Source organism: Equus caballus, chromosome 23 (genome assembly GCF_041296265.1).
Source record: "Equus caballus isolate H_3958 breed thoroughbred chromosome 23, TB-T2T, whole genome shotgun sequence".
NCBI classification, from domain to species: domain Eukaryota; kingdom Metazoa; phylum Chordata; class Mammalia; order Perissodactyla; family Equidae; genus Equus; species Equus caballus.
The window spans coordinates 31,276,368-31,484,370 of NC_091706.1; the positions used below are offsets into that span (position 1 = coordinate 31,276,368).

The 208,003-nt window shown below is 37.6% G+C and overlaps 1 protein-coding gene and 3 long non-coding RNA genes across 5 annotated transcripts; 2 read left to right on the forward strand and 2 right to left on the reverse strand.

The window, feature by feature from the left end:
• Window positions 1-28,700: 28,700 nt before the first annotated feature.
• Window positions 28,701-88,564, forward strand: LOC138920354 (uncharacterized). Of its 2 annotated transcripts, none has more exons than XR_011431397.1 (3): window positions 28,701-28,929; window positions 67,973-68,107; window positions 88,463-88,564. It is a non-coding gene; the product is annotated as an uncharacterized lncRNA (long non-coding RNA). The 2 variants fall into 2 exon arrangements; XR_011431398.1 differs by lacking the exon at window positions 88,463-88,564 and adding an exon at window positions 75,841-76,222.
• LOC138920399 (uncharacterized) lies at window positions 50,906-54,670 on the reverse strand. The gene is made up of 2 exons (XR_011431493.1): window positions 54,536-54,670; window positions 50,906-52,007 (listed from the first exon to the last, which is right to left on the reverse strand). It is a non-coding gene; the product is annotated as an uncharacterized lncRNA (long non-coding RNA).
• Window positions 80,428-106,570, reverse strand: LOC111770153 (uncharacterized). Its single transcript, XR_002803192.2, has 2 exons — window positions 106,102-106,570; window positions 80,428-81,197 (listed from the first exon to the last, which is right to left on the reverse strand). It is a non-coding gene; the product is annotated as an uncharacterized lncRNA (long non-coding RNA).
• Window positions 106,571-106,695: 125 nt separating this feature from the next.
• On the forward strand, window positions 106,696-159,928 carry ALDH1A1 (aldehyde dehydrogenase 1 family member A1). Its single transcript, NM_001434683.1, has 13 exons — window positions 106,696-106,801; window positions 119,890-119,994; window positions 127,519-127,659; window positions 129,565-129,694; window positions 131,318-131,379; window positions 132,899-133,027; window positions 134,376-134,489; window positions 139,216-139,318; window positions 140,845-141,029; window positions 145,684-145,848; window positions 150,463-150,620; window positions 153,993-154,067; window positions 159,316-159,928. Exons 1-13 carry the CDS (start codon window positions 106,739-106,741, stop codon window positions 159,386-159,388), a joined length of 1,503 nt encoding a protein of 500 aa, NP_001421612.1. The 5' UTR covers window positions 106,696-106,738; the 3' UTR covers window positions 159,389-159,928.
• The last annotated feature ends 48,075 nt before the right edge of the window (window positions 159,929-208,003 follow it).

Below are 208,003 nucleotides of genomic sequence, written 5' to 3' on the forward strand. Positions count from 1 at the left end.
AGCTTAGTTTCTCATTCTGAAAATTTTTTTCCCTAGGAGTTATTAATTTAACTATGTCAGCAAAAGAAAATAATGTTTGCTTTGTCTGGGAGGGGGAAATTCTCTTTTTATCCATCTTGTGTTCTAATGTCTGACACAAGACCAGATGAACAGGAGAAAATCCAATTTAATATGTACATGTTGGAGATCATACAGAAATGATGCTTGGAGAGGGAACAAAGCAGGCAGTATATATATATATATAAATGAAGAAACAATAAATTTGTGAAGAATGTCAGGACAAAGAAACTTAGGTTTGAGGTACATAGTTAGTGAGGAATTTCAGCAGAGCTTAGGCTTGAAGTAGTAAAGTAACAAGGCTTGTTTACGCAGGCTCTTCAGCACTGAAAGCCCTAGCTTCGGTGATAAGGATGCAGAGAGGGCTTCTTTCACATGGGAGGTTAATTTTCTGCTTTTAGGAGGAACGGAGAGAGGAGGGTCAGAATGTCCTTTTAGTTTCTCAAGTAACTTTAACTCAAAATAATCAATACGCCATTGTGGGATATTTGGGGTTGGCCTGCCCTGGGCCCCAACAGTTTCAAAGAAAATAAAAAATGTGAGGATAGAGGAGGAGAATTATATAAGAAAAATTCTTTTTCTTTTTTTTTTTTTTAATGTTCTTGCCTGGGTAAACATATTACTTAGAGGACTGAATGACAAAGTAAAAATTCCAGTAAATGTCATTATTATGCAACAAACTAATGCTTGTGATATGGGAATTAGAGAGGCGTGGAAGCTGTAGATTTTAATATCCATTTTATCTGCATGTGTGCACTGCAACAAAAGAATCATGTTTGAGTTTTTATTTTGTGAACAAAGAGACTCCTTCATAGCTGAATTATCCAATGAAACAGAGAAGTTATCGCTTGCAACATTGTATGTTATGGCAACAAGGAGGTGACAAACAAGAACCTATCTCCAGTCACACTACGATTCTTTTAGTTCATTGTGTTCTCTCTAAAGCTGCCTTATTTCAGTTCAGCAAACAAACAAGTTGTGTGCTAGTTTGTGGTTAGGAATTCTCAGCAGGTAATTTTTCTTGTATTCTCCCTCAACTAGAGCTAAGGCCAAAACAGGCCAGTTCTTTTGACCATCTCCATTTGAAAGCAAAGGCAGGTTTTCCCTTGAGATTCTGTCCTTTGAAGATTCCCAGCATTATACAAGGGAGTCCTGCCTCCCACTCAGCGTTCTATCTCCAGCTCAGCTCTGGTCCCAGGCTTTGTTTCCTGTCCCAACCAAGGGCAGATCTAGTACTCTTTCTCACCATTTCCAGCCTCTGTTAGAACTCCATTTAACACAGGTTTTTATATTGGACTTTCAACTTCCAAGTTTGAATAACCACATCTTCCCTTCATTCTTCAGGGCATTGCATGATTTCTTGGGTTCCCCTACATCCTGCTCACATCTTTCTAAATAATTCCTTTGTTAAACACACTTCTAATTATCTTAATTTAAGGTGCCATATCTTTTCTGATGGAACACTGACTCATACAAGCCCTCTGTTTCCCATCCAGCAAATCCTCTTGATCTATTTTCAAAGTATACCCAGAGTTAGACCACTTCTCCTCTAGAGTTCCCTGGTCCAAGCACCACCATCACTATTCTGTATTATTGTAAGAGTCACTTCACTGGTTTTGCCCTAGAATCTGAAAACCCAGAAGAGAGTGCTATGGAAAAATGCATAATTTTCTGTGGAAACATAAAATTTACTTTTCCTACACTAATCTTGTCAAAGTCATTAATGACCTCTACACTAAAAAATTCAATGTCATTTCTCATAACCATCTTGCAAGTGTGGAATAGCCCTTTACATTTGCCCTTCTACAGTCTATTCTCATACACAAACAGAGCAATCTTTCAAAACAAGTATCTTATCCCTCATGATCGACCCCCCACCGCCTGTCTGCTGTTTCTCCTGGATCCTCATTTTACTCAGGCCGTTCAGGACTTCTTGCTACTCCTTGAATATGCTTAGCGTATTCCTATCTCAGGGTCTTTTCATTTGTCTGGAATGTGCTTCTCCGAGATCTCCATTTAGTCCCTACTTCACCACAACTCTCTACTTAAAAGTCAGATTATCAGAGGGGACTTTCCTCACTATCATATGAAAGGGCATCCTCACCCCTCTCCATGGTCATTCTCTATCCTCCTTACTCTATTTCATATTACTTCACAGTACTTACCACCACTTGACATAATTTATATTTTGTTTATAGGTTTATTTGCTCTTTCCTCTTTGGAATCTAACTTCCATGAGAGCAAGATCTTTGTCTACTTTTTCCAGTGATGTCACTGCTGTGTTTATAAAAGTGCCTGGATCATCCTCAAACCCAATTAAACATGGGTGGAGTGAAATGAAAGAATGAATAAATGAATTATCAAATAATACAGAAATTATGTTTTGAAACCATGGGTGATAAACGGTCAGTCCTAATCCTATTTGAGTTTCAACCATTTTTCACCAAGAAGCAAAGGAGTCCCCTGAATATAATCTCAAATATGATTAAGTATTTGAAAGCTGTTGACTGGCCTCAATGTGACTTTAAAGCTGAAACACAAACAAAATCCGTGTTATGCAATGATTTGTCAGGAAGCCAGTAATGAAGAAATCAGTTGGCTAGATAAACAAGACGGAGATTTTAAAAACTTCAGAACATTGTAGTGGGTTCAAGCTATATTTTCTTTAAGCAAAAGAATATGATTATGCTATGGATATTATAATTAGTTTGTTTTTGAATTGATAAATTTGGCTTGAATAAAATTCAATTCAATTGAATTTATAAACTCTCCATTAGAAGGCAAATGTTAATATACCATTTATGTTGTACAGTTAACAGAAGATAAGTGTCCTTCATCATCCTTTCACTCAACAGATTTACCTGATTTTCACAGTTTTGCACGTGGAAGCCCCCGTACTTTTTATTGTATCAGTATCTCTTAAAACTCAGCTCTTTAATAAAGCAATCTTGGTTTTATCCTACACATCTTTAATAACATTTCAGTAACTCTCTTATGTCCAACTCTACTCCCATTAAATTGTTTTTCCCGTGATAGCAGTAGAGTGTAACCTGGCATTTTTCTGAAGATTCTCAGCATCAGAATCATCTGGGAGAGTCAAGTTCAAATTTCCATACCCATCTTATTTGATAAACAAAGAAAAATAAGTCCTACTTAAACCTGCTTAAATCAAATGGAAATAGGGGAAGTTTATTGGCTAAAGTAATTGCAAAGGACAAATGATAATGGCTTCAGATATGGCTTGTTCCAGAAATTCAGATATTATCTCTAGAACGTGCTCTGTCTCCATCTCTAGATTCTATTTTCCTTCATGTTGAGTTGATTCTCAGGTTCCTCATGACAAGATGTTTTTCAAAATCTCTAGCTCAGGAGGAAGGAGTGAGTATCTCTTCCCAGTAGCTCCTGAAAAAGCCCTAAGATTAACTCTGACTAACACTTTATGAAACTCAATAACTTTTTCTCTCTCCTAACAATAATGCTGGAAACTAAACAATAAATTTCTTAGAACTAAATATAGCAAGAATAGTATAAGATACAAAAATTAAGTTATGAAATCCAAATGAAGTACAGAAAACAATCTGAATAAGAACTATCATAGAAAAATCAGTATTTCCAAAATTAATATATAAATGTTATGCAATTTAAATTGTAATCCCAATGAGCTTTTCTATGGAAGCATATAGATTGATTTTGGCATGAATATGGAAGAATAAATCTCTAAGAGTAGCCAAAGCATTTTATGAATATTGAATAAGAACAATTAAGAAAGTAAAGTGGGAGATTTCCAGATACTAAAGTAACTATAAAGTTACTATAATCAAAAGTATATGATATGGACACAGAAATATATAAATATATTAGTCGTATGTGGCCGAACATCTACAGAAAGATCAGTATATACTTTGTTTTAATCTAACTTAGTGAGAAAGAGGGGTAAATTTAATAACTGGTGCAGATATGATTGGTTATCCAGAAGGAAAAAGTCCTGGATAACTACCTTTTTTTTTTTTTTTTTTTTAGGAAAAATATTGGAAGGAACTGTAGGAAGCTCTTTGTATAAATCTGGGGTGGGGAAGGCTTTCCTAAGTATGACAGCAATCTCAAAACCCATAAAGGAAAAACTGTATATATTTGGCCAATTTAAAATTATGTATTTTTTCATGACAAAAGATACCATAAACAAAATGAAGAGACAAATTCAGAGATATGTCTATAAATTAAGTGGGGAAAGGGTCTATTTTTCTTAAAGTTACTGAAGGATCATCGCATAAAAAATCTGCTTGTGGAATCCACAGAATCCCCTAACTGCACATAAGCAGAGAGAGAAATTTCAAACTTTTTCAATCAAATTATTGGAAAAATTTGAGTTAAAACTGAAGCTTTCATTACCCAGAAATGCCTTTTTAATGAAATGTTACTTCTAGAAAAATATGAAAAGTTACTTAGAGTTTATTTTAAAATAAATAAATAATAAGCAGAATGGCATCAGTTGGGAAATTTCTAGAGTGAAATGGAGTGAAAGAAACACAATGGAAAATAATCAGCAAGATTTCAAAATGTTCTCTCCTGGATTTTCTTTTCTCATCAGAAAGACAAAAGTTTGGAAGGGTCAACAGACTTACACTTCAAGAAGGAATTCTAGAAATGTGAGTTAACAGAGGAAACATCCTGTTTATCAGTCCCAACAGTTGCAGGGAAAAGTTGAATTCCGAGAAATATGAAAGACATATGCCACAAGATAAACAGATATAAATAACATCTTGTAGACTATCTCCAAATTATGAACAAAGCATAGACATTGTATAACAGATATATTTTGAAGGCAGAAATTGCTTTGATTAATGGAGAAAATCCTGTAGCATCTCTTCCCAAGGGAGTTAGAAAAAGATAATCTTGCCACAAACTGCTTTCTCAGGAGGCCGAGGTAACTGTGAGCTAAGATGATTTGCACTGGGGGTAGGTGGCAGGGGGTTGGAGAATCATTCAATTTTGGAGGACTTTAGTGGATGAATGCACTCAGTCTGTCCTAGATTCATGTCATTAAGAGAGAATGAACCAGCTAACATGGCCAAAATCAAGTTCACTTAAGGTAACAGGCCAGGGACGTTTCTCACCATCTGTCTCTTTAATAAGAGTATATCTGCCATCACAGTGGCTAAAACAAAAATACAGAAAATAAAACAGAAAAAAACAACTGTTGAAAAGGATGTGGAACAACCAGAGAACTCTTTTACCTTGCTGGTGGGAGTATAAATTGGTACAACCACGGTGAAAAACTAGTTGGAAATTCTAAAGTTAAATATATGAATGTCTTATGACTCAGCAATTCCAGTCTTAGATTTACATGGCCATCAGAAAGTTATACATAGGTTCACCAAGAATGTACACAGGAATATTCACAGCAGCACTATTCATAATAGACCCAAACTAAATACTACCCAAGCGGCTTCTATCAGCAGAATAAATTCATAAATTGTGGTATATTCGCCTAATGGAACACTCCAAAGCAATGAGAATGAATGAAATACAATTACACACAACACGGAGAAATCTTGCTAAAAGAACGTGGATAAATTTTGCAAGTACAATGTGTCACAAAAGAACTCAAACACAAAAGAGTACATGCTGTTTGATTCCCTTAATGTACAATTAAAAAAAAGGCAAACCAAACTATGGCACTGGAGGTGAGGAGAATGGTCACCCTTGGAGCACAGAGATTGAGAATGAGAGTGGGAACAAAGGATGGAGGGTGGTGTTCAGTTTGCAAAAATTCATCATGCTTTAAACTTATACTTTGTGCACTTTTCTGTATGTATGTTATATTTTAACAAAAATCTCCCCAACAAACTTATGCTTGTAGTATAGAGCAGGAAGCAGTGGGGAGGAGAAGTGAGCAAGTTAATTTTCTTTATATAGAGGCAATAGTTTATAAAAATTTTTAACTAAAAAGGAAAGAAGAACTTTCCATATAGAGAATAATTGGGTTCATAGCTACCTTGCCCAAGAGCCTGAGAAAAACAACAACAAAGGCTGTTATTGCTCCTGCTCCAAAGAACAGTCTTCATAAACTTGGCTCCATCTCCCAATTTTCTAAATCTGTAGAGTAAGAATATTGTTAACTAAAGAGATGCCTGGTAAATCACTTCACCTCCCACAGCAGAGTTAACTTTGGAAAGCCTTTTGACACAACACTATTCCATGGCCCACAAAGCCCTAGTGAAGTGGATTGCCAATAAATACTTTGAATGGGAATGATTGATCTGAGTACATCGTGAATGAGATTCCAGACACCAAGCTAAGCCCTGCTAAGACAATAGGTGAAGTTCTGCCCTCCGAAGGTATTCCACTCTCTTCCCAAGGTGCTGGATTTCTAAACTTCCCTGTTCTCACCTACTCTGACGTGGCAAAACCCCTTGGCAATTCTAAACAGATGGATGAAGATCAAAATGTCAGGCAGAACAGTAAGAAGCATGCTGGAATCCTATGAGGACCACAAAGTATAGCATTCTAGGAAACAGCATGAAATAGGCCAAGTTGGCACACAGGAATCAAAGAATAAAGACTCCTTAGAAAAGTGAGCAGTGTGCAAAGGGGTAAATTGGCGGAACTGTACAAATATACTTGATCACAAAAGGGCATTCACCCTGTGAAGGACTTTTCACAGAAAGAGAAAATTGCAAAGGAATTTGCAAGTGCACATCCAACTTATTTGCATGAGGAGAGAAGGAGGAAGCTTGAGTTTTTGTGACCAGTCTTAGAAAGAACAACTAAAATACGTATATATATGCACACGTGTAGGTTATATATGCATGTCTGTGTATACACATATACGTATATGCTGTGTATATACATATATATACAAAATTATCATTAATTGCCTCAACCTCAAAAGGCTTCTGAAGTTAGGGATCATGTTTTAGTCATCTTTTTTGGGCCTGGCATCTAAAGTGCCTGGCTAACAGTAGGCACCTGAAAACACTCATTGAAAACAAGTGTTTTGTAGTTAGGTAGAGCTTCTTAATGAATCAGTGGATGATCCCATATTTTCAAGGTTTCTTTGTCCCTTTCTTTATTCTCAGTTGCCAATTTTTATTTTAATTTAGTTAACACAAAACTTCTATAACCTGGTGTTTTAACTCACAGTTTATTTGTCTAGTTGGACCGTCTGAAGATTCACCCCTCTCTATACCAAACTCATGAATTTTATGATAGATACTTGCCATCCTTAAAGCTTTCTTCACCCTTTATGTGAATTCACAGAAGTAGAGGGAATTTACAATCTCAAATAAATGCAATACTATATTTAGAGCATAAGGCTAAACTGGGGTAGAAAACAATCATATTTTTGTAAGCATTCTATTTACATATCACATCTTACTGTTTCCATGTAAATATATATATTCTTTTAACAAGATCAATAAAATTGTACATGCATGATCCACACCACACTGAATTTTGTTTATCCCCCTGTACATGTGTTTATACTATTGCTACATACGCATGTATCCATACACAATAATAGCAGTATTTTGTATTTATTAAAAATATTTATGGAAATAGTGTCTTGCTCCATGTTTACTCTTGCAATGTACTTTTCTTTTTACTGAACCTAATTTGGAGATTTACCCATGTTGACTCATGTCACGTAGTATATTTGTTTACACTACTGTCGAGTATTCTGTTATATGACTACAACACGACTACATTTATCTTGCATCTTCTTTATGAGCATTAAGCTGTTTCCAATTTTTCAGTATTAAAAAAAAGAAAGCTGTAGTGGACCACGCATGCCTTCTTATGTATATGTGTGAGAGTTTCTCAAATGGAAATCCTGAATATCAAGTAAGTCCATCTTCAAGTTTATTAAAAATTTCCAAATTTCATATTAGTTGTACCATTTGTACTCCAAACAAAAGTGAATGCAAATTCTCATTTCTTCAAATACTCACCACCATTTCTATAGTCAGACTTGTAAACTGTTACTAGTCTACTATGTGTGCAGTGGTATTTTAGGTTGCTTTAATACATACTTCACTGATTATTACTGAGATGGGTCACTTCTCATGTTTGTTGGCCCTTCATGTTTCTGCCTATTCATAAACTTCGCCCATTTTGTGGGAGAGGGGTGTGCCGTTTATCTTTTTCATATTGATTTGAATAAATAATTTTAATTCTGGACACTATTCCTCTATCTTTACATGTGTTGCCAGTATCCTTTCCCACTCTGTGACTTGTATTTTCTTGTTTATTGAGTCTTTTGTTGGGCAGAAATTTTAAATTTCAATGTAGTAAGTGAACTAATCATTTTCTTATGGATTATATTTTCTGTATCTTGTTTAAGAAATCTTCCCTAAGCTTCCAAACATATTTTCTTTTAAACATTTCACAGCTTGGCCTTCCTCATTTAGTCCTTTAATCTATCTGAAATTGATTGTCTGAATGGTGTAACTTTGGAAGGTATTTCAATTACTTCTTATACAGACAGCTGATTTTCCTAGATCCAGCCTGCTGACGCATATCAGTCCCTAGATTTCTGGTGCTGAGGCTGGTGGGATGAGGACCAAAGAGGCAAAGTTCTATGCTTTTCATACTTATTTCAACTAGGAAAACAATTTTACATATTTAGATGCTGCCAAAATTTCCTTCGAATTAAGGAAGGTACTCTTGAAACCACTGCCATCATGGAAGCTACACAAGCCTTGAATTGAGTTTGATATAGATTTTTGTCCTGGATTAAATTCATATCAGCAGAGTGATCTTGGATATATCACTTCATCTTTCTGAGTCTCCTTTTCTGCAAAAGGATACTTTTAGTACTTATTCCATGGTTTGCATCAAAGTTAATTTAGGAATACCTACTACATTGCCCGACACACAGAAGATATTCAAAGACTGTAATGGCTTTTGTCTTTGGCAGTGAAACAGAAATAGCTTGAGAGAACTAGAACAGATCAAGATGAATACTTGTTTCTCTAATTTTAGCATTAATGCAATGATGATAAATAAGAAGAAATATCCCAGATTTTGAAAGCAATATGTGAATATCTGTTGAGATCATAGGATCAGGCTTCTTCCCTGTGGGTCCTAAGATTAGCCCTGAATGAAATAAACGTTTTCACTGCTGGTTATCCTTTGCAGAGGTTAATCCTAGGGTAGGAAGTGAAGATTCAGGAATTATGCCTGGAGCAAGGGTCAAAAGATGAACCTCATCTCTCTGAAGAAGGCTAGTTTATTTCTTGTTTTACCAGACTCAGAGTGTGCAAAAGTTGAGTGAACAGCTGTAATGGGGGTTGGGGAGGGGTGGCTGTGAGGGAGGAGTGGACTGCTCCTATCCACAGGGAGCAAAGAGAGCGGGGAACTGGTCCAGGATGAGGTCCTGGGAACAGTCTGGGCTTAAGCAGTGGGTGACAGGACATGATTTTTGTGGTTGTTTTTTGGTGTAGTCCCTTCCAATATCCCCAAACCTTCAAGTAATCTTTTTTCAGAATTACTGCTCTCAGTTATGCCATTGAAAAATAGGTAAATCCCAGCACCCATCCTTGGGTATAAACATTACAGGGAGAAAACAATGACCCCTTCTCTCCATCAGAGTGGGCAGGAGAAGTGCCAGATGTCATTAGTCAACAAATGTCTCTGGTGAAGTCAATGACATGGTCAGCTGCCAGTATGCATGTGTGTTGGCAAGACAAAGAAGTTGGAGTGGGAGAAACACAGTGACTTTTTGGAACACGTTTGAAGTGTTCCCCTTGGAAAGTTTCCTAAATTCCTAAGACATGCTTTGACAGTGGTCCTGGGGAAAGAGACAGGGGGCTAATTTCCAGCTAGGGTCAGGTACTATAAAAATGTAAGTGAAAAAAAAAAAAAGAATTAAGGGCTAATTTGATGAGATCTGGATCTCATAGCTTAAACAAGTGTGAGATGATTGAACAGATTTTCAGACTGAGGAGCTGTAGGCAGCAAGGTAGAAATTAAAATATGAGAAGAGATGTATGCTATCCATACTAGACAATCTCAGACATTTCCTTTTGCTAACGCTTTTCCTGCTCCCTAACTAGATGCACCCGTTTAATCATTAATTCATTTTCACATTCACTGAATGACTACTTATTGGTTGTCTGTTACATGCCAGAAATAGTGCTGGACACTGTGGATACAATGGGAAGCCAAGAAGACTTAGCCTTGCCTTTGTGGAGGCTGCAGGGGAGTTGAGGCGGACATTAAAATAATGAATGAAACCAGGTATTGGGACAAGGATGGACATGTGATCAAAAGAGCAACAAATGAGAACAGCCCAGTGCAGTACCTTATAGAAATAAATGTCACTATAAAGTCTGGAAAAGATAAAACTATGTTTAGTAAATTCACTTTAAAACATTTAGAAACTCAGAAAGACTCCTATTCAGATTCATTAAAATGAGCATTTTGGAACTTGGTCATCTCAGTTAGCTACAAAATTCATTCATGCCACATGCTTCCGTCCACAGGGGTAGCAGATAAAGGCAATAGTCTTGTGTGTAAGTGTGTAGTTTACTATTGGTGTGGCCTGATAGCCATATTGAGTTGAGGTAAACCATTCTCTGTAAATAACTTGAAGGATAGAAGAAAGACCTATAAACTTTTATGATTTTTATTTATTCGGGCTCTCCCAGTGTTAAAAATGTATGATAGAGAATCAATTGCCTCCATCCTGCACTTTATTCTTATCTAAAGAGAAAGCCAATGGTTCATTCCTCACAGGAAATTTGTTTTTATAGCCTGTTAAGCCATAAAACAACTCCCTTTAGCTATTTCTGATTTAAGGTGCACAAGTTACAGTGCTTTCTTGTTTGATTTAAGCATGAACCTTGGATCTTGTGGGTAAGTCCTATGTGAATCTGAAATATCAAATTGTGTATCCACACATCTGGAGGCCTGGAAGCATCTGTAGATTTTACAGTCTAATTAATAATTATGTAGGTAGTAAAATCCCCGAAGACCCCTCTGCCTCTCAAAAATGATTCTGATTTCATATCCTGTCCTATGGATTGACATCACATTTGAATTATAGGTTTAACTGGGAAGAAATTAGAGAATTGAAACGTGGAAATATATAAATGTCTTTATACATTTTGTGCAAGTTTTCTTCATTGAAAAACCCTTGGGACCAGACACATTCGGTGCCCACGTGCATCCCGCAGTGAATAATGTTTCTAGGCTGATCTTCATCTTCGTGATGTTACCAAAAGCCCCAAGGAACTGTAGCTACAAGGAGGACACAGAATTATAAGTATCCACGTATACTTGTGTGTAGCAAGATATTTAATTCCCACATCTCTGCCCTTTTACTTTATTATACGATGATTTTAAGGGCTTCACTCGTCTTAGATTACCACTGATGCATATATCCATATATTATCAACAGCTCTATAGTTGTAATGATTTCTGTGTGTGGTTTCCAGATAATTATTTCAAGTGTTTATGTTAATATAGGTTATTTCAATATCATATTTTGGTACTCTGTGTTGCTTCTGATTACATTTCATAAAATAAATTATTGCTTCCGGATAAGTAAATATATAGCATTAAAAATAACTCATCTTTACATATTAAATGAGAAAGAAAAGTTATTCCCATTTTGCTTTTAAACTTTCTTTTCCCTGTTTTATTCTTATCCATGTTTCTAAAAATATATAAAATGCAGACTTATGAATTATACAAAAAGCCCAATAGTATACTGTTTAATTATGCCTTAGGAGCACAGTAAAAGTGGAAATTTGCATTTTACAATACAACATGTTAAAATAAAAGCATAGAATTATATTTGCTTACTGTTAAAAAAAGAGTTAGAAAAATATAATTATTTAAAGAAAATACCAGATAAACAGAATCCAAGATTCCTGTAGTGTTGAATATACAGAAGATTTGACAGTTTCTTGTGGAAAAAATGTAAGAATAGTTTCAAGTTTGACATACTGTCACATGGATAATATAAATAATTTCAAAAGCTCTTACAAAAAAGGACAAGCAATCTATTTTGTTTATTCCCAAGGATAATGCTGAATTTTATATTTGGAAAGAAAGACTAAGTCCTGATTTTAATTCTCAATGTCTCTGAATTATTTAACGTCTCTGCCTCCATTGCCACATTCTGGTCAATATGGTCATTATCAAGAGCCACACCTCCCTAACTACTCTATCCATTTGAATTACAGCCCAGATAGGCTCTTATCTTCCAGCTCAGACTCCAAGTCCTTCAGAGTGCAACTCCCCTTAATGCTTCAATCTGAATACATGGTCTTTCATCGTCCATTTTATGTTTCTTATATGTTTTAGCTCATTAACAAGTTAAATTTTCTTTAGTTCAATTAAAGAAGCACATACATAGTGCTGGGTACTATATTGAAACGTTTTTTTTTTGTTAATTTCTATCTTTCCTTTTCTTGCAATGTTATTATGAGCTGAATTGTGTCCCCCCAACAAATCCATTTGTTGAAGTTCCAATCCCCAGTACCTCAGAATGAAACTGGTTTTGGAGATAAAGTCTTTAAAGAGGTAAAGCTAAAATGGAACCATTAGAATAGGGCTCTAATCTAATGCAACTGGTGGCCTTACAAGAAAAGGGAGAGACACCAGGGATGCGTGCACATATAGAAAAGGCCATGTGAGGATGCAATGGGAAGGTGGCAATCTACAAACTGAGGACAGAGGCCTCGAGGAACCTACCCCACTGACATCAGATCTTGGATTCCAGCCTCCAGAACGGTGAGAAAATAAATTTCTGTTGTTGAAGCCACTCAGACTATGACGTTTTGATACAGCAGCCCCAGCAGACCAATACACAAGTATATCTAGTAGATGTGAAAAGAAATTGGTAACATTGTAAAAATGCCAAATTGCCCTGAAGGTAAATTCATAATACAGAGAACATAAGAACTGATATAAAAATGGATTCTGAAGAAATTCCCTCTCATGTCCTTTTCTCTTTAAATCACGCATAGCTCATCAACTACCACCATAAGATGTTCTCTGCTGTCCTAGGTGACTCTGGCTCCCTTCGCTGGCCCTCTTGAGTATCTATTTCCTAGGCCACCGGGAAGAAATATATTTAACATCAGAACTTTGTTCTTCTGTCTCTTTGAGGCTGCTGTAAAGGAAGGTAGACAGAGCTCCCTCGTCTGCTTGTTCAACCACAACACATCTTTCCCTTCCTTTCATATTCATGGTGACATAGTGATGCCTGGGACACTACTACACGAGTGGGTTTAGAACTCCTGAATTACATCACACTTCATTATTGTCTTAAAATATCCTCATGAGACAAGACCCGTCATATTAGAAGTGAGACCTTATCATACACTTTAAAAAATGCTTCCTACATTAGGATGATAGACAAAGAATTGAACTAATAGCACAGCTTAGGGGTAGGATCTTTAAATATCTTGTTAAATGAATTTGAATCCTTAAATTTTTCCTAATTAAATAAGAAATCTTCCACCTAGTCTGGTAATCTAAGAACACCAACTACCTGAGGAGTGGGATTCTGCTTGGAGCTGGTATGATTTTGACCTCATGGCTAACCTATAGGGAGGCATCAGGTCAAGGCTGGCTCTGGGGCATTTTTTCAGCTTGAGCTGTTGTGGAGCTGTGGTGATGAAAATGAATATCTCATTTCACGCAACATCTCCAAGACATTTCCGGATTCCCATTCCAAATATCAAAACTTTCTCAACAAGACTTTTATCCAATTCCTTATTTTCATTTAGAAATCTCTTAGATCTCTAGATTATCCAAATAGTTCTGTATAAAATAGACAAAAATACAATTTTAAAAATAAATCATTTTGTCATTTTTATCTTTGTTGTCAACATCTCCACAATAATTTTGTTTTGCACAAAATGTTTTGTGCAAGTTTGGAATATCCTTTATAAATTATACACACACACACATAGATATGTAATATGTATGTGCATATACATACAAATATGTGTATATATAATTATGGAGATATATAGTTGTATATATAATTATTACGGATGCATATGTCATTCTTCCTTTAATATATTGATATATTTAGTTACGATAAAGATTTAGTACAATTATACTTAATTTTCACTAAAATGACTTCTGATTCATTAAATAGTGAAAAAAATGCTTGAAATTTTATTTCAATTTTTTCCTATTTTAAATGAAGCGTTTTGCAAAATTCTCATAAGAATACTCCAAAATTGTGGTACAAATAAAAAGTACTAAATATTCAATCTCCTTTGCTTTAAGCAAAATGGATGGGAGTGATAAGACTGTTTGAGTACATCTCATACTCTGGTACAAGTGTGTTTAGGAAAAGACATCATCACAGAGAGGAGCCAGGTCTCCAGAACGCAGCCCTCATTGAGGGGGTTGCCCACAGTTTCCAAAATGCCATGCATCTGGTTCTCTCTTTTCCCTCTGCCTTTTGCTGTAGGCCCCATATTTGGCTTGTCTATGACAGTATTGCTAGCATGTTTCCTAACACATTCTAAGCCATGCATCAGGGACCCATTTGACATTACAAAGAACCAGGCCTCTTTGTGTGTTGATGTCACCCTCTTTCTTGGAGAAAAATTTGTTTTCTCCCTACACCAGTGGTCACAGACCTAGAGGCTCACAAGGAATACTCAGTCCTCCAATAAATTTAATTTTGCTCTCATAATCTTTTAAAAAGTAACTCATTGTTGCTCACATTTAAAAGTCAGAAGACTTCACATAAAAATCTGCATTTCTAAGTTCTGTTTGATAACTGAAAGAGCTGACAACATTGAGATAATTTCCTGCCTGTCGACAGTTTACTAGCCTGAGTTAGATACAGCAGATGACCCCTCCCCATTGCTTCAACAAGGACAATTCTCTCATTTTTGGTACTTTCCACTACTCAATAGGTGCTTAGGTTTGTGAGCTCTGTTTTTGATTAAACATCAATGATTTTTCCATATCAAGTCTTAAATCACATACTCATTTAGCTTAAACAAGTGACTCCATACAAACAGTATTTCTTTATTGGCACCTGAGTAAACTCAGTTTGTTTGAACATTACTCAATATTCAATATAATGACAGGTTCTTAGGATACTAGAAAGCAGGTTATTTAGGATTTTACTAACTGAAAGTAATGCCATTAAATTTACACTGACTGTATTTCTTATTATTGTGTATTTTAAACTCCTTTGGTTTATTCAATGTGATCATGGGGTGTGGAGAATGGAGGTATCAGTCTCTCTGACAACAAGTTGTGCAGTGGGATAGTCTATGCAATGTATCCCACCATTTTGCTGGTTACAGAGATTGTGAAGGTGCTGTTAGGTACACAGGATCATCACCTCTCTCCCTAACAGTCTGGAGCATGAGACATCAGTCAGATTAGATCTTGGGTGAAGATGGAGAAGCTGAACAGATGGCTGTGTATACAGTTTGCGGAGTACATGAAAATGCAATCTCTACCAGCTTACTGGAGACATCAAACACTGACCACATGGAGCATCTGATTTCCATTAAATAGGATTTACTCACCTGAGTGTGAGTCCTGCTTCTGCTGCCTGCTGAACATGTCATCTTCAGCAATTTGTGGAACTGGCTGAAAGTTTCTTCATTTGCAAAACTGGGATCATGATAGTGTCACTGTATGACGTTATTATTGAGGCTCAGAGAAGATACTTCACGATTCTGTGCCCAGTACATGGTAGGAGTCTGTAAATATTAGCCATAATTATTATTACTATCACCACTGTCATCATCCTCACTTTCACTACATGAGGTACCTTCATCTCAGCCCGCCATTTTATAGCTAATATGGATGAGCCTCTAGTTGCATTTTTTTTTTGATTGGCACCTGAGCTAACATCTGTTGCCAGTCTTTTGTTCTTCTTCTTCTTCTTCTTCTTCTTTTTCTCCCCCAAATCCCCCAGTACATAGTTGTATATTCTAGTTGCAGGTCCTTGTAGTTGTGCTATGTGGGACACCGCCTCAGTATGGCTTGATGAGCAGTGTTAGGTCCTTGCCCAGGATCTGAACCAGCAAACCCTGGGCAGCCAAAGCTGAGTGCGCGAATTTAACCACTTGGCCACGGGGCTGGCCGCTCTAGTTGCATTTTATTCACAAATATTTATTGAGTGCCTACTATGTGTCAAGCACTGGTCTAGGTGCTGAGGTAAAGTAAAACGAAACAAACAAAAAGATAGAAAATAAAAAGCATCTCTGCTTGGTGGATCACATTCCAGCGGGGGATTTCAGTCTGTATTTCAAATATTGGCTGGTCATATCCATGCAGAGAGTGAACCCATGAAGTTCTTGGCTCACACCTCCCCCAATGAGCCCACTTTTGAAATTGGATTTTTCCTGAATGAATTTTTCATTAAGATACCATCCTCCCCATCATCAGTGAGGAGAGAAAACTCAATTTCTTTCCAACTTCTTTCAAGAGAAACAGAAGGAATAAAGTTTGGTTAGGAAGAAGGTAAATCTTTTCAAGATTAACAAATAGTAAAGAAGCAACCAGCAAATTTTATCCCAAGAAATAATGCTGGTGACTTACTCATCATGATTTACTTGGTACGTGTTAATGAAATAGCCATTCAGAGTAGTGTCTGCTGTAGTATTAGGAAAGCAAAACACAGCATCACAACACATCCTGTCAATTCAAATAACCCACCCCCAAGCTGCCTCCCACAACTCACAGTCTATTTATATTAATGCGTTTTTTTACTATAATAATGATATATCTTTATAAATCTTTATTTCATTAATTGAGACATCGTCCATCTATTGTTAAATTATTAATTTATTATTTTTCTTATATTTGTTAAACATATTGAGCACTTACTATATTCAAGGCATTGCTATAAGCTAAAATCTCAGTAGGAAGTTATCTTAATGTGTCTATGACAGAGTTGGTCATAAGTAGACACATCACATTACATTCAGAAACTATAAAGAAAATTGTAAAACACTTTCTATGTACCCAGTGAGTTCTTAGCTTTTATTACTAGATTAGAAAAACAAAACAACATTTTTTAGTACTTGGTAGGAGATGCAATGGAAATGGAACTAGGAAACCTGAACTCTAGACACTGCTCACAGTAAGAGGTTGGAAAAATCTCACATCTACTCTGTGATTTCTTTTCCCAGCTGTGAAATGAAGTTGGCTGTGTTGGATGATCTCTAAGTTCCCTCTAGAGCAAATATTCTATTTTTCTAGTCCCACGCTCAGTCTTCGTTATGCAAGCTGTACACCCTTCCCCTTTATAGCTCTGTCATTATGCATGGATTACATTAAATCATGTTGTGATTCCATATGGAACTCCCTAGTTTACTAGATTTCCCTCACACTCCCTTCTCCCTAGAGGAGAATCAGTGACATTTCAATTTGATGAGTTTGAGAAAAGGCATAGCTGCTTCTGGGCTCTCTTCTCTGATTAGCAAACCTGTAGAAAAGGTACATTCATCTATAATCACTAATGGGCTGAGCTTAGAGGAGCAGGTTTTGTACTTCCAGAGAAGTCTGTGGTTGTCCAAGCTTGCCGGAGACTGATGAAGAGGTATGTGTAATTCAGGTGAAAGGTATGAGCAAGCCTACTTGGTCTGGCTCCAAGCCAAATTGTGCAAAGGTGCGCTGATCATTAAAAAAAGCTACTATTTTGATCTCTATATGTTATATGTTCATCTTGCAGCTGGTACTAAACTTTGGCAAATAATATGGACAAGATTCATTGAGTGTCCTCAAAACCTATCAAAGGGGAAGGCCAAACAAGGAATGGATCTATTTTTTGGAAGGATTGCCTCCTCCTAGGCATAGCCTGTTGCCTATCGCAATGCATTCCTGTCCACAATTGCTCTGTGCATTCAGCTGCTCAAACTCTATTCTACATAAAAAGTTACATGTTCCTATTTTATGGAACCCTAGCATGTAACATTTGATTTCACTAATATTAAAATATGAGTGACTATTTATTACAAAGGAAGGTTCAATATATAAATGCATTAATTATAACATTTCTCTCTCTATATATATATTCCCGAAACTCCATGTATGAAACCTTCCCACATAACTTTTAAGGAACATACATGCAATAAATATTTATTAGGATACTGTTTGGTTTTTTGAGTGTGTGTGTGTGTTATATGTAATAGTAAAACTTTTTCCCCTTTTACTTAAAAGTATTCCATTTAGTTTGTTTTAATTTATTTCATCTTAACATATTTTCTGCTTTTTGATCTCCTGTGCTTTCAAAGAGAAAATAGTAACTTCTCAGTTTAGAAGAATAGGTCAGTCCCAAACAACGTGTATAAGATGTCGTTTATGAGCATGCAAAAATTCTTGGTTTGTATCACACCACTCTCATTGGCCAATGCATTTCCTCTTTTTATTTTATATATTAATTTATTTCTCCATTTTTAATGACATAATGAACACCTACGCCCCGAGATATGTTTCTCCCTATCAGTTAGGCCCTTAGATGTGTTTTCAGGGCCCCAAAGTAGATGATCACTTTCATTTCACCCCAAATGATGCCTGTGAACTTGGCACAGGCCCTCTGTTCCCATTTCCCTAGGAGAGCTTGTAGGTCGGACTCCTTTATGAAGCACCCAAAGTCACCTTGTGAAAGTCACTGGGATGGAAGAGTTGCTTCTGCCAATGTAGGACCTTTCCTTTAAAAGTTTAGTTTAAGATGAAATTTGCTTCAACCGGAAAGAGAACGTGAAGGAAAGGGATCACTGTGAATAGATAGCATCATGTGTGAACATGCAGAGCAAACGTAAGAGGCAAAATACAGAGGACCGTGTTGCTCACTGTCTGACCTTGACTCTGCACGTGGTGGTCCGGCCCTTTGAGACACCTCAGCTGAGGGGGCTACCTTCTGCTGTGCCGATTACCACATGATTATATCAGCTTCCCATTCCTTCACTATTTAACGACAGAAAGAGAAAAAATACTGACAATTTAATTTTCTGTTTTAATTGTGTGGAATGGAAACAGTTCAAACTACCAGAACTTTGTTTCTCTGCAGACGTATCTAATAAAGCCTATCTACTTATTCTACACTGGTATGCATTTGTAGGCTGGAGAGTCTGGCATAGGGTTCAATAGACTTTCAAATACCTATACATGGACACTCTGCTCAATCTGTTTGTAGCAACGCTGGCTTCCTTAGTCTGTTGCCCAGCCAAATTCTAAGCTACTGAAGAGGAAGCCCTATCGGCAAGTGGCTAAGGCTGCTCACAGGAGAAAGTTCAGCAAGTTTCTATGACACTTGATAGCCACATATATTATGGTTGGATTATCCATTGTTTGGAATTTCTATACCCTTCTCTTCTCTTAATTCATGCATATAAGATGAAAGTTGATGGCATCATGGTTTAGTTATGAAAAATATTCACAAGATATACCTTGTTCTATGTAAAAAATTCATTAGAGGGTTTCAAAATAAAATGAAATAAGATTTAAAGTAATATTAAAATAATAGTAAAAGCTGGCCCCATGGCCAAGTGGTTAAAGTTCCACACACTCCATTTTGGCAGCCTGGGTTCGTGGTTTCAGATCCTGGTGGTGGACAGACTCCACTCATCAGCCATGCTGTGGAGGCATCCCACATACAAAAAACGGAGGGAGATTGGGATGTATTTTAGCTCAGGGCCAATCTTCCTCAAGCGAAAAAAGAGGAGGATTGGCAGCAGATGTTAGCTCAGGGCAAATCTTCCTCACCAAAAAAATAAAAAATAAAAATACTACTACTAATAATAATATTAACATAAATTTTAAAGCACTTTAAAGTATTTTAACACCTTGGATTCTTCACTTCCCCCACCCCATCATCAGTGCCATTTCAAAGGAGAGTCATATGCTTTCCAATGAGGCAGAGGAAAAGGAAAAGATGAGGCGTATCTGAACTTTTATTTACAAAAGCTTCTGTGTAGGATAAAATTTTCCTATCTTAGAATCTGGATGATTTCAGCCCAATGTTTCCATCTGAAAGAAAAATGATAATTATAAGAATTGTATCTGTCATCTGAAAGCAGGTTACCAATTTCTTGAACTTTTGCTTGAATTGCTGGATAGTGTATCAAACAAAGAAAGCTCCAAAATAGAAATGTTAATATTACTTCAAACCCTGAAAAAGAAATGAGGCAAAGTGTTACAGAAAAAAAGCATTAGTAAAATTGGTATCCTCAATTTACTTCATATTTGAATACTTAGAATTAAGAGAAAGGGCTGTAAGTATAACCACACATGAATAAAATCACAATAAAATAATTATTATACATTAAAGTTTATTTCAAAATGTAAGCATAACTTCTCACCTATTGGCAAAGACACTATCAAAGGAACAGAAAACAACAAGTGTTGGTGAGGATGTGGAGAACCTGGAACCTCTATGCACTGTTGGTGGGCATGTAAAATGGTGTGCAGTCAGTATGGAAAAAAGTATAGAAATTCTTCAAAAATTAATAGGAAGAATCACCATGTGATCCAGCAATTCCACTTCTGGATATATAACCAAAAGAATTGAAAGCAAGTTTGCACACCCATGTTCATTGCAGCATTATTCACAATAGCCAAAAGGTGAAAACAATCCAAATGTCTATCAATGCATAAATAAAATGTGGCATATACATACAAGGGAATATTATTCAGCCCTAAGAAGGAAGGAAATTCTGTCACTTGCTACAACACGGGTGAACGTCGAGGACATTATGCTAAATGAAATAAGCCAGTCAAGAAAGGACGAATACTGTCTGATTCCATTCATATGAGTTGTGTAAAGTAGTCAAAATCATAGAAATGGAAAGCAGAAAGGTGGTTGCCAAAGGGCGGGGGGAGGGAGGAGAAGGTATTGGTGTTTAATGGGCACAGAGTTTCAGTTTTGCAAGATGAAAAAGTTCTAGAAATCTGTTGCACAACAACGTGAAAATACATAATGCTACTGAACTGTACATTTAAAAATGTTTAAGGAAGTAAAATTAATGTTATGTATTTATAACCACAGTTAAAAATAATAACATTTAAAAATATATAGGTACTATTTATAAGACAAGTGAAAACATCGGAAATATTTCACTATAAAATAAACACTATTGTGATGATGATAATAGTGCCTGTGATCTATGTACTACTAATAATGAAAGTAGCTGTAGAGTACTTACTCTGTTCCAGGCCGTCTGTGTGTGTGTGTCTGTGTGTTTATCTAAATCATAATACAGGTCTGCAAGGTGAATATAATCATGCTCATTTTACTGAAGATAAAATTGTGCCTCGAGGACATCATGGGCCTTGCTCAAGGTGACTCAGTTCAGAAGAGGCAGAGCCACGAATTAAACTTGGGCTTATCTGGCTCCAAAAGCCATAAGGTTGTGTGAGCACAAGACAGAGGATTGAGTACATTCAATTTTTTTAAATAGTAGATTTTAGTGTACTTTTTATGGTTTAAAACACATCCTTTAAGTAGAGTATCTTCGGGCCAGCCTGGCGGCGTACCAGTTAAGTTGGCACATTCTGCTTCTTGGTGGCCCAGGGTTCGCCAGTTCAAATCCCGGGTGCAGACATGGCACCGCTTGGCACACCATGCTGTGGTAGGCGTCCCACATATAAAGTAGAAGAAGATGGGCACGGATGTTAGCTCAGGACCAATCTTTCTCAGCAAAAAGAGGAGGACTGGCAGTAGTTAGCTCAGGGCTAATCTTCCTCAAAAAAAAAAAGAGAGTATCTTAATTTTTGAGATTATCTATACTTTGGTTAGTTCTTTTGATTATTGAAAATAAAAGCAAGTAACTCTGTATGCCAAATTTCACCTTTTTCTCAAGGGCAATTTTAACACAACATTAAAGAGTTAACTTAGTTCTTGAAAACCTAACACTCAGAGACACCATATTAAAAAGCTTTTCTATAAACGGTTTTGCAGTCATGCACCATATAATGACGTTTCTGTCAACAGCAGACCATACATATGACTATGGTCCCATAAGATTAGTACCATAGTTGTACACTAAGTGTGTAGCAGGCTATACCATCTTGGTTTGTATCAGTACACTCTATGATGTTCACACAACGATGAAATCACCTAACGAAGCATTTCTGAAAAATGCAAATACTACAGCATCCTTGGGCTTTGGTATCCATGGGGTCCTAGAACAAATATCCCACAGATACCAAGGGATGACTGTAAACTCCTTTCTAGACTTCTCTTTTCAAGCCCTAGTTTTCACATCTTTTGAACAAGGCAATCTCTCATAGTGAACCAGTGGCTTCTATGGTTCCCCAGTTACAAAATTTCTAATATGACTTCATACTGCAAGAAATTATCCTTAAAGGAAGTTGCCCAAACAAAGTTGTGACCTTGGTGTCTATAATAGAGTACAGCATGGGGAGAAAATTTGGTTTGCAGAATATAATGACTCTATTCTCTTGCAAAAGAGAAAAGAACTGGCCCTGGATACTGTGTGAAAAGCTCTGATTTTGCACATAGTAGAGCCATGGACATTGTATCTAAGACCTAGGGCTATCTGGAAAAATAGCAGGATTCATATTTTGATCATCAAAAATTGTGCTTTTTACATCAAGGCTTAAGCAACTTATTATTTATCTTGGTAGATTATCTAAAAATTGAACTTATGGGAAGTGATTTGGGGAAAGCCTGACCATATCCATTATCTTTACGATCAATTTGAAAAGTCAAATAGGGAAATATAAATGTTAATAATATGTTAGATCTGATGAAACAATGTGCTCGCAAATTTTATCCACTAAAATATGTGGTTTAGAGTTCACTATTTTCTTCTAATAGTGTTCTCTTACATATCATGAGTGAGGTAGCAGGTATATGTGGAATTTTATGCTTTATTAATTTTAATTATTATTCTTGTTTGAATTCAAAATACAAATTCTATCAGATATGTTTGTTGAGTGAATAAATGCTTTATATAGTAATGCATTATACTGAATACTTGTTTTGCACACATTTTATCCAAACCCCTTTTAACTGTGTTGTGTACATCTGATGGGCAGTTCTGTATCCTATCGTCTTTTCATCTGCCATAATTTTCTATTTGTTGATTACTTCAGGATCTTGGCAGTATTATATATTTCTGAAATATATTCAGATATTATCTCATCAAATCAAGATGAAAATAAAGCCCACTTGATGTGTTAGTCACAGCCAAGCACATCCAGTCTTTGATATTCAGTGGTATTCAGGCTTTAAAAAAATGCCCTCACAAATTCTAACATTAGTATTTAGCATCAGATAGTTGGCAGAAGAAATGCTAAGTACAGCGTGATCACAATGGATGATAAATAACTGGTGCATTCATCAAATTTAAATCATAATCAAAACAATAAATATATCTATGTGTATAGGGAGTGAGTATTTGCATGAGGAAAAATAATACAAATCAAAATAAATAGCTCTGTTTGCAAAGAAAATTCAGGAACACAAATGCATAGATCTTAGGAAACAAGTGAACTCAATTGCCAATAAATACGATATAAAAAGAAAAAGAAAAAATGAATTTGAAGACTATTCCACCTAAAATTAAACTGCTAAGACACCTCTAGTATTTTATTTTTGTTGTTGTACTAAGGGAATTTGTTTCCTGCTCTCTAACATCTTATAGGAACTGTAAGAAATTTGAGGTAAAAATGATTTTAAAAAATTATGACATTTAGAATGTTAGTGTTATGGTAGCAGTATAAATTGGTACAGTCTTTCTGAAAAGGATTTTGGTAATCTGTATAAAAACTCAAGAATACTTTCATTAGGTGAGTCAGAAATTCTGCTTCTTAGTGTAAGGCTATAATTCAAAAAGAGGCAAAAGAGTTGCACAAAGATGGTCGTCTTAGCATCAGTAAGATACTCAACATCTGCGTTATCTGTGCAGGCTGAGTTGCAGACAATGCAGGTACCCATCCCAGAGACAGCAGATGGGTGAAATGTGCAAGGCCATGCCACAAAATATTATGCAACCATTACAAACAGCAAATTAGAAATATGCTTGGCAATCGTGATTAATCTTGAAAATATAGGGCTTAATGAAAAACGTTACAAATAGATTGAGAAGTAAATAACAATGGCATTTACATAAAGTTCATGAAAATATAAGAATACATGGTAATATATGATAAAATAAAGCCCATTTTATAAGAATACATAAAGCAAGCAACACTTTAAACACACTAAAAATAAATTATCAATTGGTTGGGGAAGGGCCTGGGAGTGGAGCGTGGGGATAAAAAGTAATAAACAAACAAACAAGGCCAGGCATCGCATGAACAATGATGTTAATGCACATGAACTGGGGACTACGATTAAGTCTCTACACCTGAGATAAAAATAAAATTTTCTGAATGACATGGGAAGAAGGCAGAACGTCAAATGGTTTATGCAGAATGAGAGCAACTACAATAGTCTCCTCTTACTCACAGTTTCACTTTCTGAGGTTTCAGTTACCCTCAGTCAACCATGGTCTGAATATATTTAGTGGGAAATTTCAGAAATAAACAAATCATAAATTGTAGATTGCCTCTATTCTAAGTAGCCTGACGAAATCTCCCGCCCTCCCACTTTGGCCCACCCAGGACGTGAATCACCCCTTGGGATGTGAATCATCCCTTTGTCCGGTGTATCCATGCTGTGTATGCTACCCACCTGTTAGCCGTTTAGTAGCCGCCTCCGTTATCAGATCAAATGTCAGGGTATCACAGTGCTTGTGTTCAAGTAACTCTTATTTTACTTAATAATGGTCCCAGAGTGCAAAAATAGTGATGCTGGCAATTCGGTTAAGCCAAAGAGAAGCCCTAAAGTGCTTCCTTTAAGTGAAAAGGTGAAAGTTCTCGATTTAATAAGGAAAGAAAAAAAATCATGTGCCCAGGTTGCTAAGATCAACCATAACTTTTATTTCAGTATATTGTTATAATTGTTCTATTTTAGTATTAGTTATTGTTCATAATCTCTTACTGTGCCTAATTTACAAATTAAACTTTATCATATGTATGTACGTATAGGAAAATACATAGTCTATATGGGGTTCGTTACTATCTGTGCTTTTAGGCATCCAGTGGGGTCTTGGAAATTATCCCCCCAAAATAAGAGGAGACTACCGTACATGCCAATCTTGAAAGAGGGAAATGCTCTAAACTGTAAACAATAGGAAACAAAAAATTGCAATTCATCTTTATTCACCTTACATATTGACAAATACTTTCACATGCTTGCTCCAAAGACGCCATTCATGGTGCTTATGATTTCATCATCATTTAAGGTGACTGTTTTGGTAGTAGCATATTTGCTGTGGCATGTATTAATTAGAACATAAGTAATGTCTCAGATATGGTCCTGAGGAGACAAATCTTGGCATGACGATTCATCCCTACCTAGATTTCACATCACATAAGAATCTCATGCAGGAAGAGCTGTACCACCATGTAACTTGAAATGAACCCAATTCGTTTAGGAATATAAGTAGATCATTTTAAACTTTGCAACCAATTTTATTTGTCAATGGTTGTGCTCAATCCTAAAAGAGTATAGAACAGAAAACCACATTACCAAACTCAGTTTTCTCTTTCAGTCAATAAAAAAGAGTACCTATGTCTGGAAGCACACAAAAAAATTAGAGGTTAACTTAGTATAGAGAATTTGCTGGACAGTGAATACAATAAGTTTCCAACCCTATTGTGAAGATTTTATGGTAATCACCATGTCAAAAGAGACAGGGGTGGAGTAGGTTGGGGAGTTGGAAGAAAAGTTTATGAACTTCCCAAATTCTTTTACTTATTCTACCTGATCTAGCATTCCCATCTGGTGCCTTGAAACACACTGTGTCCTGCCTCTTCCTTTTCATTGGAGGGGAAGTAACCCCTCACACCTCTCTTCACTTGCTCAGTTATGAACCTTTTCATGTTTTATTTTTCCCCTGATGCTCCCATCTCAGCAAACTGGCTCCCAATTTGTAGGATTCTTTCTAGTATGCACATACTTTAAGGGGGAAATGAACTCTTCTGTGAACCCTCAAATTGGGCCACAAACATTTCAATGGCTGATACTTTAAGTCTGAGAGCTCATAGTCTCAGATGTAAAATGAAAGAAATAAAATCACTGGTTCAATTTTACAAGGGATTCACCTACACGTTGGTCATCATTTATCAGCCAATTACAAATTCATAACTCGAGTATGTGCCTTATCCACACACTAGGGAAATTCCAACACCACGACAGGCACCATGCCAAGTCGATGAGAAAGACATCTCTGTATTTCCTCCTCATCTCCATAACTGTCAGGCAAGGATGGGCTCCAACCTGGAGAGGGTTTCCCATGATGGGGAAGGACCACGGGCCAGGAGGAGATGCCCGCTTTCCACCCTTGCTCCTTACTGCTCTCACGAAAACAAAACCTTCGCCACAGTTACGGGGGAAGTGGTCACCTCTCCAGGAGTGACTGCCATGTCGAATATCATTTTCAGGAATAAAACACCTAAAACAGAACAATGTAAACCTTATTTTTGCCATTCTAAGCATAGACTAAGTAACGTTTCTCCTTTTAAATGTTTAGAAGCAAAGGACAGACACTTTGTAGTTAGTTGAAAGCTTTCTTAACCAATGCACCAAGAGGCAAAATCAGATTCTTGTAAAGTGCTGTGTACCTTTATGCCAGTTCTATTATTTTCACAGTTCGTTTATTCTAACCACCAGACCAAATCCTTTCATGTCAGTCATTGATGTGATAGGAGAAGAGGACAACTGGATGTAGAAAGCAGCCTGGTGGTTGAGAAAGGCATTGAGGCTACAGGAGAGGATTTCATACTTACTACCTGGGGATCCTCGATTTGTCACTTAATCTATGTGCACCCCAGTTTTCTCATCTAAGTACCCTACCTGACAGAATTAGTCACATGTTCTTTCAACAAATATTTATTGACCTCTCCCCCACGTCAGGCACTAAAAACACACAATAAAATTTCACAAGCTAATGAGGAAACTAGATAAACAAAAATAAGATTACAAAGTGAAAAGTGCTATAGAGACGTGAGCACAGAGAGGTCTGTCATTGTTTGAGGATCAAATTAAGTCATTATTAAAAGTCCTTGGTGAATTACAAGGCGTTTAGTGGAAATCCAATTGGCTCTGTCTAGTCTGTCCTTAGCTTCTATTTAAGGGTGACTTTCAGAAGCTATCTTTCTGCCCGGTCACCGGCCCCATGTGGACATGGGTGATTGGGCCAAGGATGAGCCAGTGACCCTAGGAATTTGGAATTGGGACTGTGAAAGATCATCCTCTCTTTGGGCAGCTAGATCTATAAAATCTAAGTCTGAAGATATGATTTAGGAACTTTTTACCCACTGGGAGCATCTGAGAAACTGCGAAAGCAGATCTGAGAAGTAAATGAAGTAGAAACGAAAAGAAATATAAGACAGAGAGAGGCCTCATTCACTCTTCTAGTACCTTCATGAGATCTTGACCTTGGGTTGAATTCTTTCCTGCTTAACTAGCAAGAATTTCTTTCTGTTACTTGCAACCAAGAGGGTCCTTACCAAAAAAAGTTTCATTTTGTTAGCTGTTGCATTGTATAGTGATTACAGAGGAAATACAGAACTTTCTCTCTTTTAAAAGAATATACAACTAAACTGTTTTACACTTCTCAAATTATTTACTGAGACAGCGTTGGTGGGCAGTATACTCATTGGCCACTGTAAATGTCCAGTTCTCTTTGATTTTTGAGGACACTAACGCTTGATTTCTTCTAGATATTTTTTTGAAAAAATGCATCTTATTAAACTGAGCAGCATTCTTGCAAACAGCAATGAATTTATCTTCCAGTTCAGAAGAGGGTGATAGGGTGATCAAAACCATTACACTTATGTTCTACTTAAAAAAGTACCAAGGCTCAAAAAAGAGTTTATCTGAAAGCTGGTACTCAGCATAAATAGCTCCCACGCTCAATATGCAAGCAAACCCTTGTCACCTGTCTTATCTGTCTGTTTCACCTTTCCAAGTTCACAGATAAAATGTGGCTGTCTGCCACAACTTGGTTGGCACTGTTTTCTAAGTAGTGAACTTTGGAGTTAAAAGTGAGAGATCAACTTCTTCAGATGAAAGAAAAAATAACTCAAATATGCATTTAACCTAAAAAGAAAAACTGAGTCCCTAATCAATGCGACAGCTACAATTAGTAAAACTTCATTTTCTCTTAGTTCAGAAAGGAAACAGTGGGACTTCATTGTCTGCTTTGCAGCATGCTGACTTTGCAAAACCTCTCCCATTAGCAATAACTGTGACCATTTGTTGCATTCTTACCACGTGCCAGACCCAGAACTAAGCACTGAATCTTCACCGTCTTTCAAAACTCATACCTCTGTGAGGTAACGTATCATCCTGTTATGGAGGGGCTTGGAGAGAAAAAGTCATTTTTTTCCCATATATTTCCCATGTTTTCTGAGTTTCATAATGAATCATCAATTATTTATCTCCAGCATTTGCTTTTTTACAAAACTCAATTTCTCTTGGGCATTCATCAAACCACCAATTTATGCATCGGTGATTATCAGAGCCATTTCCAATCTAGACTTCCAAATAGGTGAGAAGTGGATGTGTCTGGAAGAACACTGTACCCTCAGAAAGATAAGTGAGTTTCCTGCCTCCTTCTTGCCCTATTTAGCTGTGAGACTTCTGTTAAATTACAGCCTCTCTTGGCCTCAGTTTCCTCATCTGTAAAATGATCACGTCAGACTAGGAGACTTCGAAGGCCAGCTCCAGCCTTCAGTAGTCAAAGGAAGAGTGGAAAACGGGGCAGAAGCCTGAGTGGCATGTACAGGAGGTTAACTGCCCAAGAACTTGATTTTGCCGGAGTAGCCAGAGCAATTAGTTCATCAACAAATGTAAGTAACTGTTGTGTGATCGATCACCTGGGTTCTTTTTCAGCCTGGGCCCTGCTAGTTTCTTTTATAAAATTCTCTTTGGCAGCTTTCCAAGCTCAGATGCACTGCTGACTTTTCCAGCAAATTTCTTGGAAAGCTCTGAAGGCGCATTCTGTTCCTGTTGTTTGGGGGTAAACTAGGGCTGAAGACAGCGGGTGTAAGGCTTCCTAAGCATGGGCTGCTGCACCCGCCATCAGACATTCAAGAACGCTCACCCCTTTAGAGAAGAGCCAGGTGAGAAGGGCGTATGTGAGTTGAAGGTTTTTGTACTGACTCTCAAACCTAGAAATGAACATTAGACCTCCTTTGGGAGCTGTTGTAATGTCCTTGTAGCAATGTCCACGTCCTACATGGACCAATTAAATCCAAATCTCTAGGGGTAGATGCATTTTAAAAAGCTCCCCAATGTGACGGGGGGCATTCCGGGTTGAGGACCTTTTTTGGGGAAAAACAACCATCTCGGGAGATCAACAAATACATTCTGCCAATTATAATGAAGCTTGGAAGGCTCTCCCGAGCCCAGAAATCTTGCCAGTCAGTGGGAGGAATCTGGCAGAGGGATCTAATGACAGAGAAGGTTTTAGGGACACTGAGAGTCTCCTAGGAAACAGGAACAGCCTGATCACAGCAGCAGCAGGCCTGGGGAAAGGCTGGGAGAGACATTCTGGGAAGAGAGAGTGAGGAGTCGACCTTGGACCTGTGTGGGGAGAAGTTTGGAGCTGAATTAGGCATTTGAGAACTGGAGCGGGGGATGGAGAGGCCTCTGCAGCCAGAATCGGGCCCCAGGAAGCTGGGAAATTCCAGCGTGAGTGGAAGGAGAGGAAACACATCCGGTGCAAGGAGTTTTAGAGAAGAGGGTAGGATGGAAATTGATCTTGGAAAAAAAGCAGGACGGAAGAGGGAGAAGGGGAAAACTAAACATTTTTCAATTGCTGGTGACCAGCAGAGGTAGGGTCGAACCAGAAGCGGCAAAGAAGCAAGGATCAGGGAGGGAAAAATCACAGTAGAGAGGCATTGCTTTGCTGTGAGTTTCAGGAAACCAGGAAAATGTGCATGACACTGAACAAGCAAGTGCAGGGGCTGGAGGAAATTTAAAAATCCCGGAAACTTAGGTTCTCTTTTTTAGGTGGGTTTGGAAGATTCCTCTGGAGTCTTGACCAACAGAACAGATTTGTATTTCCACAGCTAGAGCAGTTAACTTCTGAGTATGATAGTCATAGCTTTAGTTTGAGACAATAATCCCATTCTCATCAAGGCAGTTTTGCCCAAGTTGGATAAACACCAGTTTTTCTACCTGTTACTGGGTAAATAATGTGTGGTTTGGGGCTATCTTCCTGTCAAGGTCGGCAACCTATTGCATAATAGATTTGTTTTTTAATTTGGAGTTTTTGGCTCTGTAAATATTTGAGATTTCAAAGTCAGCTTTTAATGAGAATGTCCAAGAACGATCACTGGTAGCCAGTACTTTATCACATAGGGAAGAAAGCAAGTTCCACAGCGAATGCTAAACCTAATATATTCCCTCAAGGGTAGCCCTCAGGCCCTGAGTTACAGTGTCATATTCACAAAATATCATAGATTTCCAAATACCTAAGTTTTAAAAGTCATATGGCCAAAAATCTGACAACAGCTGTAAACCATAGGAATTTTCTGACCCACGGGCAGAAGTTATGCTAATTGGCATTTAATCATGTCTTACTTAGCTAATGAAAAAAAATTTACTCCTAAAGTTGTTCCACGAAGTATCACCTTCTCTGCTATCACTAACATCACACAGGATTAATGTACAGACATTATGTAGCCATATCAAATTCCTTGTGCAAGTACTCATATTATAGATAATTGATAATAATGGCTTGATAATGTGTCATTTGAAAAATTTGCTAGGAGAGGATAATGAGAATTGTGGTGCATTCCCACTGATTGGGGGGGAAATCCATTCTAAAATAATAATTGTGACAGCTAAGGTTTATTATGTGTTTATAAGAAATAGGCATTTTATGGGGCCGGCCCCGGTGGCGCAGCGGTTAAGTAAGCACATTCCACTTCAGTGGCCCTGGGTTTGCTGGTTTGGATCCCGGGTGTGGACACAGCACCGCTTGGCAAGCCATGCTGTGGTAGGCGTCCCACATATAAAGTAGAGGAAGATGGGCACGGATGTTAGCTCAGGGCCAGTCTTCCTCAGAAAAAAGAGGAGAATTGGCAGCAGATGTTAGCTCAGGGCTAATCTTCCTCAAAAAAAAAAAAAAAGAAAGAAAGAAATAGGCATTTTAAAGTATTTTATGTATTATTTCAGTTATTTCTCAGAGCCAACCTCTGAAGGAGCTGCTATTTTTTTCTCTGTTTGACATATGATGAATTCTGAGGCAAGAATTTACTTAAAGAAGTTACAAAATTTGCTCAGGCTAACAATGTGTAAGTGGTGGGAAAAAAGGTTTGAACCCAAGTGGTATAACTCTAGCATCTGTGCCCTAAGCCTCTGATTATGGCACCTTCTACTGGAGAGTTCTTCAGCTGGAACCTGAAGCTTCTACTGCTAACAATAGCCATCCTTACTCCTGATGTGACTTCATAATACAAGACATGACCATTCAAGATACATGGGGCTACCCCTCTAAATTGAGTTGAGTTCCACCCATGCACTAAGGGCCCCAGGGATGGTGTATTAGTTTCCTAGGGATGCTTTTGTGTGTGTGAGTGTGAGGAAGATTGGCCCTGAGTGAACATCTGTTGCCAATCTTCCTCTTTTTGCTTGAGGAAGATTGTCACTGAGCTAACATCTGTGCCAATCTTCCTCTGTTTAATGTGGGATGCTGCCATGGCATGGCTTGGCGAGTGGTGCTAGGTCTGTGCCTGGGATCCAAAAGTGAGAATCCTGGGTCACCAAAGTGGAGAGCACAAACTTACTTAATCACTATGCCACTGGGCTGGTCCCCCTAGGGATGCTTTAACAAATTACCACAAAGCTGGTGGCTTACAACAACTGATATTTATTGACACAGTCTGGAGGCCAGAAGTCTGAAATTCAGGTGTTAGCAGGGCCCTGCTCCTTGTAAAGTCTGTAAGGGGGAATTTTACTTGGTGTTCCTTGGCTTGTGGCTGCTTAACTCCAATCTCTGCCTCAGCCTTCACATGGCTTCTCCTCTCCTCCCTATCTCTCCTCTGTCTGTCTCTTATATGGACACTTGTCATTGGATTTAGGGCTCACTCAGATAATCCAGAATAATCTCGTCTTCAGATCCTTAACTTAATTACATTTGCAAAGATCCTTTTTCCAAATAAGATCACTTTCACAGTGTCTGGGATGTGGACATATCTTTTTGGAGGCCACCATTCAACCACTACAGATAGGATGTCACAGTCGCTACCATTGCCCTGTGGTAGAGGAATTGAAGTCAGGTCATTCTGATCATTGTAGATTTTTCTTTTTCTTTTTCCTGTGGGAAGCAGTTTAGTAGGATCTCTGAAATCATTTTCCTGGGTTTAAATACTCAAATACGAGGTCTCGTATTTCATGGATTTGAGCATGTTGATAAATCTCTCTCTATCTCAGTAGTCCTTGTCAGTAAAATGACGTCTTTTAGCAGTATCTACCTCAGAGGTTAGTTAAAAGAATAAAAATTATTTAATATCTGTAAAACACAATATCTGGCACATCATAATCATTCAAAAAATAGTAGCTTCTGTCCATAGAAAAGCAATGCTATAGCCTTAAGGATTAAGGGAGGGAGCTTTATGGAGAAGGAGATATTTGAAATAAATTTTAAAGCATAAATAGGAGCTTTCCAGATGGAGTAAGGAATGAAGAGATGCTAAGCAGAGAAGAGCATATGAAAAGGTAGAGAAGCTTAAAAGAACTTGGCGTGGTTAAGAAATAAAGTAAAATATAAGATGGTAGAAGGTGAGCCTGGAAAAATCTTAAGCCAGAACGTCAAAACGACTCCTGAATCCTCAGTCTCTCTCATATCCCACAGCTAGTGGCTTGGTCTTATGGATTCAGCCACTTGCATGTTTCTCACTGTCCTGGCGTCTTTATTCCTAATTGCCATTACCTAGATCCGGTCCCCATTAAATCTTTCCTGGGCTATTGTAATGGCTTTCTCTGCGAGTTAAGACTGTATTCAGCAGCCAGAAAGAACAACAACAAAATTAAAGTGGCTTAAATAAATAGAGTTTATACTCTTACACAACAAAATTTCTAAAGGTAAGTGGCTGCTTCCATTGTCACGGCAGTTCTTGACAGTTCAGGTGATATCTCTACCATCCTTTGGGCCATTTCCTTTGGTCGCTATATGGCTGCTACATCTCTAGCCATCATATCCATATTCAAAACAATAAGAAGAAAGGAAAGACCATGTCAGGCACTTCTGTACCAGTCTATCATTCAAGAAACCATAGTTTCCCAGAAACCACCAGCAGACATCTGCTTAAGTCTCATTACCGTCGGAGAAGATAAGAAAGTAAATATTTGGCTTGCCATACAGTTATTGCAAAGAAAAGAAGGCTTAATTAGTAAGAAAGGAGGGTAGGCTAGATATTGGGAGTACAGTTAACATCGTCTGCCACACCTCACATCTAGTGATCTTGGCTCCAGTCTCTCCCCAAGTCATGCCCCCCTCCGAGGGGCTAATCAGGTTTCAAATAGATAAATATGACCATATTATTTCATTACTTCCAGCCGATATGCAGAGTGCGTTGCATGTCATTCAGTACCATCTGTTACTGACTCTTATCTGCCTTTCCAGTGCCGTCTTTTGCTATTTACTTCCTTATATTTTGTATTTTATCTGCTTTGATTCTCTCTCCTTCCTCTTAGTCACTGTGCACCTGCAATTTTGTCTGGATGATAGGAGATACTCAATACACATGCGGGGTGTGAATGAATGAATTCCTCACACACCCCAAGTTTTACTTGGCCTCTATACTTTAGCTTGTGCTGTTCCCTTTGCCTGGAATGTCCTTACACTCCATATTGTAGACCCAACAAACACCACTTTAATCTTCAGGATATACTTGATTCTATGAAACCTGATCTTGCTTGCTCTCTTTTTCCTTTCTTGGCTGTTGGAGTGGACACCATGATGTCTCAGCCACGTCTGCTCTTCAGGGTCAATGCACACATCTCGACAGTCATTGGGAATATCTTTTGCTGATAGCTCTCAACTGCATCCTCCCTAGACAATTTTGCCCTTGGTTTCAGGAAATCCCCTAGCTCAGGACTTCCCTCTCTTCCAGGGGTGGCCTGCAGCTAGTGATTGGCAGATGCAGAGAAACAAAGGCCCTGCTGCTTTGACTCAGTTTGGGACAGCTGTGAAGGCTCATTCTAGCCCCATCGTTCCCTAGAGGATCCGCTCAGACTTTGGTTGCAACGGCGTCTGCATTGTAGATCACGTTCCCCTCCTGCCCAAACCTGCTTTCCTCACTTCCTTGCAAATGTAGCTTCTGATAATTCTCCTTAATAAAACTTCTATGTAGAAATTTCATTCAGAATCTGTTTCCAGGGAACCCAATTAAAAACAGCTATGTCGGCATGTACGAAAAATTGCGTTTGATCTTTTGGCCAATGCTGGCCATGTAGGGATGTTTAGCATGTTTATAAACAGACTCTGTCCTGCAGTCAGCTCTGCTATGAGTCTGGACTCCTATCATACCAGAAGGATTATTCATCTTGCATTCAAAGTTTAAAATAGGAAGAAAGATTTTGTAGAAAAAGCGCTATTAGGAAGCCTTGCCACCTCCTCCCCTAAAACTAGAACCTTTATTTAATGCTCCTCCTTTTGTCTTGCCAAAACAACAGTCATGAAAGCCACAGTTTTATAAACACAAGTGTCTGTATTGGTACAGAATATTTACATTAATGTTTAACATTACCACTCCATCTGATCATACTCACATACACCCAAGCCCACCCCACAGCCACCACACACATAAATACCTTCCCACATACACACACAGGAGTGTTCTTGACAGTGAGTAGGAGGTATCCAAGAAGACTCAAATATAGGCCGCCTACATTGGCTCCTTCTCAGATAAGCAGCTTAAATCTCTTTGCTATGTATGCATACAGAATAAAGCCAATTTGCTCCCCATTTTGACAATGAAATACGGTTTTGTACAAGAGGTACCATATGTAGATGACGTACAGCAGATGTCAGTTGCCTATGTTTCTTTGCCCCTGCCAAGATCCAACCGTCTCCTTACTGTTAAGAAGCAGCACGGGGAACAATGAAAGATTAACTTCATAGTAACCATTTGGGGGCTACCAGATATAGGAAAAAGAGGCAGTAAAACACAAGCTTTATAGTTCTCTTTTGATGCTTAGCTAGACTCCTTGGAATGATATCATCTTGGAGAGATGTCATAGGACATCAGTCATGCAGACATCCTCTGGAAAGTATTCCGATCTAGCTATCTAAGCCTAAGATCGGGAGCTATGGAGTCTATGAATCATTTTATTGGCCTGCCATCCTGTTAGTGCCCGAGGTGTCTGAATTGAGCAAGTATTTACAGAATGTAGTTAAGTTACTGTGACTCTTACCAAGGACCTTCGCAGACAGTTGTGGCTCACAAAGGCAGTTATGGTTGGTGCCTGGGCTAGACAACAGAGTGGCAACAGCACAAAAGGACCACAAAGCCTTAGGAGAACCCTACTTTGTTCATTGAAACCCAATAATTATTCAATAATATATCACAGAAAGATAGAAGTGGACTCATATATTACATATAACAAGTATTTGTGTATAAATGTTGGAAAAGGAATAAAAGCAGTTAATAATGCTTTTCTACACAGCAGCTTACAATTATTTACTACAGCACTATGCTTCTATCCTTGGACCCAGATGGCCAATTTCTTGGAATTTATCTTAAAGAGATAATCAGCCAAGGGAATTAAAATGTATGCATAAAGATGCAAATTGTAGCTTTATAACAATGAAAATTTTGCAATTACTTATTTTTTTCAGTGTAACATTTTATATAAGGAATACTTTGCATCTATTAAAAAGCATAGTAGTAACTCAATATTTATAAGCGTGGAAGACGTCTATGCCATATTGTTGAGTAAAAAAGTAGACACCACACCGCATGATTAAGACGAAATCATCCATATAAAATTATGCATCCAAAACCAAACATTCGCACACATATATATAATCGTATAGAGCTGATAGCTGGAAGCATGTTCTTATCTGGTCACAAAAGGATTGGCAAAGATGTTCACTTTCTTCTTCATATTTAATAAAAAAATAAAAAATATCTAAATCTACTTTTGATTTTTAAATCATGTTTTTATGAGTGAAAGTTTTTTTCTCAGTATGCCCATTTCTATACTTACTATACTTAGTTATTTTTACCTGTTATAATATCACTTTTGTTGCTATGATTGGTAACGATACAACCGTTAGCATTATCTGACAATATGAAGTTAGGGGGTTACAAATCTCCCCAGGAAATGGGACTGGCACACGTAAAACAGACTCTCTGACATGAGCAGCTGCTGTAACAGCGATGACAGTATATCCCTGCCCTCAAGGGCTTACAGACTGGTGGGGAAAACACAATGCAACCAATGAGCTTGTCTGATCATGCACAGGTCATAGACACGCTGGATTCAAGAAGAAACAGGAGATTCCCAAGCCAAAGGATGTAGGAGAGGAAATACAGCATGGTCCTAACTGAGTGACTTAGGGTAACTCACTTGTTTTCTCTTAACCTCCATTTTTTTTTCTCATTTGCAGTTTGCTGTGGTGACTAGAAAAATATATGTCAAATGCCTGACTTATGACAGGCTTTCAATTGTGTGATAGTTGTGATTACTGTTATTAATATTGTTGCTGTTGCTGCTGTAATATCAAGATATGTAATATTGAAAATCATATGTTGAATTTTATCAATGTAGCCATTCAAAAAAGATAATTCACGGAGGGGGAAGGGCGGGTGTTCTTATGCCACAACACAAAAAATTGCTTTCTTTTCTTAAAAATATGAAGTACTACCAAATTTATTTACTCATAATGATTCAACTTGAAAAAGCTTTTTTTCTATATCTAACTTAGATATGATAAAACATAAATTTTAATTTAACAGCACCTGCTTAAGTCCTAGAAAATCCAATTTGCTGTTGCAGAAATCACACAATTTTGCCTCAGATAGACAACACCTGATCTGTGGCGTATTCTACACCGTACTAAACTTTTGATTCAGTCTCAATTTCTACAAAGCACAAGCATTTCCCTTCAAATACTTATAATATGTTTCATTCAGATAAATTTTATATTACTAGTGTGAAAAATTACTAATAAAAATTGCACACGTTGGAAGCAAAGGTAACTTTAATGAATTTCTCTTTAATTTCTCATGCATGGGTGTTCAGGCTTGACAAATAATTCATAATCACATGTATTGGTTTTTGATGCAGTTTTGAGCTTAATATATTCTACATCTAATACATGGTACCATGGCAAAAAGTAAAATCAATCAGCTGGTAAGTTTTTATCATCACGGCAATATTCGACACGTAAGATGAACTTTAGAATCAAATATTCAGAATTCCAGGATACCAGTTTTAAAATATAGTAATCTCTCAGGCAGTTTAGAAATGGGACTTTCTAGTTAATTTAGTACTTCAATTAACTGTTTATGTGCATATGGATTAATTATTTTAAAATAAGATGCATTTCATACTAAAACTATACCGCACATAGTGTTTTCCTGTATGAGACCTGGGTTGCTCTAAAAAGCCTTGAGTCAGGGCCAGCCCAGTGGCACAGCAGTTAAGTTCTCACGTTCCGCTTTGGCAGCCCAGGGTTCGCCAGTTCAGATCCCGGGTGCTGACCTCCATACCGCTTGTCAAACCATGCTGTGGTAGGCGTCCCAAATATAACATAGAGGAAGATGGGCCTGGATGTTAGCTCAGGGCCAGTCTTCCTCAGCAAAAAGAGCAAGATCAGCAGCAGATGTTAGCTCAGGGCTAATCTTCCTCAAAAAATAAATAAAAAAGTTAAAAAAATAAAAAGTCTTGAGTCAATCAATGTAATATATCTCATTAACAGAGTGAAGAGATAAAAACCAAGATCTCAATTGATGCATATTTGACAATATTCATCACCCTTTCATGATAAAAATAATCAACAAACCAGGACTAGGGAAAAACTACCTCAGCATAATAAAAGTCATATGTGAAAAACCCATAGTTAACATCTTACTCAATGGTGGAAGACCAAAAGCATCTCCTCTAAGATCAAGAACAGGACAAGGATTCCCATTTTTACAATTTCTATTCAACATGGTACTGAAAGTCCTAGTCAGAGAAATTGTACAAGAAAAAGAAATAAAGAGGCATCCAAATTGGAAAAGAAGAAATAAAATTATCTGTATTCACAGACAACATGATCTTATATTTAGGAAACCTTAACAATTCTTTCAAAAAACCTGTTAGATCTAATCAAAAAATTCAGGAAAGTTTGAGGATACAAAATCAACACACAAAAATCAGTTGTGTTTCTATACATTAACAATGAACAATTTGAAAGAAAATTAAGAAAACAACTCCATTTATAATAGCAGCAAAAAAGAATAAAATACTTAGAATAAACTTAACCAAGGAAATGAAAAACATGCACACTGAAAACTATAAAACATTGCTGAAAGAAATTAAATTAAATATAAATAAGTGGAAAGATATTCTGTGTGGATAAAAATTGGATCAAAATTCCGATGTTTTGGTTTTTTTTGCATAAAAAGAAAAATACATCCTAAAATTCGTATGAAATCTCAAGGGATCCTGAATAGCCAAAACAATCTTGGAAAAGAAGAACAAAATTGGAGGTTTCACACTTTCTGATTTCAAAACTTACTACAAAGTTACAGTAATCAAAACAGTGTGGTACTGGCATAAAGACAGATGCATAGACCAATAGACAAAATAGAGAACCAGAAACAAACCCTCACATATATGTCAAATTATTTTCTACAAGGATACCAAGACATTTAGTGAGAAAAGGACAGTCCTTTCAGCACACAGTGTTGTGAAAACTAAATATCTACCTGCAAAAGAATGAAGTTGGGCCCTTACCTCATATCATATACAAAATTAACTCAAAACAAATCAAAGATCTAAACATGAGTTAAAACTATAAAACTTTAGGAAGAAAACATAGGGGAAAAGATTGGTGACATTAGATTTGGCAATGATTTTTTTGGTATGATGCCAAAAGCACAAAGAACAATAATAACAACAAAATAGATCACTTGGACTTCATCAAAATTAAAAACTTCTGTGCAAAAAAGAATACTATCAACAGAATAAAAAGGCTACCTACAGAATTTGGGAAAATATTTGCAAATCATTTATCTGACATGGGATTAAGATCCAGAATACATAAAGAACTCCTACAACTCAACAACAACAAGCCAAGAGAAAAAGATAGACAAAAGACTTGAGTAGACGTTTCTCCAAAGAAGACATCAAAATGGTCAAGAAACATATGAAAGATGCTCCACATCACGCTTCATCAGAGAAATGCAAGTCAAAACAACAATGAGATATCACTTCACATCCATTAGGATGTGGGTGTGACTACTAGAGTTGTAAAATTCATAGAAATAAAAAGTAGAATGGTGGTTGCCAGGGCCTAGAGTCAGGGGAGAATGGGGAGTTATTGTTGAAGGGGTGCAGTTGCAATCCTACCCTTGATGTCTCCTCTTAGTAGTTTTCCATCCACTGACCCCCTCAATTTGCTCAATGCCTATAAATCCCCTGCTGTTCTTACTGTTTTGAGAGTTGAGCCCAATCTCTCTCCCCTTTTATGATAGTCTCGACACCTATTGCAATAGTCCTGAAGAAAGTCTTCCTTACTAGTTTAACAAGTGCCAGAATAATTTTTCTGTAAGATGGTCCAAATTCACTTCTGGGTATACACCCCAAATAATCAAAAATAGGGATTCGAACAGATATTTGTATACTCATGTTCATAGCAGCATTATTCACTATAACCAAAAGGTGGAAGCAATCCAAATGTCCATTGGTAGATGAACAGATAACCAAGATATGGTACATGTGTACAATGGAATATGATTCAGCCTTAAAAAGGAAGGAAATTCTGGTGTAAGCTACAACATGAATAAATCTTCAAGATACTATGCTAAGGAAAATAAACCACTCACAAAAAGACAAATACTGTATGCTGGCACTTATATGAGGTACCTAGAATAGTCAAATTCATAGAGACAAAAAGTAGAATGGTGGTTGCCAGGGGCTGGGGGAAGGGAAGAATGGGGAGTTATTGTTGAATGGGTATAATTTCAGTTTGGGAAAATGAAAAGTTCTGGAGAAGGGTGGTGATGATGGTTGCACAACAATGTGAATTTACTTAACACCACTGAACTATAAACTTAAAAATGGTTAAAATGGCAAATTTTACGCTATATATATTTTTGCCACAGCAGAAAAAGAAATATGACTGAAATTTTCAAGTGAAAAACTGTAATTCTCAACATATTGGTCTTCTTTTTCAATTCACGGTATCATAACACAGTTCCCACTTATTTATTGTGTTTTTCATTCAGCTGATACCGTGGTATAACTGAAAAATTAAACGTGGTCAAAATTTTCTTCCTAGCATCTTCTCTTGGCAATTAAAAAAAATTTTTTTTTGGTTTAATGGTTTATTCATGTATCACTGCTAACCATTCCAGAGCTGAGTAAACCAGGAATCTTTTTTTTATCCTTTATTTCAAAATTGCAGTGTTTGGATATTTGAAATTTTCTTAAATAAATATAAAAGCCACTCTTTCTTCTAAAAAATAATTTTAAAGAGTACTTGACCCCCAAGAGTAGTTACTATGACTATATTAATAGGTCTGGATTTGACTTGAGAACACAGTGAATCCATTTAGAGAGCTGGGAAAACTCGAGACGACATCTAGTTCACCTGTTCTAAGAAGGACTCACCCATTCCAGGAAGATGGCCCTTTATTATTTTGTTCACTTTTCTAAGACTCTCATTCAAAAAAGTCTATTTTATTTCTTAATAATTCTATTCCCGGTTCAAATCGGCTGTGGTTGACAATACACTCTTTACGAACTTCATTCCCTTTATTCTTCCTACTTAGGAAATAACGCAGTCTGTTCCTATAATGCATGTTGCTGTAAAAGAAATGTGCTCATATTTGTTAGGGGAATCATGCCATCTTAAAGAGGGAGTCAGGCTTATTGAATTTGTGATTTCTCCCAGCATATTATTATTTTAAAGTAAGCATGGGCAAATTTTCTGTCAATCAAAGAGAATCATTATCAATACATGAAGACCTGAGGGTAGGGGGAAGCTCAATCCTGAAAAGCCTTCCTTGACGGTTGGTTTAGTGGCTATACTTTCCACACGTTTAGCTATTTGGTAAAACTAAAAGTGCCGGTGAAGAGTCTCCAAAAACATTTACTCTTATGGTTTACAAACTAAAAAGCGGTTGATTCAGCAGTCTAGACCCTAGGTCAATTTTTTTTTTTTTAATTTTGATGAAACGGGTCTCTTTTAAAAATCAAGATCCTCTTCGATCCAATTCCCCGAGGAGAAATCCTGAGCTAAAAGCCTGAAGAGAGTGGAATTGCCAATGGATATCCAACCGTGTGGAAATTTTATTAGGATTTCAATGATTTCTGTTTGTGCTCCGGTTACAAACGAGAATACATTTTGAGTGGGCTACTTCTAACCACGTTTTTCCAATAAGCCCTGTTGCTGTACCTTTTTGCAGAAATCTAGGCATTTCTGGAATACATATATTGTGTAATAACAGAAACGTCGAGTACCTACCATTTTTTGAGGATTATTCGAAGCTTTACACAAATTTTCTCATTTAATCCTTAATCAGAGCTTTTGAGTTCAGTATAATTATGTGCATTTTTGAGGACACTTAACTGTGGTTCAACGGTATTCTTTGCAAGAACAGGACAAAGAACTTCCACGTATCTTTCGGTCTCCCCAGATGCAAACATTTATCAACTCAGCTTTACCCTCCTCTTTCTCTCCGCTTTTACAAGTAAGTTGCAGACGTGATGCCCCTTTACCTCTACATGTTTCAGAGTGTATTTCCTAAAAAGAAAGACACTCTCTTACATAACTATAGTAAAATTAAAATCAAGAAATTAACCTTATAGGATAATATTATTTTATCCAGATCACCTGATAATGCTCTTTATAGCAGAAGAAAAACACATTGCATTTATTGCATTTAGGTGTCACGTTGCTATAAGCTCCTTGAACCTAGAATTGTTTCAGAATTCTCCGTTGTCTTTTGTGACTTCACACTTTAGAATCATGCAGTCTAGGTCTTTGTTAGAGTGTTGTTAAGCATGAGTTCATCTGATGTTCCTATGACTGTGTTCAAGTTATGCATTTTTGCCTGAAAGGTCCGACGGTAGTTTACATCTCTATCAAAGTTATACGGCTAATGAAAGTTGGGACCGGCGTTTGAACTTGAACAAGAATCCAAAGCCTTGATTCTCAACCTCCACTCATAACATCATGAATAATTATAGAATTTCTCATGCAACATCTTTAACAAACGTTAATAATTTCTATAAATATCGCTGAAGATCTACTCTAGCTCTGCCACATAATAGAACGTGAGGGAAGGGAGAGTAAACGGTATTTTAGTGTAGATCTATTATAGGAAGTACATGTTTATTACCTATTAGGTGGGAAATGCAATTCAAAAATTGATTAATAGACAACATTATCAAAGTCTATTTTGTATGTCGTGGACTATCAGTTTCATGATTCCTTATTTTTCTTGCTTATTTGGCTCCTGTCTTGTTTTCTTCCCCTAAAAATTCATTACACAATATGACAGTATCAGTTTGATTCTATAGTTTGTCAATTTACACTAGGCACCTTCTAAAGAATGTAATATAAACCTTAAAATCAAACTCCTCTGCATTCCAGAATTTCAACTCCTAAAATCTTTGCACACAGTTGATGACTTCATTGTATTATCCTGCTCTTCTAATTATTTCAAAATCCAACAAGTTAGCACAGTAGATTAAAAGTAGTAGAATGAGCCAATACTAGTTTAAAAACTTCCTTATTATCAAAACTCTATACATCCTGGGCTAATTTATCTAATGTCACTATTATGCTGTAAATTGAAACTTAAGCAATAATCAATTAATATTGTGAATTATCAGGGCTGGCCCAGTGGCATAGTGGTTAATTTCACACACTCTGCTTTGGTGGCCTGGAGTGTTTGAGATTTCGGATCCCAGGCATAGACCTACACACTGCTCATCAAGCCATGCTGTGGCTGTCACCCACATACAAAATGGAGGAAGATTGCCACAGATGTTAGCTCAGGGACAATCTTCCTAAAGCAAAAAGAGGAGGATTGGCAACAGATATTAGCTTGGGGCTGATCTTCCTCATCAAAAAAAAAAGAAATTGTGAATTATCATTGATGTTTTGGCCATGAGTAACTTTAAATGTAAACATAAGTCTTACAAATACAAACTTAAATTTATCCTAGATATCCTTTATTTTAAAATTTCGGTTTGTATACTCTTTAAAAAATCATAATTGACTTGATTTTGACTAGGAAAAGTAAAAAGTCCCTGAACATAAACATAACTTCTCAATATAAATTGGTATTGCATCTAGAAGAATAAACAAATAATAAAAGGATTTAATTATATTAACTTAGTATCAGAATTGTACCATATCTCAGATATCACCATACAGTTTCAGGACCAAAGTCCTAGAAAATTTATGACCTATTTTTAGAGGCAGTAAGAATTGATATACAATGACACATGACTATTTTATTTAACCCAGTGCTTTCAAAGATGTGGGTTTAGCTCATTACTAGGTCAGGATGAGTGTTTTTAAAAAATGAGATAAAATAGAATAGAAGATATCTCATGGTTTCATGTAGTAATGTAAATATTAATACGTGAAACTTGTTTTGGTATGCATGCATGTATATATGTGTGTGCGCATCTCTTTTTCTTTTGTGTACCATATGGAAAGAGAAAATAGTTTGTTTTCTGTGACGCAAAGAACCCCTGAAAGATGCTGGCTTAATTAGTATTCAATTCAAGCTTATTATTTGCTGTTATTTCCTATAAGTAACAAATGATGTATTTTGTTCTTCAATAATTTTCTTGCCTCCCGCCCATACTAGATATTTCTAGGGCCTTTTTCACAGCCTCCACTCACCCTCCTTTGGCAATACACATAGATAAACTCTCCACCCAGGTATAGTACCTCCCCCTCCACTCCCGGATTCTCATTAAAGCAGTTTCAGCCAGCGTGCCAGGTAATTACTTAACTTAGTGTTAGAGTTCTTCTTCCTTCAGTTGATAATGATCGTAAGTCCTTTCCTACCTCATGAAATTTGCCAGAACAAAATGTCGATTTGTCTAATTTGCTCACCATTATATATCGCATTTCCACCCCATACTGTGGCTCTATAAGTATTTGTTCAATAAATAAATGAATGAGTACAGATCTACTGACAAGAGTGATTGTATCTTCCCACACGGGATGGCCTTCCTTGTTCTCCTTGCCTCAGGCCTCTTGCTCTCCAATATGGACTTATTTATTTAATATTAACAAATATTTATCAAATATCCACCATTGTTTTAAGAGTTAGGGACACAGCAGTGAACAAAAGTGACAGAGTATCTACCCTCATGGAATTTGTAGCCAGTGAAGGATACAGCAAATAAACACATATATAATCATATAATGTCAGATAATAATAAATTATATGAAAAAAAGCAGAGTAAGAGAATAGGAAATGATAGAATGGAGAGATACAACTTTTTCTTAATAATTATAGTTCTTTTGACATTTAAATTCACATGCAAAACAAAGGAAATTCATTGCATATAGTTTCCCAAATGAAACTTCCTGAAACATTTCACGTTATGCCACTTCTCTCTGTTCAAACACATTCAACAATTGTTCATCTATAAAGCAAGCTCAATAGAATTTCTGATGAAATGAAATTCCAATTCTATTTCTGCTGGAGATAACATCCAAAGTAGTCAGCTCAGGGTTGCTCAATCTGGCCACAAGTATTCCTTCTTGCCTTTAGTCCGTAAACACAAAGCTCTAGTAATATTGGTTAAATTCCTGGTCTTGTGCTTTTCTACCTGATTGACCTACTATCAGTCTACACCTGTCTGAAGCACCCCTTACCCTTCAGGTCCCAGTGCAAAAGCCCCTCTCCTTTCCTCCTGCTCTGGGTCATTCAGTATGACACAGAATCTACTATCTTGTAATTAACTGTCTCCTTGTGGTTATATTTGATCTTCCCAGGTGGATGGCACACTTTTGAAAGACGACAGTCTTGTATTACTTTGCCCTTTTCTTAGTACCTTACAAAATGGTTGGCATACAAATATGCATTTGTTAAATAAGTATTGACTAACCAACTGCATGAGTTGACCACAGTTGGCCTCTGTGGCTCCTTCTGGGCACATACTCACATCACCTGCCATTTTCTCTTGGTGACATTAAGCCTACACCTGAGACAGAATCATCGCTTGAATTGTCCACTTGACTAGGTCTTTCATTTTCCCCTTCAAAGCTGTCTGTCACTGTGATCCAGAGATCTTACATCATTCTCTGGCACCAACGAAAGCTTTGCTTTGTCAGGATGTTACTTTCTACACTCGCCACAAGGGGGAGCAGCAGTTCTTTTTCCGGAGCCAGAATGACTGCAGCTTCTTGCTCCCACGGGTGCTACCCCAATATTCACTCTACCCCCTAATTGTTCCCATGAATTTTTCTATTTTTGTGTTTTCTCCTGCATGTATTTCCCACATCTTTCCTTCCTTCTTCACCTTAAAAAGAAAATTTTATTTTAGTTTCCCTGATTCAAATGCTGTAGCCACTCACAACTTCTACTCAGGTTCCTAATTCCCTATTTTCAAATAACTGGATATTTAAAATGGCACTAGTACTTTTGGAAAATGCTTATTGTTGGAAACAACAATTCAAAGGGAAACCAGAAGTTATCTTTCAATCAGTATCTGACATGGACAGCAGGTAACATATTTTTTTGTCCCTCGATTTAACTAGAGTGTTGAGTGTGGATAGGTATTTAATACTTGTCACATAGAAAAGTTCTTAGCTAAAACTGGGTGTTCCAATACTGTACACATATACAATTCTAAAGCTACAAGAATATTAGGAATAATCTGAACCAAAATCTTCCAGTTTACAAATAAGGACATTAAATCACAGAGGTCCAATGACAAGTTCAAGGGCTCATTCAGGTCCAGCGCTCTTCTGTGAAGCTCCATTGTCTCTCTTATAATGACAAGGTAAAACCTGGCGTATAGTTTAAACAAAGAGATAAAATAGGTCTTTCACAAGCCTGACAATATTATGCTAAAGATCATTGTAAAAATGTTGCTTTGGGTTTAAATACTATAAACTACCTTACATCCACACTTAGTACTAAAGTGTTGCCTTGCAGTTAAAATTACTCAAGTAGATCTATCTGCCAATTTGGAGGGTCAGATTGAATGAAGAAAGCAAGTTAAATAATAATAACAACAATAGATATAATAAAAATAAAACCGTGTAATGATTTTTATTCGTATACAAAAACCATATATGTAAATGCATGGATAAAGTTCTAAGTGCATACAGTTGAAATTGATACTCTGGTGTATACAGTTGAAGTTGTTAACCATGCTTCTCCGGGCAGAGAGGAAGGAGCAGGGGAGCTTTCACTTTATACTGCATTCACTTCCATAATATTTGAGTTTTTACAACAAACACGCATAACTTCTGAATTTAGGAACATTTAACAGGCAAAAATTAAAACTATAAAAGCAATCACCACATTAACATTGCTATGGGAAGAAAATGTTACTTTTGTGAAAGGCCACTGAACTTGATGAAAAAACAAAGACATTCACTATTTTCCTATTGAAAATATAGTCGGTCAGTGATTAACCAGCATAATAATAAGAGCTCAAAATTCAGTCCTAATGGTGCTCTGTGTTGAATTATGTCTAGCAACAACAAGTGGACTTGTTTTGAAGGAGTGATTAAAGAATTCTCATGAGTCACTTCCTAGTACATCGACTATCTTAAATCTACTGTTTGCCACGGTGAATGACTTGAAGAGATAAAGCGATCAAGGTTTTATTATTGCTCAAAGTTCAGGCTCAAAAGTTTTTCACCCTCCACTGGTTCTTGACCCATGAGAGGGCCAAGCCCTGGGAAACGACTTCTAGCTCTCTATAGACTTCTTACCACTGTCTCCTTATGTACACCAACCCCATCAGTTTTGCTTATTAAAATGTAATTATACTGAGTTTCTTTTATTTAAATTTAGCTCCTCAGTTTCTCCTTTCCTAGAATTAGAACATAACAAAGTAATTTGAACCCTTTGTATGTTTCTTGTCCCTTATAGATTTTGATGTCTTTTATTAAAGGGGAACATTTATCCACTCCCCTTCTCCACTCCTCACGTTGCCATAAAGGAAATGGTGCTCAGTCTCAACTCCCAGATTTAGAATAGTATTAGAAAAAACACTTCTATTCCCTCTCTCTACCTGCCCATTTCTCCCTTGGATGGAGTAGCTTATCTGATTGATGAGTAGGGTGAGAATCTGGCGATCCTCAGGGTCAAGCTTCTCTATTGGATGAGGTGATTGGTGTTGAAGTCCTTGTCCATGAATGGTCTGCTCCTTCTCTCTTGCTATTTTCCTCATTGAGTGGTCTATCCTCAAGTGGAACATGCTTTCCTGCTCCAACTCTTCTGTGTTGCTTGGTAACTGCCTGTAGGGAGTGTCTGCCATTCTCTAGTTTCTCCACCTTAGATTGGGACCATCAAATCCTAGTGAGAGGAAGCCCTATGATGTACTCAAATCCAGCATTTTCAAAATAATCCTGATTCTGGACTTTAATCCTCATTTATCTCCTTGAGTTGGTTCTAAATTGCTTATAACCCATAGGAAAAAATATGTATGAAATTAGTATTCGTCTTTGAGATCCAGACCTATATATAAAAGTGTCTAATGTGTCTCTTTACTTGGGCATCTCAAAGCGACCCCAAAATTGACACACTCAAACTTAACTCATAATCTTTTCCTTTGGGTAAAAATAAATAAGCAAAATACTGGTCCTCTTTTGAGCGTCCTCTACCTCAGTGAATGACATAACCTTCTCTTTAGTTGTACAAGCCAGAAACCAGAAGTCTTCGCTGACCTCTCTTCTCCTTCATTTCACATATCCAATTCATCACATTTGTCTCCATCTCCACCACCACCACTCTATTCTGAAACACCTTCATCTCTCATCTGAACTGCTTCCATTGCCTCATAATCGGTCTACCCACATGTTCTCTGGACTCTGTTCAATGAACTCACCATGTTATAAACAGAGGCATCTTTTCCACTCCACTGATGACATTCTATTTCTCTTTCAATGAAGACAAAACTCCTGGCCTAGCCTATAACAGGAGTCAACAAACTTTTTCCTCTGACAGCTAGATAATAAATATTTTGGGCTTTGCAGGCCATATGGTTTCAGTTGCAACTTTTCAACACTGTTATCGTAATGAAAAAGCAGCCATAGACAATGCACAAACAAACAGGTGACTGTGTTCCAAGAAAATTTCACATATAAACACAAGTGACAGGCTGAGTTGGACTCGTGGGCTATTGTTTGCCAACCCCTGTCCTATAATGTTCTGCATATTGTAACCCTATTTACCTCTCTACTTTCTTAGACAGGATATCCCCATTGCCATTGCCATTCCAATGACACTTACCTCATGCTTTACACTCATCAAATTCTTTTCCACGATGGGAATTAACAAATGTCTTTCTCTCCGCCTGCCTGGCTTTTCTATCATTTCTTCACCTGGTTAGCTCTCATTCAGTCTTCCAATCTTGTCCCAAAGCCACTTATTTAAGGAAGCCATGTGTATAGTCTCTCAGAGCCTCACAGACCCTTCCTCCGCAGCACCAGTCACAGTGGCAATTCTTATCTTACAATTATGTGAGTAATGTTTGTTCCCTCCACCTCTTACCACCAAATTGCTAGGGCAAGAGTAGTATCTTTCTTTGTTTATCATTGCATCCCAAGAACCTAGTGCCCAGCCTATGACTGGCACTCAGTAAACTCTTGTTGATGGGCTGAATAAATGAATGAGTGCATGGGTGAATTATTTCCATTCCCATCGCCACTAGCCTCCAACATCCCATTGGACCTGTGCCTATTTTCCCAAGTCCTCTCTTCATAAATTGTTTCTAATAATATATCTCTCTCTCTTTCCGTATCAATATCCCTTTTTCTGTACACTTGGAGAAAATTTGTATTGCTGTTAACTTACCTCTCTGTCCTTTGCACATGTCTGCCTTTTCTGGTGAGTGTTCTTCTAGCTTTCCTTTGGCCCCCAAATTCTTATGCCACAAATGTGTCAAATCTATCCAGCCCAAAACCTCCTGGAACATTGTACTAGTGGTAGAACATAGTTGCTTTTACTTACTTGTAATGAGGGAGATCATGCACTCCAGGAAACCATGGGGGCCTCTCAGTAGGAGGGGTAAAAAAGGACTTAGAAGATTTGGACTGTATGTTTGGTAATTTGGGGGAGAGTTCTAGGAAGCAGGGCTTCTGTTCTGGATTGGTTGCTGCTTTCAGGAAATCAGGATAATTCTTTGATTGGGCGTCATAAAAATTGTTTTCTAGGAAGTGGGAAAGAATGGAGTAGAGCTAAAGTTGTAATCCACAAAAAGACAGTGGTTACTCATATTAGCCAGATTAGGGTAATACTTTGTCTTTTTTAGTGTTTGGACAATGTTCTTGTTTTGTCTGTTAAGACATGATTACAGAAGCTTCTTGTTTTTGCCTTGAACCAACAAGTTCACAGAATGGGCTTGTCTGGTTTCAGCATTCTCTGAAATTTATTTTCAGTAGGAGAACGCCACGGCCTAGCCTTGAGTGGCAGGCTAGTTCCTAGAAGCACCAAGGCCTTATAGTAGTTCCAGGTAGCTCCTGGGTTTTGGAAACTGTTGTTCTTTTCTCGGGGTGAGTCCTCCCGGGGCAGGGTGGGCGTACGTGGAGGGTGTCCACACACACAAAGGCTCTGTGTGCCTAGTTCTGTGTCTCGTACTCTGTGTCTGCACAGGCCAGACTTGGCCAGTATGTAATAGAATTTCAAGAGTGGCTACTTTTGTTTATCATTTTGCATTTTGTCCTAGTTGAAAAGTCACATTAAGTCATCAAGTTAGCTAAATAAAATTCCTCACCTGTTGAAAAATGCATGGCATTCCTTGGCCTGTGCTCACTATTATAATCACAGATAAGAATTTGAAAGCACAACAGCTCTCCAAAATCTCCCCCTAATACATCACTTTTTAAAAAAATCTCTTGAGTAATTTTGTCAGGATCATCTTTATGTTATCAACTGAGAAGACAAACAACTGAATTTTGGAGAAGAGCCAATCCACCAGCAGTAATTATTGGCTGTAGCCATCGCCCCTGGGTATGACGTGTGAAAAGGATTTTTGAGAAGAAGCCAAGAGTAAGGTGCAGCTGAGGGCTGTGATGAGGAAAGGTCTGTATACTGTATGCAAAATTTGAAGGTTCATATTACTATTAGAGGGTTCAGTGATACAAGAGGTGCATGAGCTGGCATTGGCAAACGGGAGTGAAAAGCACCTGACTCACCCAAAACCCTTTGGGATCAGTGAAGCACAAGTTATGGAAGTTTCTGGAAGTCTCTGTTCAGTACATATTTCTAGGGGAAGAGTTTTGATCCTATCTGAGGATATACAAAGGCAGTGATTGGTCACCAGGTCAAGGCTGAACAGACGTGAAATGCTAAACCATTGATGGGACATACAACTTCTTGGTTGGGGAGCTGGTGTTGAATTAGAAACAACTGAAAATGTCAAGCACCACCCACATACAATGAATTTGTATTAATATCATTATTATTTATAATTTAATTGCATAAAATAACCTCTAGATGTGTAAATATTAGCATGTGCGTGATTATCTAGAAGAGAGAATATTGGAAATGTGGGTCCTGAGGGAAAAATACTCAGAAATAAAAGGGCTCAAAGTGAGATCACAGGAATATATGAGATCCTTAGCTTTCAGACCTCTCCCTAAGTTCCTTATCCTAGTCCTCCAAATATTTACCACTTTTCTTGAGTTCTTTCACTTTCTTCTTGTTGGCAAACAGATCTGCAACTGGAAACATTTGACCTCACTTGGTGAGGAATCTCTTCTCTCCTTGATTAATGCTTCCACTGTGCTACAGATACTCCACCTGTCCACTTCTCAGGGGACCTTTCCATAAATTCTCTCTCTCTCTCTCTCCCTCTCTTTCACACACACACACACACGCACACACACACACGCACACCTTCAACATTCTCCTGTCTCTATTAGCTCTTTTATTTCAAATACAACATGATCAAATCTCTCCTGTTAAGAAAAATGCTTTCCAAGATCCATATTCCTTACTAGCTATTCTATGTTTAGGAAATGAGAAATAGAGACACCTTGTCTCCCTAACAAATTTCTTGAAAGAGTTACCTAAACTCACTGTTTCTCCCATCTAGGTGCTCATGCATTCATCAACCCACTGAAATTTTTTATCTCTTTCAATTCTACCTAGAAAACTGCTTTCATCCAGATCACTGACTTGTTAAGACCCCAAGCCTGGTTACAAGCCTGGTTGTAAGCCTGGGTTACAAGTTGTATAGCAAATTGCTCCAAAACTCAGTGGCTTAAAACAACAATTAATTGATTATCTTTCTTGGTTTCTATCTGTCAGGAAGCTGGTCAGGGCTCAATAGGGACAATTTGCCTCTGCTCCATGATGTCTGGAATACTCCAAAGCTGGGGAGTGGAATCATCTGGAGTCTTATTCATGCACATGTCGGGAGGTTGGTGATGGTTGTAAACTGAGACCGTAGCTGGGCCTTCGCCTGGAGCCCTTATACGTGGCCTCTCCATGTGATCTGGATTTCTTCACACAAGGGTGGCTGGTTTCTAAAGGGAAGTGTCCTGAGAGAGAGAGCCAAGTAGAAGCTTGTTATGACCCAGCCTTGGAAGTTGCATAGCATCACTTCTGCCACACTCCATTGGTTGGGCAGTCACAGGTTCCCTCTCACATTCACTTATATCACCCTGCTTCCTGTACACATCACGTCTTACACAATAGGACATGGGAAATCTTGGTGATATAAAACTTTTGGAAAACCCAGTAGATTTTTCTGATAGAAGTATTGTCAGACCTTTTTTAAAGGATTAGAGCTGAATCAACTCGATGTTAGTAGTAACTGAACCCATCATAAATGCAGTTCCAAACCTATTCATGTTTTCTTTCTAGTTTATATTCCAGAGTAACAAGTTATATATGCTAACCACTGATGTATGAATGTGTCTTTCCTTTTATGCAGTTCTAGGAGGAATATTTAGTATTCCTCATTCTGAAACCTGCTAAACTTATCTATGTTGACCCTTTATAACCTTGATAATGATAGATCTCTGTTATAGCCCTTCTCAAGCTCTGCTTTTGCTCAGTGTACATTTATGAATTGTGTTCATCTATTTTCAATTTGAAAGTCTTAAAGTATTTTGAACAATTTAGTAGTTCTTCTCAGGACCTTTCCATTTTCTTTTGATAAAGAGTGCCTAGAACTTCACTAAATATTCCCTGAATTAGTCATATGGACCTGGCTGCATTTTTTTCTTTAAAACCGAATATCTGTTGTCTGGTACTTCTTCCCTCAGAGAATTATAAAATACCAATTTTAAAACAAAGTCCAATATTCAGCATTTCAAATGAATAAATGGTTCGTTACCTAAAAGAAGAATGGGAGAACAGAGGAGGAAGTAAAATTCCATGAAAGCGGCATGTTTAAAAAACAAACAGTGAAATAGGAAAACTACCCATTAGATCAAACTTGGACTTTGAGATAGCAAATCTAATGGCCAAGTTACAAAATTTATTAGTACTTTGATGTTTGAAATGGATGACAGTGATAAAGAAAAGTGTTCCAATACATAAAAAAAAAATCATATTGGCACATTCAAGCACAATTACAAGGACCAGAGTTCTTAGTGGTATTAAAGGGAATGAAAGTTTGAAAAGAGTGCAGATGAAAAGAAGAGATGCAAATATGGTAAAAGGCTCAACACAATTTAAGCAATTAAAGTTAAGCAATAAGAGAAAATTGATTGATTTTGGGAATAGTGGCAGGAGACGATCCATGGTCCAATATTATCTGTTTTCCTCCCATCCTCTCCCTACTCTTGTCTCCAAATCCAGCTGGACTGAGAGCAGAAAGCATCACCACTTACTTGCCCAGAAGCTAGAGCAACATCTTAAGCTTCTTTGGTGACCCATAGACATTTGTGGAATGGATGAATGAATACTGGGGGCGACAGGGATAGGAAGCATTAGTGAATATTTAACTTATTATTTTCATTTTATTTTCCTTCAGAAATCAAAGGATTCTCTGTGTTTAGGCAAAAAAATGTAACTTTAACTTCGTGTCTACACAGATCGGTAGAAAAGGCAACACACTACAGTGGAAATAGCCCACGGCAGGAAATCAGGCATCCTAGGGTCTCAGCTGTGCCTGTCACAAAATATTCAGCGTAAATGCCATTACGTGGTTGAGCTCAATAATGCTTTGGTTTCTTAAATGATATAAAGGTTTTCAAAGTAAAAACACAAAATAAAACACCAGTATATTTGAATAAAGTTAAATTATGCTCTCAAATCTAACAAGCCAGTTGATTAACAAAACGCCAGACTTGACATTAAAAATGGTTAAAAAAATATTAGAGTACGTTTTCTAGGTATGTTAGTTATTCTAAAGATAGAACATACAGCACTGTCTAAGGATCTGGAATTGCTTTGCTAATTAAGACTTTGCCAGATGTAAAAGGATGTCACAACAACATAGACTTAAATTCAGACTTCCTTGAAATAAGAGTAATTCTAAACAGAGAAGAACACAGCATCGCAGCTTTATAATCCACGTGAATGAAGGCAGCGTTTGAATTCTGGTTTTTCTTGGGAAAACAACTTTCTGCCTCAAAGAAATAGTGTTGACAAAAGCTCATTCTTAAAAAAAGGATCACAAGATTTTCTTAAACATCAAAGGTCTCTTACAAAACATTTTGGATGATAAAGTGTAAATTAATCAGACACTTTAATATTGGATATCCCTTTTGAAAGTATATACAAGACCTGAAAAATGAAGACCTCAGCTCAGTAGTTTAAAACAAAGAAAAGAGTATTGCAGATTTGTTTTGTATTATTCTATTCTATTCTATTCTATTCTATTCTATTCTATTCTATTCTATCCTATCCTATCCTATCCTATCCTATCCTATCCTATCCTATCCCCTTGAAGAACGTGGCTGCTTCTGGTCTATCAGGAAACTAGCTTGATTAGACACAAGCTGAGAACTCTGTCTTGCCCATATTAGGTAGTGGCTCAGATCTCATTTCATTAGCTTTTCGGTCAGCCCCATACACACAGTTAAGGGATCCTCCAGAGACAGGCAGAGTTAAATACCGATTTCAGGGTTCTCCTTCTTTGGCTGTCTTTTCTGGCATTCCCTTCTCACTGGCAGCCCTGGGTGCTCTGGCCTCCCTCCCCTTGTCACTCTTGGAAGAACAGCCTGCTTCCTATTGGAGTGTTAGCTGGCTCACACTCCCACGGCTGCAAATGAGGCTGCGTAAAAGACAGGGAACTCACCCCTGTCAATTGCATCCTTCACATGTCAACTCCCCTCCAGAAACTGCCTAGTTTTGTTCATTCTCTAAAGCCCTCTGGGAGTCATTTTTTGTATTTTGTCCAGAGGTTTTAGCTGTTATGCGTAAAGAAGTTTGATTTGTTAAAGTTGGCTTCCCTTTATTGGAAGCAGAGCTCCGTTTTTGTTGGCTTGTTTAGTTTGTGGAGGGGGAAAGGGGCTAAATGGGGGTGAAAGAGGGCTTGTGAACTTCTGTTGGCCTATCTCAGGTCAGCTTATGTGAGGGAATTCTTTAACATTCCTGGAGCCCACAGTTATAGGGCACATCCCTTTGCAGCTCCAGAGTTCAAAACTCAATAAGGAGCATGTTCATTCATAGAACATGGTCAGAAGGGGCCAAGTTGGGAGGGCAGAGGGTTATAGTAGGAGGCGACCACCTTGCCCAGCTGCATGGATATTTTCCCCCAATATAAATATATTGTCAAATAGTTCAAGGCCCACTGTAGGTTCTGGAATCTGTCTTTTCATTGTCTTTTTTTTCTCTCCTGAGTCCTAGGCTTAAATATTTAAATATTTAAAGTAAATTAGATAACACAACATCCTAAACATAAAAAATTTTTTTCACATCTAACAAACTTAATAACATATCCCTAATATTATCTAACACCAAGTTCATACTCAAATTTCCTCAATTGTCTCAAAAATGGCCTTTTCAGCTTTGCTGTCCAAACCATGATCCTGGTAAGGACCACACATTGCTTTCCTTTCCATGAATAGTATTCTCTTTTTGTGGCCATTGCCTGTTGAAGGAAACTGGAGATCTGTCCTATAAAATACCCCATATTCTGGATGTGTCTATGACTTCCTGTGATTCTAACTTTTTACTCTAATCTCTGTATTTCTTATAAATGCAAAGCTAGAGCTAAAGGCTTTATGGATCTTAAGTTAATCATTTCGGTACTAGAAATGAAACTAGGTGATATTATACTGAATTTTGGTATGAAATGTAATACGTATATATTCATATATATATTATTGAGGGTCTCTGTTTAGTCAGAATGGGTGGCTAATTTTGTCAAATGCCTTTAGAGATGATTACATGACTACTGTCCTTAGATTTATTAATATTAATTCTAATAGTGAAGCATCCTTGCATTCCAAGAATAAGTCTAATCTGGGATATATTATTCTTTTAATGGACATTGTATGACTTTGCTAAAATTTTAAGATTTTTACGTCAATATTCATGTGCGATGTTATTCTGTAGTTTTCTTTTTTGTTCAATCATTAATTTTGAAAACCATTGTTATTCCTGTTTCACAAAACAAACTTGAAAATTTTCATTCCTTTTCTGTGCTCTGAAACAATTTAAATACTATTGTTATTATCTTGTCTTTAAGGCTAGTGAAATTTTCATCTAAGCAGTGTCTCAGCTGCATCTCGTTGATTCTGATATATAACGTCTTCATTATCATTATTTTTAGCAACCCTCCAATTTTGTTTGTATTTGCCCTTTGATTCAATAGTTAGTTAACAAATTCTTATTATTTCTAGGTAGAAAGTTTTTGGTCTTTTTTAGTTTGTTGAATTGTATTCAGGAATTGTTGTTTGCATTATGTCTACTTTTTAGAAGGTGATGAGGTCTTTATGTGACCTAACAGAAGAGCAATTTGGGGAATGTTTACATAAACACTTGAAAATCAGATGTACTCATTACTGAAGTACCAATTTTTGTCTCCACTGTAATTTGTAGCCTTTAGCGTTACATATTTCCTTCCTAATCTTATTAAATGCTTTTCAGACTGAATTTCACCTTGTATGTTAACAATATTACTTTTTGTATATTTTCCTGGTAATTATTGTCCATTCTTTTATTTTAAACTTTCTGAATCACTTTTTTAAAGATATATTTCATACATGCAATGTAGAGCTGGATTTTTGTTTTGTGACTCCATCTAAATATTTGTCTTTAATGGGTGAAAGAAACCCATTTATATATTGTTATAATTGATATATTTTGTCCTAGTTCTACCATTTTATATTATGTTGATTGGATACATATGCCTGATCTGTTTCCTTTGCTCATTTTTGACTGTTCTTCAGATATCTTGGAAAATTTATATTTTCTACTCTTCAGGTCTCAATTTCAATGCCACCTTCTCAGAAAGGACTTGTCTAACCTAGCTGCGACCTTCAATGCCACAACTCTGAATCTTTTATTCCTTTTTGCGTTTCTCCATATCATGATCAGTACTTGAAGTTATCTTATTGGTTGATTAGTTTAATGATTTATTGGTTCTTTTCCACTAGAACACAAGCTCCTATCTAACAGGATCTCTCTCTTTTGTTCTCATTTTCTCTCTTTCTTTCCTTTTCCATGATATAATCAGAGCCGTAACAGTATACATTGAATATTATTAAGTAAACAAGGTACTTGATAAATGTTATGCCTATGTTATTTGAAACTGTATTTTTTTTCATTTTCTCTTGTACTCTTCTTAGTAGTGTCTTACTCATTTTAAGTACTCAGTAAGTTTTTTACTACTTAATTGAAACTGTGAGGACTCTAAACTTACATAAAATGTAAAACACAGATGATGAGGAAGATGAGGATAGCTAAAACTTGTGGAACACTTACTGTGCGCCAGACACTGTTCTGAGCCCTCCACATTTAACTCACTTAATCCTGAGAATAATCCTACGATAGGTACCATTGATATTTTCCCACATTACAGATGACAATATTGTCACAGAGTGGTTAAGTAACTTTCTCAAAGCCACATGGTAAAGACTTGTTGATGTTAAATTAGAAGTTATCAAGGCTATAACTATATTTGAGATAGGAAATATGTGTAAAATAATGTCATCTGAAAAGTAGATTAGTACTAACTTAATATTTTATTTTTTCACTATTGTCTTATATGTAATTCTTATCTCTGTTATTGCATTTTAAGCTTTTTGAAAGCAGACATTTTTAAAGTCCCATAGTGTGTAAAAGGGTGCTACCTTTTTTTTTTTTCCTGAGGAAGATTAGCCCTGAGCTAACTACTGCCAGTCCTCCTCTTTTTGCTGAGGAAGCCTGGCCCTGAGCTAACATTCGCGCCCATCTTCCTCTACTTTATATGTGGGATGCCTACCAGAGCATGGCATGTCAAGTGGTGCCGTGTCTGCACCAGGAATCCAAACTGGCGAACCCCAGGCCGCCGAGAAGCGGAACATGCGAACTTAACTGCTGTGCCACCGGGCCAGCCCTGGGTGCTACATTAATAGTAACAAAAATAGTATCCTGTATTTACGTAGCACTTACTGTGTGCCAAGCTCTGTTCTTAGTGCTTTAAATATAACTCACTTAATTCTTACAACAGTAGCTGCTACCGTTATTCCCATTTTATAAGTGAGAAACTAAAGCACAAAGAAATTCATTAACTTTCCTAGGATCATAGAGTTTGTAAATGACAAAGCCAGAATTTGAACCCAGTCAATCTGGTCCAGAGTCAGTGCTTTTAATGATTATGTTCTGTTCCTCATTGAGGGCTTATGAGTGACTAAAGAATCTAATGAGATAAATATTTTATTGTTGAATAACATGATTCAAGGCATAATTTCTCCATGTTCTTACTTATCCAGGTTCCAGGTTTATACTCTTAGATAAATGAAATAGGAACACAGCATAGATATTAGTGAAACATACTGGATGAATTAAGGGGTACATTTGTAAAAGTATGCAGTTCTCAGAGCCTATAATTTCTCCTGAGATAACACTGATCATAAATTAACATTAAATTTTACATGATTTGTGAGAATCACAGCCATGTTTTGCACTTATTCAATATTGTTGCCTCTAGATGCAACGTATACTGGATATTAGTAAAAATGCCCATAAACTTAGAAGCATTAATATGTTTAAAACAAACTTGCCAAAATAAACTTGCCAAAACAAACTTGCCAAAAAAACCCGCAAAAAAGATGATGATTCCTTTTTAGACATATTCTTTTTAGACATAGCTTCCCTACTGGGTCTAAATCCAATTACAAACAAATATAAATTTCTTTTATTTCTTACAGGGTATTATTCTATATTTCAAAAGGAAAGAAAATAAGAGATGATTACATACAAATTTCAAGACAAAACTAGGAATTTTGCCCATATTCTTGACTGTAGCTATATCGTGAAACAAAAGTAGTATTTTCCAAGCAAAAAGAAATAAGCATTTAAAAACAATAGCTACAATTACAAACTACTGTTGAACGAAGTACGTGTATGCAGCACTAAGAGCTGCCTTTAGATCGCTTTTCAAGATGAGTCCATTTACAATAAGACAAAAATACATAATTGCCATTAGAATACATACCTCATTGTTTAAGACTTACTGAATCATCGCAAACAAAAGTAAAACACTGGAATTACAGGAGGACATGAATCACTACTTCTTTATATTAAAAAAAAGACATTTTTTAATCCAAAGAATTACTTATATATAGTATTTTATATAAAGTATTATATATCTATTTCTTACATAGAAATATATATTAGTCATAGAGTAGAAAAGAGAGGGATTATCAAAAGTTGTCACTACAGACAACGAAGCACATATTGTGATAAAAATAGTTAGAAAGAGTTAAAAACCGGAATGAAATTAACCATTGAATGCTAAGAATGCAGAAGGATTTTTTCCCTCTTCTTAAGCATTTTTTATATTTCCACATTTTCTAGAATAAATGTGATACTACTTTTAAATCTTTAGGAAGTGTTACAGGGCCTGGCCCAACTGCATAGTGGTTAAAGTTTGCATGCTCTGCTTCAGCGGCCTGCGGTTCTCAGTCTCGGATTCTGGGTGTGGACCTAGCTCTACTCAGCAAGCCACGCTGTGGTGGCATCCCATATACAAAGTAGAGGAAGACTGGCACAGATGTTAGCTCAGGGACCATCTTCCTCAAGCAAAAAGAGGAAGATTGGCAACAGATGTTAGCTCAGGGCCAATCTTCCTCACACACGCACAAAAAAACATGTTAAAAAATTCTGCTACAAAAAAGTAAGGGGAATAATTATTTATTTGAGAGGATTAGCAATTTAAAATATTCAACATATCTCCTATTTGGCCTGAAAACCATAACCCTTGTAATTTCAAGGTTAGTAGTCAGGTTAGCATTAAATGGCAGAAGTAAGTTCAGCATCTCAGTAACAGAAATAATAAATTCATAGTCCTCTGTTGAAACCTTTCTATAAAATTCAATAAAAAAGATTAAATCACGTCTTCAATGGCACATTAGAGAATCACCGGAGTATGGTACCATGTCTATAATTTGACCTAACAATAACAACTAATAGTAGCAGGTTATCAAAATTCACTTAACCATGAAAGCAATGTATAAACCATATTTAACATAACTAGCCCAAACAGCATAATTTATTCACATAAACAATTATAGGTATTCTAACAAGAGAAGAATAATTGAAATTAGAGGGATCTACCTTCTCAAAGACTAAAACCCAAAAGTATTTTTCACTTTTACTAGACTTAACTAAAAATTTTTGAAAGGTAACTGAGCTTCCCTACTGGGTCTAAATCCAATTACAAATTTTCAGGCCAACGATTAACAGGTTCTGTCATCTTCACTCAAGAACAGCTAGAAAAGGTACCCGCGTTTCAGAAAAAAAAAGATAAATCAATGTGCAGATATGAACATCATTACCCATGCTGGGCTTCTCATTCTTGCCCGAGTCTTATGTCAGAGAAGAGGACTTTCTTCTGGGTCATTTATCTCCATCAATCCTCTTTCTTAATCCCACAGAAAGTCAAGGCTTAAAGTTCTTTCACTTTTAAATAAACATAGGTCTTCATAGGTGGAGGAGAGCCCCAGCTAGCAGGTTTCACTCATTTCCTTAAAATTCCCAGAAGTTCCACTTGGTCAGACTCACTAAATAGAAAATGACAAATGCTTAACTTCAACAAACTCCATTTCACAGCAGTTTAGGGGAGAAATAAACAAACAAACAGAACTACAGATGAAGCTGATGTATGGGTGGACAGGAAAAGAGACATCTGAATTTAAACGGAACATTTCCAGGAACAAGAACACAGGCAAACTTTCTCATCCTCTTCTTGTTCTTCAGGCTGATATGGAGATGCGTATGGGACTCCTACTTCTCTGTTAGTCGACTCCAGCCATGGGCTTCTGTCCTCTGAATAAGGGTATGGGCTCCTAGCCACTGCAAATTCAGGAGATCCTCTCATTTCGTTGTGAGAACCTTCAGAGGATGACACATGATACGTCTTAACTCCTTGACTATATTTGATTTGGGTACCAGTGAATTGAGGTACGAGAGTTTGCCTTGCAAAAGAAAGATGAAACAGACTGAAGACAATTTCATCCTCATTGGGGACTTTTTTGGGCTCCTCACAAACTCCTCCTGAAATAGCTGATGCTGACTCACTGGCTTTGGGGACGCACTTATTGTGGCCAAGTTTTTCATGGCACTTGATTGTGACATCTCAGATTAGCAAAGTTGCTTGGCAATGCAACAGTCCCCCTCTAGGCTTTTTCACTTTGGCTTACCTACATTCAAATTTTAAACTTTCAGAAAGAGCACAGATGGTTTTAAGACTTAGCATTTAATATTTGTAAGGAAAAAAAATATTTGATTCCAATTTATTCTCCAAGCACAAGAAATTCTAAGTTCTTGTGCTAAGCAATTCCATTTATATCTATGTGAAATGTCTTTGCCTTTTCCCTCAGTCTCCATCCCAGCTGTTCTCATCACTGCTTACACTCAGAAAATCTCTCCCTATGTGCATTTGTAGTCATAATTTCTGCTCTAGAAAGGAATATGCAGCAATGTGAGTAATGCCTAAGCCTAAGACCATAACATGATTGGCAAAAGAAAGGGTGGAAAGAAGGAAGGAAAGAAGGAAGGAAGGAAGGGAGGGAGAGAGGAAGGAAGGGAGGAAGTTTGCATCTGAACTGCCATTCAAGAAATTGCTTCACTATATGTGACAAACAATACTTTCAAAAGAACTTATATGCAGAGTAAATAGCATTAAGATTCAAACACAATGTAATAAGTAGAGTGAACATTACTCCAAACCTTAGTATATCAACAAATGTTTGTAAAGAATTTAAAAGAAAGATATCTATCACAGTATAACTTATTAATACAAATTATTTAAAATATTCAAAAGTGAAGGAATGATTTATAATATATTAGTACATATGCCATAAGGAGATACACTAATATCCTATGTGGACAATAACATTGATGTTGTGGATTATTTAACGACAAATGACGATGCTAATAGTACACTAGATTTTTAAGTGTAAAAGTAGGTTTCAAAAGTTGCATGTAGAATATTACTTCATTTTTTGCAAATATAAAGGTGTATACGTATGTGTGTATATGTGTGTTTGTGTGTGTGTGTAATAAGGGCAATGGAGGTGCAAATTTTTTTTTAAGCAGTGGGATTATGGGTGATTTTTATTTTATTCTTTTTCTAAATTTTCCTCAATAAATACGTACTACTCTTATAATAAGAACAATAAGGCAATTCAAGTTGCTTTTATACATGTTGTGCAGTAGACTAAGTTGATTATCAATTTATGGGTGCTGTTGTATATAAATCATCTCCAAACCCATCCTCCTACACTCTACTCTGTGATTCTGAGGTTTTGAGTCTGCAAATAATCTTTCTCTTTCCCAGCTGATTTCCCGTTAGATTCTCCCAATAGGGGTGCTAGAGGAGACTGAAAGGCAAAAACGGGGAAGAGACATGCTTTTTCTATTTGTTTCTAGGGGGTGTCATCTCAGCGATGGCCTGTCTTGTCACAAGCTGCAGCAATTTCACTCACCAGCTTCTTTCAGCACTCCCAGAACAGGCCTTGGTAGTACCAGCATAAGGCTGGCAGTGTCCCCTCCCAGATACTACCCCCATTTACCGAGTCACCCCTAAAACTGGCGTTTGAGTGGAAACCAGAGCAAGAGAAGGCTCTGCAGCCAGTCCCGGCTTCAGGGCAAGCTGCTCTTCCGCTTGCAGACCCACAGCTGCAGATCCTAAGACCCCAGGAGTCTGTGGTAAACAGGAGTACCACGGGGCGTCTCCGGCAAGCTCCAATAAGACAGGAGTACCACGGGGCGTCTCCGGCAAGCTCCAATAAGACAGGAGTACCACGGGGCGTCTCCGGCAAGCTCCAATAAGACAGGAGTACCACGGGGCGTCTCCGGCAAGCTCCAATAAGACAGGAGTACCACGGGGCGTCTCCGGCAAGCTCCAATAAGACAGGAGTACCACGGGGCGTCTCCGGCAAGCTCCAATAAGAGGATTGCGTTGCGGACCTCCAGGGTTTGGGAGCAAATCTATATTCTCTTTGACGTATTCTTTTGAGAAACAGTTCCTGGAGTGCTTTTGATCCTGTGGAGCCTGAACTCCTGACCGTGGAACATCAAAATGACCATGCAATCTGAACTTCCCCTCACGAACTGGGTGTTATATGGCCAACCAAGTCAGAAGTTTGGGCAAGTAATAATCATCAAGTGGAAATGCTTTTGAGAGATGCACATGAGAAGATGGCTCAGTGCCTTCATTTGTCCTTCACCTTACTGGCAGAAGCATAAATAATTACAACCTTCTAGGAAAGCATCCTGACACTATAAATATTATACATCTTGGCACGTATCCTTTACTCACTATTCTCACTCCTCGTATTGTAGCCCAGAGAAATGAAAGTATCAGTGCATAAGGACATGTGACAAAGATATGACAGCTTCGGAAACAAAGTGAATGTCTACCAACTGGGAAATAATTTAATATATTATGATAGTTCTATATAATATTACTTAATCATTAAAAGGAATGAACTAGATCTCTATATATTTCCCAGGAAATAGGTTCACGATACAGCTAAGGGGCAAAAGTAAGACCCAGAGAAATACATACAACATTACATTTATATAAAACAAAGTGGTAAAATGTGTTTTATTTGTGCCCTGTGTATTTGTATGTATGCTTATTTGATTCTATATGCTTGGAAAAGGTTTAGAAAGACATACACCAGGGAGGTAATTGTTGGCGACATCATTGATGACTAGGGAATGAAGTGAGGGGGGGAGTATGGAGTAGAGGGAGAGGGGATGTCAGTTCACAAAACGACTGACTCAGCATGTAAGATATCATCCCATTTATGCTGTTTTCTATATAAATCTGCCTGACTGCGTAAAGATGCCTAATGAATTTGACCAAAATGCTACAAATGGATATGAGAGTAGCAGGATTTCAGAGGATTTTTTACATCCTTCCCTGTAACTTGATGCATTCTTTAAAGTTTTACAAAGATTATACATTATTTATATAATCAGAAAAACTGATAAGACTATTTTCAATGAAGAAAATAGATAGTAACATAAGCAGTATTTTGTAATTGCTGTTTTTAAAGGCATTGAACTTGGAATGCTTTTTTAATTTATAGGTTCAGAAATGATAATACTCAAGAGAGTGGCTGGGATTGAAGATTACCTTTGCTAGACTGGAAATAAAAGTTTCCAGCTAATGAATAGTGTAGATCCCACATGAGGAAGGGCTGTGCGTAACTTGCATCATGGACAACGGTTTTCAAAATCTCTAAGCCCCTCTCAGTCAAAGGTGTGGCATCGTGAAGATGGAACTACTGAAATCCAGTATGTGGTCTTTGCTCTAACATTGTTTGCTATCTTCTCAGTTCCTCCTGTTTTCTGGGCCTGGAGTTTCTGATTGAAAGGAGCCTGGACTAGATTAGATGTTCTCCAAACTCAGGGTCAACAGACTCAGATAGGGTGAGCTCTATACCAAGCATAATGAATCAGAATTTCTAGAGCAGGAGCTCACAAGTCTCTATTTTTAACAATCCCTCTCGTCTGGAAGGTTTGAGAACCATGTGGAACTCCATGTCACATCTGTTTTAAGTCTTCACTGCCTTATTTTTCTGCTGTTGCTGCCACACCCTCCCAGTGTGGAAAAGGTTATCTCCAATGATCTGTTGCTGCTTCAGTGACTGATGCTCATGACTGACACTCATGATACGCACTAGCCTTGGCAGGGTTTCTCAAGGTCTGGGGAAGGGAGGAGAGATGGTTTTTCCTCCAGTATTATGTGCCCCTGAGGTTATTGAGGCTTAGCAGGTACCACCTGGATAGAAGAGAAACCCTTGCTTGATGTGATTTCCTTATCTTAGTGGTGAAAACTGTGTCTATCCTTGAGAAGTAATGAAATGGGTTTTCTGGGTTTGTGCTATATTAATTGATCTGCCCCTAACTACTACTGAGATTTTTCAATGTATAAAACAAAAGGAGTGAACATTTCTATTTTGTTACATAAATTTGACATTCTGAAACTTATGTCAAATTAAGCCACCTTTATTAAATATCTAAAGAATCCAGCTCATTGTGTGTCTCCAAAAGGAAAAATGTGTTCTCTTCTACACTCCGTATATTCTGAATGCCATATAAAGACAAAAGTTCAGTATATTTTTCAGATAAAATGCTTTCTACTCTTCAATTTATTGTAGAATATTCACATATTATCTTCTTTTATTGCTTTCTAATTCTCATAGAGCTGAAAATAATGTGAGCAATTAAATATTCATTGCCAGTGATGAACCCATTAGAAAATCTACCTCTTTGAATATTTTATACTTCTATGACTAGTTTCAATGTGTGAAAAATGAGAGGTGTACTATGTTAAAAAAATTAATTGCTACCATTCTAAAACTATATTCTTAAAACAAATAGTGTGATATGTGTGAGGTTTTAATTCTATTCATTTCTTTATGTATTAAATATCTTTAATTAAGAACTTATTATGCCCCAAGGATTTTTCTAGGTGCTGAAAATTCAGCGGTGAACAAAATATCGCCCCATTTTCCTTGATTTTGGATTCAGTTGGAGCATTGGTCATATAAGTAGAGAACTGTAATAAAATGTGATAAAATGGTCACAAATAAAGGCATATAAGAACTTTCACTTCATTTATAACTTCCTATTTCTCCTTAATATAATAAAGTACAATGATATATGTAACTGCTTCGATTATGTTTGTGTGCCTTCAGCCACCAAATAAAACACATTTTAATGTTACTATTGACCCTGTTTTTCACTTTAAGAAAAGGTAGCTTATAAAAACGGCATGACTTGAATGAATTGCCTGCTAATTTCTAAATATTAGTGTTTTAAAATGGAGAATAACATGTGTAGAAGCATATGTATATATTATATTTAATAATATGATCAAATGCTATTATATTCATAATATATTATACTTAAGAATATAATTATAAATGTCAAATATCATTTTTTTCTATTAGAAAAGCTTTTAAAAGTGCTATGTGGAATTTTCTCCTCTCTCCTCACTTTTCTTTTATTTCTTCTTTTCCTCGGTGTCAGAATTATAGTGTTCAAGCAAGTGAGGTGTTAAAAGAAATCTAAGAAAAAAATAGAAATAATAATAACAATAAGTCAGAAATGCAACATTAACAAAATGCATATTTAACCAAGTCTGGGAGATCAAGCCAGACGGCACTTGGTAAATACTCTTTGGAGACAGTCAGGCTCAAAGGTTGTATTTGCTGTTGTGCTTGAAGTTTGCTTTGCGTGAATCTAAGACACCAGATGACCAGTAATCTCACTTGCCCTTTCTTCTGCTACTCTCTGTGGGCTCTGTATACACCTCCTTTCCCCTGCAACCTTGCCTGCCCCTAGCCCTCTCCCAGCTCACTTGTTCTTCTAAAGATGTCTGGGATGGTTAGGATTCAGCGGGTCACACCTTAGCCTGTCAGGACCTGGCGCCTCCTGTGCCCAGCATTAGTTCATCGCTTCATTTCCCCTCCAAAGGGCCCAGTGACAAGTCTGCCTTGTTAGACATAAATCTCAGGGAGCCCAAGGCAGCCAGCAGTTTCCCGTTTGGTTACTTGTCATATCTCCTTATGTTTTGGCAGTCTGAGACACCCACAGCTCTCAACCTCAGCAAGGGCCATGCCAAGGAGGGCGAGCTGTAGGACAGATGACTTCACGCAGGCCTTTGGGTTTAATCTGCACAAGGTCAGCATTCACAAACTGCGTATGGTTAGGCACGTATTCACAACAAATGTTTTAAAGTTTCAGTTCAGTTTAATTCAACTTCCCAATCATTTATTTAGGTTATGCAAGCTCAGGGAAACTGCACATGGGATTGAATTTAAAACGTTTAACTTATCACCCATTACCAGTTTTGATCTCCCCCAAAACCTTGCAAGAACAGTGAGTAAATATTCTTCCATTCCATTCATTTATTCATCCATTCATTAATTTAACAACCTTTTTTGAGGATCTGTTCTGTGTCTAGCACAGCTCTTGGAGTGGAGCTACAAAGATTAATAAGATATTGTCCCTGCTCTCCACGGACTACCTGTCTCATGGGAGAGGCATAGAGTTAGACAGATACTACATAGAATAAATGCACTGACAGAGGTAATCTAAGGGGAGTATGTCCAATATGGTGAGATAAGAGGCTACACACAAGGGCTGGATGCTCCAAGGAGGTGATGCCTGAGTTGAAGCATGAAAAAGAAGTGAGAGTTTGCCAGGAAAACAAAAAACCCTGACTTATTTTGGTGCTATTTTATACTTCTATAAAACTCTATGACGTCCTCATTCATATTATTGCCTCTCTTCAGATATTTCAAGCCAGGTTTAATGTAGTTATAAGGACTAGGCAAGGTCAATTAGCAAATAACTGGCAGAAATGGGACAAAGCAAACTCATTTTGTCTGACTCATATCTAGTGCTTTTTTCATGAAGCAATATTATTTCCTTAGGAGTAGCTAATTCCATTTTGAAGAAAACATTGATAGTAGAGAAGAAGTAAATTATAAATAGAGATAACTCAAATCTAATTATAAGCCAGAGAACGAAAATAAGTTTAAGAACTTTGTCTGGAATACTCTAGTTTCTTAACTCTCCCATACAAAATAAGTGGACAAAAATTTCCATTTATTTTTTAAATTAGGCTTATTATGTGGTAAATATTTTGTCATTTTTGTAAAGCACAGGCTGCCATTCAAACTTTGCTAAATAAGAATGGAATTCAATTTACAGTTAAATTAAATACAGTTGCTGAAGAGGCTAGGGTTTTTTTAGGAATCATCAGAGAATTTAGAAGCATACTCCAACCTAGCCAAAGAGAATGTTTTAAAATCATTTTATTGAGTAATTAGAGGAAATGAAACATGTAAAGAATATAAATACATTTCTCTTGTAGATTTTCTTGGAAAAACAGCAAGGGGAACATTACAAAAGATCACCAAGAATAATTTCACAATGGAAAACCACAAGACTAGAAATGGCAGCTCTGCCAAGATTTGCTGTGTGGCTCTGGATACTGTGCCATACCAAGGTGAGTCTTTCTGCTTTCTTTTGTACAGTGGCGATAATGGCCTCTATTGTGTTTCAATTTACAAGGTTTCAGTGGATAAATTAAATGATATATGGGAAATAATTTGAAACATTAGACACTATGTATAAAGTACTAAAAAGAAGAATATTTGTCTTCATTATTACAAATTAAATATTTTATATTAGCAGATATTCAAGGGAAAGAGTTGATATACACATCTTAGGAAAACCCTGAGTCTTCCCACAGGTAGACTATAACAACTGTTATGTTGCTTACAATTTATTTTAAATCCTTCAGCATAGATAGTATGATATATGGGTGGATAAATTAACTGTAATGTACATGCTAGAATGGATTCTTAACATTCAAAGTATTCTAATTAGGATAATTAGATAGCACTTGAAAGACCCTAAACAGTGTTGTATGACTTCCAATAACAAGGGCTTCTAATATCGCCATCTCCACCTGCAACAGAACAGAAGAGATGTTTGAAATACTTTTTCTGATTGTAAGGATGACACAAGAACCTGGTAAGTCAGCCTCCTAAAGTCCTTCAAAGCAGTGCCCCGGTCCTAGGACTCCTGTTCTTTCCCATGGCCCACGAACAAAATGGAAGACTCATATAATTTCAACTAGATGACTAGCTGGTCCTACTGTCACACGGGCCTCCAGAGAACCTTTCATGGAAGGTACTGGTCAGTGACTGAAGGACAGAGTTTTATTATTTTAATGGATTTTTATTTTTTCTCTCTTAATCCTTTGTGTAACAAAGATTAGAATTACAAACATGTACTTACAAATAAATTTATCATCTAATATGCATTTCAAACAACATGACTGTTGTAGGAGAATCTTGCAACACTAAAAAAGATGACTTTTTCTCTACAGGTTTATTTTCATGGTAAACAATTGAGAATTCAGAGAAATTAGTGAACATTGGAAGCAATAATATAAAAGTTACATTTTTCGTGAGTTGCAAATTATGGAAAAATGGAAAGTGTGTACATTTTCAATAAGGAATTTCGTTAATGCACCTCCATAATAAATGGTTTCCTCAAACAATTAAATTAGAATCACAGTTCTCATTATACATCTTTTACAAATGTTTTCAATAATGTGTTGTAATATTCAATCTTCCTAAATTTTCTAAACTTTAAAAAGCTTGCTAAGCAAGTTTGGAAATCAATAAATTATGTTTAAATCAATGAGTTATTTTCCTATTCCCACTGCTTCCACCCTTCTCTTCCCCAAGCCAATGATAAATGCAGACTCAAGTGCAGGAAGTGCAAAAAAGCTTAACAGCGCTTAGAAACTTGGGCCACTCTCCTTTAGGTGTTGAAATTCCTCCTTGTAGAAAGTCAGGAACTTGCATTCAAATAGATTAAAGCCATTGATTGGTTAGCTCTAACTACCAACATCTGTGAAGTAGTTAGTGGTCCAATTTGTCCCTTTAACATTTATTTCCTTTGTACCAAACATCTTTAAGGTTTAAAATTAGGATTAATTTCTTAACCTTCCTGTTGTAGTACTTATCATCTCTCTCATTAGTCTGATTTGAGTTAATTAGAATCTGTGGTTAGTTCTCAATCTGTGTTATAGGAGAACAATTGAAAAGAGGGGCACAGACACAATTATGTCGTTTTATTGTCTGGAGGAGACAGAAAGTCAGTGGGGCTTCCCTTATTAGGTTAATATCTACCTGACTTCAAAATGTTCCAGTGCTACAAATAGCACTGGGAGCCATTGCACATTCCAAATTCCATCCCTCTTTCCCTTGTCCTGCCCCTTACAATCCAATTAATTCAAAGGTGATGGAAGAAAAGAAATGCTCTACATGTCAAAATGACACTGTCCATTACGTGATTTACAGAATGAGTGGTAGGTGTGATAGTACTGCGTAAATTCACATTTTTACTTTTAAAATAAATTCCCTTTTTTGTCACCTTTTATTAAAATCCCACTTTAAATCAATATGGATGAAGTATGTGCCTGAATAATGTCTTTTGACGACCACAGTGTTTTGATAAACGTAAGAATGAAATAAATTATAAAAGATTGTGGATCCATTACTTCCAATTTTTTGGCAATCTAGCAGTTATGATGTTGTTTGATACTCCAAAAGGAAATTTTGCTTTTGTGTATAGGTTGCGAGGCCAACTTTAGTTATAAGGGTAAGACATTGCAATCTTCAAAATCTATATGGTTTAGATCTGGTCTAAGTTTCAGTGAACAAGTATGCTACTTATAAAAACATCAAAAGAGAAGCATAATATTTGATATAATTAAGTATACATGCCATTTACTGTATTCAAGTGAATATAAGTTTCCAATTCAAAGGTTAAAAATTAGTAATTGATAAGAATATTATCAATATGAATGAATCATTAAAGTTTAACAAGTAAAGGTTTTTTTAAATACATAGGTACCAACAATATTCATAGTATATGTAGAAAGAGCTCAAACTCACTCCTTAAGAAAATTCTAGTTGAAAATCACTGGGAGCCATTAGAACATGAATAAATGCAAAACAAATGAAAAACAGATTTTAAGGTACCAAGATCAGCTGGTAGGAAACAAAATAAATGTCAGCTACTTAAGAAATCTACATTGAATAAGAAACTACTAATACTCTTCCAAAAGGGATATTAAGGAATTATCTTAAAGGTATTCTCCTCAGAGTCCTCTAGATTCATAAAAGTATGAGCTAAGTTGCTTTTTCATTATCTTTAAATAAAACATTTTGCAGGAAAACAGTGTTTATTACCAACTAAATATAGATTTTAATTGACTATAATGTAAAGTTTTTTCTCGAAGATAACTATTTTTGTTGGGAAGATTTTCAAGAGAGCTTGTTTTCATAGGCTCCCTTAGATTAACTATATGGAACTAAAACAATAATAAACTAGATTTCGGGGACACTACATTGCTACTTATTTTTGGCTCTTTTAAAACATAAATTAAATAACAAAACATAATCAAATATTTTTTATTGGAAACCAATATTCTGGTCAAATTTTAGCAACCAAAAATATAATTGAATTGTTTCCCTTTGTTATCATCTATTCTTAGCCTATAAATGTTACATTCATTTTTAGTTGCAGTAGTTATGTTTATGGGGCTGTCTCACCAGTTATAAGAGTTATAATTTTATTTGCAAGGGAAAAATGTGGCAATTTTGTGTTCTGTACCAACTCAAAGAGGAAATTCTATTCCATTTTCTCGGCTGTGACACAAGGACAATACGTGCTTTACTTATCTCCTGGTATTACTATGAGAATACTGATAAAGTGTGTGTGAAAGTTGGGAGAGTAATAAAACCTTTGGCAAACTTAAGATAATACCAGAATTCTTACTGCAAATCACTTAGATTAATGCACTCTACCTGGATGATTTGAGCAGAAAACAATTTTCTGCGAAAGCATTTTATAATACTGCATGTCGCCATATTGCATCTTGATGCAAACACGCAGTTAGCCAGCCTGTATGTCTGTCTTTGTGCCAGATGGAAAGGAACCCCATCCTCCAGACAGATGCAGGCCTTTGCCAGGGCTGTGGCTTGGTGAGCGAAGCAAGGGTTAGGTCTTTTAGTTAGGAACCCTTGTGTTGTGAACAACCTTTATAACGATGCACTGTGACCCACCAAATACGCTTTAATTTAAAAACTCAGGTTTTTGCTAAAAAAAATTAACCTAATATGGGCCCCGAACACTTACTAACAACTAAAATGGTCTCCTCATAAGTAAAGAGAAACTTACGCCCTGTGTGCTTAGGTTATTTGAGGCTATATCAAATGGATATACTAAAAAATACATGTAGTAATAATTGGCCACAAATTTATTGGATATGCTCAGAAATACATGTAGTAATAATTGGCCACAGATTTCACCAATTGCAAAGACTGTTAAGCTTTAATTGCTATTTACAATGTAGATCAGTGTTGTTTCGTTGAAAATATAATGAGAGCCATGTTGTCATTTGAAATTTTCTAGTAGCCACATTAAAAAATATTAAAACAGGTAAATTTTAAAAATGTCAGTATTTTATTTAACCCACTATATCCAAAATATTATTAAGCCAACATGCAAACAACAGAAAAAAATCATTACTTTTTTATTTTTTTCTGTATTTTTCACACTAAGTCTTTGATATCCAGTGTGTATCTTATACTTAAAGCAAATCTCAATTCTGAGATTTTAATTTTCATCAGAAATACTTCATCTGTATTTAGATTTCACAAAATTTACAGTTGGTAAAGTTATTCTAAGTATATTTAGAATTTTTTAAACATAAAATTGAAAAATCAACAGCTGGCCCAGTGGCTTAGTGGTAAAGTTTGCGTGCTCCACTTTAGTGGCCCAGGGTTCGTAGGTTCAGATCCCTGGCATGGACCTAACATGACTCATCAGGGCATGCTGTGGAGGCATCCCACATAAAATAGAAGAAGACTGGCATAGATGTTAGCTCAGGGCTAATCTTCCTCACCAAAAAAAAAATTTAAAAATCAATTCTTCAGTCACACTAGCCGTATTTCAAGTGCTCAGTAGCCACATGTGGCCTGTGCCTACTGTATTGGACAGCACGGTTTGATTACACAGCTACTATAAAAATTTTCAAGTATGTGTTTACTAATCATCAGGTAGACTTTTGGATAATCTTAAGGTATGATTTTGGAATTTTTTAAAAACGATATTTAAATTAAAAAGTAAATGATTAAATTTTAAAAAGTAATATTTTAACAAAATACATAGATTTATATAAAAGATTTTATAGGGTAATAAAAGTCTACTTTGTTGAAATATTAATTTTCTATAGTTGCTTATTAACTTACTCTGTTGATTATCTTTTTTTCACAAAATGACTCATATCTGTAATAGCCACGTTCATAATTTTCTGTTTAAAAAATAATGATGCAAATGATGCTGCAATAAAAAAAAAAGTGTCTCCTCCTCCTCATCTTCTAACTTGATTGAAGTTTGTATTTTTTACTTTCAAGAAAGAAAGGGGAAAACAGTTCATTTCTTTGTTAAGAAGAATGGCCTTTCAATAAAGAGGAAGAATTTGGAGAAGTTAACTTTAATGCTTTATATTATTATTTTTTTTTAAGTTGCAACTTGGAAAATGAAATTGTGAAAAAAATTCTGAGTATTTACACTCAACTGCTTACTTTCCTAGTCCTTGGAACAAGGCAAGAATTGCAAACATCTACCAAGCATTCAAAAAATCAATGTTTACTGCAACTTTTGTTGCACTATTTTTTCTACTTTTATATCCTTCTCCTACGTTCTGGGAAATTTCACTTTTTAGAGATAAGCTTTATTATTTTGATGGGAAAAATTCCTTGAGGATTTGTTCTATTCTATTATTTTATACAAGGTTAGTCACCGTTAAGTAACAAGATGACAATCTTGAATATATGTTCTCTAAAAGAAAGCAAAATTGAACGTAATAACCTTCCCTTCTAAGTAAATGGATAAATATCACTCAGACTCTTGATGCGTTTTTGCTTAATTAACGTTGCAAGTTTGCATTAATTGCATATGTAAAAATACATTTGCACCTAATAGTATTAGGTGAAATACTAATATTTCAGACATTAAATATTTTCACTTTCCTGATTTTATTCACTGAAAATATTCATGCCTCAGTTTTTCTAAAAATATCTTGGAATTTGTGTTTGACACTTTGATGAGATAAAAAAAGACCAAAATTTTATAATGGAAAGTCATGTAAAATAATTTTCCTTAAAACTTATGTTGTTTTAAAATTACATACTGAAAAAAATCACACTACAAGCCTTCATTGTCTGAAAGCTTTATATGAATTTTGCTACCCCAGACCAGTCAGTGAAAAAGTGTCCAAAATACCGGGAGCCAGTTAATCACTAAAATTTCAAGTCTTCCTTTACTGAATGTTTTCAGTTTGCAAAATCTATTCAACTACATTGGCACCTTTGTCTGCGCTTGATTTGGTGTGCATTTGAATGACTTTTACGGGGAAATGACACCAACTGGTTCAAGGTTCACAAATTGTTCTTCTTCCCATTGAAAATGACAGAGGGCTCATGTAATTTCCTTCAGAAATCAGAGAGAGCAGAAGTCTTGCCATATTCCTGTACGTGATGTCCTCTGAATAGAGAAGCATTGTAATATTTATTCCAGCAATGTAATTCATGCCACTATAAATATGCTGAACTGTCCAGTAACTCCATGAAGAGGGAATGAATTGCAGCGACAAAGAAGTGTTCCATGCACAGAATGACATGCAAATAGGAAAAATGTGCGGCTTCATCTCTTTAAAGGAAAATAGCTTTTATAAGACAAATCTTATTGCAAGAAGTTCTTTAACACACCTTAAAATTTTTATATGGGCGTTTTATTGTGTGTAATGCTGTTCTGTTCGTAATAAGTCATATATCAGTTAAGGTATAGAAAAACATTCTGTTCCACAGGTTTTTATTTTGAAGGCAATAGTTACAAGGGAATTTGAATTCCAGAATTTAAAAAGGAAGCTCCATCTTGATATTCTTTGTGAGCTTATAAGCTAACAAAATCTCTTTCATATTTTGGTGTTCCTACTGGAAAATGTTTTTCACCAATGTATAATGCCACATTTAGCCATGGAAATGTTAATATTTATTCATAGGCATCACAAAGAACACGTCTACTCATGTTTACATTTTAAAATAGTCTAATTAAAACGTAATAATTCTTCATACTCTTTATTTAAACAATACATCCAACCTTGCTGTGCTTTCCTGAACGCAAAGCAGTTGAGAGTTGTCACTTCGTATGTGGGGAAAAATCATATTCCTACCAGCAGGCTAACTGCAGGTCAGCTTTGCCCCTTTACATTTATGCATAATTTCGGATTTTTGAGCCCCAGGATACAGGATGGGCAAGGGCAGGATGGAGAGCTAGAGAATGTACTCAGAATTTTCTGGTACATTCTTCACTCTTCCCTAAACCGCTCTGTGTTCTTCGCCTGCAGATGCTAGGCCCATCTCCTTGTTGATGAAATAAAGAAACTGAGATTATTGGGAGCTGGATCCAAATGTGTGCTTCTTCCTCTCTCCTTCCCTGCCTTCATTTCCCATAAAAGCACACTACTTCCACAGTGCCAGCTAAAGACCATAACACATTCTGCCATCCTGCCACATCCACTGTGACCCCTCTGCTTCTCTCGCAAATAAAGAGGAGCAGATCGGGAGAGGTGTGTACTGCAGTGGTTCTCAAAGTCTGTTCCATTCCAGAAGCATTATGGGAACTTGGTAGAAAAGGCAAATTCTTGGGCCCCACTCAACCTGCTAAATTAGAAACTATGGGAATGGGAAGCAGCAATTTGTGTTGTAATAAGTCCTCGAGGTGAATCTGAGTTTGAGAACCATTGTCATAGTGAAAGCTGACACAGAATCATTAAAGTCACACAGAAGTAGAACCATGTGCCCTGACTCCCAGCTCAGATCCGCTGGCCCGAGACTCTATGTATGTGTGAACATCAGGCTTCTCATGCACTTATATTTAAGACTTATTTGGATAATTCTTGAAACAGAACTTCTCCAGGACTTACTTAAATTGGAGAAATTAATGACAGCATGGATTTTCATATTTCAATAATGCAAAAAATAAATGAGAATATAATGAGGAATGAATACTTTTTATTAAATGTTTCTTGACTTTGAAGATCATATTGGAGAAAATGGCTCTCTGCTGAGACTCACTTGTTTCTGTTTCTAGGCACATCTCCTACAAATGGGAAATCTGAATGTTTAAAAGTGCTCAACAAAATATTCATGAAGTCTGCCTCAGTGCTTCTGTTTGAGAAGTAAAAAGTCTCTTGTAGGATATTAATGTGTTAAACCACATTGATGGATTCAAATACCTTCTTACTTTTCTTCATCTTGGTATCAGAAAATTCATCTAAAGCACACCAGTGAAAGAGTAGTCAGTTCCCTTGGCACTTTGAGACATTCTAATGTTTCTGTACTATGTCGTTTTATTAGCCTATAAACCTGTGAACATCAATGAACTATGGGCACCATCATAATTGTTTTATTGTTTGCAGCCAAGAGGTACTCTGTATCCTTCTGCTCATAAAATAGCTTCTTTCTCAACTTGCTTCTGGTAGCATCTGTGTATTTTCATTTTGTATATTTTTTAAACATTCATAGGGTATCCTCTCTTATCCTTTAACATATTCAGAGATCTAACAACTTCACAATTCAGTGGGAAAAAATGAACCATTTTTCGTCTCTCCAAGTTAGTATTTCACAATGATCACAGCATGATAGTTTAGCATGCGTCTGAAGTTTTCAAAGGGGGCTGGCACTGGAATCGTTTTATTGCAATCCAGTTTTAAATATCCTGTATGGTATTAATTTCTAAAGTCACAAGTTGTGGAAAGAAGACAAGTTATCAAGGATGATTATGCTTAACAGGCCTTGATTTTCCTCCACCTCGGGCATCCCCCACTGTCTCTAGGGAGAGTTTATGTTAAGTACAATGAAATTCTCATCTCTTGGGGGCTTGTACTGCCAGACATAATCCAGGTAAAAAGCATTTGCATGGTGCAGCCAAGTATATGACTTAGTGTGCTTATGAGGGGATTCCTTTTGTTCTGTAAATTGATAGGCGCAGCCGGAGTGATTATGTAAATAATCAAAGGAATGAAAGGCAATGCAGAGGGTGTAACCCTATCCCAGGCTGCCAGACAAGAGACAGCATGTACCTGGCTGCAAGCTGGGCTGAAGCGAGGTGTCTAAAACTGGAAGCAGTTGCTTTTTATAGCCATGTTCCTCAGGGGACCTATTCTACATAGTTATGTTAAACAATTTCCTCATCCTCCCGGTGCTGCTGTGTGAGATTCTAAATCGTTCTCTAGTTTGCTGCCCACAGCTCTCTTGGAACAAACTTTAACATGCTTCTGAATTTAGCTTGCTCTGTCTCCACAACCATTTATTAAAAAATATGTTATGTACCTAGTACACATAGGCAATGGTTTCTTGCATTACCCCCTAGGATGATGATAAATGTTTATTTGTGCAATTAATAATTATTTATTGAATACACCTACTTTAAGCCACATGCTATACTAGTTTCTGGGGATATAATGCTAGCAAGACACAGTCCTGTAACAGCTGAGTGGATGTGACAGATGCATGGACACCCTAGTGTGATAAGTTCCGTGGCTGGAAGGCATTAGGTGCTGTGAGAGCCCAAACAGTCTTAAGGGGTCTGGGAAGTTTTCCTAGAAGAAAGTCCTAGAAGTAGTAATTAACCAAGTGAAGAGAGACAGGGAAGGTGGGGGGAAAAAAAAAAAAGAAAGAAGAAAAGAAAAGAAATGGAGAGTTGTTTATAGAGAGAGAAAATAGTATATCCTAATTCACAGAAGCAGAGGGAGTTCTGTTCAAGGGAATAAAGAGATATTATGAAGCTCAGAATTTAGGACAGAAAAGTGAGCGGTGAGGCTGGGAGGTAAGCAAGCCTACACAGTGAAGCAAATTTAACACTCTAGGCCAAGGAGCCTGAATTTTAGCATCCAAAGCACAATGGGGATCCACTCAGCAGGTTTTAGCAGTGAGATGACGACCAGATTGGTGTTTCAGAAGGATTTGTCTGGCTCTGTGGAGAAAGGATTAGAAGGGCCAAGACTGGCCAGCTACTTCAGAGTGACTAGCCTCGAGGCAGCTGTGACTTGCTGCATTTCTTGCTCCTTACTAATAATGAAATGTCTTGAGTGTTCATTCATCCATTTTCAACCTCGATAGGGACTTTTCTTCAAATAATTATCATGGAAACACAATTTAGAGAACTATCTCATAATTATATGGCAACAAATAGCTAAGGTCATTAGGTCTACTCCCTGCCTTCAAAACAAACCAATGTCCTAAAAGTCAAGAATGTTGCAATCTCTGAATGACCTATCCCAGCATGGCCTTGCCCTTTATAAACAACCCACAGAGAGCGCCTAGAACATTGGAGATGTTCAATAAATATCTGATGAAGTATTATTTAAAATAATCTCCTCTTGTATCCTATAGTCTAGTATGATTATAGAAAAACATTAGAATCCTTTTTCTAGCAAATTTTTGCACATATCTTTAGCTTTTTCCTAAGTCTCAGAAGCTTTCCTTAGGAAACTCAGTCATATCAAGAATATCTTATCTTCAAGTGGGGGAGGGAATCTTTTAAAGAATAACTTTTATCTTAACTGTGAACTTTAGCATCAAACTAATTTAAACTGCAATCATTATATAATGACAAAGCACTTCTCGACCCGGCCTTTCCCAATGTCCTATAGGAGAAAATGTTTCACCACTGAGCAATCATTCCATGTTATCATTGCTACATTTACGAAATCAGTCCTCTTCTTCTCTACCTGCTTCAAAATGCAGTGTCATTATTGTGCTGCATAATTGCAAAAATATTTACCTGCAGATTTACTGCTCAAATAGCAACCATGTAAAAATCAAAAGGCTGTCGGCATTTTGGCTTTGAAACCAAGATTGCTTCAGCTAAAGTGGAAGCTGTTTAATCCCAATTGCATTTAGCAATACAAACTGGTGACCAATGACTCACTCTATCTGCAACCTGCTGTGGGGATGGCCATCTATCTGTCTATTCACATTATATTTACTAAGAGAAAGCTGTAGTCAGTTATTCTTAAACATTTGTGTGTGAAGCAATATCATTTTTTCAAAGTAGGAAAAACTCACGTTAATGTTTAATTTGCTCTCTTTAGATATGTCATTTGAGTCAAGTTATTATCCCCCGTGGCAAATAAGTAACAATGAGCAACTTGGGAGTATAAAGTATATACAGAGTCACGCGTGGCAAAGGTTGAAAGGCAGGCCCATGTAGCCCAAAACAGTTTCCTAGCTGGGGACACAGAATACTTAAGAGCCCAAGTGCCTCCACCAGTCCAGGCTCATAGTGCTGATTTTGGAGGGCTGGAACTGGAACCCTGGACTTCGAACTTGAATCCAGGCTCTCTTCACTCAATGCGGCATCTCAATTTTATATTAAGATTTTCCAAATTGGAGTGATTAATAGGTTGTGAACTATTGAAGGAAAAAAAATCATTCACAAGGGATATCTTTACACTTTGATCACCTATTATAGTCATTGACCTCTGGGGAATATTTCAGTTTATTAGCCGGCTTTTCTTCCCACTGCCAGTAATTAGCTAAAATTTCACAAATGCATGCAAATTTGACCTATAATTTTGTGTTCCCTAGTTGGTACATATACTCAAATTCACTTTTTTTGGAAGGGCTTCGAAGATGTCTCTTAAAATAATCATTGACTTGCTTTCAGAGATTGTTTGATGCATTGGTAACTCCTGAAATATATTAATCCAAGTTGTCAGTGGGTTATTTCCTGACCCACAGAAGATATCCAAATTAGGGATGAATGATTTTTTTCTCTCAAAGCCTTTTTCTTTTGATAGGCTGACTTGGTTCAGAACAGGCTCAGGCAACATAATTTATGGTTCCTAAAATAGAGAGCAAAAGAGACTCCAGTGGCTCTCCTAACATATGGGAGCCTGGGGAAAAGATATATATACAGATAGAGCCTCTGCTCCATCTCTATAAAGTGTATAGGAGTGAAGAATTGATAAGGGCTCGTGATTCTGCACCTGGGATGGGTCCTACAAAATGACAATTCTGATGAGAACTCTTCATTAAGTGCTTTCACTGTAAGACTAATGGACCCAGTGGATTGTTATCCAGCTACAGCCATGACAGCCAGATTTGAGCAAGATACCTGGGGAGAACACTTGCTCATAACACAGCCCTGACTTTCCTCCTTAAAAGTTTGTTCTTTGAGTCATGCTGCTTCTCTTTCAAGAATCTACTATTGGGATACCTATCCTCATGACAATTACTTCTTAGGGATAATTACTTTCAGTAACTTTCATTTTTTCCAGCAAATACATATTAAGCTAATATATGATGTGACGTGATAGCTTTCCTATGTAATATTTACTATAGTATATAATATAACCTCATATGTCATATAAGTATAATTGAAAAAACTTCATGAAATAATACTACATGCAGTACACTCTAATATATTATTTTCTACCGCATTTTATTCTTAAAAATGCTGGTCTCAACTCACCAAATTGACATCATCATACTTTAGTTTGACATTAATTTGACTCATTGTTTGATTTATCATTTGAAAAATGCTGGTCTTAAGCCATATTAAAAATATTATTTTAAAGCCACATTTAAAAAATTTGTAAGTCTTGTTAAGAATTTTGGGCTTTACTTTACAAGTAACAAGCTGTTGAAGAGTTTTAAGCAAACTTAAATGGAGTGATCTTTTTGGGCTTTTATTTTATTTGTTTTCAATTAACATTTTAATTAAAGATAACCAATAATTAAACAGATGAGCTTTTAATTAATATCTGAACTGTAAACGGTCTAATGGAAAGTATTGTTAAATCTAAGTTGCAAAAACAGCAACCTCAAACTACCCACGATCAGAAATATTCCCCCCTTTTTTCCAGCTTTATTGAAATATAATTGACATATAAGACTGTTTCAGTTTAAGTTGTACCATGTATTGATTTGATGCACCTATGTATTATAAAATGATTATCACCATAATATTAGCTAACACTTCCATCATATCACATAATTAGCTCTTTTATTTTTTGTGGTGAGGACATTTAAGATCTACTCTTTTAGCAACTTTCAAGTATTTAATACAATATTATTAACTATAATCCCCCTGCTGTACATTAGAGTCCCAGAACTTATTCTTCTTATAAATGGAAGTTTGAACCCTTTGACCAACATCTCCCCATTTTCCCCACTCCCAGCCCCTGGTAACCACCATTCTGTCTCTGTTTCTCCTTTTGGTATTTTAAGAGATTGTTTTGCCTGCACAATGGAGCACGACTTGGAGGGAATGGAGACATCCCAGGTGTCAGCCATCTATACGAGAGCAGGGAGCCTCAGTGCGCAGAGGCGGGGGGGGGGGGGGGTCTTCCTCTCCTTATCATGTCTTGGCCTGGATATCCAGGAGGCAATTGGAAGGCCAGGGGTTTAAGATGGTGATTTCCATGTGAGCAGAGGTCAGACCTAAGAGAGAAGAAAGTAAAGCAAAGGCGTTATGAAATTAGTCTAGTCTTTTGGAGCTGGAGTTTAGAAACTTCAAAATATAGAGCTTACTGTCCTCTTACCCATGTGTACTTTGCCATTCAAATTATTTAGGTATTTTAGTCACTCACATATTCGTTCATTCAAGATGTATAAAACAATTACTGTGTCAAGACAGTGCTAAGTGTCAGGGATATAGAGACATAAAGCTAACTGCTGGCTCTGAAAGAGAGCCACACATCTTTCTTGAAAGAAACCACATCTTATGATTTATGTATTTATTTCCCTTTTGCTCTTCCTATGTACTTTGTAAAAGCCTGAAAATCTAGCCCGGCTTTGTTGTACTGACAGAAACTTCTAGAATCAGAAAAAAACAGCACCATGGGAAAAAGAAAACTTGAGACAACAAATCTGGAGCCACTTGATTCAAAATAGGCCTCCCCATGGAGACTTTGCTTCCATTAAAAAATCTTTTGAGGTTCTGGATTTTGTTTTAGAGAGTTGCATTACCTTCATCCTCCAGGACAATCTTAGTCCATGTCTTTTCAAAATATGTTAGGTTAACTATTAAGAAAATCAGTTGTTTATCACAAAGAACCAAAGCACGAATGAAAGACCCTTTGCGTTATTCATAAACACATCTCTCTAAATGTATTGAAGCTATCGGCAAGTAATGTTGGCAACAGCTGAAACAGGTTCACAAAATACTAAAGGACATAAGATAAAGATCTGAGCAGTAACACAGAACAGAAGTAGGCTTATTCAAAGCACACTTTCCCCCAAACTCCAGCACACACAATAACTCCCTCTGTGAGTACCAGGCTTCGGTGGAAGATCAAAGAACTCACACTTGAGACTATATCAAGAAATCTAGTCGTTAAAGAGCCAAAAATGTAGATCAGAATCTTCTTTCAGATTAACTCAGGATATGAAGCAAAGGAAAATGGGCAAAAGATCTTTCCAGTGAAGTGAGGAGGGAAAAAGTAAAAGAAAAGAAAGCAGTAATCTATAGTTCAAAGTGGACCCCTAAAATATTGGGCACTCAAATAGTGCATATATTTTAGATGGACTGTATTTGTAGATTGTCTTATCCTCCACCAAATTCCTGATTATTTGTCCCATATTCCTGAAGATTATAAAACCACTACAGAAAATTTAATGTACTTACTGAGAAACAAGGAAGTTCTGAAAACTATTCAATAATCCTGATAACTATCGCTGCAGGGGGACTGGGTTTAATGGCAAATCATTCTTGGGTTCCCACTTGGCCCAAATAATTAGTATTCACTATGTTTATAAGTAGTTTATAATAGCTCATGAATATTTCTTTACTACACCTTTAACTTGCAAAATAAAACAGTAAAAGAAAATGATCTCTAAGCCACCTTCCAGCCTCAAGACTTTATATATTAAAACCATTTGGGGGCTGGCCAGTGGCATAGTGGTTGGGTTGGCATGCTCCACTTTAGTGGCCCAGGGTTCATAGTTTCAGATCCTGGACATGGACCTAGCACTGCTCATCAAGCCACACTGGCAGCATCCCATATAAAAAATGGAGGAAGATTGGCACAGATGTTAGCTCAGGGCCAATCTTCCTCATATAAAAAAAGGAAAAATCTTTTGGACAAGTACACCCACTTGGTTAGAATATATACATCATAAAAAGAAAAATTTTGTCAGTAGGGAACACACCTGAACTGTGACATTTCTGACAGATGGCACCACAAGGTAGGTCTTGTGGAGCTCTGAATGCTATCACCATCTTGATGGATAATTTAGTGTGCTAAATAAAAACTCCAAGTGGGCATTTGACTTCAGAAAACACCTGTTGACAAAGACCACATCTTTAATCTGAGGAAAATGTAGTTCTCCTTGAATTTAATCTACATCTTAGGGTTTGACCTTTAATTTCTTGCACAGTGAGCCAGCATTATATGTAAAGAACATAAACTAATTTCCACATTTGCTGTTATATAACTGATAAAAATAAAGTCTACAGCTTTCTCTTTTCCCATGGCATTCTCATAACCTTGCACTTCACTACAATCCAAAAGGCCCTTGCATATGGTCTTGTCCAATAGTGCACACACCTTGTGTATACACCTGAGGTCTTGTTTATATTTGTTTGCTGTGGTGGTACCCACAAGAGCATTTTTGTGGTAGGTGCTACTATTTGCATCAAAACTTTAGTTCAGGCTTGCCTTATATACACTAGAACCTAGTCAACACAAGTAAATGCCAGGTGACTACACTGTTTCATATGTGAATAGTGCCTCCCAGCATTCTGTGACTTCTGAGCTCTGGTTTAGAGAAAATCACCTCTTTGGTAAGGACTTGAGGAGGCCAGTGGGAGACTTGCTCTGAGAAAGAGGCCACACAGTAAAAGATTTCTGAAGATGCTTTATCGTAATAGCTCCAGTCTTGCTAAAATGATTGGCTTCTGTTCTCTAATAATCTTTTTGTGGATATTCGTGAGAGGGAAACATCAAGAAAGAGATTAGAATGCTATTTCAAACATATTATGTCATGAACTTAAAATACCCTAGTTTATCTACAATGCGTGAGTCTTAAAGCAACCATTCACCTATCAGTAGGTAGAAATATAGAGTATTGGATGGTAGCCAGGGGATCAAAGTTTCAGAAGGAAATACTTTTAATATACTGCATTATTCAGGCCTATAATCTCTTGGATTTTATATAACATTCCACTCCGCTATTTGGAAATGCTTTCAAACCACAGAACGCCTTCATCATTGCAAATAAGTTACTGTGCCAACATACTTTCTGTCACCCTGTTGAGCCACATTATTAAATGAGTTCCCTTACTACAAATTATTTTTTGAGGAACTGGATTCATTTGGTTGGAAACATCATACTTTCAATAACCTTTTAACAGAAAAATCTGGGATCTTATTTCATGGATGCATTCAGTCAATCAACATGCGTTTGTTCAGGCTTTTGCTAGAAGCTACAGGACAGGTTGTAGTGAAGAAAGTAAAGACAATTAAGAAATGGTTCCTTTCCTTGAGCTGCTCAAAGTCTGGGATAGGAAACAGACACATAATCACCATTATAAAACGATATGATTAAGGTCAGAAGCAAGATCAGTGCAAAGTGCTATAACAATGGAGGGGTTAGCAACTGACTGGTGGAGCCTAGAAAGACTTGAAAAGGTAAAATTGAAGGTAGAAAGTGAAGATAACTTAACTGTTCAGAGAAGAGAGATTAAGGGTTTCATGGTATAATTTGCAACGTTATAAATTATAGAAACTTAAAGCATTAAGGTACATTAAGAATACTACAGCAATAGCAATTTATGTGGCAATGATGTTTTACAACCTGAAATATATTAAGGAGTGTATGGGAGATGACAGGGAAAGTAGGATGAAACCTTTGTCTATGTCCCACGCAAGAGGGCTGAACTTCATCCCATGAGAATCTGGAAGCCTTTGAAGGCTTTTTAAGCAGGAAACTAGAGATATGCTTATAACTATATATTAAAAAGACAATTCTGGTAGCTATACTCAAGGAACATCTATTAATTTTCAGTCGGCTACATCACTCTTCATTTTGAAAACTGCCCCTTCCTTGGTCCTTGTGATTCTGGTCAGGCTGGCAAACAGGAGGCTCTACCTCTCTACTATGGGGTTGGGCACATGGCACAAACTTGCTAATCAGACAGTTCCAGGAGTAGACCTGGACCCAAGAGAGCTTAATATGGGCATCTGGGGGTGGGATGGGTGGATGAGAGGGGCACTTTTCTCTGGAATTTCTAGCTAAAAGGCTTATGTAAGCCTGTGGCTCTTTGGCCACATTTGTCACTACGTGGATAGAACCTGTTCCAAGGAGGCCAATGGCGAAGAAAGCAGAGTCGAGGGATAGAGAGACAGACAGAATCCTGATGGCATCATTTGAATCCCTGTATCTAGCTTTGTTTGAAGTCAACTCTCTTCTGCAATTCTTTGATTCAATAAATTCTTTTTTTTGTTTATTTCATAAACACAGTTTGAGTTTGGTTTCTGCATTTGTAGTTGAAAATTTTCTCACTAGTGTGGAGAATAAAAGCCAGATAAGAGTGGAATCAGAGACATATACTAAGAGGAATTAAAGTGATCTAGATGAGCCATGATAAAGGCCTGAACTAGACAATGGAGCTAAAGAAGAGAGGAAATATCCAAATGCACAATCCTGAATGAATAAGATTCAGCGACTTATTAGATCTGTGAGGAAGGAAGGTGAGAGGGAGAATGAAGAATGACAGACATGAACCATAAAACACTCTCCACTATAACATTTGGACAGGTAAAAGGTTGCATTCTTAACTAAAATGAATGAATGAAGAAGTAGGATATACTTTGGTTCTCCTTGTGGTTCAGTTGGAGGAAATCTGCAGGGTTTATTGCACCCCAGTGAATAGCCAATGCGAAGAAACAGAGGCTGTGTGTGCATCTTGTTCCTGGTCCTCTGGGAGTCAGGTCCCAAGCTTGATGCAATTAGCTAATACCGCACTTGATGTTCCTTCATCTAAAAGCCAGGCACTGTCAGATGTGATGTGCCAGCTAGGCTGAGTGCCCACAAAAGGATGAGGATGAGTCACTGTGCTCTGCTTCTATGCCTGTCACTGCTTCGAATGGGATCGAAACTTAAACCCTCATCTTTGAAGCCAGTCTTTGCGGGTAACACCAAGCAGAGCACTAATTCAATCTCCAGTTCCCAGAGGTATAAGTGATAGTGGTCTCAGAGAGATGATTCCACATCTTTGCCAAAATGCAACTGGAAAAGATTCCATTGCCTCTATTCAGGAGCTCAAAATTAATCTTGCGTGGTTTGTCCAATATGATGGAATGTAAACAACACAGGCTAAGCAGGGGCTTAAAATAGAAGCTAGTTTAAAAAAGAAAGAAGTCAAGTTCTATAGTATCTAGTATAAATCTATAACCTACGAAGAGCCCATTCAAATTTTCATGCAAAGCCACAAGACTCTACTATAAAGAGAAAGAACAGGAGGCCCACTCATAGACACGCACAGCAAACAGACTCAAGAGAATTTGTTTAGCCTCATGAGCAATCAAATAAATGTCTATTAAAACTAAGTCAAAGTATCATTTCACTACTAATAATTTAGGGGTAAGGAATTAAAATGTTAAAGTGAAACATCATTTTGGAATTGAGTGTAACAATATACAATTTATGGTACTTAAAACCATAAAATATCATTACTCCTACTCAATATTCCTATTCATGGGATTATATCCTGAGGATATTATTCAGCAGAAAAAAAGATAGGCGCATAAGATGTCCATCATAGCATTCTCTATAATATCGAATATATTGGAAAAATTTTAACTAACCAATAATAGAGAGTGGATAAGCAAAAATGCTACAAAATGTATAGAGGCACATAGATTATAGTTACAAAACAGGGTGGAAATACAGAAAATAAGATAACTTTTGAAATAAAGAAGCAGTATACAAAATTGTATATATACTATGTGAACGAAAAGTATACATTTTGACAAAGACTAAGTTGACTCAAATAAAGAAAACAGAAACAAAGCAATGCACATATTGAAACTTCATTTATGACCGAGATTAAAAGAAAGACAAAAGAGGAGCTACTCAATAAATAATGCTTGATGATACCAGACAAAATCAATTCCAGGTAGATAAAAAACTTGAACGTGAAAGGTAAAACTGTCAAACTTTTAGACGATAAACTAGGAGAAATTTTTTCTGGCTTCAGGACAAGAAATAACTCCTTAAACCTTACATTAAAAGCACTACCATAAAAGAAAAGGTATACAATTGATCTCATGAAAATAAGAAACTTCTGTTCATCCAAAGTCATTCTAAAAAGAGTCAAAATACAAGTCACGAATTGAGAGGAGATATTTGTAGCATATACAACCAACAAAAGGCTAGCATGCAGACTATAACAAGAATCGAAAATTGGGTAAAAGTCATGAATATGTATTTTACAGATGAAGAAATATAAGTAGCCATTAATCAAGTGAAAAGATTCTTAAATCCATTAATAATCAAGCCATTTTGAAATTAAAACCACACTGAGATATGTTTCATCCCAGGGTTGCTCTGTATAGCTGCCTAGATTGTACACAGCTCAACTCCAGGGAGCACCATTCTTATGTACTAGAATATGAGTGTCACCTCCCTAAAGCCATGGAATGCACTGGCCTTGTTTCACAACCACCAAACTGGCAGAAAATCAAAAGCCTACCATATCGGCAAGGATGTGAAACAATGAGAATCTCAGTCACTCCTTACTGAAGTGCAAGTGGCTCAACCACTTTGGAGAACAGTGTGTCATTATTTAGGATGTTTAATGGCAGGTCTAGAGGAAGAATGGAAAAGAGTGTTGACTAGTCATGAACACAGAAATAGGCAGACTTTCCAAATAAAAATGTGAAATGGTATCACTTAGCATAAATTTTTCCAGATGTACTGAGAAGCCTGGCAACAAAAGTGAGGAAAGCAGATCAAGACAGGATTAAAAAAAACTGTCAGGATGGGTGGGGTTAAAGTTCAAAAGCAGCAGATAGAGGTGAACTTGAAATAATTATCCACAGTATCTGTGATAGCACACAGACTAAGACATGGGCTAGCCAATTATGACCTGTGGACAAAATCCAGCCCCACTACCTCTTTTTGTAAATAAAGTTTTATTGGAACACAGTCTCATTCATTATGTGTAATCTATGGCTGCTTTTGCACTACAACAGTGAAGATGAATAGTTGTGACAGAGACCTATGGCCTGCCAAGCCTAAATATTTCCTATCTCATCCTTACAGAAACAGTTTGCTGAACCCTGAATCAAAATGCTAGGGAAAGTGAAAAAATTAGAATTCTTGGTGAAATTTAAAAGATATGTATTAAAGAAACAATGAAAAAATTCTTGATGACTCTCATGGAAGAGGAATTACAGAATGCATGCATGCTAAGTTGGAGCTAAACTGGAAGATAACAAGGTCCAGAGTGGGTGCATGTCAGTGGGTTGCCAAACTGCTGTCAAGTTGTGACTAAATATGGCAGACTTTTTGATAGCTAGTAAGCAGAGTGGAAAATCTGGAACAGAAAGCCAAATATTTCCTATGAATTGACAAAGTCCTACATCATGTCGACATAAATATAGTTGATTCAATTAAAAAGATCAAAAAATAAATGGTGAGAAGTTGAGTTTTGCTACTAGATTCTCTGGGTATTCAATTGTTTTATTTGACTCCTGCAGTTATGACAATAGTCTTCAACAGACGTATCCACTCACAGATGGATTTATCAGAGCAAGACTAAACTACTCTAACCGATTTCCAAAACTCCAATGGACTACAGGTAAAAACAATCCACGTCTCTTTCCCATAAAGGTTCCTATGAGTTCACTCTAGGTTTGAAGCAAGCCCTACTCCTACAGTCATTCATAGACCTAATTCCTTCTAAATCATCATCATGCTATCGCTTAGGCACAGTCACTCTTTGTGTAGTCAGAACCAAATTCTCATCCTCATTTAGCTGTTTAGAAAACAGAAGGAGAAGATGGAAGAGGTATATTTGATTTTCTGAAGTCTTAGACCAAAAAATGGCACACATAAATTCTGGAAATGTGCCAGCCTCAATTCCTAACGACGGGGATACGTTCTGAGAAGTGCATCGTGAGGCAATCTTGTCATTGTGTGAGCATGATAGAGTCTACTTATACAAACATGGATGATATAGCCTACTACACACGTAGGCTTTATGGTACTGACCTTAGGGGACCCCCATCATATGTGCGGTCCATTGTGGAACAAAATGTCGGTATGCATCACATAACGGAATTATGGAAGATGAGGATAATGGATTTGGGTGGACAAGTAGCAGTGTCTCTCTCATAAGGAGTAATAGTTTTCTATCTAACAGAAGAGAGTGAGCCCACTCCATGCTAAACAGGGATGTAAAGAATATGATTCCAAATGTGGTGATGAGAAGGTAACTTATTAATGATAATTGCTTGAAAGGCAAGCCCATAAAAATTCTTCAAGATTTTCTACTTTTAAGCTGAATTATGAGAGAGATGCAGAGATCTCTCTCATTCGGTAAGGGTTAAGAGGAGGAAATGTAATATTTTTCCAGTCGCTGATACTTCTGTATATTTGTTATTTGGAATATGGAAACAAAGCTGGCAGAATGACAATGTAGTCGCAGAACAAATTAATCTCAACCTAAGATAACAAAAACTGTCAATGCAAAGCTGCCACAAATTAAGAATACTGGCCAGGTGACAAGGACATGGTCTCCTTGCCTCTCAAGGCAAATAAACAGTTTCAAGGGAAGTACCCTTGTGTATTAACTGAAGGGGAACACCAAGTCTCTTGTTTTATTAACCAGGTTAACCACAGTTTCATGAATGGAAAACTATGATGCTAATGACATTCTGAAAATTTTGTGGACTAGGTGTGCTGGTTGGGGATCCTGGTTCTTAACTATAATATGAATGTTTTATCTATGGTAACTCAAGTTGAACCATCTTTCAGGAAATTGGGGAAGTGATAAACCATTAGCTATTCAGAGGATAGATACTGGGTGGTCTATACCCAAATCTAGATACTTCTCTAACACCAATGTCAATAATTTACCAAACTTAAAAATAATTATGGAAGATTCTATTATATATGCAAGCCACTTCTCTCTCACTGCATTTGGTACAAAGCTGAGTGAGGTAGGTCATTCCCTCAATTTACAAGCTGCTGGAAAAATGAGCAAGAGTATGTATGAAAGCTAGATTAAGAGATCTATCAAGATAAAACCAATACATTTCTATAGAGTGCAGCAAGTTAAAGGAGGTAGGGATTAAATTGATTTGAAATGGTGGGTTGGGAAGCATTAGAAAGACAATAGGACTCTGAAGATATTATCAACCTCACCAAACCTTAGTTTTCTCATCTGTACAATGGAGGAAATAGTTGTATTTTCAATCAAGATTTATAAAGCACTTAGAGTAGATGCATAATAGTATCTACAAACAACTGTCAGCTGTCATTGTTGCTGTTTTTGTTTCGGTTAATGTAATTCTTTGAAAGTTTAATTTTGAATAATGAACAGGATTCCAGTCTTTGGAAATGCTGTAGTGTAGAATTCCAGGCAGATGGGGTGGAATCATCAGCTACTGGATACTTCATTGGTATGAAGCCAGCATGTGACAGGATTTAGCATGGATTTACTAAGCGGAATGCCCTTCTAAGCCAGATGCCTCAAAGGCCCTCTGAAGAACCAAGGTCTTTCTGTCCTTGGTTCTATATTTGTAAACAGTGACTTTATTTACTCAATTTTATAAATTTCCTGTTTTACACTGTGGGGGCCTGGAATTGGCCACCCCAAGACACGTCTCTTTGGCATGATGATTATTTAGTGCTGGTTACTTTGCAGACAGGAAAGCAACTGAAAAGTAGAATTTACTTACCCTTTGTTAGGAGACATTTACATTGTAAAGGAAATCTCCATCTGTAAAGACGCCTCCCTCTCTGTACCAGGAAGAACCGGCAGGAATGACCTTATCTCTAGAAACTCTTAATCAATGCCAAAGGCAAAGACTTAAATCTGTATTTGTTTACTGTACTTGTGTGGTAATCTCCCATGATGGATTGCCCCTCCACCCCCAACATCCTCCTTTGTCATTAGCTGAAGATGATATTTAAGGTGGGAGCTTCAGCTATTTTGGCGAGTTGCTCAGCTTGCCTGAGCCTCTCCCATGTATACATGGTATAAAGCTCTGTTTAATTTTCTTCTGCTATTCTGTCTCATGTGACTTTAATTCATTCTCCAGCCAGACGAACCCAGAGAGGGTAGAGGAAATGTCTTTCTCCCCTACAACACTTTTGAGGGAAAACTCCACCAGCCTCTTTCTGTCTGTCTGGGGTAAAAGAATTTGTCCATGCATATATCAATGACAGCCCAGATATGAAGGCACAAAATTTTCTATGGGGTCAGTTCTTACTCAAATGGTAGTTGAAGTAAGAATAGTTACATAAAGTCAATTCCAATACCCTGGAATGGTATACTTGGGTCAAGTGGTAAGGAATGATTAACACGATTCCATGAAACAAAGTGGAATCTCCATGCACAGTGCTTCTTAAAATCCAAAGAAATTATTTTGGCATTAGCTGTGTGTTTCTTTAAATTTTGCAGTTTGGAGGTTGAATTGGAAACCTAACTTAATATTTGGGAAAAAATAATTCTCTTGAAAAATCAACTATTTAATGCACAATGAACTTCCCAGAGCTCTTCTAGGACTTTGAACTGTTGAAATCCATTTTCTTGGAGAAACAGGTTAGATTGACTACAGATAATGTTAATAGATTCTATGTGTTTACACAGTTTGTGACCCATCTATTTAAGAAATCAATCTTCAAACAGGAACATGAGGAAGAGAAATGCACCATTGCTCTTTTGTCTAGGAAAGTTATATCCTGGGAGAACCACCTCTCAATGGTTTAGAGAGATGCTTTGAAATCTGGATCCAGGACAAACCATAATACTATTGCCTGAGGGAAACCATTTCCTATGTTCACACACCATTTGTTTCTAAAATTTTTAAACTCTGCATTCTAAATTGGTGTTCTGTGCTTTCAAGCTATAGTGGTCTGACCTCAGAGAGAAATGAATTCCTGACTCTTGGGACATTGTACAAACCCTTTTTGGAACTAATCAGGATGACTTACAAAAGATTTTGGATTAATACTTATCTTTGCTTTTGTCTTTGAAGGAGGGAGAACATGAGAGAAATCATCCTTCATCCTTTAGAAAATGATCAGAAGGAACAAGAAAAATATACAAAAGTTACCCTTTCAGAACATTCTTGAACTGTTAGCCAATACATGTTAATCCTTATTTATGTTGTCTGAATATCTAAGAGTTGATATTGAAACAATAAGACACAGGAGCAAAACATTTAAAATGGCACAAAACTCATATTTCCCCAGGGCGACCATTCCTGGATCAGTTTGAAAGTGATAAGAACTGTGTTTCTCAGGCTTTTAGTATCCACAGTGTTGCAAGTTCTACAGCCCCATCAAAGAATCATCCATTATCTGGAGTAGTCCTGGGATTGTTGCATGCAGTCAGGAATAAGTTTCTATCTGCTTCACCCTTATATTTTTTAAGTAATTTCTTGAGGTGACATTTTCATAACATAAAATTAACCATTTTAGAGTGAACAGTTCAGAGGCATTTAGTCCATTCACAAGATGGTGCAGCCACCATGCCTATCTAGTTCCAAAACATTTCCATCCCTCCAAACTCTTCATCCATTAATGTTTCTCCCCAGGCCTTGGCAACTACCAGTCTGCATTATGTCTCATCTACTTCCCCTTTCGTGATCCATTCATTTTAGTAAGGGTTCTTACCAGGTTTTTGCTGTCCACAAAGCCATCATAGCTACCACCATTTATAGCTGAAGAAAGATGATCCTAGAGCCAAGGGCACAATCTCTCTCTTGGTGGTACTAAGCTGCCATTACCAACCCTCTGCTGCCTGAATCCTGTCTTACCTCCCTGGCTACACCATCTCCTGGGCATTCCTACGGGCCCTACACCTCTTCTGCCATGGTCAACATAGTAGAGTCTTCAAAAATGCCAGTGACGCTGTATTTTCTAGGAGAATATATCTGTTGTTCATTCGTGCATTTCTCTTTATCATGTGAATAACAGAGATAAGTCAAGTACCCCTGGAATTTCTCCATGTGTGTGGGAGAAGAACTTTTCATTAATTAAGAGTTTTTCACTTATTAATTTCAACCCACTCTTTCCCAATCAATATGATGAAAGCCCATGTTTGAGAGAGGCGGTGCTGAGTCAGGGGCGATCTCCATTGCAAATGGCAAGTTGTGATCAGATTCAACCCTCATCTCTGACAACTAAAGCATTACTATAGATGCAGGTTTCCTTTTCTGGTGCCGTCTTCACTTAGACAGTTATTCCAGGAAGATCTTAGCTTCCCCTTTAAAAGTAGCCCTGATGGGCCAATGATCAGTCCTTCAGACATATCCAAAAATACTGAACACTGTGGATTTTAGCCTGAGTTTAGGCTCAATTCAGAATTCTAAGTACGAGTATAAAACTCAGTACTGGGGCAGCAACAAACTGGTATGATTTTGTAACTTTAACATAAATTGACTAAGTTTCTATAAAAGGAAAAAAGTGAAAGAGAAAAGCCCCAAATCAGTGAAGAGGTTTCTATATACATACATCTTTACGCATGTAAGTAAAAATTAAGCAAAAAAAGTCTATAATATGAGACACTAAGAATATTTTCTGATATTGATTGTCATTCATAAGAACAAGCTTCTCAAGAATATGTTCAAACTCAAATGAACAAGCCATAAAAAGCCATGAACCAACTAGGTTTTTTTAAAAAAATGACTGTGCTCTTTTTGGAAAAATAATTTCCATTTCACTCATTAGAGCAGTTTAGATCACATGGAAATCCTCTTCTAAAACACAACTAAAAATGCAAGATAAAAATATAATAAGTAACTACGAAATGCATACTTGGCCCAGTAAGAAAGTAAGAGCAATCCCCAGAAACCAAAAGAACAAAGAGGAAACTAAAAATTGAGAAGTAAACAGACTGTTCCTGTCCTTGAGAATGCGCTGTCTGGATGAGCAAAGGGCTTACCAGCCAAGTAAGGAAAGCAGTCAAGGTTGCATGAAGAGGAAGTGGGAACTGCACATCTTGGAATGGCTTAAACTCACTGAAGAATATTCTAGTAAAATATGTCCTCGGAATCGCTCGATGGGGATGCAACAGCATGGTCATAGCTCCTTGGCCTAGAATGTGGGTATAAAAAAACTCTTCCTTCCCTGAGATTTCATAAACACAGGCTTTTACTCTTTGTCTGTGTTATGTCACTCAGACTTGAAACTGCAGTCCCTCTCAAATGCTAATGAAAGGAGTATCAGAAAGATAACAATAAAACGCTCTTTCTTTCCCCTACAGTACAGAGGAGCAGATATAATTTCATGTCTTAAATTTAGTTCTGATAAAGAGGTGAATTCAGAACATTCACAGAAAAATCTCCCTACGACTCTCCTTTCCAGAAAAGAGATTTACATAAAAATGAATAATCTTGCTCTATTTCATAACACGTTCTTGGAAGTGTTATTTATACAAGTGAAGCTTTTAAGACATTCAGACTTTGGAAATTGTTGCTGTGTTTTGTGAAATCTAACCTCAATGAACTTTTGTGTGTTTGGTCCAAGTAATATTATTTGAATTGACAAATTATTTTAGTTTTCGTTGTTAGCTCAGAACAACTATAAACTTTCCTTTTTTTACCGTTTATGCAAAAAGATATAATACATCTGTGATTCTGTTGAATTCTTTAGTTAAATGATGATTTGAAACTATTCACCTTATTTAAATCAACACAAGATAATATCAAAAAGAACATGATAATTTAAAATATGATCAAATACAGCTCTAGAAAGAAAAAATATAGTCATTGAAATTAAAAACTCAATGGATACTCTAAGGAGTAGATTAAAGATAACTGAATGAACAGCTGAAGAAAACAACAACACTAATTCGAAGAGATGTATGCACCCCTATGTTCATTGCAGCACTATTTACAATAGCCAAGACATGGAAGCAACCTAAGTGTCTACTGACAGGTGAATTAATTAAAAATTTGTGATAATATTACTCAGCCATAAAAAAGAATGAAATTTTTCCATTTGTGACAACATGGATAGACCTAGAGAGCATTATGCTAAGTGAAATAAGTCAGACAGAGAAAGAGAAATACTGCATGATTTCACTTATATGTGGAATCTGCAAAACAAAACAAAACAGAAACAGACTTGTAGATACAGAGATCAAATTGGTGGTTGCCAGAGGTGGGGGAAGGGGGGAAGGGTTGGGTGAAATAGGTGAAGGTGATTAAGAACTACGAACTTCCAGTTATAAAGCAAACAAGTCACAAGGATATAATAAACAGCATAGGGAATACATTTAATAATGTTTTAATAACTTGGTCTGGTCACAGAGGGTTCCTAGGCTTACCATGGTATCATTTTGTAATGGATGTAAATGTCAAATCACTGTGTTGTGCACTGAAATTAACATAATATTGTACATCAACTGTACTTAAATTTAAAAAAACACTAAATACTTCAAAATGTAGTTCTAAAAAACAAACAAACAAATAAATAAAAATAGCTGAATTGAGAATAAGTAAACTAGAGTATAGAATTGAGGAAATCAACTAGGATGCAGCACAGAGAGATCAAGATATGGGAATTATGCAATAGATATTCAAGAACACAGAGGTTAGAATGAGAAAGGCCCATATATACCTAATAGAAATAAAGACGGTAGCAAATATACACATGCTCTGGAAGAAGTTCAACATAGTTCTTCCATTATTTCTACAAACACATTTTTAAATGTGATGCCTCGCACAAGATGTCTAGCAGAGTCAGAAGAAAAGACAATATGGACAAAAGGCCAAAAGAATGACAGGCAAAATGCATGTCTCAATGCAGAGGCTAGCATATTGGACTTATCAGACACAGAATTTAAAGTATTTATACATAAAAGACAAAACGGAAAATTTCAGAAGAGACCTCAAAACTAAAAAGAGGTAATAACAAAGAAATAATTCTTGAACTAAAAACGGCCATTATCAAAAGCTAACTGTATAAATTATTTTATAGGAATTGGACACAGTTGAAGGAAGGATTAGGAAATTGGTAGAATAGAATGAAATTTCTATACTAAAGCCTAAAATAATGAAAAGTAAGAGAGGGTAAATGATTAAAGGGTATAGCGACGTGACGTAATAAAACTCCTGGGGTCCCAGAAGGAGAAGAGAGAAGATGCAATGCAATCCCAATTAAAGTCCAGCAGGCTTTTTGTGGAAATTGACAACTGATTTTAAAATTCACATGGAAATGGAAAGGATGTAGAATAGCCAAAATGACTTTGAAAATTGAAAGACTAACACTACCTGATTTTAAGACTCATTGTAAAATGACAGTTATTATAACAGTGTGCTATTGGTATAAAGACAGATAAAGAGATTAATCAGCAGAACAGAGTCCAGAGGGGCAGCCCAGTGGCATAGTGTTTAAGTTCGCCCTCCGCTTTGGCGGCCCAGGATTTGCCAGTTCAGATTCTGAGCATGGACCCACACACCTCTTATCAAGCCACACTGTGGCAGCATCCCACGTAGAAGAACTAGAATGACTTACACTTATGCTATACAACTACGCACTGGGGCTTTGGGGAGGAAAAAAAAAGAGGAAGATTGGCAACAGGTGTTAGCTCAGCACCACCTTTCTTCACCAAGAAAACCAGAATAGAGCCCAGAAATACTAAACCTACACATACATGGACAATTGATTTTCTACAGAGGCACAAAGGCAATTTAGTAGAAAAAGAATGGTCTTTTCAACAATAGCGCTAAAACAATTGAATAGGTTGCTATAGAGGTGCTGATAATGTTTTCTTATTTTCTTTTTAATCATTACGTTATCTGCAAGCATGTGCCATTTTAGTCAAAATAGTTTTGCATCTTTTTTTCTTTTCTTGCTCAGTCTTGCAAATGATTCTCCATCTAATTATTAATTCAAAGAGTCAAGTTTTGCCTTGTTGAATTTCTCTACTTTGTCCTCCTTTTTTAAATTCAATTCATGCCTGTCCTTACTTTTATTATCTCCTTCTTTCTACTTTCTTTAGACATATACTATTATGGATTTACTAACTCCTTAAAATAAGCAATTAGTTCATCAGATTTGAAGAATCTTTTCCAATAAAAGCTTTCAAGAATAAAAATTTCCCTTGAAATTTTGTTGATTTTGTTGAGTCTCACAGATTTTAAGATATGATAACTTTATTATTTTACATTTCTAGATATATTTATATTTCCATTCCCAATGTAGGTCACCAAATCTAAATCCAATTTAGCTTTAATTCCAGTATGCAAGAGTTTTTAATATTACAATAATCCATAAATGTAACTGACAACATACAGAGTTAAAAAGAAAAAAACTATAAGAAAAGCTAAGATAATACAAAAGAAAAGAATTTCATGAAATTAACACATTCATAATAAAACAAACCTCTAAGTAAAGTAAAAATTTTAAAAACCTTCTTTAAACTAATGAGTTTCTAAATATAATCAAAGAAAACTCATTATAAAAATCAGTCTAAATAGGAAAATATTAGTAATACCTCATTTAAAATCAGCATACACAGGAGGATGTCAACTATCATCACTTAAATTCCACAATGTATTGGATGGCTTAGTCAGTGTAATAAGACAAGAAATATTAATTATAGCCATAAAAATTTGAAAATAAAGTACTCAACTAACTAAAGTAACTAAAGTACTAACAAAATCTGTACAAATCTCAACAGGCAATTTTGTAACTTTATTAGGAGATACTAAAGATTTTCCAAATACATCAGGGAAATATACCATTTCACGGATAGAAATGTTTATACAATGAAGATGTCAATTCTTTCCAAATTCTGATCAATATCTCAACATGGCTTTTCGTGAAACTTAAAGTAAAAAAGATTCTAAAGTGAATACGGAAGAATATAAAGCCAGGAATAGCAAGTACTCTCTTAAAGAAAAAGAACAGAGAGGATGATCTTTTTCTATAAATTTAGGGCTTCATTACAAAGCTATATGTAGTAATTAGGACAGCGTGGTATTCATAGTTGGATGGGCAAAATGACCAAAAGAATAAATAAGAAAACCCAGAAAGAAGCACATTTGTATGAAATGTTATTCTATGACAAGGGTAGCATGTCAAATTATTGAAGAAAAGCAAGATGGTTCAATAAGTCGAACTTGGAAAAAATGGCTACCCATACAGAGAAGATTAATGAGTACTGCTGCTCAGTGGTGTGCTGGTAAACCAACTCTCTAAAAAACAAGCAAACAGAAGAGCCCTGGTTTGCAGCATTTGACAATTCTCATGACTCACATGTTCCACCCATGGTGGAATTCAAAAACCAACACAAAATCACCTGGCTCTCAAGTTCCTGAAAAATTCACAATCAGGTTTCCTCAGCTAGTATGAGCCAGCTGTAGCACACCATTATCTCTACTTCATACCACATACAAAAGTCATTTTCAAATAAGTTTCTAAGGGAAAAATAAAATTGTAAAGCTCTTAGTAGGAAAAGGTATCAAAAGACAGAATAACTTTGGTCTTTGATATTGGGACATTCTTCTTCAAAAAGACACAAAAAATATTGACTGTAAAAATAAAAGATTGATGAATTTAATTGTATCAAAATTAAGAATATTCTTCTCATTAAAAAGATACTGTATCTTAGAATCAAGGGTATATTTAAAAATACCACAAAACAATTAAAAACACACAGACAACCCAATAAAACTGTGCAAACCATGTGAATAGGCATTTTACACAAACAAAACTGACCAATAAACACATGATGAGATATTTAAGATAGTAATCAAAGAAGAACAAACCAAGATTGCTACGAGATATATTTTCACATGTCCTTGATTAATAAAAATTAAAAAGTCTGACACTGTCAAATTCTAGAGAATATGAATCCACAGGGCCATTTTCCACTGAAGGTGAAAATATAAATTGATACAACCACTTTGACATTGTATCCCAAAGTTTAATGTTCCTATTTCTTAAGAATGATCAAATTTGATTCTGGGTATATAGCCAAGAGAAATATATACAAAAATGTTCATGTAAGCACTATTCACAATAGCAAAGCCCCAAAAACCCATTATTAAAAGACTAGATGAGTAAATTATCATCAGAAAGGTATATTACACAGCAGTCAAAATAAAGAACCTACAGTTAACATGCATCAATATGGAAGAATCCTATCTGAATAATATCTAAGTAAGAAAAAAAGTCCATTGTTTTGGAGCTGGAAATAACTAAAATTTATATGTATACACATACGTGCACACCATTTTTGGAATATACAGAGATAAAATGGAAGTCAATTAAGAGAATAATGAACATAGGTTTCATAATTCCCTCATTTGGGTGGGACAGAGGGAACAAAAGGATGAAGGACCACAAATACACATGGAGGTTATTTTCAAAGTATTTTATTTTGCATAGTGGCTTACTAGTGCTTATTATGTTATTCCACATAACTAACTACAGAAAATTAAAAAAAAAAAACATGCATCTGAAGTTCTGAGGGAATAATATCAGGGTCACAGCAAAGAACAGAAGGCACAGCTGGCTGGAGTTTTGAAGATGAGTTACTGAAGGAACTTTTGACAAAAGTATGGGTAATCCACAAGGGCTACTGAAGAACCCAGAGCTTGAAAGGGTGAAAAGCAATTACTACTCCTGAGAGCCTGAAGAGGTGGAAATGGTGTCATCAGAGCCCAGTGAACACCGGAATTGTAGAAGTCAACACTCTACAATGAGGGGACACTCAACAGGGCCAACAGTCATAGAAGGAAGATGCAACTCTGCTGGAACCCTGCCAGAATGCCACTCAGACATGAAAGAAGCAAGGGAGGAGGAAGTATCCTGGCTTGTCTCTCCTCTCAAGTGCCAGTCTCCTGTCAGCTCCTCCCTCCTTTTCCTATTGGTTGAACCAAACCAGAAGCTGGAGGGCAAGAAAGCCATGTCATGAGGCAAAGAGATGAAATGGATCTGGGGTGGAAAACAGAATATCCAATAACATTAGCATGCACACAAATATTTAAATAAACGTCCACCAACAATAACGTGCATATTGGGAGAGATGTGAATGAGTTTTAAATGTTCTAAGTATTTGGATTAGCCAAGGAAAAGAGTAAAAGCATCAGTTAACTTGAAACTTTGGTAAGTGAAAAAATACATGTAATTTCTTGAATAACCATTAAAATAAAAATAAAGGCAATATATAACCCCCCAGCTAATAGAAAGAATAAAGAATTAATTTTAAAATTAATTAAAATCAATGTACACTAAATGTAAAATTAAAATTTAGTTAGTTTAATTTTAAAATTAATCTTAATGAATTTAAAATCAATAAGAAAAGAGGAGAAGAAAGGAGAGAAAAAGAAAATAGAGCAGGTAAGAAAAATAAAAGTATTTAATAAGATGGTAGAATTTTGAAACATAAATTCATCAATGCATTATATTACATGTGAATAAAGTAAATGATCCAATTTTAAGAAAAGTTTGTAAGACTCAATAAATAAATAAAACCTAAATATGGGCCATTAAAGAGACATTTGCACTACATACAGGTAAAGAGATTGTAAGTAAGAAGATGGAAGAAGATATATTATGCAAATCCCAACCCAAAGAACAGCTATTATAGGTATAATTTATCAGACAAAGGAAACTTCAGGCAAAAGGCATAGAGGTGAACAAGGACAGCTTATAGTGACGAAAAGTTAATTTCACTAGGAAAATATGGCAATGCAAAATTTGTAAGCATATAAAAATATAACCTTCCTAATGTAAGCTGCAATGATTTGGGGGTTCTTTATTGCCAACCAATAAACAAATTAAGAAACACACATCAAAATAAACCATTAGTCAAGAAATAAATCACAATGGAAATTAGAAATTATTTTTAATTGAGTGAAAATTAAAATATTATATCCAAATTTGTAGATGCTGCTAAAGACATGCTTGGAGGGAAATTTAGAGCTTTAATTGAAAGTAGGCTGAAAATCAAATGACCTAAGTATCAAGAAGTTAGAAAAGAAACAGCAAAACAAACCTAGAAAAAATAGAATGAAAGAAACATGAGAATACGAACAGAAATTAATGAAAAAACAAACAAACATATAGTAGGGGATCAACAAAGCCAAAAGTTCTTTGAAATAGTACTGAAATTGACAGTCTCCTGAGGACACTGGTCAAGAATGTGAGCACCTAACAGCCACTCAAAGAAGGAAATTAAACCCAGAGGAAAGCACTGAAGTAAAAGAATGAATAATGGGCAAAGAAAATGTTGAATAAATGAGTAAAGCAAAATAGATATTAGTTGAATAAGATAATAATTATATAATTATGACTCATTTGGGAGTATAAATCAAGGTAGAACAAAAGTTTATAACAGACATATAACTTGCAGAACAGGAATAGAGAATTGGAGATAATGGATTCAAAGTCTTTGAATTTTTTTATAAGAGAGATAGTGACTAATTTTACACGTTTATACGTGTGTTAAAATTTTTAGGTTAACCAATAAAAATAGAAAGTATTTCTTCCAAACAAGGAAAGAGGTAAAAATGGAGGAATAAAGAAATTGTAGTCAATACGAGAGAAGATAGGTAAGAAAGAAAGCAGTATGCTGTTACCTCTGCAATAGGCTGCCTTCCTTAATAATATTATTAATAATTTTCAACTAGAAGCCTGGCTGCCCAGAAAACGTTTACAATCTTTATCTTTTCTTACAGCTTAGGGTGGACATATGACTAAGCTGTGGCCATTGAGCTCTAAGCTTCAGGGAAACTGCCTCAGAATGCAGCGAACCCTAGTCTTTTGTCATTTTTCTTCCCTTTCTTAATTCTGAATCCTAGAATATGAATGGTGGTTGGAGTTCTAGTAACCTTCTCTTATCAGGAGGCCAAGAGTCATATTTGAGGGATGCTAAAACAGTGAGCTGAAAGGAGCCTCTGTGTCTTTCAACTCTGCCACCATGCCTGCCCCAGAATACCAATTTACAGTCTTTGTTTATGTGAAAGTGAAATCCATTTCCATTTTGAGTATTTATTTTGGGTTTTCCACAATGGGCAACCTAACCTAATCCTAACTGACATAAGGACAAACAGAAAACATGAAGGACATCAGTAATCATGATAGATAGAAATAGATGTAAATGGACTAAACATACATGTTAAAAGCAGAGACTCTTAGGTTGGATTAAAAAATATTAAAAAATATTCTAGCTATGTGCTCCTTTAAGCTCAGACCTAAAATTTCAGGACACTGGAAATTTGAAAGAAATAATTGGTGGGGAGTACTCTCTGAGACACTTTCTTTACCTACAACTAGGATTCCACTCACTTGCCAAGTTAACTCGCACCTCCGAATTTTTTTTGTAAAAATATTCTGACTGTATAATTTGCTTACATCAAGTTCAAAATCAGGGAGAAAAGAACATGTGGCATTAGAAGTTAGGATATTGGTAATTTAGGGTGAGGAAGAAAGGGACAGTGATGCGGAAGATGTACAAAGTGGGCTATGGGGTGCTGAAGTTCTATTCCTTGACCTGAGTGGTGTTATATTATTTGTTCATTTTATGACTATTTATTGAAATGTACACTTAAGATTTTTGCAGTTTTCTATCTATGATATATCTAACTTTAAAAAGTATTTTAAAAATAAAAAATGTATTTTTAAATTATATATGTGTATACACACTCAGTTTAGGCCACAATTTCCTCTGCTTACCAATAGTCAAATCTCTTTGCTCCAAAATCTGATCATTCTTGTGAACCTAGTATTTCAATTACATGACTAAATTAAACGTTGTTTAAATTGTTGATTTATTGGGAGGAAAAGGACAGTTATTTCTATGAAAACTGAGCTGAGTGCTTTGCAAATACTCAGGCTCATCAAGTTGGTAAACACACTGCTGTATAATCTGTGCAGAGGACAAATGTAAAAAAATACAGAAAATCAGAAACATCTCAAAGTAGTCTACGTTCAGATTGCCCAATGTGTCTTTAGTGTCCTTAGTTTCCCCACTTTGAGGAAACAAGCTAGGAACTGTAGACAACACGCTGTGAACACTGTTTATGCAAGATCATTTCAAACTCCAAGCAGCGGATCCAGCTCCAAGAAACAGCTTTGGCCCATAAAGTTTAGCAAAAACTTATTGAAAATAATTATCCTGTGGAGGCTTTAATCTACTGTTTCTTTTAGTGACTTTACTAATCACTTAGCATGCTGATTGTATCAGATAAGAGGCGAGTTGGCCATATCTTAGCAACACAAGACAAAGAGAAAAATGATAGGATATGTGAGGAGCAGGAGAAATCAGAGGTGAGGAAATTTTGCTAATGGGAGAAGAAAGGCCAATGAACAGAAGTTAGCCCACACAAACATACATTCATATACTCAAATCCTGCCTTCCACCTCCATTTTTAACACCAACTTCCCAACCAAGCACAGCTTGTCTCACTGCATACAAGATCCACTTTTCCCAAATTATTAAAACCCAAGTAGGCATAAGAGCAAGGTGCTATCTGCTAAAATTGCAGTGATCAAAAGCAAAGGGATATATATTCATTTCCGGGCTAACCAACCGGCAGAGTCCCCCAGCCATGCTTAAGGCAACATTGAAGAGTCGGGGAGGAGGGATGGCACTGAGCAAAAGAAGTTTAGCTCCAACAAATTGATCCCGGATTTTGAAATCGAACAGGTGAAAAGAAGCTATTTTTGTTTCACCATACAATTAAGTTTGTTAACAAATTTGAACGGTTTTTATTTCAACTACTCATGTGGGCGGGAGAAACCTAGCACATCTTTTCAGCAATTGAGACGAGTGGAGTTTGGAAGAGACTCCTTGTAAAATGAGACAGTAGTTTCAGCAATGGTTGAAGTCATGATCTATATGTTCTTTGGTATAATGACGGCTATCACAAAAGGCTGGAAGAGGTCAGATTCAAGAGAAGAATAAACTATGCTCCATGCCCCAGCCCTGATTGTGTGTGCATGTGTTTGTGTAATTTAGATTGTCCCTAAGAAGCAAGAGGAGATTAAATATCCTTCATATATTATTCCCAAGTTAAAGTTCCAGCTCCTCCTCTGCTGCATAATCCTGGCATGCAATAAAAATACACAACCCAGGGTCTGGCCCAGTGGCACATCAGTTAGTTCACAAGTTCCACTTCTGTGGCCCGGGGTTTGCTGGTTTGGATCCCGGGTGCAGACATGACACTGCTTTTCAAGCCATGCTGTGGTAGGCGTCCCACGTATAAAGTAGAGGAAGATGGGCATGGATGTTAGCTCAGGGCCAGCCTTCCTCAAAAAGAGGAGAATTGGCAGAAGATGTTAGCTCAGGGCTAATCTTCCTCAAAAAAATAAATAAATAAAAAATAAAACTAAAAAAAAAAAATACACAACACTTGGTCCAGTCAATGCGTGCCTCACTTTTCCCGCTGGAAGGGAGGGAAGTGGTCTGATAAAGCCTTTCATCCGTGCAGCCATTCCCAGGAATACACTATTCTTATGGGCAAGCTCTAGGGGCTGGAAGATGCTTACTTCAAAAATAGAGATCGCAGGCCCTGTGGATTCTGGGCAGAAAAGATCTGCCCTTCAAGTAAGGATAAGATTGGAGAGTTCCTTATTCTCTATTCACAATGCTTTACACATAAAAAATACTGGGTAAATATTTGTTGAAATTAAACGGGCAGGTGTGGTAACCTGTTTCCAAAGCGGCTCCTTTTACATGTATTCAATAATGTCTGTTCTAAAGGACCTGTTCTTATGTAACTGTTCAATAAAATATGATCAAGGATGAGTGTACAAGCAGTGAGATGACATGCCAAGTGCATTAGAAAGCTTTGAGCTTTCACTGCCTGCACGTCAAATAAACCAGTGTTTGAATCCACAAACAACTGCGAAGCTGAGAGCAGAAGAAAGCAGCAAAACCCAGCTGTCTGGACACGGCCAGAACACCCCTCTGCAGGTTATGTAACAGCTGTTGTGTAATTGCGCATTTAACTCAAAACACATTTTTAAAAGAGGAAACAATTAGATTTTCCAAAAAGAAAGAAATTGAGAGGAAGAAAGAGAGGGAGAGAGAGAGAAAAGTGTTGAAATAACACAGAAGTTTCGATCTGGTCTTCAAGCATGAGGTCCAGAGGAGGCAGGGAGCTTGGAGATGGTTGTCTTAGAATCTAGGGGGCTGGCCCTTGAGCCAGATCTGGTCTGCCTCCAATTTTTGTAAATAATATCGTATTGGAAAGCAGCTATACCCGTTAATATATCTATTGTCTATAGTTTCTTTCATGCTGAGTCCAGTAAGTTACAACAGAAACCATCTGGCCCCGAAAGCGGAAAATATTATCTGTTCCTTTACAGAAAAAGTTTGCTGACCCCTGTCTGGGATGAATAAAAGGCTTAGATGGATAAAAGAATTAACTGCTTGTGAGGGTGACTGTTCATGTAGAGAACCAAAACAGCCGATTCTCGAACCCATCTGGGAATTCTCTTATGCAGGGAGAATAAATAGAATTAAGAGCCAGGGTTTTGGAGTCAGACCGGCCCGAAATGAAATTCTGGTCTTGCACTTAATAGATCTGTGATCACAAGCAAGCTTCTCACTCTCTCTCTGTCTGTAAAAAGAGGAAGCAAGTGAGGATGGAAAGAGAAAGGAAGGCTCTGGAATCTGATTTGGAGTAACTTTTCCATAAGCCTTAGTTTCCCGACCTAAACCCCATATTTAGGGGAGCTAGCAATTTTCACTGGAAAAAAAAAAATTGTTTTCTTAAATCTTAACAATCAGAGTTAAGAGCATCCAAAGTTTTCTGTCTTGTTTCTACTGTAACTTTTGCTAAAGCTTCAATGCAATAAAGTAGTGTACTTAAAATGGGAGTAGTACAGTTAAAAATTGTCCTTTCTGAATGTTCCCAGCTTGAAACATTAATTTAATTTTAAGAACTTGAATTACTTGGGAGTCCTGTTTAAATTTAGTCTTGTACAATTGCCTGTATCAACGTTTGATAAATACAGCCAACTTCCAAAACCAGAGGTTACTTTCATTTTAAATGAGTTTTAACAGACGATGTTGCCATATTGCTACTGTGGCGACTGCGTGACAGTGCACTCCGAGTTCCCTAAAAATTCTGCTGACTTTTCTGTTCCCATGTATAACAGAAAGATAATTTACAGCTTCTGAAATCACAATAGGTCTACTTACCCAGCACTGAAAAATACACGTGATGGATATGATTTTTTAAAACCAGCTTAGAATGGGGTCTAGAGAGAGGAGTTTTCTTCTGCAAACAGCGCTCTGCTTTTCTGGGACATGGACTAATCCGCTGAAAGCACTGTTCTGGAGACACCTGGCCAGGGTCCTCTCCTCACCAGCTTCTATTGAGAACAAGTGCCCTTTGAGACTCTTTTTTAATCCTCAAATTCTCTGATTCCAAGTCTGTCAGAGAATGGAAAGTTTCACAGTAGCATAAACAGCATGAAAAGCCAAAAAAAAAATAATAACTGGCCTTAGTGGCCAGAGCAGCTGTGCTACGTAGCCTCATCACAGGTTTCGGCTTTGTAAATTAATTCGTCTGCAAATAGTGCCCGGTCTCCAGATGCAGCTTCAGTGCTGGAGCGCTGGTTTCTTAAGGATTTAAGTTTAGAGTCAAGGGCTTCCTGCCCTAGGTGCTACACAGAAGTAGTGTCGTTTTCTTTTTGCTCTGTTTGTTCATCCAATCATAGCCCGGTATGCAAATAAACCCTAGCCGGTGCAGATAAAAAGGAGCAAATAAAACCAAGCGCTCTATGAGAACGAAATCGCTGATCCTGTCACCTGTGTTCCAGGAGCTGAATCAGAAATGTCGTCAAGCCAGCCAGACATACCTGCCCCACTCACCAATCTGAAGTTTCAATATACGAAGGTCAGTACAATTTATATTTGCTGCTTTGCCCCAGGTTTATAAAAACGACATCTGTTTAAAACATAAAAGGTCAATTTAAGGAAACTTATGGAAAGAGCCCTTTGCAAATATAAAAATGAAAAGCTTGCAAAATGCAGGTCTGGGTTTAGTGTCTCGATCAAATAATGAATTCTTAATCGTATCAGGCAACTTTTCATAAAATTATTTCTTTGAATGTTTCTAAGTGAGAGGAGTTCTCTTCTGTGAGAAAGGCTCTGGTGCCAGGATTCAGGGGACTTCACTAAGCACTTCTCCTAATTTCAGCATAGCCCAGCTGTACAATAAAGGAGGCAAATACCAACCAGAGAAACTTGCTGGCAGGAGTCTAACAACCGGGAAATGATCTAAAATTTAAAAAAAAAAAAAAAAAAAAGAGGAGAAACAGCGTGCTGAAGTAACATGATTTTTCTATGTGTTTAATGACTGTCAAAATCGAAGGACATACATCTGATAATTGGATCCTGATTCAAAAACTTCTGACTTGCATTATTTAGCCTACTTTGGGAAAGCTAGCATTCTTATTTATTTCTCCTGCCAAGTTTGTTGCCATTGGAGCATAATTGTTAACTGATAAATATTTAGAGAAACAAGAGCAGGAGCCAGATCCAGACTTAAAAATCCACAGCTAAGAAGAACGAGGAAATGGATCCTGCTTGAGTAATTCAAGAGCATCTCTGAGCTTCACCTGTGTCACACTGTTACATGCCTGCTTTCCTATCAAACCAACAAATAAAACAAAAAACCAGTCCAACCCAAATCACTTAAAGTTAGCTTTATGGCCTGAGGTAGAAAGTAAGGAAAGAAAGGAGCTGTTCCAACTCAGGGAGAGCCATTTTGCTTTCCAAATTAACCAATGAAAAACCAAGAGCATTACAAGTGAATGATAAAGTAAAAGCCCCGCTATTATCTATTTATTTCCTTACTTGTATCCATGGATGGTTTTGAAATCCTAAGTTCTTTGCATTTTTATTTTCATACGCACAAGTGAGGAAGTTGTTCAGCTGTCTAGCTCTTTTCCTTAGGAAACTGTCTACAGAGATTAGATTGTGCCTCTAACATGGTTGACCAGCAGCTGTAAAATGTATTAAGGTGCTATTTTCACCAAGTTTTATGAAAAGGAAAAGCAATTTTTCCATTTAATTTTATTCTAAATGGGAACATGAAAAATGTGGTAAGTCCGTATCCTCCAGAAATTTACACTTGGCAAAGGTATGCCCAAAAGATGACAAGACTCCAGTCTCCCCAACTTTCTTACTCCAAGTGTGTCATTCACAAGAAATTTCAACCCAAAGCAGGCATGTTAACAAATGCATTTCGCAAAGATCAAGATTGTTGGCAATGATTGAATGATCACATTACTATTATTACAAAGAGTATTTTTCCCTATGATATGGGAAGTTACGTTGGTGCTCCGAATGTCACTTTTTTAAAAAATTCAGCTTTGCAGAAGTTTGCAGTCTTCCTTGTATGTCTATCTCAAAGAAGCTCGAATGTAAAATACTCTTTCTGCTGAATTAAGTTTCATCTAGAAGTTATTAATTAGGCTTGTAGGAAACAGTACTAGACAAATGAGATCGCCCTTAAAATCTAACATGCAAACACACATTAGTGAACCTTTAACATAGAGAGATGTTTTTAAGATTGAAATCTCCTGTTCACTTCCAAGTCATTGCACAAGAACACTCCTCTGCAGAAAATGACTGAGCTGAGTGTTCAAAAGAAGGCAAGATTTAAGAACTTCTCTGGGTAAAAATACCCAATGCACATCAGTGAATTTTGATGGCTCTCATACCTTCTCTATAGCTCTGTTTTGCTCAGGTAGCATTTTATTGTCTGATTTAGTGGTTACAGCATTTTCACACTTGGGAGGACACCAGTTATGTATGTAATTAAATCTAAATGAGTGAGCTTTTTCAGATGCCTTTGCATGTTTTTTTACTGTGCCCCACTGAAGAACTGTATTGGATTTGCCCTTGCAAGAGGAGTTGGAAAAGTGATGGTGATTAACAAGTTTCCTGGTTGCAAACCAAGCAAGCAAAGATTTTATAGTGTTTGAGGAATTACCTTCTATGGCCAGCCTGTAAACTCCTGTGTTATTTTTCTCTTACTATTTTAATGTTTTTCTGTATTATCACTAGAAGTAGATTGGTTATTGGGGCAAGATGGAAGAAAGAGACAACAAAGGATGAGTCATAAATTATTGCAACTATGGTGGAAGAGCTGCATATTCTCAAGCTTGAGATTGCTTTTGACTCAAACAAAAGAAGTCATTGATGCAAATCTTTTATGACTTATTCTCTAGTACAGTCTGATTATTTTTTTGTTGGGGTGGATAAAACAGAGATCAGAGTTTAAGAAATACCTTCTATAATGATACAAAAGTTTTTAGAATTTAAAACCTCAATAACGTCATTACAAATCCACATACACCCGGAATCCACCTCTGTCCTCATTTTTCCCCTTTCCAATTCTAAGTGAAGCCTACATCTGCCAACTCATCCATTTTATTGAGGCTTTAAATGAAGTGCTTTGAAAGTTATGTGATCACTGGGCAAACTACATTACCTCTGTCTGCCTCGGTTTTCTTATGTGTAAAATGGGAGTAATAAAGCTACCAATTTCCCAGTGTGGATAAAAGCATTAAATGAGTTTAATGCACACAAAGCACTTGAAATAGTGCCTGGCACATGGGAAGTGATTGATCAATATTAGCTATCCTGGTCCTATTTATTTTTCTGAATTCTTTCCACTTTTCCAGAATTTTCTTCTACTCAACCTTTCCTAAACCTGGTTCCCACAAGTGTTCCTCTCATCTTATTCTCTTCTCCTCGTTCTTCTGTCACTCCTTTTTGCACCGTCATGCCCCATCTGATAAGGATTCCATTGGAACAAAGTCCCAAGGGTTAATCCAGGAGTTCAGGGTTCAAGAACTTCCTCTTACGAGATTTGGTAACTCTATTTTACATTCTCCCTTCACCACATTGTTTTTAACCTTAAAAAAAAGAAGAAATAGGAAATTCAAGAAGATAAGCTTCCTCAGACAGAATTCAAACTCCAGTCTTTAACTTAACTCCTACACTTAACCTACTGAACAATAATATGTTCATGCTAGAAAAGATCGTCATCAGCTAATGACATTTCACACACACACGTACACAGGCACACACACGGAAAACAATTATAGCTAAAATTCATTGTGTTTACTCTCTGCCAATGACTGTTTAAGTTCTTTATGGTGATTTTATTTACACCTCACAATAGCTCTATGAGGAGGCGACTATTCCTGTTTCATAAATGAAGAGGCTGAGGGACAGAGTGGCTAAGCCACTTGCCTTCAGTTACACAGCTAGTTGACTTCAAATGCTGGCATTCTGAGACCTCACACCAAGGGACTTGTCTAAGATCAATATCACTGCTTTGGCACATAGAGTGGCTGGAATCCTGTTCTGTCCTTTATTCTGACTTTCACTTGTCCATTCCTGATCGCTGGAGGGAACATGGCCATGAGCCTTCCCAGCTGCTGCTCAGCTGTTCCCAGGCCAACAGGAGGAAGTTCATCGCCAACTTAGAAAAAGAGGAGAACAGTAAGGAAGAGTGGAAGCAAACAGACTTTCTGCTTTGATTGGAAAGTTGGGGTTTGGGCTGAGAGAGGCTGTGATGCAGACAGCTTTGACATAAGGGTGCAGTTTCTATGTGAACTACATTTCTTCAATTCCTGTGCAATAAATAGGAGATCACTTTCCTAAATTTCTAGTATTATTGTTTAACCCATCTTAAAGATATATTTCTGATAGAGAAGAATTATGAATCATTGAATACTATGTGCTAGACACCGTCATCTTTTTTTAAATTCTTACAACAAAGAAATTCAGGCCACACACATTTCCAAATATCTTCTCCTCTTCATTCATTTCTCCTATTTTTCCTTCCCTTTATCTAACAAGTCGTTAAACGACTACTCTGGGCTAGGTCTTATGATAAAAGAAGGCTAATATGATTCTTGCCTCATGGACTTACATTCCTGGAGAATGTGTGAGGTGGAGTGGGGAAGAAAATAAGCAAGTAAGTGAATACATTAATCACAAATGATGATAAATGCTGGAAAGAAGATGACTGAAAGCTGGGAGACAATGAGGGGAAGAGTTTACTTTTGATGGGGTGTTAGGGACTATCTCTTTAAGGAAGGGACATTTCAGGTGAGCCTGAGGAATGCAGAGCGTAATGTGGCCGTGGAGAGTGGGAAAAGAACAAAGATGGAGAGGTAACAGCACGTGCGAAGAGGTCTGTGGGCAAGAGCTTGATATGTTCAAAGAACTATCAAAAGGCTAACATGGCCGAAGTACAGTGAGGGAGGGAGAGAATGGATGAGATGAGACTGGAGATGGGGGTTGCGGCCCGATTGCCTGATGGCTTTATTGGACGGAAACCACTGAGGGGCGCTTACAACAGGACAGGACTTAGGTTCAAGACAAAGCTGATTGTGCTGTGGCACTGCTTTCGTTTGGGAAACATTTGTAACTCCCTGCTGACTGAAGCAATATTTTGTTTGCTTTTGGCTTAGAAGCAGTTGAACAAATAGCTGGATGCCTGCAAGGTACAGTGTCTTAACAGGATAAGCCCGGCTTTGATTTCCGGCTCTTCTGCTTATTTAATGATGTGCCTTTGGCCAAGCTTCTAATCTCCTTGAGTTTCAGTTCCCCTGTCTGTAAATTGGGAATAATAATGACTACCTTAAACAGTGGCTGTGAGAATTAAGGGAGGTAATTTGTGGAAAGTGCCCAGCACTTATTAGCTACTTGGACTAGCTCTCCTTAACGCTCTCCTTCCCAAGATGACTCCTAAATTCTAAAATGATTCAGTTTCCAACATAAGAGGAATGATACTTGCCTTGCTTATCGCAATTCAAAACTGCTTTCATCTATTGATCTCATTTGAGGTCCATAATTAACCACTGGGAAGGAGCTGGGGAAGATGTTACTAATGTTCCATTTTAAAGCTGAGGAATCTGAGCTCAGAGAGTTTAAGTGATTCGCATAAGGTCACACAGCTCTTAAAAGGAAAATATAAAATGAACTGAATTCTGAATCTCCTCCTTCAGATCTGATACTTTTCCACAGTTCCGTTTTTTTCCCTATATACTGAAAACAGTAGTACTCAAGTCTCACTGGATTGTCTCTAACAAGTGCTTTCACATCTTTTACTTAATTTGTATCATTCTTTCCTTACTCTGATTGAGAGGATGGAAATTTGGATGATGAGAGAAGAGGAGTGATTTGAACACCAGGTCTCCAAACAGGTGAACCAATGAGAGAAGATATTCTAGAGTAAGAATTCTAGAATTTGAACGTGCAAGTGAATTACTTAGGGATCTTGTTGAAATGGAGATTCTGATTCTGTAGGTCTGAGGTGAGGTTTGAGAGTCTGCATTTGTAACAGACTTCCAGGTTTTGCTGATGCTACTCAAAGCGTGGTCTCTAGGCCAGGAGCAACAGTCTAAAAGTTTTGAGTCAACCTTACAACTACTTACAGGAACCACCATCTAGTAAGGGACCTGACTTCCTGTTTCTCCCAGAAACTCACACTCGACCAGGTCAGAACCACTTGCCTTCCTCTTCAAAAAGCACTTAAGTCCAACAGGAACCAGATCATGGCTACAAACCAGTGATGGAACCAACCATTAACTTTGCTTTTGGGAGATAACCATTCATTATGAATGTAATATTTTAACTCATCTCTAAGGGCTGCTTTCTTGGCAAATATTTTGTTCTCTGACATTTGCCTGATTCAAGAAGTCTGATCAACAAAAATCTTAAAGTAAATAGCACATACCCTAAGGGAGAGTAATACCCCCATTTCATAAGCACTCTTAGTAGTACAAGTGCTCATGGTTCTTTAAACTGGACTTCACCTAACAAATTTGTTGTTGATTGCTTGCCAGAGTGAGGGAGATGAGTGAAAAAAACTCTTAAAGAGTATGAGAAACAACTTGAAAGCTTCTTTCAAGGAAATGCTTCTGAAGTGGCATGGATTAATCTATGAGATGATATAATACTGAGCAGCATAAAAGAAATCTCACAGAAATAGAGGCATTGATAAAATGGTGATACACTTGTCTCCAAATAGCAATGATCTGGCTGGGGGTGGGGGTGGGTTGCATTTTCATGATGCTATTATACTTGTAGCCAGATATGTTACACATTTACCAGATGTCAGTGGCAACGTGGGCAGAGCCAAGTTCAAAAGAACGTAAGCAATAATTGCTTCATAATTAAACATTTATTTAAAATTCACTACTATTAAATTAGAGAAGTAGATATTTGCAGAAACCTGGATTTCATCACATTGATATATTTTGAGTGTACGTGTGTGTGTGTATCAAAAACCCACAAACAGAGGCATTGATTGCAAAGGATGTAAAATGTTGCTAATATTTGGTTTTCTAATATTAAAATGTCTCTACATGATGCCTTTATGGGAATGTTGGAATTGTTAATGGAAATGTGTTTGCTGGGAATTTGCACAAATATCACAGATCTTAAAATTTTGCCTGAACAGCCGCCTTGCCCTCCCTAGGTGCCTTATCTGACTCTTTTCGCTGCTCTCCTGATACATTTTTAGAAGTCGAAGGAATGTAAATAACGAGCAATTGAATTAGGCTCTCCTTTTGGCACTTTCTTTAGAAGGAAGAGGGCTTACATGCAATCAGTTGTATTGTTGGCTCTCGATATGGTTCAGTATTAAAGATGTACAGAACGTTGTAGTGCTTCCACATGCTTCCCTCTTTGACACCGGATATTTTGATGTACAGAACTTGTTGACAAATATTTTTGTCATCTGTGGGACAGCGAAGGTGTAGCTCAAAACAGAAATGCTTTAACATCTTCTCTTTTTCCCTGACTGAGTTGAAAAGGCGGAAGGGGTTTTTTCCAAAAACAAGGAAAAAGTATATTCACTCATGCTCCTGAAGTCAGACTATAATATAAAACAGAAATGAAGGGAAAATTTTATTTCTCCTACTTTTGTTTTGGTCACTCTCTCATTTTGCTTTCATTCTTTTGACTGCAGTTAAATATTTTCCTCCCATCTGTTATTTCCTCCCTAATTTCCTCTTAGTTTTTTTTTACTCTGAGTCTCAATGTTTAACTGTGCTGCCTCAGGGTTTGGATTGAAAGTAGTTGCCAGAGACCCAGCTTTGATTCTTTTCAATGTTTAACACCCCAACCTGACTTTGGTCCAGTCTTTCTCTGATTATTTATCCCCCATGGCATTCTTTCTCCCCACCCTCACCTCCATGGTCTTTGGTACTTTTTAGGTTTTTAACCCTGAGAAAAGGTTTACACCCTTACGATGCCCATCACTTCCTGTACATTAACAACACCACCCATCACTCCACATCCTGTGACCCAGGCTCTGGGGTTTGGAAACAGAGGTGACATAAAATGGAGACTCATCATCCTTCCTCACCTTTGGCATATCTTAAAAGAAATCCTTTGTGCACTGAAAATGCGATCTGTTAAAATCTCTCTGCCACCAAGAAAGCACTGGCTTCCCTTGCGGGATCTAGAGCCGCTGCCCCACTTGCAGTTCTGCAGAGAAAATGTGAATTTAGGGCACCCTAAATATCTGGTGGAGGGAGTCAGGGACTCTGCCTTGTAAGCCAAAATGTTCCAAAATCTCCTAGCCACTGAGAAGGCTGATAGGTTTTATTTTACCTATTAGTCAAATCCAGCTTGATCCAAGCCAGAAAAGTTTTGAGGAAAATGCTTATTTAGAATTGTAGCTTTATACCAGGCACATTAAACCTGTACCCTGGAAAGAAAGGCTTTTTTTTTTTTTTCCTCAAAATTGTGAGTTATTCTTGGACACTAAACCGCATTCAGGAAATGCCCACTTTTTTTTTAGTCGAAGGTCATATGATGCATCCTTTAAAATCTAACATATCTAAAATTTAAAGAGTAAAAATTGATTTTTAAGTTGCTTCAACATTCCCATTGATTGTTTCCTCATATAAGAAGCACTTGAAGTCCAACCATATGCATAGGCATCTGTAATTTTCAATCAATATTGTGAACTTTAAGTTGAGGTCCACTTACATATGTATTATTCAAAAGTGTCCTGAGTCCAAAATTCATAAATAGAATAGAGTTAATATAATAGTTAGGTAGGAACCAAGAACTCTTTTTCACTTTTAGGCCATGATCCCTTTTTCCCTAAATTTGCTAACATTTAGTGTGGTTATCACCAGAGAGATCATTTCAACAGGCCTAAAATAGGTTTGATAGTTACTATAATAAACATAATTAGCCTATACTTCTCTGTATAACCATTTTATATAACTGGAGGCAGGATGATCCTTCGAAAACATTTGGCCACACAATTAGCTAAAGGCTGTGTCAAATGTAAAGCCAATAAAATCAAAATAGAAAAAAAGATCATTAAGGTAGTTCCTACCAATAAATTCTCCAGAGCTAAGGAGAAGAAAAGGATGGAGCAGTCTTGTTCTTTACAGCAGCCTCGATCATCTCTTTATCTGTGCTGAGATCTGGTTGGATGCTGAAAGGCCTCTGTTTATGGGATAATGTGTAATTTTCAGACTGTACTGCTACGTCACTCGACTCTAAAGCCTTATGACCTCATGCCTGGGATGTTAAAATTGTCTCCAGGCTAATCTCCAAGACTTTGGATGCTCTGCTTTAGATCCATTTGGGGTACATTAAAATCAGTATTCCTAAAATATCCATTTGATCCTCTCACTCCCTTATTATATTCAGGAACAGAGTCCAAACTGCTCACTCTGGGCATCAAGAACCACCACAAATTGGTTTCGTTTTCATTATTGGAAGGAATCTAGTTTCCACTGGAACTCTATTTTGGGGCTAATCTTTTGACTATGTTACAAATATCCCAACAGCGTTCCCTCCTTTTCCATGTTGTTTTCCTTTTTTACCCCAATCCAAACCTATCCTTCAAGGAAGCATTCTTCCAGCCCACGTTCCTCTGTTCTGTGAGTTCCATTCTGCGATTTATTGACTAAAGCACTGCTTCAGTCATTTTGCAGTATAACCTTCAATTCTTTACTGGCCGATCTCACTAGAAATACACTCTCTTCTTAGATGATAAGCCCCTTGAAAGCAAGGGTCATCGTTCACTCATCTCACATTTTCCCACTGAAACTTCCAGATGTCTCAGGTATTTACTCATTATTTGATGAACACTTTTCTGATAAAAGAAACGTGACCATTTAGGATTATGAGAATGTAAGCACAAATTCAAAAAAAAACTGTGTTCAAAGTGTTCTCCTATATTAAAAGTTAAAACTGAATAATGCAGGGCAGTTGCTGGTAATTTGGGATCATCTACGACCGATCTCTTCTGTTGCCTGAAGGCTCCCAGATAAACTTGTATTCTTCCTTTCGGTTAATGCTCACTTAGAAAACATTCACTGACTTTAATCTGAAGGGGGAGTTTTCTGTACAGCTTAAATGCAAGAGTCTGCTAATGAAATTGGATGGTATATACATATAGAAATGGTTCTTTCACCAAAAGAGATTATATGAAGGGAATAGAATAAGCTATCATATATTGAAGCATAGTATTGAGAAGTTGAAACCACAAATTATCACAGACTTGAGGGAAAAGGACTTAGGTGGGAGTTGGGAAGTTTCACTGCAGGCCTAACAAAATATAATACGTACTATATCTTGTTTTTATTAGATTTGGGGTAAAATCATACTATGGAAGAGTGGAATTCTGGCTATGTCTCTGGCGGGGTGAGACTTGTGCTCTCCTAGTTTAGAAATATAAAGTCTGAGGGGGTGATACTATCTTTAGGGCAGAGAAAAGGGAGAATTAGAAATGTGTGAGTGAATCTGATGCAAATTTTGCAAGGCTGGCTAAAGAAATTAGGGCTAAGTGCCATGATGTCTTTAGTTTTCTCTTTGGAATTTGGTGAGCTGATAGGTAGATTTCTACCTTTAATAAAAGGCAGAACATAAATAATTTAATAGTAGTAAAATGTTATGTTAGAAAAGAGAAAAAAAGAAGTTAAATCCAATTGGACTGACAAGTAAAATCTTCATGAGGAGACAACATTTTAAGCGAGTGTTTGAAGTATGAGTGGAAGAAAAGAGTGAAACTCCAGTCTGAGGAACAGCATGAATAGGTGTGTGGAGCAAAGAAGGGCCTGGTGTATGAGACAGTAGGAAGAGGCTAAAACAAAGGGTAAACTGAAGAAATAATCGGATAAAAGGTTGGAAAAGTGTATTGGGGCCAGATCATAAGCCACCTTAATGCCATGCTAAGGAATTTGACAAAGAAGAACCACTGAATTGTTCTGAGGAGAGGACAAAATCTAAGGTGGCTTGGCTTAGGAAGATTATGATAAAAGGGTGAGAATTAAATTTGAATTAGGCAGAGATGTAGGGCAGGCAGAACAGAGCAAGGGTTTTTTTCTGATAGTGTAGAACACAGTGATTCAAAAGGATGAGTAGCGATTGTGTGTGTCATTACCGGAGAGGGAAAGCGTTTGTGTCTGAGAGGGAGAAAGGGAGAAAGCGAGAGAGAAAGGGGGAGGGAATGTGCACCAGCAAGCCTGAGAACTTTGGTTTGAGGTAAGAGCAGCGTAAAGCTAGAGATGACAGTGAGCTCAAATTGGGATCCGTTGATTAAAGTTGTTTCCCCTGGGAAGAAAAAGACAAAGAGGTAAGGGTTAGAGATGCATACCAGAAAGTACTCTTTAAGAGTAATTAGAGGATTTTATAAAATGCGTTTCTGATAGCTACAGTGCTGATTCACCCTGAGAGCCATTGGGCAAGTCAGTATTTTAGTCTGAATTTATCTTTCTTTGAGTTGAACTAAGATGCCAACGATTTTTTCATGAAGGATAATAGGAATTTTATGGTCTTCATCTGTATTCCATTACCCTATCAGAGACACAAGGACTTTCTTGAAACATCTACCTTTCTCATACCCCAATATATGTGTCCTTGGACAGCTAGTCTCTTCATCTGAACTGCTTTGCACCCCTGCCCCTTTATTTCTTCACGCTGATGTCTTTTTCCTGTCAATTCCAGGCTAGCACTACACTTCTTCTAAACTCCCCCAAATACATAGGTTCATGCTGTTGTGTCCTATGAATAATTAATTGTATTGGCTTGAACAGGCCAGTAAGGATGCTTATCCTTCCATTTGTTTGTTAGTAAATCACAAATACCATAGGGTACCCTTGTGCAGAATACCATAGGTCTTACACATGTGTAGCTACTGGATTAAAGTTTCCTTGGTTCAGTTTTAAGTTTTTCAAGAATTCTTTACTGAGGTTAAAATCACTCGAGGACTGGGATTGTATTGGACGCTGAGGATAAGCCAGGAAACCAGACGAACACCGCCCTTGACCTTATTCCTTAAGAGGGAAGGCAGACGTTTAAAAATGACTTTTTAAAAAAAGTGACAAATCATACAGTAGAGGTATAGGAGACCAGAAGACTATTTCTGAAAACAGGATGTCTGTCTAAATAATCTCATAAATCCCAAAATACAGAATCAATTGTACTTAAGCATTCAGGGATACATGGTAATATATATTTTATTAATTTGTTAGAATTTTAAGCTATATTATGGACACTGCCCAAAGAATAGCCAAGTTAGTGCAAACTCGTAGGTTAACTTAAGAGACTGCTTTTATTTCAAATATACACAATATAAGTTATTAAACTAACAGTATATAACCTTGATAGCTGTCACTGGGGACTTTTTAATAGCTAAGTAATTTGTATTTAGTATAGCAATGGATGTAAGCCTTGGGGGTCAGTGTTTCAATACATTCACTCTCAAGGTTTCACTATTAGTAACTTACCTGTAAATATCAAGTAAGGAGACATGTCTGAATAAAGCTATATGTTATAAATCTAGTGCATACGTCAACCTTCATTTAAAACTACATGTATCGACTACCTGTGAGTCAAAATTTAATAAACTAGTTCATGTTGTAATATTAAATCTAACAGAAAGTTGTAATATGTCATATTTAATACTATACTTACGACTATTTTTCTGTTTCAATAATGAGAACAAGGAGAATCAGGAGGAAATAATGGGATGAGAGGAGAGAGAAGAAATTCTAGCTTTTGACAGAAACAAAACATAACTTTATTCGTCACTAAAGGAATACTTCTTAATTTGGCTTCATCAAATATTTTTACTCTAGTGAAAGGTGAATGAGATAACAAAGATCTATTCAGCTCCATAATGAGAGGCAAATTCAGGGCTGCAAAAGTTGAAACTCAGACTTTTTAATGACGTGCTAATACTGTTTAATATATCTATTCTTTTATTGTGCACACAGAACAAAATTCCATATTTTCCAGACCTCTCTATTTCTTTAGATGCATCTCTTTCTCATAGATACCACTAAGAAATCCAGTACCTGATTCCATCTGAAGGCAAATAAATTATTAACTAATCTTTTAAAAAGAAGAATGAAACCCTTATGCCTCTTAAAAGTTAATGAAAAAAATATCACTAGCCAATTTTTTCTAAGCCAACTTCTTTTAAAACTCTCCCTCAAGCTACCTTTAAAACCGTAAAATAAAAGATCCAAAAATAGTTATTTATGATAACAAATCACCAGTAGCTCAAGATGAGTATGTTCAGAATCTAAAGTGGAAAGTAGAGACAATGATTCGTAAAGATCAAGCCCACCAAAACCTCCACTCTTGCCTCAAATTTATGGTTATTTCAGATAAAAGTATCTTTTCCTAGATTGCTTCCTCCAGTGCATATTTTCTGGTGTTTAGATGATTTCACACCTTAGTGAAATTTAAAAGTATTCTTTCCTTTAGTGTTCGCGTGCATGCGCGTGTGTGTGTGTGTGCAACATGTCTTAAACAGCCAACAAATCCTGGGGAGGGGCTGCATATGAGGGAAGTGTGTCTATAACATTGGCCTCGCTTAGGCATTCTGTAATGCTTTAGTTTTGAGTTTATAAAAAGTTTCCAAAATGTCCGACATATTTAAATGCCTTTTTATCTACTTTCTCTCCGTCTGTACAGATCTTCATAAACAACGAATGGCATGATTCGGTGAGTGGCAAGAAATTTCCTGTCTTTAATCCTGCCACTGAGGAGAAACTCTGCGAGGTAGAAGAAGGCGATAAGGTGAGTTTTCCAAGTCTAGTTCTGTTTTATGCCAGGTTTCTTTCTTTCTCATCATTCTGAGCTCCCAAATCCCATTCCAAAGTTCAAGTAGACAGGTCATGGACATACGGTTTCTGGAGCCGTCTGGGGAAATTTTCCTGGTACATAAACAGCACTCAGTAGTCATGTAATGATGGTGAGGCTAGGCTTCTTGGATGTTCTGGTGACTTTTCTCATACTATTTTTCCTTGCTTGTTTTTCAATTGAAATAGTGTCTAGATTTATTGTACAAATAGACCACATGTGAAGTGATTGGTGACAGATTTAAAACACAAAGAAATCCTTTATTTCTATTAAATTGTTCTTTTTAAGCTGCAAAATGAAACTAAAAGAAAATTTAATATAAGGCTTTTAGAACAATGTAATGCCAAGTTATCTCATTAAAAGCCATTGAATTCATATTAATCAGTACCTTTAAAATTGAATTTAAAATGACCTAAATTGAATCACAAATTCAAAAGTGTTGTTGCTCTCTAGCTAATAATACTAACAACAACAAAAAAAACCCAACCTTTATTTAGTGATCATTTTTTTTAATTCTAAATCTTGTTTTAATTTAATACTCAAAGCAATCCTATGGGGAAGGTACTCTTTTTAGCCACTTTTACAAATGATGAAATAGAATAGAAAGGTTGAGTGATTTACTCAAGGTGACATTGTTAATAAGTGATGAAGTCAACATTCAAATGCTGTCCTCTGACCCCAGAGCCTGTGACTGGCAGGGCTGCTGTCTTGCTTTATCATCATTGTATAAGCAAGACAGGGTAATATTAAATAGCCCAGGGGAAGGTGGGGGGGGAGCCTTCAGAATTTTTATCTGAACACATACCTTAAAAAGTGTATGTGTTTCTCAGTTTAATATGAAATGATTTTTCTGGTCTTTAGTTGCCAGATATTATCAAGCTTTAAATCTCTATCATATAAGATATGAAGAGGTAAATTTTTTGGCTGAGTGAAAAGATTACTGGCAGATGAAGTCAGCAAACCCCAGGATAATACCGTTTGTGACACTGTGTTTCAGTTCACTGCAGCAATCTGACATTCCTGTCCAGTCTCCATTCTTTCATTACCTTCTCCTCAATCAATGAGATCACTAATCTCAAGGTACTAAGCCTTGCAGACCTATTCCAAGATAGCAATAGACCTGAGGCGCTCTTTAGGGTTTAGGGAAGGCCCTGGATTCAGGTTGCAGTATTATCTTAAGAAATAAGACTCGTGCCTCAAGGGGCAAGAGTGCAGAGTTTAGCCAGAGAGGTCAACAGCTTGAGAAGTAGAAGCAGAAAAGAGTGGAGATACATGTCACCTGCCTTCAGATTTCACTTTCTGTATATACCAGAGTTCATCAGTGCAGAAATTCTTCAAGGGCTTCTTACTGCCTCTAGGAAAAAGAAAATTCTTGTGTCTGGCCTGTCTCAGGCTACCCCATCAACATAAGAGTCTCAACGTCATCATGCCCAGTATCATGCCCCAAACTCTGCACCATGGGCTTGATGCAATCTTCAGGACCTGGTTCAAGTCATCATCTATAGTCAGAGCACAGAGGTTCCACTTTGTATTTACCCTCTTTGAGCTTCTGTTCCTTTTTGTGTAAAATGAAGAGATAGGAAAAACTTGGGGGAGATTAAATAGGAAAATATGTAAAGTGTTTTAGCAGTGCCAGGCACATAAATGGAACTTCAGTCATTACAGGGTTATACATTTCTTTAAAGCTTTCTCTCACCTCCCCAGGTAGACTTGCTCTCTTCTGTGTCATAGAAGATTCCATTTGCCTATATTATAGCCCTTGTTTTATATAGCGATTGGTTAATTTGTCTGAGACAAGATGCTTCTTATAGAGATCAACAACACCTCTCTCCTTTATACCCTCAGTATCTAACACACTTTAGCCAATAGATAAATGAAACATTCTTCTCCTCCATCCAACTTTGAGGTTCCATATACCCCACATACCTCACCTTAGGAATCTGGTACTAAACTGGCTGTTGACTAAGGCAATGGTTCTCAAAATTTTTTGTGCATCAGAACTCACTGAAAAGCTTGTTAGAATATAGATTGCTGGGCCCCACCCACCCCTAGAGTTTGTTTAAATAATTCTAGAGTAGGGCCTGAGAATTTGCATTTCTGACAAAATCTCAGGTGAGGCTGTTGTTGTTGGTTGAAGTGGGATGGGGGAATACACTTTGAGAACCACTGAACTAAGGGATTAAGTCATAAATTGTGTCTCCTCTGAGGTGTTAGCATTTAATAGAGAGCATGGACTTTGACCGGTAGGAAAGTTGATGACTGGAAACTGTGCTGTGATCCTCACTCTGCACCTCTGTGAAATGGCCCAAGACCAGACCTGGGCAGAGAAATATTACCTCTGGCCATGTGCTAGGAGACCCAGAAGCCTGTGTCCTATGAGCCATTCCCAGAAATGAGAGAAAATTTATTCTTCACATTCAACAAAGATAAATCATTTTTATTAGAGGCTTCTAGAGATCTGAACAGCACTACAGTACTTCGAATGTCCTTCTAGTTGCTTGAGTGGCTCTGGCAACCCTGGGGAGGTAGGAATAGCCATCCAGGGCAAGGTGAGGACACCGTTGAAACTCTGACAGCTGCCTACGCTTTCTCTCCAGAGGTACAAATGCCACTCAGGAGGGAGACTGCGGAGCTGTTTGCAGTTTGCAATTAACAAAAGAAAAAGTCTTCTTGATGCTTTAGCTCTGGGGCCTTGGACATCTCACTTTGCCACTGGCTTCTGGGATTAGTTTCATCAGTAAAACAAATCTGTGCCAGGAGTTCCAGTTGAAATCTTTCAGGCAGTCTGGGGACTTCTCTTGGCATTGTAAATCAGATTTACCTTTTCCTAAAGTGTAGTGAGGGACAGCTAATGATCATCTCTGAAGCTCTAGAAATATTTGTCATTTATTTGCTCTGTGCTTATTGACAATTTCTCCTGCTCATAGAAGAGCAGAGTTGTCTGTGCAAATGTACATCAAGGACATTCACTAATATCCAGCACAGCTTCAAATCAAGTCACAATGTTAATCAAGTTGGCTGGATCTTTGATCACTCGGGTTAAATTGTTCCTGGTATAACCTGTTCACAGTAAGCAACTGTTTGCTCAACACCCAGTGCTTTTGTCATCATATTCTTTTTTGGAAGGATCCACTAACCTTTGTTTTTAAATAATGATTGCTGTTCTCACAATTTTTCAGACAAATGTATAGTAACTTCTAATACTGCTTAGTGAAAGCTACAAATCTAGTAAATTACACAGTCAATGTAAACCTAATATTCTAGAACTGACTCTTTAGAAAATAAGCCAAGAGGTTTTAAGGATTTGATTTATAAGGAGAATGGAGCTAACAATGGGCTATATATCACCTTTCAAGGGTGTTATAAAGAAAGGAGGAGGAGCAAGAACAAACGGAGGTTACAAAGCAAAGCACAGATGTGGGTGGGAACTGTTTCTTTTCACTTCACTGCTTCTTTTAGGCTATATTGACTAATCCTGCAAATTGCTTTAATACTAGAGCATGACCTAACACATAATTGGTGGGGATAAAAGTAAATGTCTATTAAAGTAAGTGCCTATGACGGGTATAAAAGTAAAACTGGTCTGATAACTATTTTATCCACATCTGAATGAATTTAATATGGAAATGCACAGTCTAGGAATGATAGAAAAGTTGAGTCCTCCTTACTTATACTTAAGAGGCATGTGATATTTCATAATCATTCTGATGTCTTCATACATTCAACTTGTGGTCTCTTACTTCCAAAAAGCAACGTTGAAAACATTATAAGGCAAAAGTTGTTATTGACGGTAGCAAATTTGAGTTAATGTACCCAATTTTTTTCTTGTTAATTAAAAAGTTATATCTTTAGAAATACTAGTCCTGTAATAGAAATCCAAAAAACATTAGCCCTGGGATTAAAAACAAAAAAACAAACCATTATGCCTAATAGTTTTGATTAATGTAAAAGCTTTGTTATATAATGAAACCAATTAAAATATGATTTATTATGTAAATATCAACACAAGCAAATTATTTATATAAGGAGCACCCTTATGTAAAATCAAGTTTATAAGATAGGTAACAGAATTCTTCAATGTTTATTAGCTGCCTATTGTAGGCCCAGAATAGTAAGAAATATTATAGGCTTATAATACAGAGAGCAGTTGATATTCTTTGCAAAGGAGATCATTATCAGGATAGTCTTGCAGAGTTATGAAACTGGATTTCGGAGGCAGGTGTGAGATCAAACTTTGGTTCTACTGTCTGCTAAGTTTCAGGTCCTACAAAGCAAGGTCCATGATGCATAACAATAGTAGTAATTGTGGGGTTATAAAGGATTTAACTTAGTACCTGGAGCTTAGTAGACTCTTAACTAGCAGCTATTATCAAGCTGGATTAGTTTGGCAAGGGTTTAAGTAAGCTGTAATATTTGAGCTGGGTCTAAAAGAATATGTAGGATTTTGAAAGTAAAAGGGTGTGTTGATAGAACGTTCTCGGCAAGGAGAATTGTAGGAGCAAAGATGAGAAGGCATTGAACTACACAGAGTAGAAAAACTTGAACACAAGTTTGGGTAGGTGAGGCGGTGACCCAAAATATTGGACCCTGAAAATCAGAAAGAAGAGTTTGGCCTTAGGACTGTAGGCAAAAGGGAGGAGTTGCAAATATTTGAAAGGGAAAGTGATAAGATAAAATTATTTGAGGAAAATTAGCCTGGTAACAATAAACAAGATAGTTTGGGGAGAAAAACAGATGGACTTGGGAAGACTAGCAACGGTATGAGATAATAATGGCCTACAATAATCCAGAGCAGTGAAAACTGAAAGGAAGGATTAAAATATACCAGAACTGCTGAGGGTTATTTTAAGGTTGTTTTGACGGCTACAACTACAATAGCAATTGCTGTCATTTAATGAACACTTAACATGATGTCTGTCACATAGAAAATGTGTTTCAAGTGTTACCTTATTTAATCTTCAACACAGCTCTGGAAGGTAACTTATCCCTATTTTAAAGATAAGAAAACTGAAGCTTAGAGAAGTCACATCACAATATATTTCACGTAAAAATATTTTTCACAGTCTATAATAGTATACTGGAATGATTATCTGGTTGTATATTTCTCCCATTCAATTGGAATTTTCAGAAGGGCTATCTCCTTCCTTCACTATTTTATCATTAGTAGCCTGATGTTGAATAAAGCATCCCAAATAAATAGCATCCTAAATAAATAAAGCAGCCTGATGCTACAGAATAGAGTATTTAGCAAATCTTTAGATGGAAGGATGGATAGATGCCTGAAAGCTTACAGAGCTAATAGGTGATGAACCAGAATTCAAATCTAGATTGTTTGTTCCAAAGCTGTATATTAACTACCATTATTCTATTTCTGCCCCTGCAAGATAAAAGATAAAATGTGAGAAAAGGAGGAGCATGATCCAAAGGACATACCCACAAAAACATCTTTATTTATAGTAGCATTCTCCAGGAATGTATTTTCCATATGGCAGTTACTTGTCATGAAGCCAGTCTCTCCATATTCCTTTGAGAGGCCAGGATGCCTGTGATAAACCATGTTTGGCTAAGGTGGATGGCGGAACACTGAGCAGAAGGATCCAAATGAAAGCTGTGTCACACAGATCTGTTGAAACACAGAGCAGCATATATTTTGTAAGCTGTGGTATCCACAGATCATGCTGGCAATTTCAGATTCTTGTGGCTTGATTTTTTTTCAAACAGTGCTCTCCAAATATACCTTGGAAAAGTTTAGAACCTATGGCATAAAACACTGTCCAAATATAAGCAATCAATGTGATTAACTGAATGCCCAAAATATGACTACATATATATTTCTCAGGAAGGGCAAACAATAATGCATATATTTTATTGTATATACTCATCATTCTCTCAAAAGTTACACAGTGAGATACACACATGTATGATGCGTTATAGAGAAAGAATCCTTCTTATAGTCTGCAAATATTATCACTTAATAGACCAGATTACACTTCTAAAATATGCCTCTTGCTCCAGATCATCTGAGTGTGGTGATAAATACTGTAAAAATTGTTTACATTTTCATTTGCAGACTTGTAAGTTTGGGCTTCTGAATTGAATACAGCCTAGGGCAGAGGATATTAATTTGAGATCCATGCCTCCCGAAGCAGGTGGTGTCATCCTTGAATGGGTTTCAGCTTAATCACAGGCAACTTAAAAAATGTTAGGACAATTTTCCCCTCACATTCTCAAAGGAAATTATGTCTCCTGCAAAAAAGACAACCTACTGACCTAGGATGTAGCCATGATTTGTTGAACTTACATAGCTCCAAGTAGTGACCAGTCCTATATCCAAAGGAACATTGAAATAATCTGTGCCTTTAAGGTGTTTGCAAGTGATGATGGAAAACAAACAACTTATGAAGTAGGAATGGAAGAAGTGATGATTTTCGTAGTAGTTACATTATGTAGGAGCTGAGAAGAGATCTGAATAGGGCTCTGTAGGGAATGGAGTAGCCAGGGAAAAGTATGTAATTGAGGTGGACTAGGAAAGAATAGGAGGAGAAAACTTCATTCAGAAAAAAGAGCATAAGTGAATACAACATGAATGAACACCAGGAGGCTAGAATTAGTGTGTAATGATTTGATTTGACTTTTGCCTGAATTAGTGTAATTTTAAGCAGTGCCTTAATAAGAAGAAACTGACTTCTTTACTGAGTTAGGGGTTGAAAAGGATCTCTTTGTACCAGTTGGGAAATGAGAGGTTGTCACGTACAGACCCTTCTTTATATCAGTTCCACTACCTTTGTACCTTTTTCCCTCCGCACAAAAGGAATGAGCACATGTTTATAATGTTTAATCTTCAACAGTGAAACAAAATTCAGCAAGTTCTTTGTGAGAGTGCACAGGCTGTAGAATCACTAGAGATCAAAGAAGTGATTCACTATTTTAGATCTTGAGCTTTGCCTAGAACTCTTGGTAATCTAATCACCAAAGGATTTTAATTTAGTGGTGAAGAGCAAAGGCTCTCCAGTCAGATGGGATCCATTTAAAACTCAGTTTGGCCACTTTCATCTATTGACTTTGGATACATCTCTCTCTCTTTGCTTCAGTTTCTTCATCTGTAAAATGGACGATGTATTTGTCTCATAAAATAATTGAAATTAAGTGACTTAATATGTGTAAAGTAACTAGAACGTTGTTTGACACCTGGTAAGCACTCAAATGATAGCAACTATTAAAACATAATAATTTTGTTCTGGGAGATCAAGAATGTCCTATGTGTGTGGAACTCATCATTCTAAAGATTAGGTAGCAGGTGTAATTCCAATACATGGTAGTTGAGTTTGAACAACGTACTAGACTGAGATAATGAAGACACAGTACCTGCTCATGAGGAGCTTTAGTCTATTCTATAGGGTTGTTGCCATTGGATTTGTAACTATGTGCAGCCTGCTGAATTGGATTCCCTTTGACTTGCAGGAGGATGTTAACAAAGCAGTGGCAGCTGCAAGACAAGCTTTTCAGCTTGGCTCTCCATGGCGTACCATGGATGCTTCTGAGAGGGGCCGGCTATTATACAAGTTGGCTGATTTAGTTGAAAGAGACCGGCTGATCCTGGCAGTGAGTATTAACCAAACTGGGCAAACTGGGTGGATAACCAGATCTCTAGAAAACATTTATTGCTTGGATTGGCAGGTTGTTTGGTTTTAGTGATCACTCATCAAGCTCTCTACAAACAAAACAAAGAGACTTGATCTACCAGCTCTCTCACACGGGAACGTTACCGTTTGAGCTAATGCTCAGATAGTAAGTAATCTGCACTCTAGTTCTGGATGATGTTAATTTCTGCTCCCAGAATAGATTCTACAGCCAAAAACTGACAAACTTTGAGTAAACCAAATTTAAAAAATTTCTTTCCTTTTTCTAAAATTTCTCAGAGTCTTTAACAAGATCACAAAAATGTGAATATCCTAGAATAATATACTGTTTCTCGAACTTATTTGACCACCGAATTCTTTTAGTGGAAAATCTCGTAAAGTTTGCTAAAGGTTCTCAGAATATTTACCTAAAATAGATCTTATTTCACCTTGCTCTAGCCTGACAAGATGCCTAATAAGTGGCCACTTTTTTTCTTCTTGAAATGTGTTTGTTCACAATGGTCTTGATCAAATTATCAACATGAAAAAGTAAAGAATAAAGAAAAAGATCCAATCATTCATATGTTTATAAAAATTCTGTTTTTATGTTTATTGCTTCTTTTTTTTCCAAACATTTTGTCAGTTAGGTGAGCCAGCACATAAAATGGATATGGGAGCTGTTTCCTTGTTTTCTTCTCAGCTGGGCATGACAGTGAAGCCGGTTTAACACAAATCAATATCAAGATCAGGTTTCAGAGCAAATTTTTATTTTTATTACCTTTAGAACCTTAAACTGGCAGTAACGAAGAGGCCTAAATTTAAAAAAAATCAACATTAGCAATTACAGGTAATCAAAGCATCATTTTTTACTCAAAGATTCAGCATAATTCAAAGTATACAAAAATATGTAATTAGAAACTATATACATCAAAACTCCATTAACCAAATGTCCTGTAGGAAGAAAGCAGAATTTACTAAAACATGGCTTCTCTTATTCATTTGATCTTTGGATTGTAGAGTGTTGACTGCCTCTGTGAGCCTAAGATCCTAAGACAAAAATCATGTTTGATTAAATTTTGAGTTGGCATGCATTATCATGTAGAGATACAAGATTATGTAATTGATGAGAAATAGCTTTAAGAGTTTATCACTGGTACATTCCCGCCCCAGCACAACAGTAGGTCCCAAAGAGCTCTATAAAGTTCTATTTAGGATAGGAGGAAAAGAGGAAATAGGCTATCCTATAATGGTTAGAGCACTAAACTAGAAAATGTTGAACTTTACTGCCTGACCATTCAAACAATAATTATGATAATGGTGGCAAAATTGGAAATTTCACAATTAAAAATTCTGTGGAAGAAACTCTATGAATGAAAGATCCAGATGTCACTTAAGTTTGTGTGAATTGATTGGTTATATCCAGATGGAATGCAAAAATTAAAATTGATTATTGAGGCGTTATTAATAGTCACTGACACTAAATTGCCACCCACAGTTGTATGATACAATAGGTGAAATCTTGCTGAAACTCTTATCTGACTAAGGAGGCTAGGTGCCACTCTCACCAGCTGTGTGCATATCAAATTGTGATCAATTCCTAGAAAGTTGATTGGCTGGAGCACATTTAGAATGAGACAGAAGGAACACTAAGGTTTAGAAACCAGAATCTCCCTATCCTTTCTACCTAGATCTTGCTATGAGACCATAAGCGGTTATTTTAACTCTTTTTTTCAGTCTCCTTTTTAAAAAGAAGAGGTTAGACAGATGACATAGAATTTCTTCCTTATACAAAATTCTCTAACACATGATCATTCAAAATATTGACTATATTTTTTTTAACCTAAAATTTTTGTAGAAGTTTAAATTTGGGATTTGATCTCTTTTTCAGACAATGGAGTCCATGAATGGTGGAAAACTATTTTCCAATGCCTATCTGATGGATTTAGGAGGCTGCTTAAAAACATTACGCTACTGTGCAGGCTGGGCTGACAAGATCCAGGGACGCACAATACCAAGTGGTAAGCAGCTTTGGGAAGCACCAAGGCTGGGGATGGGTGAGGAGATTGCTATAGTGTTGATTAATTCCAAACTCTCCCTTTTAAAGATGTCAACCAAATAAGGCAAAATTATTTACTCCTCGACTTTGAGACAATGCAGTTCTGAACCCAGAAGTTCTGCTAAGATTCATCAAATGGCTTTTAAAATTTTTTCAGCATAATCATGCAGAAAAGAACAGTATAGATATTTTAGAAAATATTAAAGTAAGAACATTCTTAAGCCCACAATTACTGATTTAAAGCAACTGTCTCTCTATGGACCCAACTTTTTCAAAGGTGGCCTCCAACATTATTTATTTGGATTTTATTCCAATAGTGACATTTATACCCTTTCTGTAATGTAATTATTTGAGCCTCTTTGCATGTTCCAGTGTGAGTCAGTTATGCTCATCTGTGCCTGTTCTAAATCAGTATAGTTACAGCAGATTAATTAAACAAACCAATTCAAATTGAATGTTTCAAATAGCTTACAGCAAGATGGGACTGTGTTTATAGCCTGATTAAGAATTTGTATGAGTGAATATGCATGTATGTGTTTTAGTATTTTAGTAGAGTATGCACAAAATGGGATAGGAATATGAAAAAGCATCAATTTGGAAAGCAAGATGGGTAGAATTTAATTCATATAAACTTAGTGACTATAGAAATACAACACCCTCCAGGACTGGCCCTGATGGACATTTCCAATCTAATAGGAACATCCACAGGTTAGAAGTGATAGCCAAGAAGTTAAAAGGGGTGATTGAGAACACGGTGATACCAAGAAATGTGGCTATTTTAGAAACTCTTACCTTACTTACCCTTTGACAAAATGGGAGAAGCCATTCAAATTACAAATAGATCTTGATAAAAAGTCTTCATGCTGTGATAGCCAGGAATCTTTTGTGGGAACTGGAACAGAACAGAATATAAAGCACAATGTCATCTCAGGATGACCACAGCAAACTCTGAGGCATTTGAGTCAATCAAATCCAGACTGAAAAGGCATGTCTTTTACTTCAGCCATTTCTCCCCCATAGATTAAGAGAGTTTGCTTTTATTGTTTGGTAGGCAAAAAAAGAAAACAAAACATTTTAGAACAAGCCAGTAGGAAAGGCTTATTGCTCATAGGGAGATATTTTTTAATTCTACTATTTTCTAACTTTATTATTTTTAAAATTATATTACTTAAAAAATGTTCCATTACTGGTAGAACTCAGAGCTACCAGAAACAGGAGTCTAACTGTTCTTGTCTTAGCTACGTACCTTTTACTTCCTTTATCATGAAAGAAAGTAAACTTTGAGAATAAAGATGAAACTTTGAGAAAAAGGGTAATTTAGAAAACAGCCCTCATATGATGAAAGACAGAATTAAATATCTTTCAGATCTTTTCCAATTTTGCATCTTTGCTTTGACCTAACTCAGTTTACCTCATTTCAAATTACCATTTGAGCCCTCAATTTTTCGTTCTGTAAATAGTTAAAGATATGTTCTTCTTTCTTTTTAATTATTGTCTACATCTTCCTCTCACATCAGCCCAAAACCACCATTCTAGGAATGTCAAGCACATATGTCTATAAATAATTGTGTGTTTTATTTTCCAGATGGAAACTTTTTTACTTATACAAGACACGAACCTGTTGGTGTGTGTGGCCAAATCCTTCCTGTAAGTTGGTCTTCTATACAATTTTCAATCTTAAAAAAAAAACAAGTTCTAATTCTATTTTATTTGGTAATGAAACTCTCTCCAGCACAATTGGATGCTTAGATATTTGCTAAATGTGCTAATGTTGAACTTGGGTCTCTCTGTGACTAAGCTCCTTAGATATGAATTAGGTAGTCCAGAAACCCATGCATACCCTGGCATATCTCTCGAGTGTGTTTCAGTATTACCGCATCAACAAATATTTACCTTTTATTCTATTGTTTGTTTTTAAAAAGTTGTATTATAGACTCTTTTTAAGACTCATGCTTTCCATGTATAATGCAAAGTGGTCATCACTGGCACATGTGCTGAGGACAGCATTTTAGTGAAATGTTGTATGACCTACTACTTTCCAGCTTTTTCTGTCTCCTCATTGGGACTTCTCATCAGGGAGAAATGTAGCAACCAGGGTGTTCAAATCCTAAATGAAACTTTTTAATTAAAATGGAAGAAACTATTGGAGCACTGTATGGAATATATCCTACCTTTAGATAAGAGGCCTTGATCATTTAAATTCCTCTTCGAGAAGGTAGTATTTTTCAGCAGAATCATGAAGATTTTCTTGTAAGCCCAACAAATAGAAGACTATCTAAATGATTTCACATTAACTGACATTCAAAAAGGACAAATAAAAAGATGGTAAAGTGTCCTGAAGTTCTTAGATGAGGAAGTAGCAATGATTTATCTTCTGCTTCAATAAGATTGAAGTGTATACATATCAACATTTTGAATTAAATTGTTCATTAATTCAAAAATCTCAATAAAATTCATAAAAATTACACAATCCTGAATACTCATACTAGCTAATATTTACTGCATGCCTATGAAGAACCAGTCACTCTGCTAAGCGTTTGGCCCACTTTCTGGATAAATCCTCAGGACAACCCTCTGAAGTAGAGGGGACTTTGATCGGCACCTACAGGTGATGAAGTCACGCATGGAGAGCGTGGAACTTGTCTGAGTCCACATGGCTGGTCAGTGGTTGACCTGAGATGTGAACCAAGCTCTCAGCCTGCAGACCCTAGACCTTCTTTGTCTTTAGCAAGATATTTGTCCTAGAAATAAACATTACTAAATATTATTATTGGGGAAATAGTTAGAGTAAATGATCTACAGGGAGGGAGAAATAATCACACCTTTTAAACACTTACAGATAACTTACAATATGTTTAATAGTGAATGAATCTTGATTTCTAAACCATGCAGTGATTTTTTTTCCTCGTAGAAAAAGAACTCAAAATAACAGCACCTGATAAAGTTTTACAGCTCTCTCCTGTCCCCTTCTCCTATCTAGTTGATTTGGAGCCTTAGCGCATTTACAAGTTGCTTTTAGCAAGGAGCTTCATTAAAATACACCAGATGGTTAAACAGAACTACAATTATTATTTCACATCTACAAGGAGTATACAGTGTAGAAGTTAGATTGGAGAATGTGACTTTCAGCAATGCAAAGACTCTATTATTATCTATTGCTTTCTAGTGGAACTTCCCATTGCTCATGTTCCTTTGGAAGATAGCGCCTGCCCTTAGCTGCGGAAACACGGTGGTTGTCAAACCGGCAGAGCAAACTCCTCTCAGTGCGCTTCATGTGGCAACTTTAATAAAAGAGGTGAGTTTCCTAAGTCAAAGGCTGCACAAGAACTCAGGAGTCCTACTCTACACTAGGAAGACCTCATTTGGTGCTCCTATAAACTGCGTCATCTCTCAGCAGTTCCTGTCCAGTGGGGCAGATGTATTTAGTGTGGCTGCCAGCTGGAATTTCTGTCAGTCAGCCTAAGTGAACCTCCACCCAAGTGGAACCAGGAAGCCAGACTCAAAGGCTTCATGTCAAACAGTCACCTTATGATCACTTCTTTGTTTCTTTTGCCAAACTTTCATGAATGCAAATTCGTGTTGAAATTGATATAGCTTTCTTTCAAATGTTGAAATGTAATTTGGACTAATGGCCTGGAAGTTCTGCAAATTTGTTTAAAATAGCCCATGCAAAGGTTGTAGGCCTCTGTGCCAGTATGCTTGCTTGTAATATTGGGTCACATTATTTTTAAACACATCTACCCATGAGGGGATATGTTTATATTCTCTTTTCTGTTATGATTTTCTCTGCATTTACCTTCTTGCTCAAAAACTGGCAAATTTATTTTCATCAACTATGCAGATTGCTTTAATATCGTCTTTCTTGCAAATAATTTATTGTCGTTTGTCTTTCATACCTTACCAAAACTTAGAAAACAAGCTTAAGTCACTAGAAACTTAAATTTAGGAAATTTGAACCCATATCTTAAAAATATTATTTGCTTCAAATTGAAAAAAGGCAAAAGAGATGTCAAAATGAAGCATTTTGGTGCAAATAACATGAAATTTTAATGTGCCTATCTCAGTTGCCACACTGTTTTCTACCTGAAAATTCTTTGACTAGGAATGAAATCAATTCTGTGAAGCTTAACAGTAAAGGGAATGACTGTACTTACCAGCATTTTACTGATTAAATGATGCCAGTGGGAATTGGCAACCCAGTTGTTACGCCCGGAGCAATCAACAGCTAGAAACTGAAAATGCGAGATCTCTTTAGCTGCTTCTTTTTGCTGATTGGATAGTAAACACATTGCTTTTCCTCTTTGTGAGTAATTTACCAAACACTGTTACACATGCTGTCTTTTTGCATTGCTATTATGAAATTTGAGACGGCCACCGCACCGTTGGAGCAACGATGCATAAAAGTTGAACATGGACTTAGCCTGAGGAGAAACGGTCCGTCAATCATGCAACCCTTGAGGTTATTTTAAGTGGGCTAAGTAATGAAATAACAATAAAAAATAATAAAACCACTTAAGTGAATTTTTCTTGGTAGAGAAACTGATAAGGTTAGCAAAAAGAGGCAGCCATGATCCCATACTGTTCTCTTTATTCATAGAATTAAATTCTCAAGTGTCATCACTTTTTTACTTTTTATCTTTTAGGCAGGGTTTCCTCCAGGAGTGGTGAATATTGTCCCCGGTTATGGGCCTACTGCAGGGGCAGCCATTTCTTCTCACATGGATATAGACAAAGTGGCCTTCACGGGATCGACAGAGGTAACATCATTTATTCAAGCCAGTAGTTAAGAATGTCTGCATCTCCAGCTGTCAGGAGCATGTTTTATGTAACTGTGTTTAAGCCGACATTTCCTTCAAACAGAAGTTCTTTCTGATGATTTATTCCTTATTCTAGCCTCAAACATGTTTATAGAACATAAGCAGATGTAGCTGAGATGAAACGAAATACCTGCTAGAAACTCAGAAGAACTGGAGTAAACAATTTTTTAGTGTGTTCATTATACTTTCCCGGATGAGAAATATGGCCAGTTAGACTTGGTCATATGATTAGTAAAGTTTATGACAGAAAATATAAATTAGGCCACAGTGATTTGTATGAATGAATGTAATTTTATCCTGTAGAATACGAAAATAAATAGCCGAGCCCTACCCTTAGCTCCTTATTTGGGGCTCTCTCTTCCCCGAACATTCTGAAAGGGAGCCAGCAGCTCAGCTTCTCTGGATGTTACTGCTGGCCCAGCCTACCTTTTCTGCCTCTCTGGCTCCAGCTTGACCTTCTAGAAGGTTAAGGAACAGGGCCCCAGCCATGAGGATTGTGAGGAAAGGCAGGAGGGAGAGAGTGAGCAGCTTAGAAGGTAGAGTTTGGGAGAATGGAGTCCCATCTGTTGAGATGATTTTTCTATTGCAAGCAAAAGAAAGTGGTGAAATCATACTATATCAAGCAAAAAAGTTCTTGAGTCATTCTATTAGATTATATGGCATTGTTAGATGTTCAATACAAAATATAATGCCTGCCTCTGCTAGTATACGGTATAGAGGATAAGGAGTATGAATAAACTTCTTTTTATAAAGCTACTGACACAAATAAGACACAAGGCAGTTTGTGATAAGATACTACAATGTGTACAAAGTACATAAGGGCATTCACAGGAGGGGCTAATGATGTCTATGTGGGTGCTAGAACTTGTTCTGGGTTTTGAGGAATGGTTACCTTTTTAGCTCCTGGGAGATTGAGAAGCAAGAAAAACATTCTAGATAGTGAGTAAACACCAATTTGATTATTTTGTTCTCCTCATTAGCCACTCCATATAAAGAAACATTTTCATAGAAAACTGAAATGGTAGAAAATTAAATTTTATTTTTCTTGATCTTTTTTAAATTAGATAAAGAAATATATACTTTTTCACATTTTTTTTTATGTACACAGAATAGAAAAAGTTTGTGTTCTGCACACCCCTAACTGACATAGGAGAAAACCAATCTTAAATTAGATAAAGAAATATATACTTTTTCACATTTTTTTTTATGTACACAGAATAGAAAAAGTTTGTGTTCTGCACACCCCTAACTGACATAGGAGAAAACCAATCCTACATTCAGGATTTTGTTGACAAAACAATTGGGAATGTTCAAGACATGGCAGTAACTTAAAAGATGGTGAAGTCATAGGTTGAAATCACAGCAGAGGAGGTAAAGGCAGAGAGGTACAAGTTCCTCAGCATGGCATTCTAAACCTTCTGCCGTAGGGGCTCCCTGTGGAGCAGTTCTGAATCCCACACCTGCTCGCTTCTCCAGTTTGTCTGGGTCGGGGGTTCTTGCTCCCTGATCCCATCTCCAGTGGCACTGTCTGTTGATCTTGGCTCATCCCTGACCCCCTGTAGCATTTTGAGGGCACTGTAGCTTCGCCTGCTCAAAAAACTTTGAGATTAGATGTCTAGGAAACATCTGGGTTCAAATTCTGACTTTACCCCTCCTAGCAGTGTGTCTTCCAAAATTGAAGAATCCTTGCTAAACTTGAGTTTCCTTATTCATAAAAGAAGAGTAATAATATCTACTTTGTTGAGTTATACACAATAAAATTGAATGAGCTAATGAATAGTAAAGCACTTTAGTACCCTACCGTGTACACAGTAAACGATGTGATTATTATGTGTTCTGTACTCATTTCCATTTTCCCATTCCTTCCCCAATTCTTTAATTTCTCACACTAATTCAAAAGGTGGGGGGGAAGAGGGCCCCTGTCCATATAATATTTCTTCATCTCTGCCCCATCACTTTCTGATTATTCCATGTATCTTTTCATTCCTCCAGGCTTTTGCTCATTCGTGGCCACACCTACTGTAGTGTGGCTCCCACCACATTACCTGTCTAGCTTTCTCTGCAGTCTCAGGACCATCCTGAACTTAAAAACTCCCCATCTGTGTTCCCATTATCCATGATATATAATTCTGGTAGCGCATGCCCATTGCTTTGTCATGTGTCTCTCTCCCTTGGTGACCATCCTCAAAGACTGTCTTATTCATTGTTATCTCCAAAAACCAGTCCAGTAACCACTTCTGAATAAGCATTGCAGAATTAAGTGTGACTTAGATGATTTTAAAAGCCACACAGAAAAATCAGTCTTTCTGGGCTCTCTTTTAGCTTCAGGTTTGTTGCTTGGCGACAGTAGAGAACTTGACAAATGGCATGAAAGAAGCAAACAATGGATTTCATATTTTATGGTCGTTGTAGCAATGACCTTCATTCTAAGAATTTCAATGTCCCGTTAGGTTAATTTAAAACAGAATCCTACCCACATTGTGCAGGACATAACGTTACAACATTTGCAGGAGCATTTACTACTCTGCCCCACATGGCAAAGCCACAATATCATGGAACATACTGTTTGCCATATTCCTCATAGTTCTTATTTTTTCTTCATTGCAGACCTTTTTGGGGAAAATGATGAACCTTTATTTTTTTCCACATAAGCGAACAAAATCCTAGGACAGCAATTGGTGTTTCCTTGATCTGGCTTTAGCTAGACCTTTGGGAAAACTCAAGCAAACCTTTTATTTGCCATCTGAACTTGTGCTAAGCAGAAGACGAAACTTTCTCCCTGACTCATACTTCTGACCATTCCCCATTCTAGTTCTTTTGACATCTGTAGCTTGTAGAAAAATGCCTCTGATCTTACTCCCTTCCCCATGACAAAAATGATCAAATTTAATGAAATTTCTCTAGTAAACATTTCTAAGTTAGAAAACAAAAAAGATACAGAAAGACTTTAGAGAATTCCAAAGGGGAAAGGCAAAGAATATTATCTAGGAAACAGAAGATTCCTAATCACCTTAAATGAAAATTTGGTTTTTGAAAGAGGTCATGAAAAGTATGTTGTGGAAGGAAAATGGGATATCAGAGAAGCTTCAGACAGGCTCTCCCCACTGCAAGTCTACTCTTAGTTTATTTGTATTAACCTACATTTAAGAGTTTGATTTAGGACATGAAATCTTTAATTAAGATGAAAATATTAGCAGATTAATTAATGCTCTACCCTGTAATGCACAGTAGCAGTCAATTCAGCAATCACATAAAACATAAACATATACTCAGGAAGCATCTACTTATCTTTTGTTAAGCTGAGACAGAAACTCTTCATTAAAATCTGCTGTGTCAAGTAGGAAAAGAAATACAGAGAATAAAAGAAGCAAGATAAAAATGAATCATCTTTTGGGGCCGGCCCTGTGGCTGAGTGGTTAAGTTCACGCTCTCCACTTCGGCGGCCCAGGGTTTCACCAGTTCAGATCCTGGGGGTGGACATGGCACCACTCATCAGGCCATGTTGAGGCAGTGTCCCACATGCCACAACTAGAAGAACCCACAACTAAGATATACAACTATGTACTGGAGGGATTTGGGGATAAAAAAAAATAAATCATCTTTTTAAAAAAATCAAAGATTGCATTGTGCATTAAGACTTCGATAAAAATAACAACAAAGAAATAGTTATAAAACAGTCCAGGTTTTAGAGATGGAAAAACAAAAACAACTACAGGAGATAATCTTGATGGGAGGCGATCCACAAAGAAAAAAAAAGGAAAACAATGTCTTTCTCTGAAGAAAGGCAACTAGCATTAAAGAGGAAACCAGAACAGTAAGATTCCTCAGTGAGGCAGCAGCACAGAGCACAGATCCAATTTCTTTCTTCTAACTCCATGTGGAGGGAGAGAAGGAGAGAGAGGGAGAAAGAGGGAGATAGAGAGAAAGAAAAACAGAAAGAGAGAGATCTTTCAGTCAATCAACTGCTAAGTGAGCCCACTGTGATAGATAGTGCTGAGAAGAGTCGTGCAGTGGTAGGACATTGTCACTGCTACCGAGGAGGTGACCTCTGGGAAATTGATATGTATACAAACAATACAATCCAAGGAGGACTGAAGGCTTTATGGGAGGTCAGAGGAAGAAATGGTCATGTTCCCCTGAAGTCATCAGAGAAGGCTTTGGAGAGGAGCTAAGATATGAGCTGGATCCCAAGGAAGGGTAGGATTGGAGGCAGCCCAAGTCAGTGGGCATATAATGAGGAAGAGAGAGAGCTGAGCTGCAGGTGGTGGTGAATATGCCGGTTTGTCTGGACAGAGTTTGCTGGATCTCAGTAGAGGGGTGAAAAGTCAAATAAATAAGTTATGGTTGGATCATGATATGTCAGATCGATCAGTAGAAAGATGAAGTTCTGATTAAAATGAAAACTGACCTGTCTAGCCATGCACATCAAGATCAGCTATCGTGTTCTATACCTCCGTTCTCATGAGTGGTTTTCTGATTCATCATGCGTTTATGCTTGGATGGAGGAGCCTTTGCTATCTGAAGGTGCCAAATCTTGAAAAATGCCATTTAATATTCCTCCCTAATGAAACTGAACTATGGCACAAACATTATATAGATTTAAAGTGCTAAAGAAACCTGCCTTCATGAGAGCGGATTAAGCCTCCTTTGTAACGCTCCATTTCAGGTTGGCAAATTGATCAAAGAAGCTGCTGGGAAAAGCAATCTGAAGAGGGTGACCCTGGAGCTGGGTGGAAAGAGCCCTTTCATTGTGTTTGCTGATGCTGACTGTGAGTAGAAGCCACTTTGTTAACTTTTCACCCTTCTATTTTGGTGTCTGACCATGCCATATAGTGAACTTGAAGTTTACAGAAGAGTTTGCTTCTAACATCAAAGTGCAAGACATTACCCAGAGTCCAAAATTACTCTGGAAAGTCTCTTAAACCTTCCTAAAGCTATAGCACCTAGATAAGTCTAACATAGACACTATTTTTCCTGGTTTGGTGTGGCATTTAGGGGTCATAATATATAAATTTTTTAATTCCCTGTCTTTAAATATTGGCATCACATTAAGCATTGTGAGATACACTCAGACATGGTGGACCAAGATCAACTGGAGAGATAGCAGTTTCACACTTGCCTTCTCCCTTCCCTCTGGGTCATCCGTTCATTCAATGAAACGGCCGGAAGAAAATGAAACCTACTATTGAAGTAATTTCTCTTTTTCCCCCTTACAAGTGCCATTGAATTTACGTATATGAAATCTATAAGTACAAAGTACTCTACTCTGTAATAGCCTAGGTTCATTCTAATTGTATTATCAGAATTCACAATTATTTCCTAAATGCGAGTCAATTAGCGAAATAGATAATCAAACACTCATCTAACTCTTTATCAGCTGCATCATCAGTACAAAGCTATAAACACAAATGGCTCATGGAATTGGCCTATGTCTGTATTGTGATCTCAACTGAAACTTTTCAGAGCATACTATCTTATTGTATATTCTATAAACATGGCAAGGTTCCTGATTTTACCAAACTTTTCTGTAAACTGCTTCCACTATAACCTCAGCAAACACGATTAGCTAGCAAAATAAAGATAACCATATCCAATTGCTATAATGTGGAATTAAATCCTTAACATTTAAGAAATTAACATGCTAAGAAAACTTTCTTCTGTTTGTTTAGGATCAACTAATGAAGCAACCTGTTTCTTCCTTTTAAAGCCCATTCTTTCATGTCAAATAAACAGATAAAGAGAGTTTATAGGCACATATGAAATAATACGGCACGCTTTAGATAGGTCTGGGAAATGTCCTTCCTAGACTAAGGTTGTAAAGTGAGTAAGCAATTCTGATTACTAGGCTTTTTGTTTTGTTTTTGTTTTCAGAAATATCACCTTTCCTATTGATCAGGGTATCTAAGAATGTTTTAAAATTTTTATTTAATATAATAGATAGTGCATATTTTCTTTGTTATTTATTTAAAATCTGAGGCCTGAAAGAAATATTCACAGTCATCTAACTAATTATTAAGAGGAGATTTTTGGAAAAATCTTTTGCTGTGAGATTTAATCTTATGACGCTTTCTACATTCTTGGCAATGCCCATATTAAAGTGTTATTTCTGTAGCAAATAAAGGATCAGAAAATTTAATTTGTCAACCAGCTGATAAGAAGTGGAATGTATTGAATCTAGGTCTGACTACACAACTCATGATTTTTCTATACCACCATGTTGCCTGTGAGAAATATGTATAAAAATATGTAATCTTTAGAAAATATCTCTTCTCTAATGTGACTGTCTTCTTTGCAGTGGAAACCGCCCTTGAAGTTACACACCAAGCGTTATTCTACCACCAAGGCCAATGTTGTGTAGCTGCATCCCGGCTTTTTGTGGAAGAATCAATTTACGATGAGTTTGTTCGAAGGAGTGTTGAGAGGGCTAAAAAGTATGTTCTTGGAAATCCGCTGACCCCAGGAGTCAGTCAAGGCCCCCAGGTGAGTATGCAATAGACAGAACAGCATTCATAGGGCACAAGAGTAAAGTATCCTCTTTAGGCCTGGTTTTTATTAAGTGAGATTACTTCCCATCCGTGGACATTCCTAGGTCACAATATGGTATCAATTTGGTGATTAAAAGAACAATGAATCTAAATCTCCATGGTAAAGAAAGCATCCTGTTATTGTGTTGTCCCGTTTTCATGTCTAGAAACAGTTTAAAAGACGTGTTGGGAATTACAGATGTGAGGGAAAATAACAAATGCTGTGAATTTGTGTTCCTCAGTCTGCACACCTCTTGATTCCTGTGTACAGTTCTCTATCCACTTGGAAGTTCTTATACAATCCTATCATTTATTCCTCAGAATCAAACCTTTGTCTCAGCTTCCATCTCACAGGTACAGGCAGCTAGCATGCCTCTAAATTCTTTCCAAAGTCTTCAGTTACTCTGACCTTCTAACGGTAACATGAGTGACCTAAAAGGTCCTGAGTTCCTGAATTTGTGGCAAACTTCTCCTTTTAGTTAAAACCCAGTTATTCCCCAGCGTTCTCATTTTCTTCTGTGTACTTAGAACCATTATCAATAAGGTGTCTCTCTCTCTCTCTCTTACCCAAACAGTCCTCTGTTTGTTTTCTGTTGTTCAAGCTCCTGGACTTTGGTTCTAAATTGACTCCTGTCCTTTCAGATCTTGATCCAGAGCAGTGATTCTCAACTGGGGACGATTTTGCCCTCCTCCAAAAGAGGACGTTTGGCAATGTCTAAGACATTCTCGATTGCCATGACTGGGGGAGGGTGTAGTGCTACTGGCATCTAGTGTGTAGAGGGCAGGGATACTGCTGAACATCTTACAATGCACAGGAGAGCCCCACAACAAAGAATTATCTGGCTCAAAATACCGATAGGGCTGCTGTTGAGAAATCCGGCTCTAGAGTCTAGACAGTAAGCTGATAGGCTTTATTCTTTCACACTAAAAATTATACACTGTTCCATGTTGTTGATTTGAAACAAACACCATCCTTGACTTATTCGCAAAATTAAATTTGATTAACCAAAATTTATTGAACATTACTAACAGCTAAACCCTGGGATAGGTACCTAGCAATGCCGAAACAAACAAGGAGGATGTGCCATCTGACCTCACAGAGTTCACAGTCTAGATAAGTCAAAAGGCTGCCTTGGCTTCTCTGCTCGTGCCAAGATATCCGAGTAGGAAAATCTTAGGACTTAGGCAAACTTAAAATCTCTAAAATAACTTAACTGACAAGTAATAAGTTGTTTTAGCCTGATCCCATTATATTTTTTAATTATCTTTGAGTTTAAGGAGTACATAGTATTTGCTAATTTTGATCATATTTGGTAACTTTTCAAATAGATGCCAAGATATATATTAAGTTCAATTTTGACTTGGTCTCCTATTCTAAAAAAAAGATGGGATTCAAAGTTTTCAGTTGTGATTATTTCTCTCTCTAAATTGTCTATCTATCTATCAATGTAAAAGTTAAACACTTTTCCCATTAGATAGATAGATAGATAGATGGATAGATAGATAGATGTGTAGATAGATATCTGAAGAGGAGAGGAGAGGGGAAGAGAGGGGAAGGGAAGAGACTATCTAAGATGCTTCATATTAAACATTGTTGGGAAATGAAAATACGTTCCCTCATTAGAAGACCTGCACAATTCAATCAGAGGCTCAAGAATTGGGCTAGAATACCTCTGTATTTCTAAGAGAAGAGAGTTAAAATAGACTTTAAGAAAATACCTATTCATAGGATTCTTAAGTAAATAATCCAGTGACCTAACTGCTTAGTATAGGACTTTAACCTCTATTAATGAATAGATTTTTATCACAAGTTGCACTGAATAAATAGAGTAAGTAGCTATCTTGAGACTTTGAGAAGTAAAAGACTGAAAAGCCTCTGGGGCTTCTTTATCTTTAAAAATACCCATATGCTATAAGAAAGAGCTTATAGAAAGAGACATTCACTAAGCTTTTATATATATATGTGTGTGTGTGTGTAGAAGCATATATATATGTAAATTCTTTATTGGTAAAGTGCCTTTCCAGTTTGATTTCATAGACAAAAATGTGCATTTTCCTTAACAATATGGAAAAATCACCATCTTCATTTGAAAAAGAAGTGATGACATCCACGTAAAATGTACTCACATTATCAGCAGAGTCGCCTCTTGTCGCAGTGCAGAGAGATGGGCTTTTGTGTTAAAGGCTGGATTTAAAATCTAACCTCCCTAAGGCTGTTTTCTCATCCGTAAAATAGGGGGTAGTAAAATCAATTTTGAGGAGTCCTTGTATAGTAAAATGAGATAACCTATATAAAGCATCCATCTGAGTGCCTGGTTCATAGTACATGCTCAAATTCCTGTTAAATAAATAAAAAAGGCATGCTTCCATTTATACCTATGATACAATTATCATTGCAGATCAGTAACTTCATATATCTACTCTCATTGCTCTTGTTGGTCTGTGGTTTCCAGATAATTTGAAGGATGTGTCAGTGTCATTTCTCAATTTGCCTTCTTTTTTAACCGATCAACCCTAAGGAACCAAAGAATTTGCACATTCAAAGACATCAAAATGTATACTTTGAGAATGTTACAACAATACCGTGCCCTATCCCATTTCACAGACTAGCCCCTGAGCTGACGGCCTATCACACAGTAAAGAGCCCTTGCTATATCCTAGCATTAGGGAGAGGTTCCTGAGGGCCAGAAGGAAGGCTAAGTTCAGATAGGGTCAATCTGAAACCTTCTGAAGGTTTGTATTTATGGTGAATCAAAATTAGCCAGACCAAATGGAATAGCTCCTTAAGCATAAAGTGAAAATTTCTGTCATTCGTCTTAAACTCTAGTGCAATGTTCTGAATCTTCCCTGTGCACTTAAATCACCTGAGGATCTTGTTAAAAATGCAAATTCTGAGGCAGGAGGTCTGGAGTGGGGCCTGAGAAGAGCATTTGGCCACCAGGTCATGCTGGAGCTGCTGGTTGTAGGACCGCATTGTCGGTAGCAAGACATTAAAATATAAAGTCCTGAATTTTTAGAAATTAGTGATCATCTAAGTTTTCCAGCAAACAAATTCTTTCAGCCTCTATCACCCAGGGCATAAGCAGGGATCAGATTATTACCAAGTGTCCGCTCTGGTCACAGGCAGGGAAAGGCCATGATTTGGGAAACACATCTTGAAATAAAAACCAAAAAGAAAGAAATTGCAATTTTTGAGGGCGTAGGCAAGTTAATATCTTGGAATAGGCCAGAGAAGCAGCTTTGTGTGGAAGTGCATAGATCTTGACTATTTATGGACAGACTGGAATATATCTTAACCAAGCAAAGCTACCCAAATACCTAGGGCACAACCTGTTAGTCTGGTTTTATTAAATATTACATGGTAATTTAAATGTGTCTTCCTATTAAACCAACATTATAACTTTCTTAATCTGCTGGAAATAAAGGAATGTTCTCTTTCTGGAATATTCAATTAAATATTGTGCACTGAGGAGCATTGAGCAATATTGTACCAAATATTGTGCCAAATTTTAGAAAATGGTTTCTCGTTTCAAATAGCACTTAATCTAATTGGATATGGGAACTGGGGTGTGAGCAGTCAGACATTTATGAAACCTTTGTCTGGGCCTTGGAAGATGGGGGAGATTGCAGAGTCAAAGAAGATAAAGAACAACACATTTTAAGTAGTGAAAAGAGACAAGTTAAACTGGACAGAGGCCCCCACCTTACCTCTTGGATCTCTGATGTTTTCCGTTTAAAACTTAACCCCAGCCACACCTGAGAGAGACAAGGCAGTCTTCACCAGTGATTTGGGCTAGAAGAGTCACCCAATCTTTCAACCTCCCAGAACAGGGACTGAAGCAATAGGTAGCCCCAATTCTCATGCATGGAGGAGAGGTATGTGTTCCTAGTGGTTCCAGTCAAAACTCTGGACTCATTTTTTTCCCTTATAAAAATATTAACAAACCATTTAAGTTCTGTAATTCTTGTCATATATTTATATATGGCCCATTTAACAAAGCAGGATGGTAACAATCAGGACAGGCCAGAAAGTGGAACCAGACCTACAGACTGCCCCAGAGGGACCTGAACCGGGGAGGATGACCAGGCTGGGTCAGCACGGATCTGGCCAGAGGGGATGATCAGGAATGAGGAGAACCGAACAGAAGACTAGGAGTCTTCCTAAAGTCCTAAAGCTTCTGCTTTCCTATTGTCATATTTAATCAAACTCAGTATCGAAGTTCTCTTTTTCTCTTTTCACTTTTTAAAATTTCATTTAGAACTATAGTTCCCAGGTAAGTGTGTTTGTTAACAGGCATTTCTTCCAGGCTAAATAAATGACACTTGTGTGAAAATGTTGATGCGTTTTCAGTGCCCATACACTTTCCTGATGTAACTGTAAAACAAATACTAAATACAAATATTTATCTTCAAGGTTTCTTTCCAGAAAAGTCATGAGAATAAAATATACCCAAAGAAAGAATCTGAGCCTCTGTCAGCTGTTTTGACTCATTATTTGACTTAGTAACAATATCCTGGCATTTTGAAGCCTTCGTTAACAGGCCAGGCAATGTATTATCTTCACAAGCTGCTAATTTTTTTTTCCTTTTCGTGTGGGATTTTTCAAACAGATTGATAAGGAACAATATGAAAAAATACTTGACCTCATTGAGAGTGGGAAGAAAGAAGGAGCCAAACTGGAGTGTGGTGGAGGTCCGTGGGGAAATAAAGGCTACTTTATCCAGCCAACCGTTTTCTCTAATGTTTCAGATGAGATGCGCATTGCCAAAGAGGAGGTAAATGGTTTCATTCTGTTCTGTTCCCTTTGTTGCCCGTATTTTGTCCGCATGTGTGTTTACAAAGTGTCTCTTTAAAATTATCAACTCTTTGAACATGTCTCTCAGTAAATGTTACTCCTCATTTCTGTTACTGATAAAGGTTTAAGTTATTTGTGATCAAGGCCAAAAACAGTAAGGAATTCATTGGGCAGGCTGAGGATATTCAGCCAAACACAGATCAGGATGCCTTAACAATTTCTAGGTGCTTCCTTCAGATATTTAAAGTAATGGCAAAGAAAGTTCCATCTTCATTGTTACTTTTTCTCCTTTGGAAATAATACATTTGAAAATGATTGGAAAAGGATAGCGAGATGCAGGGTTTTTTTTTTTTTTTTTGCTTTGTTTTGGTTTGGTTAAACTTATTTTGGGATAATTGCTGCTGTGAGAAATAATACAGAAAAATCTCATGTAGTCTTTACCTAGTTTCCTTCAATGATAGTATCTGACCAAACTACAGTGTAATGTCATAGCAAGTATGCTGAAATTGATACAGTCAAGATACTGAACATTTCATCACCAAGTGAATCCCTCATGTTTCCCTTTGATAGACAAGTCCGTGTCCCTCCTACCCCACCTTGGCTTTCCCTTAACCACCAATCTGTTCTCCATTTCTATAATTTTATCATTTCAAGAATGTTAAATAAGTGGCATCAGGCTTCATGTAACCTTTTGGGATTGGCTTTTTTTCACTCAGCATAGTTCTCCATAGATTTATCTAGGTTGTTATGTGTAAGGATAGTTTGTTCTGTTGTATTGCTGAGTAGTATTCCATAGTATGGCTGTACCATGGTTCATTTAATCATTTACACATTGAAGAACTTCTGGAATGTTCCCAGTTTAGGGCTACTATGAATAGCCCTGCTATAAACATTGGTATACAGGTTTTTGTGTAAACGTAAGTCTTCATTTCTCTTGGATAAATGCCCAGGAGTACAATTGCTGGGTCATACGGTAGATGCCATTTTTTAAGAAACTGCCAAACTGTTTTCCAGAATGGCTGAAAAATTTCACATTCCCATTAACAATGTATGAGTGATCCAGTTTCTCTGCATCCTTGCTAATGTTTGATGTTGTAACTGTTTTTTATTTTAGCCATTCTGATAGATGTATAGTGATGGTTCATTGTGGTTTAAATCTGCATTTCCTTAATGGCTAATGATGTTGATCATCTTTTCCTTGCTTACTTATTTGCCACCTGATATCTTCCTTGATGAAAGGTCTCTTCATGTCTTTTGCCCATGCTCTAATTGGATTCTTTGCTTTTTACTGTTGAGTTTTGAGTTCTTTTTATATTCTAAATGCTAGTCTTTTGTCGGATATGTAGTTTGCAAATATTTTCTCCCAGTCTGTAGTTTGTCATTTCCTCTCCTTAGAAGGGTCTTTCTCAGAATAAAAGTTTTAATTTTGAGGAAAATCAATATCCATTTTTCCTTTCATGGGTAGTATTTTTGGGGTCAACTCTATGAATTCTTTGTTTACCCCGGATACAAAAGACATTTTCCTGTATGTTTTTTCGTTTAAGTATGTGATCCATTTCAGGTTAATTTTAATATAAGGTATGAAACTTAAGTCAAGGTTGTTGTTTTGTTTTTGGTTTTTTGCCTATGGATGTCCAATTGGTCCAGTATCATTTGTTGAAAAGACAGTTTTTCTTCCATTCCATTACTTTTGCAACTTTGTCAAAATTAAGTTGTGCATATTATGGGTATCAATTTGTGGGTTCCCTATTCTGTTCCATTGCTCTATGTGTCTATTTCTCTTGCAATATTCTCTTATTATGGTAGCTATATAATAAGTCTTGAAATTGGGAAGACTGAGTCCTCCCACTGTATTCTTCTTTTTCAAAATTATTTTAGCTGTCCTAGTTCCTTTGCTTTTTCATATACATTTTAGAATAACCTTGCCCATATATATATATCTCTAAAGTATCTTGCTGGAATTTTGAGAGGAATTGTTTTAAACAAGTCTATCAATTTAGGGAGAATTAACATATTAATTATATCGAATCTTCCAGTCATTGAACATGGTAGTTTCTTCATTTATTTATAGCTTCTTTGATTTCTTTCATAGCATTTTGTAGTTTTCAGTATACATTTCCCATAAATATTTTATTAGATTTATACCTAAGTATTTTTGAGCGACTGCAAATGGTATTTCTAATTTCAATATACACATGTCCATTACTGCCGTTACAGAATTATAGACAGTATAATAAATCTAGAAGAATCAAGTAAGGCCACCTCTCCAACCCCCCATTATGTCCATCGGTTTGCTCCTGACCAATAGCCAGCCAGTGCCTTTTTAAACAACATCATCAATAGGCAACACACTATTTCTTAGGCATTTCCACATTTGGAGAATGTCAAGCACTAGAAAGTTCTGCCACTGGCTCTCTAGGAATCCCTCCTCTTATATTCTACCTGCTCGTCCCATATCTGCCCTGTGGCTTTTTTCCACTAAGAGCCATTCATATATATGAAAACAGCGTTCATCCCCTCATTACTCCTCACCTTTCATGTGCTCTTGGTTCTATGTTTTTTAGCTGTTGCATTTCCTAATTTTCTAGACAAACATATTGCAGTTAAATTAATTAGTTAAAAAAACTAATTAACATCAAAAAGAATGTTATCCAGACATATGACATATAACTAAGAAAGGCTAGTTTGTGTTTAGGAATTGTAAATAATCTACCTCATGGGCACTGAAAGCTTTTAAGAAATACAGAGATGATTCATTGGCTTCAGCCTATGAAGGTGTTACATGATACGTGACAATAAGATGGCACTAATAACTCAGATGTATTGAATCATTACCCTTTCATTCAATAAACTTGTATTTCATGTCTATGATATGACAGAGAATCTAGAAGAGTTATTTTCTTTGCCCCCCAAAATGTCATCAAACCAGGGGAGCAGTGCAGAATCAGATTTGCAAACATGAAATAAATGGAAAGATGAAAAAGCAAATGCATATGAATAACCAAACATACGTAGTTTCTCCACATCAATTCAGCGCTCAACTGATTTGTAACTTTTGCATTTATTGACAAATATTTGTCTATTAGAGCTATTGTTCTTGTGTATCTTGGTCAATAGAAGACAGAAAGGACTAGGGAAAAAATCTTCAATCAAAGAAACATTCATTGTATTCTTGTAATATACATAGTAGGACAGCTTGTGGGCCACTTCAAAATAGGATCCTGGAGCCACATGCTGTGTTCACTTAAAATTATGTGAGATATTAATATGTTTGTTATGAAAGCTGCTATATATCCAGTTCCTGGGTTACAATGTCAAGATTAGATTTACAATTTAGGGTTTACACTCAACCTCTGTTGAATGGTAGCCATCCCCCCTCCAACACTTAGATTAATGATGAACACCAGAAAACTATTTACCTTTGTAGATTTTTGTATCCTCTCATTTATATTTCCCAGAAAATTCTGGTAACTTTCAGAGAAGCCCCTCTTTCATTTAATTTTAATAAACGTTTTATGGAAAAATAATATAGCAGCTTGATTTTTGAGAGAAAACCCAGTTGTTTTTCTCCCATCTGGGGATGAGATACAGGATGAGTTGAATCTGAGCTGCACTAACTAGAGAGTCTAGCAAAAATGAAGGAGTGATTTAGGCTGGAATTGAGCAAATTGTGATTTTTGTTTTCTGCCCTGTGATTACAGTCATTACCAATGAACTTATCCTTTGGTGAGTGCAAGGTGCCTGAGGATTTAAGCTCTTGCAGTGGTGAATTGTTCCGTCGGGTATATGTGAATTGCATAAGATTTGGCTAAAGAGTAGAATCTGAACAAAAATTCTTGTTGTTTCAACCAACTTGGCTAATTATGAAAATATCTAAGTCCAGTAGAGTAGTTGATATTATAGTCAATACTACACTGATGTTTAAAACATAGTTATTATTATCAGTCATTGCCCACTTGTTTATCCAGTAGATCAAGCTTTGCTTTCTCGGGCTTTTATGTAGAGTCTTAGAAGATGAGGAAAACTAGGAAGAGAATTTAAAACATTCCTAAATGGAAAAGGAACTCCAAAGTAAATGATTTCATGCACAATAGGTATGTTCTTGGAAGCCTAATTCCAATTCTAGAAAGTGAATATTGTCTTTTTTTTTTTTTCTGCTTTATCTCCCCAAATCCCCCCTGGTACATAGTTGTATATCCTAGTTGCAGGTCCCTCTAGTTGTGGCATAAGGGACGCTGCTTCAACGTGGCCTGACGAGCGGTGCCATGTCCGCGCCCAGGATCCAAACCAGTGAAACCCTGGGCCCCCACAGCAGAACGCGCTAACTTAACCGCTCGGCCACCCGGCCGGCCCCGCCTTATTTTTTTTTTTTTTGTACCCCCTTGGTTCCAAAGAGAATTTACACATGACCACTGCCTGCCTTAGCCTACCATTCCAGCAGCTGCCATTTTGATTCTTACACAGAGGTTTGAGATGAGAAGCAAAATCTTAATCAACTTAGAATAGTTTGTAGGGGAAAAACCTACAGTACCATTTAAAATATTTAGTTTTAACCTATTACTTTAATTTATTTCATTCATTTCTTGCGGTATAGATATTTGGGCCAGTGCAGCAAATCATGAAGTTTAAATCTTTAGATGACGTGATCAAGAGAGCAAACAATACCACCTATGGCTTATCAGCAGGAATCTTTACCAAAGACCTTGACAAAGCCATCACAGTCTCTGCCGCTCTGCAGTCCGGGACGGTGTGGTAAGTCAAACCTATGCAATATCGCCTTTTCAATGTTAACCATGTCAACAGGTTATTTTGAACCTTTTCAGACATTGATTTTTCCTTTGGAATCACATGGCCTGCTGGAAAAGCAGTTGCTGCCTTAAAAAAACAAAAACAAACCAAACAAACCCTGCTACATTAGAAGAACTTGAGAAGGGTGTTTTTCTTTTATTCTATCCAGCCTCCTGAAATTGCTTGCTCAAAATATTTTATTGATGTTTGGGTAATGCAAGATAAGTGTTACTATTTTCTAGTAACAGTTGTTTCTAGGCACTTGGTACTATGCTATCCACAAAGGAGAAAAAACTTGTGTTTTAATCAAGCTAATTAAATAATAGGACAATATTTATTTGGTGCCCTTACGTATGCAAACATTTAATTCTTACATCAGCTTTTTACTCTGGGATTATTAGAGATGTCTGAAGATCTTAATTTGGAAGAATGTATTGAGTTTGGAGGAGCATGTCCCTCTCATTTCTGACCTGGTTTACGCCTCTGATTTTTATACCTCTCAGGCTGTTGTAATTCTCTACCGAGCCCTCAGTCCCTGGACTGCTTTGTTGGTAATTTTTGGCCTGTGAAACCTCACTTTCTCCCCTCAGTCCTGACAATGGCCCAAGATTATTTTCCTTCTCAGTAATGTCACACCTACTCCGGTTAAAAATCCACTAGACATCGAAAAGTATTTCTCCTTAAGAGTCAGCCAAGGGGCTGGCCCCATGATGGAGCGGTTAAGTTTGTGCACTCCACTTTGGTGGCCCATTGTTTACCAGTTTGGATCCCGGGCATGGACCTACACACCATTTATCAAGCCATGCTGTGGCAGGTGCCTCACATGTAAAGTAGAGGAAGATGGCCATGGATGTTAGCTCAGGGCCAATCTTCCTCAGCAAAAAGAGGAGGATTGGCAGCAGATGTTAGCTCAGGGCTAATCTCCCTTAAAAAAAAAAAAAAAAAAGAGTCCACCAAGCAATCCTTGCCCTTCTTGATAGCTCTAGAATCTTTTTTCCTAACCAAAGAGAGAGTCATCATTTAGTTACTATGTACTGTATGCTAGGCACTGCACTGCATTCTTTATGTTATCTTATTTTAGTTTGCAACAACTGCTTAACTGTTATGTCAAATTTACTGATGAAAAAATGGAAGCTTAGCCAGGTTAAATAATTTATCAAGGTCGTACGATAACTGGCAGCTGAGATTCAGACCTATTTTCAGACTCTACAGCAGTGATTCTCAACACTAGCTGTACATCAGAGTCATCTGGGGAGCTTTAAAGGTGTATAAACTGGTTTGGGGTGGAGGAGGGAGTACATCAAACCCACCAAGTATACCAATCTCTGTGACCGAGTCAGGGCATAGGCCTTTTATTTAAAGAGTATTTTTCAAAGGTCCCACGTGATTCTACTGTGCCACCAGGAATGAGGACCACTGCTCAAAAGCCTGATTCTTTCTATAATGGGGCGTCTTCTTTCAGAGACTCTTAAATAAAATAGAGTGAGTTCTTCTTAAATAATCAGTATGGTTAGTGATTACTGTAGAATTTTCCTGTGATAAAATTAATAAAATTCAGCATTGCTGTTGCATGTATGTATATTATCTCCATTTACTAAAGACTTATTAGCTACCAAGCACTATAAGAAGCACGTTCTATACATCATCTTACTGATGCCTTGAAACAACCGTATTAAATATCATCGCTCCCATTGTACAGAGGAGGGAACCTACTTAGAGAGACTAGATAACCTTCCCAATATCACTCAGGTACAAAGGGGCAGACTAGGGTTTCTGAGCATAGCAACCTCCTTTCTTTACAACAAAAAAGGATCATGGAAGGAGAGTCAATTGACAAGGCTGATCATTTTGAACTTACAAATTTCTCTAAATGAATATTTCTCAGTTCTCTGTTTAGTTATCCTAAAATCATTTCATTTCCAGTGTACAGTCAAAACAGCAAACTCATTTTCTGCACTTTTTAACAAAGACAAGTTTCAGATTTTGACTTTGGAATAACAGAATGCTCTATTCCTGCTGGATTAAGAAAGTTGTTATGACATCATTCCACCCAGTAGTGTGGGAATCCTCAATCAGGAATTTCTATGCTATTAAAACAGAGGTGACCATATTCTTATTGCTATATGTTGTAGACCATAATAATGTTCTAGCATGGTCCCAGACATGGTAGGCACTTGATGTTTTCAGGATAACTTTTTAATTCCAGAGTTGTTGGGATTTTACCCATAATTTCAAAGTAGGGATCTGATTCTGTGGTTTAAAGAACAATTAAACAAAGCTGGGACAAGTTGTCTTTTAAAGGTGTAAAATTATTTAAGAAACTATCGTCATCAGAGAGAGACTAGGTAAGAACTCTGTGGTCCAATGAGAATACGGAACTCTGGGAACTGGAGCAGTAATTACTGTAACTGAGAAGACATCTGAATGCTATCTCAGGATCAAATTAGTAACCAAACTCTTCCAAGCATAATACAATTTATTTGTAAGTCATAATATTGTTTACCTATTATAATAGCATGAAGGGGGGGAAAATATTTTAAAAGAACATTGTTTCTCCCTTAAATAGTGTTTTTCTCTCTTGTGTATAATGAGAATCACGTAGGTAATTAGATTTTGCTGTTCACTTTCGCCACCAGGAAATTTAAAGCTAGACAAATTGTTTGTGTCCTGCATAACTGCATTCTGATTTTTCTCCCTTGTCTTGATCTTTATCATCATTTTTTCTTTAACTCTAATTATTCATGTTTTTTAAATTGTATTTGTTCAGAAATATGGCAAGGAATAAACAAATTCGTCATGAAATCCAACTCTTCCCAAAGCCTGAGTTTAAGCAACATATTGAAAAATTAATGAAAAATAGTGAACTGAGTACTGTGACGCATATTCAAATTGCAAAAGAAAATGGATTCCAGCCTGTTAAGCACACAACTCTCATGAGAATTACAAAGCTTATTGAATATAGGCAGTAAAGAACCCCCAACCAAAAAACTCCACTCTCTAGCAAACCGTATCCTTCCTCCGATGGCAACTGGCTATTCTATCTTTTACAATTCAAATTACAACTTCTAAGGGACATGATGTCCTTCCAAAATGGCTATCCACACACAGAGTTGTACCATTCTATTTGTTTGTGGGTAGTATATATGCATATACTTACTTATGCTTCTGCAATCTAATTTACAGAGTTACTTTTTTATCGAAATGAGTATGTTATATTGAAATTAATGGAGTTCTTAAAGAGCTTTCTGAACTTGTAAAATCCCAAATTTAGGAATTGTTTCTAAATAACATACTAAATAATTAGCATGATCTCTAATGTACTTCTTTTCTTTTCAGGGTGAATTGCTATAGTGTGGTATCTCCCCAGTGCCCCTTTGGTGGATTCAAGATGTCTGGCAATGGACGAGAAATGTAAGAATCACTTTCTATTAGGATTAATGCTTATCTTGATAAAAATGGTTGTCACTCTCAAGGAATTGATTCATAGTCACTACTTGAATTAAAACTTGCCTCTGTTCTTTTTTGGAGATTCATACTGCCAAATAGCTTTTTAAATGCTTGATTAAACCTATAGTGCAAAAAAGTTGATGGCAGAAGGGAAATATAACTTATTAAGTTCCTACTGTTCATAAGGGACCATGCTAAGCACCTTACATTGGTCATTGAAATATTGCTTACTTTTAGACTTGCGTGCTCTATGTGTGAATGTAAATTATTTGAGAAACATTTCTAGAAAGGAGATAGAAACTACAAATTGGTCATTCTGAGAGGTGTGCAAATATAAGAACACTCTAATTATTTGAATAGACCTCTTAAATAAGTAAATCAGGTACCTTTATCTCAAAAAATTTTTCAGTGTAAGAAGAATGATTCTCATTTGTTGAAATAGTATTGATGTAGATTCTAAAATTTTAAACTACCTGAATGAGTTATTTTTGGTACTGAAATATAAACGTAAAAGGAAATTTGACTAAGGAAAACATATTTAATAGTCATGACTAAACTGAGAATATATATAAAAATGCATTTATGAGCCTTCAGTTGCTTTTGAAACCAGGGTTTATAGACTTTTTTTTTTTTTTTTTTGTGGTGAGGAAGATTCACCCTGAGCTAACATCTGTTGCCAATCTTCTTCTTTTTGCTTGAGGACAATTTTCCCTAAGCTAACATCTGTGCCAATCCTCCTCCACTTTGTATGTGGGTTGCCGCCACAGCATGGTCACTGACAAGTGATGCACATCCACACTTGGGCACTGAATCCAGGCCTCAAAGCAGGAGCACCAAACTTAAACACTAGGCCACCGAGCTGGCCTCCAAATACAGACTTTTTAAAAATGTGCACATGTATTTGTACACACAGAAAGTAGTAGTAATGTGTTTGCTTAATTTTATTCAATATAAATATTTATTCAATAAAATTAACCATTTTATTTCTTAAAATTTTCTTATGTTTATCAATGAGTTTTAAAAGTCACGAAGAAAAAGACTCATCATGTACAAATCTTATGGAGTCAAACATAGTAAAACTGCCCATTTTATAAATAGCAAGTAAAAATGAGACTTAGTTTCTAAAGGTCATGAATGCATTAAATAGACATGTACTTTATCATTTAAATAAATCAGCAAAATTGCAATGAAACAGCTATCTTGGGACAGCCAATGAAAAGGAGGAATGATTAACAGACATCCATTAAACACTTGCTGTGTATATAAGGTCCTAGGAGCCCCAGAAACACAATGCCATGTCTCATCCTTCATATAATTGTGGTGGCAGGAGGAATATGTAAAAAGATATATAGTGCAAAATAACCTACACATACTATGAAGTAAATAATAGTAGACTGGGAGTCCATACCTTATGGAGGTAGAGAATAGTTACAGTACAGAGCACAGTATTGGAGAACAGAAAATCTGGGCATCGCCAGAGTGTAACATTTATGGCATCTCTCTAACTCTCATCTGTCAGACGGGATCAACAATTGTGGGTGGGGATAAGAGTGGAGAAGGAAGTAAAAGGTTTATGAGCTCCTTTCCAAGCTTTAGATTCTATGATTGTGACCCAGTGGGAATTCAGTGGATAGAAACTCACCGGCAGTCAAAAGAATATGAGAAGACCTCACGGAAAAGATAAGACTTGATCTAGGACATGAAAACAGTGTAGGATGTCAGTAAGTAGAGAAGAGGTCATTCTTGAACAGAAGGTTGCCTGTGGCACGTTGAGAGGCTAGTGAATTTGGTTGGCTGCTGGGGATTCATGGGGATGGGAAGTACGATTTCAGAATTAAATAGCATACACATTAAGCAGTCTTGAATTCAAGAAAATTGGCTTACATTTTATTAGTGGAGCAGTGAAAAGCCATGGATATCTTTAGAATGCTGTTCAGGAGGTAGAGAGTGGCAAAACATCAACCCATAAAAAGTGTGTGGCCTAGTAGAGAAAACGTAATTGGAGACTAGCTGGTCTGCATTTGAATCCTGACTTCCCGCTTGCTAGCTCACAGCCTGGTTCACGTTATATAATTTCGAGCCTCTATTTCCTCCTATTTAAAATGAAGAGGTTATATTCCTCTTAAGATGGGTATGAGAGTGAAATGATGTACTGCATGTTCTTTCCCTAGCATCATAACTGTCACAAAGTGGGGAGTCAACAAATGATTTTTTCCTTCCCTAAGTTCCATTTCTTTATAATAGCCGTTGCTGGAGAGTCCCTTGGCAGAACTAATTACTTTGTACAAAAAGCTATAACAAAGGTTAGATTATTCTGAAGGACAGTTAGTTCATTGCTGGCTAAGCTATCTAACACATTTCCCTAGGAATGTTGAAGATAAAATAATCAAAAGGGATGAAATAACTAAAGTAGACCAAATATGTCAATTTCTTTGAATACAATTTGGTCAAACTTTAAGTTCAAGGTATAAGGAAATCAAATAAGAGAGGGATGGAAAACAGGAATCAACCATCAGTAATTTCCTAAAAATTTAGAATGTGGGTGTAGACAATTTCCTTCTTTAAAATACAAAGGAAAAAGTTATACTGTAATTTTTTACTTCAAAAATTCCAGCTGAGGATTCCATAGTTTTAATGCCTACCTGAAACCAAATTTGGCAAATTTAATAAACAAGTCATTTGCTGCTAGATGTTTAAAGAGAATTATTGAAGCGATAACCTCAAATGACACCCAAGAGTTTGATTACAGTTTATCCTCAAAGATGGAAAGTCAGACTTGATCAGTTGGGAACAGAGTACTCAAAGAGCCAAAAATAGTGGTATGTAGACCCCAGCATGGTGGTGATGCTGAATGCCCAGACCTGAACTTGCAGTTCAGATCATGATGCCGGCACTTTGATGAGTTACATGGCAGAAATTTCTCCCTTTGTGTAATTGCACTGGTTTTTATGTAGGTTAACATAGGTCACTTGAGACTTTACTAGTGTGCCATTTGAAACTTAATTGGCCTCAGCACTTCACAAACTAATTCTTTCCTCCTATCCCTTTCAGAAAAAGGGAGAATTATGGGGCAGGCTCGGTGGTGCAGTGGTTAAGTTTGCATGTTCTGCTTCTCGGCGGCCCAGGGTTCCCAGGTTCGGATCCCGGGTGCAGACATGGCACCACTTGGCAAAAGCCATGCTGTGGTAGGCGTCCCATGTATAGAGGAAGATGGGCAGGGATGTTAGCTCAGGGCCAGTCTTCCTCAGCAAAAAGAGGAGGATTGGCAGTAGTTAGCTCAGGGCTAACCTTCCTCAAAAAGAAAAAGGGAAAATTAAAGTGTTGTAAACTATTACGCTTACACAGAGAGCTAACATGAATATTTCTTGCTTGATTTTATTTGCCAAGTCAGTTCAGCAAACATTCCTCTGTGCCTACCTAATTTGTGCCGGGCTCATTTCTAGATACAGAGTGAAAACAAATGTAACTTGATACTGGTACCTTATTACAACAGTGTGGACCCTGGATGAGAAACATGGGTATCGCTTGGAAGTTGTTGGAAATGCAGAGTCTCAAGCGTCTCCCCAGACCTACTGAAACAGAATAAGCATTTGAATCAGGTCCCAGATGATTGGTACATTGAAGATTTTAGAAGCACAGAACTAGTAACCCACAGACCAGTAAGATAAAGAGAATGTAAACAGATTATATCTGTTTTATATCAATTTGTCTTATATCAATCATAGACATGGGGATGTCTATGCATTGGAATACTGAGGAACAGGACTTATTTCAGCCTGAATATGACAATAATCACACTAAGTACTCTCCAGAGAGTTTCAAGTGTCCACGTAACTTCCATGTAACTCAAAATACAATGGAAATCCTACTGGCAAAAATCATGGGTTAATTTATCTAACTGTGTGAGATAAAATACTAAAATATTATCCTTTAATGGGTTTCAGACAACTGAGGCTAAACCCTTTAATTACTTTGAAGAACATGCTCATTGAAGCTTTTAGACGGTATTTTCAGAAGCTTAATGGCCCAAGAAAATAATCAGTCTAAGAGGATTAGGTTACCCAGGAGAATAAGATGTCTTCTACATACCTGTCTACATCACCAGAAGGGAGGGGTAGAGAAGGATCAAGATCTCCTTCCTCTGTAAGCCTACATGTGGTGATTGTGAGGATTGTAAGAGTACTCTTGTGTACACGTAATTTAATCCTCTCATCAAAACAATACAGAGGACAACTTAGCCTAATCTTTTTAGTTGTCTCTTCAACAAAGGGAAATCACAGTCAGTTTCCAAAACGGGTAGGAGGTCTTGATAAACCTAACAACAAGATACCAGGGTCCTCATGGATAGACTCAGGTTGATTCTTCATCATTTGGGTTGGATTTAAGAGTTATAGAAGCAAACAGCAGGGGTTGTCTGAACATGAAAACCCAACAACCACAAAAAGCCCAAAGGCCTGGATTTAGGCCAGTGAACGCTCTCCCTCTCTTAAAAACAAAACAAACAAATAAGAAGAGAAAACCATTCTAACAAAGATCAGGTTTTGTTTAATTCATTTTTAGAATTTTTTTTTTTTTGCTAGGAATCAAGAATCAAAAGATATTGTTAAAAGTACAGCTAAAAAATATTTTGTTTCAAGCTAGATTAGGACATGTTAGAATGAAAATGGAAGCATAGTCATTCTTAGCTCCCTCATCATCTCGGGGCCAATCACACGTGGTAAATATGCTAAGCTAAACTATATTTGAATTTACAGTTTTTCTATACTACTCAAGTGATTGTATATTACTACTCCTTTTGTACTATGCCCGTCTTATTTATTTGAACTTAAACTAGAAATGATAAAAATCTTGTTGGGAAGAATTGTTGTTTTTTGGTTTCTTGGGTTTTTTTGTTTTGTTTTGTTTTTGTGGTGAGCTCTTTTATAGTCAAGTAGAACAATGTCCGAAAGGAACAATTTCTGTGAAAATAAACTGAGTGTACACAGTCATTTAAAATACAAAAAAATTGTTTAAAAATTTTCCCCACAAGGGGATTTATGTAAGACCAGATATGTTATGGTTGGCTAGCTACTATTTGAAATGCTTCTGTACACAGAAAATATTTTCCATTGTGCCTAGCCAGACAAGCAAGAACAAGCTTGCACCAAAGCATGGACTATAGGACATTCGCACTGCTGTGCTAAATTCTATCGGTTTTTCCCTCCCTTTCTAGGGGAGAATATGGTTTCCATGAATACACAGAGGTCAAGACGGTCACAGTGAAAATTTCTCAGAAGAACTCATAAAGAAACTACAAGAGTGGAGAGGAGAATTCTCATGGCTAAGCATCTCTTTCAGTAGCTAATACACTATCGTGAATTTTAAATACAAAATTGTTCTTTTCCTGATTTTTTTAAACATAAGCAGATCTTATTAGCATTAATACTAGCATAGAAAACTTGACATCTAGCTTATTCTGAAAGAATCATTTACCTTCAGATATATGACCCCCAAGTCCTGTCTAATAAAATGAACAGATTTGGATGCAAGATGTCTCTAGTTCTGTAATAGTCATGTGCTTTTCTTTGTAGCTACTTGTCCAGGATGATTATTTTACAGAAGAGGATCAGTTGTCATTTAGCTTCTTTCTCTTAATGGCCCCTTCAAGTTCTTACCATATCTGTTAACTGCAGAGTAGATAAGCTCTGTTCCCAGTAGTTGTGAAGTCCTTGGAGTCTTTGGAAATGTTTCCTACAATGTCATGTCTGCTTGTCAAATGAAGTAATGCCTGAAATACTTAGCTGTAATCTAAACATAAATCTTAATAAAAACAACCTTGCATGATTCTTGTTAAGTGGATTTTTTCAGTAGAAGCTTTGGTTATGGTGACCTACTCTCCCTGTCACTCAAGAACAGTGTTAAATCGAGCATAACGATGCATTGAAAAATAAAAGTCTAATCTGCTCATTCTCAAATGGGTAAAGAAATGTATTTTATTTTCTAGAGGAATCCTTGAAATCAAGAGCAAACATTTGAGATAGATGGCTTCAGTCTTTCAGCAAGCATTTACTGAGTTCTTGCAAAGTCCTGGGCACTATGTTAGGTGTTGTAGAAAACAGGGGGATAGTGGATGGTCCTTTATCTCAAGGCACCTTAATTTAGCGGAGAGTAAAGACACCATTGAAAAAAACAGATGGGGCATAGAACGGAAATGAAAATTCTAAGGGCCGGAAGAGTGGAGTGAAGTGCCAAAGGGGTAGTGATGACCTGTAACTGAGGGAATGGGGAGTGGCCTCATGAAGGAAATTTGACTGGATATGAATCTTAATGATGAGCAGATTTGCAGTGAAAAGAAGTTCCACAGCATAGTCTCTCAGGAAATGTTCAATTGAAAACAATTTTGAAAAAATTCTATATAATATTTTCCCCTCTTGGAGTTTCAAATTGCACATTGGCATATTCTAAATTCTGAGAAGTGCTACAACCTGCTTAGTTTTGTTTAATACAATTTTTTTTCTAAATTTATCTAACTGGAGACCTTGCCTTCCCTTCACCCTCAATTAATAGCAAATAACAAGAAACCCACATTGGAAGATGCTGTTCTATGCGACGAGGTAGCACTGAGGGTTCTGAGGAGAATCCGGGGACCAAAAGGAAGCAGTTGGGGAAATGTCCTCTGTAAAACTAACTAGACCTTACTTATATATATTTATGTCCTCATACAAAGACCTTCTGCTTGTCGTGCTCCCATGAGGGAAGTGATTAAGCTCAAGTAGAATAAGTGAATATTTTTGTGTGTATTACTGTACATATTCTAAAATATTCTTAGTTTAGCAACTTAAAGTTTAAGCCTAGTAATCTTTAAGATGACATTTTTTTCAGATTCAGATTTTATATAAATACGTTTATCATTTTACATTAACAGATTCCTCAGTGACATATTGTTAGGACATCATAATAGCTGCCACAGAAGAGTGCAAAATTCTAGCTTCTTAACCTGAAATAATTTCAACTCCAATTGCAAGAGTTTCCCAAACTTGTATGGGCCTATATAAGATTTGCAGTCTGGACTATCTTATAAGATGTGGGACATAATTACCATTTTGAAAACTGGAAGAAGTGAAGTGTTGGAGAACTGAAAGATGTTTGGACATTGAGAAGGAAAAATATCCAAATACAGAGGAGGGTTGTGTTTTCCAAAAGCCAGACAGTGTCTACACTATAAAAAGATGTGTTTAAAACCATGAATAGATAAATTAATAGGTAGACAAGTTAATATTGTAATGGCATCCCACCAGAACACTTTTAAATGTAGAACAAAGAGGGATGAACACGGAACAAGACAAAAGCCAGAAGCAAGTTTAAATATTTGAAAATTAAATCTTCGTTGTATAAATAAGACATTACAGGATTAAACAGAAAATATCTGTTTAATATTGGCTTGTCCTGACTCTCTAGACGTTATTTGCATTCCTTTCCCTCCTATTTGTGAAGCTACACTGGCAATAATTCTTAAAACCTTGAAAAGTTAAAGGGTATCTTATTAGTCTGTGTTCTACAGGAAATACAATAAGGAATTCTATCATGAAGAATTCAGTTCAGCAGTCATAAATATGATCTCATTGTCCTCCATATCCACATGGTATGAAGTGTTTTCATCTGCGGGAATACCAAACTAAGTCAGAGAAGCTGGAGGTAACTGTTGAGGCACAGGGAATGTCAGGGGTCAGATATGGGTTCTCAAATGTCTAGCGTCCTTTCCTTTTCTGTCATTTTTCAGGATACACGCTTCTGGATGTATTTTGAGATAGCCAAGGACAAAAGGGGGAATTTTTCTTTTTTGTTAAATTCTTGTGGCCAACTGGAAATAGAAGTAACTCAAAAGTAGGGAATTTTAGCCATATCTTCACATAATTTGGGAGAGAGTGATGAACCCAAAAGACCCCCTTGCCTGGGCAATGCATGCTGTTTTTTGAGTGTGTAATCTCATTGGGACCTTCAGAAGTGCACATGTACCATCAACTAAACTCTTACCTTTTGGTAGCTTTTTCAGAGTGTATCAAATAACCAGGTTACATTTTCACATGAAGCACAAGTTTCCAATTAGAATTTCATTTGCTGGGGTCAACAAAAATCTCTGGGATACAAAAATTTAGTTAGGAAAGCTTTATTGCCTGTACAGTTTGCAAATGGGGGAGACGTAGCCTTTGGCAGCAAATTGAAAGTACGCTAGGAGGAAGGCAAAGGAGGCAAAGGTTTCTAAAGGTAAAAAGAGATAAATTACACAGGCTGTTTTGCAAAATTTGTGTTTGGTGCTGGCAACAACTCTTGCTTATTGGCTACATGTGATTGGTTACTAAGGCCATCCCTAAGGCGAAAAGTTCTTTTCTACAGGAGTAAGCCTATTTCTTGAAAGAAGGTGAAGATGACAACGTGAAGTTTAAAAGTTACATTTCATCTGGGTAGAGATGTGGTGTGTGTGCATAAGCCCCATTTGCTTAATGGCCTCCCAGCTTCATTTTAGAAGCCTTGATATATATCATTCCATGTTTTCATTGCTGTCCGCACTGATTTATCTTGGGATTTTTTTTTATGTTCTCCTGGGATGTGTTTGAGCCTTCCCATTTTGATGGTGAAAGACTATATAGGAAGGAGAATTGGAGACGATGGCTGAATTCCTTGGATACCAAAATTCAGTGACTGCCAGGAGGGCCTGAAAGCTTACTCTCGTAATGTGCCGAGGCTGTGGTATTCTGCAAGAAATCATTCTGAGTCATGACACAAACAGGGAGAAATAGCTCAATTATTCCTTTGACATTCTGTGGAAGAATAGAGATGGCCTCTCTCTCTCTCTCTCTCTCTGAAAGCAAGGCCACAAAATTCCTGGGAGGGGCTTGATATTATTATGTCTCTAAACAGATCATTAGATTGTGGGAGGTGGTTTTATCCTAGAGAAAAATAGTCACATCCATAAACATTTAGGATAATTCCAAAATTACTAGAAAGTCATCTTTATTGCCTAATGAAATACCTATGCCAAAGGTATACAATTCTTTTCTCACATTTACTTTTTCGTCACGTGCTGACTAATTTCACAAGCATTCAGTTTAACAAAAGAAAAAAGGACAGCTCTGCGTTTTATTGAAGTCTTCATAAGAGGCTGACATAGTACTATCCTGATGTGATTTCACTACAGTTTTAGGATTTTAGTTTTTTTACTTTTTGTCAAGTCACTTACTTAAAGATTCATCAGGCCTAGAAAAATACACTAATTATGAAAATGCAAACTGATTAGGCTGCCAACTGATTTGTTTATTAACTTTTCATTTTAAAATAATTTCAAACTTTTGGAGGCGCTGCTATAGCGGTGCAGGCAGCTTGAAGCCGGGTACCTGAGGGTTACTGTTAGATATTCAGTAACAACGTGATTGCCCTTTCACCTTGTTCCCGACAGAGACATAGACGAATCTTGCCAATTTTCTATTTTCTTGTTTGACCTGAGGGGTGGCTCAGGTCTCAACGATTTGTGAGTTTGTTTTGCAGAAGAAAGAGAATGCCTTCTAGGAGGTTGTGGTCACCAGTGGTTTGCCCCCAGCAGCCCTTGCAGATTACCTGGGCGCTTATCAGGAGTGACCCCTTTGTTTCTCCAAAACGCCTCCTGCCAAGGCCTTTAGCTCTACAAAACCTCCTGTTTTCTGCTCTTGCTAAGGTGGATTTGAGCGAACCCATGCTCCCACCTTCTTGTCTTGGCCACTTGAATAAACGCTTCTCCATCTTCAATCACCAATGTCTCAGCGTTTGGCTTGCTGCGCATCGGATGCACGAACTTGAGATGAAGAGGTTCGGTATCAAACTCTCAAGTATCTTTTATTCACAGATTTTTAATATTTTCCCACATCGATTTTTTTCATTCCCATTCTTTATATAGATTCATTCTTTCCTTGAGACAAACTTTTAAGAATAACTCTTGGACTTCGTGTTCTTTTACCTCAAAATACTTCAGTACCTTTTTCTAGAACAATGTAATTCTTTCACTAAACCACAGTATAGTTATTGTCAACTTAAAAAGCAAATTTGCCTGTTATTTGATCTCAAAGTGAGTTTATTCAGGAATAGCCAAGAGAACTGAAATGAGGGAATGTACCTGCTATGGCGAACCATAAGAAAATCTGGAAAAGAAAGGGAGCTGCATTTATAGAGAAAAACAGGGAGTAAGGAAGGGCTGTTCTAAACAAATATCCTTTGGGGGAAGTAGCAGTCCAGGGTAGCAACAGCTTCTCATTGGCTGAGCAGTTGCTGGGTGGGGAGAAAAGTTTTCCTTCAGAAGTAAAGTAGTTTTACTTCCTGTCCAAGTTGCCAGCATCAGTCTCTTCCTGTTTGGGCTAATTAACAATGTGTGATAAGGCATGAGCACTTCCCCTACAGGCTTTCCTGACTCCAATTTAGTTAAGGTTTCTTTTATTAATCTCCACATTATCTAATTCAGAAAATTTATCATTGATAAAATACTAGAATCTAATACACAATCCACATACAATTTTCTCTGATTATCCCATTATTGTTCTTTATGGCATTATTCCCTCATGATCCAAAACCTAATCCAGGATCATGCATTTTGTTTACTTTCCGTGCCTTCCTTTTGTCTTACTGTTCCTTAATAATGGCAATATAACTTGTAAGTACACCTAATACTCAGTCAGGTTGGTTAGTACTGTTTTGTCCTGGAGAGAAACTTAGAAGACACACAAAACTCACAGAGTTACTGGGTTAACAAGAATCAGAGAAAAGGAGGTTGATTGGTTTTAAAGAATAAATATTTCATTTCAAGATTGGATTGTTAATTACCATCCTCCATGATAAACTGATAGGGATATTTACATAGGCTGAAAAATATGCCTTCTCCCTTGGACAATTTTGAAGAAAAGCTATATGTTCCCTTGAGGATATTAGTGCCTGCTTGTGTGTATTATTGTCATATTGCCCCTTTTCATTTCACTTCTTAGCTTACTCATTTGAATATTTTTCCTCACTAACAGGTTGCCTACATTCTGATGACACCTGGGGAAGCACTTTAATTTTAATTAGTTATAAATTTCTTAACCACATAGTAACATTTTAAATGACTTTCCTTTCAAAGTCTACTTGTGGTAGCAAGATCTTGACCCTTTGAGTCAAAGAGATGGAAAATTTTGATTGCACCCCTCACTAGTTATATTATCTTAGGTCAGTTATTAAACCTTTCTCATTTAGCAATCATGCAACAGATAATGTTGGCTATTGATATTTGGGAAGTAATATAATGTTCTGTGTAATCACATAGGTCTTTGGAGCTCAGGAATCTGGTTTCAAATCCCTATTCTGCACTCACTGGCCTTGAGATTTGGGATCAGATACCTAACTTGTCTAAGTTCCAGTTCCTTTATCTGTAAGAAGGAATTAATAATGGTACTTATCTAATTGTACTATTCTATTAAATGAACTAATGTTTGTAAAATGTTTAACAGGGTTCCTAGGATATATCAAGTGCCCAATACATTACCAATCTACTGATGAATGTCTCAGCATTAATAATAACAATATCAAGAAAAATAGTAACGTTTCTTTAGACACCAAAGAAAGTATCTTTCTCTTGACCTCGACTTTGTATCTTCTATATGCTCTTTTTCTCAGCCTTGCAGCTAGTGTCCTAGCTGTTAAGCTAATCTCTGTTAGAATCCCATAATTGTGATTTGCTCATCCCTTTCATCATTTAAAAAAAATATATTCCCTTCAGATAAAGATTAAAATTTATCATCAAAGAAATAACAGGGTGGAGAAGAATGTGAACAAAAAACTTGGCTTAGAGTTGAAGTTAGAAATTTAAATACATTTAATTCCAAAGTGGGGTTAGTTCTAATAAAATGAACTCAGCTGCCTTTCACCCCTGAGTTGCCAGTCATCATGATTAATCTTTAAGCTAATGGTCAGGGACAGCGGGACCAAGTGACTGACAAGCAGAAGAGACTGGTTTCAAATGCAACACAGGAGCCCACAATGAAGTTGGTCACCCGGTGATTGATTCAGAGACTCAGCCCACATGGATTCAATGAGAAGGATTAGGAGACTTAAAAGCACATGGCTCAGCATTTGTGTTCGATGTTCAGTCATCCCACATTCATGTAAGCACAAAATGTCAGAGCTGGGAAAAAACCCAGTATTCTGCTAGCCCAGGAGCTTCGTTTCACAGAGGCATGGAGAAATCAAGCGACACGTGAAAGGTCACTAAATTACCATTGGCAGAGATGGCTGATACCTCTGTATTCTAACTCCTGGTTCTGTGCTACTGCAGGTGTCCCATGTGGCATCGTAGATGTTTAATTGATACTTGATTAAACATGTAACATCTATAGCTTTATTTTATTTGTCTAAAAAAGAAAGCTATGCAATACTCATGGTTACATTTTGTTTGAATGTATTTTATTTATTGGAATTTATTCTTTTTGTCTAAAAAAGGAAAAACTCTAAATGACAATATTTTATAAGCCTTCAAATAACGTAAATTAATTTCAATCACTTGCAAAGTGCCTTGATTTAGTTAGGCAAACAAAAATCCATTATATTTATTTATTTAACAGTTATCGGAAGTCTATTATGTACAAAATACTGTGGACTGCAAAAGAAACAATGAATATTAAGGACTTGTTCTATGCAAACAGTTCTAAGTGGCTTACAGAAGTTATTTGCTTCATATAAAAATGAAAGACCTTGCTCTCTCAATGCCTAAATATAATAGAGATGAGAAATACACACAAAATCACGGAATAACAGATAGAATGTACAAAATATGATAAAATAGCAAACAAAATCTGTCATTGTTTGAAAGGAGGAAAATGGTTTCTCCCTGCAGTGGCTTCCATGGTGCAGGTAGCATTTGGCTCAGCCTGACATAGAGCAGGACTTGAACATGTCAAATGAAGCAAGAAGGATGTTCTGGCCTGGAAATCAGGAGAAACGTAGGAAAGCCCAGTTTTATACAGTGAACAGTGAAGGTCCTGCCTGGTTTGGAGACAAAGCAGGACAAGCAGTTTGGGGCAAGATCATGGAAATCTTGAATTCCAAGTTAAGCCAGAAAAACTTAATTAAATAGACAAAGAGGGACCTTCAAGTGAATGGTAAATTCATTGAGATTGAATTTTTTTCGATTAACTTTTAAATAATTTGTAGATTCAACTGTACTTGTAAAAAATAAAAGAAATAGATACCATATACCCTTTACCCAGTTTCCCCCAATGATAACAGCTTGCAGAACCCTAGTACAATATCACAGTTGGAAGATTGATATCATTACAGCTAACATACAGAACATTCCATCATCATCATCACATGAATCCCTCATGTGCTCACCCATGTCCCTCCCATTTTTACCTCGTCCTTACCCCTTGACAATCTGTCCTCCATTTCTACAATTTTGTCATTTCAAGAATAATACAGTATTTTGGGATTGGCTTTTTTTTTTCCACTTAGCCTTAATGAATCTCTCTGGAGAGTCATCCAAGTTGTTACATGTATCAAAACATAATACATGTAAAATACATGATTGCATTTTACCAGTTGTAACTAGAATTTTCTTGACAGGTCCTAAGACAGATATCTTTAGAGAGGAGGGTTTTTGTTTCTTGAATAACTTCTGAATAGAGTTGAAGTGTCTTATTGTGCCCCAGCCAAGTGCAGGTATAGAATGACAATGAAAAGGTGCGTGAGCAAGTGGAGAATCTGTTGGCAGAAACACAGAATGTTCCATTTCCCTAATCTGGAAGTGTAATTGAATCTCCTTTGAAGTTCTGAGTTAGATTTGAGAAAACAGAAGGAACAATTCTTCAACCATCCCTGTTAGAAATGCGACAAAACCTTGAAGGGTACAGTGTAGGGCCCTCACGTGACAGAGTGTGCCTCGTGGTCTTAGACAAGCACAAGCAGATCAGGAGATTTTCAACCCTATGTGTCTTCTTCATCCATCTCCATTCACAAGTCCTCCCCAGAAAGCCTGAGGTAGAAAGCATGTGTCTTCTCCCGCAGGACTTTTCAACACACTGGTCCTTACCCTGCCAAACAGATTGGTCTCCTCCAGCTTCTCTCTCATCCAGAAGAGGTTAGATTGTCCCCACATGAACCTGGTTCTTTCTCCACTCTCTCAGTTGCTGACTTGGGCTAAGACTGCCACAGCACTCAGCAGCACTCCAGATCCTGCCTGCAGAGTGAAAGGCGCAACTGCCACAGAACACAACGGAACATTCGAAACAACAGCAACCCTCACAGAACACTGGGTTTACTCCACTCTGGGTGCACTCCATGAATTGTCTCATTTCCTTCTCTCAATCACCAAGTGAGACTGGTACTATTTTCCTCATCTCGTAGGTGAGGAAATTGAAGCTCATAAAATTTAATTTGACAAAGCCGCATAGCAGCATGAAGATTCAAAGTTATGCAGTCTAACTACATAATCTTCCTCATTCTTAGCCAACAAATCATAATAACTTGGCATCAGGCCCAGTCAAAAATCACAAACTACAGAATATTATTAGCAAAACGTATTTTTTTCTTTGCATAAATATTGCATGAAAAGTCATTGAGGTTTTTCAGATTTCAAATATATTTTATTTTTCTCCTCTTTTTTGTATTTAAATCCAGACCTCTCAGAAAAGTGTTATATTCTTATTGGCCTCTGCTGGCAAAAAGATCCAAAGCCAGTGGTCTTGGTGGCTGGTGGCCCCTGAAGACACAGCTGCTGGAGAAGTCCTTTCATGTCTCTCTCTCTCTCTCTCTCTTTTTTTTTTTTGGTGAGGAAGATTGGCCCTGTGCTAACATCTGTTGCCAATCTTCCTCTTTTTGCTTGAGGAAGATTGGCCCTGAGCTAACCTCTGTGCCAGTCTTCCTTTATTTTGTATGTGCGACGCCGCCATGTTATGGTTTGATCTGCACCTGGGATCTGAACCTGCAAACCCTGGGCTGCCAAAGCAGAGTGTGCAAACTTAACCACTATGCCACGAGGCTGGCCCCCTTTCATGTCTCTTTAGTGCCCACTTTCACACAGGGCCAGATGAATGAAGCTGTCATCTCTCTCCTTCATTGGCCCTACCTGCCAAAAATTTACCCAAATATTCCTCTGCCCAGTTCTCATTCACGATGCCCATAAATTTCCAAGGAGAGCTGCATTGGGAAGGGATGCAGGTCTCACTAACACCGAAATGATGACCCCATAGCATCACTCCCATAGATTTCTAATGGCAAGCAGAGTGTAGAGCAGGGTGCGTGGGAACAGAGTCAGAACATCAGGAGCAGGTTGGAGAATGTCATCTCTGCCTCCCACAGCGTGCTCTCTATTTGGAGGTGGAGAATGTTCAAAACAATGATCTCCACAACTCTAGTGTCTGTCCGTGGTCTTAATTAAGCCAAGTGAAGTGATTATGGTACTTTAACATTTCAAGACTTTTAAGCTACTCTCAGCTGATTTTCAAAGATAATGAATTTTATTAGGGCTCATTTCCGCCAACAAAGGGAGTGCCAGTTTTTAGGCAAATGAAGGAAAAAGGAAATAAAAAATTTCCTTTCTTAAGGAAAAAGGTAGAAAAGGAAGTATTTAGATTTAAGAATGTTTTAATAGTTAAATGACATAAGATTTCGAGAAATAAGGCACCAGAGCACAGGGAGACTGTAGGACAGATACTGAAGGGGGAGGAAGAGCTGTGTTTCATTGTAGTATTAACTTTGGTGGCGTTTCTTTAAGACCTAAGTCAGTGGTCCCCTTGATCCAGGAACCTCCCTACCGCACCCTTTCCTCTACCTCTCTTCCAGTTAGCAGGCTCCCCTGTATGCTCGGTAGCACACTCGGTTAATCTCTCACCTAGAAGTTACTGTTCTCAGCTGTACCCCTCTGTTTACTTGCTTGCTTCACACATTAGACTGAGAAACAACAACCTGAGAGTTGATTCTACACCTTTATTTTACATTCCTAGATCCAATACGGTGGCTACCACTTATTAGACTTTCAAACAAAACTTAAGAATGACTTTCTACTCTGACACCCTGGCCATTTGCAAGCTCTGGTGACACTTTAAAAAAATATGTTTTATCTGTAAAACATATGTATTGGATTTGCCATGACTCTGGTTTTTGCCATTTGCTCTTACCAGTCCTCTAAATCTGGGGATGACAGAAAGGGCATCGATACCAGTAATCAGAAAATGGAGGCTGAGGGAGAGCCAGAACTACTCATCATTGCACAGATTGCAGGTGAAAATAATAAGCTAAGGAGATCAGAAATACACTCCTCTTTACATAGACAGGCACTTTGATCCTTATAAGAAATACTGTAGAGTTTTTGCACAAGAGAAAGCAAAACTCAGCATCACACAGACCTGCTTCAAGGAGCCAGCTCCTAACTCTGATGTGAATAATTGTGCTACTTTGGGTAGAATAACCATTCTAGGTTTCACTTTCTCCATCTCCTCAGTGAAATGGGGATATAATAGCGAAAACTTCAGAGGGTTGTGAGAATTAATCCACATAAGTAACTAACTTAGCATTGGCTTCAGCCCATAGTCCATGATTCATAGACGTTAACCATGAAATCATTGGTTGCTCAATCACTCATGACAGCTAACATTTTTGCTGCATTTTATATGGCACTTCCACACACGTTATTGCCTTTTATTCTTGTAACATCTCATGAGGTGAGCTTGGAAGGTATTGTTATCCGGGTGGATATATAAGAAATCTTAACTTTTAAGAGATTTACTGACTTGTTCAAGTTCACACAGGTAAGGCACGATGGTGCAAAGATTATCTTCTGTAAAGTGATTTCATTTCTCCAGGCTCCTGGAGACAGTGCTCTCACATCAGTAGTCATTCTTTCTCTCACTACACTTTCAAAGTAGAGCCTGCCAGAGAAGCAGCTATGGCAAAAAAAAAGTACTTCACTGTTGGGGGCAGGGAGGCTGCAGGAAAGGAGGAAGGAAAGCACAGATGCAGGGGGACAGTTCTCATTCACGATGCCCATAAATTTCCAAGGAGAGCTGCATTGGGAAGGGATGCAGGGCTCACTAACACCGAAATGATGACCCCATAGCATCACTCCCATAGATTTCTAATGGCAAGCAGAGCGTAGAGCAGGGTGCGTGGGAACAGAGTCAGAACGTCAGGAGCAGGTTGGAGAATGTCATCTCTGCCTCCCACAGCGTGCTTTCTATTTGGAGGTGGAGAATCTAATCACACTTCCCTTCATATCTAAAAGATGGACAAGAGAGCTTCCAAAGAAGGTCTGAATGGTGATGGAGGTGGGACACTACAGAAATCTCTAGATCTTTCCTCCGAAGAAATATTGGAAGCAAAACGGTCACTATTAAAGAGCCAAAAAAGCTCCCCAAACAGGATTTACAGCATGGAGCATTCTGAAAGGTGAGAGCTCCGAATCATGCAAATCCCAGACTTTGTATGAAACTAAAACCGAGAGGTTTGTCACATCCTCTCTCCAGGCAGAAAGTGCTGGGGTAGATGAAATGTTTAGCTACAACCTGCCCTTGGGATAATTGCACGTTCCGAACAACATCAAACAAAAAGGCAGTCTCGACTTTATTGGCACGAAGTGCTGTTAGGTTGTCAAGAATCCTGTGATCTCAAACTGCAAGAATAGGCAGAAAATGACTGTGCAGAGGATATTAAAGGATTGCAGGCTATTCTCTCCATTGTTGCATTATCATTTTTTTCTCCATTCATTTGGAGTCAGATTCTGGAGGGGGGAAAACTAGGTGGGATTTTCCCATAAGGCAGATGTTGCAATTTAAAGAAAGAGAGTGGTTTTGCAGAGCTTATAAAAGTCACATCTGATCTTGTCCTGGTTTATAAGTTTTTTTAGAAGCGAAGAAACGTAAGCAGCTATGACATGATTATACCCAGCAGGTGAAAGAGAGGCCCTGAAATTACATTTCTGTTAGTCATCCACATGTCAATGAACTTTCCAGGGCTTTTTTGGTTGTGACAGAAGATTTGCCATAGATTTGAGGAAAAAGTCAGAATAAAAGGAATGCAAAGCCAAACTCTTCCCTCTAGAAACAAAGTCTTCCTAAACCAGACATAGGATTATAGGTGGGAAGGGACCTGGTGTACATTTTAGTTCAGGCCTATTGTTATATAGATAAAGTGATTGAGGCTCTGAGAGGTTAAGTGGGAGGGCTGCCATCACACAGCTAGTTAGTGGGAGCCTCACGACTAGCATCCAGGAGTGCTAATTTGTAGCCTGGAACATTTCCCAGCATCATCCTACCACTCACTTTTCTAAACATAAAGTATTTTGCATCTTCAGGTTGGAAATGACTTGAGAGTTTCTGGTACACATCGCTGGTAGTTGTGTCTTTTTGCTGGCTTAGCATGTGTTTGGGGAACCAGCTTTTCTCCATTCTCACTCGATATAGTTTGGGAAAGTTGGAATATATGGACTTCCTCTAACTTCAGGCATGGGCATCAATCTGAGTATGGTCAATCAGAGTTTTTATCTTCCAGGGATGGCTTGGGGATTGGTGTTGAGTTAGGCACATGGTCCCAGCTAAGACAACCAGAACACTACCCAGGACTATTGCTAGAACTACAAAGAATGATTACTCATACATCTGGCATATAGAATAAATGAGACCTAAGGAATCTAATTGGCATACAGTTTTATTTTTCTCTCCCACTCTCCCTTTTAGTGGGAGAAGTTCGTCTGAGCCTGTATGAGAACTCTAATAGACTGATGCATTTCTTTTACTCTCAAGGAATTAAAAAAATTTATATTTTTAAGACATAATTCAACATTTAGAATGTTAAGGCCCATTTGTTAGTCAAAGGCCCACCTTTCCTCAAAGGGCCAACTACTTGTCCTCCTCTAACTAGAGCTTGTGGCAAATGAAAATTTACAGACTGGAAAGCAGTAAGAACAGACTCCTGTCTTCTTATTTCTCTCTTTTCCCAACTTACATCTTTATCTCCTCCTTCTCCAACTTGCTAAGCATATTTCTTACCCTTTAGGCTCAAATCTGAGATGGAGCTGGGGTTGGGTGAAAGGAGAGGAGAAAGTTGGTGGCAGGGAAGTTCTTACTTACCTGGTGCTATTGTGTGTTCTGGCTTTGTGCTTTCTGAGAATTGTGGGTATTTTCATGGGTTTCTTGAAGACCTCCAGCTGGGTTCTCACACCATCCGTGCCCTCAACCAGATGAATATTCTTTCCTTATGCCTGGAAACTTATTCCTACCACACCCATCATATGCCTGCAATCCGATCTTTCTTTTTGACAGGATCTGAGAGAGCTACCCTGACAGCTCTCTCAACACAAACGGCCCCTTAAGGGCTGAACTGTGTTCTAATCCCCAGTATATCAGAATGCGACTGTATTTGGAGAAAGGGCATTTAAGGAGAAAATTAAGTTAAAATGAGGTCATTAGGGTGGGACAATATGACTGACGTCCTTATAAAAAGTGGCAATTAGGACACAGGCACACACAGAGGAAAGAGCTTCTAAGGGAACAGCAAGAAGGCAGCCATCTGCAAGCCACCAAGAGAGGCCTCAGAAGAAATCAAACCTGTTGACATCTTCATCATGGACTTCCAGCCTCCAGAACTGTGAGAAAATGAGTTTCTGTTGTTTAAGCTATCCAGTCTATGGTATTTTGCCATGGCAGCCCTAGCAAATTAATACACAGTCCAGGCGAAACTGCTATGAATCATTCTTGCTGTCAAACTTTGGAAGAGCAAGCTTACCATAACAGCAATTCTCCTACATTTTACTTCTAGAAAAGCTAGTCAACTTTTTTCTCATCATCTAGATTCCTCAGGAGAGAGCTGAAGAGGGGTCAGTTGCAGTGGAAACTGACTGCAGAGGACAATATCAAGCTCTCAAGACAATTCCTTTAAAGTTCCCCTGCTCATACCTTCTCACAGTTTTCTCCAAAGAACTCTTTCTCCTGATTCCTCCTTAATATCACACAAGCCAACCCTTTTGATCAAGGTGAGAGATTTTCATCATTGTATAATGTATTTTGGGTTAACTCTTTGCAAATTCCACATATGGTTTAGCACCTCCTCTGTAATACAATAGATACTGAACTTCAGTGAATAAGCTGAAATTTTTATCTATCTAAATATAAAATGATGTCCTCCATGACAAAGGCCTAGGTAGCAATAAAGTCAACCCACAAAGAAAAGTAAAAGTAGTAGTTGGAAAAAGACAGAGTCCTGATATTATCATTTGCATCTTGACTTCAGCCATCACTGAACACGTTCTATCTTGGGACATTTCAGTCCAGTGAGCTAACTTTAGAGCCAGCATTCTCATTGCTTGCTTCCTCATTTCCAAAGCTTCAATTGAAATAAAATAAATCTCTTGGTAAGGAGCTTATTTTCAAGTGCTGTATTATTGGTTGGGTCAGTCCCGTAATCCTGTCATAAAACTGGCAGTAGTGGTCATGGCAGCTGGAGAGCTGGGTGTGGTAGTGTGATCCTGGAGCCTTTATTACTCAGAGGGCTGGGCAGGAGTATTCCTTAGAGCTCAGGAGTCCTTCTGGGCGTGGAGGTTTGACTAAGGAGGGGCAATGGAGACTGAAGCAGTCTGAATCAGGGCAAATGACCAGAGCCAAAAGTCTTTGAGCTGTGACCATTGCAGAAGCCGAGGTGATTAAGTTTTTTTGCATCCTTGCGCTTCTCAACAATCTAATCAGTCATCATTTCCTGTCAATACGTTCAGTACAATATCTTTTGCATCTAAACTTGATTTTCCATTCCTACAGTCTATTATGTCAAGTGAGGCTCTCAGTAAAACTCTCACTTGGGATTCACTGTATTTAGATAAAGTACTCTTACTATACAGTAGTCCCCTCTTATCCACCGTTTCTCTCTCTGCAGTTTCAGTTACCCGCAGTCAACAACAGACCAAAAATATTAAATTCTAGAAATAAGCAACTCATAAGTTTTAAATTATGTACTGTTCTGAGTAGCGTGATGAAATCTCCCACTGTCCTGCTCCATCCCACTTGGGACCTGAATCATCCTTCTGTCCAGCATCTCCATGCTGTGTATGCTCCTTGCCCATTAATCACTTAGTAGGCATCTCAGTTATTGGATGGACGGTTGCGCTGTCACAGTGCTTGTGTTCAAGCAACCTTTGTTTTACTTAATAATGGCCCCAAAGTGCAAGAGTAGTGATGTTGGCAGTTCAGATATGCCAAAGAGAAGCTGTTGTTAATCTCTTACCATGCTTAGTTTATAAATTGAACTTTCTCACAGATCTGTAGATATAGGAAAAAAACATCGTATATACAGAGCTCGGTACTATGCAGTTTGAGGCATCCTCTTGGGGTCTGGGATCATATCCCCTGTAGATAAGGGGGGACGACTGGACACATGATTTTGCATACAATTTCATGGGATGCACCCTCTGAAATCCACGTGTGGGTGTTATAACTTAAGAGCCTCTCTTTTGTAGTTTGGTCTGAACTGGCTGTCACCATATGAACTGACATCTTGCACAAGGCAAGATGAGGTTTTTTATTATTTCATATTTTTAAATCTAAGATTTTATCAAACATTTTATTATGTGCCAAGAGCTATGCAAGACACTTTTATTTTGCATTTATTCTTATCTCAACGTTCTGAAGTACATTCTATTTTTATTCCCACTTTACAGATGAGAAAACAGGTTTAGTGGTGTTACGTAAAGTCACAGCCTGTGGCTGACCCTGAACTCAAACTCAGGTCAATCTCTGAAGGATCGCCTTACTCTGACTTCCTTTTTGCACCTCCTATTCTTCCCCTGTGGCTTCGCTCATCAGCATTTCCCTAATCCCCCTGCATTAGTCAGGATAGACCCTATTGTGCTGCCGTAATGGATAAACCTCCAAATCTCAGTGGCTTTGCACAAGGAAGGCTTATTGCTCTCACGTAAGGTCTCCTGTAGGTACTGTGGCCTTCCCTCATCTTTTACTATGCCGTCTAGAACGTGCGACCTTCAAGGTAGCCACTTTAAGGGAAGAGATAGACGAAAGAAGCACACTAGTTTTTACCTGCCTCAGCCAAGAAGTGATACATTACACCTACAATCTGGCTTACAGAACCTCAAGAAATTTTACTAGCTTTATATTCTCTGCCACCATTACAGGAAAATGCATTGTATTTCAAAGCCAGCTCAAAGGACTACATTTTCCTGAATATTAAATACGCTCAGCCATTTTTTCTATATATTGTTTCCCAATCCTCATATCACCATCACAATGCACACCCCACAACATACAGCTCGATTATCAAAGGGGCTGGAAGAGGAAAGCTTTTGGTGACTCTAATTTTGAGCTTATCAGGTGTCCATTCTTTCTTTTTGTGGATACCTGATTTCTTGTGGTGAATGGAATCTGCAGATAACCTAGACATATTTGTGTGCTTCTGCCAGCTCGCTGCCAAATATAACATCTAAACCTCTGAACAGCCACTCCAATGTCCAGCATCCACATATCAAAATAACAAGATTCTATAAATCCTCCAAAGCGATTTAGGAAAAAGGGAAGAATCTATAACTAACTGGACAGTAATCAAAACAAGATGCTGTAAGAAGCCTAAGGGAGAAATATAGAAGCTATCAGATGGTTCTATCCTTCAGTAAGGAAATACACGATGCTGGAAAATTGCCTTACTAGAATATAAGAGGAAGAGGAAGACAGGTTGCTACTCTGAAAATGTTTGCCCATGTTAATCATGACAATTCCAATGGGATATATATCCCCCCGCACTTTTTTATATTTGTTTTTACCTTTTCAACTATAATAAATCACAGTCATATTTAATGAGCAGTAGGCATGGCACTAGGCAGTGTGTGTATGTGCGTGTGTGTGTGTGTGTATTCCACACAACTTCTCATCATCCTGGTAACATTACAAGGGAATGAATCTTCATTACATAGTGAAAAAAATTAAAGTGCAAGGAGGGTAAGATATTTCTTCAGGTCATAAGCCTAGTAAGTTGTGAAGCTGTCATTCAAACCCTACCTGGGATGACTTCAAAGAGAGTCCCCCTCACGAGATTAAAAAAGGGGGTCATAAGACCTCCTCCAAACCCTCCTAAACTATTCCAAATAGACATGTCAGACTCTGCTCCATCTGGACCAGCCAACTTGTGGCAGAAATGAGAAAGAGAATGGAGAGAACCCATAGAAGCAGAGAGAAGAATGGTGGTTACCAGGGGTGGAGGGATGAGGAAAATGGGGGAGTGTTGGTCAAAAGGTACCAACTTTCAGTTCTAAGATGAATAAGTTCTGGAGATCTAATGCACAGCATCGTGACTAACGGTAATCATACTGAATTGCACACTTGAAAGTTGCTAAGAGAGTAGATCTTTAGAGTTCTCACCACACCAAAAATAAAAGAAGGAAAGAAAGAAAAGGAAAGGTAATTAACTTGATTGTGGTAATCACTGCACAGTGTATACAGATATGAAACCATCACATTGTATACCTTAAATATACACAATGTTTATTTGTCAATTATACCTCAATAAAACTGGAAGAAAAAGAATGAGGGGACAGGAGCCTCGAGGCTTTACTCTCTTCTCATCAGAGCCCTGAATAAGAACCCAACCAGGTTAATGAGGATGAAATCATGTCTTCCCTCTGCCCTTACATGCTTTCTCTCCACCAACTCATTCATTTCTTCATTCACAGGTTTGTTTACTTGCTCATTTGTTAACTCCATTATTTTTTCTCTCTTATTGTTTGCCCTATTTCTGAATGCTTTTCTATTTAACTCCTGCTTAGTCAAACCTCCACACCCAGATGGACCCCTGAGCTCAAAAGAATCTTCCTGCCCAGCCCTCTGAATGAGGACTCCAGATCCACACCACCACACCCAGCTCCCTGAGTACTGTGACCATGACTAGTTTTATGACAACACAAAGGCACAGAACCAGCTGGCAATAAAACACTTGAAAAGAATCTCCTCATCAAGGCAGTGGTTTTAATTCAATTGAAACTTTGCAGATGAGTAAGTAGGATTAAAAGCCCAAACGCTTGTAAGCCAGGCAGCCCTGAGTTCAAATCCTTCTTCCACCAGTTCTCACTGTAGGACCTTGGTCAAGTTAAGTTTAAAGTTGTCACTTGTAATGTGGGGATAAAGATGGCATACAAGCCACAAGTTGAGAAAGTTAAACAGGATCATGTAAAACACTTAGAACACATGGCAAGGCACATGCCGGTCACCCTTCTTGGTGGTGGCAACACAGCAAAGAAGAACACTGAGAAATTCCACACTCTTTCTCAGCATATGCTCTAATGAGAGAGGCAGAGATCATAAAGAAATAGACAAGGAAATATGCAATATTTTGGCTGGTTATAGTGCTTACAAGAAACACAAAGCAGGACAAATGTCTGAGGGTGGCTGTGGGATGATTGGGTCACTCTTGAGGGGACACGGGGTGACGGACATAGAATGATTGCTGACACATCTGCCCCCGCTCCACACAGGCCTCACTAGGTAGACCCCAAAATAGGCAGTACCGTTGTGGAGAAGAGGAGAGCAATTCATAATCTCTATCAAAAAGAAAATCAATGTTTGTACCAATTCTTCCTTGCTCTCTTTTTTCCGGTATGAAGACTTACCAGATTCCCTGAGGATACCCGACTGGGCCATTTTGTTTAACGAATTGCTAGCCAAACTCACTCTTTCATCCAAATTTGTTAGCCTGGAGAACCCACGACACTTTCAAGAAGGAAGGGGCTGGAGGCCTTGCGAACTTCATAGCCATGCACCTAATTACCAGGCTTCGAAGTCAGAAGTCTTACATGTGGTAACAAACCTGAGCTAGGATGTTTGCAGGACCAGCCTCTTAGGCCAATGCAGAAGGTAACACTTCTAGCATTCCCTGGCTTGTCATCACTGGGTCACGAAAGCCAACTTGAACTGCTGCCCTAAAGGGACCTACTCTTGCTGGTAAGGCAAGAGACCCTTAAAACATTAGTGTCCAGGGTGAAAAGGGTATTTGGCAGCAGTTCCCATACGTTCCTTATGCCCCTTCCGCTCTGATTGGTGTCTCCTTGTGAAGCTTCCCATTCGAAGAAAATGCCTCTGAATCTCCTCTCTCCCTTCCTTCTTCTGTCTGGGGCACCCTGCCAGGAATGTTCAGTCTTCAAGGTCTCTTTAGCAAGTCCTGAGCTCCCAGGAGCCACTAGCATTTCCCCACACCATCTGCCTGGCTCTTACTTCTCCTTGACCTTGATGAGGCAGCCCTATGCCCGTACAGTTGCTTATTGCATGTGTCTGGCTCCCCACCCCCTTCCCCACTGCTGTGGTCCTCACACCAATAACCAGATTAATTTGGGTCTCATTGAATGTGACAGCTTACTCCATGAGGAACCAGCCTTGCTCTTTTTTGTATGATGGCTCTTGCAGCTCAATTTTGATGTGCTGGCTTCTGAGAGATTATGGTTCTTTGGCTTAATAGGATAGAGGCCTGTTTTCAAGTGACAAACCTCTTTTTAGTGCATCTGTTCTGGTTTGTGCAAACTGCCCCACATAGCCCTCTTGAGGGAGCAGGACAGGGGGTGTGTGTGAGACAAGGCAAGGTGTGAATGGGCCAACTGAGGAGAGCCCCTCCTGAGCCCCCCAGCTCCAATCACATCTCCTTCTCTACCTGTTTATATGGTGTGCTTCAACAATAGGTTTTTAGTTGAAAAAGGTTATAGAAAAGGTTGAATCTTTCTGGCCTGGCTACCCCCGAGGCCCATTAAAGGCCTGAAGGTTTCATGGTGGTGTGACACGTCGCTCTACCAGACCCTCTGCAGACCAACGCTTGTCTCAGAGTGGAGCCATGACTTTGGCTTCACCCCGTCTTCCTCATTCAACAGGTTATTATTAAGAACATATTCTGTGCAGGTGGATCTGAGCATGACATGACATCCTCTTCAAACAAAACTGAGTATTATAGGTCTGCCCTCTTCTATGTGAACGTCTAAATGCTGGTTTTTCAAGGGACACAAGGTCCCTTAAGAAGTATCTCCCAGGAAGCTGTATGGCTGTCACATCTGCCTGGGCATCCCAGGGTCCCTGAGGCATGCTCCACGAATTACAATCTGAAAAACCCTCAGGGTCACTAAAAGTAACTTGGTGGCATCATTTAGCAAGCGTTACACTAAGCAGGTGTTTCTCACATCCACCAACAGATTATGATGTTTGTAAACTTCCCATTTCTCATAAAGAAGGATAGATCCCAGGGGAGAGAATAAACTGGGTCTCATACCACACCAAAATTAGAAAAGTGAGGAAATGATTTGGGAAAACTCTTCCAGGGGGGCCTGTCATACAGTGTCTGACCCTTGGGCAGTGGTGAACTCCATCCAGTCTCCTGCTGGGAGAAACACCATACTCTATCCTTCCTCGAGATTTCCCCAGGTTTACACGCAAAACTCAATCCAGCTCAGATAGAGTCCATCTTAAGACACAGTTCAGGGAGCCAATAAAGTTTCCTTTAAGTTGTATCTCTGACCCTTGCAATAAAAAAAACTTGACTAATTCTCATTTTCCCCCACTTGTCTCTCTCTCCCCCTCCAACCCCTCCCTCCCAACATACACACTCACAATCAAGTAGGAAACATTCCCATTTAAATATATGGAAATATAGGTTCCAAAACTCCCATACTATTCCCTCTGCCCTTCTCTGCCATCTATGTGATATATGCAACTTTTCAATGTTTAGGCAGCTTCATTTACACATAAAAAAGGGACAGGGGCAGGAGGTGACGGTTATCATCACAATTTATTTTTTCTTGTCACATGTCCTAGAAAAGAAACAAATCATTCTGGGATAGTTCAGTACTTTGAAGAACGGCCTAGAAACACAAGTAAGAGGTCTCAGAGCTTTTCCAGTCGACACAGCTACAAGAACAAGGGTGTCCGATTCTTCTTTTGAAGAAAGCTTAAAATGCATCTCACTATTTTGGAATATGTGACAAATATTTTAAATGCCTCTCTTGGTTTCCTTGTTTTGTTTTGCTTCCTTCCTGCTGCTCTCAGGGAGTATGGATGAAGGAGATGGGGTCCTAGAAAGGGACTAGACAGAGAACCATTTCTTGAGTTTTTTGCCACTGAAATAAAAATATTATAATAATAATAGTTACTATTTTTTTTTAAAGATTTTATTTGTTTCCTTTTTCTCCCCAAAGCCCCCCCGTACATGGTTGTATATTCTTCATTGTGTGTCCTTCTAGTCGTGGCATGTGGGACGCTCCCTCAGCATGGTTTGATGAGCAGTGCCATGTCCGCGCCCAGGATTCGAACCAACGAAACACTGGGCCGCCTGCAGCGGAGCGCGCGAACTCAACCACTCGGCCACGGGGCCAGCCCCAATGGTTACTATTTTTTAAATTCTGCTAAGCACATCATGGTTTCACTGAATCCTTGTGACATCATGCAAGGGAGTTACTATCTCCACTGTACAGATGAAGACTGTGGCTGGGACGGTGGGGGAGGGGAATTTGCCCAAAGCTGTAGCAGTGCCCTGGCTGCTAGGCACCACTGTCCTGAACCAGGCACTTCACACTGACCCTCGTGTGAAATCTGCACAGCATCCCCAGAATAAAGGCATGATTACCAACTTTTTTGTAACTTGTCAAAGTCACAGGCTAAGTGGTGAATTCAGGGCAGAATTCAAATCTAGGTCTTTCTAATTCAAAAACATGTGTTCTGACTACTGTACCATGAACGTTCTTGTACATTATCACAACAAATGTCCTAAGCTTATGCATAGTCCACCATGAGAGATTTATCATTTTACTATGGAGTTTCTGAAATGTGTTTTTAAAGCTTTCTCAACAAGCACTTACTGAGGACTCCTCTGGGTCAGGCCTTGGGCTGGACACTGCAGGCAGGGCTGTGATGGAGACAGCCCAGAACTCGCCCCAAGGACCTCACATTCTAGGAGAGTCGGGAGATGTGGGGGAGGGCAGAGAGTAAGTTAGAGAACAAAACACAAAGTCGCACGCTTACACAACACATGCTCAGTACGACAGAGGCCCAGTAACCCCTAATGCAAGGTTTCTCAACCATGGCACTATTGACATTTGGGGCTGAATAAGTCTTTGTTGTAGGGGGGTGCCCTGTGCATAACAGGATGTTTAGCAGCATCTCTGAGTTCCACTCACTAAATGCCAGTAGCCCTCTCCTTCTCCGATTGTGACAACCTAAAATGTCTCTAGACATTATCCAATGTCCCCTGGCAATGGGAGGCCAGGTGGACCCCCGTTGAGAATCATTGCCCGAGAAGTATTCCGTGGTAGACATAAGCAACAAAACTAATAAAATGGCAGGCTGTGTTGTCTGATTTTTAAACATTTCTGGCTTATTGTGTGCCAAGTACTTTAGAAAGCTAGTCTCATTCCATTCTCATAATAGCTTTAGGATGCGTACAAATTGTGATGATGCCTATTTTATAGGCTAGGACTGAGGCACCAAGAGCTTAAGTAATTGACCCAAAGCTGCACAATAGTGACTAGCAGAGCTGGGATTTGAGTCCTGGACTCTTCTTCTTACTCAAGGCACTGAGATATGAAAAGCACTTTTAGAGTCTTGCTAGGCCCACTCACTTTCCTTACATGTCCACAGACTAAATATAGAATTATCCACATAAGAGAATGAATATTTACAAGTTTATATGCAGTGTAATCCTTTTGTGGATATTCTATCTTATCCATCCTGGATCTAATTAATCTAGTTTATGTGGATGATTCAGTTATGGGAGTCTTGCCCATGTATCTAGCGACAATAATTTTTAATTCTGAAGAACAGAATAAGTTTTAGATCTTGGTTTATCTTTTGGCATTCCAACCGCTAGCTATGGAGGCCAAAAAACTGCCCAAAGATAATAAAATGCTGTTGGCTGAGACTAAATGCATCCTGTTATTTCTATTGGAGTGATCTAACAACAGGCAAAATAGCAGGGCTAGAAACCTCCTTCTCCTTAAAGAAAGACCTGCAAGAGATCCTCAGAGTTACTAGAAAACTTTCATTTAAATTGCCAATTCTATCATTCAAGCAATGCAAGTAAATTTACATTTGTTACATCTTCTAGTTATTTTTCAGAAAATTCTAAGAGGACTGTTTCCTTTACAGACAGGGTTTTAAAATAGTCCATTTGCTAAGCTTAGATAGCCAGGAGAGAATAGTGGTCATTTTATAATCATCTTTTACTCCAGTGGACTATTAGGATCTGCTCCTCATTATTCAATTTTTTTATATCTACAGTCTATTAGTACATTATGCCAAATCTGATAAGTACAGGAACATCAACATAGGGATCAGAATTGTCACTGATGCTGTATTAAATTATTGGATTTAATTATGGATTGTTGTCTTTGAAATCAGGACTTGGGGAGAAAAAACCACCAGTGATGTTCTGACTCCAGGTGGCCAACTCTCTGACTCACAACGAGCCTGCTGCACTGGGGGTCAGGGAGAATGAGCACTGACTGTATGGCGGACCTCGGACAGTCAAGTCTGTGCACAGGGGACACCGTGACACCAGATACCTGTCTTGGTGTCTTGGGACTTTCTATGACTTGATTTAAAAGAAAAATCATCTGTAGGCGGGATATTGTTTATACGCTTGGCTCAAGTTTGCCTTTGTGCCATTTCAGTAGAGAGAAAGAGCACTGGATCTGCTAGTTAACGTAATAAACCTCCCCCAAGAAACAGGGAGATTGGCCAACTTAAAATGCAAGGCAAGTTATTTTCATGCCCTTTTAAATTACATTAGGAACAAATGTTGGGAAACATTGCGCCGATCACAAATTTACAATTTCCACCTTCAATTACTACATAAATACTACATAAATATAAAATAAGGAACCAATCTAAATGGAATAGAACTACATACATTTCACAAATTTCCACAACTGAAGGTTTTCACTGATTCTGATACAATTTCCCCCACTTACCGCAAATATTTACCCCATATTAAGAAAAGAAAAGCTATTTAAATAATGAGCCTAGTGGTCATGTATACTTAGGAAACAGTTACATTCTTACTCGTTCAAACACTTCATAACTGAGCAAACTTCCTGCTCCACTCTGATCTGGCCGACTCCTGGTTGTCTTTTTAGACAGATACTTAAATGTCACTCTATAAAATTTTTCCCTAACCGCCTAATTGTGATTAAGTTCCCATGTTACACTCTCTCTTAAAAGCTGTACCTTTTATTCATAGCATTTACAGCAATTTATAATATTATGTGTGTGTTTATTTAATGCCGGTCTTCCCATTTAATGCCTTATTTACCCCATATCTCAAGGCCCTAGCACCATAGCAGAGACAGGGTGCATATTTCATGAACGAATAATGAATAAATGAGAAGCAGAAATGAGAGTGATTATGTGTTCCCTAAGAGAAGCAAAGAGCAGTCCCTGCTCCTGGTAAGCCCTGGCTGTATTTTGTTTCTCTTTCAAAAACACCCATGATATTCCTTCTTGTATATTTATAATAAAATTCTTTTTTCTTGAGCCAGCTGGAAGGAGTCTCTGTTCCTTGTAACAGAAGTGTCCTAAGTTATAGCCAGAGAATGGGGCACATTGACATAACAGTCAAAGCAAATATGATAATAACAAGGTAACATTCTAGCAGGAAACAGAGGAAAGAAGTCCCCCCAGTGTTACTTATCTTTGCTTCATCCGATCTGAAACTGAAACCCTCAACCAAATTGACTTTCTATGTTTAACCCTTTAATAAACTGGCCTCTGACTCCACCTGGTGGAGATATAGAAAGCTGTGGAAACAAAACAAACCAATGAGGATAAAAAGGCACCAGATCTATTTCAGTTCTCAAAAGGAAAAGACACATACCCAAAAAGTCAAATAGATGACGTTCTGGGGTGTGTTTTACCCACTCAGAGGCCCTGAAAAGAAATAGGTTGGAAGCATCATTTGCCTGTGACTCTTGGCTCCCAAGTTCTGTCACATGTTTTAAGAGTCCAGGGACCTGCAAATTCCATTTTCCAATTACTTGCCAGCAGGCTTCTGGTTAGTTTCTACCAATGGGCAGTACGGGCAGGAGTTTGGAAGGCAAGAGACGGGAGAAGGGACTTGCTTCTTGTTCCAGATTCTGTGGCATTTTCCAGCAGTAGGGGAAAATAGGCACTCCATCAGCATCTTTTAGCACTTCCACTCACAGGAAAGAGTGACGTCACCTGCTGAGTAGTGGCCCCTCAGGGTCCTAGCACCTGTTAGGTGGTGCTTCATTTGTGGTTTCAGGAGTGGCCCAGGCGGGCCCCTTCTCCATGATGCTGGACTCTGGTGACACCATTGGCTCCATTTATTCCTCCAGCCAGAGGAATTGTCTCTGCTCTCAGCAGCTGCTTAACACAGAGTTACTCGAGTATAACTAATTTCCTGTATTAAATGCATCTGTTTGGAAGACCAAACCTGGTTTCTGATCCACTTCTGTCTCAGAGCCTAAACATCCTGATTCTGATCAAATTTGGAAAGTAAAGGAAAATCACTTGGTAATTTAAAAAGTTAAATATTTTTTAGAAAAGCAGAGAAGAAACTATATGATATATATATTTTTTAACCTTAGAAGTGACACACTAAATTACAGTAAAAGGCTGGCATGTTTGCCTAGACAGACATTTAAATCTTTTAAAATTTCCAACTAAAAAAACCCCACACATTAAAAATGAAATCTCGGATTGGATAGATACTTCTAGTCACTTCCTGAGTTCAAACATTCATCAATTACATTATGGCAAGATCCTCCAAACTATTCTCTCTGCTTTGAATCTCCTCTCTTTCCAAACCATTCTGCACATTGTTGTCAGGGTTACATTTCTAAAAATCAAATTGAAAAACTATCACACCCTTCTTTAAACTACTGGTCAACAAAGAGATTTAAAAAGTAGTTAACTGGGGACAGCCCTGTGGCTGAGTGGTTAAGTTTGCACACTCTGCTTCAGCAGCCCAGGATTTTGCCAGTTCGGATCCTGGGCATGGACCTAGCACCGCTCATCAAGCCACACTCAGGCAGTGTCCCACATAGCAGAGCCAGAAAGACCTACAACTAGAATGTACAACTATGTACTGGGAGGCTTTGGAGAGAAAAAGGAAAAAAACAAAAGAAGAAAATTGGCAGCAGATGTTAGCTCAAGTGCCAATCTTAAAGAAAAAATAGCTTCTCAGAATTAATCAAAGAAATGCATATTAAAACAGTAATCTGCTAACTCTTCCTCTCTTGGATACAGCTTAAAATAGTCTTCAAAGGAGCCTTTCTTGACAACTTTGTGGTCAACCAATTATAGCACTTTTAAAAATAATATGCTAGATAAACAAAATAGAGAATAGAAAAACAATAGATGAAATCAGCAAAACCAAGGGTTAGTTCTTTGAAAAGATTTAAAAAATTGACAAATCTTTAGCTAAAATGATGAAAAAGAAGACAAGACTCAACTGAAATCAGAAATGAAAGTGGGGGCATTACTACTGATTTACAGAAATAAAAATAATTTTAAGAGTACTATGAACAATTGTATGCAACACATTGGCTGTCCTAGATGAAATGGACAAATTTCTAGTAACATACCACCTACCAACACTGAATTACAAAGAAACAGAAAATTAGAATAGACCTATAACTAGTAAGGAGATTGAATCAATAATCAAAAATCTCCCAACAAATAAAAGCCCAGGACCAGATGGCTTCACTGTGAGTTCTACCAAACATTTAAAGAAAAATTAATACCAATCTTTCTAAAACTCTTCCAAAAGATTGAAGAGGTGGGAACACTTCCAAACTCATTCTACAAGGCCAGTATTACAAAGACCAGATAAAGACATTACAAGAAAAGAAAACTATGGACCAGTATCACTGATGACTATTGATACAAAAACCCTCAAGAAAATACTAGCAGACCAAATTCAACTGCATGTCGAATGCATTATACACCATGATCAAGTGGGATTTATTCCTGGAATGCAAGGATGGTTCTACATACTAAAATAAACCAATGTAATATACCACATTAATAGAATAAGGACAAAAACCACATGATCTCAATTGATTCAGAAAAAGCACTTGACGAAATTCAACACCCTTTCATGATAAAGACACTCAACAACCTGGGGATACAAGAAAACTGCCTCAACATAATAAAGGCCACATGTGAAAAACCTACAGCTAACATCACACGGAATGCTGAAAGACTGAAAAATTTCCTCTATGATCAGGCAAAGGCAAAGATGCCAACTTTCACGATTTCTCTTCAACATAGTACAGAGCAATCAGGCAAGAAAAAGAAATAAAAAGCATCCAAATTGGAAAGGAAGAAGTGAAATTATCTCTGTTCACAGACAATTTGATCTTATATGTAGAAAACTCTAAATATTCCACAAACAAAAAAATTGGTAGAACTAATAAATGAGTTCAGCAAAGTTGCAGGATAAAAAATCAACACAGAAAAATAAGTATTTCTATACACTAAAAGTGAATAATTCAAAAGGAAAATTCCATTTACAAGAGCATCAAAAGTAATAAAGACTTAGGAATTAACTTAACCAAAAAGGCAAAGTTAATCTGTTTCCTTATCCGCACCACTCAGATGTATCCAGCATGTATGCTTTGTTCTTTAACAATATTGTGAACTAAAGCGACACAGGGTCCCTTGGAGGGTAACTCCTTCCAAATCATAGAGAAGAAAGACAAAAGTCTACATGAATCTGGATTACATTGTTTTTGCCAAAAATTTGCTCCTTACAATGAATTTGAATTTTTTGAAAAGTCCTTCTTAAAATTTCTAAACTTAAAACAAAGTTTTGTTCCTTTCACAATGCTTCATTCATTTCACTGTAGAAGTTGACACCCCTGATGATTCTACCAGTAATAATGAAACACTTATGAAAACATATGTAAATTTCCAGTGGTGCCAAAACATATCTCATAATGACAGGGCAATGAATTACTATGGTTGTCTATTTTAAAGTGTACTTTGTTCCTGGAAGAGTATTGGGTTTCAAAATCATAAAATTTCATAAAATACACGGACTTAAGATCTCATGACCTAAGAAGGAAGAATCAATACAAGAAGGGGCTCGCCATAAGTAAATGGCTCAGTTTTGCATCACATTGAACTGCTTCCCTCCTGCAACTCAACTAAGAATCAACTGATTAAGAATGCAAATGCTGGGGGCCAGCCTCATGGTCTAGTGGTTAACGTCCCTCACACTCCACTTTGGCGGCCTGGGTTCACAGGTTTGGATCCCGGGTGCGGACATACTCTGCTCATCAGCCATGCTGTGGAGGCACCCCAAATACAAAGTAGAGGAAGACTGGCACAGATGTTAGCCTAGGGCTAATCAAAGCCTGGACCTTGGCAAGTCTGAGAGAATATTCTTTTACTTTGGGATTTTGAAAGATTATTTCTACCTCTAAAAAGGTATAAAAATCAGCATCTGGTAAAATTACTGCAATGTTGGGAAAGTAAAAGCATAAGAATAAAAATAAGACTATAAATATAAAATGAAATCATTAATTAATGTAGTTAAACATTTTCATCATTAGCTTTACAGGTATTTAAATTTTACTGTAATATGTGTAATTGGTGTTATATTTTGTGTATTATATCTGCTCCTTAAGTCGTTTAAAGTATTTAAGAGAATTTCATAACTTATGTTTTGATTTTAATTAATATTTAGAAGAGTAAAATTAAATAAGTTCATAATCATTTAAATATTTGAGATATTTTAACTTAATTCCAAAACTTTGATAGATTAGCCTTGAAAGTAGTATAAAAATATTTAGATAGATTGTGATTGTTCAATATTTAAGTGAATGTTAATCACACAAAGGTCCTCTGTTTAATGACTTAAGCATTAAACAAACTAAAAGAAGTTTGCATTTTCCATTGTGGAGCTAAAGGATCTATCAACAACTTTGACTCTCTCTGCAAAATGCCACACACTGATAGGAGTATGTATTATTCACTGGGGTTGGGAGAAGGATCTGTCAGCACCTTAGTCTCTTCCAGAACCAATGCCTTAGATACTTAAGGACCAGAGACCAGGAGCCTAGCAAGTCTGTGACTTTGGCTGGTTTTGGCTTTGAATATAGCCATGCCTTTTAAATTTTATATTTTTTATCTTTTACCTATCTGTTATATATTTGAAGCAGATGGAGCATTGCAGTCATGATGATCTAGGGCCATCTCGATTGAAATCTCTCTTATTGGACTTTTAAAACTGAACTGGTGGGGCTGGCCCCATGGCCTAGTGGTTAAGTTCGCGCGCTCTGCCACGGTGGCCCAGGGTTCGGATCCTGGGCGCAGACATGGCACCACTCATCAGGCCATGTTGAGGCGGCATCCCATATGCCACAACTAGAAGGACATGCAACTAAGATATACAACTATGTACCATGGGGGATTTGGGGAGATAAAGCAGAAAAAAAAAATGATTGGCCACAGTTGTTAGCTCAGGTGCCAATCTTTAAAATAAAATAAAATAAAATAAAATAAGATTGAACTGGAAATATTTTGTTAAAGATACCTATCTCTCAGGGTGGGCCCGATGGCATAGTGCTTAAGTTCAGCATGCTGCATTTCAGCAGCCCAAGATTTGCATGTTCAGATCCTGGGTGCTGACCTACACCACTCATCAGCAATGCTGTGGTGGCAACCCACATACAAAATAGAGGAACATTGGGACAGATGTTAGCTCAGGGCCAATCTTCCTCACCAAAAAGAAAAAAAAAAAATATCTCTCTTACACTTAATCACAAACTCCTTTAGGCTTCATTTTTATTTGTATATCCAGGCCCTGAGACACAGCAAGGTGTTTAGTAAATATTTTTGAAGAAATTACTGAGAGAGTAACACTTTGTGGATATGTCCTGGAAATGCTGGAAAGGAAGGGTTGAAACTATTGCTCATATATTATTGATAGGAAAATAAACTGGTGCAACTCTTTGGAACTCAACTTAGCAATGTCTATAAAGAATCATAAACATGGTCGTAAGCTTTGACTCCACTTACAGGCATTTGGCCTTAGGTAATAATGAAAAAGAAGAAAAACAAGAAAACAAAAATTGGAAACAAACTGCATGTCCACACACTAAGAATTGGTTAAGTAAATTACAGTTCACTGGTTAGATGGAAAATTAACTTTTCACTAAAAATATGTTTTGAATATGATATAGCAATGTGAAAAAATATGGTATAAGCTTATTTTAAAGGCAGCATTTAGAATAATTATAACAACATTGTGAAACACATGGATTAAAAAAATGGAAGAAAATAACATCAAAATTGTAACAATGTTAATTCCATCCCCCTTCTCAAATTATGTGAAACATGGTTTTGTAAATTGCCTTGCCTTCTGTAGTTAAATTTACATCAAAATTAGATATATTTAAAAAATTTATTTCCTGCGACTATATTCAGTTGTAGGAATGAAATAGAATATACATTTTGGAAAAAGTGATGTTTAATCTAGGAACAAATTCTACTTTCCACTTTTAGCTCATAGCAAGCATAAATTTACTTTTGATGTATTTTTACAAGCTTCGTACACATGGTTAATGCAAGTGGATGTTGCAACAGTCTTTGGAAAAATGAGAAGAAAGGGAAAAGAATCACAAGGTTGAAATTACAATGAAATAAGGCTCAGAGAGACTTGAAAAAAGTGATTAAGCATCTCAGCTAATGGGCACCACCAACATGAGACTGAGGTCACCTTGGGCCTCCCAGCCCCACCCAGCCATCAATCTCCCCAATCATGACTGCGTTTGAAGTCCTGATTTCTCTCTGGAGTTTCTCTCTGGAGGAGAGTACTTCTCAATCCCCTCTAATGTTGAATGTTCTTTTATAGCCTTGATGGTAAAAATCATTTGGCACAGCCTCAACAGTCCTGGCAACTCTGAGATTCTTGCCACAAACTCAACAATCCAGGGAATTTCATATTCTCTCTAACTCATCTCTTCTTGGGATGGGGGGCAGCAAGGATTACATCTTTTCTGGGGACCTAATTTTATCCAAGATCCCTGTTTGTCTGAAGAGACGGGGTAATTGAATGTTACCGTGCATAAAAACACCTAGGGAGTTATTAAAAACATAGATTTTAGGGCCCCACTCAGAAGAGATTAAGATTTAAAAGATAAAAAGGTAGAGGTCAGAAATTTGTCTATTTAATGAGCATCTTTAACGACAATTCTCATCCCTACTAGTGAATCTGATGAGATGTTACGTGGCCTATTTGTTGAGAAAGAGTATCTTAAACACTTTTCAGAACAGTCCCATGCTGTACATTTGTCATGAAAATGCTCCCCATTCTGACGCCTTCCCTGAACTCATCCACAGTTGATTGGACTGGGGTGGATTTCCTCAGACTTTCCTGACCTACAGACACTTCCCAGTTCATTAAGAAGCATCATTAAACTTTGGGAATTTGCACGGACGCTGTCACTGTCTTTGTAAGAAATTTTAAGAAGTGTGCGATCATCTCTTTGTTTACCAATTTATGAGGCATACCTTCAAGTCTGCACTAGGGTGGTGATTATTCAGGGTTCAAGATAAACTCATCATTCATTTGAATTCCAGGCTTCATTTCTAAGCTGATGCCCTGTGGCTAGAGAGAAGAAAATATGCTATCCTTGTTTGTGCTCCGAATAGCCTTTTTATCTCTTGAGTTGCTAAATCAACGTCTAATCACTTCAAATAAATCTGACCACTTGTGACCAGTGCTAGTATCACTTGGTACCGTTGTTTCAGACTCCCAAATGGTTCTTCTCCTACCACCTACTTTTCTGGCTCTTATTTATATACATCTTTGGATGAGTCTTGAATTTAAGCATCGCCACATATTACTATTATAATCATCATTAACATCATTGTCATAAATATCAAGCAAACACTTATTAAACACATACTAAGTGACACATAATTTTCTAAGTACTATAGATTTCATTTTATTTCATTTCATCTTTGGAATCTTATGAGATCTTATGAGATCTTACCTCTATTTTACAAGTGAGGAAATCCCATAGCGGATGTTTCTCTCTCATTCCTTATTCTGAACCTGCACTGAAATCTCCTCAAAGGGCATCCCATACAGTAGCAGCCTTGGGCCTTATGGTTGGTTCTGTTCTTGAGATATAGTCAATCTTCTGCTTGTGCCTGTAATGCATGCTTGTAAAATGTGTAATACTTTTGGGTGCATGTGTTGTGGGGGAAGTTCTACTCTCAGAAAGGTAAAATATTCTAAAAATCTTCAGTCAAGGTATACATATTTAGTATTTTTCCCTGCAATGGATCCTCAATGGGTAGCACATCCCAGTGTGTCAACCATGTCAACCACGTGAGAGTCAAAGCGAGTTTCTTCCTGGCTGAGCTCAGGTCACATGCCCGCCTGCTGCACCAGAATAGAGACAGAGAAAAGGGGCCCCATTTGACTTCCACAAGGGAGAATCCAGCTGAATCCACAATCAGAAGTCAATCTTGCCAATGGTACTGTGCTGGTTAATTTTATGTGTCAACTTGACTGAGCCATGGGTATTCTGGGTGTCTGTGAGGGCGTTTCTGGATGAAATTAACATTTAAATTGTGGAGGGAATAAAGCAGATCGCTCTCCCCAGCATGAGTAGGCCTCATCCAACCAGTTGAAGGCCTGAAGAGAATAAAAAGGTTGGCTCTCTTACAAGTAATGGGAACTACTCCTGCCTGACTGCCTTGAGCTGGGATTCAGTTTTTCCTGCCTTCAGAGTAGAAGGGACACATTGGCTATTCCTGGGACTCGAGCCTGCCAGCTTTTGGACAGGAACTACATCTTCAGCTCTCCTGGTTCCCAGGCCTTCTGACTCAGACTGGAACTATACCATCGGCTCTGCCAGGTCTCCAGCTTGCTGACTGCAGATCTGGGGACTTGCCCGCCTCCACAAACATGTGAACCAATTCCATATGCACGTGGAATTGCACACACATGTATGCATCCCATTGGTTCTGTTCTGTTTCTCTGGAGGACCCTGATTAATACAGGCAGGGGGCTTGGATACCAGACAGCCAAAAAGTGGCAAATGTTCACTACAAGAGAATTTTCCATCATTTTGAACAGGTTCTTAAATTTGTTATTTTCCTTCTCACCTACACACTTCATTGAAGAGCTATGGAGTAGGATTTACCGTTTAAGTATCTTGAAAGAAGTTCATTTTTATCTCTATTGTATTGTTACTTGTTTTTTTTTTTCATTGTTCCAATTTGTAATTTTTTAATAAAATAAGATTAAAAATGCCCTATTCAATTGTTTGATCCTCACTGTACAAATATTGTCTGGGTCAAATTAAAATGTTAGGTTGCAGGCAGCACTACAAGTTGAGGGCTTGCAATGCTTATTTTGCAATTGTATGAAATTCCACTATGAACACACCAAAGTCAAGGACTTCTGGGGCCCCGTGTCCCCTCCCAGGAGGCAGTTAAGTCTTTCCTCCTCCTCACCCTGCTATTAAACCAAGGCTGTTGGAAACTGCCATGGGGAGTGGCAGGGACATGGAGGGAGTCACTTTTCTCTCCCTCACTAACTCAGCTCCTTTATCTGTAAAGCCTTCATTATACAAATAAAAACAGAATAATGAAGAAACCGGCATCAGAAAGAGTATTAGGAGTGAGCCAAAGTCGAATAATCTAACAATCACCTGTTAATTGGAGCCGGCCTGGCCCTGCGGAGGGAAGGTGTGAGCAGTTAACGGATATGAAGCCAGGTTTGCTCATTAAAGGACCGTTGTCTCTAATCACACAGCCTGTCATTTCAATAGCACAGTCTAATGGAACATAGCACTTCATCAGAAGGCACTCATTAATATATTAAAGCAATTATTGCAGCGAAAATGGTTCATTTTAATAGAGATAAAAAAAGAAGAATTAAACTACTGCTGATCAAATTACTTACCTCCCAGCCACAGGCTGCTGGAGCAGCTCAACATAGTACCATTTATCACTAAAGCAGGTCAGACTCCTGCCTCCTCTGCATCTCCAACACTCTATTTATAAAGGGGATCTACTTATCTCTTTACCGCAGCGATGAAGTCTGAAAATGAAAATGCTAAACCTTCATTTCAGGACGGTAGAAAGGACACACTCTTTCCCTCTCACACCAAACCCCAGAAAGAACAGAACATATATTGCAAAGGATATTTATTCACGCTGAAATAATCATTTAAAAAGTTCTGTCTTATCATAGATAAGAAGTTGTAAAAAATCCTGGAAATACAAAAGGCCAACATGTTGGCTTTATAAGGAAACTCATAGAACCAGAGAACTGTGAGAAAGTCCAGCGGAAAAGCTGGAATAGAACTCAGGGTATGCTACATTGGTATTTCAATGTGGAATTTTTCCCCAGCCTGTTGAAATTTATGTTTTTCACCATCTCAAGAAAAATCAAGGGAAAAGGGAAAACAACTTAATTCTTGTGTGAGTCCAGCAATCAACGTGGAGGCATTCCTAGTTCCAAGTCATTCACTCGTATCAAGTTGAAAGTAAGACCTTTGGGGCCAGAAGGTGAAGGCCAACATTTCCAGGAAATAGACAGGAGAACGGAGAAGAGGAGCAGGAAGGATCTAGTCAGTCTAGCTGTCGTTGTCACGTTATAACGTCATGTTAGAAATGGGCATTTATGGCCCTGTCCGCAGCTGTGAGTTATTCTTGCAAGTAATACAAATATCAATGATTTTATTCTCATAGTAGCCTTTAGACAAATCCTATGAATGGTGTGCCAAGAAATAATTAGTCTGGAAAGTAAAATGAGTGCTTCAATGAGCAACTTCAGCTAGCGATTTCTGTGCAGTACTGTGAGCTTTGCCGGCAGATCCTAATGTTATGTTACTCAAACAACGCCCAACAATATTTTCTAGCATTTCCCAGTGTCTGAATATTTCCTTTAGGCTACAGTTCTTTGTAAATACCCTCAGAGAAGGATCACAAGAAGGAGATATGAATATTATTGAAAAATACTCCCTTGGGAAATCAGAAACTGATCTGAAATCTGAATGTGCAAAAGCAATATTGAGTTCAACAAAAACTCAAAATTGTTTAAAAAGGAAATGATACCAGTTCAACACAAGGTTGACATAAGGGAAGCCATATTCTAGAAAAGAAACCATAGTGTAACCTTGAATGACTTCTGGTTAACTAACCTTCACTCACTAGCTCCTTGGGATCTTTGCTTTAGTTTTCCTGGATGAGTGAGGTCTGTCTCTGGGGGATTTGCATGTTTTGTAGATTTTACGGCCCCTCTCAGCTGCAATAAGATGATAATTTTGTTCTTTTGAGTTCTCTAGGAATGTGATGGTCTCTGGACAGAGATTCTATGCTGATATCCATGACAACAGAAAGATCTGATGTGGCAACTCCCAGCGAGCAACACCAAGGGGTTCAACATTTTCTAACTCCTCCCTTATAACCCACTGGCCTATATAACTGCTTCAAGATTCTGTGCCCCTCTTAAGAAGGTTCTTTCAGACATTAGTCAGCCATCTCTCCTCTTGTCAGCAAGCTGTAATAAAAAACCCTTTCTCTCCTACCACCTTGTCGCGTGACTATTGGCATGTTCTGTGGCAGGCAGACGACCCCCTACCTTGGGCAGCAGCAGAAATAAACTTATATGAAGCAATATGTACCCTAATACCCAACTTGAAAATGGTTTTGGATGAGTGAACAAATGTCAATGCAGAATAAAAGTAATTTTTGTCATGAAACCTAAATCAAGACTATGGGTGGGGCAACTAATTCTTTGTATATCGTAAAATTCAAGAATGTTAACTTTTAATCATTAAATATATATGACAATCTTTACATTTTTAAATGATTTTTATTTTACATTTGTTTTGTTTTTATGTTCCTTACTTTTCAATGTTTTCTATTATAAATGTCAATATCAAGTAGAGATCATTTTAATGTCATCAAACTGTATAATTTTGTCCCAATATATTTGTTGATAATAATAAAATCTCTGAACTTTTAGTAAAACCCTACATGAGAAAATGATTTACTGCTTATTATTATGATCACACTACTAATTAAAAATATGTAAAGTATCTTTTAATGTACAGAATAACATCATTTCACAATTCCTGGGAATTCTGATTCTTCATTCCCAAATCCCAAAGATTAGTCTCTTCTGGGAATTTGGAAACCCTATAATGATCTAAGCTCGGAAGTGGTGAAAGGCAGGATGTAGTTGTGGCACAGGGAAACAGGCTGACCAGTCCCGCCCCGACTCACTCCATGCAGCAGCGTCTGAGAAGACAGCAGGTTGCCACCAGGTGGCAGTAGGGAGTATGAGAGCCTAGGTCTGAGACTAGACAAGGCCAATGAGAGAGGGAGAGACCCACACTCAGAAGCCTCTTAGACTAACTCTCCTTAGTTTCCTTGTAAACTATTAAGGTATCGAAACTGTCAACCGTCTTAATTTACCTTTTCTGATTATTCATCTTTCCACTTGATTTTGATTGTTTAGCAAGAAAATATACCTATTGTGATTTCTTTTGTTTTCAAAGTGGGAAGCACACCGGTAGCTGGAACAGTGTCTGGCACATGATAGACACTCAGCAAATATATGTCAAATAAATTAATGGATGAGACACTTCACAAAGGAACAGAGGATGCTTTTACTTGGGACTGACTACTTTCCTGTGAGTCAAAATTATGCAAACTCAAATTTTCCATAAAGATTACGTTGTAATTGAAGATTAGATTCTCTTTCAGAACCCTGATATACAACCTTTTATAAAATAACTACACACGTTTGTTATCCTTTTACACTTCAACCAATTGGAGAGTAAAGAATCAGCTTTAACAGGAAGCTTAAAATTTCTTCAGGCACATTGTAAGAATTATCTTAGCAGAAGTTAATAGGAGACTGAGATGTTAATCAGATATAAGAAAAACAGACCAAGGTTAATAGTCTTGTCTTCTCATCTGAAATGTACCTGCTCACTTGCATATAAAATTGAATCTACACTACATTGCATATAGTGCAGATGAAATTGGGATCCAGTTATTCAAAATCTGTGTGTTTTGTGTGCTACTCATCAAGAGTATTTTCCAGGATTAGAAATGTAAATTGAAGTCAAGCCTGTGTTATCACTTAACTACTTCTTAAATTGTCTTTATTCTAAAGATAATTGAAAGTAAAATATTAACAATTTAGCTAGAATTTTTCTATTAAGCTTAAAAAACTGTCTTGAAAACCATGAGCTATGTCACAGTCGGAATTCCAGGAATGTCAATTCAACAAGATCATCCATGCCAAATGTCTGCTATAACAATCCCCCGCACATTTGGAGTTCCATGTGCCAGACCGGACACGGAGCCCTTCACAGACTTTAACGCAGCCACTGCTCACTGAGCCCCTGGGGCAAGCGCTGTTATTCTCCACTTTACAGGAAGGACACTAAGGCTACAAGACAATGTGTGTTTCCCCAGGTCACCTAGTTAACACGTGGCAGAGCTGGGAAGCCAGGGGACCTTGGACTCGGAGCTTGTTCTCTTCCCCATGGATCCGTCCCACCTCTCCCTATGCTGTGGGGACAGCCCCAGGCTCGCACAGAGATAAGACTTGGCCTCTGGTCTTCAAGAGCTCAAACTCTAATGGGGTAAAAAGACACATAAGCAAGTAGCTGTGATGATGATGATGATAAGCAGAAGGAGGAAGAGGAAGGGGAGAAGAAGGAGGAGAAGTTATCAATGCCAAGATAAGGCCACCAGGCCTGAGCTGTACCAATCTGGCATAACCCAGCAGACCAGACCAGCTCGGCTCCGGCGCCGTTATCCTTAGCCGTGCAGCCTCTCCGCATTCACGGCACGTTGGCAAGATGAGGAGGCCCCTCGCACGACCTCTAGTGTGAGGACCGCATGCGTGAACCCCCGAGGGGCTCCGAGCCTCCGTTCGAGTTATTACCATGAGGGAAGACTAGGTTATTACAGCGGACTGAGAAGACCTGGAAAGACTTCCTGCTGAGGCTTGAAACAAGAGTTGTTATTTGAAAAACAGAAACAGGAAACAACTGGATTCTAGATGCAGCCAACAAAGCACCTTCCAGACCGCAGAAGCAACCGCTCGCCTCTCAGCTCAGGGCGGGCGTGGGGACTGACGCATTGGGAGAGCGAGGCTCACCGAGAGTCCAAGGGCGGCAGAGGAGAAAAAGCTGGAAACCTAAGAAGGGACTAGAGCCTGAGGGGGAGAGGCGTCTGTAGGTCCCTCAGTGCATAGGGACTAACCACTGGTTTTCCTTTACCTAAACAAAAACACATTTCTTCTCTCAGAGAATCCTGGTTTTGTTTTTGTATTTTTATTTTCTATTTTAAATTTAAAATTTGAATTGTAAGCTTATGGGACCCCAATGGTTCCAAACTATATATTCTTCTTGCTCCTCTACCTCTGCCTGGAGCACATATCGTGGTAAAACAATCAAATTAAATTAAATTAAATTAAGACAATGAAACACAAATAAATGAGACTGAAATGCTATTATGATGGGTTTTAGGAAGGTTGTTTGCTGTCTGTTTTTACAGTTAGCGAAATAATTCTTAACAAAATCAAGCCACATGGGCAGTCTCAGCAGGGACCTAAAATGTCATAGGAGAATAGTTTCAGTGCATTAACTCGGGTTAACTTCATGTAAAACCTAAAAAAAAGTAAAAAATGGTGGTGCTCCCCCTTGTGGTAGTACTTTTGGAGCACCGAACTCAAACCCAAATTCTTTGCTCAAGAAAGCATGGATGTCCTAGTGAGCCAGGAGAGCAACTGCACTTTTTCAGATAAGAGAAAGACCACGAAAGCTGTGAAAAATGGCTTCAGGATGTCCAAAACAGGGCTGTTTATTTGAAGGACTTCTGATCCCAGAAATATCAGAGTGTACACTGACGGCCCTTGGACAGCATCCTGCTGACAGATGGAGTGGGGGTGTGTGTGTGTGTGTATTTGTGCTAATTGCTAACATTTAAAATATTTTGGTATGTGGCCTAAAGATCCAGGTTTCCAGCTTCTCCTTAAAAGTCAGAGACCTGGGAGCCCTGCATCTGCAAAATAAGCTAAAACTGAGTCATTAACGCTCCCTAAGAATAGAGCAGTTCTGCTCTTTTCACTACAGTCCCACTGGACAACCCCACTTACTGTGTTACTCTGTTGGCCTCTGTTGGCTTCTGGGTTTGTGATCCCTGTTAAAGCAGAAAGGGCATGGCAGAGGCTCTGATGTTGAAAGAGCACAAAACATGGAATAACAGATTCTGCTGGTTCCCAGCTCTGCCACCTCCTGGCTGGGTCACTTTGGGCAAAAACAGTCCGTATCTTTAAACCTCTGTATTTTCATCATTTCTTATACTCATCCTATCCTGCTGGGTTTTTTTGTTTTCGTATAAACAGAGTAAAATATAGAGTATGTAGAACACGTACGGATTATACTCTAAAACATTATTTTTGTAAAGTAATGCTTATTTCTTTAAAACAAGCAAATTATGGTAGAGCTTCCATAGTTCGTGGTAATTTAAATGCTTTTCATGAGGTCCCTCCCACCCCCCAAGAAGTCTTCAGTCATCAAAAACATTCAAAGAAGTGCCCTCTGGTTGTCTCTTTTTCATCAGTTATGTCTCAACGCCAATGTCACCTCTCAGACGAGCTTCCCTGATTACCTTGCAAAAGTGGCCCTCCCAGCCACTTTCTCAGATTTACCTTATTTTGCCTTTTTCTTAGCCATTATCAGTAGCAGAAGTTGTTGTGAAGCTACTCTTTCACTTGCTTGGTTTACTTGCTTTTGTGATGGTTTCTTTCCTGTGTCCTCCTTCTGGAAAGAGATCTGCTGTGTTCAATGCTGGGTACTAGAGCCTAGTACAGTGACTGACACCTCCTGTCCCATAATATCTATGCGCCTTATAGGGTAGTGTTCCCCAGCCTATTCTGAACACTAGTTGGTTCTTTATCTTCTTGTGTGTTATCTTGAGGGAGATGAGAAAAGGGAGAACCAGTGAGAGTCATGGAAGGCCAGCTGATGTTATCAAGGAAGACAAAGCCGTCACTCACAATCGAGGAGCTAAAAATTCACCTCTGTGCTAGCAGTTGGGAAACATTTCTTAGTGGTCAGTCTGACCCTGAACATGATGACTCCAGGAACCCTCCCAAAAGGGCTCATTGGATTCATCTAAGAATACATGGCATCACTTGTGATTTGCAGATTTGTGACATTTATTTTTCATAATTTTTTGGATCCAGTTCTAAACTCTAAAATAAGCTTAAGAATTAAATAATTTGGAAAACTGAGAAGAAAGCTGGTGTTTTCATCTCTTTGATTAATCATTTACAGTTTATCACAGATCAGCCTGCACATTAACAACAGTAAGAAGACAATCAAAGCCATGTGACTAATACATATAAAAAAATTAAACACAAACACTTACCACAAAGTGAAAATTTGAATTTTTCTTTTACTGGTAGGCTTGGGAAATGGTGTGACTTAGCATTCAACATTGCCATTGCCTCAAGAATATTATCCCTGTGTCCCAGAGAAGGAAGTTCTGTGACCTCCATTTATACTCCACGGGCCATAAAGTGACAGAAAAGGCAACAGAAAAGTAGCCAAGTGTATGTCTGTCAACACTTCCTTCCTCCTCCTCGTTGCCCGCCTCCCACCCAAGACCACCTGGTCACAACGCTAGGAGCCTACTGCCTTCCTTTCGCCACAGTATGGAAAACCTGACGTGTCATTGCTTTCAAGAGACTTTTATTTTTAAAAGGTTATTATTGCTGGTTAGCTAAAAATCTTCCCTGGGCCTCACCAGACTTATGTCCAAAGGGAATATTTATTAACACTAAGATCCAAAGTGTTATTAGACCCATGTTTTGGGACATACACATTAGTACTCTGCAAAGTGCCACCTGATTATGTGTGTTATTTCGTAGTTTATGAACTGGCCTATCAGTCTCATTCCCCATGAGGCTTGCTCTGTGCTCTGTTTTTCCCTCCCCCATCCTTCAAACCTATGCCCGAGAAGTACCTGTCATGGATGTCTGCCGTGAGGACCCCAGAATCCTTTCAAGTGGGCCATTTCCCGTGCTCCCCAAGCTGCCAGTTGATGGTAGTGCCACAGTGATGTCATGCTGCATTCACAGGTGAGCGAATGGCTCTCTCCCTTTCTATGTGTCAGGTGCTGTTCCCCAACCGTTAACGGAGCATCACATCTACCCCACCGTCCCAGAATCCTCCTTCCACCAACTGCCGCATCAGATTCTGTCTGCAGTCTCTGTCTGTCTGCACTGGACTCTAATCTAGTCCATTTCCATTCCTTTCACCCACTTCCTCAAAGGCAGCATCCGCCCATGCAAATCCACCTCTTCGACCAGAGGGAAGGGAGCCACCAGCTCTATCAGCTTATCAAAAATTTCACAGCAGATCTGAAATCTAGCTCTGTATATAGTTTAACTGAAACGTTCATTAAAATTTATTTCACAACCTCAGAATGTTCTTAGAGCAGCACTGTCCAATAGAAATGGAATGCAGTCACAAATGCAAGCCATGTGTCATTCAAAATTTCCTAGTAGCCATATTAAAGAAAGGGGGGAAAAGTGAAAGTAATTTTAGCAATTTATTTAAGCAAACATACCCAAAATAATATCTTTCCAACACACAATCAAAATGAAAAAATCGCTAATGAGAACTTTTATGTTAGCTTTTTCATACAGAGTCTTTAAAATACAGTGTGTAGTTTACACCTACGTCATTTCTCAATTTCCAGTAATGTTGTAAATGCTCGATAGTCCCGTGTGGCTAGTGGCTACCATACTGGGCAGCTCAGGTTCAGAGCACAACAAAGAATTTTAGCAATCACACTGTGCAACCCCTTTATCTTGCAAATGGGACTCAGAGAGGTTACTCAATTTCCAAGAAGTCAAACAGCTCATCAGTAGCGGGGACAGGACTAAAACACTGGGACCTGATGCCCTCTCACATGCATTTTTATTCACTTCATGCCACTTATCTTAAATTTGTTAAGCCACTCTGATTCTAGAACATCCCCATCTAAAAAATAACTGTGTGCCAAAATAATCTGGACAGTTGTTTTTATTGGGCCTATAAAAGATTAGGTATTAGGTTTTTCCAATTGAGTAAAACCTTCCTTGCAACTGGTTTTTGGTGAATAACTTTCTGAATTGGATCAATTAAAATCATTCTAGATTTTTAACTAGAACATAGCTAAATTTTTCAAATAAAAATATTTGATTGACAAAAAAGGAGAATCACAGGTAATATTTACCCAGCTCTTAACTATGGTCTAAGCCCGGTGCTCAGTGATCTTCAGTAGCCTTCCACAACTTCTGCAACAGCTCAAGTGGAGAGGAATATAATCCTTTTTAGAGATGAGGAAATTGAGCTTAGAGAAAGTAGTTAGCCCAGGCCAAAAACTAATAATGATAGCAAAGAAAGCCCAGGGCCAGTGAGTAGCACTTTTAGTCTTAGTCAGGAACAGAACTTGAACTCAAACCTTGGCCCTGACTCCCAGGCCATTGCACGCACACTCCGCCACTCAGCCCCTACAATTATCTAGTAGTCTGCTGAGTTGAGATATGTGGAGCTTTTTCTGTGATACAGGTCCAAAAGGCTGAGTATTTCCACTGGGTCTTATGTATTGTTCCACTAGAGGCAAACATTTCTCATGGAGTCCACTCATTCCATATTAAAATGTGATTGAGATCAGTTGTAATTCCAACCCAGGGCTCCTGGTTTGTTTGTTTGTTTTTTGAGGAAGATTAGCCCTGAGCTAACTACTACCAATCCTCCTCTTTTTGCTGAGGAGGACTGGCCCTGAGTTAACATCCATGCCCATCTTCCTTGACTTTATATGTGGGACGCTTACCACAGCCTTGCTTTTGCCAAGTGGTGCCATGTCTGCACCTGGGATCCAAACCAGCGAACCCCGGGCCACCGAATCAGAAAGTGTGAACTTAACTGCTGCGCCACCGGGACAGCCCCCCAGGGTTCCTTTTGCAGCAGGCTAGTTATCATCTGCTGAGGGGCTCTTCCGTAGTCATTTATGCAATTTTGAATTCCTCTACAAGTATATTTATTAATTCCAAGGTCAGTGACCCACACACCTTGCTCTTCAGAACTGTTACTCCATCTATGATCTTTTTTAGGGTTATCCTCACTCCATGCACAACAATATGATATTCACATAAAATCTCTCTTAATTAATGTCATTCAGTTTGATCTGCCTTGATGTGTAGATTCATTTTTAAAAATTTGTACAGAATCTATTTCCCCCATTTACTTCTATTATCAAATCTAAGTAATATTCATATGGGAAAAAAGTTTAATCCTCAAAGAAAAAAAAGCATTTTACGATTTTAGCATTCAATTCAGTCACACTCTCTACTTTTTTTGACTCACAATCCTTATATGCATTTGGGCTATTTACATAATTCCTGCAAGATACTAACCAGGCCTATAAGGCCTTACACTCTAATTTATGAGCACATCAGCCTTACAGATTGCTAATTCCATGGCTGGATTACCTGATAGAGCAAGTAAACAGGTGTTTAGAAAACCGACAAAGCAGGAGTTATTATTTTCAGAAAACTGCCTCTGACTTCAGCATGCAAGTTTAGTGTTTTAAAACTAATCTCGTTTTTATTTAAAATTAGATAGTAGAGCTCACCATATCTTCAGTGTTACATTCCTGTAAAAATCATAATCCAGTCAGGCTCTGTCTAATTCTCATTTCAACAGTGTTCTCAATTACTTCACAGAGTTTACATGTATGATCAAGCAGAAAAATTAATTATACCACAACATAAGTATTTAGAAACAAGAATGACAACCCTGGCTATCATTGAGCACTAACTACATCCTAGGCATGGTGCCATGTTCTATGCAACTTTTATCTCTTTTAATCCCAAATAGAAACTTTCTGGAGTAGGGCTTTTATTATTCCAATTTTTAGAGATGAGAAACATGAGGTTTTGAGAGATTGAGCAATTTCCTTAAAGTCACATGACATATGTTAATTTTTGCCTGTTTGAAATGAGCATAAGCATTCTCGTATTTGGGAATGTTTGGTTGACTAAATGATAAACAAAAAAAATCAAGACATAACTGATGAATAAAAGAAAGAACAAATGAGTAACAAAATGTATAACATTTTGGTGCCTTCTAACCTGCAGTGTTGAAGAAAAGCCAGAGATGCCTTTTGTGGCTCCATTTAAACACATTCTCACTAATATTGTGGGCCCACACTGAGCCCCAAGCCTAGCTGGGCCAACCAGATACATCGCAATGAACCAATGCTAAGTGAGAATGAGCCAGCTACATTTTACAGCATCAAGCTGCAAACGATCCAAAGTTTTTCAAAGATTTCAGGAGTTGTATTAGCCAATTTTCTTTTTTACTTGCAAATATCATGTTTCTGTTTTCAGTAGAAACAATACAGCACAAAGAATAAAGCTGCGGGATCCTCCCTTTAGATCCAATGCTCTGTTGAGCACGGTCTCATCCTTCGCTCCAGGATCTGAGCTGAAAGTAACCCTAGCACCCTCCAAATTCTGATCCATCATGTCTCCAACTACAGCAATGGCCAGGTCACTTAATTTGTGCCTGCCTCCTTTTCTCCCTGTATAAAAGGAACACAATGGTATTCTCTCTCAATGGAGATCAGAAAGTTAGAGCTTTGCTTTCTCTTTGAAAATCAATGCATCCAAAATAGCTACCAATAATTATCTGGATTGGTGAATATGTTTTTCTGTCTGAAGCACTAAATGATCTCTTATTTACTTTTTCCAGTTCATCCACATCACTCACTTAAGCAGAATGTGTTGGCTGGTGCAGACTATTTCTGTTTACAAAGGGAAACTAAACTCAGAAGAGAAACTATAATAATGGGGTCTTATACTGTCCAGACATTTTTAATCCACCTTTATCCACAGGTAAGAGAGCATGGATAGTCTAATCCACTTTAAGGATGGTATTTTTCCCCTGAAATTGTTGGTGAAATCTTCAGGTGGTCAGTCAGGGCTTTCAGAACCTAAACCACCCTCTGAATTCAAGCTGAATACATTTGGCTATGTCATGATCCACTTGACATGACCAGTAACTAATTTGCTATATTATGGAATATTCTATCACTTCATTTAGACTTAAGGAGTTTCTGTTAGTTTACATATGATGTAAAGTGAGTGATCCAGAAGGAATTTGATTGGTATTGTACCAGCAATGGATTAGATGCCAAGGTCATGCATTCAGACTTTTCTTTTGAATAGTGATGGTAACCTGAGAAATATGGCCCTCATCAACGGCAGCAACACAAACATTAAACTTCAAATAAAATATCAGGGACTCTACCTGATATTCTTTGATTTGGAGAAATTATTTTAGACCAGTTACTTTTAGTAACAAAATCAAAATGGAAATACTGTAACTTTGACTAAAGTTTTAGTAAATCAAACAAAAGAAGAAAAAACATTAATTTCCCAGATGGTACCTTGCATCGGTTATCATCTGTGGATGATACTTAATTTGGTGCAGCATATGAGATTTGGCTTCCAAAAAAATGACTTAAAATATTTTCCTTGAGCTTAAAACTCTTAAAAAAGAATGAGATAGTTGCTAAAAAGAGCTTTTATATAGCCACAAGCAAAACAGGATCAAGAGAAAATTTAGTGACATTTAAGGGTAATGGCTTTGAATTAGAAAACTAATATAAAGTAATATAATTGTATCAATAAGTTGACCCAAACTGTCTTTACATGCATATATATTGATTTAAAAGTCTATGCTAACAAATTAGTGCTTTTGCACAAAAATGTGTTCTAAAATTTAAAGTTAATACTTAATTTTTAAATAATCAAACTAAATGTACAACAGTAGAAAAGTTAAACTAATTATGCTGTCGTATGAAAGAATATTTTATAGCCACTAAAAAAGGTCTTAAAGAAATTTTTATGACATGGGAAAATGTTAAAGAAAGTAGGATGAAAACTAAATATATCTTATGATCCAAAATATTTTATTGAGTCTGTGTGTATGAATCTAAAAAAAAAAATACACCAAAGTGTTAACAGAAGTTATTCTGGGTGGCGGAATTATGGAGTTCTTTTATTTTTTTATTCTATTAAAAATTTCTAAATTTGCTATAATGAGCATGTACCACTACTATAAGTTTTTAAACTACCATGAGGCTTTGTATAAAAACTTGGTGTGTGTGAAGAAGTTGTGTGTTATATATTACCTAAGTCTCCAAAAGAGGTCAAGTATTTCATGGATGCATTTTTCATTGTTCATAATTATTAAGTCACCAAGACCCATCCTGGAAAAGGCAGCTGGACCATCCAAGGCCAAACATCCAACGTGATCCATTACAAGAGAACTTTGAGAAAAAGAAATCTCATATAGGGGCTTGAGAACTCCCGACATCATCTTACAATGCCATTTCTTTCTCTCAGGAAGTAGATGCAAGTAAGGCTAAGACTATAGTTCATCAAAAAAAATTATACTTAGGTCTCAATGTCTCTTCCAAAAATTCAAGTGTATATCTGTGTTGAGAGCTGATAACATCTGCCAATCCCTTTCTTACACATTTCTTTACAAATAAATGGTAGAGACACTTTTACCTTTGTAAACCAAACAAGGCAAAAGAAATTTATAGTTGGGTATTATCCAGGTCCATATTTTTGACTCAAGGGAGGCAATAAAAGTCATCACCCTCATCTTATTGGTTTCCCTCTGCTGAAACACTGTTGGTTTTCCCTACAAGAACTTGGTTTTTCCATTGCAGGCTAAACTTCTTTGTTTGCATCCCATTTGTTAAGCATGTGATGCCAATTCCAAGATCTAGGCTTATTTGTCCACCAAAAAAATCCTAAGCTTGGAAGAGGGCTGAAAAGACAAGGAGAATATCTGGACTTTGTTTGACATTGCACTTGACAGAGAATAAGAGAAAGCAAATCTCTTTTCCAATTTCTATTTGATAGAGTACTATAATATCTGTGCCACTATGAAGAAAGGGACAGTCTTGCCCTGAATGGAAAGGTATCATTAATTTTGTTCAATCCTAAAACAGTTTTGCAAGTTCTAATATTCTAGAAGATGCTGGAAACCAAGATCAATATGGCAGGTGGGGCAAAACAGTGGGAGAAAATCTAGAGAGTAGGAGTTACTTGGGATACATAATGTTTGATAAATGTTTAGCAAAAGGATGAAGATGTACTGGCCTCATTGTGGTTCCTGGAGATCACAAACCCAGGGTGGTCCCAGTGCTTATTACAAGTCCATTCCCCCGCAATCTGCACATACCCTTCTGGTTAGGGGCTGGTAAAGCAAACTGACATGGTTGAAGTTCCAGTCAAGTCGACTAGGTTAAAGGCAGGGCTCCTGTCCACACAGGGCACTGGAGTATTAGGCAGAGAAACTGATGCAAAACCTCCTCTTATCAACTCATCCTCTAAAGAATGAAGATAGCAGGGGCCGGCCCCGTGGCCGAGTGGTTAAGTTCATGCAGTCCACTCCCACAGCCCGGGGTTCGCTGGTTTGGATCCTGGGCACAGGCATGGCACCACTCATCAAGCCATGCTGAGGCGGTGTCCCACATACCACAACCGGAAGGACCTACAACTACAATATACAACTATGTACCGGAGGGCTTTGGAGAGAAGAAGAAGACAGGAAAAACAAGAGTGGCAACAGATGTTAGCTCAGGTGCCAATCTTTAACAAAATAAAAGGAACAAAGATAGCAAAGGCTGAACCACCAAGGCAACTAGGAGAACCATACCTCACCGTACGGTAAGACTTGGGTTACCAGTACATTTCTAGACTTGGCCAGGATGGACTCTGGCTCTGGTACTGGGAGTGATCCATCAGGATGCGAAAACACGCTTCAGGTC

Coding starts and splice junctions, on each gene's coding strand:
- ALDH1A1 (NM_001434683.1), top strand. CDS start 106,739: ATGTCGTCAAGCCAGCCAGACATACCTGCCCCACTCACCAATCTGAAG. Junction 106,802..119,889: donor TGAAGTTTCAATATACGAAG/GTCAGTACAATT, acceptor CCGTCTGTACAG/ATCTTCATAAACAACGAATG. Junction 154,068..159,315: donor TCTGGCAATGGACGAGAAAT/GTAAGAATCACT, acceptor CTCCCTTTCTAG/GGGAGAATATGGTTTCCATG.